We start from the raw sequence: 288358 nt of genomic DNA, 5'->3' as shown, positions 1-288358 counted from the left end.
ACACAGACCTTACCAACTGACAAATCAACGGGCTCAGGCAAAACATTATGTACAAGTGATGCTTTTTGAGGTAATGGTGGTGTGCTGTAAATGAAATAAGCAGTTATTACTTTTCTGGTAATCACTTTACTATATGCTACTTGAAGTAGTAGCAACCCATGATATAGCAAGAGAAAAATAATCCACACAATAGTGTAAACTGATGCTACAGACAGAAATCTTCTTACACATTTCTCTGGCGTAGCAGGATTCACCCAACCGTGATTTAGACATATACAATATAGTTACCTAGGTCCAAGCTTTAAACCTAGCTGACTGGAAAGTCAGCTGAGAAAAACCTTTATTTTTAAGATAGGTTTTATCTGACTTATTTTAGCTCTCTGTGTTAGGATACATTAAATTGTATATTCCAAGATGTTTTCCTCCAGGATATAACAGGCCTAGAGAACCTTTTCATACTTGATTAGGTGAAATTAATCCCACTCACTGTATTACTTAACAAACTGTCTCATCGGGTATGTCTGCACCACTAAGCAAAAGAGAGCCCAGGAGCAACCTTTTAACTTTATTGAACGCATTGTCTCCTTTTGGAATTGCTCTTACAAGGCTTTCTTTTTCTCAACAGCTGTGCTTTGGATCTAGTTTCCTGCCTTCTGAAGTCCCTACAGCACTACCCCAGAAAGTCTTTGTATTTCAAACAATTTTCCTGTGCCCCACTTTTGTGACACATGGTGTGTTTCACACTACAAAAAAATGCCACTCTGATAAAAAGCTATATAACCATCTATTATTTCAGACATTACAAATGCAAAAAGTCTACAGAAAAGAAGTCATTTTAGGAACGCAAAACATCCCACAGGAGCCAGAAAAAAAGTAAGAGCCTTGTCTGCTTTAGAGAGGAAGTACCAAACAGCATGAGGTAAAACTATAGGTGTTATTCGACTTAAGGGCCAAAGATCAGTCCCTACTATTTTTTATTTAACAACATTGTCATAGTCACTGTCCTTAGGTACCTATTGAATGACATCAATGTAATGTATCAGTCCCTACTCCAGTATTTTTTCTTTTCCCTACTTTTTTTTTCTTCTGCTAAACAAAGTAAGAATGGTCAGAAAGCATTCTGAATTCAGAATGGTATGTTTCTAAATTTTAATTGCGGTTAGTGTTGTTTGGATTAGTTTCCATTTTACTCACCAAATGAGTTGCCTCAAAACTACTGAGTACAAGATAGCCTTCAGCCTTGTTTTAGGCTCCTCTCAGAATGTAATTCTGCAATTCACCCTTTCCTTCCATAATGTATCTAACCTTCCACCATACCTCCTGAGCGCCTCTTCATCCATCATACCTTGCAACACCTTCCCACAGCTCACAAGGTCTGTATCACAGACATGGCAGATGCTTCTGCCTCACTCCCAGCAGTCCAGCCTGGGGGCCCAGGTTGCTTGTCTGGCAAAGTCAGGACATGGGCAAGAGCTTGGTGCACATTTTGCCTCACCCTAAACAAAAGCCCAAGCACATGGACAGACAGGAGATATGCAGCACGTCAGGCAACACCAGTGCCCCACCATGTAGCTACCTGTGGATTTCAGGATCATATAAGCTTGGGCCAACTCATGTATTACCAGGTCAAAGCCTAGAAAGCCTTACACAAAACCCAGCAGGACTGAAAAAACTCTACAACAGAGTGATGCCTGAATCAGCTGGAGGGTTGGCTCTAAAGCTTATGACACAGGCAGTTAATTACAAAATATTGTTGTGCCATGATGGAGCGCAGGGCCCTGCCCCAGGGCTAGTTACCTTCTGAAGGGCTGTAATGAATACATATCACCCCAGGTTTGAGAAATCCCTATCTAGTGACTTACGTATCTTGCAGGAGAAAATAGACCTTCCAAGTATAGTAATATCTCTGTCATTAAAGTTACTTTTCTAATTAATTTGGTGTTCTTTCTGATTCCCTGTGAATAGATCAGAAACAAGGAGAAACTCACGAGAAAAATCCTAAAGCAGATAGATAAAATGTAATTATATTATTTGATGCTGTGATTTTTATAACAAGTTTGTAACAGGGCAATAAATGTGATATTTTTCCATTTACACTGTGATATAATCCCAGAATGAAACTGTATAATTGATCTTTTCTGCTTTAGATTATATATGCATGATCTAAAATATTAGGTTTTCATTGCTAAAGAACTAACCCTTTTTTATTCACGTGTTCAAGACCCCAATTTAATTTTCTGTCTGGCTCTCCAGGAATACTGTGGCTTTATGTGGTGAAAGATAAGCATGGAAAGAAAAATGGAAAGACTGCTTTTGATTGAATTACCATATTTAAGCTACATGCCATAAAATCAAGTTCTACGTTATTCAAAGCTGGAATATGTTTGAATACTTGATCAGCTTCATCTCACTTGGTCTAGTGTTCCATACACTAGAAATAACTCACATATTTACATTTTAAATTTCTTGTATTTTAAGAAAATGAGAAACAAAAAAGCAACAGAAAACAAGATCCTTTGTCGAGAAATGCAGACTTTATCAGCTAAAGCTACATTATTAATGGAAAAGAAGACACAGAAGACTATGTAAAATTCCCAATAACTAATAAATTGCTTTAACCTTTTCAGTTTCACTTTCTCAGGCTTTATGTTATGCGTAAATATATTTCCCAAATCTGTCCCTTTCAAACTCTTAAACAAAGGCATGTGAAATGAGGAACCTCAAAAGACTGTATATGTCAGCTTTGCTCTTTAGATCCAATTGTGACAGCAATGGCTGCTTTCTTTGTGATTTTGGTCTTCATGTGCTGAAGTTAACAGATGTTGGAATACAGATCTTCAGCTGTAAATTATCTTGTTTCATTTAAGCCAGCAGAGCCAGGACAATTTCATTTATCTGAAGATTCCCAGAAGTCCACAAGGAGCTATTACAGCAAATTTGGAGACTGAATTAAACCCCTAAAATGAGTAATGAATGAAGTGTGTAATCAACTCAAAATACAAATCTCAAGGCAAATTAGTCATAAACAGTTTCATATTGATAAAGAATAAATAAATAGTCAGGCAAAACGTACTCCAATACACAGTAAAATATGGAATTGCTCGCTGTTTTCATATCAACTATCCATTTGGTTTTGTCAAATGTCCAACTGGCAATGTGTCTGGAGGGGACAGAATTTTTCCTTTGGTTTTCACTACCAAATGTCAGCTCCTTCACTCTAAGTTTTGCCATTTCGCTTTTGAAACATGTAAAATTTGTACTATAAGAATTAACATATAGGTCACAGCAGTGAAGCAATTAAATCACTCTGTCAGGAATTCATTAATCAGATGGAAAACTTAGAAAAACACTAAACCTTTATTTTTTATATTCTCTCTAGGATGCATTTTACAATAAATTCTCTGTGCTGATAAAACCACTCCATCCAAGAGAAAAATTGAAGCCATATTTCTCTCACAGTGAAGATTTGAACTCTGGAAATGGGGATTTGTAAATAAAGCGTAATTGAGACCATGTCATTCTTCAACAACAAAAGGAAAGGAAAACAATGTTTCCCTGACAGTGAAACCAAATATTAAACTAGCTTACACCTAGGACAGCATTTTTTGGTAACTACAAGAAAAAAACAACACGCATATTTCCTGTTTTTTAATAATGTCACCTGAAAAAGTTGTCATTAGTTTAACGCTAAGACCAGAAGTACCATTGCCCTCTTCTAAGTCAGGTTTCAGCAGCCTGATTTTATTTATCCATCAATGAAAATTAATTAGGCTCTGGATTAAAAAATACACAATGTACATCTGGTTAATCTGCAACATAAATTACCTACCACATCACCTCATCATTATACTACAATTGCTTATTATTACTTACATTACAAATTTTTTCCCTACTACAGAGAAGGGAGGTGAATGACAGCTAATAGGGGGTGACACTGACAGAAACAAAGCTCTGGAAGTCATGATTGCATACATATATGCTTAGACACAAAGTTCCCTTTTCAAGTGATTTGAACATGCATGCAATTTTTTTGTAGCTTTTTGAAAGTAGAATTCAGTTGATTTGAAATTCTACTGACAGATAGAGAATAGGTGTTTGGACAGCTTTAGGAACTAACCCTGTCTTATGAATTTGGCTACTTCAGCCCATAACCAATGAATCAAAATACATGCAGAAGATTAATTGCCAGCATTAAGCTTTCAGAATTCATATTTTCATGCTTAAAATTAAGCAAATATTTAAAGTGAGGAGTAAGAGTCAGAATTAAGAATTTTCATCATGACTTCTTGCTTTTCACCAAAGTAAATATTTATTTCAGGTATACATCAAGACTTGTACCACTGAAAAGAACACAACAATCCAAGTGAAAGAAACACTTGATTTTCACAAAGGTCTCTTCTCATAATGTTTAAACATCTGTGTCCCTCAGAAAAACTTAAGCAATGCTAGAAACATTCATCCATATGTAAGAGGCAAATATTTTCTATTTGTTCTTTCAAAGTGTTGGGACAAATGAAATTCCCTTTGTTAACTACATATCTAATTGGTGAATTTCACACTAGGATTGCTTTTTAATATAAGACTAAATCCACTGGGAAGACATTATGAAAGAGACACTCTAAAGTGGCAGACTGTGTTGTGTGTCAAGATGAATCACCAGTGCAGCCCCATTGATCATAGTTTCTTCAGAAAATGGCCAATCGTCTCAAAAAGTGCCACGTTGATAGATGAGAAAGAAGGACCAAAGGAAACCAAAATCCTTGGAAACCTTGCATCCATTGTATTTTAGGCATAATCCTTACCCACAAACTAATTTAAGTCTGACAGTATAGCTACATTTTTCTACTGCTAATGCTACATATCCCACAGAACATATGTAATATATTTCTCCTCTTTTTTGCATGAAACACTAAATTTAGAATGAATACAAATAATTTGGGAGCAATTCCATAGTTTCTGTTTGTTTGTTGGCTTGTTTAGTTTTGTTTTGTTCTTGAAGTACACCCAAGATCCTAACAATCCCATTTTGGACAGGAGCTATGTTGCTCTCATCTGAGTGTGCTGTTTTCAGTTAATAAGATCAGACTTAGTAGTTTAGCTGTGCCAATCTCAGTTACGTTTCAAACCAACTTGTTGGTCAACCACCTAGAATTATTTTGGTAAAAAAATTGTCCCTACAAAATACAGATCATGAAAATTATTTGGTTTGGAATACAAGCTCCAACTTTTATTTCTGGAGTTCTTCTGAGCACTTGCTGAAGTGTATGTTCTTCTTCAGTGGAGTGTATCTGAGATTCACTTCTAAAGGAGAAGATTTTAACTTCCTATTCTTTGTTGCCTCCCTTTTAGTTTGACTGCAGAAGAAATTTAAGAATTAGTTTATGCATTTCTGCCTGAAGAGGAAGAACCATGCAGCTCTATCAGCCATGACAGCTGTTTGGTTTTTTCTCTTCCATTATTTATTTCAGCCATAGTATAGAAGTATGTTAACTTTATTAACACAGCCACTTTGCTGTTCACAGAATAGTTCTGATTGTTTTGTTACTTTTTTCCAGAGCAGTCAATATCGATGCAGACCCAGTGTGTGTTAGATCTGACTCAGAAAGCAGTCAGGACCCCTGAAGTAATGACAAATGTTTATCAGACTAAACACTATGTTTGAATCTCTATGCACTCCAAATGTGAGAAGTGATGATATAGTTATCTGAAGATGTATTAGGGAGGTATCTTTTAATTCCAAACTGGTTAGGACAAAAGGGATAAAGGCAAATTAGCTAAATCTCAGTAAAGATGAAAGTCAGTGAAAGCGTTATTTTTTCGGTAACATGAGACATCACATACATACACTGACATTTTGGTACCCAGAAATTGTCAACCTCTTCTGTGACTTCAAAGTTTAAAAAAAACACCAATTGGAATTAGTGTGGTGACTTCTCAACCAGAAAACCTGAGTCTGACATTACAAACTAAGATATTAATCCACGGCAGTCAGTTATCAATCACAAATCCACCGTAATTCTCAGATAATATCAAAGGGACTTGTATGGCAGCAGTTTATAGGTCTAGATTGTACAAAGTTGTGACCGTTCATTAAAGAAGCACTTCATATTACTATCAATTTATCATTTGTTGCATGTTAGCGAAATAGCAAGAGGTTAAATGAAAAGATTTTTATTATCTGTACAGTTCATCAGCCCAATGAGCTTGTGCTTCAGAAAAGCATCAAGATTGCACTTTAAGGGAGGGAATATAAAACCATTTGTGGGGTGTCATTTTGCAAAGAAACTTAATCCCACCCCACCAGCCACAGATACACTGGTTTTTTTTTAATTAAAAATTAAATATAATTTAGGATTATGACCATTTGGTAGGAGTCTGGCACTTGTTGCAATATTCTCCTGAGGCTCATTCCTCAAACTGTCTGCAAAAGCCAAATATTACCTTCTATTTAAAGCTATATCCTCAACAATGCCATTGATTCTTCATGATTGCAACATCAAAGCAAAAAAAAGAAAAAATTGTATTTTTTTTAACGGAAAGTAAGGTCATGAAAACTAAATAAAATCTTCTGAGCAGGAATTCTTTCCCAACATCACATTTTAGCTCTTTTAAAGCAGTGTCGCTTCATACAAAATAATGTTCTTCTTTTCTTATTACAGGAAACCAACAGTTGTAACTACTAAGCTGCGGTCCAATAAAAACATCTCATTTATTATTTTCAGAAATGTATTTTAAAGGACAAGTAATAAATAGAAAAAATTGGGAAATATTGAGTTTTCTTGGCTTTGAAATGATTCAGTGAGTTTTTCTCTGGCAATAGCACAGTTACTTTTTTTTTCATGGAGTCTTTGAATATTTCAGGTTTAAAACAGGTTATGAATAAGCTGGAAGACAACCTGAATACTGCCTAAAACACTTTAATCTTTCACCCATATTCTACTAGCCAGAATAACATTGTCAGCTGTAAAAGATCTTTAGTCACAGTTAGCAAAGAAAATAAAAACTCTATTTCACTTACCAAAGCCAGTGAGATTTTTCTTAGAATTATGTTCCCTCTTCCCAATGTTTTTGAAATTAATATGGTTTATATTCCTGCAAATAGGTGCACAAATATAACTTCTATACCTCCTCCTTTGCCAAGTAGGTAATCAAGTATTTTCAGGGATATTTTCATTATGTTTTGAGATTTTGAGGGTTTCACTGGAAAACTGTGATGTGCAGGATCTCCTGATCTCCAGAAGATGCTAAAGCTATCTCAACAACAGTTCATTCTTATGGAAATACTTCAGGTGAGAAGAAAAGGAGGAAATAATAAGGAAGTGGCAATCACTGTAAAACAGATAGCTATCATTTGCAATAGGAGTCTGGGGCAAGGAACTGAGAAGCAGAAAAATGTGATGCATTTCATTAGTGGAATAAATCTATGTGATCTAAGGAGACAAAAGAAGCACCAAAAAAAGGAGGAGGTCAGAAAGCTAGTTGAAAAAAAAAATCATTAGAGACAGTGCTCAAAAGAAGATAAGGAGTAAAGAAGAAGCTTTTCCAAAGGATGTAGCAAAAACTGCCTGGTAAAGAAGCTCAAGGACATCTTCCAGTCTTCTTTCTGACCTTCCCTGACAGTTCATTGTGTCAGCTGCAGTGGGAAAATAAGGTGCTCTTTGAGTATGGGTGTTATCACGTACTGTCACTGGCAACAGGAGCAAGCATAGTGTTTGACTTCAGCTATCACCATCATCTCAAACCGATTTCTGGCTAAACCATGCTGCGCGCTGCACTCTGCATAGCAGCATTGCAGAAGGAATAAACTAACTGGAAGAAAGAAGTGGGGAGACCAAAAGGAGGAAAAGGATAATGAAAACAAGTAGAAAGGAGAAAAATGTAGTTCTGCTGCCTAGAGAAATGAAACTGGAGAAAGGCACTAGAAGAGAGGAAAATACTTTCATAAAATGAAAAGGAGCATACTGTCTTGTGGAGGACACCATGGCTTTCTAGAGAAAAATGCTTCAAAAAGCATAAATTCTTTTACATTTTGTTACCTCACAAAAGCTTCCAGTGAGCAACAGTCTTAAAGCTAATGTAAACACTGCAGCAATACCTTTGTCAACAAAGGGAATATAGTTGTAAGGGAAGCGTAAGAGACATATCACTAGAGCCAATGTCTGGAGAGAAAAGTAATTTGCAAGAAAGTAATGTCAGGAAAGAAATAAAAATGATTACCATGGTGAGAAAGAAAGAGAAAAGTACAAGTCCATGTCTGTCAAACAGGACTATGAATGACAGAAAAGCCCCTATGTGTTTTGCTGAACCCAAGCCACTTTGGCATGTCCCTATCATATATCTTAAATACTTTAGTTCTTTTATTTTAATTTTTCAACAATAGTTTTTGTAAATATCCTTGAAGGCAAACACACAGACTTAGTAGTATTAGGCAGAAAGATTTAATTAATATGGAAATTCCTTATATATAACATACAACATTTTCTGATTCCTCATTTTCCTCCATTATGTTTACCTAGTCCCTCTTTCTACCATTCAGACTCATGGTGCTCCCTCATTATTATTAGTAATGTTTTTAAGGTATCGTCATAGAAAAGTACCTATTTCACTTGATTCTTCAGCTACTTTTAACAAATGACTCCTAGCAAAATCATATTTTGTCACAGGATGTTATGTACAAGTAAGTTCTATCTGATGTCATCAACTGGGAAAAGGAGCTGGTTTATAACTGTTCCAAAGCACAAAGATTCTGATTATGCCAGGATAAATCTAACACAGTATAATCAGATAAACAGCGAAGGGAAATCTCAAATTTGTATTATAATGCTTTTAAGATAGCCCAACATAATTCAAATTAGTGCAAATTCACCCAAATACGAGGTATGCATTTTCAGGCTTGGATCCCATATGTACAGGGCCCAAATAAAAATAAAACCCTCATCCTACTAGTGATGACTTTCTGTTGCTCTCCTATTTTCAGCCCAAGGCAGCTGAGAAGCTGTCATTACCCATCACATGTCTGCCTTAACTTTGATATAGGAGTGATGGATAGTTATGAGAGCACAGAGCTCACTGTTCTGCCAACTTACCTGAAAAACTAGGTAAGGGCTCTCACAGCAAGCCCAAACTGAGCCTCAAGCCACCCCAGCAAGTTTTGGGAACTGTGACATGGATCTCCTCTATCTATCACAGCCTCCAGTCCATAAAATAGTTCCCAACACTGCTGAAAATCACAGCTATCCTATGTGCTGCAAGATGTTCCTGCCTCACCTGAGTACTTCCCTTGCTCCAGTCACGCACATGACATTACAGATTGTAGGATATTCATGACTGAGAAGTGGAAAATGTAAGTGGCTCCCAAGCACACTCAGATATCAAGAGAATACATTAAAGTACATGACTAGAACAATGAGTAAATTTGCACTGGGCCATGGAAACTTATAATCACATTTACTACATGATTTTTATTATGAGCTATGTTGGCATCTTTTTTTATCTTTTCCTAAGTGATGAGACAAACCACAAAGAAAAAGACTAGTGTAGAAAAAACACTTAAAGGCCTGTAAGTCTAAAATACAACCAGTTCTGGGTCAAAACTCTTTCATGTTCTTTGCATTCATCAGCTTTTTTTACCTTTATAATATCCTTCTGGAAGTGTAATTTCCTAAAGAATATATTACTCTTTAAAGGTCAGACAGCTATATGGACATCAGGCAAAGAACATTTATAAAAAAAGCTACCACAAAAGTACACTCAAATAACCTGTAAAAGTGTAGTCAGACTTTTCTCACAGGCAACGTCAAAATAAAACAAGACTTCATGAAAATGACAAAAGATTTTAATATATATTTATCTATAAATACTGCGATTAAAAGCAGAAACCAGGAACAAGATCAAGTTTTTTGAATGACCACTACCAAATCTGGCAGTAAATTTAGAAAGTGTAAGAAAGAGGGCTAGGGGACTACATATTCCATGACTGATTTCATGCAAGAGTGGCAGTGATGAGCACTAGAGGGAACAGAAATAGCAACAAGCTCATCGGTAGAAGCAGGAGAAGTAGCAGTTACTAAGAAGAGGAGTTACCAAGCTGTAATGCAGAAACGAGCTAGGCAGCTAGAAGTGCATGGCTGGAAATCTCAAGAGAAAACTTTGACTAAAAAGAGAATTAAGGAGAGAAAAAGATGATACATGTCAGTGGAGTGCAAAGATTTATGTCTGAACGTATGAGCAGTTCATGCGCACTTTTGTATAGTAGTATTCTATCTTAATCAAATCAGTCTCCAAAAGTTTGGACCAAGACTTTATATATTTTTAGTTTTGGAAATTTATCTGTCCATTTAAAAACAACAGTAGCAACATGAATAATAAAACTTCCACTGTCCCTTGGAAACAGATGCATAGGGATTTCTCTGGTACATCTCCAATAAACTAGTCTAGAAAAACAATGCAATAAGCTATTTACAGAAAGATTATTATTAGCTTTGAAAAAAAAAAGAAATAAAGCTGATAGAAAACTATTATGTATTCTTAGGAAGATGTACAATAAAAAGGAGAAAGACATTGAATGAGAATGAAAAAAGTGTAGTTTTTCTCTGCTTCAGGGAAAAATATTTCTACTTCACAATAACAATCTCATTCACAGAGAGAATATTCCTTCCAATGTTCTTTATTCCAGCATATTCTCATTTCATGCTAAATGAATAATGCAAAATAGAAGCAGGAGTATTCCAATTGGTTGCTGAAACTATTTTCTTTTTTTTTTATTTATTTTATTTTTGCAAATATTGAGACTGTTATTCTTCGCAACTCTGTCTCTCAAAACCTGGGGAGGGGTCCCTTTCTGGCACCACCAAAAAACTTTTTATGCTTTGTACATTTCCAGTCATGCTGAAAAACAGTAGGTCCTGACTTTATGTCAAATCTGAACTTTTTTTTACAGCTGGATACTCTTGTGATTAACTACTCAGGAGTGATACTGTTGTGTGCAGTGCCAAACTCCTACAACATGCAGATAGGTTTTTATTTCCTTTGGTTTCTCCTAAACTGACACGCATTCCACTGTTCTGACAGAGGCCTTTTAAAGTGGTAATGTCTTTAAAGGCAAAGAAAAATCAATTTGTATTAAGGTAGGAGTGTGAGATCAAACTCTCTCATTTATTTATTTTTTTCACGCAATAACTCATTATAAAGTTAATAACCCTAAATGGCATGGTATTTTGGTGAAAACCACTGTGGCATTAAATTTAAAAATGTGATTATGTATCTGTACTCATAGGTTAAACATTCATGTTCTTTCTCCTGCTCAGCTTAACCTTGAAAACAGCTTAACCAGCACTAGCTGCCTGCCTGTTTTCCAGAGTATTGGACAGACCTCACTGGTGGGGCAGGCTTAATCCACTGCTACGGAAAATCCTCAAATCTTTAAACTCAGATCATGGGTAGCATAGGTACAGGACATAAAGTCTGTCACATAAGCCAAGTGTTGCTTTTTACTGTTATTTCATGACTGCTTCATCTATGCTACAATGTGAGGAGAGAAATTAATACCAAGCAGCAACATCAGATAAAACACAGTGATGAATATAAGTTCTAAATGAAACTCACAGACATTAAATTTAAAGGACATGAACTCCACAGTTTTTAAATAGCCATTCTGTGATCATAGAATCATAGAATGTTAGGGATTGGAAGGGACGTCAAGAGATCATCTAGTTCAACCCCTCTGCCAAAGCAGGATCACCTAGGGCAGGCCACACAAGAACACATCCAGATAGGTTCTAAAAGTCTCCAAAGAAAGAGATTTCACAGCCTCTCTGGGCAGCCTGTAAATTAGTAAATTTCTAACTTGAAGAAAGCTAATACATTTAATTTTCTTTTCAAAACAAAGGTTGTTATTTGGATTCACTTGGAATTTTGCATATTGGAATAATCTCTTTGAGTAGAAATTAATAAATAGCAAGCAAGAGAAATACTCTAGGTATGCATGGGCTTCAGATTAAGAAATTCTACTGATTGCCATGGCCATGCAACTATATACTAACTGCAAGATATTAAAGAAACTGAAAAGATTAGTTTATTTTGCTACAGAAATATTGCACTAAAGAGTCACATGGTTTAAACACTCTGGTTTTTACTTCCTTTAATCTGAATGGGTTTGCACTCACTTAAGGTCTGATTCATCATCTTTGTTTTCCTGTGGATTCTAGATATTGGTTTTAATTGTTCAATCATAGCATTACAATAAAACAGCTGATTTATAGTAAGTCCATTACTTTTAGCCTGTGTCATTTAAATTTTATGTCCTCTAAATAGAGAAAACTTTCTCATATAATGAATTCTCCAATAACAGCTAAAATCCATTAACTTCATTGAAATTAGTCATCTGTGGAACATTAAGTATGTGTATATGATTCTTGCAGAATGGATCTAATTTTATTCTCGTTAAAGTACAGGAGTGTTTTTCTGAGAAAAGCAGGGGAAATTGGCTTAAATTTTTACAACACAGTTGTTTGTTGCATTTTATCCTAGGAATCTATAATGAGCAAGACCAAGGAATGATATGAGTTTTCCTTTCAAGATTATTCAACTATCTGTTTAGAAATAGAAAATAAGAACAATAATAAATTATAAAATGTGATCTACTATTTAATATATTATATTAAGTATAGGTTTTAAAAAATATTCCAGAAATTATCTTAATTAAAGATGTTATATGATATGTATATGCTTTGCAATACAGAAGTCTGCACCTTGTTTGAGTTGTGTATTTTTTTGCCTTTTTATGCTTTTTATGCTTAATATTAAGATGCATTTTTTAATTACTGAAGAGCCTTAAAATGTAAAAATAATGAAAGGAAAATAAAATGTTTTTCTTCAGAGTTTCTAAGTGTTTTTCTCATGCCACAGAGTTCAGACCTAGCTCCAGATCACAAACCCTGCAGTGCTACAGGCATGCTGATAAACAAAATTTTTGGCAGATTCAACATGAAATCAAGTATTTTGCTCTTTAATACACTGGTATTGGCTTACTTTATCTGTCTGTGCTTGGGAGATTTTCTTTTCCATAGTATTTCATTTTTTTGTTTTTCCTGTCTCCTAAAAGCTAGCAGGGAGTACACAGGCCAGTTCATTTAATAGTGTTCATTAAACATTGCTGAGATTTTGAGGAATATTGCACTGTTCACATGCTGTTGCACATGAAACTATTCAAAATGTGGCAGCCAAGAAGGGCTCTCTGTGGAGTCATAAGCTAGGCGATAACGAGAAGATATGAGATCTGGCTACCCTGGAAAAGGACTCAGTTGAGAGGCAGCAAAAAGATTTTTAAAAGAAGAGGCACTGGGTAAAACCAACCAACCAAACAAAATCATTGCAATCTTCAAGATAGTGGAAGAATTGAAAATTACTAAAGTCTTCAAGCATATCAACACTAAGCAAGCAAATAGCTTATGCTGCTCAGATGGAATACTCAGAGGGAAAAGGCCAGCTTGAGAAAAACTGCTTGGTGTGGTGCATACTGGTCACTGAGGAAGGACCAGCCTCCCTTTCACTCTTCTTCCATCTGCAGAGCATCTGGGAAGCACATTAATTGCCTTGCTGTATATATCCTGGTAATCACTTCAGCAAGGTAGTTCTACACTGCTTAGTTTAATTTGATCAAGACTCATATTTTAAAAACACAGAATCATAGAGATATGCACCTAGAGTAAGAGTTGATGTTGCAGATAAAAGACTTTCCTTCCACCATGTGGGAAACTGCAGTGATGCACTACATTCCCTGCTTGTGTTGATTCAAGCTCTCACCTCTCCTGATGCTGGAAAAAGGCATCTCAAGAAAGTTTTCGAGTATGTGCAGTTGCACAGAAGCAAATGAAAGATTCATTGGGTAGGTGGAAAAGAAGATAGAAATATGTGTAGCTTAATGCACTTTGCTATCCAACTTACAAAGCAGTAGCACTTATAAATTTAAAAATATTTGAACTGTTCTCAGAGCCAGGATTAGGACTCAGTGCTATCCTAATTTGCATTATCCACTGCACTGTGGTCTGCTGTGCTGTGCAAGACCAAAGGACCTGCACTATTTTAACATTTAGTACGTTGACAAGGTCTTTCACTCAGTAAACAGGATAGCTTGCATTTCAGAGGTGTCTGTGAATGTCTCAGCCAGAAGTCCTCTTGAAATAACAAAAAGGAACCACAGAATCTATCTATTTTGCATGTGAATTTTCAGATGCCCTGCTGAATTGTAGCATGAGTCCTGATGTGGGCAAGGAATTCTCTGTGACTTGGTCCAGATTTCTTTCCAATGTTTTGGATGTGAATATTGCATAGCAAAGTCTTTTAATCTCTCTGGAAATTACAAAATTGTTCAGTATTTCTCTGACTGTTCACCCATTAAAAATATTGTTTTATCAGTGAATCAAAAATCCAAAGCTTTTCTCTAGCTTCAAAGATTAAGACATTTTCCAGTTGCTTATTTGTGCATTAGATTAAGATATTAATATATTTAAATTCTGTGAAAAATACCTGTAAAATGCATTGCAACTATAGTTCAAATTTGCTCTCAAGAGAAGGGATTTTAAATGTCCTTTTATCTGATATGATATCAGACTGTATGAAAACCAGCCTAAAGGACAGATAATGCCAAAAGATGATCAGTCTTCCCCTGGAATCTCAGTACAGAAAGGTAGCTAGCTTTGATCTTCCATTATTTACTGAAACTGACAAGACTTTTTTAGCAGACCCAGTAAATTTGTGTCAGGGGCCAAGGCTTCACCTTGACTCCAGCTGGGGATTGAACTCCCAACCTTCCAGTGCAAGGATACTTTTGATGCCCGGGCACTTGCTCAAACACTGTTTAATGTACAAAGTTGTGTGCTGCTATTCAGCTAGACTAGATTTATCTGCTCATCTAGTTTAGTTATGTTCCTGAGTCAAGTCTATAGAAACGATAACATCCAACCTACTTGGAGTTGTTTTTCACTTTTACAAGACTCTTTCTTCCTCAAAAAGCATATTGATCAATATATTTTGAAGAGCTGTTTTTTGTAAAAGTTGTCTGGTTTATTCGACAACACACATCATAAGCTGTTCTTTATAAAAGTATGATACTTGACTTGGTTTTACTAACTTAAGAAACAGAACTCCCTATTTAATTCCTTGTTTGCCATTTTAAACTGATTTCCTGAATAACCCAGTTTAGAAATCATCTATACCAATTCCCACCTTGCTCATTTCACAATTCTCCTGGTACTATATGTGACCTAACTACTATTTCTAATGCCAAGTCTTTCTGCCTCTCAGCTATTTCATATTATTCAGCTTTTGCCTATCCTTAAGCAGTACTGCTGGACTATACAGACTTTAAGTTGTGCCTGGACACAGAGAGCTAAATGTAGGACTTTTAGAGAGCAGAACACAGGTTTGAGCACTTATGACTGCTTAGACACCAGTTAGTCCTTCTTGAATTCACAGACAACACTGGGCACCTCTGATCCTGCTCTGATCATTTTTTTTACCTAGTTCTGTTCTTTGTATTTGTTTTACATTTATTTGTTGTGGGTTTGTTGTTTTTTTTTTTCTTACTAGGGTAGGAGAGGTAAGATAGTTTGCTCACGTCATCCTCTTCTGAAAGACTAGTGAGCACTCCATTTCCTTATGCAGTAACATCTGTTGACATACACCTACTTACACTTTCAGCTTCTGCATTATGCCCCTAGACACCATACTGCTAACAGAATTTAAATGCAAATCCTAACATAATTTGCAGAGCTGATAAAAATTATCCCCATGTTTCCCTCATTAAGTCACATTAAAAAGAAATAGTTCCAGACTCACACTGTTTCTTGCCTTGTCCCTTACTGCACTTAGATATTATCTTCATTTCTATCCTTCTTTACTGAAATTTGACCTCTTCAAGCATCCTTACTCAATATTCAAGCTTCATCTAAACTTCTCCATTAACTCCTGCTGTGTTATTAAACAATGTCTGTGTCAGTGAATGAAATATTGCATTTACTGCCAGAATCCAGAAGAAGAAAATTTGACCTATCAGGACATCACAGCAGGATCAGCAGGAGTTTGCCTTGTCTGAGTAAAAAATATGTTAGCGGGTCCATCAGCCATGTGCATAGCTGAAACATGCAATGCACTGCCACACTCAACAGTGAACCAAATCTTGCTTAATTCCATTCAAGAATGGAAAAAGAATGGTTAAAGAGCATTAATCTGGATGTTTACAGCCTATTGGCTACATCCTGCTATCTACTACTTGTTTAATTCCTGCAATATAAATTAAGGTTTCACATGATGACAGGATACAATATAGCTTTAACTTTCCCATCAGCAAGTTATGTTTGTAGGGAAGAATAAATAGGCTTAAAACTTTGATCAGTGAGAGGAGTTCTTGTGCTCGGAAATAGCATTAAGTTACAGTGTGAACTCTTACTTTCATGTGGGAGATGTGAATACGAAAGAAAAATTGCACTGATCTTTTTTTTATTAAAGGGAACTATTCATCCAAGCACAGTGTTGTACAGTGACTGAGGGCTGCAAGAGTAAAATTCTTCCCTGTTCAAATGTAAGTCGGAAAAGATGAGAAAAACCTCCAAGGATACACAAAAGATGTTGGTCAGACTGAGTAGGATCATTATACCAATGCTTACTTGGTTCAACTGGCAAAACAGAATACTGGCCAAGTCCCACAGATGCCAAGAACTGAGAAAGAAGTCTTTTGATGCACAGTCTACTCTTATGATTTTAATTTGTATTTATTTAGGAAATGTACCACAGACAGCCATGCAGAAATCTTTCACAATACTGTATTTCATTAGAGCTATGTTCTGAAGCTGATGCAATCTGGGCTTGAGCTAAAAAGACCATGAAAAAATAATTCAATCAGTAGAGCAAAAGGCAAAATGTGCTTATTCAGGGGTTTCTTAAAAGGACAAGCAAACCATATTTTGGTTGGATGTAGTGTGCGAATTTCACTTCTTATTAAAATATTTTTTTTGTCATTTTAATCTTTAAAAGAAGTGGAATGGAATATGATTATAGTTCCATCCACATGGAAAAATACAAATTCATATTTACAGCAGGTGATTCTCAGCATGTTGCAGGAAAGGCTCTGCACATTTTCACACACTTAGAATAGACATTTGAAAGTTTTAATATCAAAACAGATGAGCAGTTTTCAAGCTATTTAAATGTAGCTGTCAGCCATCAAAAAGAATACAGCAAGATTTTCTTTGTACATATTATTGGAATGACACAAAGTACTCAGGAGTACATGATGTAAATCTTTCTCTGTGTTTTGAGTTCAGACTCCAAATGGTAGCTATATATAACTCTGTAGCATTAGTACCATTCTGCATCATTCTGCAGTATTCTGGGACATTCTACAGTCCTTTAAGACATCAGCAAGCCTGTTAGAAAAAGGCTGAACTCAATACTCCAAAGTTTGAGACAAAAAAAAATTATATCTGGTAAACACCTATATGGAAAACTCTGTAAATTTTTTGTTTTCCCCTGAAAGGACAGTGCTGATGATACTTATTTAAACATCTGAGCTAATGCCTTCAGGACTTCTTCACAAATGATGGGAAAAAAAGTTTCAGGAAATTATTCACCTAAACCATCCTCATGCAAAATATAAAAAAAATCCAAAACACACACACACACACACACAAAAAAAAACAAAACCAAAACAACACAAAATCAACAACAACAAAAAACCCAACCCACAAAAACAACCTACCAACCAAACAAACAAAACCAACCAACCAACAACCACAAAAATCAAACCCTTCAAGAAAAGACTGAGGTCAGATAAATTGTCTCCTCAGAGGTTCCTTCTATTGAAGCTTTTTTGATGACTGTTTCAAATTTCAAGTCAGGTTTAGGTGAGAGAAATGTCACCTTATGTGGCAAAAAACACCAGGTACAAACTCAGAGTTCAAGAATACAGTTGTAAAATATGCCTATTCTGCATAAGTTTTCTGAGAAGGTTCAAATAAACTTTCACAGAATCAGAACTGATCACAAAGATGCAGATCACTTACATCTTTAGTTGCCATGGAAAACTAGCCTTTACAATACCATTCCACCCTCTGTTTCTAATAGTATAATCAATTTTTCTTTGAGTTCAACCTTTATTCCTATTGTTTCAAGTGTGAGACATTTTTGGATAGTTTTAAATTTAAATTTAAATTTCATTCAAATAACTCACTGGCAGTGCTAGGTCAGTTTTGTGAACAGGGATCCTGAAGCTCTTGTGGGAGAGGACTGTTTTTTGTATTAGTCAGAAGTAAGAGAAACACATACAGAGGCAGTTGTATTGATGATTTATTAACTGTCTTCCTGCTGGTCATGTTAGCAGAATGACATACAACAGTGGCAGAAATGTTTCTTGGTGATCTCTCCTAATGTGAGCAATTTAGCCATTTCTATTGCCCAAGAGAGTTTCACCTGTCTTCCTAAAGAGATAAATTAAGGAATGGCTACTTCATAATGCTGGCTATGCAAAAGCTTAAGGGAGCTTGCTTTCTTTTTGGAAAGCTGTAAAGATACAGGAATTAGTGGCTATGACTAGCTCATTATATTTCACAGGCAGGGGCATATTAAAACACCCAGGTAGCAAAAGGTCTAGTTCTACTGAAGAATATGAAGACCATAATCTTGATTAGAGTCCAAGTTCACTTAAAATGTTGTCCCTGAACAAGGATGTAAGTAATAAGCTAGTGAGGACAGATTTCTTAAGAGAAGTGGTTTACCATAATAATTTGATAGGAGAGTCACATCGGAAATATTTGGAAAATGCAGTCTTAACTAACAGTGTCACTGTGAGGTGTCATGACTTATTTTGTCTAAGGGTGCTTCAAACATCACAGTTAGAACAATAAGGAAAAGAAAAAAGTTAGCAAGACTGTTGTCCCATATGAAATGTTGGGTTTTTTCCCCCATTGGTTTTAGCATAAGAAAAGTATAGGCAATAATTCATCGCTTCACCCTAAAATTGATTCAAAGCCCATTAAAATCAGAGGCAATATTGTTATTTTCAAGGGTGTGTCCCTGAGGATTAAGGATCAGAACCTGTGTTTTTTGGGAAGAATTCCCCCTCTTTGGTACCTGTGTACCAGCCCTTGAAGAATAAAGGGAAGAGAAAAAATGTTATGAGCTGGCTGTCAGCATATTACAAGAATTGACAGTATATTGACTTGGCATTTTTCCTAGTGGCAGCTAGCATATTTCAAATCCTGGAAGAACTGAACTACTCTGCTCTTTGCTTTCCCTGATAACTACTCCATCAGTAACTAGGTGGACCAGTCCAACGATAACAAGTACAGCTTTGTGAGTTGCCAAGCCAAGCCAACTAGCTTGACTAGAAAAGAAATACATCACAGAACCACAACAAACAATTGCTGCATTTAATTTGTCAGACCAAGTGATATATGCTCACACCATATACGGGGCTTACACTGGCCCTTCACTTTTACTGTCAAGACTTCATTTTAGAGGCATTGAGTTAATCAAGTGTATTCACATTTACTCCAATAAAATTTTGTCTCAGTCATAACAGCCTTCAGTCCAAATAGTTCTGGTCCTAAACCAGACTTTATAGAAATGATGGACAAATAACAAAAAGATGTTACTCTCTGTGAAAGAATGCATGTGTGTGCTATCAGAAATGTAAGTTAAGGAAAAAAATCAGGGAAAATCTATACAATGTTATCAAGGGCAGTATTTTGTGCCTGTCTTATCAGAAGATGTTTGGATATATTTGAGCCATAAAAAAATATGTCATAGAGGGGTTTTTGTGCCTTTTTGTGCTGGTTTACAATTGGTGCTGACCTAGTCACAGCTAAGAGTCTCAGCAAAACTTCTGCCTGCATAAATTGGCATCATTTTATTCATTTGAATAGCACTATAGTTACATACTTAATTTAAAATCTTGTCTGGTTTTACTGGATGATAAAATATTAGGTTCTTATCCTGAAAAAAAAAAATTATTATTATAAGAATATCTTTATTCTGAAAACTCATTTGTCTTTTTAAGTTTTCATTTGAGAAGAGGCTTGAAACTGTCTAAGGATGGAGATGGCTCAGCCTCTCAGGGTAACCTACTCCAGTGCCTAACTGTCCTCTTGGAGAAACAGTTCTTTCTTCTACCCAGCCTGAAACTGTTGTATCTCTTCTCTCTCACCTCCTGTACTGCACCACTGCGAGGACCCCAGCTCTGTCTCTTTGATGACCTGTCATAGGTACTGGGTACTGTTAGATGCTCCCTAGCATGATTTCAATCATCCTTTCCCTAGAATGACCCTCCCCAGCTCTCCCAGTCTCTCTTCATTGGGGAAGTGCTCCAGCCCCACTGCCCTGGGGGCCTTCCTCTGAATTACATAATTTCTGTGATCAAAAAAGTTATTTTGAGGAAATAGTCTTAATTTCTATGTGTCTATCATTCTTGACTTAGGTCCTTCAAAATTAAGGGACTGTAGGCTTATGCAGAATATTTAAATACCCAACTAAAATATATAGAATCTTGAAACTATAGGTTTACCTTACAAACAACCATAAACAATGCACATCCTGTTCCAGGCACAAAACTACATCTTAAAATAGCTGCAACTGCAATTACACACATAGACATACGCTGTGCATTCTCTCAAACAGTTTAAGATGCTATTTCATTGGCAATTCTCACAGTTAACTCTACCCTGAAGCTCTTCAGATCTGAATCTTCAGAGAATTTTTGCCACTCAGTTATAAACAGCTGGTAATTGAGCTAATAGTGAAAATGCTGACACAACATCACCACTAGTGGGATACAGTTAAAATGAGAAGACTCTGTATAGTGCAATCAGTGCCACTTGTGTATATGAATTCCATCCCTGCAGAGCAACACATAGCTGTGGAATGTATTTAAGACCCAGAACAGAAATCTCACCTGAGAAAAATGGAAAATTCATGTAAAATTAAAAATAGAAGGAATGGTGACTATTATCAGTTCAGGGAAATAACTTCTCATCATTGAAAGTAATTTTTCACTTATTAGCGTTAGCAGGAAATAATAGTAAAAACATGAGTTTTGCAGTCAAAATTCAAAAGAATTTCCATGGTTGGGCATATATTGATTCATCCAGCAGTCTTTTTTTCAGGGGCATACATATACAAGCAATAATGATTCTGCAGGGCAAAGACTAACACGGATACATTACCAGAGGCCAGAGAGCACTGGTGTTAATGGAAACATTTACAAGAATGAAGGTCACAGGATTTTATGCTGTGCCAAGAGCAGGACTCTCTTCTCTTCCTCTATAAACCACAGCTCTTTACTGCAGTGTTGCGTTCAACTCAGTGGGCCAGGGTGAGGGTGTTTCCTGTTGTGTATCTTTGATCCTCCTCCCAGACCAGTTAGCAGATATGTTGGAAGTGAGCTAAAACACCATTTTTTGTCCCTGAGGTAACCACTGAACATGGAAATATTAGGGGATCTGTGGAAAGCCTCATCTTCTTAGCTCTATTGTAGCTGTCTTTGTTAGCTGTGTGGAGGGCATCACTACATTTACCCTGTGAAGTCTGCAGTACCTGACCTTGACTGAGAGCTAGTATCATCTTTTCAGACAGTTTCCTTGCCTGGAAAATTAATGATCAAGTGGGAAATGTGGGAAACCAAGAAGTTTAGGCTTAAGCAAGAGGCTATAAAGCTCTGGAACAACAAGGTCTATCTATGTTAACCTTCTCTCCAGTCCTTTTGAAGTGTGATTGATGTGTTAGAATGTCTTCAGCCAGCAGCAATGTTCTCAAGTGGTCTTTCAAACTACACTCTTAGAGGCAGTAAATTTTGCACCTTAGCCAGGTTTCTTTCTCTCACTGAAGTGGCTAGTGAGATCAGGCAGGTCAGCTTCTGACAATCAACACCAGAAATTTCAGCTATACTTAGCAATTCTGTGTAACAAGCATTGAGGTACAAGAATAATATCTTGAATCTTACCGTGATAAGACAACCTGTGAAAAAGAGAATCAGTAAGAGGAATATGAATCCCTCTTTTTAATCCAGCACAACTATTACAACAATAATTTTCAGAAACTCTTACTACTAGCAGTAAATTAAATTCTATGGTTAAAATATCTAGACAATAAAAAACACTTGGTTCTGATGTTCACAGCAACTGAAAAAAAGAAGTCCATTAAAATCAGCCTGCAATTTAGATGGGCAAATTAGAAGATGCAATAAAAATTAGAACAATATGACAGTCTGCTTGCAATCAATATGTGCATATATATATATATAGGTATAATGTTTTGATACATTATTTTTTAAAATGGCATCTTACTTGTTGTCTTACAACGCAGTGCCTTATTAATTTCTGCTCCTAAGTCCTTGAGATGAAGTACTTGGAATATTTAATTCAGTTTCATCTTTTTTGAAGGCAGTTTTTCTACCTGAAAAATAAGTAAAAGTTCAAACTCAGTTTTAAAACAATATATTCAGTATAAACTGAATTAAATTTCTCCCCAATGGATTATTGTCAGGAAAAAAAAGTATCCTTTCTTTTTCTTTGAAATGGTCACAAGACCTTTGCAGATTTGCAATTGCTTAATTCGTGTAATACCTATGACCTCTTTGATGTTGTTTCTATTTAAAGTGATTGAGCCCATGAAGCTACCATAGATTTTGGTTCATTTCTGGAAATAAAAATTTAAAATATCAATTTATAATCTTCTTAGGACTTATTTAATATAAATAGACACTTTAAAAAGGCACATGTGTTATATATATAACCCATTTCTTCAAAGTCAGGGGACAATTTCCTGCTGGCATAAAGTAGCCCAGAATTTCATCCACAATTATTCTATTTCTTCACAAAAATGTGAATTTTCTAATGGCATATTTATTACACATTGAAATATCATATTTTACTAGGTAAAAGGAAAAAGGGACATGGTTTCATTAAAACATATCTTTTTGGAATTGCATGTAAAGAAAGAGTTATCCTGTTGGTTGTGACATATTATTCAAAAACACTTATTGTGCTCTTCCAAGCAGTACATTAGCACAAATCCACTCTTGTCAGTAAATTTTAATTAAACTAAAGGTAATGCTAAATAATGTTCAAATGAAGTGTTGTGTGACAAGTTTTTCAGACCTTGACTTTCTGAAAAGCTGTTTTAGGTAAAAAATATTTCCTATTTTTAAAAGTTGTTTACTGCAATATGAATTAATCTGAAATATGCACAAAATTACCTACATTTTCTGAGTCTGCATAAATATTTAATATTTCCTCTCTAGTTATTTTTTTCTTCTTCCTCAAGAATGCTTGTAGGAAAACAAACAAACAAATAAATAAATAAACTATAACATTAGTGTGAACGTGAATTTAGATACTCTTTGCATAGGTAGCTCCTTAGAATCACAGAAAGACAGCAGAAAAAGGTTTTGAGAGATTTTCTGCCCTGTTCCAGGTTAGGATAATCTGAACTCACACCATTCCTACTATGATAATCATCTTACCAACAGCCTGAGAGGCATAGAATCGTAGAACCATAGAATTATAGAATCATAGAATATGCTGAGTTGAAAGACACCATCAGGACTCCGGTCCCTGTGTAGGGCACCCCAAGAATCACACCATGTGCCCAAGAGCATCATCCAAATGCTTCTTGAACTCAGGCAGGCTTGGTGCTGTGACCACTTCCCCAGAGAGCTTGTTCCAGTGTTCAACCACCCTCTGGGTAGAAAACCTTTTCCTGATATCCAACATAAACCTCACCTGATTCAGCTTCCTGCCATTTTCCTGAGTCACAGGACTGAAGAGAACAAACAGTACCTGCCTCATCTCTTCCCTTCTTGAGGAAGCCATAGACTGCAATGAGGTCCCCCTTCTCCAAGCTGAACATTATTTCAGAATTCACATAGTTGGAGACTGTCTTTTGTGTCACTGACACTCAGTCATGAAAGGTTTCAAGGCTATGCTCATTGAATGCATCTCACTTCATCATTCTTCAAGAAAAAGCTTCAGGATGGACTGATAATATGACATACTGTCACTAATTATTGTAGTGAAGAGTATTCAGGTAACTCATGAGTTGAAAGGTATTTGCAAATAAACATTTTGATTAACACATCTGTAAATATTTAAGTCTGTTCTCAGACAAACTATGAGATAGACCTTGGTAAATGTGTTGCTCTTGTATTCATAGAGCACTCTAGGGCTGACAAGATTTATGCTTTCACTGTTTCAAAAAAAATTATTGAAATCTTATGTATCATTACATGTGGTGTTTGTAAAGAATCTGGTAAGAGTTTTACCTCTTCATGATGCACATCTATGACGTCCAAAAATGGACACAGGTCATTCTTTTTAAAGATGAATTACAGAGAGGAAAAAATATCTTCCTCCTATATGTCAAAGTGTTGTAGTTTGGGCCCAACACAAAGACAAAGGAACAGTCCCATGGCCACTCACTCAACTCCTGTTCTTTCATATGTTAATGGCAGAGGTGTATCTGTTGTCCTTCTAATGGTTCATTGGCTGGCTTTGGAGCAGGGGGAGCTACTCAGCTTCTTACCTGAGCAGTTCCTGTGGCCCTTCCCCCACTACCAAAAAGACCCACCAAACCAAACCAGAACACAAAGCAACACCATATAAAAAAAACCAAAATATCACAATATTCACATTACTGATCACATTATCAAGTATTTGAAAATAAGAAACACCCCCATGCCAATGACCTAAAAATGCAGTAGCAGCTTTAAAATGTGCTGTGAAACTGGCATTATATATTATGTCAAAATCCAGGAAAAAAAGCCAATTTTTGGTGGGGGTAGGGGAAATTAACTAAGTTGTTCAAGGGAAAAAGAACCAGTGGCAATTAATGGGTCATTGCATATCACACATTCCATGACTATTCCTAGTAAACCTTAGGTTAAATTATGACACATAGTCATTTTGCAATCTTTAGGCTTTAGCTGTAGCTTGTTGAAAATGCTGTGATTTTAACAGGAGTTACAAACGTCAGATTAATCAACAGAAATAATGCTGACAAGTTTGTCAAGTGGTGTTGTTTAAATTCGATAAACAATGTTTTATTTGGGTTCAAAACTAATTTGCTATTGTAGGAAAAGCATGATAGAAGCTGAAGTTAGACTAATATAGTTCTTTACTAAAACCAAGTGGGATGAGGCTGTTATCATGGGAATTGAACACATGGAAAAAAAACCATGGAAATTTATTCTAAAATGTATCTGCCTACATTACAACTGAAATCTGGTAGCAGATTTTTACTAGATGATTGCTAAACGGAAATGGTATTAAATAACACTAATAAAAAGTATTAGTAAGAAGTTTAGCAAGTTCTAATTCAAATAAACCTCTGACAAGTATGAAATTTTAGAGTAAAATTACAAATCATAGGCAAAGAAAAGTATAATTTCCTTGGCAATCATAAATACAATCATTATATTATGTTTATGACAGTTCTACCTCAAAAGTGTATTGCTGTTCTTCAAAGAAATGAAATTTTTTACTAATTAGAAAATCCAGTTGATAATTGCCTACTTCAGTGTTCAAAAGTAATTTATTAGACCTTTCTTAAAGGTGATTATAGAAACTGTGCAATTAACAAATGACAATCAAATTTATGCACCAGTTTATATGTGGTTACAGTGGAGGGAAGTTACCAGCACAATTGCATATGCATCTGTTCTCAGATACCTGCTCCTCAGTTCTGAGTACACTTGAAGAGTAAGTGTGGCAGAAAGTTGCATCTCCTAGAAAAAGCTTGGCCATAACCATAAGAAGGAATGAGTATGTAAACATAGAGCAGTAAAAATACATACCCTCTCTGAATAGGTTATACACTCAACATAACACAACTTTTTTATCTTTTGACCAGATAGGCTTTTAAACTGCCATTGTTATTCACAAAGTTTGTCTTGGCACTCATGGAAATTAAACCACCGAGATTATGCAGCACATGCCTGAAAGAATGAATTCCTAGAGATCTCCTATAAGCTTCATAGTGACTGAGCTGCTGAGGGAGGGACTGGGTGTTCATGCCAACAAACTCCCTCAGCTAATGCATTGCAACTGTGTTCAAACTTCTTTTATTGTGACCTTTAATGTCCTTTTTCTGTTTCTTTTTTTTTTTTTTTTAAATCCCACTTTTCAGTGACCTTTTGACTTACTCTTGCTCTTCTCACTGAGTATTCCTTTCTGTTCTACGGAAATTAACTTTTTCTTTTCAGTTTTTCTTTGGCTGAAAAATAACCCAAATCCCAGGTTAAGAAGTACATGTATTGTAGAAACACATGCCAAAAAACTCTATAATTGATTCCATTGTGCATTGCTTCCTCAATTTCCTGACAACATGGAAGGCCTGACAGAGCCATAGGTGCAAAATGAGAATACCAGAGCTAGTAAAAGGAGCAATTATAATTGTAGCTGGCCACTGTTAAGGTCATTGTTAAAGAATATCAGCAGTGGACAACAAGTTATAGAACTGTCTGCAGCCTTCATTTCTCAATATTACTGAAGCTTTATGAGAAAATACTATACAAATAAGGCTTAACAAATCATACCAGTAATCTGACTCAATCTGAAAAAGCAGTGTTAGCAATATACTAGTCTTACCAAAGGAAAAAAATAATAATAAAGAAAAGAGTTTCTGTAAAGCTGAATCACTTACCATGATATTTTGGGTGTATAATAAATACTATTTATTAGTTTGATTGGACTTTGTATTTTATTGATTTTTTCTGCCTCTATTTAGAATCTTTTAGCTTTACAGCCCTAGTGGTGTTGTCATTGTTGACCACACATTCTGTCATGATTTATAATCTAACATTAATTGCCTTCCCATTTCTATTTCTGTGTTGAATTTATTCTTGCTATTCAGATTTTTAATATATGTAGAAAAAACAGACATTTCAAGACAAAAAATGTGACACTTCAGAAGGAGTGATTTGGAAATTTTGGAATTGTTTTCTTGTTTATTCTTCTACTGTGATTATTTTAGGTCCTTTATCTATTGCACTCAACATGTATAAGCTTCCAAGCAACTTTTTGTTTATTTTGAGCAAATGCTATGCCTAGGATCATGACAGAGCCCAATATAATCACTAGCTATCCTACCACTGACTACTGGGTCCAGAAATTCCATATGAGATTACCCTTCCTTCAGGATAACTCAGACAGAAATAGTTTCTTACAAATCTACTGGACTACAATTGCCTCTGAATCCCTTTTCTCCAACCCTGTTTCACTCTTTTATTTGTTCTGCCAAGTTGGATACCATGTTATTACTCTGAGAAGTGGCTTGCATTGTTACTCTTCAATATGACAAGATTAAAGTGTTCAGTCTGCATTTCATGCTCCCTGGCATTCCTACCCAGAGCACTCTTAGCTTGTGTTTCTGCTTCTCTTCTTGAAACGATTCTCCATTGGTACCTGTGGTATTGATCTTGCCCTCTGTCTTCAACCAAAGCAGAGCAGCACTGCTGCCAGCAGAAGTTATGCCGCAGCATCTGAAGGAATTAGTCACCTGACTCCTCAGTCAAGTCATTTAGATACCTATTCAGCAAAATTTATTTTAGGATTGATCATATGTTTAAATTTTGATCTTTAAATGAGGTGAAAGTCTTATGTGTAATTAGGCCTAAAAAGCTATTTTTATGTGCCACTCGGCGTTTTTGAATACTTAAGAAATTCAGAAGAATTAGATTAGCATTTACCTAAACTGATTAAAAACCATACAGATTTTTATAATTTTTATACACTATTATCTTCCCAAATTACCCTCTCAGGGGGTTAAAATTGCAAAGAACAGATATACTCAAACTAATTTGTTTAACACTTCAAATTAAGAGACAGTCAACTAGTGCACAGCCTAAATTATAAAAAACACTTCAGAGCATGAATTCTTCTGCTCTGATCTTATTTTACTGTTGAAGCTGCAGTTCCAAACCAAGGAGACACAGTGTGCCTCTTTAACCCCAGGCCTTCCTACAAGTCTCCAAAATTCAAGAGATGCCAAGACAATGGGAGAAACCCAGAGATCTAGGATGACCAGATTCCTCCTGGCTCGCAGGTTTCCTGCCCCACTCCTGGTGCTGCACTACATAGTACTTTAACACTGCAGAGGAGTACAGAGAAGTGCTAGTAAGGCCTTTGCATTTGTAACCTTGCTGCAGCCCTTGCTTTGCCTTGACCCTGCTCTTTACACATGCAGGCTATAAATTTCTTTGAATGTTAGCTGCACAGCACAGTGTTTTCCCATCCCAAAGCTTAGCAAAACAAGACAGTCATGTGAGTTACATGTACATCTGCTTCTGTTCCCAGTTACCCATATCTTAGACTGCCTCTTGCAGTGTCTGGATGTGGGCTGGATGAGAAGTGCTCTGATGGCCTAATGAAAAGCTCTTCTCACTCCTGGGCTGTGCTGGGTTATTTCCTGAGCATGGTACTGTACCCATGGGCAGAGGAGATGGCTAGGGCATTCCAGCCACGTGATGTCATACCTGCCCCGGCATTGCTCTTGACAGGAATGTGTTCTGCTCTAACTTGTCTACAGAGCTTTCCAACTAGAACTCTGCCTGTTGTTAAGACATTGAACGAGCAACTCACAACGTGAGTTCCCAAAATGAGTATCTGCCCTAGTTTTTTTCCCCTCGTGATTCCTCAATATGTAATTTAAACACTCATGTATTTTCTGTCTCCTCTTTGATTCTGGAGTAGCAAACGATTTTTTTCCTTCTAATATACACAGTTTAATTAGGTGACAAGAAAAAATAAATAAATAATAAAAAAAAATAATATGGGAATTCAATTTCCCTTCCAAACCACAGCAAGATAAATCTTCCCTATACCAAAGTTTTGGGGGACTTCATGATATAATTTCAGAGCTGATCTGGAGCTGCAAAATATTTTATGTGCCATTGAACTTAAAAATTAACCTGACCTGCATTTTTTGCTTCAGCATTAGATGAGTTTCTCCCATAGTAATGCTTCTAGGAAGTAAACTTGAAGTTCCTGAAGATCTGGAACATTAAACTACAGACTGCAAACATTTGAACAAAGTTTTTACTGGTTAAATCTAATGAGTTGCTGACCACTCTACACAAAACACTTTTTCACTGCACTGTCTCAAACACAATTTCAGGCTCCCAAAGGAGACCTGGCTTAGATATTTCATAGACACAGCTGCAAATGAACACATTTTTACCTTGCATGAATGTGCCAGAGAATATTAACATTAAACTTTGCACTCAACTTATAAATATCATGGAGTAGAACTTCCTTCAGTTATGCCGCAGCTAAGGTTTGGCATAGGATAGAATAGTTTTAAAAACTCTAAAACATTCTCTTTTTTTTTTCTTGAAATTTCAAAGAAGCCCTTGAGAAGTTTGTATAAGACATTTGAATATACAGCAAGAATGCTGATAGGTAAAGCCTTCTATCTTTTTTTTTTTTTTTTGAGGTCAGGACCATCTCTTATTATATGCTTGCACATTGCTTCATACAAATAAGCCCTGATTTCAATTATGGTTGCTAGGCACTACTCTCATTACTCATAATGGAATCAGGTAAAACATATGCTTTATGGAGTTTCTATAAGTTTAGCTAATGGCATATGTTAAGTATTTATATGAGCTCCTTTCCATACCCACATAGATAACAACACCATAAATGAGTACCATATGATTCACTAAGTCTTTTCAGTAATTGCTGTAATACAATACTGCAAATGCTGTCCGTGTTTCCAGGTGAATCTTTGTGCTGAAATTCACTTGTCACTTGTAAGGAATGAGCACATGGAAGGCTTGGGTGACTCTGATGAGGAACAGCAAACCCTTCTACTTAACTGATGCATCTTCAGGAAGCTACTTTTAATAGGACCTGGGATCTTCAGTCCTTAGCCCTCAAAAGTATGTAAGGTCTTCATGGAAATTAAACAAAGTTAGTTGAGCTCCTAGCCACATGTGAGAAGCTGTGTCTTAAGTGTTCAAGTTACTCCTAAGGATAAGTGTTTGAAGAACTGTAAAAACAAACAAACAAAAAAACAAACCCAGTACTTATTATTGTCTCTTTCACTTAAAATGCAGCTTTGCAGAGACCTTGTTTATACACTAGTTTGATTCTTAGACATTTTGCCCACAAATAAAAAATCTGGGTTTAGTTCCTGATTCAGCCTAAGATACTCAGGGTTCCCACCTCCCAGTTCCTTGCTTTCTTTCTGAATTAGACATTGCTTTAATTAAAAACAAAGACAAACAAACAAAAAAAAACCCCAATGTACAAGTACAACATCACACTCCAAAACCCCAACAACAAAACCCTCACATCCTTGGCAGCAGAAACCAAACTCAAGCATTCTTGTACCTGAGCTGAACACTATTACAAGGCTGTTGATGTTAGATGCCCTAGCCCTGGTGAGAGGGCTCCAACTGGATGGGACATCTTATCCATTCTTGCTTACTGATCCTCTAGCAGTAGCTCACTAGTATTAGTTATGCAAGGACACATATTACCCTTTCTTTTGTAATCTGCTGAGAAGAATCCTTTTTTTCTGTGAGCTTTCCATTGTGAGGCATAGTTTTGTGGATATTGACAATGTTTTGTCAAGTGACCAGACTGAATTTGATTTAGAACTTTTGGGTTAGATCTAGTCCGATTTAGGTGAATGATGGAAAACCAGCTTTTGAGGCCAGGCAGCCCTGGTAATCTCTATAGAGATGAGTTACAGGTGCATGGAGAACTCAGTTGACAGAGGGCTTCCCTCATCAGAGTTACTGAGGAAAGCATTTCTAGATCATACTTTTCAATGCAAAAGCCTAATACTGATTTGGGTATGATCATAAATCACTAAGATATTATTACCAGAGTTATAGTATCAGACACAGAGATGGTTTCTTAGTGAAAAGATATTGCTTTTCTTTCTCCACTGGAATTGCCTTTATTCAATCTGCTATCTTCATGCTAGCACAGCATCCCTTCTTTTTTCCTATTCATTCCCATACGGTTTGTTAATTAACTTTTCTTCAGAACTTACAAAAAATGTTCTCCATACTTGCTGAGTCTTTTACTAACAGTGTCGTCTCTTCCTTTGCCAAGGTATACATACCACAACAGGTCTGAAATAACCAATTCATAATGTTAGCATGTGGTGGAATATCTGATATGCTTGGTACACCATGCAAAAAGCAATAAAAAAAAAGTAGTATGAAAGCTGACAACTAATAAATAGTTTGTTTTGTTAGAAGTCCTCAGCCTTAACAAAAATCATAATCTTCTTAAGACACCCAGAAATCAAAAGTGAACTTTGCGTCTCAGGTATAGGAATATTTGTATTTCATATTTGGGTAGGACTTGTTTCCATGTTGCATTGCTAGAAAAATAACTTTAAATTTAGATGAGATGTAATATAAATATAACTAAAAGTCTTATTAAATGTAATAAACCGCTTGAGGTTGTACCATGAAATCTCTTCTTTTCTGAATTTCAAAGCCAGTCTGATTTTTGAATATACAATTTGAATTGAAGTATATACTAATTTACATGTAATTACCATTGTCATTTTACATGCAAGGCTGAAGCAGTTTTATGCCCCTTGTGGTTAGATGTTGTAAACAATCCTCTTGTAAACAATATAGGGAGCATTCTGATGCAGCATGAAACATCCTGCACACTTCATTTTCACAAAAAACATATCAATTTTTTTGTGATTAATCACCAACAGAAACAGCCACTGCTTTCCTTCAGTTCTACAGGGGCTTTGTATTTATATCATATGTTGCCCTCTTTCATTTGTCATTTATATTTGGATGAAATGAATACCAAAAGCCACTAAATATGAGTGAAAACCTTTCACATTTATCCTGAAGCGACTACAAAGGGTACATGACAGCAGAGAATCAGACCAAGATTAAGCTTCTGTTTAACTTGCTTTATAATTTCAAATGAAGTATAATTTTTTTGATTGAGAGACAGAAGGACATTGAAATAGACTTCAAAAGAGGAAAAAACTGAAGAAAAGTTAACTCTGAATTAGTATTTCTGTTATTACAATTGCTGTTTCTCACTATGAATCACATTGTTAACATCTGTTCCTCAGAAGAGGCTTGCTGATAACTGTGGAGCTAGAAGATTTACATCAGCTTCAGATATAACCCAGTATTTAAGTGCAGTATCTGCTTACAATTAGTAATGAATTACTTTACGCAAACAAAGCCAAAGACATATCATTTCAGTTTCTTCCATAAAGCTCCTTTTGCTTGCCTATGAACAGATGCCATGTATTTCCTCTGCCAAAATTGATGTTATGTTGGCAACCAAGCAGAGAATCACACATTTAAATTTTCTGTAAAAACACTACTTTAATTAACTTCTGGCCAATCCCAAAGACAAAATACTAGACAGCATGGATCTCAAGCCAGACACAGTACGGGAAGTTCTAGGTCTCTAAACATTTATCTTCATTTTACATGATTCACAAGTATATTGAGGACTGTTGGCAATAATTTTTTGTGAAGCATAAAACTTCACCTTGTCCAGTATAGCTAACATTCAGCTAAAGTTTTTTGCCGTACTCAAGATTTCAATGGACACCAGAATAAAACTTAAAGAGCACAATTCAGTGGAGAGAGATCAAACACTCAATATATGCAAGAGAGAAAAAAAAAAAAATGAGGACACACAATTCTACCCACTACCAAGATCAAGTAACAAACACCTGGTTATGACAGGGAAAAAAGAATGTCTCTTGTGATTTCTTCCTTTACATCAGAAAAATGCTGAGGTCTGTCTCAGGCACGCTCTGACACCAGCCAATCTGGCTATTAGCACAACTGTTGCAGCGAAATCATAAGTCTCTTGTGTTTCCTTCTTTTCCAGCCATAAAAAGGTGAGGCTTGGCTCATACTCATATCAAACACTATTTAAATATTGTAGTTAACTTTCTCTTCAGGGAAAACACTCCCCAGGGTCACCAGGTTAATCACAACTCACTTTAAATCATTGGAAATGGGGGAAAAGTAGGAGTGAGAGAGGAAAAACAGATATATTGTTAGTGACATTTGCCAGCTTTGCAACTTATTTTGCTCTGAGAGCTCTGTGTGCTTCCTATCAGCTTAGAGAGGATGATTCCCTGCCCCCCGAGCTCCCATTTCCAAATAATTCTGAGCCAGAGACAAGTTTTGCAAATTCTTTTTTCTTTTTTTTTCCATATAGTTCATTTATTCTATGTGCTCAACAATGTGATACATGTCCAGCTTTTGATCCACTAGTGCCCCCAGGTCCTTTTCTGGACATGAGCCACTAATGTGCAGTTACAGCCCAGAAGGCCAACTCCATCCTGAGCTGTATCAAAAGAAGTGTGGCCAGCAGATAGAGAGAGATGATTCTGCCCCTCTACTCTGCCCTGGTGAGACCTCACCTAGAATACTGCGTCCAGCTCTGGTGCCCCCAGGACAAGAGAGATGTGGACCTGTTGGAATGTGTCCAGAGAAGGGCCACGAAAATGATCCAAGGGCTGGAGCACCTCTCTTATGAGGACAGGCTGAGGGAGTTGGGGCTGTTCAGTCTGAAAAAGAGAAGACCTTCTAGTACCTGAAGCAGACCTACAGAAAAGCTGAGGAGGGGCTTTTTACAGGAGCTTGCGGTGAGAGGATGAGGGGTAATGTTGCAAACTTGAAATAAGAGAGATTTAGGTTAGAGATCAGGTGTAAATTCTTCAGAGTAAGGGTGGTGAGACACTGGAACAGGCTGCCCAGAGATGTTGTGGGGGCTCCATCCCTGGAGGTGTTCAAGGGCATGCTGGATGGGGCTCTGAGCAGCCTGTTCTAGTGGGAAGTTTCCCTGCCCATGCAGGGGAGTTGGAATTCGATGATTTTTAAGGTCCCTTCCAACTCCAAAAATTCTGTGATTTTATGATTTTGTTAAAAACAAACAAACAAACAAACATACAAAAAAACCACACACCCAAAAAAACAAACAAGCATTTTTCAATTGAGACAATATTTCCTTCCAGCATTTGCTATTTATACTGATCCCAGGTATTAAAACAATCGTACTCCAAACTGTTCTGAATTGCTAAATGGCCTGGATGAAAATAAGCTTTCTAAAAACACAATTGGTATTTTCATCATAACAACTGCAATAGCGGTTCTGCCTTTTTCTTGTAGAAATTCCTAGTTATTGTCTTGGTCTAGAGACACAGATATCTCTTGAGTTCAATCTCTTCCAGTCCCACAGAAAATCTATCTACCTGATGCTACCTTACCTACCTTATGCTATATCACAGTCTCAGCTCCCACTCATACAGTATCATTCTGCTGCTGGGACATCACAGTCTGTCTTAAGGACCTGAATCAACATCTCATTGTCAAAACAGATGAGAAACCAGTTCACAAACCAACACAGAAGATTACACTGTTATTTTGAATTACCAATTTCCCAGTAACTGTAGATGGATCTAAATATATGATCCATTAAACATACATTCTTTAGCTTAAAGTACCCTTTGACGTTTAACTGGAAGAGATTTGTAAGAATGAATTATGGCATAATGTGTAAGAGTAAGTTACAAAAATGAAAAATAGCACAAATTTAGCAAAGAAAATAATTTAGGAAGCCTGAACCCACTGTGAGTCTGGATTCACTTCTTTTGACTCTATGCTCTGCTGGCAAAAGATAAAAGCAAAGTAGAATGTTTTTCAGACTTAAAAGATTTGCTCCTTATTTGTAGAAGGAATACATGATGTAAAGTGGGAGATTTTTCTTAAAAGTAATCTCTACAGAAGTCCTATTTATTTGAAGCCAGACAGCAACAAAGTTCATACAATCACCTTATTCTAGCAGAGTTGTAACACACTGCTTCTTACCCTGCCTTTGGATTAGCTTTCTGGTACATTTCTAGCAACTCTGGCAACTAACCATGCCCCAGATAATGCCTGTGCATATAGGGCTGTTTTGTACAGGAAATTCAAATGTTTCTGCCATGTTTGGGGAGTGATTTTGGCTGTGTGGTGTCAATGATGGTTTGCCACTTAGCCTTTTATCACAGAATGGTTCATGGTCTCTCTCTTTTTGCAGAAAAGACATGACCTTTTTTTCTTCAAAACCCAGGAAAAATCCAATTAATCTATGTCTTTTCTTATTCTTAGTCATCTGACTTTTATATTTAGAGAAATTCCCACCACAGAGTTTTTTCCCCAAGACAACATGATCTAGAAAGTTTGTTCCATATATCTGCCACACTTCAGGGAGTTTAAATCTCTTTACTGGTCTGTCCTACCATTTGACTTCAAAACAGCTTTCTCTGCATTCATTGTTTATAGGTAAGTCTGTTCCTGCTACTTTGCATCTTCAAGTGTCAGGTGCCTTCTCACTGTCATACACAGATCAAGGGTAACTGTGGTGTTTTACACATCCAGATCATGTAATAATGGCACAGCAGAGACCATCATTCTCCTGTAAAGATGGGCAGTTAACTCCCACCTCAGAAGTCACCAGAAGCTGTGTAACCATGTTTTCTTGAATGTAAATTAGAAACTAATACAATATATGGTAAAACTGTAAATAAAATTACACCTTACAGAAAAAAAATCCTTCCCTTAGCATGTTTCAAGCTTATATAATGTAATTGTTAATTTTTACTTTCAACAACCATATGCTTCAGTTATTATAATCTTCACCTTCTTCTTGAAAGTGGTACTGAAGTTAATATATTTCAGTACACATTATCATTAGTTCATATAACCCATAACATGTACAGTTGCTTCAAATAACTTTTCTAAACTATGAGTGTCATAAAGAAAAGGCAATTATTTTTTCATTGCAGCATATTTTTTAACTGCTAGTAAATAAGCAAACCAATGGCAATAGAAAGAAAAAAAGATCATAATTAAATTTATTTTAATTGTAAGCTAAACCTTAACAGAAATGATGTTTAGCAGGCTTCTGCAATCTGCCCAAGCTCATTTATACAGTATTTTTTCTAATGCTGCATTTGAAGTAGTAATAATAAATTATGTACATAGCAAATTCTGTAAATTCAATGCTATTCAGAGAAGCTGGATTAGAAGATACACTTGTACTCCATTTCCTATGCAAGATTTGTGAACCACACAAACTTTCAAGTACATGTGTTCATGCACAGGCAAAATCTCAGTATATAATATTCCTCCTATAAAACATCTGTAGCTGGTCTTCTGAGAAGATGCAGCACTTCAATAGTGCTTGTGTAAAGTTATAATTTTACTCAGAGATACAGCTAAATCCAGTTAGAGTAATTATGCCTGCTGAAATCAAAACATCAAGCCAGGAATATGAGAACCAATATATGGCTTGTCTTTTCATTTGCATCCTTTGCCATGATAGTTTTAGATAAGATTTACGTTCAGTAAATGTTAATTCATTTCTACAGTTATAGCTTACCCTTATGCGTCGTTATAAACTTTGACACATATGAGATCAAGTAATTCTGACTTTTAGCCTGTATAAGGAAAAATTCCTAATTTTGCTCTACTCAGTCACAGTAGAATAGCTTCCCAATCATGAAGAATTTGGTTTTACATCATACCTCAGTTTTATCCTTAAGCTAATCTTCAAAACCACTTGTTTATTCTCTTGTGTATACAGTTATCTATATAAACAGAGAAAGGAGTAAAGCACTTTCTTTTCTTATCTTGAAAGTTAAGTTAGACTTGCAGTCATTATTTTCTCTGTTTGCATGTTAACTTGCATCTCAGAAGTCTTTTGCATATGGCTCTCCTTATACTAATTATTGCTACCTAGTTGGTCATTGTGAATCGTGACAAAATGCATTTTGGAAAACTTTTAAAGAAGTTTTGGTCAGTTACTGTGACTTGCTGCTGAAGTGTCATTGTTGTATTCACTGTCATGAAGTCCCTCATCTGTACACTTCACCTGTATAAAACCATAACTCTACTTTGTGTTATCACTACCTTGTCAACTCTGTACCTGTCATATGTTAAGCTAATGAAAATGAAATGGTGCCCTTGTAGAAATCGTGTTAAGACTGCTGTAAGTATATGGGGCAAAATTATTATTAGACTTAGAACAAGCTGGGTAGGTAAATAATGTTTGCAACAATTATTTTAGATACACTAAATTAATCTGAAAATACACTCCAATTTCTTTTATTTTTTTAATTTCTTAAATGGTTGAAACAATTTCTTCATAAAATTTGTTCAGAAACATTGCCTCTTTACAAGTACTCTGTAAATGAAAACTGGATGTTTGTAACAACTTTGTTGAAATGAAAGACATTTCAGTGGCTCAGTTTTTATTCCTGTTCTTTCCTTAATTCTGGCCAGGTTTTGGAGTTGGAAGCAGTAGTACAAAATCCAAGGAAATCTCTATCCTTATTTATCCACAAGAGTGCATCACATAACTTCAGATGAGGAAGTACAAGTGAACTTAAACAGGAATCTATATATTTTTTCAGTTATTCAGCGCTGTCTCTGAAACCACCTTTCTAGATCTTTCTCAGTGTCTTGGAAATCCCCTGCAGTGCAAGACCTATGTGCCTCTTCAGGGTTGGACTTCTGCACTAAATATAGGTTGATGACCCTTCACCAAAAATCTATCAAAAGCTCTCAGAGGTAGCCATGTGGTGCATAAATTGAGCATGCTAGTATGCTCCAGACCTCTTTTGCCAAGAATCAGAAAATTTAGAGTATCTTTCAGAATAGGAAGAAGAATCACAATAGAAATTGATACTGTAGTCTTCCTAATAGCATAATTCAGCTTCTCACTGGAAATAATCGTAGTACCATAGAATTGTAGAATCCTAGAACAGTAGAATTTTTGGGGTTGGAATGGACCATAAAGATTATCTAGTTCCCACCCCCCTGTATGGGCAGGGCCACCTCCCGCTAGATCAGGTTGCTCTAAGCCCCATCCAACCTTGAACAACACTTTCAGGAAGCGAGCATCTACCATCTTTCTGGATAACCAGTTCCACTGTCTCACCACCCTAATCTAAAAACACGTCTTCCTTACATCTAGTCTGAATGGAATCTTGGAACCTTCCATAATGCTCTGACTCCATACTGCTAAGTATATAACAGTGGCAATTTTTTTAAGCCTTTGAGCTCTGCTGAGATGAGTAGTTTAAGAGAAGGTATGTGGATTCCAGCAGTGACCAGTGACCCAAAAAAATCTGTGACACTGATTCTTTTGTGTGTCTGTGCAAGCTTTACAATCCAGGGCTGTGAACCCTTTCTTGATAAGAAACTCAGCTTTTTAAGGGTAGTTCCAATAGCTCATCCAGGAATTTCAAACTCATTAGTAGGTGTACAGGTCATCAGGGGTTTTAATAATGCCACCATAGAGTATTGCTGAGACAATATGTTACTTCAGCTCCAGAGAACTCTAGGAATGTTGTCTTCTTCATTTGAATTTCCCCATATCCTTCCCCAGCTCTGTCAAATGCAGTCTCAACATTTACTTCCAACTGGTTGATCTCAGAAAGCAAGATCATTTCAGAAGAATATCATGCACAATTTACTGCTGTTTCGTCTTTGCATTCATTTTTTCACACATATGTGGCTGTTTCTCAAGGTGTCCAGAGCCAGCTGGATATACACTTGTTAAAATACATTCATCATTCTGTAAGTATTAACAGTCATTAAGATCCTGAGACAAAGCAGTATTTCTTCTGTATTCGTTAACAAGAGTTTAAAATGGCAAAGGCCCAAACTGTAGGGAATGAGATGAGCAAATAGGAATTATGGAAACCTTTTCATTTTAGTTCAGATTTAAAAATCTAGAGGATACCAATAAATACATGAGTCCCGGAGTAAATGTTCACTTGTTTAGAAAGCCAGTCATTTGTAGAAAAGGGTATTTACATCACCTACCTTTAGGAAACTGATTAATAGATCTAAATCAAGAGGTCATTCTTAGCAGAATCCATACATAGGCATTGAAAAGAAGTAAACTGCTCCTGATATGTTCCTGCCCTGAATCACTACATCAAAGGAAAGCAAGGGAATGCCAAAGATAGGCATGTAAATTTAGGCTGTGAGGATTCCTCACTGCAATCAAAAGGAACTTAGCTTAAATATGCACAACAAAAACAGTGAAATTTCTGATTTTAGAAAAAAATTGGTTCAGTGAAAATGAAAGACAAGTATAATCTGGAATATTTTTGTGGCTGAATATGAGCCTCTATTTTTCTGTACCAAACTTCTGGTGAGGAACAAAACAGAAAAGCCCCTGGCCCTGATTCTGTAGTGCCTGTATTTTCTGTAAAATTTGCCATTTGAAAGTAGACTGACAGGTGATAATGTAAAACATGGAAAAGGCAGGGGAAGGTGAATTGGCTACAGAAGAACAGATTTTCTAATAACTGTTCCTTAAACGTTCCCCTGGCTCTCCTTTGACTCTCTTAATGAAATAATAAATGTATTTTTACAGGTGTGCAACAGACAAAATGTAGAAATTAAAATATTGCTAAACCACCACATCCTATTCACCAGGATACCCTTGGTGAAGAAAACCTGACGATTATGGGAGAAGGGTGGAGAGTCAACCGGGTTTAAAAATCCCTAGCGTACAGGATGATCTAGCATGTTTAATGAGAGAAATCCCTACCTCTTTAAATGAAAGATCTTCTGTGTGTACTCTTTTATAGTGGCTGATGAAGGAAGAATTAGCCTTATTGGACATAACGTTTTCTTTGCACTTTGTGCTTTTCTCTTAGGCTCATATGGTGCTGTATTTCTAACTATAAATACTGTAAGGATTTTCCTAGCTGCTGACAAGGGCTTTGTAGCAGGTCAAATTATCCCTTAGAAACACCCAACTAGCCTTCACTCAAGGAGATATATTAAGAGATTATGCACCAGTATCCTGGCTCAGGCTTACAAGAAAATGACCTTCTGAAGACCTGTTGGATGAAGTAATTCTGAAATAACCCCTTATTTAATTTACAGGATATAAAGCAAGTTCTTTCATAGTGATGCAGGAAAGAAAATTGCGTAATCACTGTTGGGCTGAGAGCTGGGTTGATTTAAGAAATTCCAAATGTGTGGATTGTGGAGACTCTCTTTTCCAGATGAGATAAAAATATCTGATGTGCTTGTTCATACACATTTACAGGGGGCTGATAGAAGGGGGTTCCTAGAAATAATTCCTAGCCCTATGTAGGACTTATTTTAGAAGCTATGTCTCTGAGGACTGGTAACATGATGTTTGTGCTAATCAAAATGCTGTGATGATGACCATAATCTCTACATGTCCCTGTTTCTGCCCTGTATGAAATCTAAACCGATTGCTTTCCTTATACTACCTCTTACGACCTACATATCATGTCTAATGCACACTTATGACATACAATACCCACCTTTATTTTACAGGTATTTGTAATTTTTATTTTTTTAATAGAAAACATTTTTTTTTAAAAATCCAAATAATTTATAGTTACTTCCCTGAATTTCTGTGGGCAGTGTCCATTCTACTATTGTCTGGCAAGCACATCAGATCTCAGCAACCTGGGCTTCACAGCAGGCCCTCCCAAGTACAGTCAGGTACTACACCTCCCTATCCTTTTTTCCAAGAGGGTTAAAAATATTGAGATCAAAGGATGTCAACTTGTAGCTGCTGTGAGGTGCAGTCTCCCAGATTTTCTTGTGGCTGAGAGTCCTATATGCCTTTGATGTTCTCCTTACCTCGTTCCAAGCTATTTATTTCTCCTGTACACTTCCCTCTTTAGATTTCTGTTTGCAGAGGGAAAGATACCAACTAGCATTTAAACTCTCTTTACACCTGCATTAAGTTTTCTGTCAGCTGCTACTGTTTTTAGAGAAGTTTTGGAAACTGCTGTGTCTGGGGTGTTTTACCATCATATGGTATGCAGACAGCCAGAGCTCTCTGACATAGTGGATGGTAGAAAGAAAGTAACAAGTGAAATTATTAACTATCATTCCTCACAGTGAAAGATAAAAGGGTCTTCAAATGAAATAACAGGTTTAAAATGGAGCATAATTCAGTTACTGAATTCTCTGTCACAGGATTATAATATGGCCTATATCGTAAATAGTTTCAAAAAGTAAAAAAAACAAAGATAAACTTCATCAGTGGCAGCCAGTCAGAGTGGGCAGAACATCACCATCACTCCAGAAGTGTTTAAAGTTCTGATAGCCAGAAGCTGAGTTGTATGGTTCACTGAGCAGAATCAGAAATTCAGGATACTGAGCTGATGGATCTTCAGTCTGAAGCAGATAGACACAATCCATCTTACTACTTTTCATCTTGTAAGGCAGGCAAGTACTGTGTTCTTCATTTGATAGAGTCATTGGGCTGGGCACTGATCTCTGACAGAACAGCTCTGATTTTACCCAAAAAAATGCTTAATGCTGTATCAATCAGGAATATGCAGTGCAGAAGCCCAGTTTGTGGCTGGCACTGACTACCCATATCTGTGTAGTACTGTCGGCTGACTCATACTTCTGGGCTGCCTTCAGTCTCTCCTGTTGGCAAACTGTGAACAGTTTGTACTTTGAACAGCCACCAGAAGCCTACAAATTTGTCTGTAGACTTCTACATTTATTTAGAGCCATTTAGATTTCCTCAGGTTGTTTTTTTAAAAAAAACAACAAACAACTCAGTTTATTTCCACATCTATTTCAAATACTGCAGCTAAATTGCTGAATCCTATTCTTTAAGTGCCTGTGATATCTTCACTGATTTCTTATATGGTTTTATTCTCTGCTTTGTCACACTTTTCTAAGTAAGCATATGTTGTTCCGAGTAGGACATAAAATACTTCTGCAGTATGACATCTCCTGTCTATCCACAGCTATAGTAAGAGTAATCTCTTATGTTCTAATCTAAAAATCAAAAGTTCCTTTCTTTGTTAACAATATAGCAAGGGGGGGGAGGGAAGTTAATATGTTTCAAGTGTTTCACTGAATAAGCCATTACCTTGAATGAGGCTTTTGTAATGCCAATGCAGCGGGGCTCATGTAATTCAGATCTGAAGCTAATATGCTGTTTGAAAATGTACCCGCTGCTGAGATGCTTCCTAAACAGAGAGGCAGAGAAGTGATTATCAGATAGGACAAGACATGAGCTGAATTACTGAAATGTGTAATAAAGAGATCTCAGCCTCTACAATTTGCCTGTCAAAAATGAAGCTTTTAATCAATTTAATCAGTGTAACAATATATTAGCTCAGCAGCCTGCCATCTCAGCATGTAATTTTAACTATAAGGATCATCCGGCAAACAGTATAGAGCCCCAAAGTGCGCTTTAAAAAAGTCTCTAAAACATAAACAAAGTTTTTAATAGCCTGTGTCAGCAAGTCTAGAGCAAATCACAGAAATGTAATGAAGAAGCTTTTGCTTTATTTTTTCCCCAAGAAGGATTCCACAGCCCTTGCTAGATAATCTGATTACACTCTTCATTTTTTTGTGGAGGCAAAATTTAACCTTGATGTGTTGTCTTCTCTCCAAAATCTCACTACTTTTCATGACTCATGGAACTACTTATACTAATCTTCATTAGTTCTCTCAGGGTGCTGAGATGATCCGTTCTTAATTCCTACAATGTCCTGTCATACACACTAAAGCACAAAGGAATGTTGTAAAACAGTATTACGAACAGTAAAAAAATTCACTCTCAAACTGCACTATTAGAATAAATTTTAATAGCAAAGTATTACTGTGTGTTATTAATAAGTTGAAATAAGATGAAATAATAATTTATTTTATTTTATTGCTTTAAAATATTTGAATGAGGGAATTACTGTCATTAACTTTCTCTTGTGTTTTCAGGTTTCCAGTGATTCACTGTGCAAATTGCCTCCCTGAGCCTCCCACATACACACAGGTCACCACATACTCAAAGTGAAGAAAGCTAAAGGAGCAGGGACATATACAAGAGGGCTTGACACTAAAAAACAGCATATACCAACATATTTTTCTGTGCTACCATGAATGTTTGCAGCAGTATTTTAATGCAGTATGGTCTGCTAAATTAACTTCAGGTTCACAGCATAAATACGCTGTTCTCCCTGTGCAGGCGACTGTGTAAACTATTTTCTGCTCTTCCACCCTCCAATGCACCTGGCCTGCTCCACAATTATGGGAAAGGACAGTCAAGGCTTTGACCGCCTGTGGTGACTTCCCTCTTTTGGAATTTAAACTAGGGAGCAGTGACTGAATCTTCCACGGGGATTGAAAAGTGTTCTGGGAATTGCGTTTCCATCTAGCTGAGTATGCTGAAGAGCCTAATGCAAAGTAGCCCCTGAAGAAAACTATTTCTAACTGTTCTGCAGGAGAAAGTTAATTCTTGGTCCTCAAAGGAGGAGACAGCATATACAAAAGGCCAACAGCTGTGCTATCATTTTTGAATCTTAAAAGTCTATCCAGCTGGAGAAACAGATGTGAATTTGGAATAAATTTAAGGACATTTCTTCCTTAGTGCACCAGCAACAGGGACACAGGAAACAGCAGATTAAGTCCCATGACTGCCATTTATGCCTAGGCAAAGCATAGCTGTAAACTACCACATTAAAGTAGAGACATTTTACAGCTCTGTGAAGCAGACTAATCAGCAATAGGTCTCCCCCAAAATCGGTAGTTTTCAACTTCAACAGAAATACTCACAAAATAAAAATAAGTTAATGGAGGTAAAGCACATAAAGACCATGTTGTACTCAATGAACAGACCGCTTTGAAAAAGTGGTCTGCATATCTATTGCACTATCAGTAAAGCTTAGTGGGACCCTGGTATGTTTACCATTTCATAGTTGTTGTGCAAATTGACGAGTTGCTTGGAGAAATCTCTGATCTTGTAATCAATTTTATAAAATGGGATTTTCTGGGGTTCAGGGAATCCCTGCAGTTTGGTGCTCATTTGCAATCAGCTATTAAGGAGTAGTCTGGGCTTCAGCTGCGTAGTTATTTCTTATTTAGCTCTTACCATAGGAGTATATATGAGAACAGACAGAGTGAATTTATTTCCATTGTACCTACAATCCTTTTTTTTTTCATTTACTCTGACTAGCAATGTGATGATGTAAATGTATGTGTGTGTATGAGTTTGTACATGTGTAGGCATTTTTCCAATATTATTTGTGAGAACTCTAGTAGAATAATTGTATCAATAACTGCACAGTAATTGCATCAAGTATTGCAGCTTCAGTGGCACTGGCCATTTTGAACTCACTTTGGTTTCTCTCTTCATTCCAAATGCTTTAGCTATCCAGTGAAGTAATAATAATTATTACAAAGTAGTATTTCATTTTATGTTGAAAATTGTTTATTGTTTCTGTTGGAAATAATTTATGAGTGTTTTAAACTATATTCATGGCAAAAAGACCAAATCTATCATGAGTTAATTTGTTGTGTGCGTATGTGGATATTTCATAAATTTTAAACTATTTGAACATAGGGAGCAAATAATTCACTTCAAGGAGTTTGCATGGTCTACTCCTGTTTTAGAGCTTTGAAAAATAAAGTAATAAATACACATATAAATTTTTATAAATTTCTCTAATGGCCATTATTGCACAACGGAAATGAGTACTCAAACCCCATAAGATATTTCCTATTTACATGTTGTATTAATTTAATTTACTATAAACAACGTGTTGGTCCTGTCAAAATAAATCCCATAGCATCGAAAACACATCTGGTAGGGAATTCTAACATTCTACATACTATATCTCTTGAAAAAGAATCCTTCTATATCTATCAACAGCTAATTATTTTAGACAGCTAATCAATTTAATTACTAGCCAAATATTTCAAATCCTTGGCCTGGTTAATCTAAATTTGCTATAACAAAGGGTGTGGTTACACAATATATTCTCTCTGGTGGAGAAGCCAGCTAAAGAGGTCCATTCCCCCTCCCTATTTTAACATACATTCTCAAGCTAATGCTTTATTCATCACGCTTAGTACAATTGCTTATGAAGACACAATGCAAACAAGTTCACTTAAATTATTTTGATTTCAAAAAGAAACACACACACAGAAAAAATAATCCTGCATTCCTGTTTATAGTGCAGAACAAGTTAGAATATAGAAGATCGTGATGGAGACCAGAAAAGTGTTCAGAAAAAAACCCACTTGTTTAAAAAAAATCCACATCTAGATCCGGGACTACAGGCAGTCTAAGAATATTGAAATACACAAGACTTATTTCACTAGAGAATGTGTTGATTACCTGCATGCAAAATATCTGGAAGGAGGCAGGTGTCAACCTGGTAAACCATCAGCCAAGAACACAGGGCCAGGAGGACCAGATGAGCATGGCTGGCAGTGGCATGTCAGTTGTCTTATAGCACTTTGTGTCCTAACCTTACACAGAATTTTCCACTTTTTCATTCCAGTCACAAAACGCAAACAAAGCCAAACTTGGCAACAGAGAACTGAACACACAAGTCTCCTTGTTTAACTCACTGTCTAATCATGAAAGTGAAAGAGTCTGGTTTGTGTGAGATATGTTCTCTCCTAACATCTAAGTTTCCTTCTTGGATCAAAACACCTGCTTATGGTGTTATTTGAAAAGCCCCAATGGAATGAGTTCCAGAAATGAAAGTCTGTCACACTGACAGGCCTGTAGTTCACTGGATCTTCCTTCTGGCCTTTATTGTGGGTGCGTGTCACATGTGTCAGTCTCCAGGCAACTGAAACATCCCCAGTTAGCCAGGACTGCTGATAAATGATGGGAAGTGACTTGGTATACACTTCTGCCAGATCTTTCAGTACCCTTGAGTAGATTCCAGCCAGCTCCATAGACTCATGTGTGTCTAAATGTCTTTACTTCTCTTTAATGACTGTGGAAAGATTATTGAAGGAAGCTTAAACATAGAGGCAAGCTATACTTTTACCTGGTCAGATGAAATCTACTGTAATACATGTATTTCCTGTGCCTTTGTACACTTCCTGTTTTCTTAGCATGTCCCACTATTTTAAAAAAGTTTTGAGCAGCTACATGACTATTAATCTTATAAAATTGTTTTCATATGACCAAACAGAAGAAAGACAACAAATCTATTTTCACTTTTCACTTGATTGGATTCTGCATTCTGATCTCCAAAGGAGTTCAAAATGCACTCTATTAGGCCAATTGTTAGATCATTAACATATATGTCTTTACAGAACTATACATCTTTATATACAGAGAATTAAGCTGATTAGATATATATTCATATGATATATCTTTAAAAGAAAATGTTTTAAAATGCAAAAAATCCTATGTATACAAAATTAAATGTTTAAGAACATTCAAATTACATTATACTGTAGAAGAAAATAATTCTGTATTAGGCTGATCTGTTAGCTTGCTATTAAAGAAAGGCCCAAGATCTAATATAGCTGCAGTAGAGGTTGTTAATCAATATTCTTTTGTCATTCAGCATAATCTTTATCTATTCTAAATGTCTTTCTAGCTTTTTTATGTGAATATTCATGGGGAAACTAGTACAAAAGGTATTATAAACTAAACAGAAGTCTGAAAATCAATGTGCAAATGTTAGAATGACTGGAGTTTAATGCTCTAGAAATGACAGCTAGAGACAAATATGATGTGACCTATATGTCAGGGGCATCATGATATAGACAAAGACCAATCTTCAAATTAAATCTCCTAAGGGTAATATTCCAAAAGCCTGAGTCCATTCATTTTTCCCAGTACTTATTAATCCCTTTAAAGGATCCTTTTTCAAAATCAGCAATGCAGACAAAGTACCATTTTTATTTTACAACAGATACATTAAATTTAACTTAATGTACATTCATACAGTCACAGATACAAGGCATGTCCACGCTTTCTCTAGTTATTAATGTAAAGCTATTCCTACTGACTTAATCACTGATTTTTTTCATTGGCTGATTCAGGAGAAAGGGAAGGCAAGATTCAACTAAAAAGGGATTAAATGATACAATAAATATGGAATATTCCTAATCTTTTCTAAAAATACTATATTACTGCAACCTCATTTAAACCAACACGACAGAAGCAAAACTCGAGGTGAATACAATTATATAAATAATTAAACAGATATTATTTTAAAATTGTTGAAAAAAACTACATTAATTTACTATTACTTCTTAACATGTCAAGCCATACATTTGACCAGGGCCCCAAGGCACCATAAGACCTGACTATCCCTGCCTAGCCCCCCAGGGCTCCCCTACGTTGCCAAGGCTCAGGACCCCAGTTCAACCTTTCCCCAGTGATCCTGCCACAGTGGGACCAGCCTCAAGCTCCCTACAGCCCCTTCCAGGCATGGGCCCCACCAAGTTGGGCCCACCTGTGGGCCCACCTTCCTGGTCTTGGCCTGTCCCTGTGCCTGTCCCCAGGGAGGTGCCAGATGACTGGGGCTGAGTCTGCCCCAGTGTCCCCTTGCTGCCCTGTGTCTGTCAGGCCCTACCCTTAGCCCAGTGGCGAGCCCTCACCAACTGTGAGGTGCTCTGACAAATTTAATTAATATGTAAACAAATTTGGCATACTTCACAACTTTTAAAGTTTTCTTCAGTATAAGTCATTAAATCTCAATGTCTTTGTTCTTGCTTTCATTTGATTTAGCATTGAAATAGACAAGAGTTGCTTTGGGTGGTTTTTTTTGCAGTCAGTACACCCAGAAAGATGTGAGTCTTTACCTAACAAAATGTTTTTAAATGCTGCTTTATGTACTCATGGGCATACTGCACTAAGTAATACATCCAGAAATGAAAAAATCCTGTATTTAAAAAACCTCAGGTAACATTTGTTACAAATTTCAGGAAATTATATACTGCAGAAAAAATAATTATGCAAAGATTTCCATAGGAAAAAAAAAACATGCAAATTGCAGAATTATTGGCTGATAATTATTTCTTGCCAGAATAATAATACAAAAAAGTAAAAAAGCAAGTTTACCATTACATAGAAATTGAGCTAATTAGAATGAAAAAGTATGTGACAGAACTGTAATGAAAGCAGCCAAAATTATGAATAAAATTATGCTAACATAAATTTGTAATAGACCAAGGGAAAGAGAATGAAAATATATAACCCTATCTGCAACTTGGTATTTCAGTAGCAAGAAAAATACCCTCTTCAAGTGGCTGTTCATGTGGTAATCCCCAGCCTGCAACATAACAATTAGCATTAGCTTTAATTTTTCTTAGTGTTTGTTAAATGAAATACCAAGTTTTATGTAAGAAATTTTTGGTTAATTCAAAATTTCATAAACTCATTTGAAATCCACAATGTGCTTTCTCCTGTATTTATTTCCTTTCTAGCAGGACTGCAACTATCCATGTGTTAAGTCAAAGCATATATTATTAATAATTAATTAATTAATCATCTAATTAATACTGAAAATTATTCCAAATCAGTCATTCATCACCATCATGAAACATAGATATATATTCTTACCTTGCTTGTACAGGTACTCCAAAGGTTTTGAAAGAACTCAGAGCGACCACTATTGCAGTTCTAGAAGAAACTGTCTTGGCTGTCCAAAACTGGACTTCTTCTAGAACAACTATGGACACAGCTATTACCCATGACATCTTTGTAGTGCAAAGGTCTAAAAAGGTCTAAATGAGTTACATGTAGAGTACATAGCACACCAGTATATACAATAAGGCAGGAAGAAACCTTCAATTTCCACATCTTCTGTCCTTTTGGACTTCGGTTCTGCACCTAGTTCCTTCTTTTGCCCACACAGACTCATCCCTTTCTTGAATCCACACTGATCTAGTGCAAAGCCTAGGTTAATGTTCTTATGCATATTCAACCCAGTTTACAGAACTAACATCCCGGGAGAATAGAACCATTTGTAATGTATACAAATTTATGTTCCAGATTGGATTATTCAAATCAATATGAGATAGGAGTTAATATGGTTCACAATACGGGGTCTGGTCAATACATCATGTAATAACTGAGGCATTTGTTTTCCTCATCTCTCAGTTAATGTAACCTGATTCTGCAGGCAAAATAATAGATTTAAGAAGCTTCAGTTTTCTTCTGCTCATTCTAATATAAATCAAAAGTAATCTGATGAAATGAGATCTCCCATTTTGCTGATGGGAGATAGATGTGAGAGGACACACAAAAATGAAAACTGAAGGTTTAATTTAGGTAACAAAAGCTTTTCTTAACTGCCTGAACAGTTATAAAGAGGATTCCCAGTAAATGCTGAGCAGGGAACAGCTAGAATACTGAGGAGAACATATCAACAGAAACCAAGACACCTGCAGCTTTTACTCTTCATTCTTACAGCTCATAACCCAATGATGTACCCCTAACTGTAAGGCAGTCCTTACCATGTCCTACAGTTAGTCCTTTTTTCAGAAAAAAGGAGGTACAGCCTTCTTCTTAGCTAGTAGCTTAGGGAATTGCGAGTAACTAAGGAAGCCAGTCTGAAGGGGTCTGAAATAGATAGGCTCACCAAGCAATTAATGCTTAAGCGTTCCATTTTGGTGGAAAAAAAATAAATTTTTGTTGGGCCACAGAGATGAACCCACAAAAGAGCGAGACTGGGTAATTCTCACATTCGCGTGGGTTCAGATTCTATTTGTTGCATGTTGTGAGACATGTTTGAACACCTCACAATTTTTTTAGGTGAAAAATGCACATACCACCTAAATCTTACTTTAATCTTCCTATTAATAATCTGAGTCTGTGCCAAAATGTTAAGCAATTGCCCAGATTTTCCATAGTTTACTACAGCCCAGCACTTGGAAAACAGCTTTAAGGATAAAAATAATGGTCTTGACACAAGGACTAAAGGTTGGACAGATAAGGCGGAAGGTGTTCAAAGTAATCTTTTAACAAAAGATTACCCTCAAATATGATGCTTAAAAAGACCACAGCAGCTCCTTTATAACTTTTTTTACAGCATGTGTATTCCAGTTCAGTTTCATCTACGATATCTCCGTGCTGTGGGATGATTCTTTACTACCCACCAATACAAAGACTGACAAGGTACTGCATCAATAAAGGTAGCTTTGCTAACCATAGTAAATATCTCTTCTTCCTGACATATATTTGCAAAAATATTTGGCTTTAAATGAAGAGAGTAAGACAGAGATTACTGAACTTTTGGAATCACACATACCAAATAGCTTTATTTGTCTAATAATTGACATACACTAACTAGCTAGAATGAGTTGAGCAGTATCCTTTACAGTCAGGTGGTGTTTTATAAAAGAAGCATAATTAAACACCCCTCACACATGACTCAAGTATTTTAAATCTTGAAGCACTAATTAGGGATATGATTGACAACATGGTGGAATTTTTATTTTCTTCTCTGTAACACCCCTGATATTATGGGTGTTAAAGCATAGATTTGGTATACACAAATACAGCTTTTAATAGACATCTGATCACAGATATACACACACACTGATAGATGGAATATATATATATGTAGAGAGAGATATTCACACTTATGTATATATTAATATTGAAGATATGTGTATATATAATATACAAGTATAGATATACATATATATATACACACACTGCGACATGGAATTTTTGTTCCAGGCTTCTTTATGGCAAACATCTTGGGATTCCATTTGAGGAACCTAAACAGCTGAGGATCAAAGGTGCTGTTAAGAAAATCAAACCTACAGGTCAAATGGGCACACTTGGAGTGCAAAGAATGTTAGGAAAAATGGTAGAGATGAAGAATAAGCATGTTAAAACACAAAAGCTTACCAAACACTGCAGAGAGTGGAAACTGGGAGTTACATTTATGTGTGTATATGTTGTTTTTATATATATGTGTATATATATATATATGTGTGTGTATATATATATATATATATGTATATATATATAATGTAGACACAGCATATACAGATACAAAGTTCATTATGGGTTAAAGTTATTAACAGTTCTGGCACACAAAACTATATTTGCCAGACTTAAAAAATGACAGAGTACTGTAGAAAAAGAACCAACTTTTAAAACATATTCACTGAACATGTTGCAGTATCTGTCATTATTAATGTATCAGTTACAAAATTAAAATGCATTCCACCATGCTGAAGGAAAAAAAATCTCATTTTAGTGGGAAAATGCTCATGAAGTTTCAAGGGGTTACAAGTGCTCTGAGAGTGCAGCCCCCAGACTTCAGAGTATTTGAGAGGCCAGCTGTAGGGCAGAAAGGCAATAGAGAGTCTTTGCAAACAAATAGATTTGGAGAAAGTCTGTGAGATGTTTATATCGTATAGAGTTTTGCTTGGTGAGATACATAGATAGAACATGGAGCAATGTAATGAGAAATTAAAATTAGTGTTATGGATAATGAAGACATACCGAGAGAAGGGCATACATATATACATGAATTTAAACAGGAGTGTAACAGGAAAAGATAAATTTGGTTAAACTATTTAAAGCTTCCCTTTGTATAGGTTTCTGCTTTTATACAGGTTCTTTTAATATAACCTGTAGACCAGTGCTAGATCCAGAACACATATGCATGCTGTGGACAAAACAGGAATATGGAACTGAATATAACTCCATAGAAAACCTAAAATAAACAGATATTGAGTTCTATTCTTTGAAATTATATTCAGGTATACAGATTTTAAACTCTGAAAAGATAATATAAAGATTGAATATGACTTTTGTATATGATTGACCACAGAACCTAGATAGTAATTTCTTCATTATACCAATAGCTTCAAGTTTAGCTACCTTATGCTTTCTAGAAAGCAAGCAATTAACATCCCAGCTGTAGTATTTATATTATTTAAAGGTTTTTGAATCTTTATGACAGATACAAGTTTGTTATTAAAACGGAAGAGGCACATATTAAAATTTTGAGAAGTCTTAAAAGTTGAAAATGTCAAATGAACTAAAGACATAAATATTACATTATTTTCATAATGTATGTTGTGTGGACAAAAATAAAAATAAAATTTAAAAATGCTTCCAGTAAAAACTAGAGATAGTTTAAACAAGAGTATTTCTGGATAGTTTGGGAGTTTGCCTTTCCAAATTCATTGTCTTACAAAGTCTGCATTAACTTGACCTAAATACAAATCTGTGAAATAAATCTTGAACACTATCCATTTTGATTGTGTTCAACAGCAGAGTAACTTGGAGCATCTATGCTTGAAAGAGTGCTAGACTGATAAAACATTTCATCAAAAGGAAGACAACGTGAAGGGCATTACCAAAAAAGAGTTGCACATATTAAAACATAAATAATAAACTAGGACAATCATTTAATCTCTATGCTGAGCTCTGACTTTTAGACTCAGAGAAAAAAACTTCCTAGGTCTTGTGTGTATTTTTTTACTTGAAAAAAAGGATTATTATAAAGAACAAAAACTACGGTTAAATTAATTATTATTTTTTGACAACAAAAATCAAGATGTGATTAACTTCAGAGCAGTATTAAAGCAGTCTTTACTGATTGACATGGTGGAGCTGGCTTGACATGCTGTAAAGCCAGGAAACATTTTTTTATTTTTTTCTCCACAAATTGCAGTTTGAGTGACAAAGTGAGCACAGAATTTTTTCTGTCAAATTTAAACTATGTAAGAGGTGATTCTGCAGTGTAAGCTCTATAAGTATTTGCTGTAGGTCATTGGAATCCCCTACTAATGGGGCCTAAAGTGCAATTTATTGAAAGAATAAACCTAAAAATCTGTCTTTCAGGTAGACACAGTTGAGACAAGTTCTGTTATGCAACAGGAACTGCACTTCAAATCTGCCTCCAGTAAAACCACTAATAAAAGTACTAGATGTTTTTGGTCTCATCATCATAAACTTCCTAGGAATAAGATAATTTCCATCAGTTCATTTTGGTAACAACACTGAAAAGCTATAGATTGCAATTAATTTTAAATACCTGCTTAGCTGAGACCTGAACAACTGACTAGTCCCCTAAGAAATTAAAATTGCTGTACACACCTTAATCACTCATTTCTCATGATGACACCTCTGACTTTAAAACTCAGCTTCAGCTAAAATTGGTGCATTTCCCACTAAGAAAAAATATGTTGCATCAGTTTGGTTGATCTCTGAAAAAGAACAATTCATGTCTGGTTGATTGGCCAAAGTTCAGCTACTAATGTCTGGCAGTACTCAAATAGCTACATTTACAGCACATATTTTGATAAGTCCTATGAGCCTGTCCATTAAATTTCTCTCAAGTTCCTTATTTGGTGCTTGCATCTGGTTGTGAAGAAAGCATTGCATGGGAGTAGTTGTGTAAACATTATACATCTATATGCAACCATGTCTGACATGCACTAGAAATATAGTCCAACTGCAGGAGCTGTCTCTGCAAAGCCTGAAACAATGTGATTAAAATACAGGGACAAAACAGAAGCAGCTGAGAAGAAGGAACTTGAAAGAGCACAGAGATGTGTTTGCTGACCAAAAAGCCAGCTGTATTCTGGGCTGCATCAAAAGAAGTGTGGTCAGCAGATTGAGAGAGGTGATTCTGCCCATCTACTCTGTTCTCATGAGAACATTGAATCCACCTCTGGGGTCATCAGCACAGGAAAGACATGGACCTGCTGGAGTGGGTCTAGAGAAGGGCCACAAAATTGATAAGAAAGCTGGAGCACCTCTCCTATGGGGAAAGACTGAGAGACTTGGAGCTGTCCAGATTGGTGAAGAGAAGGTTCCAGGAAGAACTTATTGCAGCCTCTCAATAGCTACAGGAGGCTTATAAGAAAGAGGGACAAGCTTTTTAATAGGGCCTGTTGCAACACGACAAGTGGTGATGGTTTTAAACTAAAAGAAGGTAGATTTAGATATAACAAGGAAGTTTTCTACAATGAGTGGTGAAATACTGGAACAAGTTGCCCAGAGAATGGAATGGATGCCCAGAGAATGTGATGGATGCACATCCCTGGGAGTATTCAAGGTCAGGTTGGACAGGGTCTCTGAGCAACCTGATCTAGTTGAAGATGTCACTTCATAAAACACGGGGGTTAGACTAGATGATCCTTAAAGGTCCCTTCCAATCCAAAATTTTCTGTTATTCTAATCTGGAAACGCATTATCTCACTCCACAGATTTATTAGTTTGGTCTGTTAAGACTCAGCCTCCAACCAGAGAAAGTGTAGTATGTCCTGTTAAATGGCACTAATGATGTGACACAGCAAATAAAGATAAGGATAAAGCAGCAACACTATTTTCCCTTATTCTAGCCATGTTTCACATACTCTCGGAAACTGAAAGTTTAGTCTGTGGCCCTATCTGTTGACTATACCACTCCTCATTCTGAGGAGTGCCGATAGTCATGTCTATGCCATTGTAGAAGAAAGCAAATACACCTACCAGTAGATGGGACACAACATACTGATTACCGAAAACAGTCTCTTATTTCTAATAGAATTATAGGCCAAGTTTACATTAGTAAATTAAACAGGTATAGGGAACATCTACTTAGATCAAGCAGTGCTAGTTCCAAGCACTGGAACTTGATCTGTACTGCTAAATAAGCACAATTCCAGTTATGTCCTTTGCACATTTTTGGCCTCCATATCTTTCTCCCAAACCATTCCTAGCACTAGAAAAGAGTTGACATGGGCTAGGAGCCATTCACATCAAAGTTTGGATGCAACCTCCCACTTTTGCAGGACAAAATTTCTTAATGTTGTGAATGTGGTCTGCTCTACATCAGCTGTCCTCAGTGCTAGAGAACAGTCCCAAACACATTTAATGTCCAAGATAGAAACCAACTTTGCAACAGACACATCTTGCAGCTGGGAGATTCAAGTTAGATAAAATGTAAACTTTTCACCATGACAATGGCCAAACATCAGCATAGGTTACTTAGAGAGGTTGTGGGGTCTACCTACTTGGAGGTCTTCAGGATTTGACACAGCTCTGACCAACGTGGTCTTCTTTGAGGAATAAGATTAAAAGATCTCTAGAGATCCCTTCCAAAATAAATCGTTCTGTGACTGTGATTCAAGTTCTGATTCAAAATCCACACTAGGCTGTAGACAAAGGTATGGAAAATTTCATCCAGCAAAAGCTATTACATCTTAAATTGGAACCATGGATCAGATGCATGAATTTTCCATTTATTTTGCATTTATTTTGTGAGAGGAATTCATATAATTTTAATCCCAAATAAGACCATTATGGAAAGATATGAGCATCCTCTTACAAAAGGTAAACAAAACTTTGTGTGTTCAAATAATAGACACATCCAGTCTATACATGAATTACAACTGGCAAAAGTGTAAGAGACATGAGAAAAACCAAAGACATCAAATTCAGTGAGCAACATTTGTAAATTAAGCAGGAGGATCTGAACAACCCTCTATCATGACCAATTCACAACTCTACCACTAGAAAATAGGCCTGCACAGAAAGGATCTGGGTCATGCTTGAAATTTGTTATGTACATTTTTTAGTTTTTTGAAATTCAGACTTCAATCAGATTGGTATGCTGAGGTCCTCATTCTACTGAGTTGGGTTTTCAGAAGCCCCGAAATTACTCAGTAAAATATGACCCTTTTTTGAAAGTAATTCACCTAGGAAACATTTCCCACTGGAAATGAAAATATCCATTAGTTTATACTTTGCATTTGACAGAACTGTATGTGTGTATCTCTGTGTACTTTCCCCTTACCAGATTCATCACAATGGATTTGTACAAAAAAGATTTTGTATTGATTTCCTTTGATGGCAATAATGATAATTTAGATTTTAAAGATATAAAAACAAACTGCCATTTCCATATTCTTGCAAGACTTGAACAAACATAATTGAAAGGACAGATAGTGAATATTTCCTGTGAAGTTATAAATTATATGTCTTGAAATGAGCTTTCTTTCATGTAGATTTTATGATTACTCTTTTATGGCATGGCACAATTAAAAATGCAGAAACATTTAACTGAAATATATATATTTATTGTATTTCATTTATTACCACCACTTTCTAGTTTCTCTCTGATCTAATCAAAATGCCCAATAAATCTTCCTTATCTATTTACAAAGTTTACAAAAGTTATTAATGATCATATCACTTTGTGCTTGCAGAGACCTTACTCACGTGGTTCACTGGCAGAATAAACTACAACAGGAACCATGTCAATGCATAGATGAAGCCCTTAATCTGCAATTCTGCAAATGAAGGAAATCCACATGCTGATGGCAGGCATAATGTTTTTCTGTACAAGAACTGTTGATGGCTAAATGAAAGATTTAATTAATGTTATGGAGTATTGACCTCACTAATATCCCTTCTAATGTAAAGATATTTGAAAATAAGAGTTCACATGCAGAAGATTGAAAAGCTGAGTAGTTACAGAAGTGTTTCCTTCGCAATTTGAGTTAGAAGGATTATGTGATAGCTAAAGCAGAGACTTAAAGGCTGTGGATCTGGTAGGGACTGCTCTGCTCTGGGCTGAGGTACTTCAGTCCAGCTCCCCCTGACCTCTCAGAGTACTTTGGTCGGGCTTCACTCCAGCAGTCCCTTTCTGGCCTATGGTGTTCTCCCAGCATGGTGTTCCCTGCCACTAAATTAATTTTTCAGTGTGTTTTGCTTTTGTTCTTTTGATCTTTCTTTTCTTGTTTCTTTCTTCCTGCAATAAAGTCAGTGAAGGCATTACAGCACTTATGCAATGTGGCCCCATTCCTGCCTGATCACAAGTCACCAGGAATTATTAATAAAAATGTATCAAATGTATTACATTCAAGATAGGGGGAAAAAAATCCTCCTTTTTTAAGTTCTAGATTTGCAGTATATGCTTACAATCAGCTTGACATACCCAGTACTATAAAACACAGCCCTTCAGAAGAAACACTAGAAAGGTTGTTTTGTCAGGAGAAAAATGCTGGTAAAAGAAGATGCTTTGTGGACAACTAAGAAAACCACAGAAAAAAGGAAAATTACTGAATCACCAAAGCAAATTCTTAAATAAACAATGTATTTTCTTATATATTGGAGTATGTATAAGAAAAATGCATCCGCTGTATTATATATGAAACACGTAATTCAAACAGAGGTCCTAATTCTAGTTTATATGTTAAACCAGATTGTTTTATTCTCCACCCTTGATTATATGGCTTTAGAAAAGTATTATGCTACCAAAGAGGATTAAACTGGAATTCAGATCCTTGATGGTCCTATTATTTCAAGCATTTTGGAGCAGCTTTTTGTTCTCCATCAACATTAGGCAAACAGATACTTCCTACTGTGGCATACTGTGTAATGTCTATAGTCTGCTTAGTTGGGGCTGATTTGTGGGTACCTGTCCTGTTTTTCTCTTAATCTAGTCCATTTGCGAATTACAGAAAAAGACTATAAACATTCAGTTGAATCTTATGTAGAATATAGCTTAGTCTATCTATCAATGTCAATGTTGGCCCCAGCCCAGCAAAGCCCTTAATATTTCTTAGTATTCTCATTACATTCAGCAGAAGATATGAAAATCAAACATACACATAAGCATGGAATCAGCTCAAGGTTTTCAACATAATATGTGTTATAATAGTGAAAACAGTAGGAACACAAAGACAGAACAGTGTAAATCAGGAAGTGCATAATAAATATTTATGAGATTAGGTTGAAACCAAAAGAGTACATTAATTTGATTTCTATACTAATTAAAGTAGCTTAGACACAAGCTCTTGAACTTGAGATAGATACATACTACTGGTACTGATCTTTGTTTTAAAGGTCTCTCCTTCATTTGGGGAGTCAGATGGCTCACAGTGGGTAAGGCCATGTTAAAGACCTCTTGGGATACCTCTGTGCTGTATCAGAAAAGGGCCAGATACTGAGGTCAAAACTGGACCGTGGCATCCTTACTTTCTAATTGTTAACAGCACTTCCTGGCTCTTGTTTGTTGGAATACTTTAGCTTGCTCTCTCCAAGACAAATTTCTTACAGAGGTGGTTAGCCATAAACTCTGTGGAACACAGCCAGCTGGCAGCAGTCAGTATCTCAGCAAAAGATGAGTCCCTGGACTTGTATTCAACAATGTAGATGGAACTTAAGCTTACATGGTTAAGAAATAGCTCAGAAAATTAAGCTCTCTTTGCGAGGTGCCTTGCAAAAGACCACGTCTGTCCTTCCCCTATTTTTTCTCTTCATTATGTCTTTTTAAAATAGGCTGTTACTCATCTGTCTTTGGTTTGATAGAGCTCCTGAAATCCTTGCATGAAAAAGGACTTTCAAAAATACCATTTTAGGTTTAGAGTAGTCTTTTCATACTACAAGGGGCTACGTAAACAAAATCTAAAATCCGAAGTTTTATCCTACAATCAAGTTCAGAAGTAGTTTTTACTCTTTCTGTCTTTTTCTTGACTATCTCCAAAGGCCTAAATGAGATCATATCACCAGACAAATGCATCAATTTGTTGAATACTATGTGTGTTGCATTTTATAGTCCCAGTTTATTCTTAGTGACCAGAATAGTGACAGAATTAATCTTCAAATTCTTGTCATGATTTGAAACACTTAAAACACAGCTAAAAGATCATAGAATCAAGGAATGGTTTCTGTTGGAAAGGACCTTAAAGATCAACTAGCTCCAACTCCCCTGCATGGGCAGGGACACCTCCCTCTAGACCAGGTTGCTCAAAGCCCCATCCAGTCTGGCCTTGAACACTTCCAAGGAGGGGGCATTCACAACACCCCTGGGCAACCTGTTCCAGTATCTCATCACCCTGACACTAAAGAATTTCTTCCTAATGCCTAACCTAAATCTGCCCTCTTCCAGTTTAAGGCCTTTACACCTTGTCCTATCACTATAAGCTCTTGGAAAAAGTCCTTCTCCAGCTTTCCTGTAGGTCCTCTTCCAGGTGCTGGAAGGCTGCTCTGAAGTTCCTCTGGAGTCTTCTCCAGACTGAACAACCCCAACTCTCTCAGTCTCTATTCATAGGAGGGGTGCTCCAGCCTTCTGATAATCTTTGTGACCATCCTCTGGACTCATTCCAACAGCTCGATGTATTTCTTGTGTTGAGGGCTCCAGAGCTGGACACAGTACTCCAAGTGGGGTCTTACAAGAGCAGAATAAAGGGGGAGAATCACCTTCCTTTACCTGCTGGCAACACTTCTTTTGGTTCAGCCAGGACACAGTTGGCTTCCTGGGCTGCAAGTCCATATTTCTGGCTCATGTTGAGTTTTTCATCAACTAACACACCAAGAACTTTTCCTCAGGGCTTTTCTCAGTCAGTTCTGTACCCAACTTGTGTTTGTGCTTGGGATTGCCCTGACCCAGGTGCAGGACCTTGCGCTTGGCCTTATTGAACTTCATGAGGTCAGCATGAGGTCTTGTAGAGGCCAAACTCTCAAGCCTGTTCCGATCCCTCTGGGTGACATCTATTCCATCCAGTATGTCTACCTCATAACACAGCTTGGCGTCATCAGCAAACTTGCTGAAGATGCACTCAATGCCACTGTCCATGTCACCGACAAATATGTTAAAGACCTCCAACCCCAGTACTGACCCTTGAAGAACCCAACTTGTCACTGGTCTCCATTTGGACATAGAGCCTTGACTCTTTGAGTGTGACCATCCAGCCAATGAGAAGGAAAATAATCCCAAAACAAGTAGATCAACTTCATCTGGATGTCCTAAGGAGATGCAACACAATTTCCTTCAAGATATTTCCAGTAATCATATATTAGCTATCTCAGCCTGTTAGAAATTCTCAGGTTTTCTTCATGTTTTCCTGTTCCCGAGACTTAAAATAAAGCCACTCTCTATGTTCATATGTACTCTAAACTGTGTAGTTCTGAAATTTGAGCACAAATTCTGCTGTAGTTTTTGATAAAAAATATTTTTTACTACATATAGATATAAAACATCCTCTTGGTCTGATTATAATTGGACAATTTTTTGAAGCTCAATGAGAATATGGAGGAATAGCTGATTCTGGCATGGTTTCAGTAGCAGGGGAGGGGCCCCATGGATGTCTCCAGTAAGAAGCTACTAAAAGGCTCCCTCAGCTCAGGTGGCCAAGGCCAGAGCCATTAGAGAGACAATAGATGTACCTTTGTAGTTAACATTATGAATGAACTGCTGGAAGACCTGAGCAGGCACCAAGCAGAAAGAGCTGTACTGGAGAGGGGAAATGCAGTGCCAGGGTGAAGATTCCAGGGTTGGTGAGGAAGAAGGTGCCTAACGAGAAGTTGCCCTGCAGCCTATGGTGAGATAGCAGGATGTCCCCCTCTATTTATGCAGGAATGTGGTGGAAAATAACCTGAAGGTGCCAGGAGGGGCAACTGTAGGATTGCATCTGCAGCTGTGGAGGACTCCACACCAAGGGTTGTGACTGTTCCTGAAGTAGCCTGTGACTCTCTGGGAAGCCCATATTGGAGCAGCTTGGCCCCGTGGGACTGCACCATGGGAAGGACTCATGCTGGAGAGGTTTGTGATGGACTCTCTCCCATGGGAGGGACCCTGTGGGGAAGCAGGCGAGGACTGTAAGGAATTCTTCTTCCTCAGGAGGAAGGAGCAGCAGGAACCACGAGGCTGTGAAGTGACTCTAAACCCCATCCCCTGTCCTCCTGTGCCGCTGGGGGGAAGGAGGGAGAGAAACCAGGAACAAAGGGATTTGGGCCCGGGAAGAAGAGAGGGGTGGGGTAACATATGCAAGCCCTGCTCTGTGTGTTGTCTGTGTCCTGGGTGTGTGTGGTTAGTGTGAAATTAAATTATTATTTTTCCCCAAGTTGAGTCTGTTTTGCCCAGAACTCTAAATGGTGAGCAAACCCTCCTTGTCCTTTCTCAACCCATGAGCTTCTAGGATGGCCTTTGTGCTCCCCATCCCAGTGTATGTGTGGCAGGGGGGTTGGGGGAGCGTAGTGGAGTGAGTGGCCACATGGCTGGTTCTTTGTTGTTGTGTTAGGCCCAAACCATGACAAACCCTAATTATTGCTCTCAGAAAAGGAAAAAATTAACAAGAAAACTAGGATTTTTACATCATGCAGTACACAGTATTTATCATCTTCCCAAGCAAGGTCTTGCACTGCAAGATAGTGTCTTAAATAACATGAAAATATCTGAGTAAATGGAGAAGTCAGCTATCACTTTGTTTAACTAATTGATTTATAGGCCCGATAGTATGTTTATGATATTTCAAAGTGAGTGAAAAAAGGCTGCAATAAATTCTTGCCATTCAAAATTACATAAGGATAACAGTGGCTCTGAAAAATCATGAGAGATTATTCTTGAACAATTGCTGGAAAATTATACATGTAATTATGGTACATTAAATAAAACAGATTTCTCTAACACAAAGTTCTCTAACACATGGTTTTCTGGCTATGATATATGGGTATTGACATCAATTTTCCTTAATTTATTGACTTGTATTAGGTATTTTGTACTTTGGCAGAAGTATACCCATCATGAATGATATAATATTGACTTTAAATATATCTATCAAAAATTGTCAAAAACACTGTTACACAATGCAGTTAATAATAATGGGTTTGGTAGCCCAGTGTTAACAAAAGAATTGCAGCTGAAGAAATCAAGAGCTAAATGTTCTCATTGCTATGGGTTTTGCATGGCACAAACCTAGTAAAAATAGCATTGTGTATACATACTTCAGAAATTGTTCATAAACTATCCAAATGACACTTTCTATGTTTATATGTCAGGATATAAGATGTGAAGCATCAGTCATATCACTGGATGTGTGTTTTTATTGTTTAGCTGGATGGACAAACAGGAGCACTGATTTCAGTTTTTGATAATATCTGGCATTAAGTACAACCTAGGACACTGCTAAGGATTCTAGAATATGATATGTAGTGTTATAGACAGTAACAGTAAATGTTTTAATTTACCAAGGCATTAAGTTAAAAATACAAAAAAATGGCTTAGGTACCCTGCCATCTCAAACTGCAAAAGTACCAACAACAATTTTCTTCAGTCCAGCTGATCAGACAGAAAATTCCCTCTGGAAAGATCATCAGAAAAATTTAGGTCAGATGCAGTGAGAAAGCCAAACTTTCCAAAGAAAACGGACATTCCCAGGAAATGTAAACAGATACTGGTGCACCAAGCAGCCTAAATTCAGCACACACAAAGTAATCTTACACCTCAGAGTATGACATTGAAATAGCTGGTACTCAGTCAAGATCAAACCAGAGAACTTCTGCAATTATTAATAGTCTTGGAACACTACCAAGGCGGCAAATGTAAAAGATAAGCAAGATCAAAATGTTCCTTAGGTGAATGTTTCTACTCTCAGTCAAGAGAGAACAATGACTAAATTTCAGCTCTGCAAGACAAATGTCACTTTACAGAAAGAACACTGAAGTTTGTTCGGAAGTGTTTCTATTTAGCCAAATCCAGTATCATTAGTTTTTCAAAGCAATCACAGTGACAAAGAAATACTCTGCTGACAGCAGGGAGTGAGGCGGTAGCTGAGGTTAGTTTCAGTCCTTCTGAAGTATGCTGTAACAATCAGAAAAACACATATGAGCACAGGGTAAAGACAATGACACTCAGCTTCTACATGTAAGAAAAGATGACAAGTCCAGAACTCAAGAGCTCAGATTACTGGAACATTTTCAAGATTATAAATTGTTTTTTTTTTCCTTATGATTTTTTTAAGAACTATTTTTAAGCCATAGTGGCACATGACCGCTTCAATAAAAGTAAGCTGAACATGTTTCTCAGTTCCCTTTATACATTATCATGATTCTTGCTTGGGGGTGGAGGGAGGAGATCGAAGTTCCTCTATCCATCTCCCTCTATTTGATTTTTGCCTTGCTGATCAAGTGGTGAGACCTTCACAAAACAGGAATAAATGGGGCATGAGGGCAGAATGAGAACAGAGCAAAGGAATTTTTTTTTTTTACTTTGTGAAGAAAAAGTTGATAACCTAGGAAAACAGGTTATGATGTCCTGAGCTCACTTTATCAAAGCAGATACATCATACAAATGTAGCAATGCATCTAAGAATTAATGCATTTGCCACATGTATGAATTTTCAGAGTTATTAGTGGTTCGTATTTCAGAGTTAACTGAGGTTACATATTTTAGTTGTGAACAAAAATACCAAAATGGCTACATGCTGCTCATACAGACTGGGACTTCTGTGGCCCTAAGCATGCAAGCAAAATTTCTTTACCCCATTTCTAGAAGGTCTTTTTTTCTTTTGTCAGCATTTTGTACATTTGACCTCTAACCTAAAGCTTGCTGCAGAAAGACTCCATCACACCCTTTTTGAGTTATGGAACAAATATGAGAAAGATTTCCTTCTTAAGATTCTGTTATACCTCATTCATCTTATCATTGTTTTCACTTTGCAAAGATATGTTAAGCTTTTTCCAAGCCCCCAAGGCAGCACAACAGTATTACAATAACATTTGCTGAAAGCTCTCAGAAAGACCTCCAGCACTGCAATTCCTAGTTGGCTGGCACACCCATGTGTCAGTTCCTTTAAATCATGTGTCTCAGCAGGCTTCACACACATACTCATTCATAACGTTAAAGCTTCTTGGGTTTGGGGGCTCACTTTCTTTTATCACAGATTGACATATTGTTGAAATTAGTCAAAGGTTACTTTCCCTAATGGCTGCTGCTGGGAAGTTGGGTATGTTGGAAATCCTGCTGTGATTTGGGATAAAATATTAATGCCAACAGCAGCTGCTTTGTGTTACAGTGCTATGTAGATTTGAAATAGTAAGGCAGTTAGCTTTATTAGAAGACTATCCTGGCAAATTACTGTATTAGTTATTGCATTGTGATGCCTCATCTGAATATGCCTGAATTATTATTTTATTTATCTTTTATGTGCAGGTCTTATTTCCATATAAGGACTACTTTTTTTGCAACTATCTTTGATTCAAAGTTTCTTAAAGTGTCAATGTCCATCCTTATCACCTTTATGTAATCTTATTCCAGTAAATCAAACGTAGGCTGTTCTGAACTGCATTCAGATCAAGCACATGTACACTTAATCATCGGACTATCATAAGAACTAAAATAACTGTTCCTAAAGTATCAAACTTGAATTCTGTACTTCAGCCGCAGAATCCCAACAACTTACAGGTTCAAGTAGAAACCACCTGGTAGTCTTTGTGCTCATTTGTTTTGGTTCAGAAGATTTTGGTCTTTAAGTGAAATACATAACATTTTAGGTGAAAATCACATAAAGGAAAAGAAAGAAACACGTAGAAAAAGAAAAACAAAACACAAAAAAAAAACCCAGCAGAGCTTACATAACACTGAAACAGCAAGAATTAAATAAAAACAGCTCCCAAGTAGTCAACAGCCCATCCTTGAGGCATAGGCCTAGAAGAGAGATAAAAGGTATGGAAATGAGCACTCCCCACAACTTATCTTGGCTATGGCCTTGAGCACTAAATAGAAAACACTGACTAATTGGACTCACAGTATTAACATCTCGTCAGTATATTAATGTACTACTAGCATACTAACATACCAACTCATAGACTAGTGGGACTCCTAATAACACTGTCACTTTAAATAGAAGTGAAGAACTGGTTAATCAAACACATAAACAAGTGATAGAATATAATTAGAGATAAAGCAATTTTACATGTTTCTGTCTATAAAAGAAACCCTTGTGGTTTGAGAAATTGAGTGTGCTTTGTGGAATACTGCCTTGTTCCATTTTCTGTGCAGAACTGAATATTAAAGCAAGTATCTCAACTCTGTATGTTTCAGTTTCTTGCACACCAGGTGACAGATTCTGCTTTTGGGACAACACAGATGAATTTCTCAGTTGGTGCTGAAAGGTATCCAAGTTAAGAAGAATTTTAAAAGAGTTGTTTGGAAAAAACCCTGAAATTGTTGCCTCTTTAGGATATTTTTCTGATCAATAGCCTCCCCAAGCTACCATTGATTTAAATGGAAAATAGATCATGCTCCAAGTGAATTGGGGAATAATTTGTCACCTGGAAGCTAGTTTAGAAATAATAGTCAGACAATGTATATAATAACTGATGAATATTTGTAAAACTGGCAGAGGCCAAGGTAAGGAGAGGAGAATAAGAATTAGTACACAGACAAGGAGATGCAAAATGAGCTGCCAAAGCCAGTTATATGATTCATTGATCAGCCAGCACATTTATTGAGTAATGCAATGGCATATCTCCAGTTAGAAAAACTGGAGGGAGTCCAAAAATATCCCCCAGAATACCTAATCCACATTCATACTCATGATGGAATACCACTTGTCCCAGAAATGTGGAAAGGCTGTTTTGGCAATGGGTGTAGATCAGACATGAAATAGCTGTGAACAGCTGTCCTTTTTTACTTTGTGTTTGTTTTGGTTTTTTTACCCTGGAGGTATCCTGGACAAATGCTTTTCTAAAGAAGGATGAGCTACTGGGATCTTTCTTATGTACACTGACACAGGCTCTGTTTCCTGAAAATATTTTTAATACATGACTTTAAGACAGACGTTCCTTCAGTATGTACATGATAGTGCAAAGGTGGTGGTAAAAAGTTATTAGTCTTTTTGGGGCCCAAACTAGTTTTGACCAATTTTTTTCTGTGCTTGGAAAACACATGCTGCTCCTGCTCCGGTTACTATAAGAAAAACAGATATAAAATGGAAAAAAAACAGTAGAGCTGTGATCCTTGTATCAACTTTGCTTTGACTTTTTTGCCTTAAAGAACCAGGTGGTTGGCACTAGAAGCCCAATCATAATTTTCTGCTTGAGAAAGAGAACAGTTGATCCCAGATATCGAAACAGCTTATAACTATAAGGTTGTGCCACATTGCAGATCCCTAAGCCTCTCAGGTGTCTGTGGCATCTTTTTTCTAATGTATCTTCAGATTTCTCTTTTGAACCACAACCTTTCTCCCTGCATCTACCAGCTGTGCCAGCTGCTATCACATCTGACCTCTCATCATGCAAAAATATTTCCAGTCTTTCCTTAGGGCCACTCAGAAAGCAAAGCTGTACACCTGTTAAGCTCTCAGTATAAACCTCTTCCCATATGAGTCCTCCCATTACTCTTCGCACCTTTTGTAGCCTGAAGAGTACATTTTGAGTCTAGCTGTATGCTAAGATGTATCCACCTAATCTACTCAGTTTTGTGGCTGAGTATGAATTCTGCACCAATATACAAGCAACTTTGTGTAGGTTATGATAGCACGATGGAGATTGCTATTTTGTTCCAGGATACATTGCACAGATTTATGAGAAGCAGCATGTCTGAGCATGGCTTTGATTAGTTTTACATGTACAGTTAGCCAACTCAGATGTCACCCAGTAAACCAAACTTTCTTGTGATATTTTGGAGCTAGAAAAACAAGGGCTACCACACATATAAATACTCCCCAGGTATTAGATAAAGAGGTAGCAACTGTGCCAGTAAAAAGTATTAGAAATTACACATAGATCATAGCATTAGTTCTAGTGGTATTCTTGGACCTATTTACTTGGACATCTTCTAGAGATGGGAGATAAGGGATCTTTCATGTTCCACAACCCAGACTCAAAAGAGATTACCTCCTTGTCTCCCAGTATTCATAGGAAATGTTGTTGCTGAAAGTCTGAATCTGGTGACTTATAATGAGTGACACATGCATGGGAACTGCATTGTCCAACAGAAGGAGAAATGAGACTACTCTGGGGCTGCTTTGGCATAAGTAGTTGGCTGTAATAAATGAAGAGCCTTTGACGTTGACCTCCTAAGTTTGGCTGGTAATTAATCTTCTTCACAGTAGCTCATATGGGGTTTTATTTTTTTGGATTTGTTGATAAACCAGAGATGTTTTCCTTGCTGCCGAGCAGTGCTTGCAGAGCCAAGGCCTTTTCTGCTTCTCATCCCAACCCACCTGTGAAGAGACTGGGGGTGTACAAGGAGCTGGGAGGGGACACAGCTGGGACAGCTGACCCCACCTGACCAAAGGAATATTCCATACAATATAATTACATGCTCAGCACTTAAAGCTGGGAGAAGAAGGAGGAAGGGTGGAATGTTTGGAGTGATGGCATCTTCCGAAGTAAACATTACTTGTAATGGTGCCCTGGGGCTTTCCTGGAGATGTCTGAACACTTGCTTGCTGATGGGAAGTAGTGAATGAATTCTTTGTTTTGCTTTTTCTTGTGTGTACATCTTTTGCTTTACCTATTAAACTGCTTTATCTCAGCCCACAAGTTTTCTCACTTTTATTGTACTGGTTCTCTCCCCCATCCCATTGAGGGTGGAATGAGTGAGTGGCTATGTGGGGCTTAGTTACTGGGTGGGGTTAAACCACAACACTAGGCTACTTAGGACCTGGACACTAACAAAGATTGGAGATGTAGAGCTGTGAGGATAAGGAACAACATACAGAAATTAGGAGAATGTGCCATGTTCTGTCAGACAAAACTTTGTCTGAATGTGGAAGCTTCCTGTGTATGTCCATTTTCTTCCTGACCTTAACTTCCAACCTAGCAAACAAGTTAGTGGAAATCTAGGTGAGCAGACATCTGAGACAAAAGCCTTTCCTGTGGACTGCCACTGAATAATACAGACAAGACAGTATGGGAATTTTGCATGAAGTTTTAGAACTGAGACAAATGCCTGATGAGGATCTCTTGCCTCCTAACTACTTCATCATGGGTAGTTCCATTCACTAGTCAGATACACCTCTCGTGTTGCTAGTGGAGTGTGATGTTCACAATTTAGCATGTCTAGGTTTCAGCTGACTTGCAGTAAACTGTGGCAAAGAATGAACAACCTGTCTCTTCAAATGGAATATCTGGGAAGTTAAATTGTGTTACACACCATGACCTTCGTCAGGAAATCTAAGATGTGGCTAGATTTGCAGCAGCACTTGACAGGTATTACTTTTTGCTACCTTTGCTCACTGATGCCAGCATTTCAAGGTGTCAGGGAAAGAAGTATAACCAGCAGGTATTTATCAAAGGTCTGTTTTGCTTAAAGAGAGCTGATGGCAAGTATGATGAAGAAATGAGGCATTGACTGAAAAAGAACTGCATTGGCATAACACAAGTTAATTCAGCAGGCCTGAGGCTGCTAAAATACAGGAGTTAAAACCCTAACTGCTTATTCAAGAGCACCGACAGAATTAAAAGGAAGCTTCTTGGCTGACTGGCCTGGGAATATTCTGTACTATCTTAGAAGAAGTTAATGCGAATGGAGCTTTGTACACATCAGAATTTATCTGATACTCTATATATATCTTGCTGTTATTTGCAACATTGAGGAAGAACACTCTTTTTCATAGATCTCAAGCAATTTATAAAGAAGTAGTTGTCACCTGTGAAACAAAACTGAAAAGTACCAATCACACCATCATTCTCAGAATAGTCAAAGACCTGATTAATCAGACTATGTAATAGAAGTCACCTATGCTGTATTTTCCAAAGCAGATTATACTTTGAACTTTTCTGCTCATTGAGTATTTCTTTCTTATTAAAAAATAATATAAAATAAATTTTCTTTTTTCCTTAGCAGGAAAAAAAAGAAAGCCTTATTTTAGCACGAAATCATATCCTTAGGGAAATATGTCATCCTGTTTAGAAGTTGCAGATTACTCAAAGCCACCTGCAGAAGGTGTGAGTAAAACAATACAATAACATTGGGAATATTTTTATTGTTGCATTGTACAACTGCATTTTCTTTTCAAATAGGAAGAAACAGCATGGTTTTAATGTATTGTACTAAAACCCCTGAGTGATACTTATATATATTTGGCAATTAGAAAAACAGAGTTTCTTGGTGCTTTAAATGCTGCATGGCCCAATTCAAGCTAAAACAGCTGACATTCATGATAAAACATTCAGATTCATACTGCAAGTGTTGACAGATTTATACTAGGGTTTCTGTGTGTGTGTCCTAAAACGAGACTCAAATGATTGAGCAATCTGAGCAAAACAGACAAGATGAACAACATGAAAAGATGTTCCCTGAAACAGACTGTATAAGATCCACAGTAACATATAAAATTAATATAAACATCACAATAACAATAACAAGCAGAACCTAGTGAGCTAACTGAAGAATTTATGTTTAAAATTGTGCCCCATGTGTCTATTTTTTTAGTTGTGCTCATAATTTTACTGCTTTTCCTTTTAACAGGATGAGTTAGTACCCTAGTTTTTAATGCAAGCAAAGCAAATGTTGCTTTCAGTGTCTCACCTTCGTGGCAGAATACTCAGTTTTGTCTCTGACTTGTCCTGTTCATCCATTCTAGCTGTTTCAAATTGTAAACCTAAAAAAAGATTAGTTTCCACTCTGCTCAGCTTCCATATCAGGCTTATGTGTAACAGAGGATTTGGAGAAACAGGAGACTGTAATTGCTTTGATAAGACAGAATTTCAACAGAAAATCCTGGCTTGTCAAAACTGAAACTTGGTACTTTCATCGCTGTTAACACAGAGGAGAGACATTCATTGGAGGAAAAAAAAGAAAATTGGCAAAGAATAATATCATTCATAGTCTTTGAAATTACTCAGATCTAAAAAGCATCTTGTTTTAAAACCTAACACAAATTAGAATGACCATAAAAAATGTGGATATGAATTTTTTCAGGCAGAAAAGGTAATAGAATTGGGTTCCCAATTGGCATTCATAAGTTGTGTGAGCAGGATGCAGTTGAAACAAGTGTTAAATGTTCTGAAAAACATAATTCAAATTATCTACAGTCTTTGGTGTTATTCTTGCAAAATTTTACTGCCTGTAACATTGGCTGTATTCATCTCCAGCTGAAAAAAGTTACTTTGTTGATAGTACAGAAAATGGATTTCAGGATGTGACAGTGTGGGTTCACTATTCAGGAGAAAAAGACAGGAAAGTAGATAATAGATGAAAATGCTGCCCCTCTGAAATTAATAGGAAAATTCTTATGTTATTAGATGCTTAGAAATATTTCAAATTATTAAATTAGATGTTCTGTATTGTATTTCTGCTCTCTTGAGCCATGAAAATTATGGACATTAGGGAACTACACATAGATGTGTATTATTTATACCTGACTAACATAACTTGAACTGACAGAAACGTTTTAAGACAGAAGATTCTCTAAGAATGGTGGCCCATTTTGTAGGGTTTACTGCATCTAGAAGAATCTATCTTTGCTCTTTCCATTTGGAAAGTTAAAAGCCAACACACAGGTGGCCAGGAAAGACTGGACTAACCTTTTCCAATTATGAACTAGCTGGGTCATTGGGAAAGCCTGCTGGCATATATTACATTATGCAGGGTGACTCATGACAATACAACACTGCCCAAAGTAAATTTTGAAATACATGTGGATTTGCACAAATCCCTAAGTATGTGACAAAAATATATAGTTTGTACAGGAACTGTGTGTCATTCGTAATTCTGGTATCCCTGGTCTAATACTGATCATTTTGAGTCCCTGTGTATTCTCAACAGGAACTGCAGAGTAGCATTTTATATTTCTTCCAACAGCCATCATGTGTTTTCAATAAGAGCAGCAGTCTGCAGGTGCAGTTATCTTTTGCAGTACATAAATTTTAAGGAGACTGAATTCTTTTTCTCCTCTAACAAAGACCTCTGAGACTTGCCATGCAGTTGAGACCTTGCCATTGAGGTGTAACCTCTGACCTCCAGTACAACATGCACCAGAAGAAAGCAAACTCCCTGGTCTGTATGGAACACCTGCCTTAAACATCTGCAAGCAGTAGAGTTGGTAATTTAATGAACTGGCCTGCTCACAGCCTTGTGATTACAATAACTCTGAAAAGGTTCTTAAGGAGGCCAAGACTAAAAGTGCTCAGCATAGTATGATTTATGATACTAAAAGATTGGCCATTTACAGACTTCATATGATCAAGCCTAATACTTCAGGTTGATGTAGCCATTTAAAAACACCAGTCCACTGGCCTGTTGCAGGCTAATGCTTTCTGTGCTTAGTGTTTTTATTCTCCCTTATAAACTTCCCCCAGTTTGGAATACTCAGTGGAGGGAAACTCCACTGCAAAATCTTGGAGAGAAAACCTTTGTTTTCCCATTTGTCAACTTGTAACAGTAATATTTATATCTGCTTACACAGTGATTTGAGATCCCTGGATAAAATAATTTGGTTTTTTTGTTTGTTGTGGTTTATTTTTCTTTAGAGTTTGCACAATCCAGCCCACTGTAAGGATGTCATATATAAATCCCCATAGAATCTAGGCAAGCTCCCACAGATCTGTCCTGTCTCTCAAGCTTCCTGGGAACCCTGCTGCGACTAATATGTTATTTCCACCCTTGGGGTTTTTTGGAAGGGGGTGTGTCTTCTTTTGGGGACGGAGTTGATTCCCAAAGGGAACCATTTTTGGTAGTTTCAGAAGCACATTCTCCTTGGGAAAATATTTTGCTGTGGGGATACACAATGCTCCTTTGACACCCTGATGGCTCCCTTCTCCCTACCAACCAGGGTCTATATGTGTGCACACAATGAAGTAAATGGCACTTTTCTCACAGCTCCACACCGCCTGGCTTTGTGACAATCTAGGTGGATATGAGCTCTTTTCAATAGCATATTAAGTAAACTTAGTAAGTATGGCAATCGTGCCATATTCTGAGCAGCACATCTACTGAAGTTAATAATTCTCACTTTCTAAGGACCAGAAGTCACCCTAAAATCAAGGAACAATATCAATAAGCGCAAGAGACTACAAAGGATGAGGTCCAACATGTCCTTGCTGTAAACACAGTATAACTCTTCTTCACTGTAAAACTTGTAAAACTATTTTCTGCTGAGTCTTTGCCAAATATAAATCTCAGTTATCTAGAGCATCCTAATTGAGTCATTAGCTCTTCCCACTTATCTTATCATTGCTAAGCTTGCCTTCTTCTACTGCAAAAAGTGCAGATCATAGTCCATCCCTTTCACTGTAATAAGACTGATAAACCTCTAAGGTCCCTAGGATTTTAAATGAGGAGAGCTTGCCCCTTCTTAGCTTGAGGTTTTGAAAGTTGGGTTCCCAGATGTATTTATGTACTGTAAATTGCAATATTGCAGAGCATAAGTTGAGTGCCCCGTCTTACTTCCTCAGATAATTTTTTTTCCTAAGTCTCTTAAAAACAGATTTATCTGGTTGTCTTTTGTACTAATACTTCTAATGCTGGTACCCTGACCATTCCAGAAAAGAAGATCTGCTGAATATACTAAGGTTCCCTCTCTGTATAGATCCTAAGTCTCATTCTAATTAATCTAAGGCACAGAGGTGGGGTAACACAGGTAGAAAACTCAAGAAATGGGTTCTTTTTAAAATGTTGCACTTTCTTGATATAATAAAAAAATTGCTAAGTTTGAGAGGGGCTTGCAGGTGCTCAAGATATGCTATTCAATATAAATTGAAAATTAAGTACATTTGTTTTGTATGTTAACCAACTCCTTAATGTCATGCAAGGAGCAAAATCCATTAAAGAGTATTTTCTTTCGTTATATAATCTTCTACAAAAGTTCCTTTCTAGCTCAGTTTTTAATATGCCAAACAGTCATGGTTTATTTTAAAAGACTCTGAATTTTTCTTCCTATTGTTCCGTTGTGAGAACAATTCTAACTTAATTAAGAAACTCCTTTACTCTGACGGAAAAGTTGAACAAGGAGATGTCTGAGAAAGGAGGGATTTGAAAGTTCCCAGCTAATTCCATTCCAGGACAGTTCTCTGCTAATGTTTGTCTTTTCCACCTCTAAATCAGGTGCAGTGTAAATTTTATTTGATGAAAATCCCTAAGAAAAGGCTATCTTTCTCAAATGAATCTCTAATGTCATAGGCATCTACCAGGGTAAAGAATTAAGATGGTCTGCAGGAAGTGTATTTACTACAAATTGCATAAATAAATACTGAGTATCTCTAAAGTGCACAACTGACTTTATCCATATCCATGTTAGACCCCCCAAAAAATATATTTAGATAGATAGATAGATAGATAGATAGATAGATAGATAGATAGATAGATAGATAGATAGATATTAGTGGAAGAATCATCCATTGTCTAGAATTGAAAAAAAACATTAGTGGTGTAAATAAGAGTGAGCCAGACACTCTTCAGTAATGTTCACTGTTAGGACAAGGGCACAAACAGACACACATGAGACTATGGCTGAACATCAGGAAACACTTTTTTACTATGAGGGTGACTCAGCACTAGAGCACATTGCCCAGGGAGTTTGTGAAGCCTCCATCCTTGGAGATATTCAGAACCTTACTGGACATCACCTTGAGCAATCTGCTGTAGTTGACCCTGCTTGAGCAGAGAAGCGGGACTAGACAATCCCAAGAGACTAGACAATTCAACTTCACCTGTTCTGTGTAATTCTGAGTAATCCAGACTTTTAATGCTAAAATTGGATGCCAGTTTTGGGCTCCATCTTACAGGTTGCATGGAACATGTGGGCAAGATGGCTCTCTGATCTCAGTATTGACAACACTAACTCAGCAGTGTTAATAACAATGTCATTTCCCTCTCTCTGTGCAGAAATTATCTGGCTATCTGAAGGACAAGAGGTCAGATGGAGTCATTCTCTGTGACAGGTTGCCACTTTATCCACTTTGCTTTAGCATGGACTGTAGAGAAATAGCAAATCAAGAATCTATTATCATGTTAGTCAAGGGCTCCTATAGGACTCAGAAAAAGTCCTTAAAGGGACTTTAATCTAATAATTCTAAAAGCTGGATAAGAGTATGCTAGCTGCTAGGGCTCTTAACATATAACCAGAGACATAAGAATTTTCTGAGCAAATATTGACAAGATAAGACAGCAAAGCTCTTCTTCTCCAAGCCACAGGGAGGCTAATTGACTCCTTGAGGATGTAACAAGGTGGAACAATTATGTTGGATGTCCAAGATGGTTCTGGCAGTACATAAAGTTCCATATCAGCTACTTGATGCTTATTCATCAACAATTTAACCCTTCCCACATAACAACTGAAGTGATGCTTCCTTTTGACTGTATTTTAAAAACCACTCTTTTTTTTTTTTTTTAAACTGGAACATGTTTTAATTAATTTTTTCTCCTTTAGAAAATGTACAGGTTAAGAGAGACATTTACTGATGGAAATAACTGGTTTTTGGTAATAATTACTGACATGTTAAAACAAAAGAAAACCCTTTCACAGGCTTTATTTCAGCAATTTTTCCTTTCTCAGTTTGCAAGTTCTTTAGTTCCTTTAAAATTGTAGAACATAAAGCAGAAAAAAAAAATAGTTGCTGCAAATTAAATGATAGGATTTTACTGTAAAAATAACTCAGAGATGAAAGAATATATTGTGAGAAGTGTATGAAGTAATTAGCACATTGAGCTGTTCTGAAAGCTGCTGACACTGTTTAGAGACTAAGTCAGCCTTTGGCATTGCTGATCATTATTGTTTCAGTGTTGTGTTTTTAAAGGAGGATTTAAATGAAAGGCTATTGGACTAGTAGTTTGGAAAAATAGGTTTATTTTATGAAGCAGATTTACAATGAAAATCCATGTTGGTGGTGAGGGCAGCAAAAGGAATATACCTCTGGTAATGCAAATTGCTAGATAAGGTTTATGCTCTGCCTTTACCTGAAAGCACAACTTTGAACAACAGCTAGTTCATTGCTGGTCTTCGGAAACAGCTAAATCAATTCCTTTGCAAAAGAAACACAACAAAACAAACCCAAAACAGGTTCAAAATGTAGCTCTGAGAAATTTGGTGATTTTCTCTTGAAAGGGAATTTCAAAAGAATCTGCTGATTCTTGGAGATGTGTCCCAATCAGTTTCCTCATTTTCTCATATTTTGTTTTCTTTTTGAATTTTGAATGAGTGTTGACTTTCTCCAATCCTCATCAAAACTGGGATATATAATTTTTTTGTTTGTTAGCTTAGATATATGAGAAATATATCAGCAAGCATCTCAGAGTATAAGGTCTGAGTTACCAAGTATGGGGTTTACCAGGACAATAGAGCAAATGCAGAGTCCTGCACCTGGGAAGGAACAACTAAATGCACCAGTACAGGCTAGAAGGTGATCTGCTAGAGAGCAGCTTCATGGAGAAGGACCTTAGAGTCCTGGTAGACAAGAAGTTATTCATGTCTCAGCAATGTGCCCTTGTGGCCAAAAAGGCCAATGGTATATTGGGGTGCATTAAGAGGAGTGTCTCCAGCAGATTGAGGGAGATCCTCCTCCCCTTCTACTCGGCCCTGATGAGACCTCACTTGGAGTACTGTGCCCAGTTCTAGGATCCCCAGTTCCAGAGGGATAGGGATCTATTTGAGAAAGTCCAATGGAGAGCTACAAGGATCATTATGGGACTGGAACACTTGCCTTACGATAAAAGGCTGAGGGACCTGGGGCTTTTCAGTCTAGAGAGGAGAAGACTGAAGGAGGATCTAATTCATGCCTATAAATGCAACAAGGTTGGGCATTAAGAAGGCAGGGACAAGCTCTTTTCACTTGTGCCCTGTGATAGGACAAGGGGCAATGGACTCAAATTTGAGCACAGAAGTTCCACCTCAACATGAGGAAGAACTTCTTTATTGTGAGGGCTACAGAGCACTGGAAGAGGCTCCCCAGAGAAGTTCTCTCCTTCTCTGGAGTCTCCAGAATGTCCTTCTCTGGAGACTTTCAAGACCTGCCTGGGTGCCTTTCTGAGTTACCTGCCCTACTTTTTTGTGGTTTGGGTTTTTTGGTGGGGTTTTTTTGTGCTGTTTTGTTGTTGTTGTTTGGTTTGGGGTTTTTTTGTAGGTTTTTTTTGTCTGTTCTGGCAGGGGGGTTGGACTTGATGATCTTCGGAGGTCCCTTCCAACCCCTAATACTATGTGATTCTGTGATTCTGTGATAATAACCATCAATATTTGTAACGCACTTCATGAGTACAATGTAAGTGAATCACACTCAAAATCAGAAACTTTTTGCTTCAGTTTTGTTATTTTGTTTTGCTTTGTTTTGATTTTTTTCTGTTAATATTTTGTGCAGCTGTCTAAGCACAAATACACATTTGAAAAAATATATATTGAAATTGAATTAAGCTTGCATGCAGCAATTTCTGAATTTAGATGGGATGCATTAATTCACAGGAGACACCTTGCTGTATATTCTCTGAAAATCTAGGGAATACTAGGGAATCCCTATGTTCGGTTTGGTTTGGTGGTTTTTTTGGTAACGGGGGAGGGGCCCCAGAGGTTCCTCTGATAAGAAGTTGAGAAGCTCCCCCTGCTCCAAAACCAGCCAAGGAGCCATTAGACGGAAAATAGATGCGCCTCAGTGATTAAGATACAAAAGAACTGAGACTTGAGCAGAGCAGCACTTAAAGAAGGTGAAGAGCTGTGCTGGGGAAGAGCACTGTTGGTTGGTGAGGAAGAAGAGGAAGAAGGTGCCCAAGCAGAAGTTTCCCTGCAACCCATGGCGAGATGGCAGCTGTCGCCCTGCACTCATGGAGGAACGTGGTGGAACATTCCCTGAAGGCACCAGGAGGGGTGAACTTGGCCAGTGGACTTGGGTTTTGTGGCCAGTGGACTGTGGCTATGCAGCTTTGGAAGACCCCAGCGCCAGGGGAGGTGGCTGTTCCCAAAGCAGCCCCTGACTCTGTGGGAAACCCAGGCTGGAGCAGCTCCGGACCTCGTGGGAAGGACTCATGAAGGAGAGGTTCGTGGAGGACTCTCTGCCATGGGAGGGACCCCATGGGGAAACAGGGAAGGACTGTGAGGAATCCTGCTTCCTGAGGAGGAGGGAGCAGCAGGAATCACCAGTCCGTGAACTGACTCTAAACCCCATCCCCTGTCCCCCTGTGCCGCTGGGGAGAAGGAGGGAGAGAAACAGGGAACAAAGGGATTTAGGCCCGGGAAGAAGAGCGGGGTCGGGTAACATATACAAGCCCTGCTCTGTGTGTGTCTGTGTCCTGTGTGTGTTTGATTCATGTGAAATTAAATTATTGTTTTTCCCCAAGTTGAGTCTGTTTTGCCTGGGACCTTAATTGGTGAAGAACCCTCCTTGTCCTTTGTCTCAACCCATGAGCTTTGTCCTCCTCATCCCAGAGTGTGTGTGTGGGGGGGGGGGGGGGGGGGAGTTGAGTGAGGGGCCAAGTGGCTGTTCCTTTCTTGTCATGTTGGGCCAAAACTATGACTACCATAAGGATAATAAAAAATACTAGATCATCAGGAACTAAACATTAGAAAAGGATGTTTGTCATTGCTTCCTTCCACCTGGACATATTCAAGCAAAAAGACAGCTTTCAGAGTATTCATATTTTCTTCTACAAGAACTTGTACAACTTCCTGTAAACACAAATGATGACACGACTTAGGTTTCCAAAAATCCGTTTCTATTTGGACATAATTAAATGCTGTTGAGCTTTTGCTGTGATCTTTAGTTCCATTTACTTATAGAGGATTTAATCAGCTCCAAACATACTGACCTGAATGAAAATTGTCTCTGGAGTCTCAACCAACATAATATCATCAAAGGAACCTCACCAGCAGAGAAGCTTGTAGGATCATTTTAAGAGAAGGCAATAGTTTTGTCACATCCACTATTTTAAGTCTATAAAGCCTGAAAGCCATTAAAAACATTTGCAGTGACTTCTCTGCTTTTCCCTTTATGCAGGGTAAAATGCTTTGGAAAGCACTTTTTTAAATACTTTTGATTGAAAACATTTACTGTTGTTTAAATATTGTTATCAGCTATACTATGACGGACTAGTAGATATAGTTTGTTTTTCTTTCAAGACCATGTAGAGGGAAGCTAAAATTATTTTAAATTGTATGATTTATGGAATTTTTAAAAAGCTGTTCTTCTCAAACACAAAATAAGTCATGCTGCTCAAAGAAATCTCTCTTCAGTTTATTCTTCAGATTCCAATAGGGACCATGATAATTGTGAGGGAATAATGACAGATCTCAATCTTATCTCATCACAAGTACTATGAAAACTGGTTTACTTTGGGACAAGAAACATTTATTCTGAAGGTATCTTACAAAGAAAATATTTCCAGGATACAAAATGAAAAAGGAGAACAAAGGCTATGTTTTTTTCTTTATTTGATATGTTGCCCTAGGCAATCTTGGGAACCTTGATAATTTTGTAATACTTCTAAATCACTTTGTTCTTATTCTTGTTATAAGTTGGTAGAAAGCAGAGTAATTCTGAGTTATCAGCTGTCTTCTGTTAGCCACTTTATACCATCAGCTTCTAATTACACCAAAAATATAACATTCAGTAGAAAACTTTAATTTTTACTGTGATGAAGCTAAGTCTGATATTTACTATTTTACCAAAAGAATCCTGTATTCTGAGTTAGAATGAGACAACAATTTTATCTGTGAACATTAGGGGATGCATTTTTAAAAAATGTAAATATATGTGAAGAAACATTCCATACAGATTTAAGCTGTAAATAAAATTATTCTATTCATGAATTTATATTAACTTCTCATTAATATGGTAATGTAGTATTAAGTACAAATGTAATACTTACAATCACAGTAAAGATTAAATTAAAGTAAACGACTCTGTGACTGCCTCAATCATTTATGGATACTTTCCAGGTGACTAGTATGCCTGTCTGTTAAACAAAGCAAATACGGACCATTTGGAACTACTTGAAAATCCTTTCATCATTTTCTTAAAAGAAATGTGTCCCGAGTAGTTCAGCACATCATTCTCTGGAAACCATTTAACTAATTTATAAAAACAAGACCACTGTCAAGAGTGTGGCCTGCATCTACCGGACATAATGATGCTGCCTTATGTTTTGTTCATTCTGGAAACAATCAGTCACACACGTGCCAGAAATAATAGTTACTACATGTTCAGAAAGAACCCAAACACCAGAGACACATGTATCTTACTGACTAAGTGGAGAGTATAAATCTACACCAACAGGCATCGTACTCTGATATTCATACGACATATGAATATATTCATATTCTGACAGGTTTTTATATCCAATTCATCATAGTTCAAAAATACCATGGATATAAAACATGAGTGAGAAAAAGAGAGGGCTGTGGTGAACTGATAAGTGAAAGCTGCAGAAAAAAAAAAAAAAAAAAGATAAACAGAAGACAAAATAATAGCTTTCTGTGAAAAATTTTCAGAACAGCTGGAGATATCAAGCAGAAGTCAGTAACAAATATCCCATTTCTGCAAATTCAAAGTAATATGCAATTAAAATAAAATTCACACAATCCAATACTATCCCTTAGAAATTAAAACAAGGATGTCTCAGAAGCACAACCTATTTTTCTGGGACCATTCACAGAATTAAGTGTTATACAATTTGAGGAAACTCAACAGAATCAATTCCATAACAATTCTTTTCTTAAATAAGTATTACTGGCAGAAACTTTCTTCCCTAAAACTCCCTGATAATAATTTTAGAAAACCAGCCACCCAGTCTAGAACTCTTCCACCCCAGGTAACATAGTGAACTGGGGAACACTGCTGTACACAAACAAAAAAAAGAATACTGGAGGTTTTATTAGTTGTATCTGATTAGAAAGATTATATTAGTACCTTACCAATAGTTTATATGTTCTTGTGGGCAGCAAAGTGTCCTTTGCTCTTTAATTAATTCAGCCTATAAAGCATCTCAGTCCTTGTTGGAAATGGAAGATATTTTGCCTTCATGGGTAATGGACAACCACAACACACTAGTATTGTCAACAACAGTCTCTTGTTCTCTTATTGAGGTCACAAAGTATTTATGGGGATATATTCTTTAGTGACAGGATTGGCAGCACAGTCTTCCTTTAGCACTTTGGGGGGAGAAAATGTGTCCCTTTAGTTATATGATTTAGTTTAATGTGCCTTCAGAACAAGAACTCGTGTACCAATAGGTTGAAACAGATGGAAATCAGCATGTCTGAGACAGGTTTAGTAGGTGAACTAACCAGTAAACTGTACTTTTACACTGAAGCAATAGACAGAAAACAGAACTGACTTAGTACTGGCAGGATAAAAAAGTTATTGTCTAGGGGCCCAAGGGTTGCCTTAGCATAGAATCAATGAGGGTTCAGTTTTGATCCTGCAGGATGAAAAGATTAGTGCATCTGAGAAATGTCAGAGAAAACAAGATTACAGTGCATGTGATGCATAAAGAACTGAGGGTTAAGTATGCACAGGGTCTCCACCAGGTCAGTTTGCTGGATCTGCTGCTTTTCTCTGAAGGCAGAGTCACCTACTAGCAAATCTTATTTGAAAATGCCTTATTAACTGTGCGGACATTATGGTTCATTGTCCATCTTACACATTTCATATTGAGAGCTGCATCTTTAAAGTGTTGAAACATACAGTCCCATGCAGCCTGGGAATGATAAATCAGTTAGGGTGATCCTACTGGCTGCCTGTGGGACCGGAGGGCACCACCTGCCTCCCAGGGCTCCCCCCACCCTGCCCTGGACCCCACGCTGCCAAGGAACTCCCATGGCACTTGTTCTCCCTGCTTCCTGTGTCATCTCTACTGCCATCTGGATTTTGCTCTAAATTCTCCAGAATAACAAGAGGCTTGTACTGTAGCACACTAGAGTGGGTTTACTCTAAAATGAAACTGGAAGATAGGTGACACTGCTTAAGCTGCTCCATGAAGGGGTGCTGGAGTGATCAGGGAGGGGAATCTAAACAGTGTGGTGTAACAGAATACTCTGGTTTTATCTTTTCCACACTGCCTCTGGAGACTAGTGCCACAAGAAACATTCAAACTCTGGGCTTCGTCCTGAGTCTCAATACTTGTAGTGGTCCTGTCTAGTGCAGGAAACAAAACAACAATTGAGCAATGTGGTTGGTCAGGCATCTGTTACCAAAGCTCACTACATGAACCTCTTTTGCATAGACTCAAGGAGGCAGCACAAACACCTGAATTCCACAAAGCAACTGAGCATATCCTGCCTGAGAATTTGTGACGCTTTTCCTAACTCTGCATTACTTACTACAGGATCACGGGATGGCTGAAGTTGGAAGGGACCTCTGGAGGTCACCTGGAGTGAGCTCCCTGCTCAAGTAGGAGTGTGTAGACTATGTGCAGATAGCTTTTAAATATCTCCAAGGACAGAGAGTACACCATTTCCCTGGGCAACCTGTGCCACTGTTCAGTCACCCTCAAAGTAAAAAGGTGGTTCTTCATGTTCAGAGGGAACCTCCTATGTTTTGGTTTGTGCTCATTGCCTCAGGTCCTGTCACCAGGCAACACTGACAAGAGGCTGGCCCTGTCCTCTTTGCACTGGCCCTTCATGTATTTGAACACGTTTGTACCTGCTGCAGCTTTGGGTTTAGGAAAGGAGAAGCCAAGGCTTCACTATCTTCTGAGATAGTGAATTAAACACACAACATGAGATTCAGGTCAAAACAATGGACTTGTAACTCCAGAAGTAACTTAAACTCTGGTATTTCCTAATTTTCAAGTATTCCCCTTTTCAAATTAAATATAATTTTTAAAGTTTAGGATGTATAATGGAATACACCTTTCCCTCTAGTTAGAGTACAGCATATGATTCAACCAGTATCTCCATTCTTGCAGTCACCTATCAGAGTTTAGTGCATCAGTTACTAAGAACTGTGTTTGACTAATGACATCTTTACATTAAAGAGGAATTATGTTAATATACACACACACACATATATATATATATATATTACCATTCTGAAACCTTTTGTCAGCCAAATTCTCTTCTCAAAAGTATTTGTGACAAAATAAGCAAGAATAAATTTCCTCTAGTCTGGCCTGGAAAATCAGTTCTGGTATCATGTTTAAGTTAAAATCTGAAAAGTAATACAGTGCTCACTTTGAAATTTACAAAATTCCTATTTTACCCAAGAAGAAAGGAAAAAAAAAACTCAAATCAGAGGCACAAATATTGATTATTTCTATTATTTAGTTATTATTGTGTATATATATATAGACACCTTGTGATATGCATGCATACACATACACACGCACAAGCTGTTTCTAGAAACAGTGAGGCTTTATTGATAAGAAAAAGTTATCAGGGAGAATCTCTGACCTGGGTCAAGCTGATAAGGCAAAACTGATAGGTCATGAAGGTCACAACCTCTTTCAATTAACCCTGTACCATGTGAATGGCATTAAGTAATTACTGTTTTAGATGCACCACAGTGGATAAATTGTGTGTCTACTAGCATTTGACATTGAAGCAATTATGAGTGAAATATACAGTATACTACTGCAGTTTATTGCCTGTAAGGTAAATATTAATACTAAATATTAATACTACACACTGATAAATTTTAACTACATAAATTTGGTTTTCTAAGTAATAAATTAGCATGATGGCCAAAATACTCTCATTGGTTAGATAAAACTACATTCAAGGCTTCAGAATGAGGAGTCAGCATACTACTATTTCATTAAAGGAGGAGCTATAGGCCCTTATCCAAAAAGTCATTGAATGAGAAGAATGGTAACTGATGCTACCTGATAAGAAAAATATGAATAGTCTTTAAAATCATTAACAGACAATAAACTTTAAATAAATTACTAATGTTGATGTATGAATTAGAAATTTATTCAATCTGGCACCATAACTAGCTTTTTACTGCTAATCTCTCTTCCTCTACATCATTCACAAGCATCTTGATTTTACCTAAGAGAGTATATGTATGTTCATAATTCCAACATTTATAGATATATCTGAGCAAGCAGATCAAAAAAAGTTTTTAACTGAATTAGGGTTTGAAAGCTTTGTTTTCCTCCTTTAGCTATTAGTATCCATTTTCTTCCTGTGTAAAAAGGGGAAAAAAGCAAGAGACGTGAGAACTGGAAAAGGGGGAATGTTTCAAAAGGTTTGTCTCTTCTTAAATATCGTGTTTCACTTAGGGTGACAAATGGCCTTAGACTGTTAAATAGGCTCTTAATACTGAAGAGCACTTTTGGAGTTTAGGCACAATATAGTTGGGTACACACGGAGGTGCAGCTGCTGAGCATTCAGGGGTGCAACTTTTAATTCTAGCCTCACTTGATCAGAAAATAGCATCTTTATTAGCAGCTACAATTTATGCCACAAGGTTATTTCTGTTACCACAGATTCAATAACAAATTATGAAATCTCAAAGCTACGTAATCATAGAATCATAGAATGTCTTAGGTTGGAAGGGACCTATAAAGGCCATCTAGTCCAAGCCCCCTATAATAAGCAAGGACATCTCCAACTAGAACAGATTGCTCAGAGCCCCATCAAGCCTGATCTCTAATGTCTCCAGGCATGGGGCCTCCAACACCTCTCTAGACAATGGTTTCTAGTGATCCACCACCCTCATATTGAAGAACTTTCTCTTGAATGTCCAACCTAAATCTACCCTTTTCAAGCATAAAACCATTACCCCTTGTCCTCTCATTGCATGCCCTTGTGAACAGCTCTTCCCCAGCCCTCTTATAGTCCCCTTCCAGGTATTGGAAGGTCACTGTAACATCCCCCCAGAGTCTTCTCTTCTTCAGGCTGAACAACCCCAACTCCCTCAGTCTGTCATCATAAGAGAGGTGCTCCAGCCCTCTGATCATTTTTGTGGCTCTCCTGTGGACACGCTCCAACAGGTCCACATCCTTCTTTTGCTGGGGGCTCCAGAGTTGGATGCAGTACTCCAGGTGAGGTCTCATCAGGCAGAGTCAAGGGGCAGAATCGCCTCTGTTGATCTGCTGGCCACACTTTTTTTGATGCAGTCCAGGATGCAGTTGGCCTTCTGGGCTGCAATCGCACATTGGTGGCTCATGTCCAGATTTTCATGCACTGGTACCCCCAGGTCTTTTTCCACAGGGCTGCTCTCCAGCATGTCTTTCCCCAGCCTGTATTCATATGTCTGGCTGCCCTGAACCAGGTGCAGGACCCTGTACTTGGCCGTGTTGAACCTCCTGAGGTTCACCTGGGCCCACTTCTCCAGCTTGACCAGGTCCTTCTGGCTGGCATCCCATCCCTCTTGCATATCAAGTGCACCACCCAGCTTGGTGTCATTGGCAAACTTGCTGAGGGTGCTCTCAATGCCAATGTCAATATCATTAATGATGATCTTAAACAACACTGGCTTTGGTACATATCCCTGAGAGACACCACTTGTCATCATTTTACATCTGAACATCAAGCTATTGACCACTGCCCTCTGGAAGTGACCATCCAGCCAATTCCTTATCCACTGAACAGTCCACCCATCAAACCTATATCTCTCCAACTCAGAGAGAAGGATGTTGTGGGGGACCATGTCAAAGGCCTTGCAGAGGTCCAGAGAGATGACATCCACAAGTCTTCCCTTGTCCACTGATGCAGTCACTCCATTGTAGAAAGTCAGGCAGGCATGATTTGCCACTTGTAAAGCCATGCTGGCTGTCTTGAATCACATACCAGTCCTCCATGTGTCTTAGCATGTCTTCTAGGAGGATCTGTTCCATGATCTTCCCAGGCACAGAGGTGAGGCTAACAGGTCAGCAGTTCCCAGAGTCTTCTTGTCTAGCCTTTTTAAAAACAGGCATAAAGTTTCCTTTCTTCCACTCACCAGGGACTTCACCTGACTGCCATGACTTTTCAAATATCACGGAGAGTAGATTGGCAACTGCATCAGCCAATTCCTTCAGGGCTCTGGGATGTATCTCATCAGGTCCCACGGACTTGTGTATGTTCAGGTTCCCCAGATGGCCACTAATCTTGTCTTCACTTACAGTGGGAGGGACTACAGAGTCACCTATGACTAGAACCCTTCTTTTTTTCCTGTTTTCTGTGGTGGTGATATGGGCAGTAGGCCTGGCTGACTGTGTTCAACTCTGGTGTATCATTTTAATCAGTGTAAATTAATCAGTGTGTATGCTTAGATGTACAGATTGCTATAAGCAGATCACCTTTGTATGCTGCCCTTCTCCCTGCATCAAGACAATGTGATCTTTGAACAGTAGTCTGTAGTCTATGCAGCTGTCTCTGTCTCTGCTCAGGATCAAGGCAACCTGGAGACCATATTTCCCAGAGTAGTTTCCTGGTCCAGAACGTATCTGCTGGAAGCAAGACCAGATGTGTGGTGTGTGACACCAGTTAGAAATATCCTTTCTTCTTTCACAGTGGAAGAAACACAAAGTGTCCTGGCTACAAGTAGAAGTACTCTACTGATGGTTGTGTTCTTCACTAACAGTGAACGACTTATGTGCTAAGGCCTGTAAAATGAAAAGTTAAATAAGAAAGTTCAGAACAGGTGAATGGATGGTCCAGGAGAAGAAGAGTGGTTGTGTGTAGGTACCTGAAAGAAATCTGAAATCCAAAGCTCTGTAAAGCTTTGGAGCAGTTCTGCCCCTCTGAATGGCACAGGGCACTGGCCACAGTAAGGGTTCACAAGATAAGCTACTACTTCTTTGACAAAGAGCATCTATTTCATCATCAGTTTACTAAAGTGACTGATGTTATATCCATTACATCAGCATCCCTTAACTGCACTGTCCACAAGAAAGAACATGATTATGTTCGTAACAGGGAGAGACTATACTTCAACTAGAGCAGGCTTTAGGCTTTGCATTTTTATAATACAACAAATTAGACTGAAACACTCACTTTTTCAGGGCACAATAAAAAATATGTGCTTGACAGCTCTTGTTCAGTTTCTCAACTATATGCAAACGTGGAATGCACAAACAAAATTAAAGCAAAACCATGAAAAAACCCCTCCATATCTACCCCCATTATTATTTTTCTTTTTATTTCCCCTGTACCTCAGCAAGCCATTCCCAATAGGAATTCAGGGAATACATTTTTCCTAAAAAAACCACTTTTCCTAACATTTCTTCACCTGAAAATACCAGTTGATCTACACTAAAATATTTGCACTAAAAACTTGGAATTTCTGTGTATCTAGGACGAAAAAGTTTATCAAAACCAGAATGCAATTGCCAATAAGAGGTGAAGCAACGCAAAGGACTGTCTCACAAAGCGGACATGCAGCTGGGTCTCCACTAATACAGGGAGATGTTTGAACAATCCAATTTTACTTTTTATGGGCTGGAGGTCTGCTTTTCCATGGCCAGATTTATTCCCAGGTAGAATAAAGTATAGAGGTTCTCTGAAAAATCCTTGCTTTCTTTAGGCAGAGGATTTGATAAAGAGATGGAAATCCTGTTGGATCTTTAATTTGGGCTGCGCTTTAGTAGATAGGCTGAAGTAAAAAATAATCTCCTTCCCAAAACATGGGGAGAGACACAAAGTGGCTTATAACAGTCCTTGCCAATGTTTTATTGCAAAGGCTAATGCAGCAGGATTATTGACCTCTTTTGACCTTTTGACCTTGGTTAACTACATCTTTTAAAAACACCATTTGCTTCATATATTTTTCCCCATGAAAGGGAGTAATTTTTTAACCTTGTGGTATTTGTTCGACATATTTCAGCCAGGAGTAGGTAGAAAATAAATGTTCTAAATACAGCTGGTGACATTATGAATTCTGAGCTTTATAATTGTAAAAGATGTTTACAGATAGTCTTTTTTTAAAAAAAATTTGCATTATGAGAAAATGTTATTCTTCCTATCAGCTTGAGAGAAGAATAAAAGAATGATATTTCTCCCTTGAAATCCTCATGAGTTACACACCAACTGCAATGGGAAGTATCATCAAAATATATGAGCAGTCTGCCTATATTTTTGTTAATAATTTAAAATGAACACAGTAGGTATGTCTTTATAAATTGTAGATCTTTAGAAACACCAACTCATCTCTCATTTGATGCCCCAGCTTCTCATTTTAGGTGTTGGCTTTAGTGACAGAAATCACAAACTTGATGACAGAATGAAAAGCTGAAAGCACCTAATTAATTATCATCATAAAAAATATCTGTATTTCTCTTTGCACATACTGTATGTACTTAAATTAACTGAGACAGAACTTCCATATACTTTTAAACATCAGAATCATTTTGGAAAGATATACCAACTTCCATTTCAAAGTCTTTCCTTTTTGTTTCTCTGTGGGGAGCTTGTCACAGGAATTATTTCTCCCTGTCCAGTTCTTTACACAAACAGTGACTTTATCGTCATTCAGTCACAGCTCTTTTGCCCCTTTTGCAAAGCCAGAGAAACTGTACCAAAGTGCTTCAGTTCTGCTGGTCCTCCAAGTATTTTTGTTTTATAGTATCACAGTTTAATATTCTGTTCATCTTGATTTTAATGTTTGCATGTAAATATGTTGCCATTACAGTCTCAGAGATAGAATGTGCAAAAACTCAGAAGTGATAGAAGATGGGCTGTGCTAGCAGGAACACTTCCATTCCAAACCCACTGATAAGCTGGGCTCTGACTCGGTGAATTTAAGGGGTAGTAAGACTTCCAGCTACTGGGTTAATTACAGAAGATATTAATGACATAGACCCAAAGATGTTTTGTTCCAAGAGTACACAAGCCTCAGCTGCACTTGTGAATTTAAAAGATGTCAGAAACCACATATTTTCTGTTTTTATTGCATTGCTGATAACAGAGCTACCAAGGTCTGTGAAGACTAATACAGTTTGTAGTTAAAGCTTTCACATCTGTGGCTAAAGATGTGCATGGCACTAATAAAGTTTACTGGTTTACAAACATGTACTAAAAATCCATTGCATATTTTAGTGTGAAACAAAGTCTCAGGTGTTTCTGAGGTTTTATGTCAATCCACCCACTTCTGGGTTAATAGTAAATGCTAATTACTCCCAAATGGCACTTGTGAGTTGAACAGCTATTTAACTGGGGGAAAGAGGTGAAGAGAGGATAATACTGCCAATTCTACAGATTTTTCAGGCCCCAAAATGGAAAAAATGTCTTTCAGATGTGTAGACACATAGAAGATACTGTTGTTCTGGTTTGGTGGGTTTTTTGGTAGTGGGGAAAGGGCCCCAAGAATGGCTCTGGTAAGAAGCCGAGAAGCTCCCCCTGCTCCAAACCCAGCCAAGGAACCTTTAAAGGGACAACAGATGCACCTCAGTGATTAACATACAAAAGAACTGTGATAACACCTGAGCAGAACAAGCAGAGAGGGGAAAAGAGCTGTGCTGGAGGAGAGCAGTGCTGGTGGTTGGTGAGGAAGAAGGGGGAGAAGGTGCCCAAACACAAGTTTCCCTGCAACCCATGCGGGATGGCAGCTGTTCCCCTGCACTCATGGAGAAATGTGGTGGAACATTCCCTGAAGGCAGCAGGAAGGGGTGAACTTGGCCAATGGACTTGGATGTTGTGGCTGGTGGATTTGCTGCCAGTGGGCTCTGATTGTGCAGCTGTGGAAGACCCCGGTGCCAGGGGAGTTTGCTTCCGAAGCAGCCCCTGACTCTGTGGGAAGACCAGGCTGGAGCAGCTCCAGACCTCGTGGGAAGGACTCATGAAGGGAAGGTTCATGGAGGACTATCTCCCGTGGGAAGGACCCTGTCTGGAAACGTTGCTCTTTGTGTTGTCTGGGTCCTGTGTGTGTGATTAGTGTGAAATTAAATTATTATTTTTCCCCAAGTTGAGTCTGTTTTGCCTGGGACGTTAATCAGTGAAAAACCATCCTTGTCCTTTGTCTCGACCCATGAGCTTTGTCCTTCTCATCCCGGAATGTCTGTGTTGGGGAGGGCAGTTGAGTGAGCGGCCATGTGGCAGTTATCTTTGTTGTCATGTTGGGCCCAAACCATGGTAGCACCGTAGCAGCTGATGGACCAAAACATTCTTCAAATATTTATCTACCTCATAAGGAGTCAGTTTTGAAAATGTATTCGGCTCTTGAGACCAACTCTCTCCTCTCCAGACCAAGCTGTTTGTTGTATATTGAATTTGTATGTATGTGGTTGCCTTTCCAGAAAGTAATTAAATCCTAGTTTTCCATTAACTATTATACAATACAATTTGGTTATTGTGAGTGAATTTTTCTATAATGTGATCAATCCATTTATTCCAGAAGTATTCCAAAGCACTTTATGTCCAGTTCTTGGCTTGATACATAAATATGTAGGAAAAAAGAAGGTGGAAATGTTGGCATTTCAGAAGCTAAATTAATCAAACTGGTTCCTTTAAAAGTTAACTTGGTTTTTCTATGTTAGACCAAAAAAATCTTAACAACCATCCCCCAATGTGCACATTTAAAGCTGGGTAGCCTTTTTAGTGAAACACCAACAATCAAGGAATGCAGCCTTGGTAACTGCCCAGTACAGTGCAGCAATTGCTGTGTGCTATTTAATGCCAATAGACTAGCATGCTGCTGTTTGAATCCTGAAGTTACGACTTGTAGTGAAGTTCTGGTATATCTCTTCACTACCAATGCCTTTCTTTTGGTAGAAATACATAGAAATATACATTTACAGAAATTTTTTTTCTTTTGTATTCATATCACACAAACTCTGATGCTGAATGTGTCACTCAGATCTCATAATGACAGTATAACTTCTCTGGTTTTTTTATTAACTGATTTTTTTTGTGTCACAGTGCACAAACTTATTGCGTTATTTTACTGGTTTTAAGTTGGATACTTCCTTTTTCTACTATAAAACACATCGGACACACTCCTCAAAAGAACACCGAAGTATCAACAATAACCTTGTTTATTTGTTTCTAGAGTAAATGACCCTGGAGTTAAAAGATCTTTGTGGCCTTTTCAGATCTCCTTACTATTTTATATCTGATGGAACCATATTTGGCAATGTGGCAGTTGTAGTGCAGGGAGTACTTCGTGAACACCAGAAAGGTTTAGCTTTCATTTCAGATGAAACTCAAATTTCCATAAAAAATCTACTAATAACCCCTTCATCTATTAGTTGAGTCTTCATGCTCTTCATATTTGGTCATCAGCCTTTGGTGTGATAAAATTTTCATTGTTCTCAGTCAGAAACTTAGTACATTTTCCCTAGGTATTTAAGCCAAAAAGCTAGAAGAATAAAGGTAAGGATTTGTCTTTAGAATCAAATAAACTATCTTTTTTTTTTTTTTTTTTCTGGGTTGTTTTGGGGTTTTTTGTCTGAATGTATTACCTAGTGCAGAAATACCAGCATTTTATTAGAACCCTTAAGCTCCTTCAGCACCATTCAGAACATTAAATCCTAATCTCTGTATGGCCCTATTTCACCAGTTTGTGAAGTAGAACTAGAAAACTTCATTAGCTTTATGGTTCAGTTTACAAAACCTGAGTGCTAGCCAGTCTTCCCAGTGCAGAGGATTCTTTATTAATAACCTGGGACATATTCAGACAGAAAATGCAGCTTTTTCCTAAATCACTGAAGAAATCTTCCCTTGTATCATAAAATCCGCTGACTGCAGGCTGATGTGATGTAGAGGCTGCTTCAAGGATTCAGGGGAGAACAATGAATGCTTAGTGCTTTCTAGCTTTGTTTTCATCTCTTGAGTTATGCACAGCAAAAATTATAACAAAAACTGAGTTAAACTGCTCTGGAAATTATCCAGATCACCAAGCATAATGAAGTACCATTGTATTGTCAATGCCCAGAAATAGTGACTTTACATATTTCTTCTGAAGTAGTAGCAGCAATTTTCATCAATGTTTCATTATATGATTAATATATTAATCCATTATGGAATTAATGTCACTGCTCATTCTTTGATAGTATCCTGTAAAAGAGGTTATGAAGTACAGTAATAACATTCAGACATGCTTAACTAATTATGCCATAAATACTTCCTGAAATGCTACTGCACTCAATATTATGGTTGTCATTCTAGAATAATTTTTTACAGGTCAAATACTGTTTTGTGCACAGTGGCAGTGATACTGCCAAAAGATGGCATCTGCAGTTCTGGGAATACCCGTATCAATTTTTTGCAACCATTTAAATACTCTCTTTATAATAGCAAAACTGACTTACAGCCTTATTATTTTGACCTGATCAATGAACATAACTTTAACATGGAGCACACAGAGCTTTTGCTTACCTTTTGCTGAATATAGTTAGCAATGAAACTTTAATTAGGAGGGGCTGTTTCTCACTTGTACAGTTTATTTGCCTACTGAAGGCAAGCTTCCTACTAGCTCTGAGGAACATGGCATTTATATTCAGTGATGTGTATTTTTAAGCAAATTCCGTCAATGATCTTTAAGCAATCTTCAGTCAACAGTCCATTAAAATCACTCAGTATGCATTCATAGAAAGCTTTAAGGGGGTAGTCACATATGCCTGGAAGCTTACTTTAGATAGAAGTAGTTCAAAGCATTTACATCAAAGCCCTAATTTTTTTGCCATTAAAGACTGTGGAGGTGAGTTTGGCAGACTCAAAGTCTTGCATTCAAAGCCAGAGGCATATGTATATATCTCTAGGCTTGTTCTGTTCATGTTTTCATTAATTGCAAAGAATGTATTGCTTTAGGCTTACATTATACCATAGATAACAGGGTCACTTCAGTAGAAGAATTCTTTAAATCACCCAAAGAATTACCTTAGATGCAAATACTGGACAATTTTGTGGTACCTATTTAGCTATGAAAAAATACTTCACATTGCTCTTTATCCAGAATCATGCCCTTCACCAGTAGAAGACTGTTTACTTAGATGCTCAGCAACTCTACTGGTGCTAGTTCTTCAAACTGTTCTGAAATGGGTGAAAGAGTTATGGGAAATAGAAAGAGAAAACTGAGTGGGGATCAAGTGAAAAAAAAAAAAAAAATAGCAGTTCCATGGTTCTATAGTACAGTAGCTTTGTAGATAATTATAAAATTTATTCTTGAACCTGACATACTTGCAGGTACCCATGTTGCCTCCATTAACAGCAGTAAACTCTCAGTGTCTCTGTTGGCTCCTTAGCTATGTGTGGGAAGGGACAACAAGAAGAAAGATATTTTTGTTCATGGAGTTTTTTATCAGTGGGAGTTGCAGGGACAAATACAAAGGAAGTAAGGCAGAAGAACAGCTAAAAAAACCCTAAATATAAGCCACCAGTAGAATCTTCAGGGTAAAAAAATAATTTCCATTTCTACAGGAGGAAAGGAAAATAATGGATTTAGACAGCCTTATTTTCGTATGTTTCATACACATCTTCTCAGTCATAGCTAGAAAACATTCTCACCATGCCAAACTGTGGTTCTGTTAGGGAGTGACAGTCAAAGACCAAGAGGTAAGGAAGAAGGGAACACTCACCAAGGTCATCTTGAGCAGAAAGACCTTTGTGTTTGGGATTCCAGATAGCTCTGTTTTCAGCTATGGAGAGTCATGCAGCATGAAACCAACCTTTCAGAAGAAACTTTTCAAAAGCACTAAGAGAGATGGGAAAGTTCCTTATCTAACATGTCAACCAAACTGACTTGCAATACTTATGGGGGTAGCAGCCCCTCCAGCTGGGATGGGATCAACATGCAGTCACCTTGAAAAACCTGGAATACTAATATGGTAATAAACACTGATGCTACTGTTACAGTTTGCAAATGCAGTCTGATGTTCTCAAAGTCACCTGTGGTTCCAGAAGGATTGCTCACTGGATTTTCACAAAGATTTGGTGTTGTGTGTGTAACAAATCAATCAGTTTAACAGTCTTAATAAATTATATCCCTAACAAGTGTAGACTCTCTGCTAGATACTTTCCCTCCAACTTGAATAGAAAGATCAGAGGGGAGCCAAACTCTTTGGTCTTTCTATAAGTATTGAATTATCACTGGGGTTTCTCAAATTCCAAGGCCATGCTTGTCCTTACTAAAGATTGCTCAATTTCGCACATACAAGTAAAGAACTCTCAAAGGTTGAAAGCTCTGCCTGTGCTTTGGGCAAAAAGTAAAATTTATTTATTTTTTTGTCATGAGTAAAAACTGAGGCCAGAGTTTTCAAGCACATAGGACCAAGTTCTCAGTATGATTGTGAACCGCTGAAGCTTACAACACAAAAGAAGGAGCAACTCAGCAGGGTAATGTAAACACATGCTGGGGAAATAAGGGTTGCATTTAAGAAATTAAGGAAGTTCATGTTTTGGGTTAATGATAATTTTTCTGCAAATTCTTGGGAGGTCCAACTGCACTCTGGGAGATCCTTGGTTTCTAAGGATTGCAAAGTTTCTGAATTCTCCCTCATGCACACACAAAGCATCAGTGCTATGCACTATATAGTTTTGCTAAGAAGTTAAGCTCTCTGTAGGAATAACTTATCATTTTCTCTGCATTCCAATGAAGCCAGTGTTGAAATGCTGCTAAAGTCCCAGCAGCTGCTTTTTTAGTAAGTAGTTCGTTGGAAAAAAACCTTTTGGGAGAGTCTGTCCAAAAGACAGCAGTAACAACACAGGGATTGCAACTGTCAGAGTTCGGCATTTGCTTCACACATGCATGTGCGCATACTAATAGAGTAATTTTATTTTTTATTTTTTTTAAAGGCATTCTCGTTACTTGGTTTTATAGTCAAGGATTTGAAAGCAGAACTTTTCTACAGTGGGAATTAAATTACCTGTCTTTATGGTTTGTATTTCTTTTTGTCTCCTTCTACCTTTTTTGTTAGTTGGCTCTTTACTTGCTCCCTTCTCAATGTCTTGTTTTCCCACTGTTGTTCAAATGCCCCCCCTCCTCAGCCCTGCTTTTGGTGCTGTTCTGCTCCCATCTTTCACCAGGTTTTGTTTGTTACAAATACGATGTGATCATGGTTACGCACCTGCTGTTCTCATTTCATGATAGTATCAGAATACCACTTTCCCAACAATGTGAGACTGACAGCAGTCAGGCCTTTTTGTTGGAAGTTGTTTATTTTTTTCCACTTCTTTTTGAATATTTGGCATTAACTGAAAAGTACTCTTTTCCATTCACATTACTGCTGTTCTGAACAAGGAAAGTTTCAATTTCTTTGAAGATAGGAGAACAAAAAATCTATTCTTTGGACATATCTTTTCTATTTTGCTGTATAATTACAATATTGACGGTTCTTCTCATGTCATTAGATCATCTACCTCAAGGCCAGGGCAATAAAGATGCTTAATTTGTTTCCACCTAACCTTGACATTTATCTTAAATTGCATATGTCATGTGTTATGGGAGAAGACTCTCTAATAGATAAAGCAAATATATCATAACCATCTTCCATTTTAGATTATCTGCATGTCTCTGCTCGTGCTACCTTTACCTCTCCCTTCAGTAAGTTATTTCATTGGTTTCTTCTACTTAATTTCTGACTAGTGGAAGTTAATACCTTTTTCTGCTTTTAGTTTTGTTTGCTCAGCATTACCCTGACTTGAACATACCCCATCACGATCCCCTTCAAACTGTTTGCAGTGTTAACAGTTCCAGCTCTCTATTTATTGCCTTTTTTCAGCCCTTTTCTCCAACTGTTGCCATCTGCTAACTACACATTTACATCTCACTTAAAAACTTGTCTGTGTTAACATGGGTTGCAGATGGAGAGCTTTTTTTGTTCATTTGTTCGTAAGTTAATTTACTATCAAAGAAAAAGGAAAAAATACCTGAAGTGATTATTTCCTCTACTTCTCCATTTTGCAGGGTGGGAAATGTAAATTAGTTTTGTACAGAAATGTTGAATCAAGTATATTGTTGGTGTTCAACAACTTTTGCGTATGCGTTTATTAACTGATACAGAGAAATATATTTAGGAGCAACAGCTATAGAAGGTTTTCACGGTTCCTCACTTTGAATTAGGTTTCATTTTATCAGTGGCTGTATCTGAGTTAGAAGTTAATCTGTTGCAGCTTTGGGACAAGTGTATAATGCTAAGATTACCCAGAAAGTTATTACTATTCACATACCTCCCAATCAATTAAATAATTTAAGCTAAAAAAAACCTACAAGCCTAGTAAACATTATCATCATGGCAGATTTTAGTCATGATTATATATGTAGAACTCTGAAGTAGCACTACTTAGAATCTATTATTTCATTCGATTGCCTTTGAATTTACATTAGTAAAACTCAAGCTAGAAATTCATTAATTCTCTCAGCAAAGAGAATTCTGTAATATCTTGGCAAATATGAGTGTTGGTTTCAATCATTTTATAAATGGAAATTAATTCTATTGTGTATTTGGTAGAGGTATTAGAATATAAGTTGTCTTAGAATATGTGATATCTTCAACACCACATATTAGAGCTATTAGATTATTGGATATCTTTGAATATATAGAGCCTTCGAAACTGAGAGTATTTTCTGTTGTTATTGACATCTTTTATATGAGAAAATGGAACTCTACATGATCACACTTTCACAATATGTATATTATAAATGAATATACATCTTCAAGTCAAATATTATTATTATTTTTCCTTCATTTTACCTTTACTGAAAAGCTTAATTTTTTTTTTTTTTAAGATGAAAATTCAGGTGTTAGCTGCTCAGGTCCCACTCGCAGAACAGGTGGTTTATGCTAAGGATCTGTAATGCGGAAGTAATACAGACTTCTGTAAAAATATACACAAGAAGTTAATTAATTTGCACCATGTGTGCATTGACTATGAAGAAAAATGGGTAAATTCTGCATTATTATTTTTGTTACAACCATCTGTCAACAAGTTTTACCCTTTTTTTTTTTCTTTGACCTACCTAGTTGTCTATGTCTTCTAAAAAAACAGAGCTACTCTGGGACACTGAGAGAACTGAAATGAAAGAAGAACATGAGGTAGTCAAAGGTTCTTGTTTAATGAACTTCATTAACCTCCTACACATTCCTTCTCATTATCTTGATTTCAGTCCCAGGGAAGATGTAAAAAAAATATTCAGAGAAGCTGCCTTCTGTGGAAAAGTTTGGTTTGTGAGGAATGTGGTGGTATGCCAGCTCTTTCAGTGTGGAAAGACAAAAACTAAGAATGCTTACCAATTAAGGCAATGTAATTCAGCAAGCCAGAACCAACTGCAGAACAGCACTGCTAAGACTGAAATGATATAACGGCAGCATAACAGTGCAATCCTAGTAAGGATTTGTGATAATCAGCTCCTATAAGACAACCTTATAATAAAACTAATTTGTGGTTAAGACCTTCACAGAGAAAAGTAACACCTGGGAGGAAAAGAACTTCCTCATTGTTTATGGTGTGTCTAGATAGTATAAACCAGTAGAGACTAAATAAACCACTATTAAAATTCCTGTTGAGCAAGGAGATAATGAAGTCCTATAAAAACAAACTTTAATTGGTAGCACCTTAAAGTAAAAATCACTATGTTGATTTACAGTAGCTGAGAATGCAGCCTTTTATCTTCAAAGAACTCTGACTCAAGGACCTTTGAATCATAGAGGACTAAAGTAATACTATTTCTCTCAAGACAGTTTCTCAGTGTGGGGACGTTGCTACTGGGTGAAGTTATTGATTGCATCTTCTGTTGCAACTGACCAAAAGCAAACTGCATTGGATTTTCTCAGATTGCAAGTTCAGCTTTAAGGATTTCAACTTCAATGCTCCTGCCTTGTAGAATGAAAGAGAAACTTACTAACTTGCTCTTGACTTCGAGGGATAACTGTCATGAAAGACATTGTCCTCCTTAAGTAGCTTAATATTTCTCTGGCTTTTCTTATTTCTAACAAGAGCACAAACTCTTTCCTGTCTAGACCATGGCAGGAAAGACATGCCTTTTTCTAACCTTAGAGGTCACTGTAGCTATTGTCTTAGGTGTTCAGTCCAGTTATACTTACATTCCTCTTTGGTTGTATACGAACAGTTCAATTTGTTCCCTAATATACAACATGTTGTAATCTTAATAACATTACCTTGGGTGAAAATTAATACTGAGCATTATTAAAATAAGGATTTAATCTAAAAAGATTCTGAGATGCTGTAGTAGCTGTGAAGAGATTACTAAAACCATCTGCATTAGGCCCAATTTTTCAAGTTACACAAAATGAAGATGTGAAGAAAGTTAACATTTAAGAAATTCATTTCCACTAGAGGTCGGGAAAGACTCTTAGTACATCTGCCCAAATGCATTGTGGGATTAGTTAATTTACTTCCTCTCAATCATATGGTAATTGGTCCAATCTACTTTGGGAAAGTCTGTGTTTCTCTTGAGGAAGGAAATAATTACAAGCTATCAGAAGAAGGCTGACACTACAAAAAGTTTGGTACTGGATATGATAGGTAAAGCTACATAAATCATTTAGGCCCTGTCACAATAAATGAAAACAGTCTTGTCAGGATTTTAAGCGGGTGTCAGGCCTATTAGAACAGTCTCCCAGCAGGTGGAAGGTGGGGAGTCAAGTCTGCTGTTAGCCCAGTCTCTATGTCCAATCCAAGTGAAGGTTAGATTAAAAGACCAGAAGGGATGAATTTATCTTGTAATATAGATGGCTTGTCCTAGCAGCAGGGTTTAATTGCCTTATAAAACTATATTTGGTTTTGTTGTTTGTTTTGTGGGGTTTTTTTAATATACGACAAAGTCAGAAATTCTACAGCATAGAGCATTTTCTTTCAAGTCCCTGTCTTTACTTATTTGCTACCAAGGAAACACCTAGAAGCATGAGGATATATTTGATGTTAGCTAAAAAATAAATCTCTAGCCAGAAGAATTTCTTACCTAAATAGATAACCAAAAAATTGCTGTTATCTATACTTTACTGGGACAAAAATCAGGAAACAGCAAAATTCAGTAATTTGCCAAAGGTTTTACAGAAAATTGTGACACTCTACATTCAGGCCTAATTCTTCTGTCTTCTAGTCCTGAAGCAGAGATGAGCCCTCCTTGTGGACAGGACAGATGTCTAGCAGCCTTTTGTTTAGACCTCTGCAATAAGACTGAACTGGACTATGTCAGGCCTCAAACTTCTTTGACTATATGCCGTTAACATGAGTCTACCCTAAAAGACAATGCAAAGCACAGCCACTTCGTCATTCCTCTATACACACACACACTAAACAGCATTAAGGCAAATGTCAGATGCAGAGCTGACAGAAATAAATTGCACAAAAGTGATGAAGCATGGAGAATTACTTAGTATTAGCAGAAACTTCTGCTCAATACCGACCTTTACCCAAGTGGCAATATTTCTGGGGGACAAATAATTGCAGACATACACACAGTGCATATATACCTTTCTGAATCTTTGACTTTCTGTGATTTTTTTCTATTGCTAATATTTATTCTTTCTCTGCTGTATTTGCCTATTAAAAGAGATCAGAACAAAAGCAGTTTAACATTTTTTTTCCAAAGCTTTACTTATTTTATTAGAAATTTCAAGACATTTTTTATTGAAAGCAAATGTGAATATGTGACCTTCTGCAATGGCAGTTTTACATCATGAGATGACTAACAGATTTTAAAATACACCTGGTAGTTTTCACTTGTCAATTATAAGTGTGCTTCAAAAACAGTGATAATACTCTAAGGCCAGCTTTGATGACATTCCTGAAAGAGTATGATATAACTCAGAATTGGCTAAGGGCAGCAAAACAGAACTGTCACTGAATGATTTTCTAATTTCAAAGAAGTTTAATGACAATTCTGGCCACAAGTCTAAGTAAATCACATTGCATATTGGCACCAGCTGCATGTATTCAATGTTGCAATTTTTATCTTATGAACTAAAAACATTCCCAAAACTGCTTCTGAACTAGTGGTGAACTCTGCTGCAGAGACATGTCTGATGCTTTTAAATTAATCGGAAACAAATCGTGTTTACAATCTGTGTTCTCATTTGAATGGAAGATTTTCCATAGAAATAGTTGTTTTTCTTGCATTCTAAAATTGGAAATTATATAGAAAGGGAATGGTTATTATCTTACTGTATGAATGCACAGGTAGGTTGTGCTGGAATGGTAAACTCAGCACTTGAGCTGATGCTGTTGGACGAGGAACATCGTGTAGTGTTTTGTTGGTTCTGCCCTCCGGAGGGGAGACAGTGAACGTGTTCATAGTGCTCTGCAGTTGCCTGGCTGCTCTGCAGGTCCAGGATGCCTTCTGTAATCCAAGGCTGTAGAGGTAGGAAGAAGGATCAAATTATATCTTTAGACTCCAGATATAAGGACCAGCCAAAAATGTAGAAATAAAAAAGATATAATTGACAATATGATTGAAAAAATTATTTCCTTCCTTCCTTCCTTCCTTCCTTCCTTCCTTCCTTCCTTCCTTCCTTCCTTCCTTCCTTCCTTCCTTCCTTCCTTCCTTCCTTCCTTCCTTCCTTCCTTCCTTCCTTCCTTCCTTCCTTCCTTCCTTCCTTCCTTCCTTCCTTCCTTCCTTCCTTCCTTCCTTCCTTCCTTCCTTCCTTCCTTCCTTCCTTCTTTCCTTTCCTTTCCTTTCCTTTCCTTTCCCTTTCCTTTCCTTTCCTTTCCTTTCCTTTCCTTTCCTTTCCTTTCATTTCCTTTCCTTTCCTTTCCTTTCCTTTCCTTTCCTTTCCTTTCCTTTCCTTTCCTTTCCTTTCCTTTCCTTTCCTTTCCTTTCCTTTCCTTTCCTTTCCTTTCCTTTCCTTTCCTTCCTAAATAGGATTTATTAATTTAATAATACAAATACTCATAGACAGAAGAAATATTCTTAGATATTAGGTTTCCACACGTAAAAATGATCTTTGGGACTTACGAGAAGTACCAAACAATTCTGTACTATTGCACTTGTATGACACAGAGGCATTAGTAATGCAGACAAGATGCAATAAAAAAACCTGCCACACTTCTGACAGATTCTTCTTGCAAACTCCATTTCATGCTATGAAGCCTTTTTACTTAAGTTCTCTCTATTCACCAAAGTCAAAGGAGCTACTTTTATAAGTAATGCAATGTTATTAGCCCTTTCCAATTTTAACAGCAGACCTCTTTCAGAAAAAAAAAAAAAAAAAAAAAAAAAATAAATAAATTAGAAGCATTCCTGTATTAGCCATACAGTTTTGTTTTAGTTTTATCTCACTGTACATATTTTCTGGAGAAGCATAATACAGCATATAGAGCTGGGAGTTCAGGTTCTATACAGAATGAAAATACAAGCAACTCATGTTGCAAGTCAGTAGTTTTCGATTTAAGCAATAGCAGCTTCGTTGTTTTATTCTCCCAGCTAAAAGTAAAAATGTTAGAAAACTGAAGAGAAACGCTGAGTGCATTTGCATCAAGGCAATAAAGTTGCTTCCCCATGAAGTTGAATTAACATGACATGACAGAGGGCAGGTCCCAGAGGGTGCAGCAGAGGCACCAGCCTGCAGCACGGCTGGGGCCAGGGTGAGTGGGGCAGGCAGGGGAAGGCTGGGCTGGACGAGGGCCGGGACAGAAGCGCCGGCCCCCGGGGGTGTTTCTGAGGCTGGGGCGAGGGGGCAGCCACTAAAGGGGGCTGGACACAGAGGTGCCCAGGGCTGCCAGCCACGGCCAGCCCGGGCTTCGAGGACGTGGCCTCAGCCCCACAGTGCTCACCAACCTTCCCCATGCTGGCTCCCACCTCCCTCACCCCCTCTCCCACCCACTCCTGGTGGGGCTCCTGTGTCTCCTGCCCCCAGTGCTCCAGCCACCATCTCTCTCTCACCCAGCCCCACTGAGCCCCTTCTTTCCCTCCTCCTCCAGGCCATGACTGTGGGCATCGCCCACATCCTGACCATGCTAAGCACCTTCTAGCTTGTGCTGAGGGTGGGTGGCCAGCCAGATGTGGTCACTCAAGACCTCCTGCAACAGCATGAGAAGCACCAAAAACAGGAGATGACTAGGCTGCTGGAGCAGATGAAGCCAAGGAGTCAGGAGCCACATGAACTCCTCCAGGAATGCATGGTCCTGGTTGCCTTCCAGTCCTGGTGGTTTTGGGCCTTTGATGAGATCCTGCTTGTGCTGCTTGGGCTCTACTAGCTGCCCAGGAAGAGAAGCACTTCCTCTGACAGTGGCAGCCAGAAAGGAAACTCCAGCAGTGTGGAGGAAGAGAGGGAGGAGGATGCCCAGGAGGACAAGCCAAGCCCTTATGACGCTCTGAACTAAGACAGATCTCTGGACATGGTCAGGACCTGTGCTGCATTTGCCATTGTCCTTCCCAAGACCAACTTGTTGATGGGACTGCATGTAGCCATGGGAATGGGCAGAGCCTACAACAGACCTGAGTATCCACAAGGACAACATCATTGACTGCCTGCTGCTCATGCCCCTGGGAACACCCTTTGGCACTTCTTCCACCAGACCTGTGTGCCATGGGGAGCTGCCAGAGAGACACTCCTGCATCCATGAAGAGCATCTGCCAGAGAATGTGCCGTGCTTCCCCTTCTACCCTGTGATGAGTTTAACAGAATCCAGGCCCATGCTTCCTCTGCAGTCTCTGCACCTGCTCACACTCGTGCAGCTCCTCCTGCCAGGAGACACAAGAGGTATTTACCCCATGTAAATATACCCCTATGCTTGCTTTTTTTAACAAATCCTGTGTCCATGGGTGTCTGGGCAACACTTTCTTGGGGAATGTCCCCTCAGTTGTCCGCTCTGCTTATGCTGCACCTACCAGACATACAGTTCTCATGAAGACAGGGCTTTCTCTTTCAGGTATGAAGTAGGAGCCCAGTCTTCAAACATGACTGAGACCTTTAAACATTCACACACCTAAAAGCAAAATGTGCGTAGGATAAAAGTTTATATCAGTGGCTCTTAAGCCCTGGAAATCACATAAAATCTCTTCAGGCAAGGTTCTTCAGTACTCCCTAATACAAAATATTTTCAAAAGACTGAAATTTGAGTCCATTAGGTATTCAGCATCCTGTTTCTCACTGCAGCCCATTTCTACATAGTTGGAAGTAAAGAACACTCTTAAAAGACACATGTGAATCATCCAACAAGATTGTAATCAACCAAATGTCATTTACAGCAAAATGTTGGCAGTGTAATAAAGCCTCCAGTTCCTCCTACTTAATCCCTACACTATCTACTATGTTTAATGAATCGACCCACCATTCTCCTTTTTGTCTCTCTTCTGACCTTGTGGTAGATAGATTTTTGTTGCCAATACTTACCACTTTTGTTAAGGTCTGACGAGTTTTGTGAACCTACTTGCAGTAAATCAACAAATTGGTGTTAAAGAGGTACAGATCTTCCTTGTGCCATAGGGTTTAAGGAACACTATTCCATGGTCAAGGCAGCTGACATTCTGCTGTTAGCACCATCTGCTCACTCACATATGTATCTCCGTGTCACATCTGTCCCTAAACCTTGACCTTTGATCAGTAGAATTGACAAAAAAGCCACCTGAGCTCCTGACCCCTTCACCTCCCCATTCCCAGAGCCTTAGAGTAGCTTTTAATCTATGTAAACTCATTCCCAGTAGTGTTATTAACACCCACATGGAACATAAACATGGGGTACTGCTCAGAGGGTTGAAGGAACCTTGGCAACATTTCAGTTACACCAAGGATTTGAGATCCACAGAAAGAGCATGCCTCCCAGAAAGTCAAGTCTTGTCAACAGATGGGTCCCATTGTCACTCTCATCACCACTGTCATTGACAAATCCTATAATATTGTCACGAAAGTCCTGTTACTTGGTGTTTTTCATGCAACCTAATCCTTTAAATTCTTAACTTCATGAGAATTCTTAACTTCCAACCTCACCTCCTCTGTTACTGTCACTCATAAGATTAAAGCTTTTCTGTTTACAGAGAAAAGCTCAAAAACTTAAGTCCTGATGGGAAAGAAACCAGAATGTAAATTAAAAAAGAAACAAAACAAAACAAACCCACATTTTTTCTCTTTAGTGAAGCCTATGAGTTTTCAAGCATATAGGAGTATGGTAATTCCAGGGGTTATTTTACCAACCACAATAAAAATACAGTAGAATAAAAGAACACAAACTCATATATCCTTAGGGTTAAGTGGTTGAAGAGAAGATAAATGTCTTTAGTAATAAGCTTTTGCCTTAGCTAAACCTCTGACTGCATTCTTGAAATACTTCCTGAAATACACTTTTGTAAACAGTGCAAGTCTACAGTGGAATGAATCTATACACACAGACTGCAGTGTCGCAGACAAAGTCATCCTTCTGAAACATTTTAAGGGACACCTGATTTAATCTTTTTGTGACATAGTGAAATACTACTGAGAGGGTGCATCCTTCTCTTTCTTTATAACAAGAAAGCAGGTGGGGAGACTTTAGGGAAAATCTTTGAAATTAAGCCAAAAGTATAAACATTCTATGGTGCAAATACTGACTTATTACTGGGGGGGGGAAATTGCTCATAATCATAAACATTTACTTATTTTGGTCATTTTTTGGTCCTTTATAGGAGAAAGTGACTCATTTTGAAGCAGACTAAATAAGAGAGGATATCAGTTGCAATCTAGCCTTGTAAAAGATATCTTATAGCTCACTTATTGAATCACCTGGGAGGAAAGAACAAGATACAAAATACTGGAAAAAAAAGGAAGCCTCAGAAATCTGTGAAGCACAAATCATTTTATAATGTATGCAGTGAGAAATGCAATAGTATTATTCGATTATCTATATAAAAAACAATGGGGTGTTATTATTTAAAAAATGTAAGCAACCTGAAATACATATTGTGCCCAAACAGGCAAGTGATATATTCAGTGATGAAGAGAAGATAAAAACTTTGTAAAGTTGACATATAAACAAGAAGTGCAATTTTGAGACTAAGGTACACATAACTGAGTGCTGAGTAATTGACATTTAAACAAACAAACAAACAAAACAAAACAACATCTTGCAGCTAATACTTGAATTTCCTCCTCAGCGAGTGGTAGAGAAGCATCACTGTCCAAGTCAGGCAAAAATCAGGATATCCAATGAAAAAGGGAGCAGTGATCAAGAACAAGCAAAGGTAAAATCCACAGAGAACCAAGGAGTCCCACAAAAAGAGTGGATTTGCAATGGTAGAATTATGGCTGTTACAGAAAAAGCCAAACACAGCAGAGAGGAGGGCAGTTCAGACAACAGAAGTCTATCCAGGATCTGTACAGGAGAAGTCAGAAGAATTGTCCATCAAAAAGAAAGACTTGGAGACATCACCTAATCAAGGATAAGTGCTTCATGTAACCTAGGATCTGTTTTCAGAGAAAACAATGATGGGTTGGGTTTTTTAATCTCAAATCCAGCAGTACTATTATTAAATTTAAAATGAATCTAAGGGCAGAGGTGACTGTGGTTTGTTAAGAGACTTTGCAAGAAATGATCCCTGGAACCAGATGGAGTAGTTTCAGATAGTGCTTAACAGCCCGGCGGACCTTTAAGTTGCCTTGTTTAGTGCTAAGTCTACCTTAATGATACAGGGAAGTTGTGTGCATTTGGCAAACTTGGAATTAATGGGATTCCCAACACTAAAATGCCTAACTAAATTACAGCCATTGAGAAGGAGATAAAAAGCAATTGGACAAAGCTTGGCCTAAATTTGGCAATAATGGCTTAAAATCAGTTTGGAGTTTACTGAAAGAAGAGACCTTTTTTCATGCCTTTTATTTACACATTTCTGCCATTCTTGATGCTCATATGGCAAGAAGACTAAAGAATATGGTAACAAAAAAATGTAGTTGTCATTACCAAACTGATGGTGTGGTGTGTCTTTACAGTGCTGATGTTAGTCATCACTTACCTGAGCCATAAATACATTTTGTAATTACATTAATGTGTTAAGAGTAACAGGACGTTAACAACCAAATGCAGTATTCCAAGATGTACAATCTCACTGAAATGCTGCAACTAAAGGCTTCCCAACATTGTACAGGCTTTTTTTGATTCCCATGACAGATTATAAACTTATTTCATGGATTGATGCTTCAGAATTTGCAGAAATGTTCTCTGCAGCAGTGTCTGAGTGATTTAGTCACTTCATTCTTTTAGATTTTCCTATCATTTTAAACAATGTCTAAGTGATATTTAAGAGAAAAATAAGGATTTTCTAAAGAGTTTGCTTTGGTAGATGAGGATTGGGTTAGGGATCAGTTAAGCAATCTGGACATCCATAAATCGATGGGTCTGGATGGAACACACCCGTGGGTGCTGAGGGAGCTGGGGGAGGTAATTGCTAGGCCACTCTCCATCATCTTTGGTAAGTCGTGGGCAGCAATAGCCTTCTATAAGGAAGTAACCAGTTGGATAGATGATGGTAGGGCAGTAGATGTGGTTTATCTTGATTTCAGTAAAGCATTTGACACTGTATCCCACAGCATCCTCGTAGATAAGCTGAGGAAGTGTGGTCTTGATAGTCAGGTAGTGAGGTGGATCGTGAATTGGTTGAAAGGAAGATGTCAGAGAGTTGTGGTCAATGGGACAGAATCTAGTTGGAGGTCTGTGACTAGTGGAGTCCCTCAGGGGTCGGTACTGGGACTGGTACTGTTCAGTATTTTCATCAGCAACTTGGATGAGGGAACAGAGCGTGCCCTCAGCAAGTTTGCTGATGACACTGAGCTGGGAGGAGTGGCTGACACACCAGAAGGCTGTGCTGCCATTCAGAGAGACCTGGACAGGCTGGAGAGTTGGGTGGAGAGAAACTGGATGAAATTCAACAAGGGCAAGTGCAGAGTCTTGCATCTGGGGAAGAACAACCCCATGTACCAGTACAGGTTGGGGGCTGACCTGCTGGAGAGCAGTGTAGGAGAAAGGGACCTGGGGGTCCTGGTGGACAGGAGGATGAGCCATCAATGTGCCCTTGTGGCCAAGAAGGCCAATGGCATCCTGGGGTGCATTAGAAAGGGTGTGGTTAGTAGGTCAAGGGAGGTTCTCCTCCCCCTCTATTCTGCCTTGGTGAGGCCGCATCTGGAATATTGTGTCCAGTTCTGGGTGCCACAGTTGAAGAAGGACAGGGAACTGCTTGAGGGAGTCCAGCGCAGAGTCACAAAGATGATTACTGAGTGGAACATCTCCCTTATGAGGAAAGGCTGAGGGAGCTGGGTCTCTTTAGCTCGGAAAAGAGAAGACTGAGGGGTGACCTCATCAATGTTTACAAATAAGTCAAGGGCGAGTGTCAGGAGGATGGAGCCAGGCTTTTTACAGTGATGTCTAGTGGTAGGACAAAGAACAATGAGTGCAAACTGGAACATAGGAGGTTCCACGTAAACATCAGAAAAAAACTTCTTTACTGTGAGAGTGACAGAGCACTGGAACAGGCTGCTCAGAGAGGTTGTGGAGTCTCCTTCTCTGGAGACATTCAAAACCCGCCTGGACACGTTCCTGTGTGATGTACTTTAGGTGACCCTGCTCTGGCAGGGGGGTTGGACTAGATGATCTTTCAAGGTCCCTTCCAACACCTAGGATTCTGTGATTCTGTGATACTTTTTTATTTTTTTTTCACTCCAGCTCATTAAAATATTTAATTTTCCATTCTTAAGTACTTCTTTTTTATGGTTTTCTTCTCACAGTGGCTTATCAAATTACCTTTTTTTTTTTTTCCTCCAAGCTGTGGATCTGTTCATTTAAGGGAAAACTCAGTATTCTCCTGCCATGGGAAAGTTTACTGGGATAATGACACCAGCTTCCCAGAGTCCCAAAGAAGCGTTTTTGTTGTTGTTCTTTACAGCATGCTGGCTCCATGGCTGTGGCACAGCTATTGAATTTCTTGGCAGACAAACTATACCTGGAACTGCTGAGTAGCCAAGATGCACAGCAGAGAGATGTGCAGGGAGACAAGCATTCACAAATGGCCTCCTTTTATTTCTGGCACCAAACCTCTGGTGGGTTATACTTGATGATCTTTATCCTCTCTTTCACAAGTCCTTAAGAAATTCCGTAAGTTTTATTTTCTTACCTGTGGCTGTGGGTTCATTTAAAGTGAATGTTTCTCTTATTTCTAGATCGTCATGAACAATCTAAGGAGGAAGACGTTTACTTGATCTTTAAGTATTTCATTATTTCCACATCCCTGGTAACATATGCTTCACAATGCCTGAAAATGGCTTTCTTTCAATTGTAATGCAGCAAATAATGCATTTAGACTTGGTTTTTGAATACAAAGGAAATCTATTGTTTTCAGAAGTCTAACCTTCAGAGTATTTCCCAGCAACGGTTTTCAAAAGCTTCACTATGAGTTGCTAAAAACCGAAGAAGCACCCCTTTCTTTCATCTGAGACTAACTGGTTCAAAAGGCGAAACTGGAAACTGATGGTTATGCAGAAATGTTTTGCCTGCATCTGTTTCCCCAGAGTTGAGGAATTAGCATAAAGTCTCTAGGTCTCTTTATTGCCTGTTTTCTCTAGTATGCAAATTGCCTCTTATTTTACTGTTTGACTCTCACTATTCTGTCTACAGCAGGACTTCTACAGAGAGAGAAAAACTTTTGCTTGAGATCTAGTGCCTTGCCAGAAGGACTGAGAGTATGAGGCTCTGGACTTCAATCATCAGCCTTCTGGTGGGCTTAAACCCCGCCTTTTCCTTCTTTTCCTTCTTTTTCTTCTTTTCCTTCTTATCCTTCTTTTCCATCTTTCCTTTCCTTTCCTTCTTTTCCTTCTATTGACACCCAGTGCAGGTTCTGCTTTTGGCAGCTCAGGACCTCTCATTACTGCAGGTGCTCTCATAATGAGTAAAAGCAAAGCTCACCTTTTTGCAGTCACTGCTGAAACAACATAAGGAGAATCCTGCTTGTAGTTTCCTTCTTGAAGGCCCCCTTCCTCTATCAACTCGAGCTACAGCCTCTTTGCATGCAGTGCCAGGGTTTAGATTTCATAGTTTGTAGGGCCTTGGTTTACTCAGGTTTTTTTATGATCCAACACAGCCCTTCTCCTTTCAGCAACAGTGTTTGACAGTGATGAAACTAACATAGATTTTCCTCCTAAGACCATATTTAGGTGGCCATCTGAGACAAGGTGGACTACAAGGCCCTGGATGTGAGGACCATGTGCAGGGAAAGATCTGCTTAGGTCAGTGTGAATTTCTCTGAGCATATGTCAGCCCAAGGTAAAAAAGGAAGAGAAGGGAAAATAGCATGTATTCCTCATAGTGGAGAAACAGTGAAGGTTAGTGGAGCCCAGAGTTGTGCTCCTGCACAAGTCAAAATGCCACATCTCAAAGTTTTGTTCAGACACACTGTGTCTTGGAGGGGCTGAGCTCCCTACACAATGCCAGCTGTAGACACAAAACCCTGTTGGAGCAGAAGGGAGTGTCAGCCCCAGCTGGTACCTGTCATGATACTTCTCACTGAGGTCCTAGGGTTTTGGGTCTGCATCTGCAGACATCTGGGCTAACAGCAAGCCAAGGTATTTCTATGAGTCTTCTGCAAACCAAAGTTCAATAGAAGTAGGTCTGCGTGGATTCCAGCATGACAGGTTTTGTGCCAGTCTTCTCTGCATCCTGTCTGCCCTAGCCACCCTCCTCTAGCCCCCTCAGAAAGGCAGTGTAATGAAGGCGTGAGGTGCTCCTCACACAGGAGCTTTGGACACAGGAGGTCAGGACCATCCTGCTTGAATAGGTGGGGCATCTGCCCATGACTAGTGTGTCTCTTTATGCCCCGCTTGCTCCTTCTTTTTTCAAGGCTGTGCTCATGCAATCAGTTATGCATCTTCTCTCCCAGCTTGGATCAGTAGCTTCCTCTGTGCTGAATCTTTCTTCCCTACTCACCCTGTAGTTCTGTAGTGGGACGGGAGGCCTCTCCACAGCATTTTCACCAAAGGCACTCCTTTCTTTACAGTCCCAGGCAGCCATCTCCTCTCCCCCTGCAATCCCCAAGCACACGGGTTTCAACACCTGCAGCACCAACAGAGCCAGCTGGGTGCCAGGCACACTCTGCCACAGCCACAGCAACCTGGCCTCTCCGCTAAGCTCTCCACACCCCTTGGTCATCTTGGTTCATACCCTAAGAGCAATGATTTACATGTCCAAGGAGGACTGATAATTTTGGTAGGTGTTGCTTCTCAAACCACCAACCCATGGCATATAAAAGAGGCAACACAGATAGGCCATTGTCAATTTACTGCTTAATAATCTGTTGAGAGTTAGTACGGTAAACTATCACATTAGTCTTAATTCACTCAATTTTGCATGCTAAGCAACCAGTATGATTTCTCTTGAAATATGCTGATCTACTTCCCATTTCTCAAGGCTTGTGAGGTAACTAATGTCTGACAAAAATATATTGAGAGGCTGCAGGTTTCATTTTCTGCTAGCTTTGGATTCTTAGGGCCAGGTTTTCCCCACAAACCTACTGAGAATAAAAGAACTTACAAGCTTGTGCTTCAAAAGAATATTTTTCAGTTTCTTTCTAATTCAATAGGCTCATCATGCAAATGAAATAATGTATGCCATGTGGGTTTTCCCATGCAATTTCCTTGGTAGTTGAGATGTCACTATTTGCTTTACTATTGTTTCACAAATAATTAGTAAGAGAGGATGTGGATTCCTCATCCTTGATTATCTCCAAAAGATGAAAGAGCATGGCCCTGAGCAGCCTATCATCTCTGAATGACAGCATGGGATAAAGTATTCTAGAGGTTTTGAGGTTAGTTGAGATAAGAGAACAAGTTTGCTAGATAAAGTCTGACAACAGCTATCAAAACCACTGACTACATTATTCTCATCTAAACTGTGTTTCTGCTTAGAGAGGTTGGATCAGCTGCTCCTTGAGGTCTCTTCCATCCTGGCATTCTGTAATTCTATGATTATTTGACTTTCAGTTTCTCAATAACTGTACATATATTTTCAAAAATAGGAAAATTAAGCATTTATGTTGTTTAAAAAGACAGTAAGATTTCGTATTCTCCAAAAGTATATTGTGCACATAATAATTTAAATGAGATATAGCTGCAGATACACTTTGTATCTAAAAACTAATATTAATTTGTTGACAAGGAGCCCTTTGTTGAAATAAGCTCTAAGTACAATAATGTGTATATATATATAATCTTAATGGTTTTATTTTTTCATTCATTTCATTTTCATAAACATGTTTTGAGTATAACACGTATGACTAAGATCAATTAGACAAGTTCTCACACAACATAAAAGAAGAACAACAGTAATCCATTATGAAATAAAAAAATAAATAAAAAGAAATTTAAAAACCAAAAACGGTGCTTATGCAAAAAGATGAGACAAATTAATACAATCTTCCGAAAAATGTAAAAATACGGGGTTCATTCACTATTGCAATGTCACAGTGTTAAGCTACTGTGTACCTCTGATAACTCAGCCCGTAATGACGCATCTTTAGCCAATTAAATGGGATCCTTCGTGATAAATGCTGTTTCACTGAAAGCAAGGAAAATGGTTATAGATCTTCTTTGTCTTCGGTATGATTCAATAAACACCAAGCAAAAGAACACTTGTCCCTAAGCACTCTGAGAGAACTATTAGCATCCACCAGCTTTTTTTTTTTTTTTCCTTGTGTATTCCTGTCTTATGAGTTATGGTCTAATTGATATTGGCTTGCAGGCATGTTCACTGAAATTCTAAAATATTTATATTTCAAGCAAGTACTGCAGCACATCTCTGAAAAGAAATATAAGAGGTTATTTTGAATGTTTGCAGATAACTCCTGACACTGGAAACTGGATTTCTGCAAAGAAATAAATACATCAGATGATTAGCTTCTTTTTGTGCCACCTATGCTCTTCTGTCCCCAGTCTGCTTCCACTACCTTCCACTTAGAAATGACAGGGTAGAAATTACAGCCTATCACTCTGCATCTCCTAACAATTATGCAGTCCAAACCATGTAAATCAGGGAATTTATTTTCTAAATAAAACTATAAAAATATGAAAAATATGTTGGCTAATCAGTACTAATCAGCAAATCTGCAGTTACTTTTAAACACTGACAGTTTTTAACCTATTGCACATATATATTACCAGACAGCTTGCGGAAAAGACAAGCAAGGTCTATTTGGCGTACAAATATATTTGCACACAAATATAAAGGCAAATTTGTGTGTAGCATATTTGCCCAACTGAGCTGCAAAAGGACAACTCACTGTTCCTAAAGTTTAACTTCCTTTGAGAATAAACAGCCCTCCTGAATGTAGCATATTATTAAGTAACATGAATAAATCACCAGCACAGGTGAGGAAGTGGGTTCAGCAAGCATTCATAAATTCTCTAGTTTCTGTGCCACATGGCAATCTCAGTAAATACTTATAGCAAGGCATGTATTAAACATTAATCCATGCTCCTGCCAGCACCTTGAGTTGAAGCAGGAAGGCTATTAAGCACAACCCAAAGGGGGTCACAGCAATTCACTTCTGCTGAGCTGCATCCCCTTCAAATCAGCAGGAGTCTAGCACATTGGCTCTACTTCAAAGCTTACACTCTCAGTGTTCTCCCCAGTGATTTCTCTACAGGTGCTGCATTGCCACCAACGGGCTAACAGCCAGTGTTTTGGCTCAAGGCCTTCCTCACGGAGGCTGGCGTAAATCCAAACAATGACAATGGAACACCTGTAATAAGAAAACAAGTACAGACAAGAAAATAGTACAACAAACACTTTGTTTTGACTTTTTTTTTTTTTGGTACTGCGAAGAGCTTTCATGGTATTAAATTTTTTATGAAGTAGAATCGTTTGAGTGCATTCCAGCTTTCAGTGCACAAAAGCCAAGTTGCACAGAAGCACAAGTCACAAAACCTAACCCCAAACTGATCAGTACTTCTCAACATATAACAATTTTTCTGTATTTCATATCATTAGTATCATCCAGTCACTGTCTCTTTTAATTCAATGCTGAATAAAACATTTATTTGATGTTATGGCAGGAAAAAAAAAAAAAAAAAAAAAGGGTATTTTGAGTTACAGCATACAGAACAACTATTTATTATGACAACTTACCTATCCAGGGTGATAAATCATTCTTGTCTTGGTTTACTTAATCATAGTGGCAAATATTATCAAAATAGTACAATTTAACTACATGGATTTTTCTAAATATTATTCAATTATGTAAAAGGAAAATAAAAATAAAAAAATTAAGCAGTTATTCTAATGAGAAAGCAATATCAGGACATTTTGTAGTTTAAGTTAGAATCTAAATGTTTATTAGGTAAGTCAAGAGCAAGTCAAAGTTGCATGCCCAAACTAAAGATATTGCATCTTATCTGAGACTGATAGCACATCTATAACAATCTGAAAGTTATATGTTTATACTAAGAGAGATATCTATATTTTTTAAAAATATAGAATTTAAATCATGAGATACAGTACTTTAAAGTAGAAAATACTCCAAATATGGTGTATGCATAGATTTCACAGCAATTTTCAATCATGAAAATCTTGCCTTGCAGGATCAGGCCACTGACATAGGTCCAGCAACATTTCAATTATTTTAAGTTAGCATTACAATGGGTGAACAAATCTTCACTGTGGAGTATTCCATTAAAACAGAGAGACAGATGGCAAGTTCTTGAGTCTGAGTTTTTACTTCAAGGATTGCTTTTCAACACAAAATACTCAAATCACATCTAAATTTCTTTCCAGATTATTTTGATCACTTTCTAAAGAAAACAAAATGCTGCAGTTAATGGAAGATAAAATGGTATTACGTTATACACAATGAAATGTAGATGGAGCAAAGGTACTTAGTGTGACACTGATCTTTCTTAGATTACTGTGTGTCTTCAGCTTAAGAAAAACAAAACTATAAATTCTGTATGGAGGAGATAATGTAGCAAGATTTCAGTGTAGGATAGTTTATTACCTAAACAGTATGTACAAATTCTAAACATGAAAAGAATGACTAAAGAAATCAGGCTCTATTTACATTTACATTTTTATACAAATTATTTTTACAAGAAGTGTATTTTTTTTCTCTAAATAACAGGACAGACACATAAGACCAATCTTCTTGTATTACATACATAAATAAATATTGACTTTAAATGAGTGTTATAGGAACATAATTTCTACAGCCAGTCTGGGTAACAAAGAAGCAGTTCTGTTACCTCTACTACAACATAATTAAGTAAAAAGGAAAAAAAAATACTTATAGAGCTCTGTTAATTGCTTGGTAAATTGTACCTTACTAATATCTTCAGTAGAGGTAATACAGTCGTTACATTTCATGCCCACAACTGAACAATGAGTTTTGGCATGCAAAACCATATATAATCATCAACATCTGAAGGTATCCATTTACATTTTTTAAATACAAGGATTTCTTAATTATTTAAAACTACATGCAAAATCTTATTAGCATCATATTCCTGGTTACAGTGCACAAATTTGCATAAACAATATTTTTAGTAACTGATATTCACAGGTACTGATTGAAAGGGTAGGAATATACTTGGCACATAGTATAAGAAAATGAATTAATAAATAAGTCAATATCACAACTACATTTACATATACACAAGACAAAAATATTTATTTATTTTCTATTGTGGTGTACACAGAATTTAGAACTCTCTGGGTCCCATATTTTGTTTTATAAGGCCCTGATTTAAGACAGTATTTAAGCAAATTTTGACATCCACGCTTTATTTGAGACCTCACTAAAGCTCATTCTTAACTGCAAAGTTTCACTTCCACCCCACTGACTTCTTTTATGCATATGCAAGTTTCCCCTTCTGCATGACTTCATGAATCAGGGCCTGCTTATCTGAAACTCTCCCTGACTCCAGTTGGGAGCATGGAGATCAAAGTATAGTGGAATAAATTGACTCACTATTTAGATTTCTATTCAGTTCTGCTAATGCCAATGTCAAAATTCCCATTCATGTTAGCAAAGACTATTTCTTTGATTTTGTGTGTGATCATGTCAAACATTAATGTCAATTTTAGCATTGTCATACCATGTCCTCAGCTCTTTCTTAAGCCACTAAGTGTAGGACGTTCAGCATTTCAGAAGTCAGACCTCTTATTTATTGTCTATGTGATATATTCTTAATGAATATTCAGGATAATACACATTGTAGTACATCACAAGCTCTGTCTTATTTGAATTTCTCCTGCTCTATAAACAACTCAAAAATGGTCACAAAAGGTACAATAAGAACAAAACATTCTCTTAAACAAAAAGCACCGATGAACAATAAAATCCACTTCACAAAGCAGCTAGCAAAAATGGCACATTCTTAAAATTCTCCTTTAAGAAATAGATAAAATGCATCCTGAAGCCAACTGACAAATCCATCAGAATCGTACATAGCAAACAATACATTAGTTTAAAGGTGCAGAGTATTGAAAAACATCTCAATATCTATATTAACTCTGTATTACACAACATCATTAGAGAAAATAAATCTTTAACTATGGAATCAAAGAGTGGATTACAATTATATTGCTGAATTAGATGTTTAGTGTGACACTAGTAAATTAGGACAATACCCTGTACAATTCAGCAAACAAGGCTTTATGAATTAGGCACTAACAACTTCAAATCTGTACTGCTAAATTAAAAGAATAAGCAGGAAATAACTCATAGTTGGGAATTCATAATACATGCATGAGCTTTGTCGACCTTGTATTTTCCATTTTTGATTTGGAGGGTGACTTGAAAGGTGAGTTGATAAGCTGATTTGTAGAAGGAAAAAATTAATTTACATCTTACTGGACTACATATAATACACTTGCTCAATACAATTCTACTTTATAAAATTTCTGTTTGTTTCCAGAATCGACTTTAAAATGGAAAATCTCTCCATATTTTTTGTATTATTACTTCTAGAAGTTGAATGCTTCAAAAAGACTGGCATCAGCAAACAGTAACTATTTTGATTCCTTTCAGAAGAATGAGGCTTCCCCTCAGGAACCAAGACCAAGGGTATGATCACTCAGGGCTACTAGCTTCCAGTTTATCTCCAAGCCAGATTTAGCATAATTGTAATAAAGACCGACATCCATGTTCTATGCTTTACCATGCCACTATGAACAAAACATGATTTCATTAACATTAATCAAATCACTACAGATTTGTTCCAGTGTAACTAGAATAGGCTGTGATTGAAACGCTGGGACAGGAGTTTTCAGAGAAATCTGTAGTAATTACTTTCCCTGACTCCTGCTCTCAGCAAACACCATGGAGATCACTTCTAGCCTTACTGATGCCCTGTGCAATCTAAATGCTGAAGCAGTGCTGCATGCCAGTCTGGTTCAAATTGTGTAAAGATTTGTACACAAAAAAAAACATTTCTATCCTGACATAAGTCTCTGAGATGCTAGCCTTCTGCCAAAATTGAAAATAAACCTTTATACTACAGATTGTATGAAGAAGAGCTCATCTTTTTATTTACTAATGTATTTTGGAAAAGGGGAAATGACAGTGTGGTAGAGGAAGGAATTAAAAGCACCATAGCATTTCATATATTTAAAATTACTGTTAAAGGCCCAAACCATGTAGCAATAGAAATTTTCTCAAAAAGTTTTCCGTCACTGAGTGCATATTGAAAAAGACAACAAGGAAAGTAGAAAGAGCATGGCAAAAAAGAGCCTTTTGACACCAAAGGTAGAAAGGTAGGAAAGCTGAAATGAGCAAGTGATCAGAAATTAATTCCATTTCCTTCACCCCTAGTAGTATCAACCCACATGAAACAAAAAGATATAAACTTCAGTGTAGAAAAACTGCATTTGTGAATGCTCTACTACAATAAACATTACTCTGATCCTTGGTTTCAGGTATGTGTTACTCTTCTCCATATTTATTTTCCACAAAACAGTCTGTTATCAAGAGAAGGAAAATATATTTACCGCTAATGTCTGAGATTCTGTCACTGAGTATGTCAGGCAAATATGAAGTACAGGGGAGACTATAGCATCTACTGGAAGAAAAAGTGGCCACCTTGTCAAATTTGACTACTAACTGTTTGAGCTCCATTAGTGTCATCATATGATGATTCAGGGAGCCAAGGAAACTGTGCCAAAGAATGCAGCAGCACTTCAAACATCTTGAGAAGCTAATAATGAGTATCTGTATTCATGTTTATTGGCAGATACTTTCCACGCTCTTGATAATATATAAAAGCAGTTTCTGTTTAATATTGAAGGGTGTCTTTAGGTGTGGCAAATAATTCTAGACAGTTTATATTGAGCATAAAGGCAATATGAATTCCCTTATAGTTAAAAAGGGCACCCTTCTGTCTAAATTTGAGAAATGCATTCAAATAAACTATAAGCCAATGTTTTCCAGATGCCAGATAATCGTCACACAATTCCTTCTGTAAGCAGAATAGCATGAAGCCAAAACATCCATCCTTCTGCTCAAAAGATCCATGGGGAAAAAGAGATACGTGCATCAAAAGCCAAAACCAAAAAGTAGTTCTATGGCTACTTGAATAATAAAAGTGCTTCAGAACTTTAATTTCTAAAATGTCCATATTAACTATTCAGCTTTTAAACTAGAAAATAGGTGTTTCTTTACAAGATATAATATTATACCTTGAAATATTATATATCAAAATCTTGTAACTGGGATTTAAAACATCATTCTTTCAGGCCCTATCAACTGCTATAGATTTTCAACAATTCCAATAATTGTAATTTGTTTCTTTACAATGGTACTTCTACCCTGCATATTTTTTTTTGCTGTTAACTATGTTTATAGAAGACCTACATGCTAAAACATTACCACTTCAGAATAGATGGTTGATACAAATGTATTTTCATCCACCTCTCTGGTGATACACCAGTTATTAAATACTATTTTAAGGTTTCTGTTACTGGTGGTTATTTTACTTATGTCCTTATTTCAGACACACAAAGATCTTCTATAATAGCAAATTACACTCGGGCTCAGACAGGGGGCAGGCAGAGCTTGAAGTAAAATTGATAAACACACTGATGAGAACATAGTCTTCAGTGTTCAGAAGTATGTATACATCACAAGATGACCTTGCAAATATTAACATTGTAGTCACTCAAAGGAAAAGCTGTATACACTGCACCATTTCAATCTACTTTAAACATTGAAGTACAAAAAAATTATAAAGAACACACTTTTTATTTTTTCACAGGTGTTGAGTTGGATGAGATCTTCAGCTTGTTAAATAGTGCTGGTACTATTACTTGAAATGATACTTGCTGTATGTTTCATCCTGGCCTTGGTGCAAATGCAATTTGTCATGGCTAAACTACAGAGAAGTAGCTATAGATTGTATAGGATGGTAACTTCCCCTGGAAAACTGGGTTCATTGCTCCTTCAGATGTCTCTTTTTCCCACCCTCCATTTGGGATCTCAGTTTTTCTCTCTGTTATTTGCAGAATCATCTGAAACAGTCTAATATTTTTCTGGGGATGGCTTGTAGTGATGTGGATGATGTTGCTTCAGATGAGGTCCTAAACAGAAGAATAGGAAAATATGCACATATCAAACCCTGAATATGTAACACCACTGTTTATCTGTACTAAAATGTTTTTATGAGGCAGTCAGTTTGCAATCCTTCAGCTTGTAAGTGAACTGCATGTGCCAATAACTATGTGCATGTTCAGTCCAGGCAACTTTAGTGACTGTGAAAAGACAAAAGGATTCAAGCAGATTTATCTTGGGCTAATTAATTACATTTTTTGTGGAGCTTCACAACACTGAACTGTATTTTTCAGAAACATATAAAATGCTGGAAAGGGCCATTAAGAGGTCTGCACTGCATTAGAGGTACGATCAGGCTCCAGCCATGCTGGACTGAATGCATCCAGAAAAATTTAATCTTGAATGCCAAGCAATCCCAGGCCTAGGCAACACTTGGAGAACAGATCATCTTTGAATCCCAAGTGGTACAGGCATAAGTTGAAGAGCTGTGGTTGATTGAATGGCAAATGTTGGACCAGAGAAACTGAGCAAAAGAAAGACAAAGAGCAAAAAAGTTATGAGGGGAATAAAACCCCAGTATTTTCACATATCTTAAATTCATGGAATGCTACTGTAACCAATAAAAACCAGTAAAAACTCTTAAGGCTTGAGCAAACTGTTTACATGTGGAGGACTGAAGTTCTGTACCATATAATCACATGTCAAAACAGGGTACTACTTACTGTGGGGTAAAAATGGAGGAAGGTCGGGTGTTCGGAATGACTTTATCGTAGCTGGCCCTTCCCCACCAGTTGTCAGCACTTGAACTTCTAAGCGATACAGCATTGATGGTCTCAGATTGGGCACGGTAAGTACATAATGGTCCTAAATATAAACAAACTGCATTAATTCTCAGAGCATCTAATATTAAAATATCTAGATCCTGCTACACTAGATCCAACACCCTTCCATAGGCAGAGACACCTCCCACTAGATGAGGTTGCTCAGAGCCTCATCTAACCCGCCCTTGAACACTTCCAGGGACGGGGCATTCACAACTTCTCTAGGCAACCTGTTCCAGTGTCTCACCACCCTCACACTAAAGAATTTGTTTCTAATGCCTAACCCAAATCTCCCTTTTTCCAGTTTTAATCTATTACCCCTTATCCTCTCACTACATGCCCTTGTATAAGAATCCCTCCCCAGCTTTCATGTAGCCCCTTCAGATACTGGAAGGCTGCTATACGGTCTCCCCAGAGCCTCCTCTTCTCCAGTACAGACAACCCCAACTTCCTCAGCACATCCACAACTTATTTTCTTAGAATTCCACTGAAATAACTTAATGTATGCATCACTTTGTTGAGAGGCTTTTTTCAGATTTTTTTGCTTGCCATTGGCTTTGAGCATAGTTGTTTACTGTAACGCTATGGTTTTACATGTAAGAGGTCCAGGTTGTTCCTGGGTCTTCTTGGAAATGGAAGATGTGGGTCAAGCTTTGAGTGAATTGGTACATATCACAACATTCTGCACTAAGCTGTAACAAAGCAACTCCACACACTACATGGTTGCTTGCCCCATAGTTTTAGAGCATCAGCGATCAACTCCATTGCTGTTCCCCAGAATAACAGTCTTTGAAACATGGGTGCCCTAGCCTTAGGGCAGTTTGCTAGGAATTAAGAAAGGATGGTGAGAACTTTGTGTTGGATTTTGGGAAAAATTATTCAATTTAAGATGTGTCCAACTAAACATTTTATGCATTCATTGATGAAATGAATGTTGTGAAAAGATTTCCAGTCAGCTCTGCACTAGACACAATTGCTTTAATCCACTTCCCTGAAGTGAATTGAAAGACTCCCAAAACTGTTAGCTGACTTTGGAGCAATGATAGCTGCATAAGCCCTTTTTTTGACTTCAGTGGATCTGGCAGCAGAGTCTGAATGAAGTGTTCTTCACCTGCCCCTGCCAGAGGAGGAACTGAAAGAGCAAAGGCCATCTTAAAGCAAATAGCGGCATGAATTAAAATTGTTAATTCTCACACTTTCAATAAATAGTGTGTCCTGGTTTGGGCCAGGCTAGAACAAATTTTCTCTCTAGTGAGTTTACTTTTCAGATAAGACACTTCTAAGTAGCTGCACTTACTGAAATTAACAGCATGTTTTTCAGTCAGTGTCTTCTTCTAGGACTGAAAATGCTTGATGATTATAGTTACTGCCGGAGAGCGGTGTGCAGAACCAAGGTCACTGCTTGGTTCTGCGAAACATCTTATGCTCCAGAACCAGAAGGGAGCAAAGGGGTCACACCTGAGACCCTGCTTTGAGGAGGAGCAGACCAGACATGTGACCAAAATTGACCAAAGTATTCCATCCCATACACATCATACTTGGTATAAATTTGAGGGATCATGATGGTCAGGCTCTCTTTGTCCATGGCCAGTGCCAGGGACGATTCTGTCCATTTGTCTGCCTTTGATCCTGATCCGTGCATTCCCAAATCCCTGTGTTCCTGCACCCAGCTCCCATCTGCTGCTAACTCCAGGAGTGGAGTCTGGTACTTTTCTAGGGCCTGCCCTACAGCCTCAGTTGTGACATGTTACTTGAGGGGGCGCAAGACAGTGCTTTTGTGTATATATTTGTATTATTTACATTATTTCCTTTTCACCACAAGTGTTTCATTAAAGCTGTGTAGTTTAGTTTCCAAACCGTAAGAGTCTCTCTCCCTTATTCCCTCTCCCTTCCATATAGGATGAGGAAGGGGGCTTAACAGAGAGCAATTTGTCATTTGTTTAATTGCTGGCCCAGTGTTAAACTGTGGCACAGTGAAATATAGTTCTCCTTTAAATTATTTGTCGAACAACAGTGTGCACTGACAGAGGGGGAATATTTTTCTCAGAGCAGTAAGTGACTCTAAGAGAAAATTCTATTAAATCAATTGACTTGGGCACCAAATAATTAGTAAAACTATAGTAGTCACCAAGATGAACAGCCTGATCATCAAGAGAAAATAAAAACTGTCTATTGCCACATGGATGATCTTTTCCTCCCTTTGGGCATCTCTCAGACAATAGTTGCTAATTTGACAACTGTGAACATTAAAATGTTTGATGTGTCATCAAGTGTAGCTGTGCTTTGTTTCTCTAGCAAGGAGGAAAAATTAAGCACTTCCTGCTCCAACTTGCCTGCAGAGCCAGAGAAAGCTACGTGTGACATCTGCATTACCACTAAACATTAAAAATAGGCCACGTACACACACATTCATGAAGCTGCTAGCAAAGGAAAGTAACAAACAACTTACTGCTGGCAGTATCTGTGACTGCGAAATGATGCTGTTGGGTAAGCTGTTCTGACGGCTTTCTGTGGTTACTTCTGCCCAGGTGACTTGAAACCCTGTCATAGGCTGGTGAAGATCTGCCTTAGATATCTTCCAGGAAAAATGACCAGTGATGTTACCTTCCTGGACAATGAAAGACGCAGATAGATTCTCGGGTTTGGCCAACACTTTGGGTAGAACTGGCACTACAAATTTGGAAAGCAAAAAGATAAGCTAAACTTTGAAAGATAATGTTCAGTAATGTTCATTTAGTACCACAAGTCAAGGTCAGACAGAACTTTATTTCTGCTTTTTCCTGAGATCCTGACAGCTTTCTGCCATTGTCATTTTGTGCCAAATTCAAACTTCAAATCCTGACAGCTGCAGGCAACACAAAGGAAAGCATATAAAGGTGTGAGTGCCTCATTCACAGGGAACTACCTTGCTGCTCCTCTGCATTTCAGAATACCTGAGCACTGTTTTTTTGGGACCACAAGAAAGTCCACAGGACAGCAAAGAACTCCATGATATAGGCAAAAATTAATGATCTAAAACTGTAGTACAAGTTAATAGGGGCACTCCGATTAGGTGAAACATATGCCTGAGTTGTGTTTGCCAAGGAGTATGGTTGTAATGCTGGAAATAGTCAAGAGTCAGGTGGTGAGTAAATTACATTGGTGGCCAGCAGGACTCTGAGGTGACTCATGAAGCATAGGAGCACCCTTCAGGACAGTAGGTACTCAAAGTGAGAGGGCCACCCTCTAGCTGAAGTGAAAGGTTTTCAGGCTTGGCTGTGCAAAGCTGTGGGCAGTGGACCAGCTGACCTCAGAGGTCATGGAATCAGAATAGAATAATAAAACGGTTTTGGTTGGAAAAGACCTTTAAGATTATTGAGTTAAACTAATGCTGCCAAGTCCGCCACTAAACCGTGTCACAAAGCACCACATCTGCACATCTTTGAAATACTTCCAGGGATGGTGACTTAACCCGTTCCCTGGACAGCCTGTTCTAATGCCTGACAACCCCTTTTGTGAGGAAATTTTTCCTAATATCCAGTCTAAACCTCCCTTGGAGCAACTGTAGGCCATTTCCTCTTGTCCTATCACATGTTACCTGGGAGAAGAGACTGACCCCCACCTGACTGCAGCCTCCTTTCAGGTAGTTGTAGAGAGTGATAAGGTCTCCACTCAGAGTCCTTTTCTCCAGACTAAGCAACCCCAGTTCCTTCAGACGCTTCTCGTAAGGCTTGTTCTCCAGACCCTTCACCAGCTTTCTTGCCCTTCTCTGGACTTGCTCCAGCACCTCAATGTCCTTCTCCTAGTGAGGGGCCCAAAACTGAGCACAGGATTCGAGGTGCGGCCTCACCAGTGCCAAGTACAGGGGGACAATCACTTCCTTAGTCCTGCTGACCACACTATTCCTGATGCAGGCCAGGATGCTGTTGGCCTTCTTGGCTCATATTCAGGCATCTGTCAACCAACATCCCCAGGTCCTTTTCCTCTGGGCAGCTTTCCAGCCACTCTTCCCCAAGCCTATAGTGTTGTGCGGGGTCTTTACCAACCAACATCTTCATGATTCAGCAATTTTCCATAACCCTCTAGCTGTACCCACCATCGTAGTAACACTATAAAAGTTGTGAGTTTTGATATTTGAGAGCAGAATTAACCTAAACAAAATAAAACCAAAAAAAGTATCAGAGAATCACAGAATGCTAGGGGCTGGAAGGGACCTCCAAAGATCATTGAGCCCAATCACTAGTAAAACATTCAAAAGGTGGGTGTTGCCAGCATAATCATGTTTCCACTTACCATCTGTGATTATAACAACTAACTGGGAAAACTGCGTAATAACAAATGTCATTAAATATTTATAAACGGTCCACTAAAATTATCACCTAATTGACAAAACAATAAAGTAGTAGACAAAATCTACACCGCTCTGTATTTTAGTCAATTTTTCACATAAGCATTAGTCATATTTGTATTAGTTCTGAATCTTTCATTTTGTATTTTAGAATAGCTTTTAAAGACTTTATTTTAGTGATTATAAATGCATTTGAAACTATCTGGCTACTCCAGATCGTGCCTTACCTCCTTCAGCAGGACAATTAATGTGCTTGTGGCTTTTTTCTTTAAATGCAGAGCAAGATGGGGTAACAAAGAAAATACTCTCAGCCTTAAAACGGCCTTTAGATTTTGCAGGCAAAACAGTGACTTTATATTTGCATGAAAATGACAGATCCTTCAGAATCATGTAGTTTTCCTAGAATAAAAAAAAAAAAAAATCACATGCTGCAAATAGACCTCTAAAAAAAAATAAAATTGAAAAATAAGGTTGGCTGAAGATGAAAAGTTTTCTCAAATAAAAGATTTTCCTGATATGCTTAAAACATGTCAACATGGCTTTTACTCAGAGAACAAAGCAAACATTGTCTATGTTATTAATATTTTCAGTAGCAAACTATACTAGCATGGTATTTGGATATGTCCTTCAATTCTACAGAGTTCCTTTGCAACACTGCATCAAAGCAACTCGCAATAGGGGTAACAAGGAGTGGATGTAAACGCTAATCGAATTAAACAATGTAAGAAAGCTGAGTAAAGCTGCTGTAAATGACAGGCTTCATCCACATTTAATTTTTTGAAAGCACATTCAAAGTCCTACATCGCATTATGGATCCACTTCTTTTTCCACTTTAGGAAATTACCTGCTTCTGGCTTCTTACCAGGAAGAAAAGCTCCGCAGCTGAACACAATTCTCTGTTTAAAGATAATGACTGGAGAAAACTTAACTAAAAGTGTAGGTATCCTGCTAAATTCTTACTGTTGTCTAAAGTACTTTTGAAAATCATAGTCTGATAGCTTTAGCACAAATCTTATATGAGAAAAAAAAGTTTTGGTTTGCTTTGTTGTTTTTTCCTGGGAAAATGTCCAATAATACTATACTACCTAAGGTCAAAAGTTTTTCACTTTAAATCTTTAGATTTCTACTTCCCTTCAGAATCACTAATTTCCAAACGTCTGTATAATTCACTCTTCTGTTTGGTCCTAAATGGCATTAATCTAACCTTCACTTGGATTGGACATAGAGACTGGGCTAACAGCAGACTTGACTCCCCACCTTCCACCTGCTAGGAGATTGTTCTAATAGGCCTGACACCCGCTTAAAATCGTAACAAGACTGTTTTCATTTATTGTGACAGGGCCTAAATGATTTATATACCTTTACCTATCATATCCAGTACCAAACTTTTTGTAGTGTCAGCCTTCTTCTGACAGCTTGTAATTATCTTCTTCCTCAAGAGAACCACAGACTTTCCCAAAGTAGATTGGACCAATTACCATATGATTGAGAGGAAATAAATTAACTAATCCCACAATGCATTTGGGCAGATGTACTAAGAGTCTTTCCTGACCTCTAGTGGAAATAAATTTCTTAAATGTTAACTTTCTTCACATTTTCAATTTGCATAACTTGAAAAATTGGGACTGATCATAACATTGTCACTATATTTTTAATTTGCCTCTAATATTTGCTTTGCTGACCCCATGCAGCAGTACATCTTACAAGCTAACAGCATTCTGTATGAGAAATTATGTCTTTTAACTCTACTTTTACATGCCATCAACTTCACTGAATTGATCCAGTAGTACAGGTCAAGGTAAGAAGGAAAGGTGAATTTCTTCCATTCTCCATAACTCACTAAATCAATTGTGATGCACCAACCACATTACTGTGTTGTTCAAATAATGTATTACAGAGACAGATGACACTAGATTGCCATCAAATTGAGTACAAGGGACTGCTACCACAATATATATTTGAGCTGACATGTACATATATACAGGTTTTGTCCCTATCTGATATCTGTATGACTTGAGATTTGATGTCTAGTATATTTAATCTGTGGTCCTTTTTTTTATTCTATTATTGTTCTCACGTGAAACCCGCATGCATGTCTAAAAGAGAACCTAGTTTATTAATGACTATTATTAATGTTCAGTATTTCCACTGTGATGGAGTCCTACAGCATTAATTATAGACAAAGCTCCATGTTCGATATGCTGTAGAAATTTGTAAGTACTAAGAAGTTCATTTGCCTGTTGTTTTCTAAGTAACATGGACAAAACCAAAAGTATTATTTTAGCCTAGCATGTTTTTTTAAAAAAACCCAAACAACAAAATCCATAACAGTCCAGATGCATAATTTTGATGAGGAGGAACATAACCCCCCCCCCCCCCCATTCATACTTATCTACAAAACATGGCATAAAGTGTACTGTGTTATGTTACAGAACCATCCTTGCTCTTGCTGTTTAGAAGCTATTCAGGGTCAAGCAGAAGGCCGGATGGAGACTTACATAAGTCAGCTCAGTTACTTTTCCAGGTCCTTTGGTGTCATTGTGTGCACAGGACTCGAGTAACCAGTGGACTTGGAATTGATTCATGCTGATATCTAAATGATACAAAAAATATAGAAAAAGACATATATTATAATCATGCTTTCACCATTTTAACTTGGCTTCTCTCGATAAAAAAAACAGAAGGAGTTTTAAGTATTGTAGAGTTGGTAGTTCCTCACTTATTTATAAGAATCCTGCAATAGAATGGAGAAAATAATAAACACATACTTTATTTAAACCTTGTATCAGCTAATGGAGATGACTTTAAAAACAGTGACTTGGCATTTTCAGACATGTAAGCATATACTGCTTACATTTAAAAAAAAACAACAAGCATTTAAATTGAGCATTAACAAAAATATCTCAATGCTGATACTTCTAAATATCCAGCAAATTATGGAAATTAATTTGTATCAACTGTCTGTGACTGCTTATCTTGACAGAGCATTGCAATACTGCTGCCTGGCACTGCTTCAGAAATCTTTGCCTGAAGACATGTGAAAATGTTTGTAAATCCCTGAGCTTTCTCCTTTCAGTATATATCATAAGACCTGATCAGTATCTGTCCAAATAAAATTCTAGTCTTGACTCTTAGGAGTAATACCAAAGGCTTAAGTTTGCTCCCATTTAAATCAGTGACAAAAGTTGCTGCAGTATCAATTCTATAAGCTTTCAACCAATTTCCAGCTCTTCCAGTCTGTTGTCTAATACTGATTGCATAAAGTAGCAAAACAAAGGGGAATAAAGAATTAGACAACAGAAGAAAAACTCATCAGGTAGTGTACATAAATCTGTCATTTTTCTGGACTTAGTTCTCCTCTGTCTTTATACAGGGGATGCAAAATTATGTCTGCTATTATTAATTTGCTTGGTATGACATAATTACTAATACCAAGTGCCTGATTGTGTGTTTCAGGAAGGAAAACAAACATCTTGGATGCCCAAAGGGCTGATCTGGCATTAGACTGCTATGAGCAATCTGGATGTAGAAGGGAAGGACTGTAAACTAAAGATAAAATAAATAGTATGAAACTAGCTCAAATGGTATTCTGGTAAAAAGACTGATTACAAGCCCCTAGAAATAGATATTTTGCAGCAGCTATTTTCATAACAATTTGTATGCTAATTATTTGTTTGATTTCTTTGGAAAGCCAAGATTATTTTTTTAAATATTTTTTTTTTCAAAAATAAATGTAAGAAGAAATAACTTGCTTCCTTGTCATTGTTCCCACTCCTTTTAAAAAGAAATATAGAGGGTAGATTTAGGTTAGACATTAGGATGAAATTCTTTAGTATGAGGATGGTGAGACACTGGCACAGGTTGTCCAGGGAAGTTGTGGTTGCTCCATCCCTGGAAGTGTTCAAGGCCTAGTTGGATGGGAGCAACCTGATCTAGTGGGAGGTGTCCCTGCCCATGCAGGGGGATTGGAACTATAATGAAAACATGCATTTGTTTTATAGAGTCACTCATAAAGCTAATGGATCTAGAGCTTTGGTTTTATGCAAAAATATACATCTGATTTTTGCGTTTACAGCACATGCAAAATAAAAGCTTCTCCTAGCCTTCCTTTCAGCAATATATACTCTCCTAGTGGGATCACTAGTAGAGTTTTGTTTAGAGTTTTGTTTTCCGTTACAAACTCAGGGGTAGGTACTTGACAAGTAATCCAAGCTGCAGTCTACCTGAATGGCAGCCACTAGCACCAAAGCTAAGGGTTCTGACTCAAGACGAGCTGAAGTTAATACATGTAACCCACAGCCACATTTTTTTTTTTTCTGAAAAGTTATTTGGGTAGTTCCAGTATCTAATGGAATTGATTTTGGCCCATTTATCAGAAAGCTCTGCTATCCCTTCTAGCATAGAGGTAACACTGAAAAGATACTGTCAGACTCCTTCAGTCTGGTTCCCTGATATTTAAGATGTTACATTATAAAACCTTTTTCTGGGGTATATAATAAATCTCCTTCTTAATATTTTAGAGTTTTCCTGATTCTGTACTTCAAATTCTAAGTCTTTATAACTTCATTGTTCTCATGGTTAGAAAGCATACCATTTTACACTAAGAGGGCTGATGCTTGCACAAACCGCAAGCACTCATCTTTCGCAGAACTCAAAATATTTGTATAGAAACACTGCACTTGAAGGACGTTGTAAGTGCTCACACTCATTTAAGCAGCTCTAAGCTTGTGAAATTGGTCAACATAATAATCATTTAAGTAAGAACTCCTTAAGGGACTGTTCCAGTAGGCAGGTTATTCAAACAATTACTTTTATCCTCCAGAAGAAAAGGAGAATAAAAAAAGGAAAAAAAGAAGGAAAATAAGGGAAAAAATGGAGGGGAGTGTGGGGAGGGAAGGGGGAAAGGTGGGAAGGGAGGAAGAGAGAGAGAGAGAGAGAGAGAAAGAAAGGAAGGAGGGAAGGAGGGAGGGAGAGAGGGAAGGAAGTTTCTAGCTTTAAGCAATCATTTGTATACAGAGATCACATGAGCATGTTTTTAAAATTCCACATATGCTTAGCTGTTCTACTGAATGAGGCTATGCAGCCAAATTCGTTAGATAGAAATCTTAAATTGCTAAATGGAAATGTATTGATCAGGGCATGCTCTAAAGCATGTTAAAGAGATGTTTGGTTTGATTCTCTCCCTCCTCTGTTTCACACCAAAAAAAGCCTTTAATTCCACATTAGTATCATCACAAAGCTATCTCTTTATCAACTGTGTTTACGAAGATGTCCTTCATCAGCTTTATCTTCTTTCTCCAACTCCCCAACCTAAACTCTCTGGATCCATTTAAATTAAAATAAATAAATATATTTCAGATTTTTTGGGGGTGGGGAATTAATGTTTATTTTGTAGCTTTAAGCAGCTTAGACAGCTCAAAATCCCATTCATGCTAATGTCTAAGACATTGTTTACCATTTTGAAAAGTTTAGGTTCATATGCACAATTGAAAAGTTCTTCTTAAAATACTGTGATATCCTAGCTCCTGGCTACACAATGGCTAATAGGAATATTCTAGTTTTACACTTTACATTTGCTAAATCTCATCATCGCCCCACAGAATATCAAGCTTAATACCTGTTCAGAAAAATCACCCAACACAATACCAGGTATCTCTGCAACTTTTCCTAGCTGGAATTTCTGGTTTAAACAGTTCTGTAGTTCTTGAAAATAATCTAAATTCAAAAAAGTAATTCCTTTCCATCATCTTTTCCTCAATGTTTTTCACAGGATTTTAGGGGTTGGAAGGGACCTCTGGAGATCATTGAGTCCAACCCCCCTGCCAGAGCAGGACCACCACAGAATCTAGGGCAGGTCACTCAGAAACACATCTGTCTTGAAAGTCTCCCAAGAAGGAGACTCCAGAACCTCTCTGGGGAGCCTATTCCAGTGCTCTGTAACCCTTATAGTAAAGAAGGTCTTCTTCATGTTGAGGTGGAACTTCCTGTGCTCTAGTTTGCATCCATTGCTCCTTGTCTTATCACAGGGCATGACTGAAAAGAGACTAGCCCCTGCTTCCTGACACCCACCCTTCAGATATTTATTTACATTAATAAGATCCCCTCTCAGTCTTCTCTTCTCCAGGCCAAATAGTCCCAAGTCTCTCAGGCATTCCTCATCAGGCAGGTGTTCCTGTCCCTTAATTATCCCCGTAACTCTCCATTGGACTCTCCCAAGTAGATCCCTGTACCCTTGAACTGGGGAGCCCAGAACTGGACACAATACTCCAGGTGTGGTCTCACTGGGGCAGAGTAGAGGGGGAGGAGAACGTCCCTTGACCTGCTGACCACACTCTTCTTAATGCATCCCAGGATACCATTGGCCTTCTTGGCCACAAGAGCACGTTTCTGTCACATGGATAACTTGTTGTCCACCAGGACTCCAAGGACCTTCTCTACAGAGTTGCTTTCTAGCAGGCCAGCTCCTAATCTGTATTGGTGCATGGTGTTTTTTCTCCCCAGGTGCAGGACTCTACACTTATTCTTGTTGAACCTCATTAGGTTCCTCTTTGCCCAGCTCTCCAGCCTGTCCAAATCTTGCTGAATGACCACACAGCCTTCCAGTGAATCAGGCAATCCTCCCAGTTTGGTATGGTCATCAAACTTGCTGAGGACACACTCTGTTCCCTCATCCAGGTCACTGATGAAGCTGTTGAACAGGACTGGACCCAGCACTGATCCCTGGGGGACTCCACTAGTTACAGGTCTCCAGCTGGACTCCACTGACCATTACCCTCTGGGCTCTATAGCTTAAGCACTTCTTAATCCATCTCAGTGTCCATTCTTCTCTCCCACACTTCCAGAGCTCGGTCACAAGCATGTTATGGGAGACAGTGTCAAAAGCCTTGCTAAGGGCAAGTTAGACTACATCCACTGGTCTCCCTGCATTTATCCATTCTGTCACAACATCATAGAAGGCTATCAGATTAGTCAAGCATGATTTCCCCTTTGTAAATCCATGATGGCTACTCCTGATAACCTTCTTCTCTTCCATATGCTTAGAGATGACCTCCAGAATGAGCTGCTTCATCATTTTTCCAGAGATGGAGGTGAGGCTGACTGGTCTGTAGTTTCCCTTTTGGAAGACCGGAATGATATTGGCTTTCCTCCAGTCCTCAGTCACCTCTCCTGTTTGCCATGATTTTTCAAAAGTGATGGAGAGTGGTAGAGCAACAACACCAGCCAGGTCTCTCAGCACTCATGGGTGCATCCCATCAGAGCCCATGTACTTGTGTATATTAAGTTTACCCAACTAATCTCTAACCCAATCCTCATTGACCAGTGGAGAGTCTTCCTTCCTCCAGGCCTTCTCTCTTACATCCAGGGTCTGGGATTCACCAGGGCTGGTCTTAAGACTAAAGACTGAAGCAAAGAAGGTGTTCAGTAACTGCCTTCTCTGCACACTGTGTGTGTGGACTCCCACCTCATTCAGAAGTGGGCCCACATTTTCACTATTCTTCCTTATAGCACTGATGTATTTGAAGAACTCCTTCTTGTTCTCTTTTACTTCCTTAGCCAGGAAGAGAGCTTGAGCCTTCCTTGTTGCCTTCCTACATACCCTGACAACGTTCCTGTAGTTCTCCCAAGTGACAAGTCCTTTCTTCTACAAACTATAAATTTCTTTCTTCCATGAGACTTTCAGCAGCTCCTTGCTCATCCATGCAGGTCTCCTTCCTCCTCTGATTTTTTAATCAAGGGAATGCACCTATCTTGAGCTTGGAGGAACTGATATCTGAAAATTAACCAACTTTCCTGGGTCCCCCTACCTTCCAGAGTCTTAGCCTACAGGATTCTTGCAAGTAGATCTTTGAAGAGTACAAAATCATCTCTCTGGAAGTCCAGGGTTACAATCCTATTTATTGCCCTGCTTCTTCCTTGTAAAATACTATACTCTACCATGTCATATTCACTGTTGCCAAAGCTGTTCCCAACCTTAACGTCTCCATCCAGGAGACAAGGCCCAGCAGTGCACCACTCCACATTCTGTTCTATTGTATATTTCCATTACTGCCAGCCATGTGAATAATTCCATCTGATGTGGTTTCTTTTTTAATAGCACGTAACTGCAGACAGCTCCTTTCTTTGCCTCAAACGCTTTTTTATGCTTTGTATTACATTTATTGTTGCAGAAGGGTGTCAACTTGACAATTATGAGGAACTGAAGTTTGCTTTGTAGCTAGAAAACTGGCACAGCATGGCCAGGAACAGCGGTGAAGTTTATTCACACAACTCAACACCACCAATATGACAACAACCTACTATCACTCCAGGAGACCGGGTGAATACATTTAAGAAGTAATTATTTCTTTTTATTCCTGTGATCCACAGCAAGAAAACTGTAGCAGACCATTTTGGGAACTTTGGGCTGCTTCTACTGCTGGTTGCTGGAGGTGTCTAGGCAAAGCACTTCATGGCTCCTTGCCTCTGTTCCAATCCTGTCAAGTGGTGATAATGATAACAGTCTCTGCTGTAAAAGTATTCAGCTCTTTCCAGCTCTAGGGTTGTATGTTAATCTGTTTGATGGCTGGTGGTTGGATGATGGGTCTTTACAATTTGGTATAAAGATGCTGATTAATGCCAGCTGTGACAACACTATTATGCAGGCAACCAAATTACAAACATTTATTAGAAAGAAAAATCAAATGGGTTTTGCTGGAAAACCGGATTTCAGAGCTGACATATTAAACAACAACAGCTCAAATTAAGGTTTAATTGCAATAAAAAAATTTGGCATCAATAAACACAGTAACATCAAGCTGATTTCTGTATTGTGACAGGATTTGAAATACTTATCAAGTAGTATCTGGTACATTTTCCCATTAGAATAGAATATGGTTAAAAAATAAAGATTATAAAATAAGATATACTTATGTAAAACCCTCTACCTGCCAGCATAAACACGTTAATTTAATATAAATAGCAAGTATATATCAATTAGTATTTCAGTAAAAACTAAAATGCTGTTCTGTATTTTTTGTCGTTAACCTTAGCAAACTGAGTCTCTCCAAAGAAATACATATAATTAATATGCTAACTGTATCTCAGAGTTGGGAAGATAATCAGCGTTTATGTAAACCTGCTGTCTTCATTCAAAACTAACCTTTCTTCAAACAAATTGCTGTAAGGAGATGGAAATTTCTGTGAAGCAACCCAGTAAGAAAATTACTGAAATAATTTGTTCCGTGTGTAGCTGAACCTTTGGATTTACAATATATTACTAAGTCTTATAACTTATACAGCTAACTGCAATGATTATTTGTGACTGGACACATGGTTTTTGTTTTTCTTCTCATATTGGAGGCTGATCTTACAAGCTTCTGAACACTCTGGCCCTGAGTCAACAAAGCACTTAAGCATCTGAACAGTCGTGTTGACTTCAATAGTTAAGAGTAGCTAATGGATCAGGCCAGAAAATTAGTACCCATCACAATCAAGACACTAATGACCATAGAAACTGTAGTTAAAAGACACTCTTGAACATGTCTTTGATTGTCTTAGACTAATAGGAAGAAGGAAATACTGCAAAATTAAGTAATTTCCTTTCTGGATCATGTGCCTTGCAGCATTACTGCTCTAAAAATAGGTCATAGGAAGGGGTAAAGAACCTGATATCACAGCACGGGGAAGAATCTGCTCAGGACACATGAAGTGCTTGTCTCAGTATCTACAAGCTTGATTAATTGTTTCTACAGCAAAGTTATATTATGGTTTTGGGGAGCTCTGAATAAATCCTGTGTCAGACATGCCATCCAGGACAAAAATTATTCATCTCAATGTATTGAATGATGCAGCTGTGCTATGGTGACTGTAAAAGTAACAATGGCAAATGGTGAATTTTATGATTCCATCTGTGAAGTGTCCAAAGGTGTGTAAAAGTCAAAGGCTTCCTGAAGAAATGTTTCTGCCATATCTTCTCCCAGTATACAACCCCTGATACACCTTAACAACTGGGATCTAATACAACACAGCACTGCTTCCAGCCCACCATTCTGGCAGAAGGAGGAGCAGTAGTGTTTGCTCTGCAGCGTAACCTGCCTATATTTCCACACTAAGAAGTATTTGCATAAGCAAATAGTTGAGATAGAATATAATTGTCTTTTGCTCTTTCAGGTTCATATGTTTTTCAGGCCAACATTATTCTCCATGTCAACATAGAATTCTACAGTATGCAAGTTTCCATAAACGCTTTATTTGCTAAAAATAAGCTGCTGAATAGGTCCTGAAAAATATGCAGGAAGACTTAATGATGGTCAAAATCCAAGAGAATAAATAAGGCAGTGTTATTTGTTACTAGTTGCTTCAGTTTTGAGGACAAGATATTAGTATAAAGTCATCTGCATGATATTTATTGCATTGCAATAAGAGCATGACTGAAGAATGTTTTGAGAAGAACTCCTTCAGTGTACTGTAGAGAAGCAGAACATTATCTCAGTCAGAACCTGATCAAAATACCTATTTATTTCTTCACATACTGGTTCATGAGCCATTCTATGTCTCTCTGAATCATGGCACTTCTTGCCAACATTTGGAATCTGAAGCTAATGATAGGACAAGAAACAGGGATAGAGTAACAAGTGTTATTTTCCTTATGGTACCAGTGGGTTTTCAGTCTTTGGATACATAGGTAAACATAATTTACTTTCAGCTAATGATAAAATGCTGCATTGATGAGCTAATGCTTTGCGAGTTTCTCTGCACTCATCTCTTTCCTGTAAAAAAGTATTTTGTCATTGTGTTCTCTCTCAGGCATTTTTTATAAGTTCTCTTTATAAAAATGAAATTAAAACAGCTTTGGCCCATTAACTGCCTGTGCATTGATTCAGTGGTATAAACAAAGAAGATAAAAAAAAATGTTCCATTATGAAATTCATTATATTCATGACACCTCTGAGAAAAAGAACTTTTTAATAATCACCTATTCAAGCAGTATGATTAAAATAAACACCAAAACCCTCAGTTGACATTTAAACTTCATTCAATAAACACTACCTAACAAGGCAAACTATCCTGTTTCCCGCTCTTATGTGGAATATAAGCAGTGTTGTTTAAATCACAAAGATTTTGTTTCTTACATTATGACATTTAAAACAAAGCTTCTTTCTATAGAACACATTCTTTATAAAACATAATGATAAGCCTTTCGAAAAATTATATTAACAATTAGTGTGTCATTTAAAGACAGGCCTGTGCCACAGTATTTGTGTCCTTATCTAGACCTAGGAAGCCTCAATGTTTAAAGATGTTTATATTTAGAGATATAAATTTAGGATAATCTCTAAACCAGGTTACCTCTACCCTCACTTTTCCCACACACAGCATCACACAAAGTGAGTTCAATGGTATCTCATTCTGGTTTTGTGTTACAAGGAAATTTGCCTCTTATAAGTTCCAAGTGTAACAACAGCTGTTTGTAGCCTGATAGAAGCTTCCTACAGTGCTCCCCACAGCCAGATTTTCAAAAGCCTCTAAGCATCCAAAAGCTGAACTTAGCTAAAAAAGGAAAAAAAACACACAACACCACCAAAAAAGCCGCAACAAACCAAACCAAAACAACCCCAAAACAAAACAAACACACACACACACAAAAAAACCACCATACCAAAAACCAACAACAAAAAACCCACAAAAAAATAAACCGAACAAACAAGTCCAAAGCTATGGTTATACGTCTACTGAAAATGTCTCTAGGTACTCTATCATTCCTTAACTTTAGTTTTTTTTGTAACCTTGACATTAACTTAGGTGGGGAGGATATATTAAGGATAGATAATCTGGGAGTCCTTCCCAGTTCCAGAGTCAAGGTACAGACTCATCTTGCCCCTAACTCCACAGTGGCAGGAGATGCAAAAATGCACCTGATACTCCTTTCCTTCTCATACTGTATGCTAAACCTGTATGGGTGGATTTCCACACACGTACAATGCTCTGTCCAAAACTGGACTTTCCTGGCATGCATCATGGCATGTCATATCAGGATGTTGCTTTGCTGGACTGTTATTCATAAAGTTAATGGCATTTTTATGCAGTTGCTAAATCTGCAGCTTAAGACTACTGAGTCAATAAAATGAACAGAGCAAAACCAGGTTAAATATTTCTAAATCATGCATGTACAGATAGGGTAGAGAACTTTACTGTTTTCTGTTTCTTCAATATAAAAAATAGTATTCAAATAAAGCTAGAAGTGAAATGATGAAATGAAATCATACTAGGCTTAGAAAATCCCATGAACTAGAAATTGTTTGAAGTTGGGACAATAATCTGCAGACGTATCACTACATGCTTGTCCTATTGTTCTGTTTACTTGGATTTGCTTTTGGACATCAACAAAAACAGAACACAGAAAGGGATGGACCTTTGGTCTAGCCTGCTATGGGTGTTCTTGTGTCCAGTTTGTGGTCACAGGAGTAATGGCAGCTTCTGTTTAAGAACTCATTATTCATCAGCTGCATAAATGTGACATCTTTAAATTTAGATTATAATTGCAGTGTCAGTTACCCTTTTTTAGTGTCTTTCCCTCCAATTCCAGCAACTCATTCAAATACTTCAGTTTCCTTCCCTGTCTGTTGTGTTTATGCAACTGGTTTTATGGCCACCTTACAAACTAGGCTAATTAAACAATACAGATTAAAAAGAGGCATGTGAAGGAAAACTGACCCAATTTACAAGAAGACACTCAGTAGTTTACACCACCTTCACCATGAGCATGATGACTTGATGCTGATAGTTTAACCTTCCCTGGATCATAAGCTTTTTAATTTATCATTTTACTTCAGAACTTAGGCAGGCTAAGAGAGCACTCATGAGCACCCATAACTGATGACAGGTATCTTGCTAAACTGCAGTACTTCAGTGTCTTTTTATTCACTGTAGAAATGGTAGGATTACTCCAGGTATGAAGTGTAAGCATATAAAAGAAAGTTTTGACTGAATGCTACCTAGTGATACAGTCTGGGGAAAAGACAGAAGAAAGGAATGGTAAAAAGCTTGCCATTTTATCCTTCGGTTATTCAGACTGCCTAAAAACAGACAGCATCATTGGTACATATATATGTATACAAATACATATATATCAATTTCAGTATTTGTTGTTCAAATAATTAACTTAATAGGTTGCAGTAATACTCAAAAAAGTAGTAAGAAATGCAGAAAACTGTGTACTGGGTAGACAGATATGATTTAAGGAACATTCAGGTGCTGGTTTTGAAAACATTTTTTCCTGAAGAATTGAAAAATCAGGTAAGAGTTTATTTATTAGTTGGCCAGTTAATTTTTTCAATGCCTTGAAGTGAGTAAGTGTTGATAAATTATTTTTGCCACGCAATATTGACTGTGTGTCTGCAGTTTGACCACAGGTACGCATCCCACATAATAATGGTCTATCTTCAGACTGCACTCATGGACCAGGCCATTTGCAATTACATTTCTATTTGTTCCTTTAATGCAAGTTCAAAAGCAATCAAGCTTAAATTTGTATTCAGAATAAAAAGAAGACTTACTTTAAATGCATATATGTCAAACTAAATAGACTTTCACAATTAGTAAATGTGTTCTGTAGTGATTCAGGTGAAACTGAGGGCTTGTGAACAGCACATGCTATGTATATTTTAAAACAAAGCAATAAGTTGATTAACCATACAAAGAGTTAGTACTAGTTTGATAAATATTCTGGACCAATCCAGCCCAGTACAGCCTCAATCTGCCTTCAGCAGACATCAGTGAGTGCCTGCTAAGCGAAATCTGCTGTCTGAGCTCTGGGACCACCGCGGGTAGTTCTGATTTGGCTTCTGATGTTTGAATCAGTTCCAAATACATTCCTGGGACTAATCGCTGGACAGACTTGCCCCTAAGTCTCTGATAACAAGAGCTTTAACCACCTACACAGAAAGGTACTGAGGTTTAGAAGTGAGTGAAAGGCATTCAGTAATGGTTTTTTGTTGTTCCTATGAAAACATGAAGAAATGCAGTAAATTGTGCCCTGGAAAAGACTCCCCAGTATTGTCCCATTTGCAGAGGAGATTCCAATGAGATTGCCTTTATTATAAATGTGGTTTTAAAACTTTACTTTTTGTCCAACGAATCAATTGCGTGCTACTTGAGAAGTGGTACACTATCTGCTCTATCAAATTGTATTATTTGTTGATGTTTTTCATTACTCCCACCAGCAGCATTTTAAGTATTGTTAGGACTTCACATTTGGACATAAACTGAATAGCCCCCAAGTCCTGCAGTCAGTTTGTGAAGTACAGTTGGGAAATAGTCCGATGCTCCCCTTTTAAGTCTACCCAGGAAGCAAAACAGGCAAAGAGATTTTTAAAATAAAAGAAATGGGATGACAAAAATTGTATTCCTACATTAGGACTATGTAAGACAAAGTTAGGAAGGAGTAGGAATCAAACAGAGAATACTTCTGACAGGATATTCTTTTAACTCTGGAATAGTATCCCACAGCAGTTAAAGCTGAGAGCATTACCTGTCTTCTGGGGCAGGATGCTGGGGAAGCCCAGAGGATACAGGCATTTGAGTCAGCTGTAGCACATATGGAGAAGTAAAATTAGTCAATGCCTACCAGTGAAATTTAAAAAGAATTGATCTAGTCAAATATTCCTGTGTTTGGGGCCAGCTTTACTAATTAAACCTCTAAATAAAAAAGCACATTATGTGTACACTCACAACCAGTCTCCGCTGAGCTGATGTCTGTATTCGCACAGAAATATGAGGGAAACATACTGGTGTACACTTCACTATATAAAACAGGCTGACAGAGTTGTGGTTGTTCAGCCTGGAGAAGAGAAGGCTCCGGGGAGATCTTATAGTGGCCTTCCAGTACCTGAAGGGGCTGCAGGAAAGCTGGGGAGGGGCTTTTTACAAGGGCTTGTAGTGAGAGGACAAGGGGAAAGGGATTAAACCTGGAAGAGGACAGATTTAAGTTAGACATTAGGAAGAAATTATCTTCTTTGAGGGTGGTGAGACACTGGAACAGGTTGCCCAGGGAAGCTCTGGGTGCTCCCTCCCTGGCAGCGTTCAAGGCCAGGTTGGATGGGGCTCTGAGCAAGCTGATTTAGTGGGAGGTGCCCCTGCCCATGCAGGGGGCTGGAACTAGATGATCTTTCAGGTCCCTTCCAACCCAAACCGTTCTATTATTTTATGATAAATATTTTACTCCTTAAATATCTTTAATTAGAAAATAGTCAGCTGCCTAAACACTGATCTTCCTAGTGCAACAGTTATTACCAAACTAAATAATTCCTCAGTGTTGAGCAACTACTGTTGAATTCCTTGCAAAAACAGCTAGAAGCTCCAAATGGCACTGAAGGGTTTGATTAACTTCAATGGTTACATGACAGAGGACCATAGGATAACACAGGGAAAGTTTTCAATTATTTTAAAATTGGCCATATGAAATACCTTATTACAACCAGAGTCAGCACATATAGTCACTTATTTTATCTCCCTGAACTAAGTGAAAGTTAATTTTGTTTTCCTAAGATCTGGTTTTAAAAGCATTCATGGCAGCTTTCTGTTTGCTTTGCCTTGCCTTGCATTTTCTTCTTCCCTGTAATTTAATTCATTATTCTTGTTTGGTTGATTTATCAGACAATGGAGGATTCTTTGCCTCTCCCTGCTTTAAGTGTTCTTTTTTTTTTCCTGCTTTAGCATTTACCAGAAACATAAAGAAAGAAGCCTGAAGCCAAGACTTAATGCATTTTAAATATTTGTCTTTAAAGCAAAACCAAGGGGCAGATATATTGATTTTAAATATCTAGAAGTACTTTAAATGTTTAATTTAAACATGGGACATAAATGCTCATATACTTCATTCAAAGAAAAGTGAAGGAAACCAAAGTTACATTATACTGAAATAACAGGCACTAAGAAATCAGTAGCAAAGGCAGAGTAATGGGTTAGAAAATATTACTGACATGTTGCTTTGGAAAGAAATCATAATACATTACATTCTAATATTTTCATGTATTATAATTTGTGCAGCAGGTGATGAGAATTGATGCAGTAAGCTCATAAAGAATATTTTTTTTCTTCTGTCTATGGGAAAGATCTTATTTTCCTACCCTGAAGATACACAAATCTGCAGCAACTTGAAGGCTTTTCAAGTTCAAAACCTCAACTTTTTAGTTGCCAAACCACCAAGGAACAGAGGAAGCATAACAACCTTTTTATTTTCACACTATCAGTCTTGATTACTGCACAAGATACTGAGGATCTTAATTATTCTAAGTAGCTAAACCTTTTAAGTAGGGGGTTCAGAGCACATCCACTCTTGGTAATGGATGTGTAGTCTGTGACTCCAGCACCAAGGAGTTAAAAGGGATATATTTAAGTTGATTCCACTATTTGACAGAAATAGCACATAATTTCTAATTTCACATAGTCAAGAAGGCCAAAAAATCTGGCCACAAGCAAGTTCTTCTTTTCATTTACAAAAGTGAGATTCGTGCTGTTTAAGGAATGTACTGTGTTTCTCTAATCCCAGGCCTAAATCAGAGGCAGCAAGTGAAAGACATTTTCTTTTTTTCAGAAAGAAGCTATTGTGTTCATATAATTACAATATGCTTTCGTGATGACTCTGTCCAGCTAAATCACATGCATTTGCTAAGCACCTTTTACAGCTTGAAGTGTGGAGTTATTTTTGTGAGCACACATCTTGAAGTAAACTTATGATTGTCATAATACTGAAGCATTCAAATGGAAAGATTATTTCAAAAAGAGATTAATTTTAATGTAAAGTCCACATCCTACATTCTGTTCATGCCTCATGTTTGCAGAAGCTAATGAGACTTAAGAAATGACACTTGAACAACAGGCCTAAGCAAGTCTTTCCTGCTACCAAACTGCGGCACATTATGATGCACGTATATGGAAACAGCATCTTCCATCCACTTTACCTCAAACACTGTGTTCAGTTTCTAAACACTGATAAGCAAACATTTCTTTACTGTATAGTAAAGCCAGTTCAGTAATAGCTTGCAGCAGGCCCCTCTATTGCAGTTGTTGCACAGGATAGAGGTCTCTGATGAATTCTATCCAGAGGGATGATACACACCCAAGAGCTTCAGGCCTGATGTAATCATTGTGATCTTTCATTTGCTTCCCAGAGTCACATCTGCAAATGACACTGAGGAATACATCTTATTCGTTGGGATGGAAGAACTATCTTTGAATGTCAAGAAAAATTCCTAAGGTACATTGCAATAAACTGCTAGGTGGCCTCTGAAGCCTGATATTCATAAAAGATGAATTCGCTGTCATTCAGAAAATAACATCTGTTATAGGGCCTTACAGATAGGACTGAACAATTTTATTTTACTTCAGAATTCTAATTTGAGCAGATGGTTGGACCAGCTGAACTCCAGAGGTCCTTTCCACCTGATTTAAATAATTCTGTGATTCGGTTCTATTTTGTCCTTCTTAGAGAGATAAAATAGTTCAAATTCAAAATCAGAACAATTTCTCACTTAAAAAAGGGACCAAAAAAAGTAAAATAATAATCTAAAACAACCTTAGGAATGTGTTTGCATTTCTTAAGTGGTCTGAAACTCCAATAAATCCACAAAAGTCCTTTGTTTGTTTCTTCAATCTGTGGTGTGCTGTGATGCTACAGTGTTGAGAGGCAGTACAAAACTCTTCTACAAAGCCATCTTGGCCTTGGACAGAATAAAAAAAACCCCAAACCTCAGATCTAAGTAGAATGGTAGGGCCACTTAATTCAGGACTACAGCAAAAATTGCTGGGCAGCTATTACTATAGAAAATTAGTAACATTCTTACACAGTGAAAGACTGCTGGGTTTAGTAGTCATTAAAGTTTCAATCACAGCTAAAAGACACTCTTTATGAACATATCATAATGGTTCAAATGTCTTCATCTTAAAAAAATATTCCAAAATCTAAATACTGTATTTCATCACCACTGGAACCATCTCTTTTATAAGAGTACAAAAAAACCTTGTAAATCAAACCAGGTAAAGCAAAGATTGCTATAACCAATTGAAATTGACACAATCCTGTGATTCTTGCTGTAGTTTTTATGTCATAGGAACTCTTACCATTATCGATATACTTATTTCACATGGCTGCATTATATTTTCTTAAATTTTATTCATTTTAAAGCCACATATCCTAATTTATAACTATGGAATAACTGTGTTTTGTAAATAATTAAAAAAAAAATATTTTTTTCAGAGCAAACTACAAAACTATAAGAACATTAAAGCAATCAGCAAGAACTCCTGATTTCACCCACCATATAGAAGATGAAGTAGTCAATTCCCTGTCAAGAAGGATTTGAACTCTGATTGCCCATCTACAATGAAAATAGCTTAGATACTAGGCCATAAAGGAGGCTGAGGTAAATTCTCTCTCAATACTTGCTATTGCATTTGCTGTAAAAGTATCTCCTACAGCTCCCTAAACACAACTTGAGACAGTGCAGTTTATAAAGGAGAAATACATGTAGGTACAGTTCCCAGTGCAGTTGGCTCCAGTAACTGCTGTCTTCCATAAAGACAAGACACAGGCAATATGCTTCTCCTGCTGTGTTCCTTGCACAGTAAAAAGGCTTGCTCTGCAGTAAATTGTCTCTAGTAAATTTAGTCAGTACCTCATCCGTGTACTATATAACCTCCAAACTCCTTTAAGAGCCTATAGAAGCTGCTAGGTTCTGAGGAGCAGGTACATGGCTAGATTTCAGTTCCACATGAAGGAATGACTCCTGCTGAGTTATTGCATATGCTGTCACTCAGAAGACAGATATTTTCTTTTTAAAAGAGGAAATAAAATATGAAGTGTGACAAGCTGCCATATTCTACCCCTCTTCACACACCTTTGCTATCACTGATCATTATGTGAGAAAAATGAAGGCAGCTGTCACTGAATGGCTGGGGCATATACCTAAACACCCTAGTGCATGTGACAGAGCTTGCTCCCAACACACAACCTAAATGGACCTCTGGGTATCCTCCACTCAAGTGGAGTCAGCAGTACAGTCAGCAATGCAGGGACTCAACTGGTCCATCCCTGGCACAAGGTGTCAGTATGTAAATCCATATTTCTAACAGATCTGTGCCTTGCCCATCTTTGAAGGTCTCCAATTGTGGAGATCGCACCACTTACGAACACTGTTTCCAAGCTATAAAAGAGGGTAGTGATAAATGGTGCAGAGTCCAGCTGGAGACCTGTAACTAGTGGAGTGCCCCAGGGATCAGTGCTGGGTCCAGTCCTGTTCAACAGCTTCATCAGTGACCTGGATGAGGGAACAGAGTGTGTCCTCAGCAAGTTTGATGACCATACCAAACTGGGATGATTGCCTGATTCACTGGAAGGCTGTGTGGTCATTCAGCAAGATTTGGACAGGCTGGAGAGCTGGGCAAAGAGGAACCTAATGAGGTTCAACAAGAATAAGTGTAGAGTCCTGCACCTGGGGAGAAAAAACACCATGCACCAATACAGATTAGGAGCTGGCCTGCTAGAAAGCAACTCTGTAGAGAAGGTCCTTGGAGTCCTGGTGGACAACAAGTTATCCATGTGACAGAAATGTGCTCTTGTGGCCAAGAAGGCCAATGGTATCCTGGGATGCATTAAGAAGAGTGTGGTCAGCAGGTCAAGGGACGTTCTCCTCCCCCTCTACTCTGCCCCAGTGAGACCACACCTGGAGTATTGTGTCCAGTTCTGGGCTCCCCAGTTCAAGGGTACAGGGATCTACTTGGGAGAGTCCAATGGAGAGTTACGAGGATGATTAAGGGACAGGAACATCTGCCTGATGAGGAATGCCTGAGAGACCTGGGACTGTTTGGCCTGGAGAAGACTGAGAGGGGATCTTATTAATGTAAATAAATATCTGAAGGGTGGGTGTCAGGAAGCAGGGGCTAGTCTCTTTTCAGTCATGCCCTGTGATAAGACAAGGAGCAATGGATGCAAACTAGAGCACAGGAAGTTCCACCTCAACATGAAGAAGACCTTCTTTACTACAAGGGTTACAGAGCACTGGAATAGGCTCCCCAGAGAGGTTCTGGAGTCTCCTTCTTGGGAGACTTTCAAGACAGATGTGTTTCTGAGTGACCTGCCCTAGATTCTGCGGTGGTCCTGCTCTGGCAGGGGGGTTGGACTCAATGATCTCCAGAGGTCCCTTCCAACCCCTAACATTCTGTGATTCTGTGATCCTGTGATTTAATCTTAATTACCTCTTGTTTAAGCCACTATGAGAATGCTAACAACCTTTTTTCTTTTTATAGGCATTTTTAACTTCTACTACAAATATTACTTCCAGGTATGTAACACAGTGCGAGATTCAGCTCTAGATTTAGATATCAACATTTAAGTAACTACAGTTTAACATCTACTTATAAGCTTGATATCCAAGTTACCATTATAATTAATGGATACCTAGTTCAATATATCTACTTTGGAACAAGATGAATATTGCTGTATTGGTCATGATTTTTCCTTCATGAACTGTAACAGTGAATTTGAAAACTATTTGTGAGGTGAATTTCACTAAAGGCACTGGCATTTTGGTCAAAGATACGTAATCTTTCTTCTGGAAAACAGCTGGCAGGAAAAGGGCTGCAGCTGCTTCAGTTGTTCCACTGGGCTGAATTTTGCCTATAGAGTGTGACTTGCCCAATCCGGCCTTACACCCGTGGGAGACATCATCTTTGAATCTTGCATCTCAATTTTTTCAGTTCAAAGTGCTCAAAATTGAGCATCAGCTCACAAAGGGAAGGATGTTAGACATTATCTAGTTGATCACTCTGAAGCTCAGAATATATACATCTCACTTGGGACAAACAAAAGTATGCTGTTAGGTAAATTTAGTATTCACAATTAAAAATGCCTCAACTTTTATTTAAACTTCAAATTATTCCAGCTTTCCATGAAGTTAGGCAAAAATTAAATATAATGGAGAAAGCTAAAAAAAAAAAAAAAAAAAAAGAAAACTAGCATAGCCAAGCTAGGGAGAGACATTTAATATGTATGTAGCCAGGCTGAGCCAAAGCTTGCAGGTTTTATGGAGAAATAAGCATTTGATTTTAGACTACTTCTTATATCAGGGCTAGAAAGGTAATAATTCAAACGGGCAAGCACTTTTCAAGAAGCAAAATACCTCTCACAATCCACACCATCCAGTGTGATAGTTTCTCATGTTGTATAGCAAAATTGAACAGTTCTATCCTGTTCTCATTCAGGGTAGTGTTGCATATACCTAAACCTCAAAGAACATTAAAATTTCTAAAATTCTTTGAAAAAAATCCAGAAGAAAATATGATTATCCTTTTTGTAGTCCTTTATTTCAAACAAACAAACAAAAAAAGAATTATTTTATATACGTGCTACTGCTACATATGTAGATTGCTCCAAGTTAAAAATCTAAAAGTGTTAGAACACTTTCAAAAAATGGCATATAAACCTGTTATGGCTAAGCTGCTGTAATATGTAATAACTTATATGCTCCTAGAAGGCAAGAAATGGAAAACCCTTTTTTGATTTCTGAATCTTTTTAGACACTTAAAATTTATGGCATTTTCCTTTAGTCTGGAAGACTTAAACACAATTTTTTTGTTTTTTTTCTGAAAAACAGAAGGGTGCATGCAGCCTAGCAGAAAACCAACTTAAAGATTTTTCCAGTGGTTGTGGCCAATTATTCATCATATTTTAATTCAAGCTGACTGGTAGAGCTTAGCATAAAGCCTATCGTGGCCTTAGCATGAGCCAGTAAAATGCTAAATTTTGTGGTTCAAACTATGGTTTCGTTTTTGTGACACCACTGCATGATTTCCATATGAATTGATTTCCTGACTAATTTCTCAACTGACAAAGTCTAATAAGTGATACTGCAGTGCCATCAGCAGAAAATTCACCTGGGAACTTTTAAGTGCTTGAAACCCTCCAACCACACTCCAGGGAAACAACATTCATAGCCACAAAAGCTCTGTTGAACTTACAGCCAAGTTCTACTTCCCTATTTAAAAACTTTACAGAAGCAATTTCCTCCAAACTAAAAATTGTGTCAGCTCTGGGAAGATTCAGTGTCTCAACATGACTCACTGTAATTTTGGGGTATCATTTTCTTCTACCAGACTTTTACACATCCATGACACAGAGGAGAGGCAATGTTTCCCTCTAACAGGAACATGAAGGGAAGGATGGGTGATAGGATTTAACTTTGAATGATTGTAAAAGATTAATTTATTATACCAGTGTTCTACAACTCTGAGGCAGTTGATGAGAGTTCCTCCTCAGAAAAAACAGTAAAATAAAAATTTGACAGACCTGTCTTCTTCCAGTATACTTTGACCTGAAGTTGATTGTCCTGATAGAAAGGAGCCCCAATCTTAAGAAAACGGGTAGTTTTTCTTCTTTGAAATGTTGGGTAAAGATCTACCAGACCTTTCTGAGGTTTTCCAGCAGTTGATGTCAGCTCCTCTGCAATACACAGAAGAATCAGCAATTATTTATTTAAGTATGGTGCTGTATAATGACTAGGTTAACAATGCTGAAATTCAGATGATAATACTATCTTTAATACAAATTATCTTATTTCAGTATCTTACCTAAATGAAATTAATATAAAGAGCAAATTGTCCATAATGATTGAAAAGCATATAATCTGCTTGAAATTCCATTAAAAAATATTTTAGACACAGAGAGAAAAAGATAAATATCTTTTAATATGAAAATGTTCTGTAAATTTTCAAAATAATAATAAGGAAAGAGAGTGTAATTTTATCCTCCAGAACAAGAATTGTTAACACATTGACATTTTAAACAGGCATAGCAGGAGTTCTGTATAATCATTCATAGTCTTTATATTTGTGCAGTGCTTGAATATACACAAAACCCTAGGATGGCATTGAGTGTAACCCAGAGAGTGCCACATGGGGTTAGTACATCAAAGTAAATATAGTCTGTTATATGCTACATTAGAACACTCTGGTCAGATTAAAAATCTTTCTTGCCCACTTTCCTGTTTCCAACAGTGAACAGTGAATTCTTAGGAAAACACTGTAAGACCAGAATTAACTTTGAGCCATTCCCTTGGTGTTATGTGTGAAGCATCCAACAAGCAGTGGTAACAGGATGTCCTTCATCAAGCATTTAATCTGGCAACAGTTCAACAACATTTAGGAGGGGTGACAGGCAGCAACACTGACTCAGACTTCATTTTCACTGCACACTTGCAAATATATCAGTTGTGATTAAGAGGACAGTATTTGCATCAGATAAACAAATCCTATATTAATTGAACAACACACCTACATGAAAAGTAGAGATTGTAACAATTAGGAAGTGGCAAATTATTAACTACGTACTTGAGAGAAAGAGGGAAAGAATCAGGTTTCAGTTATTACCATAAGTAACACATAAACTTGAACATTGTGCCCTACATGTAACTTCAGCTGAAACCCACTTGCTTTTTTTGCCAAATTTTACTTTGTCAATCCTTTGCTTAATCTGATACAATTTTATGCTTTCTTTGCTTGTTTTAAATTAAAGTAAAACTACCAAACTTAAGCAAATTCTTTCTCAAGATAACCATAATGCTTCTACTACCTAAAAGCAAATAAAGAAGTGATAAAGTACAAATTTAAATCTATTAGGTGTACCTCAACTTGAAGTATTTTAATTTTAATAAATCTCTGCTTTGCTTTTCTTGGTCTGTTCCACTTCCAGAAAAAACAGGACATCAGTTTAGAATATTTCTATATAAAGATCAAGACAGTCTTGCTGCACTTCCCAGAAGTGAAGCATACAAATACAGTGAGGCAATGTATTTCTGAGTGTGGGGAAATACAATGCCAGAGGGCAAGGGCCAAGGCTCACAGAGGTCTGTAGGACTAAATTACTTTAGTGGATTACGGACTACTCTCTATTCTGACAACAGGAACAGACACCTAAAAACCAGAGCTTAACTCCACAGAGAGAGCAGAGCAACTGACAGTGGGACTTCAGCAAAATTGGCATGTTGCTTCTGCAACTACTATCCAAAAGCTATAAAAGTCCCCAAATAAGGAGGGGGCATGAATGTCATGTCCTAGATAATAATTCAGGCAATTATTTTTTTTTATTTTTCATATTCCTCCATCAGCTTCTGAGTATTCTCAAAGGGACTTCAGGCAGAACTGACTCTGTACCCGACTTCAGTGAGATTCAGAAGATGAATTTGCATCTCCTTCAGGAGTGGTTTTAATGTTCATTTCTATTTAAGGTTTAATTTAACAGCTTTTGTTAAATGTCCAAAAAGATCCACATACACTTCTCAGCAGAGTGCTCTACCTACTAAAATGTGTGGTGTCAGTGGTTTAGTCTCAAAGAATCTTGAATCCTTTACTTCATGTCTTTAACAGAAAGGATGCTCAGATTTGACTATAAACTTATTATTCAAGTATTCTACTGTAAAAAAAAATCCATGTTTTAGGTCTTGCAGGCACTGATTTGCAGCTAAAAAGAAAATACTGCTCATTAATTAAACAGATGTTCATAACTTGAAAATAACAATCAAATACTTCAAGTCTATGAGAAAACAAAAATATTGCTCCTAATAGAGTATTGCTCTGGTTTAAAAAACAATATACAAATTAATGAACATTTAGTCTAAAAATTCACCACAATAAAGTGAAATAAAACACAAGGCATTAGAAAATCTATACTTATTATACATTAGTAGATAGAAGACTTTCAGAGAAACTAATAAAGGACTGTTTTCTGAAGTAAAACAATCAAGGAGAGGGCAGATTATCCAAGCAAAATTGTGAAAGGAATTTAAATCTATCTGTCATGGGGAGTGGGCAGAAAATGAAACCACCAAAGTCACACGTGAAGTATAGGATAAATTAACTATTTGTTAGAAGATTTGTAAGTAGTAAATCAGATGTTATCTGCATCTGATTCTGAAAAACATAGTGCTTTAGAGATGGAAAATTGAAACAAAAATCTTCCTCTCCCAACACAAACCCATTGGTGATACAGACAATGAGAGGCAGACCATTAGTGAGACCACAGAGAGCTGACACATTACTACCAGCAAAAGGGTTTCTCACACTAGGTGCAGAATGGTATCAAAGCAAACACATCCAATGAAGTCCAATCTCAATTACTCAGCTTCAGTTTGGAGAGGTTTTGTTATTCAGAAAGTCTTTATTTACTGTAATGTTTAAAGACCATAATTATGTGACCTAATGTCAGGATTAGCAATAAAGCCTAACAAACATCAGTTGATTATCTCTGCCCACAGAGGGGAAAGTTGAAGAAGCTATTATCATGGGAAAATGAGAGAAAGAAATTCAACAACTTGCCCAATGTCACTTTGGCTAGGTGTGTATAATGGCATCTAAATTTTGTCCCAGTTAGCAGGGCACAGCTCAGCCTCAGGTAAAATCGAGGCACCAGCCTCCTCCTGTGACTTATATAAAGTAAATTCAGTTACATGTTCTTTCTCAGAGCTGTGACATAACATAATCTGGTGAAATGCCAGTCAAGATGACTGAACTGAAAATTAAACACCTCAAAGTCTAGCACTGAGATCCAGAACTTCACAGAAGCTTGTAATCAGAAGAGACAAGAAAACCAGGGTGTGTATGTGTGTTTAAAAAAAAAAAAAGAAAAAATATGAAAAAAAGTTAGGAAAATATTCAGCAAAAAACAACATCCAATGATACGCTTCTAGCTGAGCTCAGCAGCTTAGTGTACTGGAACTGAACACCCAGTTCCCAGTATATTTTTTCTTCTATACATCTCCTGTCTACATATAGAAAAAAAAGGAGAACTAAATGTGGTAACTCAAAGAAGCTTTTGATAACGTGCACAATCCTGCAACCAGGTCCCTTTTATAGGGGATGACAGAAAGCACAAGTACAATCCTTGGACAGCAAGTATGGAAAGGGCAGAACTCTTATATTCACTTGGATGTAACCCAAACTTGTCTCACGTACACACTGTGGAGATTCAAGGTCATATTCTGGTATAAATTTCAAGCAAAGACTCAGTGTATTGAAGAGTTGAAAACTTGGCCCTCTGCTGTCTCTTCAGACAGACCAAAATATAGTAAAAATGAGTTTAATATGGAAAAAAGAATGATCTTTAGGTCTATTTTGTTTACTTGGTACATTAACATAGGAAGCAACTGTAGGTATAAAGGTCTGTTATAGTTAATAACTACTTTAAAATATTTTATGTACATACAAACTCAATATGCTTGCAGAAGGGTCCAGCAATAATGGCAATTGAATAGTTAGGATGAAAGTAATTACAGTTATGTTATGAAATGATAACAAGTAAAGTTTTAACTTTGAATGCTCTTTAAAAAAAAAAAAAAGTAAATGGATGGAAAATTAAATGTAAAACAATATACTTAAAATCATACTCTTTAATACTGTATTATTAGAATTTTGCTGTATTGATTAATCAGAGACACATCAGCAGTTGGGGAAGAAACCTGGTATTGTATTGTAATTATACAAATAGCATTTACCTAAGACTAAGAATCATGGTTTACCTTCAGATTCTGATATGATCTTCAGTTGTATTACTTAGCATGTGAGGCTTTAAGACCTTAACAAGAAATAACCTGACATCTAAAGACCTCAAGATTCTACTTTGAATGTAGGTCCTATGTGTGCAACAATTTATTGAGAATTCATCACTTGTCAGGCATAAACTTTTTAAACTCCCTAACAGAAGAGTGGATGTTTCATATCACTTCATAGTAGGTACATATTTGGGTGGCCAGGAATCTGAATGAATTGCTACTCAAAACAGTCAGGAATTTGAAAAGCTATGCAAGCTAAAACTGTCTAGCTAAGACAAAGACAGAGAAATAGTTTTATTCCAGCTACTGACAAATATAGTAAGTATTCGTAACTGCATTGCACTTAAAAATATTAGCATTTAAATGCTTCCATTTTCATTGCATTTGTTCATTTCAGGTGAGAAGTGTCTACATTAAAGGATTAGGGAAAATCTGTCACCAATTTTTAGGTACGAAGTTTAACATTAAAAGGTCATTCAATTCAGCTGAGATAGGATCACTATGATACAAACCAGAAAGCTTTAAGAAAATTATCTTTTTCAACTTGAGAAATCATTATATAAAACATTCACATTCCAGATAAAGACGAGATAAAGTATTCAGGTGTTTGAATACAATTACTCACTATTATTCCTGATGTCCTGAGTTGTACTAAAATGGAGAGAAACCTTAGCACTTTTTAGGCGTATCTGACCCCAACGTGTTACTGCCTGCAGTTCTACATTGTAGTTGCTGTTGGGTTGGAGGCCCTCCAGAACCACATAATTTTGGGCCTATAACAGAGAAGAATAAATACACAAAGTAGTTATAGTACTGCAGAAACATAGGCCCTTATTAAAAGCAGGCCTGTTATCTTGGGCACAGTACTCTCTTGAAACTAGAAAACTCATGTATAAATACCAACAGAGCAAAATGACATTTCTTTAAAATATATATTTTATTGGACTCTATTTTGCAATGTCATTTAAAAAATACTAGCTTTCTTGATGTTTACATAATTTTGGCAATTACTTGGGAAATACAGACACCTATTGGTTAGGTAAAAACTAGAGTTTCTTTACATATAACACATCTTTTCTTATTTCAAAATTATTTTAGCTAAAGAAATTTAAAATATTTTTTCCCAAAACTTTTTCTAGAGTCAGTCATTCTGAAGACAGTCAAAATAAAATATTCAGTAAATTTGTCAATATTTTCTATTTGTTGCAACTGTTGAAAAAAACCAAACCAAACACCAAAATTCACCAAACCCCCCCACAGATGCCTCAACCAAAAATACTTTCTCATTGGTAAGAACACTTTTCTGCTATAGAATGGAAAACAGAAAGGAAAAAATACAGTTTCCATTGTCATGGAAGTGTCTCAAATGGGAAACCACCAGAGCAGGATTATCATTCTTCAGTCAATAATCCATCAATGATGGCAAGTCTCATTATATTGCAAAGAAGATCCAAGGCTCCTCAGGAGTCTTACATATCTAAAATTTTAAAAGTCTAGTTATGAAAATGCCTTTCCAGCTCTTATCTCAGACATAAGACATTACTCCATGTTTTCATTAGAACACTTTGTGGCTCTAAAGTTTGACAGTCGGTCCGGAGTGAAAAAGATAACCACATACTGCCATACTTAACACTTCATGGACTGTCAAAAACATTTCACATCAATTACCTTTACTTGCTTTGTGCTGAGATATTTTAGATTTCAAATTTTAAACAGAAGTGTTGCTGTAATATTCAAAGGCCATTGATTAGCAACTGCCTCAGGAGTGTCCTGTGGGGGAAGTGAATCCCACTGGCACTGCTGTACATTTTCCTGTCATGCTACAGAAGAAAAAGTACAGCGAGTTAGGAGTAACATGAAAGATGTTCTAAGAGCCTGCCTTTTCTCTAAAATATGCCTCAGCTTTTCTGGATTTCCCTATATTCACAGTCAGAACTTGGTCCCAATTACTGCCATGTTGTCTGTTGGATCTGTTTTAACACATTCACACATAGGATGTAGCCTAGGCCAAGGGCCAGCACAATATTAAGGACCCAGCTCAATTTTAAAATTCTCTGGATTTTGTGATTTAACAAACAGCTTGTGGAGAGAAATCTCCCTGTTTCTTTAGGCTGTAGCCTCTGCCATGAAGATTTCTATCCACGGCAGCTTTCCTGAGAAACACAAACTTTTCTACCTAGCACAGTCCAATTCTAATTCTATCTTGCCAAAGTGATATTTTAAAGGTACATGAAAGAACTTTCTTTTCTATGCAGATTAACTATTAAAAAAGAAAAAAAGTATTTAACTGAATTAGAAGCAAAGAACCAAGATATCTCAGCCCTGAAATTACTCCATACTGTCTACACTTGTGGTGAAATTTCATGCCTGCCCAGCACAGAGCTGGTGGTGGTTCTGCAGCCTCCAGACCCTGATCACCCAGTTCCCATGAGAAGGCATGGGTCCAGTATACTCCCATGGTGGCACTTCTGCTGTGGCACTTCTGCTGTGTCCCATCTGCTGTAGATGAACCCAACCTTCACTGCCTTTATTTGTCTCATGGTGTGGTGACAGAGGGACAGACAGGGAAGAAGAACCCTGCAGCTGTCATACATCACAGTGCACATGGGCAAGCAGAGCCAAAACAGTGTTAACATGTGACATGTTGACACGGGACCAAATTCTCACAACACATTTATCAACAGCACTGAAAATTAAGTTCATCTTTTTATCTGTATTTGATTTCTATTGCTGCTAATTACTTTAAAATAGTATGCAACATGCTTAAGGATTTCACATCAGATAGTTTTCTAGTAAAGCAGTATTTGATACACCATTCAAGAAACTCATAGGAACTTGGTGCTATGGAAACACATCAGATCTTTGGTACAGCAGCTTATTTAAAGAGTTTTGATTTTGTTTTTTCCTTGGACCTATATCAACTATTTAATGGTTATTTTATATGACAGCATCACAAATTTTATTTGCATAGTGAAAGAACAATGTGAGAGATGATATTAGGCTTTTTAAATGAAACAAGCACTGTATTTTTAAGAAGCACTAATAAAATAAGCCTGAATTTAAGAGGACAAAAAGCATTTCATTTTCTGTTCATCCCTCCTGCAAAATCTTATAGTATTTATCTGCATTTTAAGGCAGACCTCTACTTCTCTCCTTGAGTTCAGTGAAAGATGAGATTGAGAGATCAAAATTTAGGATTTGTGATATTAAAAATTAAGACCATTAAGTTACTAGCTGCTGAAGTAATTGCAATTCATCACATATTTTATACTTATGCTTTATTTTGTGCCAGAAATAAGCCATATTTTTGTCTCATTTATTATTTTATTTCTCACCCCATCAGTAATCTTCCTTCTCTTTTTTTTAGCTGGGATTACATATTTGCTGTATGTCCAGCTCCAGAAGACTTTGTAGTGGTGCACTGGGATATCAGGCTCTTCTGGAAGGTCCCAAGTAATCACTACATTTACAGTCCCATCGTTGCTTGCACTGATATTGGCAATTTTGATATTAGATGGAGCTGGTGGTGCAGATGGATCTGGGAATTAAAACAAAAAGATTGCACAGTAATCATCTTCAATAAAGTAAAGTTCATCTTCCTCTTACATAGTTACCAGGTGCAAACAAGCTTGTTTAAACACTCTCAATACACTGAAGAAAACTCAGGCAAAAATGTCTAATAAGTGACATGGCTTCTTCTAAATTCTAGAAATTCAAGCTCTACTGAAACAAAAAATTCAGGTTGGCATCTAGTATTGTCATTCTTTGTTCTTGATAGTTCACAAATATTATGAAGCTTTATCAAAATGCGCTAGACTGTCAGTGTTACCAGACAATTCTTAGATGATAAAATTTTGTTTTCACATATTGAAGCTTTCTTCAAAATTCTAGTAGTGATATCTACTACAGTAGGACATAAATGCTTCCTTCTAATAAATGTAATAAATATAATAAAGATATAATGGTATATTATGATGTCATAGAAGTATGCAAGTTTTTTTAGAACAACAAAATGGAATTAACTGCCCCTCTGATTTATATCCCTATTCTGGTTTCATTTCTGGCTAATATCAACTGCAATATTATTCCTTCAGTTGTCTTTGTGCTCAATATAGAGTCAAGGACACTTGACAGTCAGAGGTTCCAACACTGAACCTTTTCCAACATTGAATGCTACATCCTCCTTGCGGACGTACTATGTAATATCTTTGTCCTGAGTAATGTGAATCAAAGGAAAATCTGCAACTGAGCTTTTGAAAGGCCAATTTACTGTTATTGCCTCCTACTTTTTAGTCCTGATTTTTAACTCTTATTTTTTTTAAATGCCTGAGGTGATCAACAACAAAAAAGTAACAGTGTGACTCAAAAAAAAAAAAATTAAAAGTGTATCAGGCAGAATAAAGGAAACTCATAGTAATTAAGGCACATGGTGAACCTGTAGCCAAAAGAAACCAACCTGATAAAAAAAAAAAAATCCGTATGACTTTTTAGCTAAATGAGCCAGCACTTATTTGCAAGAAATAAAACTGGAGGTGTGCAGAGGGGACACCAGGCACTCATTTACTGCATGGTTCACCTGCATCTTTTTATAATGGTAAATGAGCTGTTAAATAAACTTTCCAGGCATACTAAGTTCATCAGATAATCCCTATGACAAATGCTCTCACTGAAAAACTCCATCATTTAGTTCATGCAAACTGACACATTGAGAATTAATAAAGACAGCATTTCCTTTTTAAAGATCAGCAGATGTGAAATAATGGTTTATTCCTGTTATTTAACAGAACTATTGATTAAATAACAATGAATGCTCCTGTTTCCTTAGACATGCATGGCCACAAAAGTCACAAAGCATACTTGAGTTTAAGAATTCTTGAAATTTAACTTTATTTTCAAAATAATTTAAAAATCTTTATTTCTTCTCAATTGTTTTTTTTAATCAGCTTTAAAGCCAGCTCCCTTTATTTTTTTCCAGCTTTGGAGAAGCTCTTACACTTATTTCCTTACCTGTGAACTAGCCAATAACACCATCTTAAAGTATACAAAGCTATTTATGTTGGAGGGGATATATTTAAGAGATTAATTTATTTAAATTGTTTGTACTGTTCCTTAACACAACTTTTAATTTACTTTTATTGTTCAGTATAATAAGCAGATAATTTTATTAAAATTCTATGTGGGTACAATTAATATAAAAAGTAATTATTCATAATTCATCAATCAAAATTCTTTATTAAGTATTAATCTTCACTGATTTAAAATGTTATGTGTTTGTTATGGTATATGACAATGTACTATGGCAATAAAACATTTATAACCTGAAGTGCAACATGATCATATTACTGTAGGTGAATTATTCAGGTTACCTCCCAGAAGTACTATGCATCATGTATTATGTATACATAACATATGGGATAGAAATAAAGTGTTTCAGAGAATATGCAGTCACAAATAACGAGCAAAAAGAATTCTAATCATAAATCATGTTTGTCTTCATCCACATCTATAGAAGACTCTGAGAGACATTAAAAAAACCATCTGAAAGTTAAATGAAATAGCTCTCCTGTACAAAGTGTATTCCATGATTAAAAATAATTTGAAGTTCTATTCACCAGTTTCTCCTAGGTCCACAAATGAATGACCAAATGTATGTTATTCCTTTTCATATATTTCCATAAATATGCAAAATAGTGTGTAATTTTCCAGGTATAAAGTTAGCAATGGACCAGAATGGAGCTTTTATATGTCTCAGGATCACAGGAGCTTATTTTTTTAAGGTAACTTCAAATATTCCTGTATTTCCCAGTAACGTAAGCAACAAAAGAAAACAGTAAGGAAGGACTATGTGCATACTGAAACCTATAGAACATTTCTTCTGACTTCTATAGCAGCAGCATTTCACTCCATACTTTTTATAATTGCAGTTTCTTGAAAACATTGTAAGTTGCACTAGAAACAGTCCAGCCTGCAGACAAAATGTTGATCCATATTTAAAAGGAGATGCAGTAGTATTTCTCCTTTGCTATGGGAAAATGTAAACCATGTATTAAAAATCATTAGGTAATTACAGATTAGGAAAGAAAGATCATCTCCTTAAAAAGAATACACATGTGGAATAATACAGAGATGGCAGAAACATTTTCCTGGGTGCTCCTTTTCTTCAAAGTCTCTCTTTTGCAACCTTTGCAAATGTCATCCACAAAAATACCTTTAAACAGGAGGCAGAGTGGTGGTGGTAGCAGCAGAAGACAGAAAGGAAGGAGTTCTGCAGTTGACATGCAAAGGCAAGACATTTTAAAGTGTCACATTTCTTAGAGTAACTTTTTTAAAACTAGTAGACTAAGCTAGTCTAAGAACGAAAAATATAAGAAAATAATAAACTAGAAGGATGTAAGATGTCAAAGATGAACAAAACTTAATCCATCAATATTTTGCATGTAATCATCTGAAAAAAAAACCTGTCTGATTGTAGAGACAAAACGATAGAACATTTCTTGGAGTTGAGGTGCATTACCTGAAATATGAAGCCACTTAGCATTTTATACCTGCTGAAGATCTATTCCATATTAAGCATTTCAATACCACTATATAATTTATTCATCTATTCCTATATATTTCTGTGACACTTATCACTATTACAACTGTCAGAACTATCATTTTGCAAGCCAAAACCCCAAGAATATTAATCTCCTTCATTTGACAGGATTGAGTTTCCCCAGCAAAACAAAGAAGGAATAGCAGCATGGCAAGATATTGCAATCTTTACTCTTATCAGGAAAAAACACAAACAACCCAAACCTCACCCTGAAAAAACTGAAGCAACAAACCACCTCACCCCCAAAAAAACCCCACACTTCTCCAAATCCCCCTTCTCAAAAAAACTGAACTCCCCAAAAAATAAAAAATAGACAAGACTATTAAGTATAAAAGTATGTTCTTCCACAATACATGCCTGACAATTACCTGATAACAGATTAGCTGGATTTTTTTCTGATTTTTTTAAGCCTTCACCATTGCATTATCACATGGAAAACTCAGGTTTCTACAAGGTGCTCTGTAATGCTTATGGTTATGCAGACATTAAAAGCAGTTCACAACTCATGCTGAAACGGTTCAAAGTCTAATAACTGGTACTGGATTATAAAGCTTATATACAAAAGGTGTTTGTTAACCTAAATATGAAGTTAAAGTGGCATTCTGCTTACCATTTAGCTAATAGCCATTCTGCTATTTCTCTTCATATATCTGTGATCCCATTGACTTGACTGTCCACATGTATAATTCAGATACATGAACATTAAATTACTGGAATGGAAACTGCTGCCAGTTTTTCAAAAGTAAAGTTCTGAAATATGATATACTTCAATATATCTGAATGTTACATCAAATTCTTTGGTTTCCAGAGTGATGCTAGTTGCTGCTTTTCCATTGCAGCTTATACTACAACTCAAATAAAATAAAACTCCTTATATATATACTAGAATTTGGCACAGACAGCTGTCCTCAAATCTGAAAAAATTCTGGTCTCAGCAGCCTGACAAGTAAATCGCTTCTCTCTGCTAGAAATTATAACTTCATTAGGTCAAGGCTGAAGCTGCTGTTCCAGCACATGGAGTAAGTACTGCATTTGTCTGGATTGTATCTGGCTTGAGTACACCCAAAGGACTTAAATTCTTGTGTCTTGATGGTTACTCAGCCATCGCAAGCAAAACTCTGTCTCTAGTCCCCAAAAGGGAGGATTCCTTGCTGCAAATGAAAAAAAAAAAACAAAACCCTCAAATCATCACCATTTAAAAAGGCACATTTTCCCACATTCATATTTGTAAACATAGTGATAGACAAATTTATATTTCGCAAAATTCTTCCGATCAATAAGATCTGGAAGCACTTTGCAACCTTAACAAAACAGTATGGGCAAGGAATACACAAGAATCACATCCCACCCCACTGCAGTGCATCCACTTGGGCTTTAAATGTGACAACTGTAATGAAAGCAGTAAATGACTTGGAATATGTTATTTGGAATAATGTCAGAGAAAAAAATAATGACATTGGAACTGGAATTTTCATTCTGAGCTGTAAAAGTGATAGCAAGTTTGACTCTAATTTAGACCTCCTTTATAGAGCTTTTTTTTTCTGACTTAAAATGGATCTCCCATTGCTATCTTTTAAGCATTAGTCCTTCCAACTCAAAAAATCTGCTGAAGCTGCTCTACAGACAAGTTTCCAACCATTAAACAGTTCCAAGGCATAAGCGGGAGGACTGGCTTTGCCCAATGGAAATGGCACACATAAACCAGCTGTGCAACAGTATAAAAAAATCATTAGTCCCAAAGGAGTGACAGAAAGAATTTTATTGCCGGGAGTGGGTGTCTGTTCTGGTTTTACTAACACTTAGTAATGTATGCATGAAATCACATCCAGCATGGGACTCGTGTGCTGTGAAAACAATGTTGTCTGCTTCCTTCTGCTTGACAATTTATCCTGTGTATGCTAGCAACAGCTTTCATGTGGAAGATAAAAACCTTTAGCAGAGGTAAAAGGATTGGATGGTTTGGGCTCATTGTGTTGATCTTATAGCCTCTTTTTGTCTTGGAAAAATAGCACCGTACCTAACTACAGGCCAGCAAGATCATGTATTATAAGGAAACGCCTAACACTGATCCCTCTAGTTGACTGCTGTCTCTGTTACTAAGAGTTCGTTCTCATCACGAATCATAAAAATCTAGGGAAAAAAAAAAAAAAGCCTAAAACTCTTACCCAAATGCAAAAAATTAAAAGTTGTATGACTAGTGCTGAGCACCTTCTGACCAGTTGGGTTAGGTTATCTGGTGCCAACTTAGTGGATAAAATAACAGGAAGATTTTCATCCAAGGAGACTCATGGATTGCAGGAACAGTTCTCTCCTGCTTCCAGAGAAAATGAAGCAGCTTGGAGAGAGCCAGTCAAAAATCTGAAGAGAAAGAAAGATATTTATAACTTTGGGGATCAAAAGTGTTCTGTTAGGTATTTTGCTAGCTTTATTTATTGCTGTTATTGCAAATTGCTGCCACTCAGTTGAAGATGAAAAAAGAAAACACATACAATTTAAAAACCCTGAACACTGCCAAACAGCAGAAAGTTTTGATCAATTTTACCTGACAATATCAATCTGAAAATCCATGTGCAGAGTCCTACTTCTAGGAAAGAATCCACTCTCCTAGGTGCAGTATTCACTTCATCTTCTAGCCCCAGTGCTCTGAACACACAGGCATAGTCTAATATGTTTTTTGAAATGCTGGAATTGTACTCTGGCAAAATGAAGCATCACTAGACTCCCTGTGCAGGGCCATGCCAGACAAGCATAGGCAAACGCTTAATTTCCTTTATATATATATATAAAAAAAAATAAACAGCATAAAAAAAGGTCTCTCCACTTAAGCTCTGAATATTTCATAAATCATCTCAACTAAGTCATTTGGATTATTTATTATTTACAGATTAATGCCATTAATGAACACATGAGGCAGTGTAAAACAGCTAATGAACCTTCACCTCAAATGTTTGCAGTATAAGCCCATCAAAAGCTGCAGCAGATAGAACCTCAAAACACAACTAAATAAAGAATAGCAAGCTGGAATGGTTGATGAAATACTCTTGTTTTCCTATTTTTTACTTTTTCATGACTGGGAAATTAAACAAATTTGGATAAAAAAGGAATGTTATTTGGTGATAGAAAAGTTAATGGAAATTACATACCTCAGAAGACTTAACATTATTCTGAATAAAACAAAACCTTACTTTGCCATGTCTACTTGGAGATCACATTTTTTGCATTTGCAAAAAACACAAAGTAGTATAAAACAGTATTGTGGTAACCAGACAAAATTCTCTCTCCAAATAATTACAGCAGTAATGCCTTTGAATGCTCTTTTTAACAGCTTAAAATATTTAGTGACAGAGACTCTGTGGTGCCATACTCCTCACTAGATTCAGATTATATATCAAGTTTGTTCTCCTTTAAAGAAGAAAACAAACCCAAATAATTTGCTATTCATTATAACTTATGAGCAATTGGTAAAAGTTCAGCATCTTGTGTGAGAAACTGTCTTAGGAATTGCTGTCCTGTTTCCTGATCAAAGGGTTTCCTTTTGAAGGAAATTCTGTTGAGTCTGATGGAGATATAAATCTTCTCCTGGACTTGGCACAAAGGGTGAATTGAAGCAGTATGAGAACTAATGTGACTTTCTGTCCACTCTTCACACAAACACAGCATACACAGTCAGCAACCTTCCAAAGGTGATGTGCCAAAGTCTGCTTTCCTTTTCCAAATTGGAGGTTAAATGTGTCTGTAGGAGCTCAGCAGGGGCCAGTAGATGCTGGCACTGAAAAATATAGGCACATCTAAGCAGCAGTTTCTGGCGTTTCTGCCAGGCAGGAGTCACCACTTCCCACTGAGCTCCAAAGTAGTAATTAAATGTCTCTATAACACTATAACAGTTACCCCTATGAGTGCCTACTCAGGACATGAAGGCTAAGAGATAACAATGAAAGCATCCCAGATTAGTTTCTGACAGTCACCACCTAGCAGCATCTTCATCTGTGTCACCTTCACTACCGCACGTTTCATCTGGCAAACATAGTATCTTTAGAATAAACACTGACAATATATCAAAGCCTCTAAAAGAGTCAGATGAGCTGCCAGATAAGGATGGTTTTGGCTACAAAGCTGATGGCTAACTGAACTCACAGAACCACAGAATGGTAGGAGTTGGAAAGAGACCTCTGGAGATCATCTAGTCCAACCTCCCTGCTACAGCAGGATCCTCTAGAGCAGATTACACGGGAACATGTCCTGGCGGTTTTTTAATGTCTCCAGAGATGGAGACTCCACAACCTCCCTGGGCAGTGCTGTTCCAGTGCTCTGTTGCCCTCAGTGTAAAGGAAGTATTTTCCTATACTTAGGTTAAACTTCCTGTGTACTAGTTTGTGGCCATTTCCCCTTGTTCTATCACTGGACACCACCGAGAAGAGTCTGGCCCCACCCTCCTGACACCTCTCCTTTAGATAGTGATAAGCATTGATGAGATCCCCCCTCAGCCTCCTTGTCCGTAAGCTAAACAGACCCAGATCCCTCAACCTTTCCTCATAGGGCAGATGCTCCAGTCCCTTAATCATCTTAGTGGCTCTGTGCTGGACTCTCTTCAGTAGTTCCTTCAGTAGTTTCTTGTCCTTCTTGAACTGGAGAGCCCAGAACTGGACACAGTACTCCAGGTGAGGCCTCAGCAGTGCAGAGCAGAGGGGAAGATCACCTCACTTGACCTGCTGGCCACACTCTTCTTAATGCACCCCAGCATGGCAGTGGCCCTCTTGGCTGCAAGGGCATATTGTTAGCTCATGGTCAGCCTGTTGTCCACTATGACTTCCAGGTCTTTTTCCCCAGAGCTGCTTTACAGCAGGTCAGCCCCTAACTGGTACTGGTACATGGGGTTATTCTTCCCCAGATGTAGTACTCTACAATTGCTCTTGTTGAACTTCATTAGGTTTCTCCCCGCACAGCTCTCTAACTCCTTGCAGTTTGTGTGGCAATTCATGGCTCTCTGCCAAGGGCTGGAGTTAGATTTGAAAATTGTTGTTTTGATGGTTATAGAAGCCTTTTGAAAAACACTGGCTACATGCTTTCTGCTATTATTGAGATCCCAATATTTTTATTAGATGAGAGCAAGCAGAGGTACTACTGGCTCCTGTTATCCTTGTCACAAAGTCCTAGAAGTGCTCCCCACCTCCATCAGACAGCCATGAGCAGCACTAGAGAGAAAGTGCTTCAGGAGTAGCTGCAGAAACCACAGAAAAAGAGGACTCTGGTATCTAACATCTAATCATTTCAAAACCACATGCTCCTGAAACACAAATCACTGCCAGCTGAGAGGCTACTCAGAAGAAATATTCCTAATGTGCTGCTTCTGCTCTTATGCTGCTCTCCAAAACCTCACTTTTGGCTGGGGTCAGATACCGGGCTAAAGAGACTTTGAGTATGACTTATCATGGATGTTCTCATATTCATTACCAATGCAGGTATTTTGAACAATATACTCCTGTGGCTAGTACATTCAGTAGGAGATAAATTTTTTGAAAATAATACATATCCTGCCTGAAAATGTCACAAGCAAACCAAAATCTCAGTAATATCACCATTTACCTTTATGCAATTGCAATTGCAGTGGTTCCAAGCGGAATAGTTAGGAAATCTTTACAAACTCAGTAAAACAACTGACAATGATCTGAGTTTAGAAGAAAGCTGGTGCCAGATTCAGTAACATAGTGTTGCATCTGCTAAAGTGCTTCATAAGAAGCAAAGCAAAGAGAAAGCTACAGCTGTCTCAGAGTAAGCTTAACACAGCTTGAAGGATCTGTGTTTTTGATGTAACAGAAATTATATGCTAGTGAAGTATAATACATTCTTAAAATAATACGCTTCTACACTTGAAAAGGTTTGTGGTCACAGAAGTAATGAGATAGCTATGCCAGCCAACCTTCCCACCACAAGTATGACCACAGCAACAAAAATCATTGAGTCTAATGCATACTTATTCAGTAAGTAATTAAACCATCCATAGCTGCAAAATCACTTGCATGCCTCTCTAACTGCATCTACAACAAGATTTTTTCTAGGACTGACTATGGCCAAACTGCAAGCTAAAGCTATGATGGAAACCCATAGATGGCAACTGCCTGTATGGCAAGGTAGTTTTATCTGCAGGAAGAGGAGGAAATGTATTCCTCAAACTCTGTGTTATACCACTTTAGAGATTCTGTCACTACTAAAACAAAGACCATCTTTCTACTAGAAACTACCTCTATTAGTAGAGTGAAGAGTGATAGACCTCATTCTTTGGCACTAAAGTCAACTAGCACTGTCTGGCTATGCCCTCGTTATCAACCGCCTTTACGAGAGGGTGACCACATCCAGATCATCTGTCTGTCAGGAATAGTTTCTGGCTTGTGCTAACTCCCATACTATGTCTGAAAGTCATCCAGGAAAGTTTTGCTTTGCGTGGGTCAAAGGCACATCAGTGACAATGTCAGCAACTTCACAGGATGGAAGATCCATTTCCACCTCCACCATCCCCTGAGTACCATTTACTGGTACAGAAATAATTTTCAAAGTTGTTTTATTACCCAAACCCTTGCATAACCAGAAATGGCAAGAAAAATTCCTACAATACTTTGTGGATTGTCTGGCTTGCTTTTCTAACAAACAGAAGCAAACTACTTAGTTTTATACCCTTTTTATTCTTAAGACCTTAAGACTAGTGCTAGCTAGGGGAAAGTTATATTAAGAGAGTTCCATCAAAACAATGTTGCTAACATTATTCAGATACAGGCAACAAGCTATTTCAAGACTCTTCTAAACATATGGCAGCAACATATTTCTCATAACTAAAAAGAAAAATAAGAGAAACTTCTTGGAATAACACACTGAAACCCCAATTACTTCACATTTCATGATCAGGGTCATGCTGTTTGTTACCAACCATGCAGAAAATGTTTTAAAGGAGGTTTATTTTTTGAGACCCCTTAGTGATAAAACAATACTGGCATATTTTACCTTTAATTCCTTTGATGGCTTCAAACAGATCTCACACCATTTCTAAAGCCAGTGGCAAAACTACCCCAAATCCCACCTGTTAAAAACCATCTGCCACAAAAGTAGGCAGCTCAGATTGTGCTCCGTGGTGTGAGTGAGCAGAAGGTGAGCACCAGGCACAGCAAAGGAAAACTAACCTTTCGAGGATCGGAAGTGCTTGCTGGGTGCTGTGAAGCCTCTCGTCCCATGCACATTCACAGCTGCCACGCGGAACTGGTACCACCTGCTCGCTCGGATGTCAGGCAGCCGAATCCGCTCGTCCGTAGTCTGGTGGGGAAAAAGTCACGCTTACTTCATTTGTTCTGGCATGGCTAGCTGTGCTATCATCTCCCATGCAACACCGGTCAGTCAGATCAAAGGTAGGGGACACAGTTCTTTAACAGGGACCAGTGTGGGCAGGCTGCGTGCAACCCCCTCACATGACTCTGAGCATCATTCTGCACTGCAAAGCATTTACAGCTGTGAACACAATCATATAACCACCCAATTTTACAGTGCATTGCAGGTCTCTTCTGTAAAAAAAAAAAAAGTAACCTTTAGAAAATCAGTGAAGCGCTAAATTCACAAAATTAGTTTTCCAGTTATCACAACCTTAACCAGTCTATAGGCCCGAGCTCTTCAGGTATTGATGCTTCAGAGAACTCATCGCCCCAGGTCACAGGACTCATTTCTCCAAATCTCAGTTCTCAGAGAAGTAGGGATCCAAAATGGCTTCATCCAATTCAGCACAGTGAGAAGCCACCCTTTCTGCTACATAAGAAACATGAAACCCTCAGGTAATGAATGTAAGCCTTCTTCAGATCTTTGGCACTTATGTCAAAAAGACACTCACAGCCTTAACTCTTCCCTGCAGAACTTTCTCAGGTCATAGGAGATGACCTTTTCTTCAACAACACCCACTGAGACTGCCAGTGTCATGAGTTCAATTTCTACCTTCCACGGGGAATGCCTTAACCACTGAAGTATAGAATAAGCATAGATGCAATCTGAACCCTCTCAGTAGAAGGTGCTTTTGCATGCTCTTATTCTGAGCCCTGCTTTCCTCTATTTATTTCTTTTTTTCCTTTTAACTTTTTAAGAGCTATCTTCTGCACTGTTTCTTATTTTTCCTAAGGTGCAAACACCAGAACTAAGCACAGCCTCCTGATAAACCCTGAGTCACTGCCAAGTACAGAAAAAAGAAGTTTTGTAGAACTCATCAGAAACTCATCCAGTTGTTGCAGATTTCACTTTTGCAATTACCTCTCAATTATCCAGTTTTCAATTTATTTTAGGATGTCATGTTTATTGCATGTTAACTTAATTCTTTAATCAAAATAACGCATGACCCTGAACCAAATGTCCTGAAAGTGTCTAAATATGCTATACAATTACTACTGATAATATATACTGATCAAATACACATTAAAAATGTAATGACATCAATTTATTTTCACAAGCTCTGCTTTCTATAACCTCAAAAAATCCACCTTCCTTGTATAGGATTCAGTGGTACTTGCAATGATGCCAAGCATTTCTCAAAAAAGGCACTGTTTTTTGCTCTTTCCAGTCTGTGTAAGAAAGTACCAGATGCTGACCTAACTCAGATAGACAGAACCTAAGGAAGTTGCTTCAGCTCTCTAGCAATGTTGTTTTTAGAGCCCTGACCAATAAAATTTGTAGGCGTTATCCTGCACTTCTCTTCTTTTGGTAACAAGCAAAATTTAGGGAAATGGCTAACTTGTTTGTGTGTGCATATAAAGAAAAGAGAGCCTTTCTAAACTGCACTACAGACTGCTCTCAGACTAGTAAGTGTTGCAGACTTTGAGCCCCTCACATATTGCTCTTACTCAAGAGTCCTTCTCCATTCAGATTGCTGAATTTGTCTTTTAAACTTAAGCAGGGGTAATAGACCTGGTGCTTTCATCATCTGCCTCACCGTCTTTCCCTTTTTTAGCATTTACATTACTTGTAAAGTGAATTAACTCATCCAAGGAAGGGAAGAAAGAGCCTACCTGAACAAACTTTTACTAATATTTTATTTTTTGGAGCATGCAAATGTGCTAGCTTTTTCCAGCTTGGAGGGCCATGTATTCAAGAATGTCCAGCTAAGACGTGACAATGAACTATAGTAAAATAAACTATCACTATACTAACAGAAAAAAAATACCAAGGCTTTATTCAGGCTACTGCTGCAACTGAAATCAAGTTCAGGAACAATGTCAAATTGTAATTGATGAGTTACAACGCTGTGGGTTTTTAAAAACAGATTTGCTGAATTTAGTTACAATGCAAGAGTAATCTGAATAGACTTGACCCAAAATTCCTCAGCTAAGGAATCTTGTTTGTCATTTGCATCTGCTCAGCTATTCTGCGAGGACTGATTAAAAGAAAGGATTTCAGTTGTGTCAGTCCTCCATGGCAATTATGAAATCGAAAGATGAAATAATCTGTCGATCTGTATCATCAAAATTGCTTTAACTTATGAACATGCCTTGGGCCTAGTACTTTCATCATTCATTTTGTTGGCAAAGCTCTTGTTAAACTCACTGGCATAGAGTATAAACCATGGCACCTCTAAGCAACCTTTACATAGAGATAATAAATTTCAAGAAAGAGAGAAACATTACTGAGATATCTTATACTACCTTAATGGTAAATCGGTGGGGTTTTTTGTTAGTTTGTTTAAATAGTTCATGTAGTTTTCACTACATAAGCATGTTTGGAGTTGAAATCATAATTTTCAGAGTCCTTTCAATATCTATCATATTAATGTAAGCCCACTGACTGATACTACAGGAATCAATGAACTGTTTCATTGTGTTCATTCCCTGTCCTTCACACTACCAGTCCTGGATTCCTTTCTGTAGTGCAAAGGTTTAATGGAAATCGGAGAGGACAGCTTCACCCTGCTGACTTCATAGCTCTGCACTGTCTTTTGAAACAAGGCACAGTGATAAAAAAAATTGCAGTTCAGAGAGTGAAGAGATACCATGCAGTGTATCAGAAGAGTTGAGCTTATGTTTCCTCCAATACAGAAGAAACCTGACAGTGCTGCATCCACTCCTCTGTCAAAGGACAGTGGACCTCCCCAGTTCATATGAATGCAACTCCACACAAAGACGGCACTCTCTAAGAATGCTCTAGCAAAGCAAGCCCTCTCCTGGGAGATGGAGAAAGAAACCTTTACTGTACAGGACTGGTAGATAGCTCCAGCAAGCATTTCTTGCTATGAAGAGCTGAGAAACTTTTTGTGATCCTCAAAACCAGAACTTCAGGTGTCTCGGAAAGTTTAAGTGTTAAAAAAACATTAGTTGTCCACTGAGTTTTGACAATTCCAAGGTGAAACACTAAGGTTTGTCACCATCAAGCTAGCAGTAAATACAGGTCCTTGTTTTTTTAAATAAAGGGATAAATTAAAAAGCAAACTTCATTATTGTCTGCCAATATGTATACATATATATGTGGGTATATTTATATATATACATGCAAAAGTACTTGACATCCATTCACACAACACAGACGTGTTCTGTCTGAAAATAACTGACCTGGCATCTTTGAATTAACTTAATTAGTTAAGAAACTTGGTGTAAGCACATAAGACACTGTACTTCATAGCTAACGAGTATCTTAGTTCCCACAGTTTTTATATTAACCAAGGGAAATCAGTCAAATCATTAGTTATGTCAAGTTTTACCAAAAATATGCAGTAAAAAACTAAAGTTAACAAAATATCTCATTCCAGAAGTGAAAAATAACTAAAATAGTTTACATGTTTGCCTTCTTAAGAGTTACACAAATAACTTATAAATAGATTGAGCCTTTCTCCTTAAAAAGAAAACAAAAAAAAAGACCTGATGATGCATTACAATATAAAAGGAATAAACTTCTTCAAAAAAATTTTTTTCAACACCTAGTAAAAATTTATGTGAGACACGAGAAATGAATTGTAAATTGGGTCATGTAGAGGCAATAGGAAACAGAAAGTTTTTTTGAAAAATAAAAACCTAAAACCAAACTTTTTGAAAACTACAAGCCCATTTCCTCTTGGACAGATAATAAAAACAGAATATTGGATTAGGAACTCAAATAAAAATTATTCATTATTCATTATGAAATTTCTTCTATAAAGATGCAAACAATAACTTTGGATAATTACACTACATGTGGGCATAGGCATAGAGAAATTCAGATCCTCATCCACAGCCTTTTTGATCTTTGACTGTTTTTCACATGCTGTTTAGCTTAAGTTGCAGAGTCATGAAAGACCCAGCATCATCTCCCTGGACTGGTATGCCCCAGGAGTTCTCAGATGAATGGCTAAACTCTTTGCAGCCTTTGCCTATAACTAAGGTCTGATACCCCAAAGTTTTGGAATCATACAAGAAAATAAAATTCTAGATTATTTGGACAGGAAAATCCCAGAAGTTGTGCACCCAGTCATTTTAGTCAAACTGGATATCCATCCTTACTGTTGATATTGCTAAATAAATTCTATCGCATGCAGCCACACTTAACAAATTTGACTGTCTGGTGGGATGTCTAAAACTACAAACACTATGAACGTACACTGCTCTATAGTGACAGAAATTCTGATTACTAGCACCCTTCAAGGGTGCCCAGTCTGTATGTCCCACAAGGTGAACTCAGGTCATAAAGCTGGTCACATATGCTGAAACTTGTCCTGAACTGACATCTCCAGAGAGGTCCATCACACAATCAACACGTGCCTTTTGTGATGCAGAAGGGACAGTGAAGTTCTCAGAAAGATGTCAGTAGAAGGAGGCTTCTCCTGCCACAGAGATTAACTCAGACCCTTCTGGCCACCTGTAACAGTCACCTCAGGTAAGTCATCTGTCAGGGTTCTTATCACTCTTGCACAGGAACATGTTTCTGAAACACTCTCTCCTGTACATCCACTGCAAGAAGGCAGAGATTTGTATATTCATCACTACTGTGGAGCATATATAATGTATGCTTCCAGAAATGCAATGAAGTCCAGTTCTGGGATGAGATCCTTTGCAGTCTGGATCCACCAACTACAAGATATGGGCTTTTACAGTCGAGCATATACAAACATCATTATAACAGTAAGGAGTAACTCAGATCAGGCTCATTTTTGCTACCTGGTATTTTCCTAGTAGCAAAGGCAGGAGGTTGTTTGCTGTGCATGAACAATACAGACTGAGGACCTGCACCTCAGCTAAGAGATAATAAATAAGCCACTGCAACTTTATCAGGTTTGGAGATGTGCATGTTCCCTTGGACTTTGGGCTTACACAAACAAGGTTTCATGCCAGGCTCTGCTGCAGGTGATTTTTTCTGAGTAAGACTACACAGCGACAGCCCCCTGTAGCACCACATTGAAACTAAGAACTTCACTTTTGTGCTCAGTTCCACAAGGTTGACATTATTTTAATATAGCATTATCCTGCACTATCTGAATTGAGAATTAACACAAATTGTCACATAATTTAAACTCCTTATTTTATTTGGAATGGTTCTATTTATTATTTCTTTCCTTTTTTTCCTAGCTGTAATGACATTTTGCAGGTCTTTTCAAAATCAGCATTTTACTTTTCTTGTCAGCGGGAATGAGGGTGAAGCAGTTAAGATAAACGATTGGAACTCTGCCATCCAGGTGGACTGTCAGCATGTTAAAAAACAGATTGAAACTGGAAGGAATTAAGTGAAAATTTATGCTCTGTTGGCTGCTTCTCATTAAGAAACATTTGCTCATGAATCTTAGATTTTCAGTCTGGACTGCAAGGAGTGATAAGAGCATGACATCATAGTCTTTTCTGACTTGGGAGGGTAACATCTGAAAAAAAAAGACAACTTGAAAATAATAAAGGTTCTAGTCTTCATTTACTCTTTGTTTTATTTAAAAAAAAAAAAAAATAGTCTTTTCACCAATTGTTTTTCTTATCTCTTTTGTAAGACCAAGCCCTGTCTTGGAGACTGTGCACTGAGTCCCACTGACCTCAAAAGGACTGTCTCTTCTGTGCTTCCTTCAATGGATTTTGGCATCTAATTCTACATTTTTCAAGAGATTTGTGGCTTTCAGAGACTTTGGAACCCCCATCTGAATAGATCAGAAGTATGTGCTTACAAGAAAGTGCCACTCACTGGCCTTATGAAAATCAAGCCTTCAGCTAGCTCTATAGATTTTTATCTATAAAGAGCAAACCCACAAAGTAAACTCATTTTAAAAACACAAACCTCTGAGTATTTTTTCTCCTAGGGACAAGGAAACCACTGTTTATTTCTTTACTGACATATTCACACATATTTTTATGAAGTCATTTTCAGTACATACCAAAAGCATCTGATGTTTCTATAACTGAAAAACTGGAAGCGAAAATATTGATGCTCTTTTTTCCTGAATAAATCTAGAAAACAGTTCATTGAGCAGTGAAGTAAAGTCCTGGAAATCTGGATTGTGTTTGCAGCTCTGTCATGACCTGGGAAGAGACTCTAGGAACCAATTTCTCTGCATGAGCCTCGCTACCGTTAAATGATTTAACTCTACTCTGATCTGAAGAGGACCTTAAAATCACGGTCTTGAAGACAGGGATCCATACCGCTTTGCAAAGAACTGACCTGTGCCACAGTTTGCCAGTTAGTAGCATCATCCTCACTGGGATGGATTCCTTGATTCCACCTCCTTTGAACAACATAGATCACAGGCTCAATGGAAATATTGAATTTTGAAGACCACTTCACCTCCAGCTCTCCAGACTGAAGTTCTGTGAATTTTAATTCTTTCCGTGGTTTCAGTGGAACACCTGTAATAGGAAAGTGCAAACGAAATTATGTGAGTAATTAACAAGACGTGATTAAACCATAAATAGATTAATCTGCATGAAAAATAGTTAAAAGAAAAAAAGAGATTTGTTGGCCACACAGAAGCAAAAAAAGGGGGGATGGATAGGCTGATGAGCATGGGAGTTTCAGAAGCTGACATGGGGAAAACACTTTCCAAATACGCTTTGATAACCTGAATAAAGATCCCTTTGATTCCAAGCAGAATCAGCTATACCTGTTGTTCAGTGTTTTACCTTATTAGTCCTTAAATGCATTTAATTACAGAATTTCCACAGCATCACATCCATTTCACTACTTCTATATCCTTGCCATTAGAAAGCTTTCTTACTACCTTGTTTACTCTCCTGTGCTGCATCTTAAATTTGATACTTGTTTATGGATCATGGAGAACAGATTCTTTCATTTTTGGAGGAGACTTTCATGTACTGCAAGACTGTTATTATGCCTCTGAATGTTTTCTTCTTCAGTCTAACAACCAAAGTGCACTCAGTTTTCCTTTTAAATCAGTGTTTTTAGACCTCTGATCATGCTTTCAGTTGTCTCTGGAAACTCTCCCACTGGCCCACGGCCTTCCTCCAGAGTTAAGCCTAACGCTGGACACAGACTCTGTCTAAGCTCTTACCAGTGTAGACTAGAGAAGGAGGATTATTTCACACAACTTACATTAGTCTGATATGCTTAAGAAAACTGTTTGCCTTTTTCATCACAGTAAGACCTTATTGACTCACGTGCAGCTGGATTGTGTGATGTGTCACTCTCTACTCATCCCTTAAGATCTAGGAAAGCTCATTCCAAGGCATTTTAAAATAGATATTTTATATCTAATAGATATGGTCCAATTGTTACATTTCAGAGACAAAAATGTCTTTTTAAAATTTTACAGTAATTTCTCATTACACAGGAACACTGAAGAACAGTTACTTCTGTTGTTTCTACTGCTGGTAACATTCCCTTCTTGAAAACATCTGTAGCAGCTTGAAGTTAGAAACAACTCTTCAAATTTGGCATCTTTTGATTAATTCAACAGATCAAGTGTTGGATACATTTATTTAGACAGACTTCAGGAAGTCATGGTTGAGTGTACAGCATTTTGTCACTTCAGGATATGTCACAAATAAAATTTCTGCACTGACATATAAACATTCTAAGCAAGTTATTGTATGCACGTAAGTTATTTTGTCATGTCAGTAGGTGTCCACATAAGTCCAGCTGTATGTGTTGGTTCTATAAATTGTTTCCTACTTGGTCTGTCACAGATGACTGAGTACCAAAATTTCCTTAGGCGAACAAACTCCTATATTTTCAGAGGTTTTCTCCCAAATCTGATTACACAATTAGCTATAAGTAAATAAAAAAGTAAATTAAAAAATCATACTGTTGCCCTTCAAGAAGCATAAAATCGACCACAGGAAAACCCAGTGCTTAAATCTGGTTATCACAGCAGTTTAAACTCTGGATATCCTTCAACAGCCAGCAGGTTTAGTCTAACACAGCGAACATCACAGAACATGTCACTTTGGATTCCCACATTTGAAAATCCCTCTTTAATTACAATGTACAATAATCCTACAATCTGCATGTTAAGAAAACTTCCATCTGCTTTGCATTAGGGGCAGTAGGATTCAGTTGATTGGAAGTGTTTCAGCCGCTCCGGCGTTACGCAATTGCGTGCAGATGGAGCGCAGCAGCACAAGCCCGGGAAGCGCAGCTCTGCCTGCATTTCACAAATGCTTTTGTAGAACCAGCACCACCAATTTCATATCCAGATGTGTAGATCCAATTCCTCTTCAATGTGCTTTTCATTATGTAAATGGTCAGCCCATTCATCACGCTGGAACAAATTAGTTCTCTGAAGTCTGCAGTGCTGAACAGAAGAATTAAATAACTGATTGCTCCATGTGTGCCAACCAGAGCCCAGGAAAAATGTTTCTAAAAGTGTCTTTCAGATAGCACATGTATATCTGTGCCATGAAAAATAAATGCACACTGGTCCATTATAAGAAACTGTATCTTAAATGTAGCTTCCCCAGGTATTAAAGTTTCCACAAAAGGGTTTTGGACAGCACAGGATGCATTCTTAGAGTTAAGAAGATTCGAAAAACAGTTTTTCAAAGACTCAGAGAAGTACACCTTTAAAACTGTACATTATTTTTTTAACACAAAACTATTTTTTAAAGTGTTAAAAGAGCCTTTAATCTGTGTATGACCATCTGTCTCCGGCTAGCCTATTATGACATTGTCATATCATCATACCCTTTAAATGTCATTAATTTCTCTTCGCAATTTACCTTGTCCAGTTTAGTCTGCTGTATTGATTGCTCCCTTACAAATTTCAGACAAAATTAAGTTAAACTGGTTTAGACAACATGAACCACAAGTATTTGTTAAAAAGGGGTCCTGGAAGGATCGCACAAGTAGGTGTATCATCACATCTGAGAGACCACTAACTTCTGAACAGGAGAAAGGTAATAAATAATATTTTCAGCTGACACCAGTTGAGTGTAAAAAGAGATACATGTCCTTGTCTTTACTTGGGGATGCACATGTGCAGGTTAGACAAAGCAAACCTGATCAAGCATTTGCCAACCCTTTCTCTTCCTTTCTTCTTTTCTGCATTTTTAAATTGTTTTATTTCCAAGCATAGATACTGCCCCCATTTCTCTCTCTGAAGTAACAAATCTACTTTAGACATCTACTGCTATTTAGAACTTCATTATGTCAATTAAAAAAAATAAAAATAAAAATAAAAATTAGGCCATGGAGAAGGTACATTTCTGAAGTCCTTCACTAGCTGAGATGATGTAAAGGAGGTAGATGAGGCAGACGTCAGAAGAGTAAAAGAATACATTTGATAACTACACTACAGAAAAAAAAAAAAAAAAAAAAAAAAAGACTCTGTACCTGATTAATAATATTCCCAATGGAGAAGAAAAAATGCAATGATAATGGACAGTTTAAAGATTACAGCAAATGCAAGCCAATAAACGATTACGATAACAAGTAACTGGACTTGTTATGTTGCTCCAACAACAGTAGGTAATCTGACTTCAGTGCAAGTGTACTTACATTGATATCATTCTAGTATTGGGCTTTAGCACTTAGTACTAAAGGGGAAATCCAGTTTGCAAATCTAGCAAATCAGATGGGTATTTTATATCTGCTGTTAGAACTAATCTCCAGAGTTTAATCAATTGAAAACACAGGAACTTCTGTAGACTCTTCTGAGATTAAATCTGAGCTCATTTTATAGTTGTGAGTGCTATCAAAATGATAAGAATAAGTACTAAACTTATTAACTAGATCTTAGTCATTGCAGTTTTCTCTTCCTTAGTGACAGGAAGGTCATTTACCTCTGGGGGAAATGAATAGCAAGCCTGCTCTGCTTCTATTTGTCCTTTGTTGCAGAAAGACAGGTTGAAGAGGCTAATTAGATGAATTCATCGGCTGAGAAGGCAGTACAATATTGGGCTTACCCTTCCTCTACAAGACACATATGCTTTTACAAGCAAGCACCTTCTGCAGCTAGGTCATAAAACATTAGAGAAGGTTCCTTCTGTTCCTGTATCCTGGATGAACAGAAGTAGACTTTCCAGTGCACAGTTTTACAATGTATCACATCCTGCCATGTCCTGCATCCTCTCCAAAAGCATGTGTCTTGTTTCATTTGTTTGCTTGCTTGCTTGTTTTCCTCTCATTTTGCTTTTTCCAGCTGTTACATTTACTGGAATGCTTTATAGTTGTGGTATGGAGCCTGATCATGTAAATCATACAATATGAATGCCAATTTATTACTCTGGTCATTTGTCTCAAGAAGATGAAAGAAATTACTAAGTTATCTGTTTTAATAATTTTTATTTTGAAAGGTGCTGTGTATAAGAGTGCATTCATTGCTTATAAAGGGGCTTCTCTGAAGTTTCTTGGAAGTAAGAGTTAATTTCCCTTCTGCACCAGAAATCTGATCACAGTATTGTCTGCTGTTCCAAATACTTTGAGTACTGCCTTCATCAGTTTTATGTTTGCTCAGTCTCTATGACTTCCAGACCAAATTTTCTCCATTTATGTAAGTAAATAATGCAGGGCTTCCTGATGGCCCATCCTGTACAATCAAAGAGAGGATTCAAAAGTCAAAGCACATTATTTCTGGTACACATTTGCATCACTAGGGACACTCAAAAAGATGCACCAACATTTCCATTCAAGCAATAAACTTAAAAATAAAATCACCGTCTCCTTCACATATTTTACTATTTTTCCATCCACAGATAGAAATAAGTCTGGATTCAGACCTAAGTCTGGAGTTTAGTTCCGAGTTCTGCTGATTAGGCTCTCCACAGAGAGCCCATCCTATCAGGAGAATAACTGATTAATACTTATTTTTTAACACTGAAATAAAGAGAATAGATTTCTAAAAAAAAAAAAAAAAAAATTTCTAGCTCTGTGGAACAAGAAAGTGCCTTTTATAAATGCTCTTTGTTCTGTGCCAGAAGCATATTTCCAGGATTTTTCCATGTAGAAAGCTTTTTTTAATTCCAACAAATTAAAAACTGGAGTTTGTCTAAGCAAATAATTTCTTAATCTGTATTTTCTTTCCAGTGGATGTCAAGGAAATTTTTTTTCACAGAATCTCAAAACTCAAATAAATTAAAAATGTTTTAATAAGATTGCCTTAGATTTAAATAATTATTTAATATACATGTGGATATTATAAACTTTCACTATTTTGTTCTTAGGTAAGTTAAGAACACCAATGCCAAATATACTGCATTGATTTGTCCTTTTATCTGATTATCTCACACTTTCTATTTGCTTATAAATATAAATGTTATTTGTGTTTATTAGGACTTGAGCTATTTATCATTAAATATTTTCTTGTGGCAATCTCTCTCATCTGCATCAAATTAAGTGAGATTTCACTTAAACTGGCATGTTTGTTCTGCTTAAGATGATTCATAATAGCTACATGTTTACATTCTACAGATTTCCAGACATGAGCTTCACACAGGGAAAAAAATATCAGAACCTTGAGCAACATTTTTCCCTGGCTTTCCACCTTTTCATTTGTTCAGCCACATCTTTACAGGACCCTTAACTTTTTCTTCCCATCCATACAAACTCCTATAAAATTAAAGTCCTGTTTTTCTAGAAGACTTTATGATGGCCTGAAGTTATTAGCCCAGTACAAGTACATATTAATATTCTCTACCTTTGTACAGATTTTTTGGAATTTGGCACGTATGACCACATCCATTGGAACAGCATTTCTTCACTCCAGAACATTCACTATCAGTTTCACAGCTTTCAACACAGGCAGCTGCAAAACCACTGGCCTTCTCAGGTGCCGGGCAGTCCCCTTGCTTCACAGAAAGGATGTACTTAAGGAATTCACAGCTTGTTAGGCATTCATAATTCTTCTTGGGGAAAAGAGGCTAAAGGGAAAACAAAAGAATTGTATCAAATTTTCAACAGGAAAAAAAAAACAAAAACGCAATCCAAAAAAACAAACACAAACACAACAAATAGTACGTTTTCCAAGACCTCCTAAAGGAAAATCCAGCTTTTCAGCTTTTGCAAGACTATCCCTGAAGATTTATATATTCAAGCCACTTCTAAAAAAAGCATTCTAAGTACAGAATGAGTAATTCCCTCAAGTAAGACCACCATCTTTAGTGGAATAAAGTTGTCTGTATTTGCCAGCTTTCCCTTGTTTTCCTCACATTGGCTGGCTACAAAGTTGCTCAATGACAGAATAAAAACATTCCCAAAACAAAGGGGAAGCAACAGTCAGACAGACTTTTTTTTTGGACTACCCCACATTCCTCCCTTTGTACTTCACAACACTTTACCCACAGTATCTGATGTAACGCCACTTTAGACAAATAAGTGAAATCTGGTTTCATTATACTGCTTGGCTAAGAGAAGATTTTGCAGCATCTTTATGTTCTTGCCAGCATATTAGCAATTGTATAACTCTTCATGGAACTGGAACTAAATTTCTGATAAAACAATCAGCAGAAAATACAGAATGAAATAAGCCTTAAATATCTGGACTAAAGATCAAAGTAAATGCTACTTCTTTGAGGAATCGAGTCCTAAATATACAAGATGTTGCTTCAATGCATAGATATCTTATATCATGTGTACTACTCAGAGGTTTGCAAGGTTCATTTAAAACTGTATTAAAAATAGCATCTACAACCCTGGGGAGAAAACTGTGTCACATGGGGATTTCACCTCCTCTTTTATCAGGTGCTTTATTTAGTTTGGTGCAAAACCAGCTAAAGTTCTTTCCTCACAGTGATTGGTGAAACTGTAGATGAGCAAGCCATGGAACTGGGGTTACCTACAGCCTGCCTTTCTATCTCAGCGCAACCAAAAACCTTCCATCATGACAGAGCTGACTTACAGATTCCTAAGCCTACACAGGAGTTATAACCCACTCTCCATCCAACTATTCATGTAACTTCTGAAACTTCCTTTCTTATTAAAACATTTTACTTTCTTATTTTTACTGTTCCTACATTTCTGGCAAAATGTGAAAGACTCTTTGCTATTCAGGAAGCCCAGTTGCTTCACACACTATGCATCAGTTTATTTTCCAAAGTTACTGTGGTCCAAGAATGTGACACAAGGTTACTTCTCCCACCTTGGCCTACAGAACAGTTCAGAATTTTTGAATCAAGCTTTTAAAGATTAATTTGGGTGTTACGGCTTAACTGCCCTAAAGGCTGCCAAAACAAGCAGTCCTTTTATCTCCTACTAACCCCAGTGATCCTTAGACATGCTGTTCCCTCCATCAGGATGCATCTGATCACATGGTTAGCCAATTAAGAAGCTAAGCTATCAGGAAACTGAATTTATGGGGAAAAGTGAGTCAGATAAACTGTCTCCTTCTCTTCTTCATACACAGAGGTCCTTTAAGATTGGTACACCCATTCAGCAGATAAGAAGTAACATACCAAGCAGAGACCTTGAGAACACAAAGCTAATTTGGTGCTTCCAGGTTTTTTACAAAACGCAAAAAGATTGAAAACACTCTCAAAGGAAAACAGCCTCATTTCTTTCAATTCAACAACGTCTATGGACTATGCATGAGTCCAAAAGAAAGTGATCCTGTGCTTTTGTGTGCCGAGCCCGCGTGTGCATGTGCTTGTGTGTGAGGCTAATTTCAAATCCTAAAACATCACAAATTTGCAGCTACTTAATTAAAAACTTTATAGCTCCCTGAGGCATAATACGTCCTCAAGGCTTCTCCTCCTCACCCTATTTCACAGCTCATTTTTCAGTTAGCTGCTAAATGTGCTGCTCTTCATTACGGGCCTTTGAAGTTCTAAATTTAGCTTCCACCACAAAATGCTAATCAAATGGAGATGCTCACTGTTTTTAACAACAATAGAATAGTGTTCTACAAGTGTTTTCCTTTTAAACCAATTTTATACCTATTTTCACCCATATCTGGAAACACAGTCTGAGTCAGAAGTGATATATGAGAATGACAAAAGGTAGATCCACTAGAACTGCTTAATTACATTACCCTCAAGTTTTGTATATGAGGAAGCAGTAATCAATCTGGGTTAAAAATCTCTTATAACAATTGGTTTTAATGAGAAATTTTTACTTCCTTTTCTAATGTAACCACATAAACCAGTAATCCCATAATCCCTATTTACACAGTCAGATTTTTTTTTTTAATTAAAATTACAGCTTTTGTTATTCATCTTCATGATGCTTAAAATAATTTAAACATGAAACATGCTCTTGTACCAGAAAACGTGTGTCCACAGTGATGAGGAAGGAGGAAATTCAGTGTATCACTATGATAATTACGTCAGTTATTGTTGCTTCTATTTTGTTCTAGTAAAAGTTGAAAATCTTCATAAAAGTGAACTTCCATAGATTTGAATAAAGGTGTATCTTTATACTGGTTTAGTTATAATAACTTTCTATTAAGATGATATTTCCATTTTGTACTAAAAAAAAAATTAAAAAGACTGTAACAGCTGAGTTCCACCAATTCAGCAGAGTGACATTTTAAATCCAATAAAATCACCTCCTTTTTTGTACTGGTTTATGTGATCTAGATTTGCTTATTCACAAGGTTATTCTGAAACATGATTCAGAAACTGGCTTCAGAAACTTCCAAAAACTGGCTTCTGAATAATTATGTATTTTGACAGTAGCCATCTGAACTAAGATTCCACAATCCAATTACTCCTGGAGAGATATTCTTTTAGAAATCAGATTGACTTTCCAACTACTCTGCACAAGGCTTTTCACACAATGACACTTTATATTTTAAACACAGATATTCTTTCTTAAACGTGTTCAGAAAAGACAGAAGTATATGTGGTAGAAACAGCAATTTACAGGATGGAAGCTACATCACTGTGGTTGGATCAAGCCTTTAAAACTTTAAGTTGACATAAATAATTTGGTCAGGATAAAATTTAATATAGCTAAATTGCTGTATGAGTATCCATTCAAACGAAGGTGAATACTGTAAAAATCCCATGTTTGTTGGCTCTTTCCTTGAAGCTAATAATTTAAATGAAAGAGACAGCTGGAACAAAGTGAGAAATAGTGCCCTTAGGCTGACGTACCTCACAGAAGCTTTGGCAATGGTTTTTCTTGAGGTCCCAGGACTCTTTGCAGGGCTCCAGGCACTAGGAAGAATCAGGAGGCAGAGAAGTGTCAGGAAGAGAAAGAAATAAACAACCACAAATAACTCCATTTTTTCTCCAGTTGTTTGTTTGGCCCATAGGAAGTTAATAATATCCACTTCTCCTGAGGATAAGATTGTGTCATTGAGTCATGGTGTCAGACCAGGGTCATGCCAAGCCATGGTTAGATTACAAGAAAAATTGTCAGCATTTCTTTCTGTACAAGGCAATTGCCTCACTCGTTTATATGCCATCCTATTTTCTGCCTTATTGAACCTAGGGCTAATACCATTTTAACATCATGACACTGGATCGCAGAGGCAATGTCAAAAGCAGTGCTCTAAACTACAGAAAGTTAAGTCTTCTCCTTACTGACCAGCCTAAAGATTAGATGAGCTCCTTGCCTTCTCAAGCAAAAAACTATTTCATCAAGCTATGGAATTAACTCAGCAGAGGTTTAGCCACTATTCCTATATAAAAACACAATGTTCACTGGTCTGTTAGTAAAATCACTTTATTTCAGGTACCATATTATCATTTCTTCACCTTTAGCCTCTACTGCAATGAGACAGCTGAGATTCAAATGCTGAAAACCACATTGAAACCTCACAGCACAGCATAATGAAAAAATCACACTATTAAAAGCATTTACTGTAGCTGAAACATAGATTTAGACTCACATCTTAAAACCTTTTCTCTTTGTTAGACAAATCTTAGGAAATACTGGCATTGCTGGGAGTTAATAACACCTACTCCTTCTAGTAATAGTTCAAGTTACTTCTTGCAACAAAAAGAAAGGCCTTTGACATGCAATTCACTATTTGTATAATTTGTTTCTCTTATACACAGAATTATATTGAATCCATATGCATTTATGTCATGCAGAAACAAGTGTGACATTGGCTGTATCTCAATAGCTGATCAACTGTATACTTACTGTACTAAAAAAAAGTAGTGCTTTTAAGGTTAAGCATTTTTCTTACTAGCAACTAAGTCTGAAAAATACAGTAAACCCAGTCACAGTGGTTACATATTTCAGAAATTAAAAAAAAAAAAACATTCAAAATATTTTCTAAGTATATTTTGGCATTTTAGACTGAATTTCTAACTTCAAAATTCACATGTGCTGTATACAGAGTACTTAGAAGAATACATTATAAAATGTCACTGAGGCCAGTAAGTTTAATTAATTTGAGTGTTGATCCTGCTGTAGTATATTTACTGCACATTTGAGGACAACTCCACCATCATGCCAATTTTACAACTCTCCTGATGGATTTAGCCCCAGATTACAGAGATAAATGGTAGAAAGACACAGCAGGCAACATTTTGCCACACTGAGGTTTGGTCGGTGATCCCCAAGGCTGTCAGGATTTCTGTATCCTTGCCTTCTCGCAATTCTTGTTTACTGCTGCACAGCCACAGAGAGCATACCTAAACCAGCAGATCCACAACCATTAGATGATGACTAGGACCAAGTTGATGCTGACTATATTGCTGGACCACCTTCACTGCAGGCTTTAAATAAAAAAAACATTGGCATTCCTGGAAGGAAATACTAAGATGATGTACGCTTCAGAGGGTTTGTTCAAGGCATTTGTACCAGGATATCCTTACCTGCAATGTAAGTAGGCTCCAGCACTGATGCCTTGTCTGGCTGCCAATCTGTCCCAGTAATCACTCAGGACAGCCCAGGCTACCAGCATCACCTGCCACCAGAAAAGGCAGAAACAATGGGCATTTCTACTCAGACACTGAAAGATGAAAAAAACTATCTAGGACTGAGCAGTACCCTGCAGGCTGACAGCTCTCAGAATACTCCAAGGAAAAGAGATGGTGTAATGAGCCATAAGGCCTCCATCATAAGTTCTAGTCAGAGGACACACTCTTACCTATATATAAACAAAGAAATTCTTCCTGCTGCATGAAGAGTCCTCAGAGTATTTGGCTTAGCCTAGCACCATGGGCTGCTGCAGAAGACGATTGCCTAGATTTATAAGTTGGAGAAAAACTACTAGCAGGCAGAAATACTGCCAATAACTTTGCACTAGAAGAGTTTGGAACTGTTCTTCTAATAATGTAGTTATTAAGTTTGCAGTAACACAGACTAGAGTATGTCACAAACACTGAGGCTTGAGCACCTATTCTCTTAGCTACTCTGTTATGAGGTTTCCCCTAAAATGAGAAGCTGAAAAAGCCGGAAGCTTGGATCCAGGTCTCACCTTTGAGTCCTTGATTTAAACTGTAAATTAGCTGAGATCTTGAGATCCCCCCTGCTGTCTGGTGACATTTATCCTCTGAATGGCAGTAATCTCAGGTAAAGAGATGCCTTGCTTTGCCTTGTCTCTCCTGATGTTTTTTATTTGGAAAAGGAAATGTGTTCTAGATCAAATGTGTTATATATGCTAGATCTGAAGGACTATTATGTACTCAAATCTGTCTTTTTCCAAACATCTCAGTTTTCCAATAAACTCCATTCTCAGAATCTTTTACTTGCTTGGTTCTGTTAAAATCTCTCATCCCATTCATATGTGTCACTGTGAGCTGCACCTTTTATCTGCAAAGAGTTTTGAGATTTTTCTCATCTTTGGCATGTTTTGCTATGAATATTCATCAAGATGAGTCTACTGAAGAGCATACATTTTGCAGCACTCTGAGAGTATTGTAGTAAAACACTTCTCCCTCTGCTATGGATCTCCCCAATTTTTAGTCTATCTAGCCAAGGCAAGCACCAAGTTGAAAAGTCTCTCAAGAAAAAGCAAAATCAGACCTTATCTTCACAGCAGCTGAAGATTTTCTGACAGATATCATTTCACAGATAATAAAAATCAAAATGAAGAAAATATGAAGTAGTGGCAGTAACATCTGTTTTCCTAAATCCAAGTCTTCAGAGAACACAAAAAAAGCCCATACATCTTAAAAGTTGAAGTTCAGATAATGCCATTCTAATAACAACAAGGCAACTCAGCAAAGGCCTTATCTGAAGCTCTCTCAGACCAACAGGCATTATTTCACCAGTGTTTAGCTTAGTCTTGATGTCTGAAAGGAAAGTATGCAGTATATCTCACCAAAAAGCAGAGTTTCAAGGAAATACCTATAAGACTCACAAGGACCCATGAGGAAACTATTCCCACCCAGCAGGTAAACACATCCAGGTTTTCTGGATTAGTGTAAATGTGTGCACCTGTTAAAAGGATACAGAAATGCTCTGTCCAGGATGAGGAGGAATCTAGGCCAAGCAGAAGCTGGTTTTGGCTGTACCTTACTTAAATAATAATATAAAAAAAAACCCTTCCAGACATTACCACCCACCCTCAGAGGCTGATTTTAGGTGTGTAGGTGGCAGACCACCACAGGCAGGAGGGCAGTGGGGCAGTAAGCATCCCAGCAGTCCATTTGGCAGATGTCACTGGCCCTTGAAGCTGCTGCTGACTGCTGCCCCAGCACCACTGCACAGGCTGCTCTACTGCTGGGAGGTGGGGGGGAGGAAAAGATACGCAACACGGCACTGAACTGGGCATTACAGGCTGGTGGCACTCTTCAGAAGATGATGGCTGTTAATCATGCTGGCCATGCTAAAATGAATCCTCCTAAAGCAGTTGTTTTATCATCTCCTGTGGTCAAATCTGGAAGTTGCAGGTTTGCTTTCATCTTCCAGACTGGTGCAGAGGTGTTATTCAGTAATAAACAATTGCATCAGAAGCCAAAAGGAGGGCTAGTAGACAGCACTCCAGCATTTCTCATCACTCAAAATTTGTGTGTGTGTATGTGAGTACATATGCATATACACAAAGGTACACACACATATATCAGAGAACACTATTGATCTGTGAATAATCAGGCTATATAAAATTAGGACCAAGGAAAAAATACTGCTTTATTCAAGAAAGAAGGATGACTATTGCTTTAAAATATTTTGGTTGGGAGGTTGTGGAGTCCCCTTCTCTAGAGATATTCAAGACCTACCTGGATGCAGCCCTGAGGAATGTGCTCCAGGTGATCCTGCTTTAGCAGGGAGGTTGGACTAGATGATCTCTAGAGGTCCCTTCCAACTCTGACAATTCTGTGATTCTGTGATTATTTTTTTAATTTTTTTTTTTTTTTTAAATTACATTGAAGGGCCCTGTTGGATAAGTCTTCTTTTGTTTAAATTTTTACCTATAAATACAGCAACTGTGAGACTAGCATATGATGCATGCTATTTGTATTATTTAGAAAAGGGATATTTTAAATAGTCCACCATTACTTTCGCTTAGGAAATGTTGCCCAAATTGGAAAGAGTTACACCAACACAGCAATTTTGAAAGTCTTGTGAACTGCAAAACATCATTTAAGAACTGACATAAGTATTTCTGCAAATACTGTATATTTCTTCAATTATTATATTTAAATTAAGTAACTTAATTTGAGTATTTATAGATATTTAAACAGCAAACATTTATGTCAGAGTGGAAGAGTCTACTCCCAGTATTTTTTTACCAAATGAGACTTCTCCCTGCACCAAAGTGGAACCAAGTCATATGCAAACTGTCATAAATAGGATGGAATCAAAAGTATTCTAGCTTCACATAATTATCCTTTTTATTATAATTCATACTAGTTGCTCACAACAGCAAGGTCAGAAATAAGTATTTTATGTTAAACATATATTTAGGAGTTTTGCTGTCCTAAAGTATTCAATTAACAGGAATCTAGATGGCTTAAAAAAAAAAAAAAAAAAAAAAAAAAAAAGAGAGAGAAATAAAAAAACACCTTTCAGTGAAGAGTCTCCTAGAACACGCTATATCATGAAGACAGGTACCAGAAAAATGCTCGTACTCACTATCAGGCACTGCGCAAAGAACATTCTTGGAGTCAATATTGGATATTAGCAACATCACATCATAGAACATACTTTCTTTTGAGCTGTTTGAACAACTACTTTTCTTCTTTACTAATAGGAACAAGTGTGAGATATATATATATTTATGTAATGTAAAATAGCAGTTTCATGTGGGTACCTGGAGTTATTTCTCTGCTCGTGTTAAACAGATTCCCATGAGCATTACACTGGTAATATATTTCCTTTGTAACTGAATAAACAAATGGGTTAAGTGACAGAGAACAGTTCTCTGTGTTGCCTGTTTTCTCTACTGTAGGTCAGTGAGCATCATGATTTGGTGAAAAGGAGTGATTTTGTATACGAGGATCAAGTCTTAATTAAATTAGTTACAGTTGGGGTTATTCTGTGACATTATCATGTACACTGGGAACCCAGCTGATACCATCTGAAAGCTAATTGTAGGGCTTGTTTTGAATGAAAGCCAGGTCTTAGATTTTAAATGGTGACTAAAGAATGTGCTACTTGGTTAGAGTGATCTGGAGTTTTAAAATCTCCATAAGGAGCACTTCTCAGCCATTCTTGAAATGTAGTGTTTGTTGTTCTATACTCATGTCATCCTGACAAGTACTATGATAGGACAGACAACAAGGAATAGGTTACTATTATTCTAATTAACAATATATACATATGTAAAGAAAAATATAAATACTTAATTTGTAATCAGCCTTCAGACAGTGCATCCTTGTGTTTCAGGACAGATGACCACTTTGTATTTTTCAGAAGTCAACTGCTCAGAAAAAAGTAGCAACAAAAGACCTGGGACCAGCACTGAAACTAAGGGAATGGTGTTTCTACTGGAGACATAGGTACAATTACCTCAACTATTCTGAGTCCTCTTCAGTTGTAAGGTAAAACACTGCAGCACAAACCTTCAGGGTTCAATGGGAACAAGTAGGGACATAGAGGTAGGGAATAGTAATCACACGGCCACAGCAACCACATAGCCACTATCACATTATATTATATCATATCATAGGAGGCGGTACCTGCAATGGTTAGGATTAATCTGAGGCTAAAACACTACTTGACTTTTCTAGTTAACTCACATGTGACCTTATCCAGAGCAATTTGACATTAAAGTACTAGGGGTTAAGTTATGAAAATAACAGCATTTTGTGTTGAGTTATAATGTGAGAAAGTAAGAGGGAATATAAGCCATCCAGCAGTGGTCTTAGTCAACAGGAATGACACCCATATTTCCTGTCAGAATTTGGTATACCCCTTATGAAAAGACTAGCAAAAGCTGTATAACAGAGATTCAAAACATATTACATATGCACTGGACATAGCTACAGTATCTTCCCATTACAAATTCTGAAGGACATAGAAAAAAATATTATTCAAAATAATATCGAAATAAATATGAGAAGGAGAGCACACTGACACATTTCTTTAAAGCTCTAAATTGCTATTTGAGCAGAGAGGTGGACAAACCCTCGATTTCAGCTCTGTTTACTCAGCCTCTTATAAGGCTTAGCCATAAAGTTACCGAAGCAAACTACAGCAGTTTTAGGTGCAACTGTCTTCTGTCTGTTACCAGCATTTTGGACAGTGGTCTGTTCATTGGACTGGTTATTTCAGAGCAGAATGGAAAATTTCTGAGAAACTTTACTGGCTACAAAGTCGAGCAGTACAGTTTAAACTGCAACAGCAAATAGCTGCATTCAATGTGTATTTATTTTACTTGGGTGTGAGGGGACTAAAAGCACACACATGGATGGGTATTACTGCTCTCCACAACTATGCAAACTTGATAATATCAAATTAGGGCTTACGGTAAAGAAAATCTTTAGAAGTGCAACTGCTGACCATGAGCCAGCGGTGTGCCCTTGTGGCCAAAAGGGCCGGTGGCGTCCTGGGGTGTATTAGAAAGGGTATGGTTAGTATGTCAAGGGAGGTTCTCCTCCCCCTCTATTCTGCATTGCTGAGGCCGCATCTGGAGTATTGTGTCCAGTTCTGGGCCCCTCAGTTCAAGAAGGACAGGGATCTGCTTGAGAGAGTCCAGCGCAGAGCTACTAAGATGATTAAGGGAGTGGAACATCTCCCTTATGAGGAAAGGTTGAGGGAGCTGGGTCTCTTTAGCTTGGAGAAAAGGAGGCTGAGGGGTGACCTCATCAATGTTTACAAATATGTAAGGGGTGAGTGTCAGGGAGATGGAGTTAGGCTCTTCTCAGTGATGACCAGTGATAGGACAAGGGGTAATGGGTGTAAATTGGAGCATAGGAGGTTCAAGGTGAATATCCAAAAAAAATTTTTTACTGTGAGAGTGACAGAGCACTGGAACAGGCTGCCCAGGGAGGTTGTGGAGTCTCCTTCACTGGAGACATTCAAAACCCACCTGGATGCGTTCCTATGTGATGTACTCTAGGTGACCCTGCTCTGGCAGGGGGGGTTGGACTAGATGATCTTTCGAGGTCCCTTCCAACCCCTAGGATTCTATGATTCTATGCTGGATATCTAACAAAAAAATGAGCTTGAAAAAATTATTTCATGTTCTTAATTGTCCAGTTTGTTTTAGTAAGGCAACATCAAGAATGCCAATACCACAATTTCAAGTGTTAGTATTTTCAGTTACTCAATGCCTTCAATGGCCTATGCAAATAAAGGAAGCTTATGACTCAGTATCAATATTTCCTGGAATGAAGATAGGGAAAACGATAGTCATAGGATATTGGTTAAGTCTGTGCAGACATTTGTATATACAGAGCTTTACAGAGTTTTTTTCCTAAACTGGAGTCTGTTTCAAAAGCTGGGATAAAAAAGCTGTACTGACAGCAGTGATCTCTGAAAATCCACCATTTTCATTCTCTGTATGCTCCAACACCCTGCATTAGAGCACCAGAAAGACTAAGACCCTTGTCAAGAACTTCAGACTCAAGTGCTGAAAATGACAGAACTGTTTTGACATAAAATATTTGGAAAGTAAACTAAAATAAATATAAGTAAATAAATAAATAGGTAAAAAAAAAAAAAAGAAAAGAGACGTCATCACACTGTAGCAGAAATCCAGCAGTTTCAACTTTAGTCCTTTTAGAGTGAAAATAACTTTCTACTATGACAGCTTGATATCTGGTTGTATGGCCTGGTTGTCTGGCATGTCAAACTTTGCCAGCAAAAGTGTTTGTTTGAAAGGACAGGAGAATAATCCTAGGATACTTTTCATGTTTCTGTTCTTTGTTACTAAATCAACATCATGGCCATCGATGTCAACAGAAAATTGGCTCCCAAACTCATTCCTGACCAGTACTTTTCAAAGTTTGTTTACAGGGTTTTGTACAAGCAGATGAAACTGGAATATGTATTTTCTTTCCTTTTTTTTCCTCAAAACTTCAAGCTTAGCTCAGTCACCACAAAACAACTTTGAGTTCTTATTTCGCCTAACTTTGAAACATGGAATTGAACTTAAACCTCCTACATTCAAGGCGAATTCCCTAAACAAAGTATTTGATGGATCTTTCTCTCTCCTGTTGAAACTTTTGTCTTGTATAAGCAATGCTGTTCTTCAAAAGCAAGCCTTAAATGTGAACCTCTCAGCTTGATGGGGCATGCCCTACCAGCACTTTCTGATCCTCCTGAAGATCTTTTGAAATGTTTATAATAGTTACAAATATTTTGGTTATGTCCCAGAGCAGTAGCTATTCCACTACCACTTCTTTGCCACAGACATAATATTATTTTCCATGTTTTCCATTTTTCACATCTTTGTTTCCTCTGCCATTATAGTCTGGCCTTAAAATTGTTCCAATTATCCCCATTCAAACTGTTGCCTCAAAGACCATTTTCCTATTCTTCTATTGTCTTCCTTTTATGTGCTGCATCTAGTGCCAATTAGTTCTCATTTTTCAAAACTCTTCCTAGCCCTTATTATAAATCTCCACATTCTGAGGCTTCACCTGTCAAGATACAAGGTGTAGCATTGGCAACATGCTATAAAGCATAAGTCAAGCCTGGAGCACTAGGTGTGTACACAAGATAAATACTGTGGCAAAGCACATAAATTATTTTAAAACAAATTAACTGTAAGAAAGAAGCTCTTCTCTAACAGACTTCTTTCTGATAGTGATAATAGTTTTAACTGCTTAGTGCCCTTCTGTTTCTTTCTGTGCTACTGCTTACACATGGAATTCTTTGGTAGTGTAGCCACCATATTAATGAATAATAAAACAAATTACCAGAACTAAAATACAGTAGCAGCTTTGCTTCACTGTCTGAACTTTTTTTCCTTTATTTTCAGGCTGCAGTCTGCAGTGCAGTTTACCAATGAACTGATTTGTTATATTTGCCTTTATTCCACATATCTATCATGGATCAGCCATGTCAAATCTTTCTATCTGCACCTAAATTTTCTACAAGATTGCATCTATAACCTAGAGAGTAAGCACCACAGCACTTTCTATGCCTCTGCTAGACGTTTCTAGATCGCTGTTCCCTACCACTCTTCCCATGCAGATAGAGTCCTAAGAAGGTAATCTAAATATAACACTAATATTTGCTGCTAACATGGATGCTGCAAAATGTAGCAGCTTTTCCCTTCCAGATATTAGAACTGAGGTAGCGACAGTGATCAGCCGATGGATTACTTTATGGTTGGATTCGATGGTCTTAAAAGTCTTTTCCAAGCTACATGATTTTATGATTCTACGAAAAGAAATCCAACTTCTGTTCTGAAATGTCTCTCACAAACAGGTTTTTTCATTTCCTAATACTTGAATACTTGCTTTAGTGATTACATAATACTTCTAAAATAAAACTGAGCATAAATATTTTGACATTTTATATATGCACTGAATTTTCATTGGGAAAACATGATTCTTTCAATCTCAAACAGACAAGGGAAAGCCTCTTCAAGCTGACACTTTCCCCTTCCAATCTGTTACAAGGCAGCTTCAGATAACCACACACAGTCTTGTTATAAACACCATCTTGCTGTGCAATTTAAAGTGTCTGTCAGAGCAGCGCTGCTCTCTCCAAGCAAAGTCAAGGTTTTTTTGTTGCTGTTTTATAAACTAGTTAAACCAGTGAACTCTTCTGATAACAGATTACTCTCCTTATATGTCACCCTGCAAATTCACACATTTCTGAATCAAAGAGCCGCAACTAAATGTTCTTTTTGCTTGTATCCACCACAGTACCACGGTTTTATACACCACCTAACAATCAGAGACAACAACAACAACAAAAAAGGGGCCCTCTTTGTCTAAATCGTTACTTTGTTTCTCTTCCCTAGCTTTCTATTTCCCTCCCAGCACTACCATCACCATCAGAAAGGACATATTCCGCATTACTAAACAGCAAGGGCCACAGGGCTTTTCACTTCTAATTTCACGCCGTAATAAAATGCAGTGGTTGTTTCGCTGGGGGACCTGAAAAGCCTTCCTTTGTGAGGCTTGTTTGACGGTCAGGTTAAGTATCACACTCTGGCAGCAGGCATCTGTGCATGCTTCTTCATGCAGTGATGGCAAGGGGGGAGGAAAAAGAACAGAAAAATGAAAAGGAGTTTGCATTGAAAAAAAAAATTCAGCCCCTACTCTTAAGCAAGCAATTTGTATTAAATTGCTTGGCCTCAATATTTTTAATTGTATCTGTTGTTTGCCTCATTGATGAACCAATCAATCTAATAATAGCAAGTCTAGAAAGTTCTCTGTGCAGTCGGTTACACTTGTTGCTATAATGGAAAAATCTATTGACCTAAAGTAGACTGATAGAAATTTGTGTAGGGGAGAGGAAGGGGAAAAATAGAATCTAAAGAAAACATATTTGCATTTTTATTATTTTCAGAGTAAACAAATTTAGAAAAAAAACCAAACGGTGATGATCAGCAATAAGAAACACATATGGTGTTTCTAAAAAGTACCAGCAATGTATGTAAAAGGAACTATGCTTCATTTTATACAAATAGAAGTCAAAATTCTCTTAATCCCAAGTCCAGCAGGAACAAAAACCCAAATGTGGGTTCACGGTGAATTGTCTGAAACCTAGCTTTAAATATATTTCCATTACACAAAGAATGGTTTTCTGTCCTGTGTTTAGAAACCCTTTTGTATTCATTGAATCTTGTGTAAAAAGAGAGAATGTGATTCCTTTTCACAATGATATCTTCATGTCTCTTAACATAGTCTACTGAAATACCAAAATGAGCAAAATTCTATCAATTTACAAGACAATTCATAGAAGAAACACTGCTGGATAATACTGAAAAGTTAGATAGTTTCACAAATTTGGAAAAAAAAAAAAAAGTTTATTTAAATAATACAGTGTCTAAATACCTTAGAAAATTCTAACAAAGTAATCTAAAATAGCTATCTTGTCTCAAAGGAATTTCTTTCAAAGGTTACTAAATAAATTATTTCCCTCATTATTTTTCGATGCATGCTACACACAGACAAGACAGACTGCACTTACATGCTAAATTTCTTCATGTCTCTCTAATTCTTATATTTTTTAGGTTATGGTTACCTTATGGGCATAAGCAAATGTAAATCTGGAATGCCACCAGAACTGGAGCAGTCCCGTACAGGGACTAGCACTCCTTTGGATGTAAATGTGCTGAAATGGGCACCTTAAATGAAAAAATGACCAATGTTTAGCCAAGTAAACTACCCCATTCAGCTCACTCAGTAGCCTCATAAAAACTAGATGTCTGGGTCGGGGACATGTGCAAAAAGCAAGGAGAGAGGAGTCTGTAAACACCTCTTTAATTGATGGCCTGTACCTGCAGCAGCTTAAGCCAGTCATAAAACCACAGCCTAGAAAACAACCACTATCTCATTTTCCCTCCAAGGCTGAGTAATAAAGGTTGACATTACGGTGTTGAGAGGTAAGTGGGACAAACTGGCAGCTGAGTTAATAAATAAATAGTTCTGGTTAAAATATCATAGAATGTAACAAACTGTTCAATCAATCCTCAGCCCTGTGCTGGAAGAAGAGAGCTGGATACATTTTCCCTGGCAGGAGATCTGGGTCAGATCCTTGTCCATTTCTACTTCCAGGGTAGAAGGGAAGGCAACTTGACTGAGCCCCCGAAATACATTCTGCTTTCAGCATTCATGAATGCAGTAGTTCATCTCTGCAGCTCTAACAGGCATCACTGCATTACTTTACAGTATAAATTCAGCATGTCAATTGGACAAGCAAAATTTTCTTTACATATGCAATTTAGCTGGCAAATATTATTCCTAAAAGAATTCTAAGATTGTTGCTGGCTTTTTTATTTTTTTAAATTTAGCTTGGAAGTTGAGTATTTTGATTAATTATTCACTGAATACAGGAAGGAAAATATAGATAGTAATCTACATCTAGCCATCCTAAAGTGACCTATCATAGTGTGCATATGTTAAGATGATGAAATGATCTTGAACAGTTGGACTCAATGTTCGTAAGAGTCTTTTCCAACCTAAATTATTCTATGATTCTATGAAATGGAATAGAATTATGATGAAGATGATGCTATAGTACAGCAAAAAATGTAAAGTGAAAATTTGTGATATGTAATGTTTCATCTAGTTTTCTGCCATTCATCTTAATAGGACTCTTGAGCAAGCTCTGAGAGGAATCAAAGAGAGTAGGATTATGGAAGCATGTTGGTATTAAGTCCCCAGAGAACAACTGACTGAAAAGCAGCTTTTTGCATAGCACTCTGTATGCTGACAGATTAAATTGATAGCTTGCCCTTTTATGCAAATATATGCAAGTAAATGCACACCAGTTAATGAAGTGTAGCCAAAGGGTTACAACCAGAAGTCATCATTCTAGATTAAATCAGCCCAGATTGAAAGTGCTCAGCAACCTCAATAATTGACTCCCTGTGATTGCTCAGAGGCATCATGAATCTCACAGTAATCCATGTCTAGATGAGAGTACCAGAATGGTCAGTTTTGTACAGGGAGACATACCTGTGAGCTGCTCTGTAGTTACTGTCATTGTAAACTGCAAAACTTCACAATTCTGAAAAATCTTCACTGAGGTCTCTGAAGTTGTGGAAGCTCTAACTGGATGTCACCTTTTATCACTCACCTCAGTGAGAGGCAGTAGTGGTAAAATGACAGATTGGAGGACTGTGTGTAAAAGGAAGAAGGAAAATAATGGCACTGTATGAGGGAAATAGAAAAGGGGGGATGGGGAAAAAATAGTCCTGCAAAGCTTTCTGTGTGAAGTCATATGTAAGGCTCGCAATACATTCCTGAGGGTATATCAGTGTGTAATCAAATACTGCAGATTTTCATTCAGTCAGGATATTTCCAAGTTTTCAATTTTCTGTATAGCTACCCCTTCTAATGAAATAGTTAAGGATGTTCTTTTAACGGTTGGACTCTCCCTTTAAAGCCAAACACCAGGAAAGAAAGTACTTAAGACAGCTGTCCATTCACAGGTACCAATATAACATACAGTATGGCAACTGGCCTCCAGTTGCCACTCCCAAAAGCCAAAGATCTTTTTCTTACATATCTGTCACACCTGTCAGCCCCATATGGATGCCTCCAGGACTCTACAGAGGCTCAAATGGAACTGGATGATCACGTGAGAACCAACAACACAGTCCTACTGTGTGATTCAACCTCAAACATATAAGCTGCATGTCTACAGGTGAAACAGGGACCCAACTTTCCATTCACTGATGGTGATTTAGTCAACCTAGTCAATACAGCACATGGAGAACCTCTCAGAGGACCCACTGATAAATGTATTGTCAATTTGCTTGGCATGACTGGAAGAGGGGAGATTTGGTTTAGATATTAAGAAGAAATTATTCAGTGTGAGGGTGGTGAGACACTGGAACAGGCCGCCTAGGGAAGCTGTGGCTGCCCCATCCCTGGAAGTGTTCAAGGCCAGGTTGGATGGGGCTTGGAGCAACCTGATCTAGTGGGAGGTGTCCCTGCCCACGTAGGAGGGAACTAGATGATCTTTAAGATCCCTTCCAAACCAAAGCATTCTCTGATTCTATTATTATTGTCTTGAGAATACACTAAGATTATAAATGTCACATCTGTATTATATTTCTTAAATGCAAGAACACTTGGTCATAAAAGCAGATAGAAAAGTACCCACAAAGAGACTTCTGAACAAGAAATAAGAAACAATCTATTACTTTTTTTCACCACCAATGATTTTGTACATTATTTTCATAATTTTTACTCCTGCAACCCGATTTGAATTTATATAATTTCCAATTGCTTCAACATATTAAATATGTTTAGGTCTATGCATTAAACCCCCAAGGCACTATTTTTTGCTTATTCAAACAAACTGTCTTAGTAATTTTATATTTTCCACAGTATTTCTTTGGGCAAGTGGCTAGAAATAAATAAGTAAGCACCTCGAGGTAACCATCCTATATTGGTTTGAACAAATGCATCAACTGACACACTATAATAAAAACAAACAAACAAACAAAAACAACAAACAAAAGGAAAAAGAAACCAAACCCAAACAAAAACAAACAAACAGAAACCCACAACAAAAAAACCCAACTCTCTCTTTTCCCTAAACTTCACAAGACAGATAAAACATTTCTACCACCATGTAAAATTGCCACTGCCCTGGGGCAAAACTGCTAGTAAGTATACTGACACTGTTTCCAGAATTACTTGTAAAATAAAATAGACTTACAGTCTATTACAGTAAATGTCAGTTTTTACAAATGAAATAAGGAAAATTACTTTATTTCAGAAACAGTGCAAAAATTTGCGAATACAGTTTTTTTGCACACACCAGCATGAAATGTATTTCAGGATTTTACTATTAAAAAGTTCTTAATAACATCTGACTGTGAAGAAACATAGTATCTCTCTCCTGCACTTTACAATTGCCTATGGAATGGCTGTAAAAGTTTACACACATCTGAAAAATGTCTTTTTCAAGTTTCCTAAAATTTGGTTATATATTTCTAGAGAAACAACCTGTATGATGGTTTAACCTCATTGACTCAGTATCGTAAGGCCAATTTTGTGCTTGAATAAACATACGCAATGTTCATTAAAATCAACAGAAGCCACCCAGGCAGCCAAGGAGACAGAGTTTGGCCCAAAGTATCTTAAGAATAATTCATGTATTTGGCACAAATTCTGGAACAACATTTAGGCCAAGCCACTTACATAAACAATCTTTCCATTCATATTCTTTACAAAGGCAACAGCACGACAGCTGCCACAGTCTGTTGTCCAAATACATTTTTCTCTCTTTAATTTTAACCTCTTAGACTCATCTATATCTGCATTTTTAAGAAAGTAATTTCAAATTATGTCTTTTACAGTTCTTCTCACCTATGAATAGAATTTTTCTTCAGGCATTAATAAGCAGCTTGAAAAATATATCCTTCTGAATTGTGTCCATTAAAGATTATTTGCTTGCCTCTTCCTTGGTCCTTTCATGCATCCTTTTCTTGTTCAGTATAACTTCTGAAATCTTTTCCAGGCCTGAAGATGACCAACAGAGATGACTATGTCAAGATACTTCAGATATAAGAGCCCTTCCAGAAAGGGGCTTCACTGTAGGCAAGAATGTCCCTCATCCATGTTAGAAAACACTTCCTGAGCGTATCTCAGGATTTACGTTGGTTACTCATGATACATACAGAATCATTCTCATTTAGATGAAGCTTACTGTATCAAATAATCTGTTCTTAAAGATATGGCCTGTCACAGTTAAGTTAAATTATTCTGCGCCTGTAAAATCCCTTTTATACCATTATAACTGCATCCCTACAAGCATTTTGACAGAGGAGTATCGAAAAGCTCTGCTAGTACAATCTACACTGCCAAACTAGCTGATGATACAGTTTTCAGGTGGGTTTTTTTTTTTTCCTCTTCTGGATCTGACAACAGCATAATAAAGATGTGCTGTTAAGACATTTAAAATATTTTTTAAACTAGAAGAATACTTCTGATATGTATAAAATAAATCATTGTAACACAGTTCTTGAAAAATGTCACCATATCTCTCTGGGCACAAAACCAATCCAAGAAGTCGAAGAGAAAAAACATGCCGGTTCCATCTGTAATGCATTTCCAACTAATTTATTGCCACTAACTATGCTCAAGTAACTGACTTGCCATGCAAATACTATAAGCTAAAGCTTTTATTTCAGAGCTTTATTTTATTTGCTTCATGGATCGTTTTGGCACATTCTGCCATTTCCCACTGCAAAAGTAGGACTAAATTTCATGTAATCTGCAAACCTCCATGTAATATCTCAGAAGAAAGAGAGAATTCCCTGAAGTCTGTTATTTGCCACTCCAATAGTCTAAACTGCCCCAAGAAGGAAAATCAATCATAACATTTGCTATAAGAGTCTCCAGAAGTTATTTCCTTCATGACAGCATTTTACTGACTTTTCTAAATGACATACCATTTACAGTCAGATTGACTTTTAAAAAAAAGGTTGATATGCAGCTTTAAAAGGATAGCTTTGACTACTGCAACACAGTACACAGTACAGAAGATAGAGACATTTGATATTTGAAACAGTGACTTCAAAGCATAAACAGAAGCAGACTAAACAGTGGCACCTACTTCCCAAGTTTATACAAGGAACACCTGATCAGTTCAAAATACTAACCATGCTCTCCCTACACATAAATATGTTTGAGGGTTTGTATATGCTAAAGCTTTTCAGGGTGTAATACCTGAGTTATGCCAGTGCCTTACAAAAGCTTTATTCAACTTTATGCAGATTTTAAATAATAAAAGACCTGTAGCGGGCTTTACCTTTGGTGCACTGCTTCTTGTAGAGCCACTCAAACCAAGCACAAATCAAGTACTATGAACACAGAACAATAATGTTTCCCAACTCACTGGATCCAGTTTGGAAATTAGAAATGGTGTCTTTACAAAGTAATCAGTAACGGTTAAGTGAGAGGCATACATAAGTATTATTCAAGATGTAGTTGAGAAATGGCATCTTCCCCCACTGCTATTAAGTAGTACTAGAGGAGACTCAAGTCCTGTTGCCCTTTAGAATGAGAAAGAATGAGCATTTTGCAAAGATGAGCAGGTGAGGCTCAAAGAACAGCATAAGCCAAATCAACTGTGGGCAGATGTGCTGGTTCTGCCCCCTCACTCTGTCTGGGCTGTCCATTGTTTTTACTCTTTTGCAGATCAACTGAAAAAGTGAACACACTTTTAGGCTAGAAATGCTGAAAACTCTCCCTTTGCTCATCTCCTCCACTCCAGGAATTTTTTTGCCGTATGTGTGAGCTGACCACGTTCACTGCAAGGTCAACATAAGGTAGTGGGATGGAGGAAGGAAAGACTGCCCTTTGCCATATCAACCAACATATAAATTAGCCTTATGGCCAGCTCACTCCAAAATGTATTCTGTTTTGAAATTTTCCTTTTTCTTCATTGTTCTACTAAACTGAAAAAACTTTGGGAATTTAAATAATCACATTCTTACTTCACTGGCACACTGGCACAAGTGTTAAGGAGCAGAGTTCTACTACCACATGTCCCCTCTTCAAGCAGCTGTCTATTGGATATGAAGAATTTACCAAGTTTCAACTCTGGCCTCCCAGATCTCAGCAAAGCTGTGAACTACACATGTCTTTTCCCACTCACTAATGTCTCACTTTCTACCCCAACTACGCATTCTCTGCTCTGGACCTTCACAAGAGTCTTGGGTGCATGGAACTTTTTTGCAGTGCCTATTCTGGGGAAATTCTCCTTAAAAAAATCTCAGGGGCTTCTCAGCAACATGAAGAATCCAGGCTGGAGGAGAGAGATAAATATTTCTTAGCTTTCCTGAAACTGATATTTTGGTAGATACTAAACATTTGAATGAACAGTTCTTTATCATACCCTGAAAAGCCTAAAATGGAGGAAATGAAGACATAAGATGAGCCAAATTAATAATAAGGAAAAATAATCAGAGAAAGGGCAAGGAATTGCATTCTGAAAATCCTATCAAAAGAAATAAGAGTTTTAAAACTAAAACAAATAATGACAAGTAGCCAATAAGACTTCAAGTCAACCGCAACTGAAATAGTTTATTCCTCTGCATTTACTTCAGCAAGCTTTCAATAGGACTATAATTGCTTTAATTGAGTCTTGAAAGACAACTTGTGATCATATCATGTGCATTATAATAATAGATGGTTGAAAATTGAGAATGTTAATCACAAAAGCCCTATTTTCCCCACTTTTTTATCATTTCTGGAGCTTGAATAAATTCATTTTTGTAAAGATTTAATCAAATCTGTATTTTTTTTCACCATTAACTTCTAAACTTAAAGTTCTACATCCTTCAGACATCTTTGTGTATTTTAGTTTACTCAAGGTGTGAAGCAGCTTGCCTTTCAAGAAAAGTTGCAATTTTGTCCTACCACTTCATAGAATCATAGAATCATTAAGGTTGGAAGGGACCTTAAAGATCATCAAGATCCAACCCCCCTGCCATGAGCAGGGAACCCTACCACTAGATCAGGTTGCACAAAATCTTGTCCAACCTGGCCTTAAAAACCTCCAGGGATGGGGCATCAACAACCTCCCTGGGCAACCCATTCCAGTTCCTCACCACCCTTAGAGTGAAGAATTTCCTCCTAACATCTAAGCTTAATCTCCTCTCTCTCAGTTTAAAATCATTACCCCTTGTCCTATCACTATTTCCTCTGATGAAAAGCCCCTCCCCAGCTTTCCTGTAGGCCCCTTTCAAGTACTGGAAGGCTGTGATAAGGTCTCCCTGGAGCCTTCTCTTCTCTAGGCTGAACAGCCCCAAATCTCTCAGCCTGTCTTCATAGCGGAGGTGCTCTATCCCTTTGATCATTTTTGTGACCCTTCTCTGGACCATTTCCAACAGGTCTATATCTTTCTTGTGCTGAGGGCACCAGAGCTGTACACAGTATTGCAGATGTGGTCTGACCAGAGCAGAGCAGAGGGGCAGAATCACCTCCCTGGCCCTGCTGGCCACACTTCTTTTGATGCAGCCCAGGATGCAGTTGCTCTCTGGGCTCCAGCGCACATTGGCGGCTCATGTTGAGCTTCTCATCAACTACCACCCCCAAGTCCTTTTCCTCAGGACTGCTCTCCAGCCATTCTTCCCCCAGCCTGTATTTGTGTCTGGGGTTGTGCCAACCCAGGTGCAGGACCCTGCACTTGGCCTTGTTGAACTTCATGAGGTTGGCACTGGCCCACCTCTCCTGCCTGTCAAGGTCCCTCTTGATGGCATCCCTTCCCTCTTGGGTGTCAACCACACCACACATCTTGGTATCATCAGCAGACTTGCTGAGGATACACTCAATCCCACTGTCCATGTCTCCAACAAAGATGTTAAACAGCGCTGGTCCCAGTACTGATCCCTGAGGGACACCACTCATCACCTGCCTCCATTTGGGCATTGAGGTGAGTGGTCCATCTGTCAAATTTCCTTCCAGTGTAACACTTTTCTCATTTTATCAACGAAAAATTAGCAGATCATTGTTTCCACAGTTGAGCACATTTTCAGTGCAATGTCAAAAGATTAAACGTTTAAAACTTTGTTTACCAAACTTTGCATTTCATTCTAAAAATGTCTATAAAGTTGTGATTTTATTAATCTGTCTTAGTAGCTCTTGTCTATCACTTTGATAGAGAAGCCAAATTATTGCACAGGATTTTACAGCAAAACCTGTCTCCTAAAGCTTCTCTACAAAACAGATTAGATAACTTCGCAACAATGCCTGTTCTCTATAACTTTTTGTCAGTTTCAAATATACTGTGTCTAATTACTAACCTCATCTATTAAACTTTATGGTAACTTCATTAGCATAGTTCATAGGTGTTGCATTCACACATTTATAATAAAGAATTGTTCAAAGAAAATGTGTCCAGCTCAAACTACAGTTCGTAATTGCTAGAGCAGATCCAAATTAGTATTCAGAGCCTGCATTTCCCTAACAAGAGCCTTTCAAGCTGAAAACAATTTGTAATTCAAAAAGGATTTTGGTCAATATATCCTACGCATGCAAAACATGTTTGGCACTTAAAAATTCCAAGACCTGTTGAAAACTTATAAGTTTACATTTTCTTGTTTCTAGTTATTTTTCAGTGAAATATTATAAAATGGGTGCATGATTTGATAAAAATTGGAATTACTCCCAGACATTCAATTTAGACTACATTATTTCAAATATCTGACGAAATCTTAAGCTATATTTACAACAATTCTTTAGATTAACTCCAAATGATGTAATTTTCTTATGATTTAATAAACAGGAAAAGATGTTGAGAAAAATTATCTCTTTTACAATTTGAAACACAGCAACCTCCTCTTCAAAATGTTTTCTGTACACATGTACTGTTTGTAAGTACAGACACTGCAATATATTTACACCAACAACAAACAAATAAAAAATCAGGCTGATTGATTATGTAGTTATGTTGTGTGCAACACTGAGTGCTAATGTGCATAGTTTACATGCAATTACATTTTTATGAGGATTTATGATACATGAAGTTGCAACATCTAAAAAAACTCAACAGTACTTTCCTATTACAAAAAAACAGAAAGGCACAGACACAACAGTTTATTTTTCCTTTATTTGGTTGTCTTTTGATGTCTGAAATATGTAGACATCATACAATGAAAGTAATATGCAATATTAGTATTTCTGCACTGCACCACATTTTTGTGAGAATGTTGAAAAAAGTTTTGAAATAGTTCTTACAGAATTTAAAATGCAATTTGCCCATAAGTTCTGTTCTTGATTTGAGCAATATATGCCTTCCTTTTATTCGCATTGTGGATGAGAAAAAAATTAAACAGAAGACTTGTCAGATTTATTATGACAGAAGAGATGCTCACCATTTCGGCCTTCACCCTAACTTCACTCTCCCTCCCCCCTTCCCCTCAAGCACAGATGCCCTCATTTGAGACACCTGTAGCGCAGTGCTGATACCTATCAATTTCTGCAACTGTGTCTGGCCAGTGGGAAGAGCTTGTTAACAAGATTTATGTGGTGCAGAGATCTAATATTTTAATATTTTAAGGCAACAGAATCATGCTGCAACCAGGAAAATGTCAGCCTAGATACAGACACGCTTATGTCTGTCTACAAAGAGACTGTATTCTTAGAGCACCAGTTTCCCATGGGAAACGAGACTCCAGAAGACTGGAGGAAGACTGCCTTCTGTACAGTTCCCAGATAAAACATTTTGCTCTGAAGAGTAGAAATACTCCAAATAAATTCTTGATCACATTGAAACAGATTCAAGTATTATCTCAGCATTGAGAACAAATTAATTTAACATCCCAATGCACTGGGGATTTAGGACATAGCAAGAACTTGAAACCTTAAAGCTGTAATTACACTTCATCACAGTTGCAGCTTTTTTTTTTTTTTTGTGCATCAGGGGGCACGCAGGTTTAATCTTTGTTTTTATTTCATGTTTGCTTGTCACCTTGCATATTTTTGTTAGGTAGATCACTAGTACTGTGGCAATTGATCCTTTTGAGTGAAAAACCACAGGAAATCCGGTAAAAGATTCTTTAAGTCAATTCTAGGAAAAATTCACTGTGACTGAAACAATAGTATCTATACCAATTTCACTTCTTATTTTCTGAGCCATCCAATATTTTTTGAGTATCATCATAATTTTAGGATACATGCCATGCAGGAAAAAGCAAGATCTACAGATGAAAGTCTTGGCAGAGAACTTTGTAGATTATTTCATTATGTAATCACTCTTCTCCGCTAACCCCCAAAGCAAAAGAGCTGCAACAGATGGCTTCTGATGGCAATTTTTTTCCTCATTGTAGTTGTTAGACACATCAGAACAACAGACAGCTTTAAAAATGTCCAACCAGAACTGTATTTCTTTCAAATAAAATTAGAAGAATAATCATTATGGGTTTATCCAAATGCTTACTCCATCCCCACCCGCCCCCCCCCCCCCACAAAAAAAGTTAGCTGTGATTGTTTCCCACACTCAGCTGACATACCGTATGCTTCAGTATGAAATTATTAAATCAGAACATGAAATTAAATTTGTCTCAGACTCACCCTGTCACTCTTTTGTCTCTTACATATGACTTAAATAAGAAAATGAAAGCCAGTTTTTTACTGAAGCTGAAACAAAAAACAAACAAACAATAACAACAAACAAACAAAAAATATAGAAAAAGAAAAGCAACAAAAACTAGTAAAAAGGTTTTAGTTTCACAGAATAAAAGAAGGTAAAGCATTTTTTTTCCTATGAACTGGATTATTATCTTCTATATTCTGGTTCACAATACAGGAAATAAATATTACATTGACATAACATTTTGCATCTCTGTCACTGTCAGCAACAGTGAAAGCTCTAGCCAAAGGAAGGGAGAGAATATGTGGGTAAAGGAGGGAATGAGACATGACTTTTTAGCTTTGATTCCCACTATAAACATGGAGATATACTGGTGAGACGGATAAATGCATTAACTTGGTATTTGTGAATTGTTTTGAGGTTCATTTTACGGCTATCCTGCTTTTAAGGTCACATCACCAATGGTTTTGGTTTTGCAGCAGCAACCTGAGAGCTGATGGGGGTTTTGGTTGCTCTACCTCCCTCATACTGGCTACCTGCTCCTCTGAAGACACTCCAGAAAAGGACATATAACTCAGTGATCTCCTGCCTTACCTGACAAACCTACTTCTTAATGTTTAACAGCATAAAGATTTACTAATTCTGTTGATTCAGAAGAGGATTCTTCTCTCCCCTTCCTACTTCTTTCTTCCTGCCTTTGGGACAAATGTTGAGATGTTGTACTTTAACCCACTTGGGCTATGCTAACACTAGCTCTGAAAGCTCATTAGCCTGAACCCAATTATATTAAAGTATAATGGTCATATGCAATTTAGATTTGCAAATGCATATCACAAAATAGGGGGTTCTGATTAGAAGTTACCAGCCTTTCAGTTCTGAAGTTCCCCATAACATTGTATATACCTTTTACTACATTTTATATTAGCTCTGCATACAACTTACTTTAACAAGAAAATCTAAGTTAGTCTGACTTCAAAAGTTAATACATATATATAATAGATCTTGTGCTTAGCTCTGTGTAATAACTTCTGAATATTCCTATCAACACCAAACTCTGTCTAGTAGGATAGCAAGGAGATAAATGGAGGTGCAACAAGTAGGGGAAATACTTGATAGGCCACCAATTTACTCATAATTCTCCTGCTCCATTACACCAACTGCTATCACAAGACATTACACCAGTACACTGCTAACACTTTATTCTCTAGTGTTAGCCATGTAGGAGTCTATTACAAACAGAGTAAACACTCATGACAGACCCATATATGTTATTAAAGTATTTCATCAACCTTTATTATCTTTAGAGGACTCTAGTTTAAAACAATCATTAGAGTAGTTTCTGATGTGTAAGAAGAATCAAGCTCCTATTTATCTGTGGTGCTGGAAATAGGAAGCCAAAGTATGGCAGTTATTTCACACCTATCAGTTTATCAAGGTGACAGTCATAATCCAAAAGAATTTAAAAAAACCAGAATGAATCCAAAACGTTAAGTCTAGCCAACCAGAATATATAATACTTTATAAAAAATTTTAAATACTCCACAAAAATCCCAGTAAAGTTTAAAGTTCTGCAAAGACATTTATAATAATCTATTTCCCACTTAGTACAAAGAAATGTAGTCAACGCATGGTTATAGCTAGAAGAATCTGTGAAAATGGTTCACTATTTCCTTGGTAGAGATTATCAGTCTTTATCACTGATGTGTTACTTGCTATGCTTTCTATGCTGTACTGAGATCAGATGTCATGAAAAAGGATTTTATAATTCAATGGTAGTATCCCAGCAGATAGTACTGACCAGGCACCCTACATGTCTGCACATGTATTGTAAAAATAACTTAACTATCTTGTTCTTAGTTTAAAAAAAAGCAAGCATTATAAAACCAAGATTAACATTTCACAAGAAAGCAAGCCTCTCCTCCACTAGAGTTGCCCTAGGTTGCTATTCAGTTAATGTGTCACATACTCATATTTCTTTCTTCCCATCTCTCATTGTTGATTTACATAAAATCATAACACTTAGACTTGAGTTGGTGCAGACACCTGGAAAAGACACTGGATAGCAAATGTTTCCTATATTCACTGAAATATTTTATTCTACAAAGACAGGTGTAGGAGACAAGTAATACTTTACTCTCAAACACTTTGAAAAGCTTTCTTCTCAAGAAAAAATTAAATTCTAAGATAAACCCATGTATGTAATGCCAAACTGAAGAAGTGGAATTATTTTTCAGTACAATAGCAGACCTACTGGTACCTATGTACTTTATTAACCCTGAAAAACTATTTCAAACAAAGCCTATGGCAGGTAAATACCAATACACTTTACAGATGAGAAGTTAGCGAAGAGAGAGGGAAAGTAATTTGCCAAGACTATTTCAAGTATTTCAGTGATAAGAACACGTCTCTCAACCCCAGCTAAATCAAAAGTATCTTGCTCCTACCTGAGTTACAGTCACCTATACACAATTCATTGCTTAAAATCACTTTCTGTCCCTGGATGACAGCACAGATACCCCCAAGCCCTAAGGACTATGTTCAGATTTTGCTGTGACAATCCCCATATCCCTTCTCTGTCTTTTCTTGTGCTCTCTTTGCAGCAGAGAATACTGCACCCTAAGATTTCCTCAGCCATGTGGGTCTGCGACTTTTTCCAGTCTAAATGAGGCTGGTTATGAAAAACCATAAATTTGCTCAGCTTAATTTGTTTTGACTGAAGCAGGTTAGGATGCTCTCACTGGAGCAGCAGAGTGGAAATGCTACTTAAAGGGATACTGCAGAGAGGGAAGAAGTGGTAACCAGCTGGGAACAATAAACTCTTCAGTCATACTGTAAGAACCAAAAAAAAGTGTAGTACACTGTCTCGAATCTGCAGCCCGGCTTGAAGGAAAGATGTATATCATGCTAGCCGGTGAATTACCTAGTTAGCACCACACTAAAATAAACCTTGAACAATCATTAAATGAATGCTCACAGTGAGAAAGCCCAACCAACTGAACTTGAAGAACAGTGAGAGTAAAAAGGATGAAGGTAAATTACAAGCTCCAAAGGAGAGGAGAAAAAAGGGTTGATTTAATTCTCATCCACTGATTTACAGCAGCCTGATTTCCCACTCTCACCAGCAATCAGAATGAATGTCAATCAAAAAAATGAGGAAACTATTTAGCCAGTTAGCTACTGTCCCAAGTTAAACACTAACATAACTATATTTAATGACAATATGGTCATGTCAGAACTCAAATAAGAATAATGTGTATTTTTTTCTGTATTCCTCTTATAATTGTGTATTACATAACAAGTACAAGCAGTGTTCCCCTTATGAATAAAGTCAGCTGGAATTATAAAGTGATCAAATAACCACCAGCTCTAGATGCGATACTCCTCAGTGATGAAGATTGCTAAATTGTAAGAAATTATACTTTCTTGCAGCTAAAAAGACAGCCCATGCAATCCTAAAATCAGCACATAACCCTCCTCCAAGGTTTTTTAACTGCTCCTTTAAAAAATTTCACATCAAACTGAATATTAATTAAATGCTGCTTCTCTACTTTTTCTTCTTTTAAACCACATCTGCATTTCAAAGGAAAAAGACAATTTTACATTGGATATGGAAGACAGTCTCTGCCAACTCTTCCTTTTGTGTTTCATATCCCCCCTTTTCAATTTTACATCTTAAAACACCTAGTTTGGCTGGTAAGAATAGCACTGTCCAAAGAAGCACATACTACAAACAATCAGGGGGTCTAATTTTTTCTTACTATATTACTTCATTATTATATCCACATCTGTATCAGATATAGTCAGAATTGGAAGTGGTCTCTGGAGATCATCTAGTCCAATCCCTACCGATAAGCAGAGTCCACTAAAGCACGTTGCTCAATGTCTGTACAGAATGAAAAGGCTGTTGTTATGACAAATTATTTTATACTAATGCAGCAGGCCCATGTTCTGGTTACACTAGGATCCTATACAACTATATGCACAAAAGCTCTGTAAGAAATAATTTTGTGGTCTGGTAAGTTTCCAACACAAATAAAAATGATTCAACAAATTATTACACCACAATATAAAGAATAAAGGGAACTGCAACTATCAACATACTCAGCCTTCACAGAGTATATATTTCACCATAAATTTTGAATAGAAACAACAATACAGATAAATTGAATGACACTATCATAACAAGATACATAACTTCTCCATTTTAAGGGTTGGCCAAGAGCACAATGTGGATATGCTTCAACATGGGTATGCTTGGGCACAGGCACTACTTGAGGACGCATTTTCAGACACAAACTAGCTACTGGACAAAAAAGGTAACTAAAGAAATATAGGAGTTTATTCATTTTTTCTTGTAATTTCAGTCTAAATAGAGCTCTTGGTCGCTAACAGAAATTTAATCTATTTTATAAATAGTGAGGTGAGGTTTAGTCATCACCTAGTATTTTAGACACATAACCCTTCAATAAGATATAGTTTACAGTTGATGCAGATAGACATTTTATCTAGAAATTCTTGTAAATAGCACTCCATGGGTTGGATGCTTGGACTTGATGATCTTGAAGGCCTTTTCCAACCTTGAGGATTCTATGATTCTATAGGATCTAGGAGCTCAGGCTGCAATCATCTGTAAAGATTTCTGCACTAAAAATGATAAGCAAATCCTGAAGTTGTATGAAAAGTCATAAATAGAGAATCACTGCTCAGCTTCAGAATTACACTATATGCAATGATGGTATTCCAAGTTCCATGAACTACTGTTCCTTACACTGACTTTCTTGGGGATTGGATTTTACCTGAAAAAACATAATAGATAAAGCAGGTAGAACTGTCTCTGAGTTGAGGCCCAAGTGGATAATTTATGATGGGTAATGACAAATCTCCTTTAATAGATTTCTAGCTTTCCATTGGAACCTTGAACTGCACAGTCTCTTTGTAAAGGCAAAAAAAGAAAATACTAATAATCTCTCAAAGTATCCTGATGGTTGTAATTATTTTTGGAAGCCTGGTTATGTTCAAGAGCAAATATGGCCATTTTGAACATAAGCTTGACTGGTCACATTATATAAAAATATATAGTGCAAACCAAAAAACTGGATGAGTCTCAAAGTGGATTTCCAGCAGAAAAAAAGTTTTAAAATATTGTGTAATGTTAAAGAAACAAAAAGCTCATGGAAGTTAAAGTATTCACTAAGATGAACAGTTCATCTTTACCATTTCAATAGCTCAAAGAGAGGCAGCATTCCCAAACACATTTCAGCATCTCTGTCAGGCCAGTTTCACAGTGTGGCATAGCCTATGTTCCCTGCTAGAGTAAATAGTAACATTTTGTGAAGAAGCAAAACCAAGAACAGATATAAATACAAAACGTTAAATGTGCACTTGGATCCAACTAAAACTTAACAGTTTTCAAACAAAAATTCTTCCCAGATTCTTCCATTATGGAGGGAAGGGTTCTTCTACTTATCTGAATGGACTACTGGACCCAAGGGAAGGCAGATAAGATTCCCCAGGGAAATGATTCTTCAGGATGGAAGCTGAAAGACGAGGTGAGATGATGTGTAGCACATCTGGAAGCAGAAGATGCCAAATGTTTGTGCTTCTTTTCTGCCTTTTTACGGCAACTCCCTCTAACAATCAAAGGCACATCTTTGGAAATGCTAGCAAAAGTTACAACAAAGTTTAACCCTAATCCACATATTTGAAGAACTAATGTGCTCTGCAAGCACACATCACTTTAAAAACAGAGTTTAAACAAGTAAGATTTAAAAAGCAAGACAAATTAGGATATTTGAGAATTGTGCATTTCTGCATAAGTAGATGCTGGTTTACATAGATAATGCAGCAGAAAAAACAAGTAAAAATGTTCTATCTCTCCCAAACACCAGTTTCTAATTTATGTTATTTTCTAAAAGCTCAGATATGGGAAAAGACAACTGCACTTGAAATATCAATTAAGTATGAAAACTGACATTTCCCTACCCAAGGTGGTTTATTAAAAACCTCTGACATTAACTAGTTACAATGAATATGTGTGTGTTTTCACAGCTGTCTCCTGCAACTTCCAAATAGAAAATCATTCTAAGTTTGAAGCCCAGTTGCAAAGTCTTTAACTTGGAGGGAGTTATTGCTGGAAGAAGACTGTATTACTGCAACATGTTGACTACCACTGAAATTTTGTCTGAGTACAAAGCAAGGAAAGCCCCAGGATATTGCTATACTGGATTTGTCTTGTGGGAAGTATGACGAAGGAAAGACCTCTGGATTCAGGTCTCAAAAAAAGCCTCCTGAGCCAGGTAATTAAATGTCATTGCCAACATAAATTCATCTCGTTCAATGAGAAGAAAAATATTTCTTTTCAAATATATCTTGATATATTGATACACATTGTATTACTAATCAACAAGAATTATTTTCTCAGGAGTTAAATGAACAGATACAGAGCACAGAAATATGTAAAAAACAAGGAATAGTTTCAGTGGTTTCAGAAAAACTTGAAAATTACAGTATCAAAACCAATTCAGATTATTAACATATTGAAAACACATCACAGTCGCTTGCACTATAAGATCCAGTCAAAAACACTGATGTGCACATAAAGGCTAAGGGGGTCAGGCTGGTGTATATGTATTTGGATTGAACTTCCCATTCATACTTCTACAATTTTGTTTCATACAAATCTCTAACACATGCTTAGTCTTTCTCTCTATATATAAATCAAATATCACTGATGCACTTGCCATATATTCTGCAGGGAGAATATAACTGGAATAATCATTTTTAAAAACAACCTTTTGTGAGAGATCCAACTGCATGTCAATGTTCTGTACTGAAAGGCCCAGGAAATACAAAAGAACCTGTTAAGATTCTCATTCTTTAAAAGAAATGAAAAGAACAGCAAAAGAAGAAAACAACAGAAGATTGTATCTTCCTTTTTTTTTTCCCCTAAATTAGTGTTAGGGAATGCTGAGGGGGGACGGGACACACAACCATGACACAAGTTTTACCCCCTCCCCCCACTCTCTCTTGCTCTTTGTTTTTCTTTCCTCTGTGGGAGAATGCTATTACACAATAAAAATGTATTTTGAGCAATTTGTCATCTACTTTGAAATTATTCCTTTCAGTATAACCTTTTGTTAAAATCAGGCAAAAGAACGTATCTCTCCGTGCAGAAAGGCACAAATTAAATGTCTTTCTAAAACACACTAGGTGGAAGAGTCCTACTGACAAATTGCATTACATAAGCATTAACACATACAGTTGGAAGATAAAAGATATTTGACACATTTAGATCATACTTCATGGTGCAAAAACTTGAACGAGCAAACATAACCACTTTCATATTCTAAAGCTTACATTTAGTATCTTAAGATCCTCCTGAAACAGGTATCATTTGACAAATATTAAATTTCTTTCTTTTACAAAATTATTCTTGACTACTCATTTAGTGTCTACTAAAAGGAAGAAAGGAAATAATGCATTTTTCAGTACATGTTGACTTAGAACCTAAAATCTTGTCTACTTTTCACCTACCTCAACATCACATACAAAGTGGCAGTGCTACCATAACATTTTTTCCCAGCAATTTAATATTATTAGAAGTCCTGCATAAACACAGACTACAAGGTTGGACTTTTATGACTGCCCTATATATTTCAGTGAGTCTGAAAGAAGTTTACAAACCTACTTCTTTACAGAAAATGCCCCTCTGCTTTTAGTGGTCAGGTATTTAAACCACCTCTTGTATCGTGAAATGCAGAGACCATGCTGCTAACGCCTATATTTGTGCATATAAATCTCTCATCTGACAGTCCAGTTCCCCATGAATAGTCTATTTAGGTTGGGTTTAAAGCAGTGGGAAGTCGACCTACACAAGAGAGTTCTCTTGTAAAATGACCGGAGGTCAGCGTTATTATCTCTGTAGGCTACCAATGGTGCATTTGTTCCGCCCAATGTATGAGTCATTCACTTATAATAAGCTCCACTGCACTTTGAAAGTGCTGGGAGGGATGGCTACAGAAGCTTGTCTTCTGTCAATTGGCTGAAGCATAAGACAACTCAAAAAAAAAGAAAAATATGTCCTCAGTATTTAACTGTTCAACTAGAAGATTATTAACTTTGTTATAAACAGAGACCTTACCCCCAAATCCCAGTAAAAGTATGCTATAATCACACATTCTATTCAGACTGACACTTTGGTATATACTTCCTTCACTTTTGAAGCTCTCATTGTTCATAATACCTACTGAAGATGTGAAGTATTGATAGCAACCTCCCATTAAAAGAGAAAGTAGTTTAAAAAATAGTTTAAGCAACTAAAGTACAAACACATTATCAAGATGCGATTCTGTATCCCAGTGTTTATCCTTCACAGATAAAATGTAAATAATCCCAATAAAACAAGCTCAGTATTCAATTTAAAGCAAATTACATACAGATTTAGGTTCAGATTTTCCAGAGAGTGTAGAGGAGCTACATGCAAAGCACCCACATGGTTTGAACAGAGTGGAACCTTTCTCTTTTATAGGTTTATTGAGAGAGTGCGAGGAGAAGGTGAAAGGAAAACACAATAAAACTAAACCATTTCAGAATTCCTCCAGTCACTGACATTTGTAAACAGCTGTGAGGCTCATGGAAAAAAGTATTCTCCTACTCAACACACTTACACAATAGCCTAATTCATAGTTTTTTACAAATTATAATACAGAAGTGTTTTTCATTCACTCTTCTTATGATGAACTCTTGTCAGACTTGGAATCCCTTAGATAATTTAGCTGCTGTTATTTCTTCCTAACTTATTCCATCTCACTGAGGCCTCTCCTTAAAAGCCTTTCCACCTGTTCTCTTTATAAGATGTGGCATTTTTAGATGGTAGGCCACAGAATTAAAGAGAAGATAGTTAAGGTTGTCTCAATGAAAGAGACAAAGGTGTCAAGACAGATAAATTTCTCTGGCATTGTCTTGAAAAGACACAGAACAATACAACTTGACAGCCTGACAGTTCTTCCAGGCTTGGTTTACTGTTCTTGCAACATTCACTGTAAATGAGATCACCAATCAGACAACGTCAGAATATCATACTATCCAAATGCTGGGTAAAATATAGCACAGAGCATGCAAAGTGATTGTCATACATCATTACAGAGAAGCTCATATTAGTGTAGGTGTACAGTACTATGCATCAGTAGTACCTGGATTTGATGCAATGCTTACTACTTTAAAAGACCACTGCAAAGTAGCTACATATATAATTCATTTAAGTAACAAAATATTTGGACTTCCTTCAATAATATTCTGAAGCCATGAAAGTGTAAACATTTTTTTTTTACAAAACAAACCTGTTTGGCTTTTTTTCCATTGTAGGATAAAAGATTTCTGAAATCTATTCATATCCTTTCTAGATTATATGATCATAGAATCATAGAATCCCCAGTTGGAAGGGACCTCCAGGATGAGCTGGTCCAATCTTTCTTGACAAAAGCACGGTGTAGACAAAATGGCCCAGCAACCTGTTCAGCTGAATCATAAAAGTGTCCAAAGTTGGGGAATTCACCACTTCCCTGGGGAGATTATTCCAATGGCTGATTGATTGTTCTCACTGTGAAAAATTGTCCTCTTGTGTCCAATTGAAATCTCTCCAAAAGTAACTTGCAGCCATTACCCCTCATCTTTCCCATGGGAATCCTTGTAAAATAGAAGTCTCCATCTTCTTGGTAGCAACTCTTTAGGTAACGGAATGTGGTGGTAAGGCCTCCCCTAAGTCTTCTTTTCTAGAGGCTGAAGCACTGAATAAAGTGGGATAATTACTTCTTTATCTCTGCTGGTAATGCCCTTGTTGATGCAACCCAGCACCTTGTTGGCTTTCTTTGTTGCAGCAGCTACACACTGTTCACTCCTATTGAGCTTGTTGTCTACCAGAATCCCTAGGTCCCTTTCCACAGAGCTGCTCCCCATCCAGGTAGATCCCTGTCTGTGCTGCACTCCCCTGTATTATGCCTTCCCAGGAAGCAAGACTTTACATTTGTCCTTGTTGAACTTCATAAGGTTCTTCTTAGCCCACTCCTCCAGCCTATCCAGGTCTTCCAGCAGAGTGGCTCTCAAAGTGTCCACTTCACAGTCAGTTTGGTATCAACTCCATCAGGGTATACTTGATCCCATCATCTAGATCACTTATGAAGATATTGAACAGCACTGGGTCCGATATCAATCCCTCAGAGATCCGACATGTGACACATTGCCAGTTGAAAAAGGAACTATTTAACACCACCCTCAGGGCATGGACTGCCCACCAGTTCCCTATTCACCACATGGACCCCCGGTTCTGATCATTATGCACCAGTTTCTCTAGGAGGAGGCTGTGAGGAACCATATCAAAAGCCTTGGAGAAATCCAGGTAGATAATGTCCACAACTTGCCCCACAATCAATCAATCAACCAACCAACCAACCACAGAATATGATGTCTGCTTTCATTTCAAATACCAAGTGTGGAGTCATTTGCAAAGCTGAAACAGTAGAATACAAACAAGCGACAGGAAGGTCACAACAGGCCTGACATCTTTATAGGCCTGTCTTCTCACTGACAGATTTCCCAAAACACACTGTGCTTCTTGTTAAGCAAGTGTCACAAGTTTCGTTATTGTCTTCTTCCAAGGTGTTAAACAGCTCGGTACTGTTTGATAACCTGTCATCACCCAACAAATGTTAGTAATACAGAAAAAATGCACTAGCTTTTCATGACTGCACTATAAAATATACTCAAGAGCATTTCCCTAAATTCAGTCTTGGGCAACACTACAATAAAAAGTACAACTATAAGGAGGTATTTCAAACTTTCCCCAAGGGAAAAACAAACAAACAAACAAACACCTGTAATGTACTTAAAATGTCACTCTGAATTAACAGATGACTCAAATGTCTTTCTGTGCAAACACAAAGCACACTTGTCACACGTGCATCTGTTGGAATTGCACTAATCTGTGCATAATATTGTGACAATTCAATGGGGAAAAACCTTCAAATTATTATAATACAAGCTCTTCTTTCATTTTTTAATTCCAACACCATTTTTTTTTAAATAAAAGGTAAGTTAGAGAAATAAAACCACAGCTCATATTTTCTGACAAGGGGACGATTTTGTAAGCAGATGGCAGAGGTGCAACAAGCCTCTGCTAGAAGGATCCTGCTGGCAGGGCAGAAATGATCCCTGTCATTTTTCAGCAAAGATGTGAGTATGGGACCTGCCTACACTCCTATGCTGCCTGTTCACTGTTCCTTTACCACCATGTTACCCGCTTGCTATTTCTTTTACAGAATCCCACCAGTATCTTTAACATTTTGACATGATGTGCCTAAAGTAGAAGCCTAAATGGCCATAAAGTGCATCATATACTTCACAAACGCTTTAAAATCTGTATTACGTCTGACAATCTTTCTACCACTGAAGCACTAAAAAGGGTGAAAAAGAGCTGAATTTCCAGATAATTCAGTCTTCCTGCATTAGTGATTAAAAACATTCATGCATATGAATGGTTTTTGCAAACCTATTTTGCTGTTGACATTTTCTGGAAAAAAATAAAAATTAAAAGGACATCTTTAAAGAATTGCATATAGATGCACCCACTTTCTTACAATAACTGCTTTCAAGCATATTATAAAATGAATTTGCATAATTTTGAGGAATAATGAGGACAAATAAACCTTTCCCTGAAGATGATGATGACCTACTTACTTGCCATTTAAGGAATTAAATTCTTTCTGCAATACTTTCAAACCCTTATTAAACCTGTGAAACATGAAAATCAGATTATTTCCCCTACAGCCAGATATTACTTCAAATGAAGTACATATTGTGATTTTACGCACCACTGTCATCCTCTAACAAAAAATGTATTTCCACCAAAAAAAAGCTATATTATTTTAGTTCTCCTGGTTTCAGTTTATTTAATGATAGAAGTAGCAATTAAAAGGAGAAAATAAGGCAAGAAAGCTACCATTAAAATATCTTCCTTTTTTTAAACATTAATTTGTTATTCAAATGTATGATGTAACTATAGATTTATGAAACCTAAAGACTGAATTAATCTTTTAAAAAAATTGAGTGATTAAATGGTGATTATCTTATGTATCATGACCCTACCAAAAATGTAGGTCACAGTTGTCACAGAATTTGTGTATGATGACATAAAGTGAAAGATGACTTCGGATGAGGAAACTGTAGCAGAAATAGTGGCAGGAAAATAGAACCAAAAGTAACATATGGGAAGAACAGACTTCCAGTAGAAAGATGTTTGAAGTTTTCTCTAAAAAACACCAGCATTTCAAGAGACCAGCCTTTCTTAAAGAAATATTTGCTGAGCTGATCTTCCAAGGTGTCAGAGACAGATGTGGTAATGTTTTCATTGACTTAAATAGTTACTCATCAGCTCTCATTGTCTCATTGCTTCTTTACAGCTGTAACTCCTAAACTTCCAAACACCTCACCCAAAAAACCTCCAGCTCTCTCTCTTGCTCATAGTCCTTTAGGAGCTTCATCCCTCCCACCCAGTGAGTGAGTGATATGCTCAGACATCACTCAACAATATGGTCCAGATCTAAACAAAAATTAACAACTGTAGCAAGACTGGTCTCTGCCTATTGGGTCTGACCATACCCTGCTTGAGCACTCCTGCCACCCAGAAGCAAGCTTGGTTAATTCTCCTCCTAACAACTGCATGGGCCAGGCCAAGGACAGCTTCAGGGTTCTGTATCATATTCTCAGGCCAAACTGAAAGAATTCCAGACGTTAGGAAGAGCAACACATCAGAATCCATCTGATGTTAAAGCCTGATTCAAGTGGAAATAAGTTCAAAATAATGATAAAGAGGCAACTAGTGTTAAATTAACACCTTCATTGTTTGCTAGGTCTAAGAGGATGTTTACATAAAACAAAAAAAAACACAACTATTTCCCTCCCAAAGGAATTAAAAATTCAGTTGTTAACAATATAGCTAAATATACATAAACCATAAAATTTGAGATATTTCATTCCTAATATGAAACTGTCTTAAAAACTGACTCTGCATTCCCATCTCTGGAAAATTCCTACTATCTTTAATGGGTGCAGTTCAAATCCCTAGTGCCATAACTGAATTTTCTTTTCCTGCACATGCCCTGATATATTGTGGATATTTAGATTTAATTGATTTTGGATAAAATAATATCACTTCTGTGAGAAAAAAACCTTAGGCATCTGTTTTTGTTTTTTTTTATCCAAAGTAAAAAGTTCTGGCATTTGTTGGAATCCACAGGTTTTACATCTTACAGCAAACGCAACATTAGATATTCTGGGGTAAAGATCCTTGTTCATTACTCAGTGTCCTGGTTTCTACTCCAAAGGAAAGATCCTTTTCCAGAATTAATTATCCTGTCATACCTAAATGCATAAGATGAAAATACCTTCCTGAAAAAGGAGATACCTTTCATGCATACATGCACCAGCATCAAAATAGTTAAATACTGAATAGTTATCATTCATCTTTGTTCATTTCCATTTAGTGGATTCAGCTGATATTCCTGCATGGGGAATTCCTTAAGCTGAACACAAACCCAAAATACCTCTTCACATTTCCCATACACATATGCCAATATTCAAGAAATATGGCTACAATTTTCCCCTTCAATTTACATCCCTTGTAATTGTTCACCTGTATAAAACAAAGATGCAAACCAATTTCAAACTAGACCACAGGAAGCAGTCTTTAGACCCAATTGCAGATACATAAGTGACTTCAGAATGGTTACAGTATTGGGAAACAGTCCTGAGTGTTTTCCTGTTATTATCTCATTTCTGGGGATTTGTATCTGTATAGTTCTATGCTGCCTTTTTGTGTTTATGTTCTTCAGGCCACTGAAATGGCTAAAAACATTTTATTTTATTAAAATCAGAATGCATGTTTCTAATCCAGATTGTAGCTGTAATTGTTATGGAAGAACTGTCAAAACCAGTTACGTATTTGACCTGTTAACCTGAGACTATACTATACTTCAGGCAAAACTGACTTTAGGCAAAACTTTCTAAGGAAACTAAAAGAGGAGATCAGCTTGAAATCCATGGCACAAACACAACTATTTAACACTATATCCTCTCAGAAACATTTTAATCTGTTGGGCACAGTTATTTTAATATACACAGTGCTTTGTCATTACTCTTTAATGACTGATTAAATATCACAGTGCTACAAAATAGAACCTCCAATTCTGGTTTTAGGACAGACCATGCTTCTGTGCTCAAACAGCTTCCCAATTATTTGCAGGCACTCAGAAGTGGATAAATCATAGCTCCCACTTCCCGCTTCATGCTTTCTTTACAATTCAAGGAGTGTGTGGAGAAAAGGACACTTAGATCCTTGTCTGTGTACCTCAAAGACACTTGCCTTCCTGTCAGCACAGTATCCTCGTCTACCTAAACACATTTTTATATCTCTTTCACTATTATGGCAATGGAGAAACTTCAAGGTAGGTAACTGGAAAACGCAAAATCTTGCCTTATGGAGGCGTATAAAGATTGCTTTAAGTCAGTATTCCTTACTTCAGTGGGTTTTGAATGATGTCCTCAGTCTAGTCAAGCAAAACTCCTTTTAAAGTCAAGACTAAGATACAGACATGCATCTGGTTTTCAGGCTCTGTCCCTTTATATTGGCTTGAATATAATTTTTTCTTTTTGTATTACATTAATACATTTAATTAATTAAAGGACAATGCAAGTACATCTTGTCTTTGTCACTTAACTAGAGCTATATTTGATCTAAATGCAGTTGCCTCCCACAAGAGGAAAAAAGGACCATACATTTAAACAGAATGTTACAGCCTGTTTTGCATCTAGAATTAATTAAGTGAATGAAATGTAATTTAATAAGATGAAATTAAGATTCTGATCTCAACTGCAGTTATAAATATTGTACAGGTTCTCTGACTTATACGAGCTACTAAAATTCCTGAATAGTAATTCACGCAGCTGAGCTTAGGGAACTAAGACTGTATTTGGGGAATGAAAATCTCAAATACACTTCCATGTTATACACTTCCCTCTGCATAGAGTGTAAAGTTATTGAAAGATGAGAAAAACATATGTACATGGTTTGAATCAAGTGAGTGGTGAAAGACCTGGGAAAACTCTAAAGACTTAAAAGGATAAACCTGTTGCATGCTTTCAAGCAAATTAGCTTCTAATTTTCCTTAGTCTTAGTAGTACTGTCTGCCTTTACTCTCTGACCAGTGTTGCTCCAGTGATGACCAGCCTTCTGCTAAATGTTACTTAATCAACTGCTTTCTAGATGACAAAAATTTACAGTTGATTAGGCTGCATAGCTCTGTTGCTATTTAAAAGTTTCTAGGGATTACTTTTGTGCTCAAATACCTCTAAATAAAGGGTTCTGCAGTCTGAATATCCCTGGATTCTGAACAGTGTTCACTGAAGCAGATAAAGCTAAGTTAAATAAGCATTTAGTGCTGCAGCATGCCAGCTTCAATATATCTGTCGGGTAAGTGTGTGTTTGCACATGCCCATGCACAAATTTCTCCCTTTAGCTGTAGTGAGTGTCTGTACATAGTTCAGAGAATGCAGACTTAAGGTATAAAGCCACTATCTGCATTTTTGAGACCAGAGTTGAGACTACTGTGCCAGCGTTGGCACAATTTAGTCACTAATGACAATTTTGTGTTCTTTCTCCATGAAAGAGGGATACTTCATCTTTGGCTGGTTGTGCTCAGCAGTGGTTCAGTCTGCTCAGTATTTAGTTGTTCAAATTTCAAACAGCACAGTGATCAGACTTGCTTACCTTCATCAGTAATTGGACCAGATAAAACTGGCCAGAAAAGCAAGCTCCAGAAGAGCCCTCCTGTTCTGTAAACCCACAGTGAAGATCAATGAGAAACACAGCAGAAGTCTGCGTCAAAGAAAACCTGGGACATGGGGACAGATAACCAGGACGATCCTTTCCTCCCTACCCATCATAAGGGCTCTAGAAGCAGTGATAATCTTTTAGCAAAAGCAAAATAACCACACAAAATGGCCACAGAAATGATCACAGGGATGAAACACCTCTCCTTTGAGGAAAGGCTTAGAGACTTGGGGGTTGTTCAAGCTGGAGAAGAGAAGGCTTTGAGGAGACCTTATAGTGGCTTTTCAATAGCTAAAGTAGGCCTATAAGAAAGATGAAGACAGACTTTTTCACAGGGCCTGTTCCAATAGGACAAGGAGTAATGGTTTTAAACTAAAAGCAAGTAGATATAGACTAGACATAAGGAAGAAATTTTTTACAATGAGGGTGGTGAAACACTAAAAGAGAAGAGGTGGTAGGTGCCCCATGCCTGGGAAGGTCAGGTTGGACAGGGCTCTGTGCAACCTGATCTGGTTGAAGATGTCACTGCTCATAGGAGGGGGTTTGTACTAGATGACCTTTAAATGTCCCTTCCAACCCAAACTATTCTGTGATTCTATGAAAAAATAAAATAAAATTATTCTAACCATTTGTCCTAGAAACAGAATGTTATGAGCAGGACAATTCCGAGTTAAGGCCAAGAAAAACAAATTTCATCAAGTCCTGAGGTCTGTTCTTCAAGACAAAGACATTTAAGTTGAACAAACCAATAAACAGTAAGAGCTGAAAAAACAAAACTAGTGTCTGGGAAAGGCCATAATATTTTTGTTTCACAATACCACCCAAAAATAATTAATAGGGATTAAGTAATTTTTTTTACTAGCAGCAGGTTATTCTACACCTTCAGGTCTACTTATCTATGGAGAATCTAGCTGGTAACACACTATTAGACTGGAAGGATGACTGATGTGATTGAACATGGCAACTGTGAAGAATATGAACTTTCTTCATTTCCACTTATTTCAGTGTCCTATGTTCTAATACAACTGGTTTTTTGATACCCAAAAAATAAAACTTGATATTTACAAAGAGCGATGCATCAGAGGATTACAAAGTACTGTAAACATTGTTTGGATTTTAACCCTGTTTATTTGTCAGTTCTCAGGGTCCTTGGAGAACAAAGGGAGTCCTGTCATCACAGCACATTTATACTAATGCTTTTGTATAAACATAAACACTGATTCACAAAGCTCTTTCTTCTATTTTCCCAAACACATATCTAGAAACTTCAGTCAACCTATTTCTTAGCTAGTTCAGCTTTAATCATGTAACCACTATGGCTCTCTTAGCCCCCTCTATCTTTTTATAGGTGAATATATATATTAAAAAAAATAATCATCCATAATAATGCAAGCAATCAGTATTACATCTGCCTTCTTATTTCTTATAAAGGTCAGAATTATTTTATCTATTTAGAACATCGATAACCTGACCAATTCTTATGAACTCTATTAAATGCTTTTACCTAATCTTTTCCCAGATGAAAGTAAATTGCTCTGGCAGATCAAGAAAGAAATTTTTATTCATGCTTTCATTTTAGCCAAAAAACCAAAACATCCATTATCTCACCCTCTCATGGGTGGTACTTAAATCATGACAGATTGACAATACCAAGAACCACCATTCCTCTTAAATTTTACAAAGCTATGCCCATCGTGCTGTAGCTTTCTTGTGTAAATAACTGTGGCTCAATATACTTTCCAGCAGAGATGTGTTTCCAGGCTAAGAAACCTGGAATGTTCCAGCTACTTCGGGCTAATGATCTATCCAATGCACACTAATATGTTTGATAAAAGTCTCCCAGCATGCGTGCACAGAATGCTTACCATAAGAATGACAGTACTGCAGGCAGGGCAAATCGCTGACACCATTTCAGACTGAGTTAGATGCTGGAGGCACAAATTAAAACTGTGAGCTTTCATTTCACTGGGCTTTGACAGATGGAAGAGTGCATCAAATCTCTAATTGTTTAAACCATTAACTCATCTTTCCACCTGCATTATCTTTGGAAAGAGCTCAGCTGGAAGCCTGGAACAATTGCTCACAGACTGAATTCAGGAGTGTGTTCTATTCTGAGAAGAAATCAGTTGTCTTTTTGTAGCAGTGTATTTATTTGGCCGCAGTTATTTGTAAACTTATTTATCTTTATTTTCACATTTTCCTCTCAGTTCTCAAAACTCAAAAAATTAGCCTTTCAGCCTTTCTGCAGAATCAATCAACCAGGGACCACTGCCTTGGCTGCTGTGAACAAGAGAGTTGTATTGCAATTCACAGTGCATTATGATGATACACATTTATCTCCAGTCCTTGGAAATGCCACTGCATATGCAGCTCTGAATTATGCCTGCTGGTCTTTTGACTTTCAGTTGCTTTCAAAAATAAAAACTTAAAAAAAAAACTGTAAAAAAATTATAAAAATAAATTATCTCTACTTCACAAACTCTCTTGAAATGCCTTTCCCAGTCATTTTGCCCCTCCCTCCTCCCCTTAAGGCTAAATTACATTTTTCACTAAACCAGCAGCAATGTAGGGCACTTTGTCATTTCATGTTACTCTCACTGGTATTCGACTCCTACTGTTGTTTTTATAGGGAAGCACCTGTTATGTGCTCAGCACTTCCAAGTACTTGAGAAGTAGAACAGCCTCAGCACTATGGAGTTCACACTGTAAAAGGAAACCGGCAAAATGGAGCAGGAACAGCAAATGCTAGGCATTTACATACAGTTTAGCAAGATTCACTGTTAATAAGACAACAGAAGGCAGTGGGATTTTATGGACAGGAGCTTTGTGCATGACAGTAGGCAGAAGTAATTTTGGGCTTAGAAATCATAAATAGAAAAGAAGAAAACATAGAGGCACTAACACAATTAAGGAACTGAAGCATCTGCCATATACAGAGAAGCTCAGAGAGCTGGGACTGTTCAGCCTGGAGAGAAAAAGGTTCAGGGAGATCTTAGCCTTGTTTGTAAATACCTGATGGGAAGCAATGAAGAAGAGTTAGTCAGCCTCTTCTCAGTAATGTCCATGGACAAGACAAGAGGCAATGGTCACAAATTAAAAACCAGGAAATACAAAAACTTTTTTACTGTGCAGGTGGTCAGACACTGGAACAGGTTGCCCAGCGAGGTTGTGGTCTTCTGTGAAGATAGCCAAAACCCATCTGGACATAATTCTGGAAAAGCCCCTACTCAAGATGGACCTGCTTCAATAGGGGGGTTGCACTAGAAAAGTCCAAGAGGTTCCTTCCAACCTACACAATTCACTGATTCTTTGGTAGATTTGTAAGAAACAGGCAGATGGGCACACAGAACAGTTACACAATGGAAAGAAAGAGGCAAAGTACTATACAAATTTTCAGAGGATAAGTTAAAAAGAGGCAAAGTCTTAAACAAGAATTAGGTAAAGATTTTAAAGTTAAAAGCCAACAGTAAAGGAGAAGTCAGTGGGGGAATTCAAAACACAACATAAAAGTTTGTTGTTATCGTACAAAAGGAGAAAACCTCTTTGTGCAACACTGTTACTTTCAAAGTACTTGAGCCATCCTTGTAGACTACTTTAGTGGGCAAGACTCTGATAGTGTTTCATGAATTAAATAGTACCTCAGTCCACACATAGCTGTTAATGGGAGATTGACCAACAAATTTAGTAGCTACAGTAATGCTTATGTTCAATTTACATAAAGGGGAAGTTACTGGTCAAAGTAGAGGAGATGAGTGAAATAGAGTCTCCACCTGGGTGCAGTCAGTATATGTATATGGTCAGTCAGTGAAGATGCAGAAGAAAAAAAAAAACAGTTGTGAAAATAGGGGGATGTTTTCTGCTTTTCTCCTGGACCCCTACAGTGAACTGTATTTAATTTTAAGAAGCAATAAAAATAAACCAAATAAATAAATAAATAAGAAGCAATATCATGAAACTGACAAATAACTATGTATGTGTGTAGGATAAAAACAAGAATACTATTTTCTACACTTAGGAACAATGGAAATTGCAAGTAAAGATGCAGAAGATCAGCTCTGGAAAACACAGATCTAATAAAAACTGTATCTGGGCAAATCTTTTCTCTTAATACTGAACACACATCTCTTTACTCAGAATTTCTCACTAATGTCAATGAGAATTATACTTGCAGAAAGAGCTGGAATTCACACAGATTTCATTATGTGACTTCTATTTATGAAATCTGTTTTAGAGAAGAAAAAATAAAAATGTTCTGGGACTTATTATTTCACAAATTATAAACAAATCCCTAATAAAAAGTGTAACAAATGTTTCTCAACAGCAGAACTAGGCATTCTGAGCAGAACTAGGCATTCTGCTTTATTCAACCAAAGCAATTTTAAACAGTGATCTATCCTACCTTTCTCTCCCTAACAGCTGTAACTACTTTGAAAAATTAAAATAGATGAAGGTTTTTCTACATGTTGACATTTAGAAGGAACTAATAAGGGTTACAAAATGTGTATCAAAACCAAGTGACTACCTGTATTGGAAACAAGTTGAATTCTTTAAACTGAACTAACAGATATGAGATCAATACATTACAGACACTACTTCATTTACATAACCTGTACGTCATAATGATTTAAAATAATGACTTAGGTAACTCAGAGTATGTGATTTCATAGAAAATATTACTATTGGAGGGGAAAAGGAATAATAAGCCCAAAGTAGATTTTATTTGCGTACCCACACATGAAGTATCAATCCTAACAAGGGTGGCAATGCTAGTGGGAACATTTCCACTGTTCTGCTTCTGGGAGCATGGAGGGGCTCAGGAGCAGAGCTGAAATGCTTCTACATCAACACACACAGTATGAGAAACAAACGGGAAGTGTTCACTAGTTTCCAGAATTATGATATAAGAGGTATAAGTGAGACTAGGTGGAATAATTGGAGTGATGGGATGGAGAGCTACATGGTGTTTAAGAGGGATAGGCAGGGGAGGCAAGGTGGAGATACTACACTACATGAAAGGAAGATTTGATTGTATAGACTTTACAGTTAGCAATTACCCAGTTAGCCTCTGGGTGAGGATTAGGGGGATGGAAAAAAAAAAAAAGAGAGATGTTTTACTGGGTGTCTACTACTGATCACCCAGCCAGGAAGTAAGCAGTGTTATTCTATAGACAGTTAGGAGGAATCTCTTGAATGGTAGCCCTTGTCCTTAAGGGAGATTTCAACTTCCCAGACAGCAGGTGGGAATATATTGCTGTGATGAGCCAGTCTGGGAAATTCTTGGAGTTTGTGGCAGATAACTTTTTGCCACAAGTACTCAGTGGTATTGGATGTTTTATGATACTTTCTTCTCCATAGCTTCACCTCTCATCCAGGGCTGCTACTTTTACAGGATACTGTCCATCCTTGGAATTAAAAAAAATGCTTCTAAAACTAATTTTGGATTGGTTATGTTACAAGTAAGAAAGACTACACTGTATTGAAAGTGTAACATAATAGAAAAGTTACAAAATTAACTAAATAATCTTTTACTTACATATCGGCTGCTGATACATTCATGCAACTTCCAAATAAAATCTCTCCACTGTGCATCAAATGAAAATACTTGTTCAAACAAAAGGTGCTTCTGTGTTTCAGAGTTCCACCCCTCTTTCCTTCCTCCCCGCCCCAAACAAAGTAGCTGGATGTTTGCTGTCATCTGCACTTTACCACAAACGACCCAAAATGTTCCAACACTAAACATCACAACCACAAAATAAAGGTGGACATTGGGATAATCCTTTAGAAAAAAAAGCCATCTAAGATATTTAGCAGAAACACACTCATATAAAACTCCAATGAGGTGCTGAGAAGCACTGAAATGAATTTGCATTTTTAAAGGATTAATTCAATCCCCTGCACTGCTTTGAAAGTTTCAGTACAGTAATGTGACCTTGTGCATTGCAAAACACAGAAAACAAAAGCTTGACCAAAATAAAGAGAACATTCTGCTAATGCTCAGCTCTGCTCACAATTGGACCAAGTTTATATTTATTTATTTTCTCAATATGTCAAAGCTGCTTTCTTCAGGAAAATGTATTACCTTTCTAAGAAAGAATGAAAACATAAGGTAACATGACTGTTTACTATATGTTAAATAATTTAAAACTTCAACTGATGTTGCATTTTGTATTATAAAATAATACTAATATATAGCATTCTTACACTGATTTCAAGAGACAAATACAATCTTCAGGTAAACCTTAAATTCATATTACCTCATATCCACCTTAAGCTGATTCTATGAACCTGAGAGTGACTCAAAGAGATATTTCCATAACCTTCGCCTTGCTTTAAAATCTGGACTTTTATTGTAAGATTCCTTCTTTGCAGGGTAGACACAAACCACTGAAACACCTTTCAGATTAGATACTATGGCATCCATCATAAATGAATAAAAAAGATTACACCAGGATGACTGCCGTACTGGGCAAGACCTCCACACTTCCCTTAAAAGGCACAAGAGTTACAATGAGCCACATTCTCTGCACCAATTTGTTCTGGGTTTTTTTAGGAATGTTGAGATTTCATTGCAGAAATGCAACCCTTAGCAGTGAGGCACAGCTAATAAGAAGTGGTCCATCCTCTTCTTACACTAACATTGTTATACTGTGGTTTTAATACTGACAAACACTATCAACTTTGGTTTATTTTCCTGAAATGGAAGTCAATACCAAATTGGTCCATTTACAACCCCACTCATGTCAGTGGAAATTAGATCAGTAAACCAGTAATCTCACTCTTTAAATGTAAAGAAGAAATTTTCATGTGTTAAAATCAAGTCTTAGCACCAGCATTTATATAGGTTACATTACTAAAACAATACAGAACAATGCTACTTGGATTTAAACCCATTAGCAGTGCAACCTTTACAGAAAGAAAACAAACAAACAAACAAAATATTGAAGTTAAAAAGCCTAAATTATTGTATAAATACATTTTCAGGAAGATAACACAAAAACACTACCTTCACCATTTTCAGTTATATTTCCATGACATTTACAAACAGTCAGCACTAGAGCGTGCAATTCCACTTTGACCCAGCAAAATTCACAAATCATTGTTGCTTCTATCCAGGCACCATAGAAAGACTTGCACAGCAGAATCGGTTGACACTTAGCTCACCTACCCTCTAGGCTTCCATGGTCAAAGTGCTAGGACAGGAAATGGCATCAGTAGAACCAGTGGGTTTGGTATCAAGACTTTGTTCAAAGAAATTCAATGTCAGGCTAAAAATTATATACCCAAACTGAATGAAATGTTGAATGTTGGCACACCTTGCTGATGTTATAAGATTTTAAAGTGACTGACATTTTTTACTCTCATATGACCAAAAATACTGAAAGAAAACAAATGATACATCAGATCTGAGACAATGTAAAGTTTGGTGATAACCACAGAACTATATTAGTTTAACTAAGCTTGACACTTATCCTCAAACATGATTCCTCTGTCCTGAAAGAGCAGATCCCTTGGTTTTAACTTTGGATATTTTATTTTAGGTTGAGGTTTCCAAATAAAATATAAACAGATGCTTCTGAAAGCAGGCTAAGATGAAAAGCACTTAAATGACAGAGAAGAGACTGAAAACAACTAGGTAACTTAAATGAGAAGGGGAAAAAAGGACATACCTTTGAACACTGTTTATGATTCTGGCACCAAGCAAGCGACCCATTGTTCTGAAAGACAAATTAAAAACACATTAGTACTTATATTTCTTTAAGACTCAACATTATCACCCTAAGAGATTTAAAGTGAATTCACCTTCCAGTTCTGTTCAGAGAATGATGTTGTGTCACAACATTAGTACCAATCGTGATTTCAATTCCCTTGTGTTGAGTACAGGAGTCAGCAAGTGTAAAGTGACCAGAGAAAAGTCAGGAAAGCATTTCATCACGTAAGGCTGGTGGAAAACTGACTAAAGCCACCTTTTAGACCATCTTTCTAAAAACTCACTATCTAGTGTTGCTATGAAGCAAACAAAGATAACACTTGTATTTAAGAAATTGACAGGGATAAATAGTGATTAATGAATTGAAAGTCCATTAGTAACATTCAATATTGCACAATACTTAGAATAAATTATTGAGGAAAGATAATGAACAGTCTTGAAGTAAAAAGAAAATTCAATTAAATAGGGCATGGGTTTACCAAAAATCAATCATGCCGGTTTCATTTTATGTTTTCTTGATCATAAAGTGCATTTCCTAGATCAGGAAATGCTGTAGCTCTCATTTGTCTTGAGTGTAGAAAAACAACCAACACAGTATGCAAAATAATTTAAGTTAAAGAAAACGTATTATGAGAACAGAAACATAAATATGAAACTGGCACAGGGACAAACAGCAACCTGCTGTTCAACTAGAGAAGCTTCTGAAGGGTCAAACAGGGAAACAACTTTTCCCAGTACAAAACCACAGCTCAGGAACCAGAAGTGTATATTTGTTGAGTTAGATGAGGCAAAACATTGATTCACTTTATGTATAGTGAAAGATCGAAACAACATCATGAAGATATGAGTGACTCTGCGGTCTGAAAACGAGAAACAGAAACTTTGCAACACAGAGTGCACGATCATGCATTTAGGAACTTATACATATATTTTTCTTTCATAATTTATAAGGTCATACAGAATCAGATGCTGGTAAATTCCTTGTTTGGAATCTGATTACAATGGTGGTTCTATGAAGGACTAATAGGACAACCTTCCAAAGAATTAGGCAAGGTATTTTCACAGGAATGAATTAATGTGATAGTACAAGGTCTTCACCTTTGGCTCTGACTACAGATCTGGAAATCAGTCTCTATGGAAAAGGAATTCAGTTAGTCCAGAATGCAAATCACTAGCAGGACTAAACTTTTTTTGGTTTGGTTTGAGTGTTTTTCCTGGTGTTGTTTTTATTTTGTTTTAATAAGGAGAGATGCAAAAAGAATGGAATTAGATATAGATAGGCATAGACATAGATGATATAGATATAGATGATATAGATATAAAAAAACTTTTTCTGTATAAAATCACACAGATAAAGCCAAAATTATTCTCTGGATATACTACTACAATTCAGAACTAAAAATAAGTACATTAGCATGCACTGGAAGAAAGCTAACTAGACCAGCTTCTGAAAACTGCAGTAACCAGTTCTGATCTCAGCCAAGTTTATAAGCTTGAATACAGTGTCTTGCTATTACAGCTATGAAGCCTATGCTTTGAAGCTGGATCCCTCTTAGTGAATGTTTGAGGAGATCATGTTTGTGCATGTCTTCATGCAGATATGTCGCCACATCTTCACACAAGCTCTCAAGATGTGGCCAGTAGGTCAAGGGAAGGGAGAGTCCTTCTCTACTTCACTCTCATGAGACCCCACCTGGAGCACTGCATCCAGCTGTGGAGTCCCAAGTACAAGACAGACATGGATTTGTTAGAACAGGTCAAGAGGAAGGCCATGAAAATGGTCAGATCCCTGGAACACTTCTCCTATGAAGAAAGGAGCTGTTCAGCCATGAGAAGAGAGGGCTCCAGAGTCACCTTATTGCAGCACTTCAATATATAAAAGGAGCTTTTAAGAAAGACTAAAACTTTTTACTAATGCTTGCAGCGACACCACTAGGGGTAGTGGTTTTAAATTAAAAGAGGGTAAATATAGATTGGACATAATGAAGAAATTGTTTATAACAGTGGTGATGAGACATTAGAACAGGTTGCCCAGAGAAGTGGTGGATTCCCCATAACTGGAAGTGTTCAAAGTCAGGTAGGACAAAGGCTTTGAGCAAACTGATCTCCAGGGCAGTGAGGTTGGACTAGATAACCTTTAAGGATCACTTCCAACTCAGACTGTTCTATGATTCTGTAATTCTATGACTATGAAGATTGTTCAGCTCACACACAGAGAATGACTGAAGGTCATCTGGTCCAAGCCCCCCTGTTCAAGCAGGGGCCACCTACAGCCAGTTGCACAGGATTATGCCCAGAAAGTTTTTCAGTATATCCAAGGTGGAAGACTCCACAACCTCTCTGGACAAACTGTGTCAGTGCTCAGTCACCCTCACAGTAAAAAAAAAAATAAATGGTTTTATGATGCTCAAGAGGGATTCTCAAGACTTTCAGTTTGCACTCATTGCCTTTGGTCCTGTCACTGGCCACTACTGAAAAGAGTCTAGCTCCATCTTCTTTGCACCTTCCCTTTAGGTATTTATATACATTAATGAGATTACCCCTTAGCCTTGTATTTGATGGGCTAAGCTGTCTCTGCTCTCTCAGACCTTCTTCATAGGAAAAATGCTTCAGTTCCTTCACCATCTTCATTCCTTCACTGGACTCTCGCCAGTACACCCCAGAACTAGACACACTACTCCATGTGTGGCCTCACCAGTGCTGAACAGAGGGAAAGGATTACCTCCTTCAACCAGCTGGCAATAATTTGGCAGACCAGGATACCATTATCCTTCTTTGCTGCAAGAACACATTGTTCAACTGAAGAGTCCATCAGGACACCCAAGACCTTTTCTGTAAAGCTGCTTCCCAGATGGGCAGCCCTCAGCATATATATTCCTGCATGGGGTTGTTCCTCCCCAGGGACAGACTTTGCACTTTCCCTTGTTGAAATCCATGAAGTTCATGCCAGCTCATTTCTCCAGCCTTTGAGGTCCCTCTGGATGGCACTAGGACCCTCTGGCATATCAGCCACTCCTAGTTTTGTGTGTTCAGCAGACTTGCTGAGAATACACTCTGTCCCATCAACTAGGTCACTAATGAAGATGTAAAACAGAACCAGACCCAGTATTGAGCTCTGGGGTGCATCACTAGTCACTGGCCTCCAACAAGACTGCACTGCTGATCACCACCCACTGGGTCTGCCATTCAGTCAGTTTTCAAACCACTTCACTGTCTGCTTATCCAGCCTGGAGGAGTTTGCTTTGGTAGATGAGGATTGGGTTAGGGATCAGTTAAGCTATCTGGACATCCATAAATTGATGGGTCCAAATAGAACATACCCATGGGTGCTGAGGAAACTGGCAGAGGTCATTGCTAGGCCACTCTCCATCATCTTTGGTAAGTGGTGGGCAACAGGAGAGGTGCCTGAGGACTGGAGAATAGCAAGTGTCACTCCAGTCTACAAGAAGGGCAAGAAGGAGGACCCAGGTAACTATAGACCGGTCAGCCTCACCTCCATCCCTGGAAAGGCAATGGAACAACTTGTTCTTGGTACTATCTCTAGGCATATCAAGGATGAGGGGGTCACTAAGAGCAGTCAACATGGTTTTACCAGGGGAAAGTCATGTTTGACCAACTTTATAGCCTTCTATGAGGAAGTAACTAGGTGGCTAGATGATGGTAGGGTGGTAGGTGTGATTTATGTTGATTTCAGTAAAGCATTTGACACTGTCTCCCACAGCATCCTCATAGATAAACTGAGGAAGTGTGGTCTTGATAGTCAGGTAGTGAGGTGGATCAAGAACTGGTTGAAAGGAAGATGTCAGAGAGTTGTGGTCAATGGGACAGAATCTAGTTGGAGGTCTGTGACTAGTGGAGTCCCTCAGGGGTCGGTACTGGGACTAGTACTGTTCAATATTTTCATCAACGACCTGGATGAGGGAACAGAGTGTGCCCTCAGCAAGTTTGCTGATGACACTGAGCTGGGAGGAGTGGCTGACACACCAGAAGGCTGTGCTGCCATTCAGAGAGACCTGGACAGGCTGGAGAGTTGGGTGGAGAGAAACTGGATGAAATTCAACAAGGGCAAGTGCAGAGTCTTGCATCTGGGGAGGAACAACCCCATGTACCAGTACAGGTTGGGGACTGACCTGCTGGAGAGCAGTGTAGGTAAAAGGGACCTGGGGGTCCTGGTGGACAGGAGGATGACCATGAGCCAGCAGTGTGCCCTTGTAGCCAAGAAGGCCAATGGCATCCTGGGGTGCATTAGAAAGGGTGTGGTTAGTAGGTCAAGGGAGGTTCTCCCCCTCTATTCTGCATTGGTGAGGCCGCATCTGGAATATTGTGTCCAGTTCTGGGCCCCACAGTTGAAGAAGGACAGGGAACTGCTGGAAAGAGTCCAGCGCAGAGCCACAAAGATGATGAAGGGAGTGGAACATCTCCCTTATGAGGAAAGGCTGAGGGAGCTGGGTCTCTTTAGTTTGGAGAAGAGGAGACTGAGGGGTGACCTCATCAATGTTTACAAATAAGTTAACGGCGAGTGTCTGAAGGATGGAGCCAGGCTTTTTTCAATGATGTCCAGTGACAGGACAAGGGGCAATGGGTGCAAACTGGAGCATAGGAGGTTCCATGTAAACATCAGAAAAAACTTCTTTACTGTGAGAGTGACAGAGCACTGGAACAGGCTGCCCAGAGAGGTTGTGGAGTCTCCTTCTCTGGAGACATTCAAAACCCACCTGGACATGTTCCTGTGTGATGTGCTCTAGGTGATCGTGCTCTGGCAGGGGGGTTGGACTAGATGATCTTTCGAGGTCCATTCCAACCCCTAAGATTCTGTGATTCTGTGATCAATAGTTTGTCTGTAAGGATCTTAGAGGAAACAGTGTCAAAGGCCTTTTTGTGGAGTCAACAAGGAAACACCAGAGAAATACCCCAAAAGTATTTCCAGACAGTAAGTCCACTTCATCAGGGGCCCAACTTGAATGCCTCTATACAAACTCATGTAGCATGGGGAAAAAACAAGAGCAGTTACAGGCACACATGTGTCTGCAGAGCTATGTTCTTATTGGTATCATGGAGACATGGTAGTATGACTCCTAAAACCAGCATGTTGGAATGAAAGGATACAGGCTCTGTAGGAAGGACAGGCAGGACAGACAAGGAGGAGGTGTCCCTCTCTACATCAGTGACCAGCTGGAAACCATTGAGCTCCACCTGGGGATGGATGAGGAGCTACTGATAGCTTACAGGTCAGGATCAAAAGGAGGGCAGGGACAGGGGACATGACAGTGGGGGTCTGTTTCAGGCCACCTGATCAGGACTACTAAGTGGATGAGGCATCTATAGACAGATAGGAGTGAGCGTTCACAAGCCCTGGTCCTCATGGGAGACTTCAACCATGCTGATATCTGTTGGAGGGACAGCACAACAGGGGATAAGCAATCCAAGAGGTTCCTGGAATGTGTTGATGATAACTTCCTTCTCTAAGTGGCAGAGGAACCAATGATAAAAGGTACTATGCTGGACCTTGTTCTTATCAACAAGGCTAGGCTGGTGAACAACATGAAGCCCAAGGGCAGCCTAGGCTAGAGTGACCATGAAATGGTGGATCTCAGGTTCTTTAGGTCAGCAAGAAGGGCACACAGCAAGCTCACTGGACTTCAGGAAAACAGACTTTGGCCTCTTTAGCGTCTTGCTTGACAAAGTACCATGGGGGAAAGCCCTCAAGGGAAGAGCCCAAGAGATCAATATTCAAGGATCATCTCCTCCAAGCTCAGGAACAGTTCATCTCAACAAAGAGGATGGACCACTGGGTGGGTAGGAAATTGGCTGGATTTCACCCTCAAAGAATTGTATTCAATGACTCAGTGTCCGAGTGGAGGTCAGTGATGAGTGGTGTTCCTCAGGGGTCTGTATTGGACTGGTGCTGCTTAACAGCTTTGTCAACAACATGGATAGTGGGATTGAGTGCACCCTTAACAAGTTTGCTGATGACATCAAGCTGTGTGGGGCAGTCAACACAAAAGTCAACTGTATCCTGGACTCCATCAAAAGAAGCATGGCTAGCAGGTTGAGGTGATTCTCTCACTCTGCTCTCACGAGACCCCACCTGGAGTACTGTGCTCAGTTCTGGGGCACTCACCTATTAAATTGAGTCCAGAGAAGGTCCACAAAGATGATCAGAGGGCTGGAGCACCTCTCCTATGAAGACAGGCTGAGAGAGTTGGGGCTGTTCAGGCTGGAGAAGAGGAAGGTCTAGGAAGACCTTATAGAGAGGCCTTCCAATACCTGAAGGGGGCCTACAGGAAAGCTTGAGAGGGATTTTTTACAAGAGTGTGTAGTGATAGGACAAGGGGGAATGGTTTCAAACTGAGAGGAAGTAGAAAATTCATTGGATATTAAGAGGAAATTCTTTAGTGTGAGGGTGGTGAGACACGAACAGGTTGTCCAGAGAAGTTGTGGATGCCCCCTCCCTGGAAGTGTTCAAGGCCAGGTTGGATGGGGCTTTGGACAACCTGGTCTAGTGGGAGGTATCCCTGACCATGGCAGGCAGAGTGGGCTAGATGACTTTTAAAGGTCCCTTCCAACCCAAACCATTCTATGATGCTATGGTTCTGTAAAAATACCAATGGCAAGTCACTTCCATGTACAATTCAGAATCACCTTCCCAAGTTTTCTTAAGCTTCAGTCAGTAGGAAAGACCAAAAAAAAAAAAAAAGGAGGATAAGGTAATTAGTCTACAAACGTGAGTGTTTCAGCCATGCAAGTTAAACCACTGCCTTCTTTTGAACATTAAGCACATTTTGAACCTGATACAATGCAAACACAGGTCAGAAACACAGATTTGAATCTGACACATTGGGAAGTTCAGGACCTGAAACTAAAGCATTCAACTTGTATGTTACTCTTGTACCTTAAGAACCAAACTAATGCAAATTATACTTATGCTTTCACCCCAACTTTTAATCTGAATTTCAGAAACTTTTATACATACCTTTTTTTCATATAAGCTATTCCTGTATTATGTAAGGAGCTCTGGGGATGATAAATGTAAAAACGTAACAAAATTTTAAAAATTTAGTTCATAACATTTAATTTCAATATTTTATAAACGGTTATTTGGTCTCATCTTCTCAACAGGTTACAACACAATCGTTATTTGATTTCATAATACAATTTTTATCTGCCATTACTGTAGAATTTAACTAAAACGTGAGATTTGCTAGCATAAGCATAGCTAACTATGAGCAACATGTCAGACCCAACCCTTTCAAAAAGAGAGAGACATAAACAGAATAAATAAAACTTTAGAACAGCTGTAAATAACATATAGCAGTGGGAATACTTTAGTATTACCCTCAAAGCAGTATGAGGATTTATTATTTCCATTTACAGATCCAGCCAGCAGTAATGTTAAAACAATATTTTATGTGCTACTTTCAATTTATCCCCCCTTTCTTCTTCATATAAAATGTGACAGAGGCAGCTGATTGGAATAACAGATTAGTAGCAGCTCACCGCTTTGTTTCAGTTCTGCTGTTGCTCTCCACTGGAGAACTAGAAAACGGACTCTTGTTTTGAATTATATCTGTTACTTGAGACAATAATGCCATAAATGTCCAGATGTGTGGCTCCCCTACTTCATAATTTCAACATCCACAAACATTTTCATTTTTCTACTGAAAGCCATTACCACTTCAATGAAAAAGTAAGTTTAGAAAAACATAAAAATACTGTTTAGCAACTTCAAATACCTACAAACTAACATTATGTGAATGATCTTTCATTGTACAAGGTGAAAGAGCAAATTCTACAGACTTCCTTTGAATAATAGGGTATGAGAAGAAGCAGGAATGCTAAGTGAACTCTGTCCTCCACGTTGCATCTTAGCAAATAGTTAATACAAGTTACACATATATTCAGCTGTGATTGTTTTGTTCTGCTTTTAATCTAGTGTACTTGTCTGAAACTGTAACTTCAAACTAGCAGAAATCTGTGTTTTATCTGTAGCATTTTTCATGGTCCCAGATTACATCCTCAGTTCCCTCACATCTATTTTTCTTCAAGCCTAATCCTGATCTAATTTATGCTAATGAGTCCTTTGATTTTGTCTTTAGTGGTGGCTTAACTGTGCTAGGCAGAAGTGGCCTTGGAAGAGCTAATTACCGCTGTTTCTGCTCACTGTTTCAATAAGCCTGGTACCAGTGTACCTTCAGGGCAACCTTAAAGTATCTTAATCCATATACTAAAAAGATGAAACTGTCCTCAATGGGGCAAACTCCAAATATTCTATCTTTGCATAACCGACATGTCATATGAAAGATGTCAGGCAGACAAAACTAAAACAGTCTCCAACCTAATATAGTAGGACCTGAGGCCACCATCTGAACCCCACACACTTCCAGTCTACCAGAAAGGAAACTGTAGACAAACAGAATCAGACCTTCAAAGACTAGGACTGTTTGACAGGTATAAATCAAGAGATTAACAAAAGCAAAGGCAAGAGGCCAGGAGCGGGGAGGTTGGCGGGGAGGAATTACAAGATCTGTAATTCTATTTTTTCATTAAAAAACAAAACATGAGTATTTTCAATGAAACTGATAAACTGGCAACTCTAATCAGTCTTACTAAGCTTTATTTCAGCAAGTATATGTGCATGCTTTCTTTCCTCTGGTAAAACACAAATGTCCTTGGGCCTAAACAGTTAAGATAGAAATATCTGTGTTCTGTGCCTTCTTATGCCTTCAAAAACAAACAAAACAAAATAAAAAGTTGTGCAGCATCTCTTGTAAGAAAAAAAAGTGCATGTAGATAGGCAATGAAGAATCCACCTTCATGTATCTACAGTGTGTCCCAAAGAAAAAAAAATAATAACCTTCATAAACAACTAAAAAGTGGCCTTTCATCAAAGCAATGGCAAAAAAAAAAAAAAATATTCATTTTTATCTCTGTCCATAATTATGTTAGAAGATACAAGCCTTCTTTTGAAATGCCAGAGATCAGATGTGAAAAATGAACTAGCCTTTTAGCCTGCTATGACAATTCTTGTATACCTATTACTGGTTTTTGAAGTCTTTTCTCTCCTGCCCAGTCTTCAATTCACTTCTGTGTGAAACTGCTGTCTTTCAGAAGTGGCCTCTCGTGATGACCTCACTGATTCTTTTAAAATTAAAAAAAAAAACCCAATAGAAATAAGCCCCTCGAATAACAGTATCTACTGATGTGAAACAGAGTATTTGAGTAGACAAATCAATAGCTGTTGCAATGAAGAATTTAAAGAGACAGGTTTCCAACATTTTCCTTAACTTTTCAAAAATCTCAACAGCATGAAATTATATATAATGGTAAAATATATTTTATACTGTATCTGACATAGCATGCTCACTAAGACACAAGTTAATATAGAAAGTTATCTATGGCAGTGCTGTGTGTCCCCAGGCTCAACTCTAGAGATGGTGACCAACACTTCAAGTTAAAGGATGTCATTAACAGCATGTTCAAATGCCTCTTAAGCACTGACAGGCCTGGGGCATCAACCACCTCTCCAGGAAGCCAGTTCTACTGTTTGACCACTCTCTCAGTTAAAGAACCTTCCCTGGCACACCTTTGAAGCATTCTCACATGTTCTATCACTGGATACCAGGTAGAGGAGATCAGCACATCCCTCTCAACTTCCCCTCCTCAGGAAGCTGTAGTGAGGCATGAGGTCACCCCTCAGCCTCCTTTTGTCCAAACCAGACAAGCCCAAATTCTTTAGCTGCTCCTCACAGCCTATTCCTCCCAGCCCATTCACCAGCTTTGTTGCCCTCCTCTGGATGTTCTCAAAGACCTTCACATCCTTCTTAAATGGTGGGGCCCAGGGCTGCACACAAGCACTCAAGGTGAGGCCATACCAACGCTGAATCCAACAGGACAATCACCTCTTCTGGCCAGCTGGTTAGGCTGTGTGTGATGCACCCCAGGATGGGGTTTGCTCTCTTGGCAGCCAGGGCACACTGCTGGCTCACACTGAGCCTGCTGCCGACCAGCATCCCCAGGTCCCTCTCTGCAGGGCTGCTCTCCAGCCACTCCTCTCCCCATTTATAATAGTGTCCAGTGTTACTCCATCCCAGGTGTAGAATACGGCATTTGGACTTGTTAAATTTCATGCCACTGGTAACTACCCAATGCTCCAACCTATCTAAATCCCTCTTCAAGGCCTACTGTCCCTGAAGAGAATTAACAACACCTCCCAGTTTGGTATTATCAGCAAGCTTGCTAATGGCGCATTCAACTTCTGCACCAGCTTATTGATAAATATATTGAAGAGAACTGGCTCTAGAGCTGAACCCTGAAGATCACCACTGGTGACTGGTTGCCAGCCAGATGTAGCTCCATTCAGCTCTGCCCTTCAGCCAGTTCTTCAAGTAGTGCATCGTGAACATGTTTATCCCACAGTTGCCCCTGGCTGCCCCTGACCCCGGCTCACTGCTTGCTGGGCCTGCAGCTGTTGATGACCCCATTACCAGCACCCAGCTCTGCACATGCTGTGGGGCTGCCCCCCTTGGAGGGGTCACAGCCTGCAATGGAGTCACCCTTGGCCCCCAGCTCCCTGTGCCCTGGGAGCAGCCAGCCCTCGCTGAGCCTGACACTGTGCTTTGGGGTCTATGATAAAATCTTAATTTTTCCTGTTCTATAAGAAATGTCCTTTGACTTTGCTCTAGTTAACAAAAGCACAAAGCAAAATTCCAACAACAAAACCAAATAAACATCACCTAAACCAGCAAAACAACAAAATGTAAAAAATCTCTCAAAACAAAAAAATCACTGCTTAGGATGCTAATGTGAGTAAAGGTAAGAGAACAAATAGTACTTAAACATTATGCTACACCTGGAGTATTGTGTCCAGTTTGGGGCATCTCAATTCAAGAGAGATCTCGAGGTGCTGGAGTGAGTACAGAGGAGGACAACAAAGCTGGTGAAGGGCCTAGAGAATAAATCTTGTGAAGAATGTTTGAAGGAGCTGGGAATGTTTAGTTTGGGGAAGAGGAGGCTGAGGGGAGACCTCTTCAGTCTCTACAACTACCCAAAAGGCCATTATAGAGAGGTTGGTGCTGGTCTCTTCTCACAGGTAATTAGCAATAGAACAAGAGGGAATGGCTTCAAGGTGCAACAGGGGAAGTTTAGACTGGACATTAGGAAAAACTTTTTCACAGAAGGAGTGGTTAGACACTGGAATAGGCTGCCCAGGGAGGTAGTTGAGTTACCATCCCTGGATGTGTTTAAGGGTTGTTTGGATGTGGTGTTGGTGGATATGGTTTAGGGGAGATGGTTGGACTCAGTGATCCCAAGGGTCTTTTCCAACCTGAATAGTTCTATGATTCTATGATTATTAGTCACGTTGTAATGTATTACCATCAGACACTCGGATAACTTCATTATGAGTGTCTCATATAAGAAATTATGTAGAAATACAACATTAAGCCTAACTATGTACATATATTTCTGCTGCCATCTTACAAGTATATACAACTGCTTTATTAAAAAAACAGGAACAAACCAAACCAAATAAACAAACAATAAACTAAGCAACAGTACTCTTAAAAGGAAACCAAGGGGAAAATAACACATTTTGGAACATACACCTAGAGTACTTCTGTTACTGTAACTAGTCACTGTGATCCCTCACAGCTTAATCAAATGTGCACCATCCTAAGCAGAAGCCATTTCTAGAGCACAGATGTTTAAAATGTAGAAAAGTAAATGTTGGTTACTGGTGAACCCAAAGTAATTAAGTTAAAGAGGTGACTGAATGTAAGAAACAGTTATAAAATTGGTCAGCCTAATAATTCATCTTGGTGACATACCTGCAGTTTGTAAATATAAACTGAAATTAAATTGTCATGGGTAACAGCTTGATTAAGATTGCAGCTGAATTTTAAACATCTGGATTTAAAAGCAGAAAACGCATATCACAATTTTTAGAAAGTCTTAGTCAAGTTTTCTTTTAGATGTACACTAATGCTGCCATCACCTGTAATGTGCCAACTCCTGTCACCATGAATGGTGGATCCTCCTGTAGATGAATGGGTACAAACAGAACTGTATTGACCCAAGTCTTGCATTGATACTTCCTAAAATGTTCATTCAAGTCGTCTTCAACCTTGGTGTCCATTACAGATTGTTTTCCTTAGAGTTTACACTGAAATATTTAAAGCCACAACTTCACATGCACCAAAATGAAAACCCAGAAAATGCACCAAGATCAGAGTTATTACTAAAGAAATTAAGTAAAATCAGCAACCATCACCTAAATTGTGAGACACAAACAGTATTTTCTGGCTCTCATCATTAGTAGGTTCCTAGGAAGACAGGCATCAAAATCCAAAAGTCATTACCAATGAAACATCAAGAGATTACTAGTTTTGAAAATACAGACTGGATTAAATTTGCATCTCAAGTATGGAACACCTTTTCTTTTTTGACACCAGTGTCTTCTCAAATGGCTAAAAAAATTACTAGATAAACACAAGCTGTAAAAACAAATGAGCCACAGACATCCTTGTGTCTCCACCGCACTTGTGAGTTATGACTGCCTTCTTGTGGTTTCACAGACTTCACTCTTACCACTTCTGAGACTGATCTCAACTGAGGCCTTTTTCTACTTAGCAGAAGTTTCTATCAATCTGTAAAAGAATCCAGATGAAATAAACTTTGCTTCACTAAGCAACAGGAGGAATTAAATACACTGACACTAACTTGAAGATATTAAAACTAAATATGGAACCTCACACTAAAGCATACACTTTAGGCCAAGTCCTGCACACATTTCTTGGGTTTAAGTGATCCAGTTGAATTTAACAGAAACTATTCTAATAACACGAATATGGGAAGTAAAAATGGTTTGTCAACTATTTGTTTGTAGGCGCAATTTAAAAAATTTCACCATTCCAAAATGCCACTATGCCTTTTTTGTCATGTCATAAAGTAGATTTGCTATACAAATGAAATAATGAGACAATAAAAGTATGTGTTGGCTTAAGGATGAGACAGAAATGTAGTCCACTGGGAAATTAACTCTGAAAAGAAAAAATATGTTCTAAAAACATAATGTTTACTTATGCAAAATACAACATAAATGTAGACATACATGACCTATTTTAGCATACGTGAAAAACCTGACGGATTTACCAAAGAAGAGTAATATTCCTGGTTTCAGAAATGCATGCTGCTTTTAAAGCTGATTTGACTTTATAACTGAAAATTATAGTCCATATTACTTTTCTGTATAATTATAAGAGTATTGGTTAGTTGTGTGATTCCTGACAGCAAAAGATATGGTACATTTACCACAGGCAAAATTCGCCTGTGCTTGCCTGCACAGCTGATCATTCCAGAATCAGCTACAAACACCCCAGGGCATCTCCATGCTAGGAAATCATGTGAACCACAGGAACACATCTGCTGAGCAAAACAACTGGTGTTTATGGACTTGGTGACTGCACTACACATATGTCAACTTCCTCTTTCCCTTTTCCTTCAACCAGTTCTAGTCTGGTCCCATGGACACAAAGCCAATTAGTCACTAAAGCACATGGGGTCCCTCTGGATCATCTCTTCCAGTTCTGCTCATCCAGAAAAAATCCACTGCATAAACTCTCAAACTAGTCCATGATGCAAAGCAAAAGATGATCGTGATGCGCAGGAGACTCACCACAAAAGCAAACTCTGATCCATATTAAAACACTACTCACAGAATCATAAAATCATAATCAAGGTTGGAAAAGACCTTCAAGATCATCAAGTCCAACCATCTGCCCTACAGCCCCTAACACCTCAGACACTCCTAATATCTCCCACAAACACACAAGAATAGCATTTCAGTGCTTCCTACTAGACTAGATTTTCTCCAGAAGCCACCCTTCAGGGCCATTCAGGGCAGCATTCCTTTCTGGACTTGCAAAACACTTAGGGTTCTTGTGTTTTATGTTCTTAAGAAACTAAGAAACTAAAAATAAGTAAATAAATAAATATAATAATAAATAACAACCACACATTTTTAGATCACCTAAAATGTCCACTATAAGTAGTCTTACTATAAACTATATGAAGGCAGGATACTCCATGCAGACTCCATGTCATGGAGTCTTTTCTGATTCCAAAACTGCTAAATGCATTGTAGCATATACTGGCTATGTGACACTTTCCTGTATTTTCTACTATTCTGTTCCAGCATCTATGAGAGTGATATTATTATATACTACATTTGTATCTTTGGCAAGAGTATATATACACATCTACCCTTAAAATTTAACAGCTCTTCAGTGCCCATGCTATGACGACTCAATATCAGGGACCATCCAATTTTACGCTCACACTCTTGCACTTTATATACTAATTATTCATAATACAATTGCATGAAATTCACACAATAAATTTCAGGAATATATTTTCTTTCTCATGGGTATGCGTTATTAGTTTACAAGATGCTAAATATTTCAAGCAATAGTAGCAGACATATCTACCACAGGCTGATGGGTATGCATATTTTCACTTCCCTTGAAAAGAAAAACAAACAAATAAATGAATAAATTCCATGCAGTACCTTTCACAACAGGAAATATTTGTGACAAATGTTCCCTATCGTATTCCAGTTGTCTTGATATATTACTATAAAATTTCTCCTCTTTCATCTGTGAAAAGCAACAAGATCAATAAAAGTAACTGCCAACATAAATACTGTTTCACCATCCCGAGTCCTTTTAATATTGCAAAAGTAAGTGTTAAAAGTAATCTCAGCAGTAAAAACAAGCACAAATAATGATCCTACAGATTAAATATGCAGTCAAATTTTTGACTGCAATTACACATTGGTAGTGCCACAGACCCATTCATATTTATAAAGCTTTTTATACAAAAATCCTATTTTTACAAGAATTATTGAAGTGCATAGCAAAGCTCTCAAAAGTAATGTGTCAAAATTAAGAGTCCTTGGAGCTTGTAACAGTTGTTTAAAACAGTCTTTGGGGATTTTTTTCCTTTGTCCATAGATAGACCTGGCTCAGTGAGTGAAGTGTACCTCACCAGACCTGGGATTTCCCAAACACGTTTGTGAAAGACTTTTGTGGTCATTCAAGACTCAAAGTACTGTCCAAAGTAAAGTAACCCTTGAACTCATAAACAGAACAGCCTATCCTCAATCTTGAACAAGAAACCATGCAATACTGTTACTATAACTCAGAAAGTGTTCAAAGAAACATGTCAGCCACACACACACACAAAAAAAGCTTTCACTACAACAATTAAAGCAGCATTTCAAGAAGGCATATTTCCCAGATGTGTTTTAATTGATACTGTCTTTCCATACGTCTGACTTCATTATAAACATTACAAAAAGAGAGACAAGATGCAATGGGTGCAGTTTAATTAGCCCACAACTTTACTGTCTCATCTCTAAAGCACTACCCAACAAGAAATCACAGGGTGCAGGATAACGCTCCTCTCTATTGCTGCTGTTGGTTCAGCCCTCGACCAGTCACTTCCCAATCCAGCTCTCACTTCTGCAGGAAGCCAACACACTTGACTGCCAAATCAACCCAATAATAAAGACTACAAGTGCCAGTTGTGTACTGGTCAGACACTACATATCACATAAAGTAATGAATGTTCTTCTCCTAATTGCATCATGTAACAAAGATGAAGCTTGAACCCCTTCCCCAGACCAGCTTTCCCCAGCTCCCAGACCTGTAAATGCTGTCCATATTTGTCTGCAGAACATATTTTTATTCCTATCCTATTTTAAGGAACTGCAGCAGCTCCCAGAACAGCAAAGATTGCAATGACATTGTGTTGACAATGGATAAAAAACAGGCACATAAAGTAAAGCAGCATATAGAAAGGTGGCTGAGTCTTTCTATTTCCACTTGAAATTTAACATGCCCGCTAACCTGATCCTAGCTGGGATTCTTCAGCTCTGCTACACTGATAGCATATATTCCTGAGAGAAGAACCAGCCTTTTAATGCAGGTTAAAATAGATACAATCCACTTCTTCCAGGTATTTTAGGTGGGGCTTTTTTTCCAGTTTGTTAAAAGCTGTATGCCACATGAAACCTATAGTACATGGTACAGTCTTCCAGACCACCCTGCAACCAATCTAAGACTGAAAGGACACATGAGAGGGAGAGGAAATCAACATAAAATTCTATTATTTGACAAAGATGTAATGTACTAAAACTACTTGTACAGCCTGAGCTACAGGAATATTAACTGGATCTTTCTACAGTAACAATCTTCAGTGGAAGATTTACATTGCCTCATCATATGTCATAAAACTTTCCACAACCATAAAAGCCTTTCATGTGCCAACTGTCTAGAATACAGTCTGATAACTAGCTAATGAAGACATGCCATAAAAAGAAAATATATCTCTCTTCAAGGCAGGACCAAAGCATTTGTCATTAACACGTCTGGCTACCAGAGATACAGCTGTTATGCAGAGCAATCGTTTCCTGACAGGTCCATCATGTTCCAGACATTTCTGGCATGAGGTGAAGGAGTTAAAAACTAAGGTTACTTTGCATTTAAGTTATTAAAAAGCTGGTAATATCAGAGGTGTCAAAACTCAGCCTAAAGTCCCTACCCAAGCCACAGTATTTTAAAGCCCCCAGTTAATGGAAAGAATTAGATGTGGAATTTTCACATCATTCCACTGCAAGGATCACACAAGTTCTGAAGCCCAGAACTTTATTTTATATCTTTGATCTAAATTAACAGCCATAAAAGAAAAAAACTACAATGTATATCCTTAAGCTCAGAAAACATGGACAACTGAAGTTAGTGCCAGTTATCAACATCTAGAATTATCAGCAGGTTTTTATATTACAACTTTGTTTCTCTTTCTCAAATAATCTATTTTTGCAGAACCAACTAATATTTTAGTTATTCCTTCTTTGGAAAGTCTCAGATACTCAGTGGCATGGCCCAGGAAATCTTTCTCAATTATAATGTTTCCTTCCATTTTACCTGTCTTCTCACCTGTGTAAAGCAATTAAGAAAGACAGTGAAGTGAAGTGGGTTGTGGTACTACAAATATGTTGTTAATATTCAAGTTTCTTTTTCATTGGACTGAGGAGGTCTGCTTGATTTGCTTTCTCAGTGGGGAGGTCATGGCTGAGAACAACTTGACTGAGGCTTGACTTGTACCAGATGGGTCCATTAGGTATGAGTAAGTATCTTAGGGGCATGAAAATGTGACATCTGCTCCTATTATTAAGAGGATAAGACATGCCTGTTGATGAAACATACAGGGTGCTTTGGAATCCTTGAGGGTACCTGGATACTTAGAGTAAAAATCGGTAGCTGGGCAATATCTCCTTTAAAAAAAATTTTAAAAATAATAATAATAATAAATACTATCTTTAGTGGTACCCAGCTCTGTTTACATCAAAAATTGCTTCTACTTTCCTTTACCATCTGAAAGAATCTCTCATAAAAATATAATAATTTGAATTCAAGGTGTTTTGCATCTGAAAAAAAATGGCAATTCAGTTTTGCTTTGTCCTAATGGCATAGTATTGTTTACTATCACTCTGAATAGTAAAGGATGGTATAAAGAATTGTTTTCAAACAGCACACAGGAAATTCTCTTTGTTTTGTCTACAAATTCTGAACAGACACTTCCAGTACATTTTGCACATAAATTTATTTCCATTGAAACCAGTAGATACATTGCTATTAACTGCAGGGATATAAAACTCTGGACAGCAATGAAACCCCCAGAAAAATAATGTTTTAGACTATTAGGCACATAAATGGAAGAACCTGTAAGTATCAGGCAGAAAGCTAAAATATCTTCAACTAAGGATAAAAAAACATGTGCTTACCCCTTAATGTATAAAGCTTTTAATTCTTTACATCTATCTCTGAGTCATGCTTTCTATCCCAAAACAAAGGCAGCCATTATATTCTTTAGGAAATTCTAAATGTACACTCCTTTCTACAATTTGGAAAATGGCTGAGGTTAGGTTTAACTTTCAAGGTTAGTCCATACTGCTGCTCTTCTTCTCTACTTAAGAAAACACAAGTTTTGAACACTGGAGGGAGGCTTGAAATAATTATTATTTTCTGTTGCACATTCAATCGCTACCGAAATTACAGCTTTGGTGTAGTCCACTGCTCAAACATGTATATGTTTGGTTCTATGATTTAAAAAAATCTTTTAAAAGATGAGCTAATATGCTGCATGTGCAGAATCAAATGCATTCCTGCTCCATTTGGTCAACAAGGATCCATCGGATAGAAAATGCATGAAATTTACCACAAATCTACTGTATTTCACATTGTTTATTCAAATTTTGTTTTAACTCAAGGAAAAATCCAAGCATAAGCAGCTAGGTGCAAAAATCTATATCTTGCCTTATCTATTCCAACAAATGTTCCATAGCTGCTACTAAATACTACATGAAGTATGAAAAACACTTCACTAATTGGATTATTTTTGCCTTGTTGTGTCAGTTGTCTAACTCCTGAAGTTTCACCCACCTACTGCAAATACGGACTGGCCAGCACTTGGCTAATTCCTGATCTCATAGTTCACTGTTGCATAGAAAGAAATCTCAAAACAGAAGAAAGCCTCAAGCTCTTATAGTTCCTTTCCCGAAATTGCTAGATATGAATCAAATGTCAACATATTACACACTATTTGTGACTAAAACATGGGGTCAGGTAATGATGTGATTCATTATTGTCTAGCTGCAGTTACACAGTATTGTGACTTCACTGTTTTCAAAGGAGATAGAACCACCACTTAATTGGGGAAAAAAAAAAAAAAAAAAAAAAAAAACAAAAAAAAAAAAAAACCACACCCAAACAAACACCCTTTTTTAATTAATTTAAATATAGGAATAAAAATTCTGAAAAAAAAATTACTAACTCACTGTATTAGGACACATCAGTAGTAGTGATGGTAGTAGTAGTAGTGCTATCTCTCCTTCCTCAGCTTTGCTGCCTCATGTATCTGTTCATCCATGTACTAAATTCTGACAAAACCCAAAGTCTTACAGCAAACAGGATTTAAAAAAAAAAAAATATGGTGTCTAGATTCAAAAAAGCCCTGACTGGAATGTTCCAATAGTACAAAGAAATCATTAATAGTTTAAAAACATTATCAGTAAACAACATATTATGTATAGTCTCATATCTATGGCCTAAATCACGAGATGACAAATCATGTTCATGTATGTGAAGCATGATTACTTGTGTTGTTTATTGTTGTTGTTTTTTTTAATGTAAATTAATGTGAAGGTAACTCCCCCAGAGTAATCCATTAAAAAAAGAAAGACCTATGCTTACAACTTCTAAGAACAGGAAGAAACGTTGAACTATGTTTGCACTGGACTAAATGAGCACGTTATTCTCACCCAATCCTCACCATCAACCCCAATCTCTGACTTTCTGGACAGAACACAGTGTTCTGAAGCAATCTTATTATTCCCCTCTTATTATCATACTCTAAGATCCATGGCAGCTGGACTGCAAACATCACAGTCAGAAAAAAAAAAAAAAATACTTCACTAGTTTGGCTAGGTTTGCAGTTTGAGTTGTGAACACTGGAGAAATGAGTGGCAAACAATTTTTCAAACATCTAGCTTGAAAGATAAAATCCTTGTAGTAGACTGTATCCAATATACTGCCTGGAGAAAATGAGAAGCAAGCTGCCACTACCAGGACACATAGAGCCCAGACTCGCAACTTACTTTTAAGATACAAACGTATGAACACAAGCCGAAAAGAAGCCAGCAGCATTACCTTGACAGGTTGTACACCTGAGCAACCCTGGCCTAGAATAAAATTAACGTTTATTTGCCTGCGCTGGTATGTATGACAGGACCATGTATTAGCTAGAACTTTGTGCTGACTTTTTCCCTGTAACTAGACTTTCCAATGAAGACAAAAGGATTTTGAAACCATTTTTTACTACACTACAAACAAGGATAATTAACCTTTGAAGCTCCAGGCAGCTGAGAAAGAACAGAAAAAAAATTCACAGACTACTCTTCCTACACGAATTCTGTCTGTTCTGTTTCCAGCCTTAGTTTCAGTTAATCATTTCACAGTAAAATTGAGTCCCTTCTACTCCTCAACAATTCCTCTTCCCAAAATGGTATGCCTGCTGGAGGTCACCTATCTCCAGCTTTCTCCTTTTCAAGATTCTCTGCCTCTTCTTTTGCATCTCCTTCAAGTTCTGGAGCCATGCCTCCCTCAAGAATCTCAGCTGCTTACTGGGGGAGTCATTTGCTTCGAAAGCTTGAGTTGAGTAACTCTTATTTTAAAGGAACATTATGTAACATACAAACCAAGAAAAAACAAAGAAAAACATGCAATGTCCATAAAGGTAGAATGACCCATAGGGCAGGGGGGCACAGGCATACGGTGGTGAAAGATGCTTGTATTTTCCTGCATTACATTTTCCATACATTCATATTTAAAACAGAATTTTGATGTCACACGTCTTTTGACAGTCTAGAGAGATATTAGTGAAAATACGGTTCAAGGAAGTCAACAGAACTGTTATATAACTTTAGGTTTGTGTTGTTCCCTAAATCTGGAAACATCTGATATTTTTTTTGGTGGATTCACCCGTGTGATTCTTTCTAATCAGATATAAGGAACAGTACTTTTCAAGCGTAAAGGTTTCACTTACCTTTCAACACCCCCAGTACTCCATCTTTGTGTCTTGTGATCTCTTGGACATTAAAAGGCTGAAAAAGGGATACAACTAGAGTTGGGATACCAAGTTCACAGCACTACTCTTTGTTGAAAAAGGTTGCAGAGACTCAATGTTCAGATATGGACCTGATCCAGCTGAAATCAACAGAAGGCTTTTCATGGACTTCAAAGGTTTTTTAAATTTAAGGTCTTACAATGATTAGGTATGAGAAAGGTCAAAAAATGAAGATTCTCAGTGTAAACTCCTAGGCATGGGTTTTAGTGCACAATTTACATTTGCTAGGCACTGAGTACTTCATAGTATTCTGAATGTCTTTCTTCTGTTGTTTCACATTCTTGATACTGAGTCATTAATTGTAGTTTTTATCTTTAAAAAGGTGGATATTAAATAACAGTATTTTCTTTTCCTGTTTACAGAACTTGGATAGGCACTCAAATGCAGATAATGACAGAAAGCAAAAACTCAGAATAGCCAATGGAGATGTAGACCAGCCTGTGAATAATAATCTCCATTTGTAGACACACAAATTCAGCACTCAGCCTTCAGAAGTTTGCCCCTTGCAAAATGACAAATGGGAAATCAGTATGATTTTCAAGCTGTCTCAGAAATATATTGGGTTTTTTTTTCCTTGTAAGACACTTACTAAGCAAGCACATTTAAATACAGTTCAGAGCACTAGGGAGTCACAGAGACAGCTCATGTGAGGACAATGAATAATGTTTTAATAATAATTTTAATATGAATACCACCTAGCTTACACCCTTTCACTCTGTAGTAAGTGCCTATATGTTTGAATGGAAAAAGGATTTACATTTTAGAACTCCAGGTGTTCGATTTCTACAGTTTTTTAATGCTTTTTGTTGTGGTTTGGGCCTAACACGACAAAAAAGAACCAGCCCCGTGGCCTCTAACTCAACTCCTCCTCCCCCCACCCCCACACACTGTGGGGTGAGGAGGACAAAGGCCAACTAGAAGCTCATGGGTTGAGACAAGGACAAGGAGGGTTTGCACACCATTTACTGTCCCAGGCAAAACAGACTCAATTGGGGAAAAAATAATAATTTAATTAACCATCAACCAGATGCCCACAGGACACAGACAACACAAAGAGCAGTGCTTGCATGTTACCCCACCTCTCCCTTCTTCCTGGGCCCAAATCCTTTTGTTCCCGGTTTCTCTCCGTCCTTCCTGCCAGCGGCACAGGGGGACAGGGGATGGGGTTTAGAGTCACTTCACAGGCTGGTGGTTCCTGCTGCTCCTTCCTCCTCAGGAAGAAGGATTCCTTACAGTCCTGCCCTGCTTCCCCACAGGGTCCCTCCCATGGGAGAGAGTCCTCCATGAACCTCTCCAGCATGAGTCCTTCCCACAAGGTCCAGAGCAAGCTGCTCCAGCACGGATTTCTCACAGAGTCACGGACTGCTTTGGGAACAGTCACCTCCCCTGGTGTGGGGTCTTCCACAGCTGCATGATCCAAGTCTGCTGGCAGCAAAATCCAAGTTCACCCTTCCTGGCACCTTCAGGGAACGTTCCACCACGTTCCTCCATGCATGCAGAGGGATAGCCTTCCACCTCACCATAGGTTGCAGGGGAACTTCTGCTTGGGCACCCTCTTCTTCCTCATCAACCTTGGGATCTTCACCCCAGCACTGCCTTTCACCTCTCCAGGTCAGCTCTTTCTGCTTGCTCACCGCTGAAGTCTTGCAGCAGTTCATTCATATGTTAGTCACAGATGCGCCTTTATTGTCTCTCGAATGGCTCTGGCTTTGGCCACCTGAACTGGGGGAGCCTTTTAGTAGTTTCTTACAGAAGCCACCCGTGGGGTCCCTCCCCCACTACCAAAACCATGCCAGAACCAAACCAGCATACTTTTCAAAAGCATCATCTCCTTCTGCATCCCTGACACATCCCTGTGACTTTAAAACTATGCTTTGCCAAAGTTTTCTATATATAGAAAATCTGCCTCAAAACATATCAGCAACATTCCTGTTGATTTTATTGCATTTCATATGTCACATTTACCAAATTAAAAACAATTTTAATTTCATTAATAAGAGCAAAATTGTTTGTTTTTTTTTCTAATATATAAGCATCCACAAGTAAAATGCAAGAAAAGTATCTTTGCAACCCTTATTACTCAATACTCTTGTTCACCAGTCACTTATGTTTTCATACAGTTTGTTTATTTGTATTTAAAACTTCCAGTTGAGGCACAGCTTGGAAAAGCAATCATCAAGGTTAAGGTCCCAAATCTGAGAAATCAAAACCACTAGAAAATGATGACAAGGCTCTGTAATCCTTGCAGTCACATCAAATATGCAAGCCTTCCTTGATGCCAAAGACGTTTGAGTTTGGTCATGAGGAAGTGAACATAACTCCCACTGAAATGATACCAGACTGGGATACAACTGCAAAGACCAACAGTGGCTCCTCATTATTCAAAATGAACCTTTCATCTGCAAAGTATTGACATAAGATCATGTTAGAAGATCGGTGCATCTCTTGTTCACAACAGCAGATCTCAATAAGAGCACACCAAATGCCAGAATAATCATCCAGCTCATATGCCATATGAACAGTAAAACCGGAAGAATTATTGGGAATTTTAACAAGTTTTGAAAAATTCATAAAGTAATGACAAATGTTTAAATTTGTCTGTGGAAAGAAACTAACAGCAGGGTGCTTTATGAGACATATGAAAGTCAGAATTATTTAACACAAGGACTATTTCTGGAAAGAAGATGAGTACTGAAATGGCAACACAAGCAGATGGCACACATTTCCTAAGTAGTAACATGTAGAAGAGATTTTAACATGTCCCACAAGATCTAAGCTAACTTGGTGCCTGGGCAGCCTATCCATTAGAACTGAAACATTCCAGTAATAAAACACTACAGATCTACTACATCTCATTACAAAAGTACTACATATCTTTTCAAAAGATTTCATGAAAAGTAATTTACAGTTTCAGAATTATTTAAGACAGTTACAATAAATGGTTTCTTCGTGATCTCCATCTTCCCTTCAGCAGAGCATGAAGAGAAACACGCACAGACTTTCAGCCTGGCCTACAGCTTTACCATCTGGAACCGATTGCAGATTTTTGCAGGTGCAGTCACTTTAGAATTACAAGCAATTTGAAGGTAGATGTATTGGCATTCAGACAACTAGCTGCCTGACTGGTATTTGGTATCCAAAGGTAATCACTTGCACGCTATTTGCTAGCAGATAGAAAACCTGAGAACATTTTATTATTTTTTAATAGAATTACCAGCTTTTCCTCAAGAACTGCTGTTGTCCTGACAGGCAACAGTCTAGCTGTAACAGTGAAAACAACCTCCTAACACCACAAAGTTACAAGTTATTCACTGTAACAAACTTTCAGGGTCCTGCTGTTCCCTCTTAGAGCTGTTAAACATTATGCAACATACAGAACTATTAGCGTAAAATAACATTTTCCATCCTTTCAAAAACAATTTTGACATAGCCTTAGCTGATCTAGCTTAGTACTAATTCCTAAGTACTAATTCTTAGTACATTACAATTAGATTTATACTAAATCACACTTAATAATTAAAATCTCTCTGTAATTTCCCTTCATAGACCACAAAACTGTCTTACCACTAAAAGGGTCATCTACACTGTATCAAAAGCTTCAATTGTAACTCATCCACTATTCAAATACATTAGCTTAGAACCTCAATGTTAACAAGGTCATCCACACACATGCTGGTATGCTTTTAAACAGTACCCATCCTAGTGAGTTTAAAGCAGGATTTCATGACCCTAGTCAAGGATTAATCACAGTTTTGGATCACACTACATGCATACATCCCAATGTACCTGGATTTCCCTCTAAATAACAAAGACATGGATTTGCTGAGATTCAATTCACTATTGGAGACTACTCAAACACAGGAGGGGAAAAAAAAAATATGGAAAAAAACACCACAGTCAGATATACTAATATCCAACAACATGGGGGAAAAAAAGAGTCTGACTAGTTTTAGCATTAGCATTTTGTTTTCAATGCACTGACAACCATAAATGTTTATATATAAACTAATGTAAGAAAAATGTAAACATGTAAACAGTGAAAATCAAGACATTAGTACCAATATTTAGCACACGTATCTCTGAGGTATAACTACTCTTATTCACTATTCTAGTCATTCCTTTGCATCTGGAGAGCTGAATTCAGTGCTGGGTTCCTCAGTATACCAGGGACTTAGTGGAGCAAATCCAGCAAAGGGCCACTAAGATTAAGGGACTGTAGCATCTCTCACACGAGAAAAGGCTGAGTGAACTGGGATTGTTTAGCCTGGAACAGAAAAGGCTCAGGGGGTTCTCGTCAATGTTTAAAATATCTGATGGGAGGGATTAAAGAAGATGGAGCCAGGCTCTTCTCAGTGATGCCCAGTAACAGGACAAGAGGCAAGGGGGGGAACTGAAACACAGGAAATTCTATCTGAAAGTAAGAAAACAGTTTTTTGTTGTTTAGTTTGTTTGGGTTTTTTTATGTGAAGGTGGCTGAACCAATTCTGTTCCTGTGACTCCATACAGAAAACATGACAGTCTCATTGGTAACTACCCACAAATTTTTGCTGCCATTATTCTTCCATCTTATGTCATGTTCTACCCCTCTCTTAGCTTCTGACCCAGTAGACAATATTAACACCTCTTCTGCTCTAGCTAACTTGCCAAGTTCCACATATTAAGCAGGAAGACACTCCAGAGGTCTGTAAGAGTTGGCAACTAAGACAAAAATCCATGAGTTCAACAGTCCAATTAAACACTGCTCTACACAACATTTTTAAGTAGGACCTTCAGCCCATGTGCTTACACTGACGTTCATGTTCTTATTCAGAAATAAAACTTTTAACCATGCAGTCTTCTGAACACAACTCAGACGGCTGGCAGTAGAGGTTAAAATCCAAACTGTGCTTTCATTCAGCTTGAAAACAGAATGCTAAATGTCACTGCCATGCCTGCTCCCCCAAAGTGAAATGAGTTCATCCACAACTATGTCACAGAAGGGAAAGGCTACGCCCACCGACAGCAATGCAGGGAATTTGGTCTCACTTCACTAAAACAGGTAGGTTATACGGATAAGCGTTAGCTAAACTAATCTGAGCATTCAAGCCTCTTTTCCACATAGCTGTTTGAGGTCCCTATTGATATTCATTCCCTTTTCAGGAATTAAAAAAAAAAAAACTTGTGAGTAACTGTGACCTCACCTTCATGAGGGTTCTACCTACTGTGCTAAGTTACTATAAAACTTGATTCACAAATAAACTTTGGATACATAATATTAGCATTCCTCACTTTCTCCTGTACATCAGCTAAGATGCTGAGAAGGGATCTGCCTTAATAAGTAAATGAAGAAAATAATTTATTCAATGACATCACCCTTCTTTACAACCTCAGTCCCTCAACCAGCATGCCTTCTTCCACACAGGATTCACAGACTGCATGTTTCTTGTGGAGCCAGGCACTCTTAACCCTTCCTTTCATTCCAAGCTAGAGGAGAAATCACATTTCCCATCTTATAAGGGCAGCTTACCAACACAAAGACATACTCTTTTAGACAACAGCCAAATGGGTACAAAGCACAGCAGTAGGAACTCCACTCTACCTGTCAACACAGTCACCCAGGAGCATGGATGGGTTCCAGTGAATGTTCCAGTCACTCCCTCATGTATGTTATGCAACAGTCATTGTAAAACCCTGGTCTCAATACCCAAAATTAGCTAAAAGTGGATGTCCTAAGCATTAGGCTAGAGAGCTATGCTATCTTTGTCCTACTCTTCGTGGTCACACGTCAATCAATGCTCCATTCAGTGCTGTCCAGCAGCCCAAGTTAGACATTTGGGATAAAAATGCTTTCTCTCATCTGCAAAAGTCCAAAGCAAGATAAAGCATGCACTGGTTTGCACACTGCCCTGCAAGACAGAAGAGATATGTAGGAGTCCATTCATAGAGTAAGTATCATTCTCTGTTGTGGATGAGTATGCAATCAATACGCTGTTCTATAAAAGAAGAAACCACTATGACCCTTCTACTTACCTTTTTTGTTTGTCTGTGGTTTCTTTTGTATGAAAGGACTTTGTGTCAGCATGTTCTGTATGAAACTTCCTAGCCTGTAGATTTGCCAAAGACAGATATAAAACACCCATGTTTCATTGGACTATAAGACCAATGTGGTGCGATACTCTCTCATGTTGACCTCAAATGTCCTTTGGTGTAAGCTCTACCTGGAATTCTCCAGCACTCCCAAAACTGGAAAACTCCCCTGGTCATGGAAATTTCACAGCAAAAAAGCAGGCATCTGTGTCTGTTCAACAGGAATTCTGAAGATCACAGACTTTTGATTTAGGTGACTAATTCATCTAGCCCACATCAACAGCCTCATAGTAATAAAAAAAAAAAAGTTATTTGATCTGTGCATCAGTTAATACAATTTCCTACTGAGAAGGCACCTTTAAATAGGCTTACAATCAGTTCCCAAATGTAAATTAACAAAAATATTTTTTTATTATTTTTTTTTTAAAGAACACCTGTCTTGACCCTTTCACAAATAGGGACAGTAAAGAAAAATGGGTGAAAATTCTCTGACATGGAAAAATTAATTAAAATATCTTGTGAACATTTTTGGAATTTGAAAACTATCAGTTGGCATTTCAACAAGGGAAGCAGCAGGTATGGAATTAATCCTGATTTCTTGTTCATACTACCTCATTCCCTGTAAAAGGTTGTTTGTGATGTGGTCTTGGTACCATGAACTACATAACAGGAACTCTCTGAAGTGTCAGTGAGTCCACCTCCTAGGAAAAACCCAGCATCACCCTGACACCCACCACTGAGGTTGTATCTAAAGCAGGTCTGGGAAATGAGTGGGTCACTTTTCTCTCAATTTCTGTCCTAACTGGGAAACACTGGACTTCCTTCCTCCTCCAGTTGGGACGAGCTAGTGTTTAGTTCACTTCAAAGGTTGAATCAGATTACAAGATAAGTGGGCATCTCTGAAATGAAAAGAACTCCAGAAATCGCTACCAATTGAGATGAAAGAGGGGGAGGGTCTGTTCCAAAGGAGGGAGAAGAGAAAGGGATGAAAGGTGCATCGTGTCCTTTAGCCCTCGTGGAATAATATGCCCCAGAGATACATGTCCTACAGTCCACTGTGTATTATCAGCCCCCTGTGAGAACACTGGATGTTTGCTGTACTCCAAAACTCTCCGCCTTTCCCTCATTAAAAGACAATGGAGAGCTTAACTTTTATAAACGAGAGCACTTTATCTTCTGAACATTACAGTCGTTTCATGTCCAGCAGGAGTTTAATCCCTGTTAATTTAGATAAATTACCGTGTGGTTTAGCGGGCTGGGGTTAATATTTATAGAGATTTTAAACTGATTGCAAAAAAAACCAACAACACCGAAAAAAACCCCAAAAAAACCAAAAACACAAACAAACAAAAAACAAAAACCCCAGCCAGTTATCAAGTTCTAACTGAGTAATTTGCAGCTTATTTCACCCTGGTTAATTAAAATGTAATCACTATTGTTTGGCAATGTGCATTCTGTCAGCAGTTTTACGTCGGAAAAGAAGTCTTGCCAAGAAAACACAAACAAAAATCATTTTTTTAAAAAAAAAAGCTTTTCACCAGGAATTGGCTTGATCTAAACTGCCTCTTTAGCCACTGAAACTGTAAAACAAATAAATTACAGCCGCCTGACAACGCAATAAAAAATACTAATCCCTCTCCGAGACAATGAACTGCTTTAATGGGTACCCTCCTTGCAAGCCATCCCGTGAAGGCCACGCTGACAGGGAGCGCTCCTTTGCCCCCGGCCCCCCCGCCGAGCCCGGGGCCGCCCCGCCCGTGCCGCCAAACGCGGGCAGCTCGAGGGGCTGCGGGCACGGCAGCCCCTTCGGCACCCCCTTCCCCAGCCCCCCCCCGGGGTGCATCCCTGGTCTCTTCAGCCCGAAACCGGGTTACTGGCACCGCACACCTCCTACTGCCGTTGGAACGAACACATTGCGCTTTCCCTTCACACTTTTTTTTCCCCAAAAACATCTCCCATTCCAGCCTTTCTGTGCCAAGACCTTAGCCCTGAACAACGCTGCTCCACCCAAAATATCCGGCCGAGCGGTTGCAGTTTCTACCTGACCGTAGGGAGCAGAGCAAAGCGGCGGCACGCTCCCCGCTTGGTGCCCTGCGCGCTGCAAAGCCCTGACACCCCGAAAGGTGGGGGTGACTCCCTTCCCACCGGGGTGGGCAGCCCTTTCTAAAAGGGCCTTGGGGGCTAGGGAGGGAAGAGAGCTGGCAGTTCAGGAGGGTTTCCATCATTTGCATTGAGTCGACTCGGTTTAATACCTTCGCAACCTAGAACAGGTGGGTAAGGGATAAAGGAAAGGCGGTGATGAATAGGAGGAATACGGGAAGGACGGGCAGATACATGCTGCTGGTTCACCAGCATTGCTTCCAGCGCAGTCATCCTTCGGGGCTCACTGTCCCTCATTTCGTTCTATATCCCGCAGGTCTCCCGTCACTTCGTCCCCATTTCCCCCCGCTTCACCTCCAGTTCCTCACTTCCATTAGCCGGAGGTGCGCCTCTCTGTTTCAGTAAGAAAAACCTTACCCCCACCCTCTCTTTCCAGGAGGTCGGAACCAAGTATTACACGTTCCCAATCACCGCTCCTCAAAAATAAGCTCAAACTTTCCCAACCGGCTGGAGACGCCAACCACCCGCGGCCGGCTGGGCGCGCAAGGCTGGCCCGGCCCGCAGGGCAGGCGGAGCCCCTCGGGGTGGGCCCGGCACCGCCCGCCGCTCCGCAGCACCAGCGCACCCCCGGCCCAGCAGCACAGTCCCGGACGTAACCGGAGACAGCGCCGAACACCTGCGAGGAGCCGGCCAGCCGGCCGCCCGAGCGGCTGACAACCGTGCGGCGGGGCGCGGGGGGCCGGCAGCCCGGCGAGCGGCCGCCTCCTCTCGACCAGCGGCCCCCGCGGGGAGGCCGGCTGACACCCACACGCACCGGCAGGGCTCGGCGCGGCTGCGGGACAGTCCCGTCCCCGTCCCACCCCCGCCTCGCCCGTCGCCCCTAGGTGCCGGCGGCGGCACCCGTAACCCCTTGGGGAAAAGACCCCCCGAAGTTTGCCGAGAAGCGCTCCGGCTCCGGCCGTCCTGTCCGCCCCCAGCCCGCGCTGGTGCCGAGGGACGCCCACCCGCCGGGAGACGGCGGCGGGGCGCCCCTGCGCGGCGCCATGCCCCTACCTGGAAATGCTTGAAGAAGGCGGAGATGCGGGTGATCTGGAGGCTCAGACACCTGGAGGTGCATCGGGCGGTGGCGAAAGCCTCGTCCTGCCTGCGGGCGGCAGCTGCGGCAGCAGCCCCGGGCCCGGCGGGGTTGCCGCAAGCGGCTGTTACCCAGAGGAGCAGGGCGAGGGACGCGCCGGGCACTCTCCGCAGCATCGCTCTGCGGGAGAGCGGGAGGAGAGCCGGGAGGAGGGCAGGGGGGGCGGCAGGCGCCGGGACGAGCTCCCGCTGGGCGGGCTGGTGCCGGGCTGCGCTGGGTGCAGACACCTCCGCACCGCAGAAACTACACAAGAAAGTTCAATCATTCAACTCTCCTCACCCCTCCCGCCCGCCCCGGCCCACAGCCCACCCCCGCCCGGCGGCGGGCGGGCCCAGCCTGACAGCGGCCGCGCCATTGGCTGCGCCCCGCGCCAGCGGCGGGGCGGGCGGGCCGTGTGGCCGCGGGCAGGTCGGCCCAGCGGGGTCGGCGCTGGCGGCGGGGGACGCCGCACGGTGCCACCTGTGGGGCGCCGGGGCGGGCAGCGCACTCCGAGACCCCACACACGGGCGGGCAAGGGGGGGGGGGGGGGTCCCGCCCCGCTGGCGAGGAGCCGGGTGCCGGGGACGCGCGGCCCGCGCCCGAGCTGCCGCGCCGGTGGTCACCGGCAGCCAGCGGTGTCCGAGCCGGCCCCACTGCCCGCGGCGGGCCGGGCGCGGCAGCCTGGCTTGGTCCCTTCAGCCCCCGCTGCCGGGGGGGAGCGGCGGGGCCCCTCCCGTGGCTTCGTGTGCCAGCAGCCCTGCTAAGCCCCCCGGTCCTTAAAGCCTTGGCTGTGTTGGTCTCTTTTATTTTATATATATGTATATTTATAGTTATTATTGAAGGCAGGGAAACTGCTTTTTTGAAACTAAACGTTTCTTACAGAGAAGCACTGCGGCGAGCATTTGTCCCAAGGTGAAACCCATAAAGGCTCCTCTGCAGAGTTATTTAAGAATGAAAATCTCCAAGTCATTAGTCCAAATACCTTTGGGTAATAGCTGCGAAATTAAAGCTGCGCTTTGAGCTTTAAGATGGCTCCACGCAGCCGGCATCAGCCTCACCTCCCTTCTCTCTCTGCCTTCAGTTGCGGGGCTGGCAGCCCGCGCTGCAGTAACTAGCACAGAGGTTATGCACCGCATTCCTCTCTCTGGATACGCTGCGCGGACCCCTCCCGCCTCAAGTATGTGCTACTGGAGAGGGCGAGTGGATCTTTATTCAGTGGATTCTGGAGATTGAGCCTCCTGAACTTGGAAATCCCAAGGTTGTGGGAGCTGAAGTAGTCTTTAGGCCATTGCAGGGGTTAATAGCAGATGAGTTAATACTAGAAGTTGTACTTTAGTGTGGTTATTAAAGCATGTGTTAAATAGACTGCAGGAGTCTTTGTTAGTGGAACAAGTTTCAGCATAATTTAAGTGCTCATCCGGCAAGTCACCTGAAGTCCCATCAAAAGACTGCAAGGTCTTTGACCAGTCTGTCTTGTACTAATTTTACATAGCTGTAAGTTCTCTCTGCATGAGTGTTCTTATGTACACAAATGTGAAATAAAGCATATTCCCCAATGTCCTTATTCTTACCAGACTATACACATACACCTTCCATATACCCATGTAGTTCTGTAAAGCAGAAAGTCAAAGTACGAAAAGGTGTGTTGAATCCAAACTAATGATTCAGTAGTTAAATTCTAGCTTTAGATTCTAGCTGTAATTTTACTAGTTTACCACAAAAGGTACAGATTAAAAAGAGAGTTCATAGGAAGTTATAAAAATTTGAGTTTAGATATTACTTTGCAGCTTAGTGTCTCTTGTTAGTGGACCAGAAATCTTCACTCGAAAGAAGCCAGCAGGCTAGAATCCTTCCTGCAAGCGTTCACAAATTCAAAGGACAGTTTGCACACTTGGATACTTGAGGGAGAACAGCTGCCAGAAGACAAGGTCACCTTGCCATGTCCTGGTACAGAGGATGAGCTGCTGCTTGCACTCTGTACACGTTCTCCACCAGCTATTTTGGAATTGCCTTGGTTAGGCAAGGAAGACGTCTCAGCTACACTTCCAGAAGTTATCTTCATCTTTGGAGCTGGAATGACTACCTCTCTCTTGTGATAAGCAGAGGCTCAGAAATACTGTTTCCAATTCTGACTGATTTTTCACCGCTACAGAACTGGTTAGGGCTCTGCTGATATCAGCTGATGAGCTTTGCTTAATCCAGCATCTCTATATTGAAAAACAAACAAAGAAAAAAACAATAAAAAAACCCAAACCCCAAATGATAGAACAGCACAGAAATAAAAGCACAGTCCTGTGACAAATAGTGATGAGCCCAATCAGGCCTCAATAATAAGTTCAGGACTTCCCAGTTTCTACCTGACTCACTTTAGGTTTTCTTAAACCTTAACTAAAAATTTCACAACTTTTTGCCTTGAGTCAGGAAAAGAAAATTGCTTCACTGATTCATAGTGTTTACAGGTACACCAAATGCTTTCAACTTTTGCCATATTTTAGCAGATAATAACAACTCCCTGAAAAAATATGCAACTATCTGTAAATCAAATGCAAATCTAGAGAGGGCAGATGGTTCTACAGATATATACCCTCAGTGTTAGTTCTAATGCAGTTTACATTGTGCATTATAAAGCCCAACTTTAAGTAAAAAGGGTAGGAATCCTCTTTCTTCTGTTTTATAAAATCTGGTAGCAAAGGGCATAGAGCCTTTCATAATTAAAAACTTTTTGAATACGCAGTTTACTCAGTTGCTTTTGCTCAAAAAGATCATTCGTGTAGTCTGTGAATTCCTTTTTAGTGAGAGCTGACTTGGTTAGCACACAAAAGCCTGGCTGTCCAGTTCTCATAAAACGTATTCACACAGGTCCTGTTCCCTTACATGGAGATTAAGAAACAGGCTCGGTAGCCCAAGAATTTAGAAGGTAGTCATAGCCCACTATGGGCTAAATATTCGATAAACCAAAAGACAAGGTACACGAGTTTGTCAACACACTCGTTTTAAAGAGGTTAAGGAACTGGTGACAGAATACAGAAACTTGTAAATAACTGATATATGCAAACCAACCAATTTTTAAATATAGGAATTATCCATAACCACAGAAGACCTAAAAGACACATTCACACATTTTTCTTGCTGACTTTTTTATGTCAATGAAGACAATTTAAAAGTCTGTTAGTATTAGAAGTAGTAGAATGAGTACCAATACATTCTTGGAACTGCAGAGCCTTGATCTTAGGTTAAAAATACACGGATTTTTATCCTGCTTGTGATTAAGAGCAGTCAATGTAAAAACAAGCAGTTTTGAAGACCAGCTTCGCGAAAGTCGGGGCTGGTTTTTCGCAGGAGGCAGCGCCACATGCTGGTGTTGTGAGGGGAGAGCTCCCGGGCGCTGTATTGATGTGTTTCTGTTTAGTGAGTTGATTTTAATCGATTTTAAATTAAGATGACTGCGTCTTAAGTAATTGCTTTTTATTCCAATAGGATTACCAACATCAGGTTCTAATTTCAGATAAACAAATAAAGGAGGTACCATTAATGTTAATAATAGTTATTGTTTTCATACAAACCTCTGTGTTCTAACTCACTGATATAGCTTATTACATTAAATCACTCTAATGTGCCATTCTTTACTAAGTTCTCTTCAGCTCTAATTGTGTTATACATGCCAAGAATTCTTATAACTCTGGATACGCCATAATCCCCCAAACCCTCTCCAGGAACTTACTGTGCTGGGGTGCCTCTTTGAAGTGCATGCATGCTTACACAGGCTCTGTGGGGAATAATCATGATGAATTAGAGATCTGTGTGCACAGAGAGTACGGGTAAAAGTGGCATTATAAAGGGTGTCTGCTATAGGACACCTGACCAGGAGGAACAAGTGGATGAGGCCCTCTACAGACAGATGAGAGCAGCCTCCTCTTCACAGGTCCTGGTCCTCACAAAGACTTCAGTCACCCTAGTGTTGGTTGGAGGGACAACAAAGGAGGGCATAAACAATGCCGGAGTTTCACAGTGTGTTGGTGGTAATCTGCTGGACTTCATACCAATACAGAAGGGCTCTCTGGGGCTGTGAATGTCAAAGGGAAACTTGACTGTAGAGACTATGAGATGGCAGAGATCAGTATCCTGAGCACAGGGAGGAGGGTGAAAAACCAGCTCACAACCCTGGACTTCAGGAGAGCAGTGTGCTATTGCAGCAAAGGCAGCTTAATGGTATCCTGGTTTGTATTGGGCAAATTATTGCCAGCTGGTCGAGGGAGACGATTCTTCTCTTCTGTTCAGCACTGGTGATGCCACACCTGGAGTCCAGTTCTGGGGCTCCTCAGTACAAGAGAGACAAGGACATATTGGAGAGAGTCCAGTGAAGGGCCATGAAGATGGTGGAGGAACTGGAGTATCTCTACTACAAAAAAGTCTGAGAGAGCAGAGACTGTTTGGCTTACCACATAGAAGGCTAAAGGAGAATCTCATCAATGTATATAAATACCTGAAGGGAAGGTGCAGAGAAGATGGAGCCAGGCTCTTTTCAGTGGTGCCCAGTGACAGGACCAGAGGAAATGGTCACAAACTGAAACTCAGAGTGCACATTGGGAACCACTTTGCTGTGTGAGGGTGACTGAGCACTGGCAGAGGTTGCCCAGAGAAATTGTGGAGTCCCCGCCCTCAGAGATACTAAAAAACTGTCTGAACATGGTCCTGGGCAACTGGCCATAGGTTGCCCTGCTTGAGCAGGAGGGTTGGACCAGATGACCTCCAGTGATCTCTTCTGACTTCAACCATTCTGGGATTTGAACAATGTAATAATTTGAACAAACAGATGTATTTTCTAGTGCATTTCTCAATTTAAAAAGAAAGCTGAACAGAAAATCATTACCTTAAATGTCTACCTTGAAAAAAAATTGTGTGCTATGATCTTAATTGAAGTCTGCAGGTATTTTCTCAGAAGCACTTATTGAATGTAGTAATGCAACTTATATTTGAACTATGTGGGCTTTTTGAAGAGCAGTAGTCTGTTTGTTTTGTTAGTTAATTCAAGACCAGGAATTAAAGAGATTAATACATGTCCCACCTGCACTGCCTGTTTAGTTCACTAGTATTTAGGGCGTACATGAGGAAGGTAATATGTATGAGATATACAATCATTTAGATGTACTATTAGATATATTTAAAATCTATTTTAAGTTTTGGGAGATGGCTATGATTTCTTGTGATTTCTTGATTATGATTTCTTACTAGCAGCAGTTCGTCAAAGAAATTTCAATAACTAGAAATCTTACAGATACTGGTCTTCAATTTTCTGTCTGATCTTTGCATCCAGCCTGTGTGTGCTGTAATTTGCTGTTGCTCAAGGGAAGCTGAAAGCATTTACCACAGAAAATGAAGCTATTTTGAAAGATGCTTCCACAAATGGTTCTTTTCTGCAAGTAAAACAATGGAAGCCAGAAATGACATTGAACGAAGAATGAATTGGTGCCAGAAATAATGCTGTCTGTGGAGAAACCCTCATGTCTGTGAATGGGAGGATGAAACAGACTTTCTTATGGCTTTGTATGTTACTTCAAGGATCAAACACAACTCCATTCCTCTGTTAAAGGCTGCATAGTAACTTTTTTTCCCTTAGCCTCTTACAGGTGGCCTATAATGATGCTTCCACATGTCATTCCTGAAATTAATTGCCTTGTCAAACTCCCTTTGAGGAACAGGATTTTGCATAGTCCTAACTAAAGCCTGTGAGTAAAATCCAGAATCCATCTCTGTGTCTCATATAGTTTATATTCTTCATTTGTAGGTGTAGAACTGCAGTCCTTACAATGATGCTTTTTTCCCAGAAGAAAATCAAGAGGAATTTTCTGAGCCAATATTTTCTCTTGTTCAAGGGAGTATCAGTAGTAGTAGGAATATTAACAGTACAGTTAGCAGTCACAGTGGAAGGCAGGATGAAATGATCATTCCATGTTTGAAAAAAATCTCATAATTTGTGTCTAAGGCAAAGAACAACAGGTGCCTATCCAAAGATTGCTGCAGAAAAGCAGGAAGCCAGTGGGATTTTTTTGAACTGTGGCGGGCTTCTTTGCGTGTGTAAGAAACACGAAAGTGTCTGAGGAGGAGTTTGAAGCAAAATGATGGGATAGTTTTAGAAAGATTCACTGGACACTCTTTCCAAACAAGAAAAAATAAATGTTGATGTCATTGGTTGCGTCTATGAAGATTGAACTAGAGCGTAGTGTTCTGTGTCTTAATGCAGTGGAAGAGAAGCCAATTCAGAAATACAAAGAGAGAAGACATGACTATGACAGAAGGCTGAGAAAGCATCTTTTGCCCTGTTGTTGAAAAATTAAAACTGACTTTAACATCGAGATCAGAGAAAAGAAGTAATGGTGTTTAGGACTGTAAACTGTAAAAGTTTAGCTGTATTAACATATAGAAAGGGCTGAATATTAGAGATGTTATGCCAAAGAATGCAGATTAAAACAAACTTTGATTATCAAGATGTGGAGATCAAAGCCTTAGAATCAAAGACAGTGCCCAGATGATACTCCTGAAGGGATTTTGTCCATAATACTAAAGAAAAGAGACAAAATAAGACAAATTATGAATGCACTGAACTTGAGACACTCATAAAGATGGGCCAGAGGCAAACAATTCTGTTAGCTGAATGTGCATACTTATTTCCTCCCAGGGACTCTAATCTTCTTCAGGGTCACAGAGAATAGAGCAAAGCCAAGGCCTCACTTGCTCCAAATCTGTGTCTTCAACTAGTTTGCAAAAATAAGTTTTCCAATGAAAATATATCTTACTGGCATATTCCCAGCTGCCTCTTGTCACTCCAGCCATTTGGTCTGATTTCTTGTTTCAAACAGATCACAATTCTTTGTCTTACGTTTTGAATATCCCGTACTTATCTTCTGATTAAACCAGAGCATGGTTTTAAACAGGCACCCACTCTATGTCCGGAAAGAAAACATCATAGAAATCAACATATCTTTGGGGAAGTTTTTTGTGGTCGTCTTACTTTAAAAATATGTACCTTATTTCTAGTCTGATTGCAGTGTTTATTACTTTAGACATTGAACTTCTTTCCAGTTTTTGGATAAATTATGACCGCCTTTCGTGTTGGAACCCACCTGAAGACAGATCAAGATCCATCTGAAGACAGATCTGGGACATAAGGGGAGGTTACTTGCGACCGTTATTAGCTTATTTTATAAATTAACCAGACTGAGATTTATTTGTGATTTTTTGCTGTATGGCCAATTTTGTAAACATTCTGGATTTTTTTCAGAAACTTTCCAACCTTGAGGTGTATGCCTTTAGTATTGGACAGAGTATTCCAGTGATGGTGTCAGTAATATCACACGCATGTAACATGATATCTATAGTCTGTCTTATTAGTCTTCACCTTACATAGTTAAGAACATTAGTCAATGTGTTACACTGGGAGCTCATGTTCAGTTGGTTACTCATCTCCCAAAGGCTTTCATAGATACCAGCTTTCCAAGAAACATTTTTGTGTCCTTTGAGTGTGACCTAGTTTCTGTGTTCCTAGATGGACAATCTCGCATATGGCAGCATTAAAATGCATGATGTTTAAAAATAAATTCAGAGTACTGAGTGATCCAGAATTCTCTATATATTATTTATCACATAAGTCAATAATCATGTTACAAGCAAACTTCATAAGAAGCAATTTTATTAATTGTTTCTAGTTTACCAGTACACAAACTAAGTAACAGTGAATCAAGAATAGACAGTACCAAACTAATTAATTTCTGTTATGATTTTGCATTTACAATTAGTTTTAGAGATGGTATAGTTATTAAGATTTTTTTTCTAATGTGGATAACACGTTTTACACTGATTTTTGCTGAATCTCAAATTTTAGTTAGAAAGTCACAAAATAATAAACCACGTGACACACTTTTGACATTGTCTTTGCCGATCAGATTTGTAATTGCTTCAAAAGACAATGTCAGGTTTGCTTTGTATATGTGTATGAAAAGTGTTTTCATGCATTTTTTAATTTAATTTGCTGCCACACTTGTCATTGTTGCTTTTGCCAAGGAGAGGTAGACCTATCAAGGTGAATACCCTTGAGGGTTAGGCTGTAAAAAGAGTCAACCAATGTGTTTGGGTTCTGAAAGGAATGTGTGACACAATTGTAATAATTCTTTTTACTTAGCCTTAATCTTAAGCATTACCCAGCCTGTTACACAACACATCAATTCTTCTCAACTCACATCACTGCATAATGTTAATAACAGATATCCTTTAAGATCTGCAAAATATATAAGAAAACATCATTCAGGATTATAGAACTACAATGTAATTAATTGATCCTTTATAAACATATCTAGCTAGTAACTATGACGTCTTCATATTCTTGTTCAATGTCTACAATAACATTTTTGTACAAAAAATAGCTAAAGGGAAGTTATGATGCATAAAAAACATTCTGTGTTCCCTTGAATTAAATAGAAACCTCTTGATGTGCTCGAGAGGTTGTTGTTTGTGCACTGTGTCCTTCAACCCAAAAATACACAGAAAGTGATAGAATGAAAAATGATAACAATTAAGAAGAAGCTGAACCTGCAAATTTGTTTTTATGGATTTTCCTGCTCTGTGTTGCAGATGTTAAGATTTAAAATACAGAATAATTCAGACTGCTATTACTCACAGCTCTCTCTTCAAGGTTAATTAATTTTGAAATTAATAGAATGAAAATCCGTAGGAACCACAATCTTTTATTAATTGTACTAAAAACAGCTAAATATGTACCTGTGCTTCAGCATGTATAGATAGCCATATATGTGGAAATTCATGAAAGTAGTGAATGCCCTCGGGTAAGTTGCTTTGTTTTCCTCAGTTCACCAACCAGAGAACACAAATGGGGATATCTGCCTTCCCATGTTTGCAAAGATGATGTTTTTACAAAAAGATACTTCAGTAAGCTATGCCAGTCCATCAGTCCTCAGCATGTATTGGTGCCTGGGATTCTTCCTTCTCAAGTGCAATTGTATTTTGTGAGGTTCCTCTTGGCCTCTTCTTCTAGCCTGCCTGCATCCCTCTGGATGGCAGGACTGCCCTCCAGCATACTTACTGTTGTCCCCAGTTTGAAGTCATCTGAAAACTTGATGAGAGAGCTTTTCATAACCACCCCCAGGTCACTGACAGAGATATCAAACCTGACAGGTCCCAGTGCAGACCCCTCTGGTACACACTTGTCACAGGCATCTCCTTAGACTACTACCCACTAGTCACCACTCTCTGACCCTGCCCATCCAACTTGCTTTTTACCATCTAGTTGTCTAGCCATCCAGACTGTGATGGTCTATTGTGGATAAAAGAAGTAATTATTTATGGCTTAGCTAGACAAGCAAAATTAGTCTCTCAAAATGTGGGCTGATCTATTCCCAAACTAGTGAGCAGGACTTCTTCTTTTTACCTCCAGGGCTAATTCTGAACTGTGTATCTTAGGTAACATAGTTGATTTGTCTGATTTGTCTTTACAAATGTCACTGAGCAAATTAAGTCTGGTAACTTGATCAATATCGGTTTATGTATTCATGTTAGTGGGTACTTTTTATGCCTTTGCTAACAAGGACTAGTAGTTATAGAAACTGCCCATTATCTCTTATTGAAGAGAAAATTTATTTCAGAGTTTGAAGTAGTTAGAACTTAATAACAAAATAATGACATAGTGTGGTGGCTCTCCCACAGCATAGGTTCCAAAGTACTTAACTTTTTGTGTACAATTGATTCTACTCTATACACAAGTTAAATAGGGAACCCAAATAGTTATTTACAGTCAACTGAAACTACCAGAATTCTTCCATCTAAGTGTTTGTGATTTAAAAATGTATTTTCAATATAGAATGGAAGCATTTTTAAAAGTCTGAATTAAAATAAAAATGTATTAAGGTAAAGAATGCTTTAAAAAGAAAACACAAAGTAGATTGATAGTTACATTGAAGCAACTCCTGTTTGTGTTTGTAATTAAGACTTTTGACACAGGAAAAAAAAAAATAGTGTTCCAAATGTCCCATAATCAGTTGCTGATATTAATTTCAAAAATAATGAAATATTTCAGTATTTTTTCTTGCTGTCACATGCCAGTAGTAGTGCTATAGGTGAATGTATGGATGATGATATGCCATTAACTAATACCTATAATTTATGAAAATCTACAAGTTTAACACACACACCAAAAAATATTCCTATAGTTTGTTGGGTTTTGTTTTGTTTTGTTTTCTTTTTTATTTTATCTTACCAAAAATCACCCCAGAGTGATATATTTGCAACATTTTTGTTTCCAGGAGACTATTTTAATGTTTTGCTTCAGTTCCAAATCAGAATGAAAACTTTTTTTGAAGTGCTGCATTTTTTATTTGAATTAGAATTGCAAGAATTGAAAATGTCCATCTTCAGTCTTGTCAAAAGTTTTTTAGTAGTTTTAATATCTAGAAAAAAGCATGCACATCTCTGATGTCTTGTTGATCTACAGCAAAATATTGACCCTCAGAGAATGTTTGCTGTTTGTACTACTTTTCAAACTTCTCTAGTTTAATTGGGAGTTTGGATTGATACTAAACTGGTCTTGATGCTGAGCTGTTCTTTGTACACCTTCTCCCTCTTGCATCAAGTCCATTCACTCTAGCCAAAAATATTCTTCTTCCCACCCCTGCAAAAAAAGCAATCACAGTTTTATCGTTTGTTACTGCAATGACAAATTTCTGTGTTGTTTTATATCATGGTCTTGACAGGAAATCGCATTTTTGTTGAACACCCCAAGTTATTTGTGCAGCTTTCACACTTGCATAATGCTCAGCCTTGTTTAACAATGCCTGCCAAATCATCTATATTGCCATGAAGTCTTTAAGAAAAGAAATACAGCATGCTTATCAAATCTTTCATCCCTACCAAAATTCTATGGTTGTCAGGTTAACTGTAAAAAAAGAGAATGAAACAAACAAAAAACCACAAAAAAGGCCCCACCAAAAATAATAATAATATAAAAATTAAAAACCCACGACAAACACAAAACACAAAAACAAACAGAAAAAAGACAAAGCAGATTGTGGTTTTCCTAAAGTATACTCATTCATGGCCATTAGAAATAAAATAATGAGAAAAAACTGTAGTTTCTTTGTTGCTCTGTAAGGCAGGATACAAATAATGGTAGTTAATTTTTATAAATAAAAAAAATATAATGTTTTCTGTTTATTAGAAATTACATCAAGTCTTCTTTTTCACTTTTATCCTCCTAGCCTGGGGCATTCCTGACATAATAACAAAACTGAATTCACCCTGTGTGTTTTAACAGCAGTAACCCCCTTTATGAAAATGATAGTTTTTGAGAGTTCTTTAATTATCCTTATCATCTCATCATCACAAGGGTGAGACTGTTCACCCTCCTAAAATTATATCATGACTTTGAGAAAGCAAAGTAATTTTCTAATGACATGTAATACCGTGATAACAGCTCAGAAGTCTTCATCCATCCTAAAAGCCCATTGATTTTACTAAAGATTCCTTTCTCGTAGTTGATCACATTACCCCAGAGAATCTAGTTCACCTAGTTTCTTCAAAATAAACTTGTCAATGGGAAAATGAGTGGTAGGATCAGGCTTTAAGAAAATGATTACTTCTCATCTTCCTTCTATGGAAAGATCATTATTTTAAAGTAATCTAATCAAAGTAGTGTAATTATTACAGATGCAGTAATAAATGTTTTTTCTATATCACCTAAGTCTTTCCATCTCCAGAGGAAATGGATAGATAAAAAAATCGATGCAATTGCTAATTAATGTTACTGCTTTGTCACCACTGAAGAAATTCTTCAGGAGTCACATCCAGAGTATGTGGGATACACTTCCCTTTTGAGATAACAGAAACTGCAGGGAGACACTCCTAAATACAGAGAAACTTGAGCTGTATGGTCTGTAGGGTCCTTAGTTACCATGAGAAACATCTACCAGTGCAGCCCAAAACTGTCTGGGAGGCTACAGTTCTGAATGAGACACTTATATGTCTACTTTGCCAAATATTGGAATGGTGTTTTCATGCTAGTTTGCTGCACCAAACTGGAGGTATTTAATTAGTAGTACTTTGCATGTTGCTTCCTGCTGAACACAGAAGTATTCAGTCCTGACGTGACAGAGATACATGCTGCTATGAGAGAATCTGAGAAGTGAAACCAGTCTCTTGGAATACAGCATTTCTGCCGTTCTTCTGATACATTTGTATAAAGATTTGGGTGAAAGATTCAGCTCTTTCAAAATCAGGGTATATATATTTCCAATAGAAGAAGGCAGCTTCATCTTCATGTGCTTTGTGCCTGAGGGAGAAATCCTGTGGAAAGCATAAGTGAGATTTGATCACATAACTAAATACCTTGACATGATGTACATGTGAAGTGGGCACAGTTGATTGTCAGAATAATTTAGATTTTGCATCATAATCCCTGTTTTGGAATTATTGAACTTGTGATTTTAATAACATTGGTTTCAGATAAGCTTTATGACAAATAAGGTATTAGTATAAAATTCCTTCACTCAGTAGTTTTCTTTTCTATTCAATAATTGCTCTTTATTAGAAATTATAAGACATGGATGAAATATGAGGTACATTACAACATAAGATGCACATTATAAAAGAGACTTCTGCATAAACCTTAATATAATGATCCCTAGTTGATACAGTTTAAATGAAACAGTGGGATAAAGAAAAGTATGTCTGTAAGTAAGGATTTTTCTTTTAAAAGGGCAAACTTTGAGAAATTATGAGAACCAATTATAGATAATGACCAGATTGAGAGTTCAAGGACTTTAATATAGAAAAGCTATGCACATTATTTCAAAAGAGCAAACTCTATCTGGAATTTGCAGACTAAGCAAGGAAGAAAAGGTTGTGAGCAACATGCCAGGACTCTCACTACCTTCAAAATTTTAGTGGTTATAAAAAGACAAATTAGTAGAAAGAAATAAAGATTGATTTTATTTGGTGATAGAAAGAGCAGGGATAGAATAATAAGGTAAAGATTAAGCCTTGCAAAAGATATTTAAATACATTAAACAGTACATTTAACCAGAACTATTGAAAAAGTACAACAAAGTAAATCTCATTATATGAAGGTGAAGGTAGTAGTGAAATGGAGGACTTTTTAGTGTATCTGTAAAACAACCTGCATGTTGTACTTCAATTTTCAATACAGCTGATGATGCAGAACACCAACAACTGGGTCCCAGTCTTCCTGCAGACCAGACATGGGGCCTATGCAGAGTGACATACTGCAGGGCCTCTTCTTGCCACATAATCTGACATATATAAAAATAACAGAGGTAAGAATTCCTGTACAAAAAACTTACATTGAAAAATGAAATAATATCATTATCTGAAGATCTGTATCACAGGAAGAATTTGCAGAAATGAAACAAAAATGTTAATTTCATCTTTTTTTTTTTTTTCCTGAACGCCTTACATTTATTGGTATATTTCTTTGAACCCATATTGATTTTACCATTTTACACCTGCCATTGTATTTAGCAACAAGTGGATTTTAAGTGTAGATATTTTAGAATTCCATCTTATCTTACTTTAGAAAAAAAGCTTACAAACTGAATTTGTTTTTGCAAACTAAATTGGTCCAGATAGCTGAAACATGTCTGTTTTCAAGAAAGATTAATATTCCATACATTTATTCTTAAATTATTACTTTTATGGAGAAAAAGATTCTGCTGCTATTTTTTTATTCTGTACAGAAGACATTGTTTCCTCTTCCGTGGAGAAGTTCTTCTTAAAGTTTACCATGAGAATATAGCTTTGCTTAGCCAACTGAAAATACTTAGTATGTTGTATTAGTAGCTAGAATCATGGTGTAATGCGTTTAAAGACCACATCACAGAGGCGCTATCTGCGTTTCACTAAGGGCTTTGCTTCTGCCTGTGCTAAAGCCCAAATGTGTCCTCAGAACTACTTACACGAGGAAGTTTAACTCAGTTTTTCTTGCCCTTCTCTCTCTAGTTTTGCTAAAAAGATGAATTAACATTTGCATAACACCGCTTTCCTCACTAATTTTATTGGGTAAGATTTTATATTCTGAACAAAATATTGCTACTAATTTATACCTGGTTTCACACACACCAGTAAGAAAAAATAACCTACTCATTGTAGCCAGTTTTTGTCATTGCCAACATTATCCCTGATCTGGAGGTTTCTGCACTGGATAGTTTAAAACCAGCTATGCCAACTCTAGATATTCTAAGAACCTTACCAGTAACATTTTCTAGATTATTCAGAAACCTTTGATAATATTTTGGATTTGTACTTCTTTATGTCTTACAAGATTTTTTCACCTTGTTCAAGCCACATAAGAAACAATAGACAATTGGAATTGCCAGGGGACTTCCACCTGATGTTCTTTGAAGTCTCTGTGTATTGAGAAGCAGGGTATATAAGCCCATGAGAAATGTATTCCCAATATAAGAGTAATTAATTTAATAGAAGAGCTTTCTGTTTGCAGACATACTTTTGGTGATAATGTCATGGGAGCTGGAAAAGAAGCCAGAGCTTTATTGTGTTTTACAAAGGACTTTTGTGTGTCCTAGAGATACTTCATGGCATGTTTTTTCTACATTGTGGAAAAGTGATTTTATCTACACTCTTATTTATTTATTTATTTATCCGATCTCTACATTTGAAGCACTAAATATGCATTTCAGACATTAGCTTCTGGAGCTCCAGTCCCCATCTGGTTCAAGAAGGAAACAATTCTGTCATTCACACCAAGCGGTTCTTGTTACTCAGCTCAAATGAGATGACGATTTTACCTCAAATATCAAGGCCTATTCAATTTAGTGAAAAGTTAGAATTGGGAATACTTTCTTAGAGCTTATTCTTCCTATATACATTCTCTGGTAGGAATCATACCACTTGCCTCATAGCTGAAGATGAACCATGATTTTTTCCCTTTGTGAATTTGCTTGGTAATTCTTCTTGATAAAAAATATTTAAAGCACTAGGCAGTTATCAACTCTGTTGTTCCATACTTCTATTTCCCTTTTGCTGGGCATTCTGAAGAAAACAGTGAAAATTAAGTTCAGATTATATATATATATACATGATGTAAGCATAAATACAGTCAGAGTACTTGAATACAAGTGTGTCTGTACCTGTATTTTTGCTCTGGAAGACAATTTGTTCATTTCTAGAAAAAAAAAAAAAAGTTTTACCATATGGATACTAATTTTGAAGATTTGCATTTTTGCAGATTTGCCATTCTTGTCCCTCCTGACCACTTTCTATTATTTAATTCTTGAATGCTTTGCAACAACTTAATTAGAAAGACTTCTTACCCCTGCTCACACACCCCAGTTTTCCTTTTTTTTTTCATTTAATAATTTAGCTAAGGAAATTAATGTTTATTTGGAAGGATACAGTCAGGAGTGGCAAGAATGACAGGCCTGTGATGATGTCTGTCTTAGAAACACATGCTTTGTTAAAAAAATAATTTCTGCTTTTTTTTTTTTTAAAAAAAGGAAACTTCAGTGTAACACAGAGAGACTTCACAAGCTTTAATTCAGATCTCCCTTCTGTTGAAATTTCTGGTGTGACCTTGGGCAAGTGTCATAACTGTCCTGTGCTTCATTGAAACCTCTCCAAAAAGAAGCCAACAGCTCTTCCTATTCCACAGAAACTGGATGAGGAAAAAGTGTGAAAGTCTATGAAGTGATTATTTACAATGTGAAAATCTGTACAAGGAAGAGTGTTATTCATTTAACTATCTTTTTAATATAGATGTCCACTTTTCCACTGCTCACTTCATGTTCCCTTCACATTCACTGAAAATAAATAAGTACTTCCAGGGCACAAATCATCTAATCCTAAAGGAGACATTGAAAATAAGACAAAAGAACAATATTCTGAATGCCTGTTCCTCTCCATTGACTTCAAACAAAGTCTCAGGGGTAGCTGTGGATATGTCTGTAATTGCAGATACGTGGTCAGATTACTCACACCTAAGGAAGGCTGAGTTCCTGTAAATGATAAATATACAAATGAAGTGTGGGGCAGTTAGTCAGAGATATACCATCTCCTCAGTGTTTATTAAGTACCCAGAAGTAGAGCAAAAATCATAGCCTGTAGAGTATATAGAAGATAGACATTTAAATGAGTTTCAATATCTTGCTTACTGAGGGAGGCAATGTGGCTTTCCCTGCATGCCTTTTTGAAAATTCAAATCCAACTGTTATCTGTAGTCTTTAGAAAATCTGTTTAATATGTGATTTATTTTTTTAATCAGAAAAAAGATGTGGATGACATTTTCAGCCAGGAGCTCTTCTCCTTTTAAGCATACCTACTTTCAGAAAAATATTAACCTCTTTGCAAATGTCTTTTTGAAGAGAACTTTCTTCTATAAATACCTCTATTAAAGTCATGAGGGTACTTGTAGTCTAAACCACTGCCTATCACAGAATCAGAGGCAATAGGCTGAAAGAGACTTCAGAAGGTTATCTACTTTATCCTTTTGCCTGAAGGCAAAACCAACTGTACCTGTCAACTCTGATAGATGTTTACCTAACCTGTCCTTAGAGATTTCCAATGACTGAAACTACAAAAACTCTTCAGGCAATCAATTCTAGTGTGTCATGATCCATGTCATTAGAAAATTTTACTTAATATCTGTTTTAAATCCTGCTGGCTGTAATTCAAGTCCCATAATTCTTTTCCAGCCTCTCTAGGCACAGAGAACTGATAATTTCTTCCTTTCTTCGTTCAAGAAGCACTTGCAAATCATAACAATGCCATCCTCTTTTTTCTGTGAAGTCCTATATTCTTATTCGTACATTTTTTCAGTCCCTCCTTTATGAGGTCTCTTTCTTTCTTTCTTTCTTTCTTTCTTTCTTTCTTTCTTTCTTTCTTTCTTTCTTTCTTTCTTTCTTTCTTTCTTTCTTTCTTTCTTTCTTTCTTTCTTTCTTTCTTTCTTTCTTTCTTTCTTTTTCTTTCTTTCTTTCTTTTTCTTTCTCTCTTCCTTTCTTCCTTTCTTTCATTCTTTTCTTTTCATTCTTTTCTTTCTTTTTTCCCCCTGAAAGTCCAGTTATTTTCATTGTTCTTTTCAGTTAGACCAAATTATAATTCTACCTGGGAAAAATAGGTATTTTTCACTTCCTTAAGCTTCAGAGATGGCTTTGGTGAGACTGAATACACCTGCTTTTGTTAGATAAACCTGATTTATATCGGTCATACATAAGGTAATGAATTTTTTCAACAAGTTTTAGAGAGGAAAGAGTGTGCAATCAGAATATTGCAAGTGATGCCCGTTACCTGGCATGCAAACTAGATGACAGACATAAAAGTCTGATAATTCTTTTCTATTTCCTAGCATCTGAATGATGTAAGCATTCAAAGGAAAGCATAGCTAGGAAGAATGCACCTAAAACATTTGTAAAATAACCATTTATTTAGAAACTTTAGGACAATATACCCTGATAAAATGTTCTAAAATGTAAAAAACCCTAATAATTTATTGTGGCAGCAGTAGATAAGGGTTACACCCTTTTACGGGAGTTTTATAGCACTCTGCATATGCTTTGACAAAGACTAGAGTCTTAAAAAGTTGTAGTTACTCAACTTCCAATATTGGCAACTAGAGTATTTTGCTCTCTTGAGATACATGTGTCATTGTTAGATTTCACCAATTCTATATAGACCTAGAAGTGATTGGGGTTTTCTTGCTTTGGGTAAAGGCAAACCTGTCCGGAGTATTGCTTTTGCTCAGGGACCTTGACATACCTATCATCTTGATAGCAGAACTGTACAAAATTCCTTTTCCTTTAATGTTTCCAAAGTTTGGGTGTCTTAATTCTAGAAAGTTTCTTGAAGCAGTGATTTTTTAATGTCTCTTATTTGAGAGCTGCTTAGGCCAGTATTACTATATTTTGACTTTATGTTGGATATTCAAGAAAATCATTTAATATCTGCTGCTTAATTTTCTCTATGAATGAATTAAATCTTCACATGGCCAAAGAAGAAATCACGGAGGCTTAGGTGTGATACTTGCATGATGAGGGCATTCTTTACATGAAAGACATGTGAAGCTTTCTGCTGAAATTAACAGTTCATAATTTATACAAAATACTACACATCCAGGAGAAAACAAAGAGAACATCCAGTAGGTTAGTGACTGAAGAGGTCTTTCAGGATTTAAACTTTCAAGCACCACTGCGAGGCTGAGTTGCAACAATTAGGTTTTAGGCAACTCATACATGAAGTACAGGTGGAGTTAACTAACACAATATTAAATTCAGAGCTGCCAGCATACTGTAAGTAGATACCTGAACTCACCAGTATCCAGTGCTGAACACAGAGTGTCTTACACATCAGGGATTTTGATCACTTTCCTTCTTCCTCCCCAGAAAGGTTTGTATCATATAGCTTAGGATGGACAGAAATCATCTTCTCTTTGAGGAGGGAGGAAAAAAAGCATGAGAAATAATACTGCAAACAGCAAAATTGGAAAAGAAGGAGATGAAACAGGTGCTCCGATGCCTGGAGCAGATTCCCCTGTAGCCTGTGTAAGACACCATGCTAGAACAGATATTCATGCTGCAGTCCATGGAGGAACCAACGCTAAAGCAAGTTCATCCTGAAGGACTGCAGCCCATAGAGAGGACCCATGCTGGAATAGGGGGAAAGTGTGGTGAGGAAAGAGGAACAGAGAAAAACCTTTATGGGCTGACCACAAACCCCCAGCCCCAGTGCCCTGTACACCACTTGGTGAAGAAGAAGATCAAGGGGTTGAGAACCAGGGAGTGCACTTGAGTCTGGGGAAAAACAGTGACTGGGCAAAGGTGTTTTATTTTGTGTCTTTGTTTCTAATGATCCAGTTCAACTTTTAACTGGCAATAAACTAAATTCATTTTCCCCAAGTCAAGTCTGATTTTCTTACGATGCTAATTGGTACGTGATCTTCTTGTCTTTATCTCCACTCACCAGCTTTTTTAAATCTTATTTACTCCCCTGTACTTTTAAGGAAAGGGAGTGGTAGAGCAACTGAGTAGGTGTCTGGCAGCTATCCAAGGTCAACCTGTCACATTCCTACTACAGGATAAGTGTTTATATTAAATATTTTTTCCTGCTTTCTAAATATACTTTATATATTTAATGTAAAGAATGAAAATACAGAATTTAGCCAACAAGTCCTTTCCTATTCTTTCTATCTATCTATCTATCTATCTATCTATCTATCTTAAACTCCATTCTTCAAAAAATTACAAAATAGTATTCAACAACTAAACTTTCTGTCTTTCCTGTGCAGAACAAAAAAATTGTGAAACAACTGTCTAAAATTCTAAACCTTCATATTTTCAATGATTTCACATGCAAGAAGCTAAACAAAACAGCTACTAATTTTTACTTGAGAAAAATTGATCCTTTCTAAAAACTATACTAAAAACCCAGCCCAAGCTCCTTATGGTTTTATTTCATGATTAATAATGTTAACTCAAAAGTGTCCATTAACCAAGATGTCATTCCACCCTAGTAAGAAACCAAAAATGTTCAGAACAGCAGGAGTTTTATATTTTTGCTTTATTGCTTTTTTACTTTAGCAAGAAATTACAACATTTTAAACCAGAAAGAAATTTGTTTATAATGATAATGGTATAATGATTTTTTTAAGAGCAGTCAGCCTGTTTTCACATCTTTCAGTATAACTTCAGAATCTAAAATGATGTTTTAAATATTAAGTTACTTTTAAGCATTTTATCTTAGAAATATATTGAGATTCCATATAGCAAACAGAGAATTGGGCTACACCATTTGCTGCATAATTCATACTTCATAATTAGCATGGCTAATACGAATCACTATGTGTATTCAATGAAGTACTTACTTCATTGTGATAACATTGAGAAAGGTGATGGATTTCCAGTGAAAAAAAATCAGAACAAAGATTCTTTCTTATAAACTACTTATGACAAGATGATTTATATGAAGAACTAGGAACTGCAACTTCCAAGTGGTAGTGATTAAAGTAAAATATATAGAAGAGGAGGCAGTAGAATAAGCCATTTTATCAAGAAATAGATGACAGCCAAGACCTATGACATAATTGCTTTCTAAATCCCAGCTTCAGTCTATTGACATGTGTTCCAAAACCTCAAAGAAAGGCCAGGCTGCTCTGTTAGTTTTCCAGTGGTGATACTGTCACCACTTCATAGAACCACAGAATGGTTTGGGTTGGAAGAGACCTTTACAGGTCCAACCTCCCTGCCCTGGGGATGTCTTTCACAAGATCAAGTTGTTCAAAGCCTCATTCAACCTGGCCTTGAACACTTCCAGTGACAGGACATCCACAAATTCTCTGTGAAACCTGTTCCAATATTTCACCACTCTCATAACAAAAAATGACTTCCTTATGTCCAATCTAAACCTACCCTCTTTAAGTTAGAAATAGTTGCCCCGTGTCCTGACACTACAGGTCTCAGTAGAATGCCTTTCTCAGTCTTTCTTATAAGACCCTTTTATATACCAGATGGCTGCTATAAAGTCTCCCTGGAGCCTTCTCTTCTCCAGGCTGAATAACCCAAATTTTCTCAGCTTGTCTTCATAACAGGGGTGCTCCAGTCTTCTGATCATTTTTACGGCTCTCCTCTGAAGACACTCCAATAGGCAAGTGCCCCAGAACTGGACACAGTACTCCAGGTGGAGGCTCACAAGAGAAGAGTTGAGGGGGAGAATCATCACTCACAACCTGCACGGCACACTTGTGTTTATGCAGTCCAGAACATTATTGGCTTTTTGGGCTACATCACACATTACCAGCTTGTGATGAGTTGATGTTGGCTGGACTCCAGATGCCCACCAAGCTGCTCTATCACTCCCTCTCCTCAGCTGGACAGGGGAGGAAAATGTAATTAAAGGCTCATGGCTCGAGATAAGGACAGGGAGATCACTCACCAATTACCTTCATAGGCAAAACAGACTTGACTTGGAGAAATGAATTTAATTTATTGCCAATCAAAGGTCAGAGTAGGATAATGAGAAATGAAAACAAATCTGAAAAACACCTTCCTGCCACCCCGGCTTCTTTCTGGTGTCAACTTCACCCCTGATTTCCCTACCTGCTCCCCTGCAGCAGCACAGGGGGACAGGGAATGAGGGTTGTGGTCAGTTCGTTACACATTGTCTCTGCCACTCCTTCCTCAGGGGTAGGACTCCTCACACTTTTCCCCTGCTCCAGCGTCCCTCCCACAGGCGACAGTCCTCCACAAACTTCTCCAATGTGAGTCCTTCCTACAGGCTGTAGTTCTTCATTAACTGCTCCGGTGTTGGTCCCTTCAGTGGGGTGCAGTCTTGCCAGAACAAACTGCGCCAGTGTGGGTCCCTCACAGCGTCACAAGTCTTGTCAGTAAATCTGCTTCAGTATGGGCTCCTCTCCAGGGGTCCACAGGTCCTGCCAGAAGCTTGCTCCAGCATGGGCTTCCCACATGGTCACAGTGTGCTTTGGGCATCCACATGCTCCAGTGTGGGTCCTCCATGAGCTGCAGGTTGATATCTGCACTACAATGGACCTCCATGGGCTGCAAGGGGACAGCCTGCATGCCTGTGGTCTTCACCAGGAGCTGCAGGGAAACCTCTGCTCCAATACCTGGAGCACCCCCCACCCCTTCTTCTTTCTGCATAGTTGTTCCTCTCACATATTCTCACTCCTCTCTTCTCACTGCTGCTGGTGTTGCACAGTGTTTTTTTCCCATTCTTAAATATGTTATGACAGAAGCACTACCACGGTTGCTAGTGGGGCTCAGGCTTGGCTAGTGGTGAGTCTGTCTTGAAGCCAGCTGACATTGGCTCTGTCAGACATGGGGAAATCTTCTGGCATCATTTCACAGAAGCCACCCTAACATCTCCCTGCCCTGCTGCTGAAACCTTGCCGCACAAAGCCAATACACAGTCCATTACTCTTGTCCAATTTTTTGTCCACTAGTATCCTCCACTCCTTCTCTGCAGGTCTGCTCTCAATCCAGTCATCACCCAGTCTGTACTGATGCTGGTGATTACCTTGACCCACATGTAGGACCTTGCACTTGGTGATCTTCATGAGACTGACGTTTGCCCACTTCCCAAGCTTTTCAAGGCCCCTTTGGTTTGCATCCCTTCCCTCAAGCATATCAGCTACACCACTCATCTTAGGGTGAAAGAAGAAAATGCTTTGCGTTTTTGGAATTATTCCAAGCAATCTAAATGTTCTCCTGGATAATTAATTCTGCAACAAATTATGCTTTCATCTTATACTATTTCAGAAAGTCATGTTTTACCTCAAGCAGACATGTCATGGTTCTCTGCTGTGTTCTGAGCTAACAGCATTTTCACAGGCTCCACTGAGACTCCACTAACTTCGCTCTATTCCAAGTCCATAAAGAAGATTTAGACCAGATCCTATAAATTCAAGTGTTGTACAAAGATAATAATTGTCTGATGGCTACTATTCCAATGCTCTCAGAGCACTGTAACTTAGTAATATGATCTCAGCCAAAGGTTATGCTTTCATGCAGTTAGAGTCCCAGGCTGGGACTTAGTAACCTCATGCTCTGTTCCCAGCTATGCTTCAGATTTACTGTGCAGCCATAATCAAATCTGATGTTCTCTCTGTGCTGTTTGCACTACAACAATAGTATTTCTTTACCCTGAAAAGCTCTTCTGAGCAGTGTGTGTAAAAACTATTCATGTGTTAATTACTTATTTATTACCTGCAGTGCCAAAGATAATATTGCTAATTAAGCCATTGATTACATGAAGACTCCGTGACTTTGAAACAGCCTTCTGCAGTATGTAAAGAATGGTGAATTAGTGATAGATGCTAAATGCAGCTAGTGCTTCAGATGTTCTGTATGTTAACTTTAAAAAGTTTTAAAAGTTGTGCTTTTTCTCTTTTCTGACATTTATTTCAAGCATATGTGATCCTAGTTTTCCAAGTCATATCTAGCAGTTGCATAATGCAGGCCTGGCTCCTCTGTACGCATGGGTTAAATCACAGCTTGGGACATTGGTCAGACCTTATCTGTGATCTGATCATTATTATTTTTTATCCTTCATGAGCACAACAGATGAAGTATACATTAAACCATAGAAATCTTGGTTAGAGTAGTGTTAAAGGTCTGATATATTCCTAGCAGTATTCAAGAAGATGAAAGCTGAAGCTGCTGATGACAAGAAATTGTTGTGGAAGTGGAATCTGCACTTTTCAAAAGCAGAATCTTAGAAGAAAATCTGACAAGTTGACCTGCTAAGAATGCACTTTGGAGCCCTCATGAACTTCATACACAAGCAGTTCCAGGAATACCAAGTACTTATATGCAATACATTTGCCATATTGTAAAACAATCCTCTGAACATTATGTTTAAATTAGCAATTGTAACTATTTAGCTAGAAAAAAACCAACACCACCACCAACAAAAACTTTTATATGTTCAAACCCTTATTCAGAATTTTTTATTTTGTATAATTATTATTGGTTGTTTCCATATTTTAAACAAATCTTGTTTTTTCATTTTGGGTTTTTTAAATTTTTAGCTAAAATTTATATTTTATATCTCAGTGATTAAAAAAATATAAACTTGCAATGTTTATGCCATCAATTGTCTTTTTTATTGCTGTAATGTCATTGAAATGTATGTTATTTTACTCAGCTGTTTAATATTTATGGATTTGTTCTTTTATTCCTGTTCCATAATCTTGCAAAAAATCAACATTAGAAATTTTATAACGAGTAAAGTTACCATAATTCATTTTTCAACGAGAAAAAAACTGAAAACAAAAAAAATATTAATTTAGTTTATTTTTCCCCCAAAAGCTCCATGTAAAATTTTCAAGGATTTTTGTTTAGTTGAAAGCAGCCAATTACAATTATCCTGGAACTGGCTTGGGTCTGTGGAACTATTCAAATCAGAGAAGAAGTAGGAATTAAGCTGAACTTAGCTTCAGTGGAAGTAGGGTGATGCTGGTCTTTCATATTAGAGAGAGGGAAAATTTGTCATTTTGTTAAAGTTTAGAAAAAGAAATAATAGGATAGCCATTTGTTTCCCCAAAGGGATATTTCTTTATTTTTGGGGTGTCAGTCAGTTCACTGCTACCTCATTTGATTTTAGTACTGCCAGAAATGTATGGCTCCACAAAGTTAAAACCCTAAACTTAACTTACCCAAATAACAAATAAGTGTACTGAAAACTTTGTTGTGTTTTTGTTTGTTTGTTCTGGTTTTTTCTGTTTGTTTAGTTTTGTTGGGGTTTTTTTCATTGGTTGGTTGGTTGGTTTTGGGTTTGTGGGGTTTGGTTTTGTTTGGTTTGGTTGGTTTTTTTGGTGTGGGATGGGCAGGGGAGTGAATGAGTTGTTTTTTGCTTTTTTTTGGGTAGGGTTTTTTTGTCTGGTGAAATCAGAGAAGAAAATACTTGCTAAAAAAAAGCACCCAAAAAGCAAACCCACCAATTTCAACACACATCTAGAAAATGAGTCATCAAAGATAGTTTACATATTACATCACTTAGTAATTTCTTCTAACTGCTTATTTTTTACACAATCTGTCCTATTTAAGGCATTAGCAAGATAAGCATTTACAATATTTAATGCAGTTTGTTTTCTCTCGGATTAGATGTCACCCACTGTAATTTACATGCTTTTCAACATATTTAGGATGATAAATTTTAGTCTGTGCTCTACTACTTTAAGTATCTTATATGGCCCTTACTTATAGGTAGACGAATGGTTCAGCTGCACATACATGGGCTGCAAATAATATAATTTTGGTGATTCTTCAATATTTTACAAATTAGAGCTCAATGAAAGGAAATTCACTCTTCACCTGAAATTTTATTGAGAAATCTATAGATCTGTTCTGAAAACATAGGAGATACTCGTACTTCAAGTAAAATCCATTTTACTCTTCACATCCACTTCAGTGTGGCTTTCTTGGCTATTGTAAAGGTTGTCTCAGGAATGCCTGTTTTTTATCACATAAGGGTAAGGCAAGTCCTTTACCATGTTTAAGGTGCATTTTGTGGTCTGAAACATCCTGAAAAGAGGAGAAAAGGACCAACTCTTTAGCAATTAGGTCTTCTAAGAGTGCAGTTCATCTAAGCAGTGGATATCATAGTAGTGAAAACTCCTATGTTAATCCAGGCAAAATATTATCTGATATTATTTATGTTAATATATATGTCATAAAACAATTTCATTCTAAGTGGCTCACAGCTGCATCATGCTTTGTAAGTACATGTATCTTAAAGTTACTATAATTTGGTATGTATTTCTGCTTGCTCAGTTTGTCTGACTATTAAAGGTCATGACTCAAGATGTTTGGCAGAATGACATTTGGAAGGAAAAGTAAACATTTGTTATAGAAAGCAGAAATAGATAAACAGGAATGCAGAAGAAGGACTAAATGTCAAACACTTCAACACTATCCCACTTTTCACATTTTTCATGTTAAAATATTTACATACAAATTCATAACATATGAAAAGTGGCTCAACAGTAGATAAAGAAATAAGGTGTAATCTAAAAATAAATATTGGGTGTTTATTTTATTATTATTACATTAATTATTGATTATTATTATTATTATTTAAATTATTATTTAATTACATTAGAAGTCCTAAACCACAGAATGGATGGTACCAGTGGCAGGGGGGAGAAGAGGAGAGAAAAGAGGATTTACCCAACAAACAACCCAGCCCCCTGTCAGGAAATGAGCAGTTTGCTAATGCAGTGGGAAGTGCAGCACCAAGGCTTTTTTGTGTTTCCTCAAACCCATATAGCAAAGCCAAGGAATCAGGAGGATGAAAAGCTGCATAGTCATCCCAAGGTATGTTCTGTTTGATTGCAGCCCAGTGCTGTAAATTCACACCTCTCCATGGTGAACTGTTATAAGGAGAGAAGGGCTTAAGATCTCATTTTTTATTAGGTATGAGCCTACCCTCCCACATCCAGCATACACTGCCTGGAAGAATGCAAAGTCCTCTGCATAAAATCTGTGATACAATATAGCAGAGCTAGAGGTGGTTTCCAAATCAAAGCACCTAATATGCTCTAAGTGGCATATTACAGAGCAACTACAATTTATTTTATAATCATATTATAAGCTTAACTTTGTACTAGCTGAATCTGAAGCGTGAAATCCTGGTTGCACTGGCAGCAATATGAATTTCATTATTGACTTCACTGAGACTAGACTTCAGATGTTCCACACTGTGCCTTGCTGAACCCATGATGATTTGCACCAGTTGAGGATTTGGCCCAGTTTTGCTGAGCAATGCTAGGCTTTGTACTATGGACATTTGTCCACTGGGGATAAGGTTAATCATCAGCTTGTTTTACAGACAAAACAATATCCATCAAAAGGTCAGAACCAGCCTTAGATGGATTTCAGAGACTGCTGTAAAAGTACCTTAATAAAATGCAGAAGACAATGTAGTAGGCGAAAAGCCACTTTACAGCAAAGTAGAATATATGACTTTCTTATTGAAGAACATATGACAGATTATTATTTCCTCCATTCTTGCTGTGTCTTTAATAATTACACACATAACTTTGAACATTACTTCATTTAGTTTTGAGACTAGGTATTAATAGTAACTGTATAAAGTATAGTCACAGACCCTTTCTACAGATGACTTGATATGAAATATTTTCAGCATTTCTTTTAATAATCCATCCTGACCTTTGGAAAAACTTAATCCGCACTTGGGAGTGTACTGCATTTTCATCACTTGAAACAACTAACTGGATTAGGAAGGCAAAATTTTTCCTAATGTACCGTGGGTTCACTCCATTATTAGGAATCTAGTTGTCTTGTCCAGAATCTCTCTGTTCCATTAAATGTGAGGCTTCCAGCTCTTACCACATTCCTTTCTCCTTCACTTGAACCATAAAGAATTTTATGCAATGCAGGAATGACACTTCATTTCTTGAAGTCTACTTTACCTGTGGCATTGTAGAATTTGCCCCATTTATCCTATTAAGGGCATGAAAATCATACTTGACCTAACTTTTTATCTATTACAACAATATTGTTTAAGAAGATGTCTCTCATCCTTTGTTGTTAGTGGTGACCAAATGTCATAGCTGGAAGCATTTAAGTATGAAGCTGTCAAAGAGAAAACATTCTTTTTAGAGGGCATTACCTCAGTAATCTCCCACATGACTTTTCTACCTTGCAAGATAAAGTAGTACCCAATCACAGTAGTCCCAGCTGTTCAGGTAATACATTTTCCAGGCCTTCCAACAGGCTCCAGGAACCTCCAATGCCAGCTGCATCCATGGCCTCACAGGAGAGACCAAGGGTTGTTACAGGTGCTGTATATACACAGTGTCTGAATGTGCCTCTGGGCATCTCAGCTCCCGTTCTGGCATCTTCCCAAAGCTCAGCAAGTGCAAGAGAGAAAGGATTTCTTGCAGAACATGTACATTAGAGGTGCTCTTTCTCTGCATTTGCAAGATGAACTCCATTTAATAATGCAGAGAATCTGAACATACTTTCTTATTAGAATAAAGAGCAAAAGCTCCTCAAAATTGCAGACAATCTCATTTCATTCCATAAAACTATCAATTGCACACCATAGTTCTAAAGTGTCAGAAGTAATGAAGAAAAAACCTACTAGATCAACACATATCTGTAAATTAATTTTGGGCACCAGTGTGTTACTGTAGGAAATGCAGTTACCTGAACTTTAAAATAAAAGGCCAGTAAAGCCACAGTCTGGCTTTACTCCAAAGCGTTGCAGCAGAAGCAATATTGTTATATAATATTTTCAAAGTAGGGAAACTGCAGAATCTTAAATGCCGTTGCAAAGACTGACTTTTAATGGGTATTTCAATAACAGAACAATTATGTATACAACAGGGAAAAAGAAGGGACAGCAATACTAGAGGAGGGAAGTAAAAAATATTACAAAAACTATGTAAAAGGTAGATCAGAAAGAGTAATTGAGCATTTAACTGTGATTTGCAGCTTCTTTATGCAATGTATATAAGAGGCAAGATTGACAAAAGGAAAAAGATCAATTCAAACTATAGGCCTATGCATAGGTTTAAAGGATTGGTATGAGTAGATCTATTCACCTGGCAGGAAATTTATATACAATATGGCATGAAATAGCTGGGAATAGCATGTGGTGGAGTACTCTGAAAGAAACATGAAGAGACCAGTTCTCACTGGACCAATGAAAAATTTACAGAACAAGAGCATAACTATATTAGGTAAACCCTACATCATTATTTTATGTTGAAGTATATAAAGCTAGAAAGCTAGATGTTGGCTATATTAAAAGAATAAAGGACCGTGCCATATCAAAAAAGCTTCCATTTGACAGAAAATTTCACTTGTCATGCAGAAAGCACTGATGGATACGAATAATTAGACCAGAAAACTTTGAGTACAAAGAGAGGCTGAAAGAGTTGGGGCTGTTCAGCCTAGAGAAGAAAAGGCTCCAGGGAGACCTTAGAGCAGGCTTCCAGTACCTGAAGGGGCCTACAAGAAAGATGGGGAAGGACTTTTTACAAAGGCACGTAGCAACAGGACAAAGGTTAATGGTATCAAACTGAAAGGTGGTAGATTTATATTAGATACTAGGAAGAAATTCTTCATTATGAGGGTAATGAGACATTGGAACAGGTTGCCCAGAGAAGTTGTGTCTGCCCCCTCCCTGGAAGTGTTCAAGGGCGGGTTAGATGAGGCTCTGAGCCACCTCATCTAGTGGAAGTGTCCCTGCCCATGGCAGGGGGCTTGGAACTAGATAATCTTTAAAGTCCCTTCCAACTCAAACCATTCTGTGATTCTTTGAGGAACCTCAGCCTAGTCTTCATCTGCGTTGCTTAAACTTGGATGCTCTTGCCATCTTTAGTTGTATGTTGTAAAAATGATGTTTGAGCCCACAACTGCACTTGCAGAACCAGCTTTAAATTAGATCATGTTATGCTTTTTTGATTGGAATTTTTCCCTAAATTATTCTCTCTGGAAGCTTTAAAGTAGGAGGCAAAACTGAATTACTACTGTTGTTGTTGTTATTATATTACCTCAAGATTGCAATTAATATATTTATTACATAAATTTTACACAATATTTTAAAATGTGTTTGTGTGTCTGTCATTTGAGGGCAAAATTAAAATAATTTGTATAGAATAAAAATTATTTTTTCACAGGCAATATTTTAACTTTTTTCTTCACTGTTTTTATTTTCTTTTATTTATGAATTCTTACAATCTGGATTCAGTTAATTGTAAGTAGAAAAAAATGTCATGATCCTACATGACATTGTCAAGTTTGACAAAAGAAGAAAAGGAAGAAGTCAGAGAGTTGTAGTCAATGGGGCAAAATCTATTTGGAGGCCTGTGACTAGTGGAGTCCCTCAGGGGTTGGTACTGGGACCAGTGTTGTTCAACATCTTCATCAACGACCTGGATGAGGGTACAGAATGTACCCTCAGCAAGTTTGCTGATGACACCAAGCTGGGAGGAGTGGCTGACACACCAGAAGGCTGTGCTGCCATTCAGAGGGACTTAGACAGGCTGGAGACTTGGGCAGGGAAAAACCTGATGAAGTTTAACAAGGGCAAGTGTAGAGTTTTGCATTTGGGGAAGAAAAATGTCATGCACCAGTACAGGTTGGGGGCTGACCTGCTGGAGAGCAGTGTAGGTGAAAGGGATCTGGGGGTCCTGGTAGACAGGAGGATGACCATGAGCCAGCAATGTGCCCTTGTGGCTAAGAAGGCCAATGGCATCCTGGGGTGTATTAGAAAGGGTGTGGTTAGTAGGTCAAGAGAGGTTCTCCTCCCCCTCTATTCTGCATTGGTGAGGCCGCATCTGGAGTATTGTGTCCAGTTCTGGGCCCCTCAGTTCCAGAAGGACAGGGAAGTGCTTGAAAGAGTCCAGCGCAGAGCCACAAAGATGATGAAGGGAGTGGAACATCTCCCTTATGAGAAAAGGCTGAGGGAGCTGGGTCTCTTTAGTTTGGAGAAAAGGAGACTGAGGGGTGACCTCATCAATGTTTACAAATACGTAAAGGGTGAGTGTCAAGAAGATGGAGTTAAGCTTTTTTCAGTGATGACCAGTGATAGGACAAGGAGTAATGGATACAAATTGAAGCATAGGAGGTTTAAGGTGAATATCAGAAATTTTTTTTTTACTGTGAGAGTGACAGAGCACTGGAACAGGCTGCCCAGAGAGGTTGTGGAGTCTCCTTCTCTGGAGACATTCAAAACCCGCCTGGACGCCTTCCTGTGTGATGTACTCTAGGTGACCCTGCTCTGGCAGGGGGGTTGGACTAGATGATCTTTCGAGGTCCCTTCCAACCCCTAGGATTCTATGATTCTATGAAAAATTATAACTCCTCATTTGTGACTGAACAAAACTGATAGCTGAAAAATAATAGATAATGACTGAAATTTAAAAGTGAACAGACCTAAAAGTGTCTCAGGTTAGATTCAGCAAAGCAGCAGCCAGTTCTCTCTCCACAATCTCATCTCCTAAAGACATACTGCCAATTAAATTTGGGGAAATTGAGTACATACAAGCTTTCAAGAAGGTTCTGTCTTCTACAAAAATCAGATTAGAAACACTGGAAAAGGAAATGCAACTGGTAAAACAAAATTATGACACACTAAATCTGAGAAATATTGATGAATACAATGAAGGAAATTATAACCAGACAGATGTCTGTTAAAAAAAAAAAAAAAAAAAAAGTATTAATCCACACTTTCCCTTCCTGAACATTTATGTGGAAAAATTTACTCTGAGTGAACTTGAACTCAAACATAGATTGTATCCATTGAATTAATCCTATCACATGGATTTCAAGACTGAGGAATTAACTTATTATCAGAGGCTTTAGATTTACAGATGTATTTGGAATAATTAGTGCTGCCAGGTTTTTGATAAGTAAAGACATGCCAAGGATCTTGAGATTTCAAGGCGATGAAAAAAAGCTCTCAGTGGAAAAAATTGTGTGTCGGTATTTTCAGATAATTTTAGCAATTTTTAAACCTCCAGGAATTAACAAGCTGTCAGTGAAATCCAAGGGCCCTGGAAACCAAAGTAATAAAATATTCCTGTAGTCCTCTATATAACACATTGCAAGTGTCCCTAAGTGTAGAAGCAGTTACTGCCAAGAATAATAGGGACATATGAACTGAGTGCTGGAATACCTACATAACTATTATCTCCTTACTTGACTTAGCTCTTCCTCATTTTTGTGAAATGAAAGGATTCCCCTCAGCCAGAGGAAAAATGAAATTTGCTAATGCATAAATTGCAATGACATTCTCAGCACCAATCCTTCTCCCAGATGTGAAAAAAAAAAAAGTCTCATATTAATCACCCATGCATTCCAGACCCATTTTTAAAGTTATTTTATCTTTCAATTACTTCTATATTCCCAAAATGCCTGATGCTATTAAATCAGTTTTCCCTTGAACTGCATTAATATTTTGTAGTGAAAATGAGGAAGATCTAGCATTGCCAGTTAACTACATTAACCCACAGAAATACCTCTGCAAAAGTAACAAGAATTAAAGCAGGAAATATATCTCACTGTCTTGACTTGCAGTAAGGTCTGCCTCGGAGTCTGTTGTAAGGAAAGGCACCTACTTGATACAGTCTTTGGTGCAAATTTATCAATTCCATTGTTATCTGCCAACAGCTTGAAAAATTTAAACACTTGTTATTCAAACTTAAAAGAGTCCAGATCTAACACGTCTTTGGCTTTCTGAGCTGTTTCACTCCATATGTAGTATCAGACATATCCAAGCACATATTTTGTGGTTTTGTGACCTTCAATGAAAAAAAAAAATAAATTTAACTGAAAGTTGTTAAAATATCTGTTATATGTAGACATTAGACTTATTAGTGCTTTCTCTGGATCGTTTTATAGTAGGGCAGACATGCTCTTAAACACTTGAGTTGATGTGGCTTATTTGAATTTAAAGTGGGAACAGCACCATGTTATGTAAAGCTTTTTCTACACCTTAATGTAATTTTTAGCAGTTTTTTTCTGCAGTTGATTGGAGATCAATAGTACTCAATGCATAATTATAATTAATGTCTCCCAATTACATAGTCTATAGCCTTATCTGCAGACATTGCTATTCTTTTCCTTGTTTCTTGGGTTTTTGCTGAAGAGTCCTATGGCTCTGAACTGTGGGTTCTGTTACCACAGACAAGCTGCAGAATGGGAATGATGAGGTCAGCATACCCTTAGCAGTCACACTGGAGTTTCTTTAATCTTAGTTAAGAATCTATACTTACTCTCCACTGTCTATTCTGTCTTTCATTGCTTATATGTATTTATTACTTACAAGAAGAGAAAATAACTTTGGAGTCATCATGTCCCTTAGAGCTAATGTAAATTTAAGTGGTTTGCAGAGTTTTTCCACTAATCTGAAACTGCCAGAACATCAACATTAGGGGGAGGCATCTGGTGTGTTTTCTTTCCCTTATGAAATTCAAATAAATGGGAGAAGGATGGTAGCAGAAGAAAATACTGAAATTTTATTTAATTTATTTTTCTTCTGTTTTTTTACATCACAGGGCAGATTAAGAGAAGAAACATTAATATTATTCTTCAGAAGAAGCTCATTAAAACATGGTGAATGAATGAATGAAAGAGTGAATAGGAAATAGTGGCCTTAATGGAAAGATAATCCCCAAGTTGAAATCAAGTTTTACGAAGTTTGATGTTAAGAACATTTATGTTTATGAAGTTCTTTTCTGACTGAACATTTAGACTCCAAAACATCTTGTCTCTGAACCCCACAGGTCTCAGTTCACACAGATTGTGTTGCAGAGCATATAAAGAATTCTTGTGGGAAGCCTCTTTAAATTAGTATTTCTTTCTTACTTTATTAGGAACAGGAGCATTGCAGTCCTATGGAAATACTCAGCATCAGCTTCTGCAGCAAGTTGAAAATTCTGTCAAGTATTGTTGAATATCTTCTATATAAAAAGAGAAGTGCCAGAAGAATTCTTTTTAGGTTTACATTTCTCCTTTGTTTCTGTAATGTGAAATTTTCAAACACTGCTTTCCTCATCTTTCTATCTTAAGACCAAAAGACTTGCAAGATTCTTAACTGTTTTTTCCCTAGTGAATACCTTCTCACTTGTGTATAGAACACCATCACATAAGTTACTTTAATAAGGAAAAAAATAATCATACAGATCAAAAGAAAGGTAGTGCCTTTGTATTACATACTTCATATTTTAAAGTATTTTATGTATTAAAAATGTAACCCAAGCTTATTCAATGTAAGAGTTTAGAAATTCAGCACAAATACCACTTTCATGCTCTCCACATAGTTTATCCATCAACTGTTTTTTTCATGATGTGCATTAAAAGAATATAGATTGCTTGTCATTGCCATGCATTTCCTTGCACATTTCAAACAATAATCACACTTTACAGCTCCCTAATAAAGAAGAAAACATTTTTCTTTTCCTTCATAAAAAAATCAATGTTTTATTGCTTCCGTTTACAGCAGCAGGTCAGTAACTAAATTTCTTTATCGTCCCACAGCATTTTAGTGACATACTGACAAAAATCAGTACACACTGATCCTGTTTCAGTTTTTCTCACCCATGGTTTTCCAGTTATGAAAATTATTTTTATAGTAGGTAAACAGAAACTATTTCATTTTTGACCTCTTGAAAATCCTCTTCTTTTTTATTATTTTTAATAATCAGGACATTTCAAAGAGATATGATAGGAAGCTTATGGGGTTGATCCTTAGCTCAGATATTTTATGCTGTTAACGCTCAGATGTAGGTGAATCTATAAAGGTCACTGACTATTTCACTGGGAAAAAGGTAGTAACTATACTGTTGAAATGAAAGGATGTTAGAGATATTTGGGAGTTCCACTACAGGGTTCTGCTTCCATTATGCCAGAAACAAAATTCCTTGGTGTCTCACTCAAAGCCTTTCAAAAGTTGCAGCATTCTTTCTTTCTTTTTCTCTGTCATCTCACTGTATGTTTATTGACATCCTGACAAAATAAAAAAGCAAACACCAGGCAGTCAAACAAAATACTGGGTCATCTCTGTTAATATACAGGTAAACATGCAATAAGAATCAGGAGGGCTGAGTCACAACTCCATATAACAAATAACATTTACAATTTTTGCCTACTCAGTAAAGTACAAGGAGAGAAATAGTCTGTTCACTATCTTCAGAAAGTTCAGAAAGTTTAAATTTTCTTAATTGATTTTATTTTCCCATTTTCCCCCTCTAAATAAGTTTCTCCAAGCTACCAACTGAGCTAATGATTGTCTCAATTTTGGTTTAGCTGTACTTTTTCGCTTTATGAATTTAACCCTGTCAACCATAGATACTTCTGAAAAGACCCACATTAAAGCAATAAAATGAGAAAAGCCAAAAATGCCACCCTGAGAAAAAAAAATAAATAAAATTATTTGGGATGGTGATCCAGTACATGCTTGCAGGTTAGGAGTCCAGAGAAGACACTGCGATGTGAGAGAAATTAGAATATTATTTCTGCAGGTGAAATACCTGGAGTTTTCTTATTCAAAGTAAATCTCCCTTACAGGTTATTTTACTGTCTCTCAGAATCATCTAAAAACTGTCTGCTCAAAGAGAGCAGACAGCTCTTTTTGACATAAAATGATGTCAGCTTTCCATTTTGGCACTGGTGTGGGATTCATGTGTGGAATTGCCAGCAAACCTGGTGAACAGACTCTAAAAGACCACCTAACTCTTCTCATTTCCTTCTCACTCCCTGCTGCAGTTCTCAAAACTGCAGCAAGAGAAAAGCACTCAACTTGCAACTTCCCAGTAGGCAAAAAGGGTGCTGTAGCTACAAAACTGTACTGAGGTTGAGGTACAAGAATTGTTGTTTTCCTGACTGCATAGTCCATTCTCACACACTCCCTAGTATCTATATGAATACTTGCAGATGAACAGATGAAACATGGTGCTTTGCATATCTACAACTACAATTAACATTGATGAATTCAGAAGTGTGAACACTGTTGTTTACCTGGGCATCTCAGAGGTTCACTGTGCAAGCTGAGGTGGCTTTTTACCTTTTTTTGTGGTGCCAGTGGTCCATATAAAAAAGCTGAATACTTACATTAAGTAATTTGGACTAAGGACAGGTATATATTACAAAATTTATAAATACTTGAAAATCACGTATTGTCAAATCAGCTAATTTTATTATTTTTATGGGTATATAGATCTGATAAAGGCTTTTGACAGGCCCTTTTGACTTAGTGACACATTTGAATTTGTGGTGTACCACACCAAGAAAGGA

General features: G+C 37.8%; 1 protein-coding gene across 1 annotated transcript; it reads right to left on the bottom strand.

Annotated features, from left to right (window-relative positions):
- Positions 1-112358: 112358 nt before the first annotated feature.
- ANOS1 (anosmin 1) lies at positions 112359-253202 on the bottom strand. The gene is made up of 14 exons (XM_051644185.1): positions 252992-253202; positions 222990-223037; positions 177512-177574; positions 174118-174340; positions 168690-168874; positions 162245-162374; positions 151816-152018; positions 149106-149253; positions 144226-144378; positions 124403-124497; positions 122132-122303; positions 120027-120247; positions 117479-117620; positions 112359-116785 (listed from the first exon to the last, which is right to left on the bottom strand). Exons 1-14 carry the CDS (start codon positions 253187-253189, stop codon positions 116727-116729), a joined length of 2040 nt encoding a protein of 679 aa, XP_051500145.1. The 5' UTR covers positions 253190-253202; the 3' UTR covers positions 112359-116726.
- Positions 253203-288358: the final 35156 nt, after the last annotated feature.

This window comes from Apus apus, chromosome 1, assembly GCF_020740795.1.
Source record: "Apus apus isolate bApuApu2 chromosome 1, bApuApu2.pri.cur, whole genome shotgun sequence".
Taxonomy (NCBI): domain Eukaryota; kingdom Metazoa; phylum Chordata; class Aves; order Apodiformes; family Apodidae; genus Apus; species Apus apus.
Note: the sequence above shows the minus strand (reverse complement) of the source record. Positions and strands in the feature narration are given on the sequence as shown.

What these genes read in the sequence shown, in the direction of transcription:
- ANOS1 (XM_051644185.1), bottom strand. Translation starts at nt 253,189, where the DNA reads ATGCTGCGGAGAGTGCCCGGCGCGTCCCTCGCCCTGCTCCTCTGGGTA. An exon ending in ATCATAAACAGTGTTCAAAG is followed by an intron (nt 177,575 to 222,989) that starts GTATGTCCTTTT and finishes GATTCTTCCTAG; the next exon opens with TGCCTGGAGCCCTGCAAAGA. An exon ending in TCCAAAAAATCTGTACAAAG is followed by an intron (nt 168,875 to 174,117) that starts GTAGAGAATATT and finishes TTCCTATTACAG; the next exon opens with GTGTTCCACTGAAACCACGG.